Here is a 288,358-nt window from a genome sequence, read left to right on the forward strand (position 1 = left end):
AATGGCAACCCACTCCATGGACAGAGGAGCCTGGCAGGCTACAGTCCATAGCGTCACAAAGAGTCAGACACGACTGAAGCAACTTAATGCACACACGCATTCCTGATCCTAACCTGTTCTTTCCTTCCTTCTTCCATCCTCCCTTTTTCACTCTCTTCCTTTCTTCTTCTGCCTATTACACTATTTTATTTTCATTTTTTTCACATTCTTTTATGTCTTTGTTCTTTAGGAATACATAGTCTTGTATTTTAAAATTCTTACTTCCCAGTCACAACAGGTATTAGATATTCCATAGCAGATCATCTCAGAGCAACCAAGAGACTCCACACACTCCATTATAATCACTCCATGAACGGATCTCAATGTCTACTTCTCAAAGCTGCTCCATCAAGGCCATCTCGTTTCTACCAGTGGCCACCTTCTCAAGTCAGCGGTCTAACACAAACTGCAACCCCGTTCTTGCAATGCTCCCAGTCCTGGATCTGAATTCATTTGTGTCTCCCTTGGTCGTTGCTAAATTCTTTCCTGTCTCTACTGTGACTGATTCTTCATTTGGTTTCATTGTAGAGTTGACTCCTGTCATTCAGCACTATGTAAATTGCATAAGAAAATGTCTAACTTCTTTGATTTGTGTTTGTTTGGTATATGTTTTCCATCCTCTTATTTTCAGTCTTTCTGAGTATGTTTCCTTCCAGTTTGTCTCTCCTGCAGACAACGTATTTCTTCATCCAATTAGGGAGTCTTGGTCTTTTAGTTAGTTTACTCTGAGCACTAATTGGTGTAATTACTATGAAATTAGATCTTATTTCTGGCATCTTGATTCATAATTTCTATTTAAATGTAAATTATAATTGTTGTTAAATTACGACCTATCTCTGCCATCTAATATTTTTATTTATTCTTCTCTTTTTATACTTTCCCTGCTCCTTTCCTACTTTCAATAAAATATTTTTCTCCTTCTGCTTTAAAAGTTACATACTCTATCATTTTAATTGTTGTCTTTATCAAAAGACTCATACTCATTTGTCCTTATTGATGTCCTAAATGTGTAAATATATATTCTTTCTAACATTAAAAACTTGATTAGTTCTAACATTTCCTTTGACTTGTATCTCACTATTATGCTATAATACTATTAAGTAGAATTTTAGTTTTGAATTACTGTCAATATAATTTTTTGTAATCTAATTTTTATTTCTATAACGGTAACCATTAGTTAACAGTTAAATATTTTTACAAGTTCAGTATTTGTTTATGCCTACTTTCTGTTTCTCTTTCAGCATTTCCTAGTTCTGTTCTTCAAAAGGTGTTTTCAATGAGGGCCATTTCATGGTAAATGTTTTTGGAGGCCTTTTATGTGTAAGAATAATTTTATTAAATGGTTCTGTTTGTATACCAACTTCTTTAGCTATACTATTTTAGATTCATTGTTCTTATGCTTGAATACTTTTAAAATAAGATTACATTGTCTTATTCGCACTTTGCTATTGAGAAGTCTATTGCTATCCTCATTCCTTCTCTCTCCCCCAGTTAGCTCTAAGTCCTATCTATTTGAAGTCTTTCAACTTTCTTAGATTTTGAAAAGTATCTATTAATTCTTCACGTTTTCTTTCTGCATTTTTCTCTCCTTCTGGACTCTTTCAAAATTTATTTATTCTATTTTTTTCTTTTAGCTTTTCTATTTTCTGTCTTCATTCTTCACTGTTATCCTTTATAAATTTTATTAATTTATCTTTAAGCTCACTTATTTGTTCTTCAGTTGTGCCCATTAAGATTCCTAGAATCCTCTTGATTTTAATATTCAGTGAAATATTTTTTAATAAGACCACTAGAGCTAGTTTCATAGTAGTGTCAGGAATCCAAATCATGGAACTTGTTTGGTGTCCAGTATTTATTTTGGTAAGTGTTAATGTTTCATATTAAATGGCTCTTGTTGAAAGCAACTGTAGAAATTGCAGTACGTAGAAGCATGAGATAAATTCTGGATCACACTAATTCTTAAAGAAGAACTAAGCATATGTCTCTTTGTCCAGAAATCCTAATTTAAAATTAAATAAACCACAAGATAAATAATCCATAAAATAATTTTTGGTTTTGAACCTTCCCTGGTCCTAATTTTATCTCCTGCCTTGCCTTTTAACTAGCTGTGCCCTCTAACTGTATCCTTCAGCCATACTCTCCAATTGTTGCTGTTGTTTATTCACTAAGTCGTATCAGACTCTTTGCAAAGACATGAACTGTAGCGCACCAGGTTCCTCTGTCCATGGGATTTCCCTGGCAAGAATACTAGAGTGGGCTGCCATTTCTTCTCAAGGGGATAGTCCTGACCCAGGGATGAAACCCATGTCTCCTGCACTGGCGGGTGGATTCTTTAACAGTGAGCTATTAGGGAAGCCCTGAAAGGGATATGCAGTGCACTGGCTGGGAATTGAACTCAGGTCTCCCACACAGTAGGTGAACCACCTAATCTACCATGGAACTACCTAATCTCCAACGAGGCTCCCAAAATAGCCAATATTTTTATTCATTTCCAAGTCTTTGCCTATTCTTCCTCAGTATGGGATACTCCATTCCTCTCAACGTTATTTCCTTTTTTGCCAATCCTCTGCCTATGCTGAAGAGACTTTCCAGTGCTCTTTATGTGACCTCCTCCAGGAAGCCTGCTGTCAGTCATCTTTTCCAGCTAGGTTTCAGAGTCAGGTCTCCTTGTATGTTACCATCATACTCTGTGCTTAGATTTCTTAAAATAAATTCTACTTGACTTTTCTTTCACTATAATATAGGGTCCGTGTACTTTAGGGACTCTATGTTTTGTACACTTTTACACCCAAACTTAGGCCCAAATAGTTATTGGGCAATTACTGACAAAAAGTAAGCATTCTTTAGGTTTTACTAGAAGTATGCTCTGAAATGCACTTGAATTTAATGACCAAGAGCTTGGGCTCCAGGGTCCAATCTTGGTTCAAACTGTCCCTCCATTGATTACTACTTCAGTTCAGTTCAGTCACTCAGTCGTGTCCGACTCTTTGTGAGCCCATGAATCGCAGCACACCAGGCCTCCCTGTCCATCACCAACTCCCGGAGTTCACTCAGACTCACGTCCATCGAGTCAGTGATGCCATCCAGCCATCTCATCCTCTGTCGTCCCCTCTTCCTCCTGCCCCTAATCCCTCCCAGCATCAGGATCTTTTCCAATGAGTCAACCCTTCGCATGAGGTAGCCAAAGTATTGGAGTTTCAGCTTCAGCATCAGTCCTTCCAATGAACACCCAGGACTGGTCTCCTTTAGGATGGACTGGTTGGATCTCCTTGCAGTCCAAGGGACTCTCAAGAGTCTTCTCCAACACCACAGTTCAAAAGCATCAATTCTTTGGTGCTCAGCTTTCTTCACAGTCCAACTCTCACATCCATACATGACCACTGGAAAAACCATAGCTTTGATTAGATGGACCTTTGTTGGCAAAGTAATATCTCTGCTTTTCAATATGCTGTCTAGGTTGGACATAACTTTCCATCCACGGAGTAAGCGTCTTTTAATTTCATGGCTGCAATCACCACCTGCAGTGATTTTGGAGCCCCAAAACAAAAAGGTCTGACACTGTTTCTGCTGTTTCCCCATCTATTTCCCATGAAGTGATGGGACCAGATGCCATGATCTTCGTTTTCTGAATGTTGAGCTTTTAGCCAACTTTTTCACTCTCCTCTTTCACCTTCATCAAGAGGCTTTTTAGTTCCTCTTCACTTTCTGCCATAAGGGTGGTGTCATCTGCATACCTGAGGTTATTGATATTTCTCCCGGCAATCTTGATTCCAGCTTGTGCTTGTTCCAGCCCAGCGTTTCTCATGATGGGCTCTGCATAGAAGTTAAATAAGCAGGGTGACAATATATAGCCTTGGCGTACTCCTTTTCCTATTTGGAACCAGTTTGTTGTTCCATGTCTAGTTCTAACTGTTGCTTCCTGACTTGCATATAGGTTTCTCAAGAGGCAGGTCAGGTGGTCTGATATTCCCATCTCTGTCAGAATTTTCCACAGTTTATTGTGATCCACACAGTCAAAGGCCTTAGCATAGTCAATAAAGCAGAAATAGATGCTTTTCTGGCACTCTCTTGCTTTTTCGATGATCCAGCGGACGTTGGCAATTTGATCTCTGGTTCCTCTGCCTTTTCTAAAATAGCTTGAACATCTGGAAGTTCACGGTTCGTGTATTGTTGAAGCCTGGCTGGGAGAATTTTGAGCATTACTTTACTAGTGTGAGATAAGTGCAATTGTGCGGTAGTTTGAGCATTCTTTGGCATTGCCTTTCTTTGGGATTGGATTACTACTTGCGTAACTCTATACTTACGTCATTTAACCTTAGTCAACTTACCAAGTCTGTGTTTCCTCAAGAGCAAAGTGAGGCTAAGGGTGGTTGTGCTGTGTGTGCTTAGTCTCTGAGTCGTGTCTGACTCTTTGCAAGCCCATGGACTGCAAAGTTTAGCCCTCTAAACTACTCTGTCCATGGGGATTCTTTCCGGGCAAGAATACTAGAGTGGGTTGCCATGCCCTCCTCCAGGGACCGAACCCAAGTCTCCCACATTGCAGGCAGATTCTTTACCAAATGAGCCCCAGGGACGCCCTGGTGGGTTCCCTGCTTATGTTAACAGTAGTTAACATAAGCAAATTGTAAGGATTACAAAGATAATTCATGTAAAGGGTTTAGCATTTCTAGTTAATACATAGTAAGCTATCAATAAAGATTAACTTATCATTTGATCAACTCAGATTCCTTTCATGAATAAAAGGCTAAATGAATTACATTATCCATTGGTATTCTCAAAGTCCCTTCCCATCTTTTCAGTAACAACTTTGTGTCTTCATGTGACACTAGACCTTTTCCCCAGAGAAGGAATCTGTTGAAGAGATTTACATAAAGACATAAGTAAGAATGATTCAATGAATTATCTTAGTTTGGTCAATGCTAATCCAAAGGGGGGAAAAATGTGTAATGCTGAAATTTCAGGCACCAATATGAAAAAGCTACTGGAAATAATTTGGAACAAGATGGCCTTTTGGGACAAATAGTAGAAATCTTACTATGTAAGGAATCTGCTTATTTATTCACTCAACTGAAAATAAAAAATGAATTCTTACTGTGTGAAATATCCTACCTAGGGGTGTAGTAATATAAAGATTTATCTTACTCAATGTTTTCTTCAAGTATGCTTTTAACCTAATGAAGCTGTTAATAACATCTTATATTGATAATGCTTTAACATACATTATCTCACTTAGCTATAACAACTATACTGTGATAAAGGCTTGGATGCTTATTGCAATGTCCCTGTTTGGATAAGTTACTGGGTTTTCTTAAGGTCACACAGTTAGAAAGAGGTAGCATTTGGATTCAGACACATTTCTCTTGAATATAAAATTGTTTTCTTTATATCATAAAGCTTATACAAACAGAATTTAAATAAACTTAAATAAATTTAAATAAAAATGATATCATAAGTATCATAAAGTATTCAAGACATTTAGATGAGGGCAAAATTAAAATTTGCAATTCACTGCAATTTCATAATGAGGGGTATTACTCCGTATACAGACACCTGAAGAATGGATTGGATTCTGATAGTAGAGATGGTGGAAGAGGACACTGCAGATGGAAGAAAAGGCAGGGAGTAGACAGCAGACATGAGGGAGAGCAGATGATTGATGGAAACATAAAAAATCCTGCCTGACTGAAATTTGGGATATATGAAGGAAGTGATTTGACAATATTTAAAAGACAGATTGGGATCCAGTTATAGGGAATTGAAAGTTTGTACTTTTCTCCATAAGCCAGTAGTTTTCAGCCCTGGATGAGTATCATAATCAATTTTCTGAAATGCCCATGCCCTGGCACACATCCAGAGATCCTATTACTACCTCTTAGGGGCATGGCCATCTGCATACTTTAAATATCCTCTATTGCTTCTGCTCTGTAGGCACCGTGGAAAATCAGTGTCATGGTGACTGAAGTATGGTCTACTCCATGTGTGATCTGTAGACTGTGCCAGTCTATAAACTGTTACCATCCTTGATGAGAAATTGAGAGTATGTGCATAAAAATTGCACAGCAATTTGATGATGTAATTTTATATCTGTTAAAACATATAACTTAGGAAGTAGCACTGTTTTTTGTATGCCATTTTTTTAATCTATGTGATTCATTTTACTGTATTTTACAAAGGTATTCTTTACTGTGAAATGGAAATCAAAAGCAAAAACAAAACTGGGCTTTCAATACAGATAATTAAGAAGTATTCTCTAAGCCACAGTGGCTTCTGTGAATATGAAACAATGTTATAATCGTGGTACTGTTCTAACACTGATAAGGCTCTGGCACAACAACTAGATGAGAACAGAATCCAGGCAGAAACCCACATGTTGGGACATGCTTGGATGCAAGTACATCAATGGTAAAGGAAAGAAAGGTTAATCAGAAAAACACACAAAGAAGAAAAGTAAAAATTGTCCATACATCGAATTTAGAATAAAAGAAAGGATAAAACCTAAAATTAAGTGCTATTATTAAGAGATGTGAACATCAGTAAGAAAATGTGGAAAGAGAAGTGGGAAGGGAGTGGGGGTGGAGATAAAGATTTTTAGCTTTACGTAAATTGAGTTTAAGATGTTGGAAATGAATCAAATGGAAATCTCCCCAAGGCCATTGAAAATATGGGATGGGGACTTGTTAGAGAGGCAACAGTTCAGTTCAGTTCCATCACTCGGTCGTGTCCTACTCTTCGCAACCCCATGGACTGCAGCACGCCAGGCTTCCCTGTCCATCACAAGCTCCTGGAGATTCATGTCCATCAAGTCGATGATGCCATCCAACCATCTCATCCTCTGAGAGATGACAGTTGGGAATAATAATCATGGGTGATATTCAAAACATATAACCACCAGTGGAGCAGCACACTAACAAGCCTGAGTGCACCATGGCCATGAGCACACAGCACGGCCTGCCCAGCGCCCACAGTGCACTGCGGGCTCTAGATGCAGGCGAGAAGCTGTGGGTAGGGGGGGACAGGCAATAGGAACTCTGAGTGAGAAATGACTAAAAGAAAAAAAAAGAATTTGATGAAAAACTCTTCCAGATCAACCATACTTTGTAGGTTTAACATGAAAGAGAGACAGAGGGTATTAAAAAGACAGGACTGTGTTATGAAATTAATTTTCTCCTTAAGTTGCCAAGAGGAGAAATTTTAAGAGGAAAGAAAAAGACTGTAAATAGTGATGAATTCCATAGAGAAATTGAGGAGAATGAGAAGCAAGGTAAAGCATATGGGTTTAGTGAACAGGAATAAATAGGAAAACTTGAAGAAATCAGGTTTGATAGTATAGGGAAAATTTAAGATACACAGCAATAAATAATGATATTTGGTAATAATGATGCAGAGCCAGAAAATATAAATTCTTCTTTAATAAATGGTACCAGAAGACTCAAGGCAAATGACAAGGTTATAGTTTAAGAAGGTGAGAAGAAACAAAGGCCATCAATATTTGAAGAGTGAATGGATGAGAATTTTCCAGATTTGATGAAATACCTCAATTCATAGATACTAAATCCCAAGGAATCTTAAACAAGTAATCTCAATATATTTTAACAAAATTTTCCCACATCAAATACATGGAAATCTTAAAACTGCTGGACCTCAAATACGTGGAAATCTTAAAACTGTTGGACCTCAAATACGTGGAAATCTTAAAAGCTGGCCAAGATAAAAGACCACAAGAAGAAGTGCTGCATAAACCAAAAACATTTCCTGGTAGAAACAAGGGAAGCTGGAAAATAGTGGAATCATAATTTCAAAGTGCTAAAAGAAGACTCAGAAATCCATATCCAGCAAAAACCCTTCAACAGAAATGGAGGCAAGCTAAAAACATTTTCAGATAAACAAATGAAACAGCATGCCTCTGAAGAAAATTTTCCTGACTGAAGGAAAATGATTTGAGCTGGAAAGCTACAGATACAGAAAGGAACCCAAAACAGCAAGACTAGTAAATACACAGAAATTTTAAGTAAACATCAACTATACAAAATTTTAATTATGCTTTGTGAAGTTTAAAATATAAAGAGACAAATTCAAGTAAATGATAGCAGCGTGCAAATCATGAAGGGGAAATGGTGTATTTTACAGAACTTGAAAAAGGGAGAATGTGGAAGAGGCTAGGCCCTCTTGATGTTCTAGAAAGACCATTATTACCACAGGATGAGGGGCAGCTAAAGCTGTTAGGAAACCAATGCCTCAAAGAAGAAAGAAGTATAAGTGTCATTTTGAAACTGAAGAGATGAGCTGTAACTGTTACTGAAAGAAGTGTTATCAAGAAGATAAATATACTGACACTCTAGAATGGTCAAGGGGGATGGGTTTACATATATTGTCTATGTGATTTAATTCTGGCTCCTGTTAAGCCTTTATTATTAGCTCTACTTTACCAGCGAGGAAACTGTCTAGGCGGAGCCACCCTGAATCAGAGTTAGTGGCAAAGTAGGAATTGGTGAGTCCAGGCATCATCACCTCCCCTAAAAGAAAGGTTACTGGGGCCGGGGAGTATCTGTGTTTGCCTTTCTATGGGTGTCAGGAGGCTCGGAGTTCCAGGTGTGGCTGCCCCTGTTTCTGCCAGGGTGCAGGGAAAGTAATGCCACATGTATGAGGACAGGACTCTTTCAAGGTTTCAGTAAGTTATGAGAAAGTCTCATTTTCTGTAATCCATTAATCATCTGGATGAATCATTTTCCTCCAGGATGAAACTCACTTCTGTCAACTGCTCTTCTATAGACTGTATTGTTAGGTTTTCCCCCTCAATCTGATTTCACAAGTGTCCACAATCTTACTCGCTCCCCTCCACTGTCATTTTCTCCTACAATGTTAAAATGGTTTGGTTTTTTAATGTCATAGTCACTTGCTTCATGTTCATCCCCTTTTTGCCCCTCTTCTCTTTTTTTATTTTCCCAAGCAGATAAACCTTTGCTGCTTTTTGTAAGAACTGATAACTAACAATAAGTCTAGGGTGCCACTTTACAACATCTACAAGTTTCTAGAAATTTACTCGAAATTCTGTTTCTTGCTGTTCAGCTGCTAAGTCATGTCCAACTCCTAGTGACCCCATGGACTGCAGCACGCCAGGCTCCTCTGTCCTCCACCGCCTCCAGGAGTTTGCTCAAATTCATGTCCACTGAATCGGTGATGCTATTTAACTATCTCATCCTCTGCCAACAGTTAAATGACACTTCACTGCCTGGCACAAGTAGGGGCTCCTGGTGGCCGAGCTCAGCCTGGCAGACGGAAGCAGGATTTTAAACGACCACTACCAGCCTCTCTCTCTGATGGACACATCTCCCTCAATATACCAAAAACACCACCGCATCATCATCCAAATTATAAACCATTTCTTATAACAGCAGACCATCAACCATTTTTTTCCACACTTTTTTCATAAGAAAGGGAAAAAAATCATATATTCATACAGAAGGTGAGACATGGAAATATAGCCATAAAAATATTTCCCGAGTGTAAGGTTCAAAAAATATGGTTAATCAGCCAGTGTTTTAATTACCCTGAGGTTGGACCTTCAAACCAAAAACTCATAATCTAATTAAAGAAGTCCATCATATAGACAGAACATAAAGCAACATGCAATTAACATTTCCTAAAAATAAAACCAATCCAAGAACATTTTGATTTATTCTAATTATAGTGTTAATTCTGTACCTAATGCAGCAATGGTTTTGCATTAAGCAAAAAGTCCTTGAAAGGTCTTTCTTCAAACTGTAATAAGCTTATATTTCTCCCACTGTAGCTGCTTGTAACGTACATAAAAGAATCACAAAGAATTCTCAATCTGTGGATATTATAAAATATAGATGACAGAAACCTGGCCCTGAATGCTCCCATAAGAACAGTTTGCTACAATCATACTACAAAGAGTCTTAAGGATAGCACTTTGATCAATCTGCTTCATTCATCTCCATTTACTTGAAAGAATGTCTCAGAAAGGGCTAAGAGCCAATATAACTGAATTCTTAAATACAGACTTGCACTTGGTACTCTGTATCGCTCCCACTACAGTGCTATGAACCCACTAAACCTTCAGAAAGCACTGCTTCCAGCATGGTGGTGGGTACTTTCTCTAATGGAACATGCTATGGTATACCACTGATCATTGGGAAAGCTGATGAATTGCACGTGACTCCTGGTATTTAAAGGTTTCAAAAGTGAAGATACTATATTCCAAAGTGTGATATTGAACATAAAGTAGAAGGGAACTTGAGGAATCTCCTAGTCCCATTATTTTACAGATCAGGAATCTAATACACAGAGAGGTAAATAGTTCTGCCTATTTGTATACCAAGTCCTGTGAAAGTTCAGTTCAGTTCAGTCACTCAGTCATCTCCGACTCTTTGCGACCCTATGGTGTGACCCTGTGGACTGCAGCACGGCAGACCTCCCTGTCCATCACCAACTCCCGGAGTTTACTCAAACTCATGTCCATTGAGTCAGTGATGCCATCCAACCATCTCATCCTCTGTTGTCCCCTTCCCTTGCCTTCAATGTTTGCCAGCATCAGAGTCTTTTCAAATGAGTCATCAGGTGGCCAAAGTACTGGAGTTTCAGCATCAACATCAGTCCTTCCAATGAATATTCAGGACTGATTTCCTTTAGGATGTACTGGTTGGATCTCCTTGCTGTCCAAAGGACTCTCAGAGGTCTTCTCCAATAGCACAGTTCAAAAGCATCAAATCTCTGGCACTCAGCTTTCTTTATAGTCCAACTCTCACATCCATACATGGCCACAGGAAAAACCATAGCCTTGACTAGACGGACCTTTGTTGGCAAAGTAATGCCTCTGCTTTTTAACATGCTGTCTAGGTTGGTCATAACTTTTCTTTAAAGGAGTAGGCGTCTTTTGATTTCATGGATGCAGTCACCATCTGCAGTGATTTTGGAGCCCCCAAAAATAAAGTCTGACACTGTTTCCATTGTTTCCCCATCTATTTGCCATAAAATGATGGGACCAGATGCCTGATCTCAGTTTTCTGACTGTTGAGCTTTAAGCCAACTTTTTCACTCTCCTCTTTCACTTTCATCAAGAGGCTCTTTAGTTCCTCACTTTCTGCCATAAGAGTGGTGTCATCTGCATATCCGAGGTTATTGATATTTCTCCCGGCAATCTTGATTCCAGCTTGTGCTTCATCCACTCCAGGATTTCTCATGATGTATTCTGCATAAAAGTTAAATAAGCAGGGTGACAATATACAGCCTTGACATACTCCTTTCCCAATTTGGAACCAGTCTGTTATTCCATGTCCAGTTCCAACTGTTGTTTCTTGACCTGCATACAGGTTTCTCAGGAGTCCTATGCAAAGTGCGAGCCAAATCAGCTCTACTGACTCCTAGATCTTTGGAGTCAGAAAGATCTGGTTTTAGATCCAACTTTTTTCACATAAACATATGAAAATGCAAGTTACTTCCCTAACTCTTCTTTCCTCGTCTTTAGAACAGAAACAGTAATGCAACCCAGCAGGATGTGAAGATTAAATGAAATAATGATAAGATACCTTTGATGTGGCTGCTCCTTTAAGCGGCAGAACCCAAGGTGATGGTTTTCCTTCTAAAGATATGTGAGGATGATCTTAAATACCCTCTAGACAATGTCAGAAAATAGAAAGACTTCCATATGCATCAGAGGTTAGCAAAATTATCAGCACCAATTATTAAAGATTCTTCACCAATATCAAGACAATTATAAATGAGATCTTTGGAAGTAAGAGGATAAAAGGTTCTTCAAAGAAGCCATGTAAGCCTTCTATGATGGATGAGCCCAAGGAGTATCTATGCCTTCAAATCAGTCCAGTGAGACATTTTGTATTCTGTTTTTTTTCAATCACTCCTAGTATTTATTGTGCTAAATCTATCTTGCTATAGCCACACAAGCCATATTTTCTGTCCTTTATTAATTAAAAGGTGGTGTGTGAAGGATGGGGAGGAAAGCTAGATGTGTAAAGGAGGAAAAGAGAAGAAATCTTTTTTTTTAATTTTTTTTTTTTTACTGGAGTATAATTGCTTTACAAAGACAAGGGGGCACAGTGGTAACACATCTGCAGGTTTGACCCCTGGGTTGGGAAGATCCCTTGGAGTAGGAAATGGCAACGCACTTCAGTATTCTAGCCGGGAAATTCCACGGACAGCACAGCTTGGTGGGTCCACGGGGTCGCAAAAAGTTGGACACAGCTGAACACTATGCATACAACTGCTTTACAATCTTGTGTTAGTTATATATCACTATACAACATAAACAATGGTTTTGCATGCTGTTAAAATTCTGTAAGTACTATAATTTTGAATTAAAAAAAAGAGAGGAGTCTAACAGGGCTCTTTTTTCGCATTTCAGAATGGAAATTAGGGGAAAAAGAAAATAATAACTTTGAATAAGTATAAAGTTGTAATTACTCTAATAAAATAAACCATTTCTAAACTGAAAGTTACAGACTATTTTAATGTTTTTTAAAGTACTGGTGCAGCCATGAAATTAAAAGACGTTTACTTCTTGGAAGGAAAGTTATGACCACACTAGATACTGTATTGAAAAGCAGAGATATTACTTTGCCAACAAAGGTCCGTCTAGTCAATGCTATGGTTTTTCTTGTGGTCATGTATGGATGTAAGAGTTGGACTGTGAAGAAGGCTGAGTGCCGAAGAATTGATGCTTTTGAACTGTGGTGTTGGAGAAGACTCTCGAGAGTCCCTTGGACTGCAAGAAGATCCAACCAGTCCATTCTGAAGGAGATCAGCCCTGGGATTTCTTTGGAAGGAATGATGCTAAAGCTGAAATTCCAGTACTTTGGCCACCTCATACGAAGAGTTGACTTATTGGAAAAGACTCTGATGCTGGGAGGGATTGGGGGCAGGAGGAGAAGTGGACAACAGAGGATGAGATGGCTGGATGGCATCACTGACTCGATGGACGTGAGTCTGAGTGAACTCTGGGAGATGGTGATGGACAGGGTGATTCACGGGGTTGCAAAGAGTCGGACACGACTGAGCGACTGAACTGAACTGAACTGAAAGTACTGGTAGCACTTTTTATTTATCTAAGAATGACTAGAGAATCACAGAATTTGAGCTAACTGCCATCCAAGCACATAGGAAGAATTAGTCCCACAGAACTGCTTTAACAAGAAGTGAACAGACCATCGACAGATGAATAGATAAAGAAGATGTGGTACATATATACAATAGAATACTACTCAGCCATAAAAAGAGTAAAATAATGTCAGCTGCAGCCATGTGGATGGACCTAGAGATTATTCACACTAAGTGAAGTAAGCAAGATAAATAAAGACATATATGATATCACTTACATGTGGAATCTTAAAAAAATGACAGAAATAAACTGATTTACAAAACAGAAATAGACTCACAGACTTAGAAAACAAATGTATGGTTACTGAAGATAAAAGGTTGGGGGAGGCATATTAGGAGCTTGGGGCTAACATATACACACCACTATACATAAAATAATCCAAAGGACCAAATGTATAGCACAGAGAACTCCACTCAACACTCTGCAATAACCTGAAGAGTAAAGGAATCTGAAAAATAACACACATCTGTAAAAAAAAATCTTAAGAGAATACTGAATTAAATTGGAAACATAAATTTTAAAAAAGACGTGACCAGACGTTAAGTTGATATCTGACTATATCCCATGAGTCTTGCCTCTCCAATATAGCAGTTAGACCCAATAAAGATTATTTTACAGTTAGATATTTTTAGTATATTTCCTGTGAGTAAATTCTCACAAATAAGATTGTGGAGGATTTCATGTAGGTGCTATAATTTACTTAACCAAATCTCATTTGTTAAATCATTTTTAAAATCATGATTGATAGTATTTAAATGAATGTAACTTTATATAATAAGTTTTTCATACTTTTGAATTATATACTTAAAATAAATACCCATAAATGAGGCTTATGAACTTGTGGGTATGCATTATTTTTGCTCTTCACATGTGTTAACAAATTGCTCTCTAAAGTGACTTCACCACCTTTATTGCTACCAGCAGTATATGAACATTTCTGCTTTACTAGAATTAGATATTATTAGTTTAAATGCAAAATTAATACCTATAAAATAATACCTAGCTTTTAAACCTGAATCTCTTTATTACAAAACATTCTCCCATACATTTATCATCTATATTTTTATCTCTGAGAAATGGTTTACATTTACGCAAATTCATCACAATGGTATGTTCTGATTAAGGATACGTGGTATCCTTTAAAGGATATTTGGTATCACATCAGGCTCTCTGCTTGAATTTATAGCAGCAGGAAGGAAAGGAACAACATAGAGGGTAAAACAGTCATAAATATTTGTAGAAATGCCACTCTCCAGGTTCCCTATTCCCCAGGCATTAGAACTTAGTGATGAGTCAAAAGACAATGGAATTCTTAGAGAGATCATCTTCTTGGGAAAGGAACTAATTTCCTTGTTTCGTAAAATATGTACTATTAAGGATTTAATTGAGATCAAAGATGGAAAAAAATCAAGGGAATTTTATTTCTTGTATAGTGCTTCTAATAAATTTTAGCAATGTGGGGATAATCAGCTTCTTTTCACATTAAAATAGGACACTGAATATCTTCTTACCCAAAGTAAAGTAAAATTTTACTGTTAAGCAACACTAAAACACAATAAGAAAATTCTTCTGTAGTAATTAGAAATTCTAGTTTCTTGCAGGAATCCCTCAGAAGAAATGGAGTAGCCATCATGGACAACAAAAGAGTCCGAAATGCAGTACTTGGATGCAATCTCAAAAACGACAGAATGATCTCTGTTTGTTTCCAAGGCAAATCATTCAATATTACGGTAATCCAAGTCTACGCCCCAACCAGTAACGCTGAAGAAGCTGAAGTTGAATGGTTCTACGAAGACCTACAAGATCTTTTAGAACTAACACCAAAAAAAGATGCCCTTTTCATTATAGGGGACTGGAATGAAAAGTAGGAAGTCAAGAAACACCTGGAGTAACAGGCAAATGTGGCCTTGGAATACGGAATGAAGCAGGGCAAAGACTAACAGAGTTTTGCCAAGAAAATGCACTGGTCATAGCAAACACCCTCTTCCAACAACACAAGAGAAGACTCTACAAATGGACATCACCAGATGGTCAACACCAAAATCAGATTGATTATGTTCTTTGCAGCCAAAGATGGAGAAGCTCTATGCAGTCAACAAAAAGAAGACTGGGAGCTGACTGTGGCTCAGATCATGAACTCCTTATTGCCAAATTAAGACTTAAATTGAAGAAAGTAGGGAAAACCACTAGACCATTCAGGTATGACCTAAATCAAATCCCTTATGATTATACAGTGGAAGTGAGAAATAGATTTAAGGGCCTAGATCTGATAGATAGAGTTCCTGATGAACTATGGACTGAGGTTCGTGACATTGTATAGGAGACAGGGATCAAGACCATCCCCTGGAAAAGAAATGCAGAAAAGCAGAATGGCTATCTGGGGAGGCCCTACAAATATCTGTGAAAAGAAGAGACGTGAAAAGCAAAGGAGAAAAGGAAAGATATAAGCATCTGAATGCAGAGTTCCAAAGAATAGCAAGAAGAGATAAGAAAGCCTTCCTCAGCCATCAGTGCAAAGAAACAGAGGAAAACAATAGAATGGGAAAGACTAGAGATCTCTTCAAGAAAATTAGAGATACCCAGGGAACACTTCATGCAAAGATGGGCTCGATAAAGGACAGAAATGGTATGGACCTAGCAGAAGCACAAGATATTAAGAAGAGGTGGCAAGAATACACAGAAGAACTGTACAAAAAAGATCACGACCCAGATAATCATGATGGTGTGATCACTGACCTAGAGCCAGACATCCTGGAATGTGAAGTGGGCCTTAGAAAGCATCACTACGAACAAAGCTAGTGGAGGTGATGGAATTCCAGTTGAGCTATTCCAAATTCTGAAAGATGATGCCGTGAAAGTGCTGCACTCAATATGCCAGCACATTTGGAAAACTCAGCAGTGGCCACAGGACTGGAAAAGGTCAGTTTTCATTCCATCCCAAAGAAAGGCAATGCCAAAGAATGCTCAAACTACCGCACAATTGCACTCATCTCACATGCTAGTAAAGTAATACTCAAAATTCTCCAAGCCAGGCTTCAGCAATACGTGAACCGTGAACTTCCTGATGTTCAAGCTGGTATTAGAAAAGGCAGAGGAACCAGAGATCAAATTGCCAACATCCGCTGGATCATGGAAAAAGCAAGAGAGTTCCAGAAAAACAACTATTTCTACTTTATTGACTATGCCAAAGCCTTTGACTGTGTGGATCACAATAAACTGTGGAGAATTCTGAAAGAGATGGGAATACCAGACCACCTGACCTGCCTCTTGAGAAATCTGTATGCAGGTCAGGAAGCAACGGTTAGAACTGGACATGGAACAACAGACTGGTTCCAAATAGGAAAAGGAGGACGTCAAGGCTGTATATTGTCACCCTGCTTATTTAATTTATATGCAGAGTACATCATGAGAAACGCTGGACTGGAAGAAGCACAAGCTGGAATCAAGATTGCCGGGAGAAATATCAATAACTTCAGATATGCAGATGACACCACCCTTATGGCAGAAAGTGAAGAGGAACTAAAAAGCCTCTTGATGAAAGTGAAAGTGGAGAGTGAAAAAGTTGGCTTAAAGCTCAACATTCAGAAAATGAAGATCATAGTATCCAGTCCCATCACTTCATGGAAATAGATGGGGAAACAGTGGAAACAGTGTCAGACTTTATTTTTCTGGGCTCCAAAATCACTGCAGATGGTGACTGCAGCCATGAAATTAAAAGACGCTTACTCCTTGGAAGGAAAGTTATGATCAACCTAGATAGCATATCCAAAAGCAGAGACATTACTTTGCCAACAAAGGTCCGTCTAGTCAAGGCTATGGTTTTTCCTGTGGTCATGTATGGATGTGAGAGTTGGACTGTGAAGAAGGGTGAGTGCCGAAGAACTGATGCTTTTGAACTGTGGTGTTGGAGAAGACTCGAGAGTCCCTTGGACTGCAAGGAGATCCAACCAGTCCATTCTGAAGGAGATCATCCCTGGGATTTCTTTGGAAGAAATGATGCTAAAGCTGAAACTCCAGTACTTTGGCCACCTCATGCGAAGAGTTGACTCATTGGAAAAGACTCTGATGCTGGGAGGGATTGGGGGCAGGAGGAGAAGGGGACGCCAGAGGATGAGATGGCTGGATGGCATCACTGACTCGATGGACATGAGTCTCCGTGAACTCCAAGAATTGGTGATGGACAGGGAGGCCTGGCGCGCTGCGATTCATGGGGTCGCAAAGAGTCGGACACGACTGAGCGACTGAACTGAAATGAACTGAAAGATTATTTTGGTTTTGATTAAAACATAACTTTACATTTTTTTTAAAGTAAAGATACATATTACTTTTAAATCAGAGGAATTTAGGGAAACATTCGTGTATTGAGACACTGCAAATAGCAAAAAACATGAGTTTCACAGAAAAATGCCAAAGTGGTAGAGAGGAGGGATAATGATGGTCACAAAGAAATGGTTAGAAAGATATTTTACAACATCCAAACAGCAAAGGTATTTAGTTGTAGAAATCATAAAGCAGAAAATATATTTTCAAAATCAGTGATATTTACCAAACATTTGAATTTTGGATAATAATATATTTCTACCCAAATGAACCCTGCTATTATATCTATAAGAAGGCTGCCAAATTGTTCCAGAAGGAAATTTGGATCATGCGCTTTACAGCAGTTCATCCATTTAGTTTAAACAGCTGGCAAGGTTCAGAAATACCAGAATTAGGACATATTAATATGCAAAGAGCAGTTCAGAGTGATGGATATTTTCTTCTGCTCAGACTTGCTCACAGTTCTGTAACTTTATCAAAGACACAATCATAAGCTTTGACTTTAACTGGCATGAAGTTTGGGTTGTAAGATGACAGTTCCTTTAAGGATAGTTTCCATCATTTTTCTCAGGAACATGAGAGAAAGGACAGAAAGCAGAGAAAACACAATTTCCTCTCCTTGGTTTCCTTTGGATCCTAAGAACTTTCCCTTTTTCTCCAGTATTCCTGAGGCTGGTTCTACATTTCTACCTCATCTCTTCAAATCTCACTTCATACTCTGACCTGCCATAGTGATTATGAGTTTTAGAGATGAGTGATTCTACAGAATTATTTGATAAAATCCACCCTCTTGAACACTTGTGCACTGTTGGTGGGGATAAACTGGTCCAGCCACTACAGTAAACAATATAGAGCTTCCTTCAAAAATTAAAAATTGAACTACCACATGACCCAGAAATTCCACTTCTGGGTATACATCCAAAGCAAATAAAAGCGCTACCTTGAAGAGATACCTGACTCTCATGTTCACTGCAGCATTACTCACAATAGTGAAGACCTGGAAACAAACTTAGTGTTCAGCAATAGAAGAGTGGGTAAAGAAAATGGAATGTTATTCAACTGCAAGAAAGAACTCCTGCCACTGCAGCAACATGGATAAAACTGGAAGGCACTGTGCTAAGTGAAATGAGTCAGGCACAGAAAGGTAAGTAGTTGATGATGTCACTTACATGAGAAATTAAACAACACAAGAAATTACAGGTATGGAAAACAAATCGGTGGTTACCACAGGTAGGGGGTGCTGGGTGGGAACACTGGGTGAAGGTGGTCAAAAGGTGCAAACTTCCAGCTGTAAGATGAATAAGCTTTGAGGATATAATGTACATCGTAGGGACTAGAGTTAGCAAAACCGCATTGCTTATTTGAAAGCTGCTGAAGGAGACCAGTCCTTTCTGATTCATGGGGTCAGAAAGAGTCGGACACGACTGAACGACTGAACTGAACTGAACTAAAGAGACTAAATCTTAAAAGTTCTAATTACAAGAAAAAAATTGTAACTGTGTGGTGATGGATGTTAACTAGCCTTATTGCAACAATCATTTTGCAATATATACATGTACTAAATCACTATTTCTGTACATCTAAAACAGATACAATGTTATGTCAATTATACTGAAGTAAAACTGGGGGTAGGGGAGAATTCACCCTCTTTCCTAAATAAAACAAACAAACAAACCAGCAAACAAATAAAACAATTATTTAGCAAACAAAAAGAAGAGGAAACTTGTTGACAGAGGTAGGTACCAGTAATATTCAGTCTGTATAATATTTGTCAGGAAACATTAGAAACATTCATTAAACATTCCAGCAATAAGACATAAATACTCTGTAGTACTGTTCAACCCACTATATTGGAAGTTCTGCCAGGTAAAATACAAGATAAATATGTAAGTGATAGAATAATTAGGAACAAAGAAAAATATTCTACTTGGAAAAGCCAAGAAAATCAATCGACAAACTGGTAAGTGATTTCAGCCAACCCATGATAAAAAATAAAAGTAGACCAAAATCAACAGCATCAGCAATAGCCGATTTGAAAGCATAAGTAAAAATGCCCAATTGCACTGGCAACACACATATTAAAATAGTTAGGAATAAACCTAATGAGAAAAATGTGAGTTCTATATAAAGAAAACCATACAATTATATTTAAGAACATAAAGGAAGATATAAAGAAATGAACCCACACCTCATGCCAGGTTAAGAGAGTTCAATGTAATGGAGATGTCTATTATCCATATTTTAATCAATTCAGTTACAATTTAGCATGTTTTCCAAGAAACTCATCAAACAGATTAAGCTTCATTTGGAATAATGAGTTTAGAAGACACAGCTGAAGGAATAAACATATCTATACACTGTATGGTAGGCAAGTTTAAAATTTTTTAAAGAAAGGACTGGAAGGTAAAGGTAAAACACTAGCCATTAAACACATTTAAAAAAAAAAACAAATTATAAGCTTGTGGTGGTGATTAACATTTACTTACTGTTCTAAGCAAAGATTTGTTACAAGAAAAGGAAAAACAATCAGTGCCATGGAATAGAAAATGAAGAAACAGATCTGTGTGTGCAAACTCAAAGGATGGTAAGGATAAGCTTCCAAATTAGTAGGGAAAGGATGGATGGGAAAACTCAGTAAACAGGGCTTACAAACTGGTTATCAACTTGTGGGGTAAAAATAAACTTATGGATTATATATCATATATTCTAAATGTAATGAAACAATAATATTATTAGGTAAATTATTATTTATATTAATAATATTAATAAACTAAAAAATAATATTAGGAAAAACATACAATGGATCTTTAGACTCTAGAAGAGCTTAAAGCAATACAGGGGGACAGCAACAAAGGAAAATACTAAAAAACCTGGGGATGTAAAATACAGGCTTCTGTGTAATAAATACCAAGGAAAGTACCAGTGTACTTTTGATATTAAAGCTCTCCTTCTGTTTAAACTCTTCTGTTAAGAAACAGAAGAGAGAGAGAAAAAATTCTACTGCATGAAACATATATAATATCAGATGTCTCCTCTAATATTACATGTTGGTTAATAAAATCAACTCCAGGTTTGTTTGATTATCTGAGTTTGTACCCAACTCTGCCAGCTACTGTGACCTTGGGCAGGGTTTCTCAGCTTTCTGGTCTCAGCTCCCTCATTTGTAAAATGGAGACAATCCACCAGGTTTGCTGTGCAGAAAGAAGTAAATTAGTTAATCCACATAAAGTGCTTAGAATGGTGTGTGGGCTCATTAGCCACAAGTGCCATTATTACTGTATACAATAAAAAATATTCAGAATATTTAAATATGTAAAGAATTTTTTAATTAATTTTTTTAAGTACAAAGAATGTAATTTACAAGTGAATAAAATGTTCAGTTTAGTTCAGTCTTCCGACTCTTTGTGACCCCATGAACTGCAGCACGCCAGGCCTCCCTGTCCATCACCAACTCCTGGAGTCCACCCAAACCCATGTCCATTGAGTCGGTGATGCCATCTTACCATCTCATCTTCTGTCGTCCCTTCTCCTCCTGCCTTCAGTATTTCCCAACATCAGGGTCTTTTCAAATGAGTTAGCTCTTCGTATCAGGTGGCCAAAATATTGGACTTTCAACTTCAACATCAGTTATTCCAATGAACACCCAGGACTGATTTCCTTTAGGATGGACTGGCTAGATCTCCTTGCAGTCTGAATAAAATGTAGGGACAGATAATTCATAGAAGAAATATAAATGACCAATAAACATTTAAAAAAAAATCCTCAGTGGTAATACTCTAAGAAATGCAAATTCAAACTCCAACAAGATAACAATTTGTATCCATCAGATTAAAAAAAATAATCCACAGAATGATTATAGTGCCAGTGAGATTATAGAGAAACAGCTCCTCAAATGCAATGTTGGCGAGTATCAATTTATGCCCACTTTGAAGAATAAATCTAGAACATTATAAAATATAGAATATATATACTATCATCTAACAATTTCATTTCCTAGAATCTGCCCTGGATAAATACTCTAGTCCTGCAAAAATACATTGTTTATAATTAGGGATATGAGAAAACCCCTAAATGTCCATCAGTATAGCTAGGTAAACAATCATTCATGGTTTAATGCAACTGTTTAAAATAATAAGCTCTATCTACATATACTGCCAAAGAATTTTCAAAGCCATACTGTTAAATTGAAAAACAAATTGAAGAAAAATACATAATAATTGATTCCATGTACTTTTTAAAGTCTACAAAACAGTATAATATATAATTCATACATACACATGTGTACTATACAAAGCATATTTGTAGAAAAATATATATGCTTTACTTGTATATGTATATATGTAAACCACATAAAGACAATGGTCAATTGGGGACCAGGCAAAGGAGGGGGTGGGGCCTGCAGGAAAATAATTTTATCAAGGTTGAATTGTATTTTATGTGTATTGACTTAATCCTTTACAATGAAATGCATTCATTTATTTATTGTGAAATTTTAAAATTCAACAAAAATCAATGAGACCTAGCACACACAAACTCTCAAATAATTGCTGTTACTGTAGATATGAATATAATGATTAACCCTGAAATGATGTGCTAGTCTCTTACTCTCAAGGCACTTAGTCTAGTTTTCTGAGAACAAGGATGAATACCACTCTCAGCTCTACACGCATTACAATTTTTCAAACAGATTTCTAAAACTAACATAAAGTGAAAGCTTGCATAGCTTTCAAGCAATCAGGAACCCCTGCTGAATTGATTCAAAATGAAAGAGAAGCCTCAGTCCTCTTCTTCAGTAGACGTGGCCTAACTCACACACCTTGGTTTTGCAAAGGCCAGCGTACTTCCAGATTCAAAGAGCAAGAAGAAAATTCACACTCTGAGGGCTGTTTTTTTTTTTTTTTGCTTTATTCGCATTTTCATTTTTTAAAATTACTCACATTAATATCCTATCTCTGTGCAGCTGACAGAAATACAATTTATTTGAGAAACAGAAACATGAATTGCCCCAGGTTTTTAACTTTGATTGTTATAAATATGATACAGTGAATGCTGATTTGAAACCTCTAAAAACAAGCTCTGCAAAATTCAAATCATTTCTAGATAAAATGTTAAATTTTATACAGCAAGTTTATATCAGGGAAACATCAATTATTTTAGGTTTGCCCTTCAGTTCATACCACAGAAATCTCAGTCTTCTCTTGGTCTGTCCTTCAATTATAGATATAAGGTCAACAATTTGGTACATTATACTTAATGTAATGATTGTATCCAATTTATCCCTTTCTTATCCAATGATAATTTTTATTAATGTAAGTTATGTGGAATAGATGGAGTCAGGCCAATCATAAAGTCCCCTGACTGCAGTTATGAAATTTGCTGAACTTCATAATGATGGAAAGTCATATCTGGAAATTCCGAGGGTAACTTCAACTTGGAAGTTAACTTCTTTGAGTACATTAGGACTGTCCTTGGCGAATGGTAAAGGACCTCACTAAATAAAATGCATGATTAGATTTACACTGACATAAATATATTTCCCAATGCCTCAATTTATTCATTTTAAAAATGAGATTGGATTAGATGATTTAATCCTATCTTTCAGTCCAAAAAAAGGGGGGAAAAAACAGAAAACTAAGTATGTGCTTTCTTATAGAAATCATTCCAGAGAAAATTAGGTCAATTTTAAGTAAGAAGTAAAAAAGAAAATAAAATATAGATATATCTCTGGTGAAATTCTAGAACAGATTATCAAAGATGTATGTGGTCCATCAATACTTGACAAATAAAAGTTAACAGTAACAATGATCATAATAATTTAGCAAAGGTTGCATAAGAAATTTCATCAAATAAGAGGTTTTTTTTTTTTCTTTGTAAAGCAGGGTAATTGGACTAAGCAATGAAAAAAATGCTGGAACGATTACATGCATTCAGGTTGTTAGCAAGAGATTTGAAGATTTTTTCATATAAAGACTGAAAAATGTGGATAATGAGATCTTCTTGTGACTTGGGAGACCAAAAGGACTGATAAGTTTCATTACCAAGATAAAGTTCATGATCAAGTTGAAGGATTAATTATTTATTAATGGTTTATTATCTGTTTTGAAGGTTTTGCCCACAGTCTTGACTCCATTGCTTTTTAAAATCATTAAAGATATAAAGAGAATCAAATTTAGAAATCATTTAACTCAAGGAAGCATGGGTAACTGTACATCTAATCACAAAACCTTAATTCCAAATGTTTAACAGGCTAAAGTGACAAGATTAAAAGTATGAGAGGAAATGTAGATAAAGAAAGATCTTGCCTACCAGTAACAATAAAGAAATAATAAAAATTCTGGCTATTCAATACTCCATCAGTACTATGAATATGACACTGTACTTACACATCTAAAACAAGCTTGACATGAACCAGTCGTGTGCATGACTTCATCTTCTCCCTCTCCCAAAACAACTGCAGTTTAAACTCGGCTACTAGTGTTCAGGAAAATCTATGTTTCGGTGTTCAGAAATCTATGTTTAGTTCTGGCTACCCTATTTAAAAGATAATGGTTACCTTTTTAGTTCTGGCTACCATACTTAAAAATACATTAGAGACAATTTTAGACAAAAGGCAGTTTTAAATATGGTAACTCGGAACGGTGTCACATAAAGAAATTAAAGATATTTTTAGCTTAGAAATACAAAGTGTGTGCACTTGGGTTTGTTTGTACAATTTTTAGAAAAGAAGTAAAGGGAAGTAGCCAGTCCATCCTAAAGGAAATCAGTCCTGAATATTCACTGGAAGGACTGATGCTGAAGCTGAAACTCCAATACTTTGGCCACCTGATGCAAAGAACTGACTCATTGAAAAGACCCAGATGCTGGGGAATATTGAAGGCGGGAGGAGAAGGGGACGACAGAGGATGAGATGGTTGGATGAAATCACCGACTCAATGGACATGAGTTTGAGTAAACTCCGGGAGTTGGTGATGGACAGGGAGGCCTGGCATTCTGCAGTCCATGGGGTTGCAAAGAGTCAGACACGACTGAGTAACTGAACTGAAAGGGAAGCAAAATGAAAATACTAGTATTTTTAGGATTATCTCTTGGCAAACAGATTTGTTTCACATTTAATTCTTTTTATCTTATTTTTGTAAACAGATGTTTAACCAAAAACAATAGAATTATTCTTCACAGCCACCATTTTTATAATCAGGAAAAGAGAGAAGTGGGAAGAAGAGATATATAAGCTTAGTTAAAGCAAACATCGTAGTTCCACTCATGTTTCTCCAGGTTTATTCATCTTGTGTATTCAATGTCAAGCATATTGGCAGGTAAAGAGCAGATATTCAATAAGTTTAAATAAATGAATGTTTAAATAAATGAATAATGGAAGAATGAATAAGTAATTATGGAGTGAATGACTGGAGAGGTCCCAGACACTAGAAATGTTCCAGTCAAGGTGGGATGACTATCAGGAATCTCTTGAAAGGATTTCTAAAAGAAGATAATGAGACTAGAAGACTTGAAGATGCCTTTTAAATGTCGAATTATTTAAGAGATCAATTATTTTCTACAGTTTTGATCACTATTATCATTTAAGCATTAGAAGTTGGTCAAAGATACGAGTTTATTATTAAAGGGAGAGAGAGTGATAAAATGTAAAGTTTAAGATTTCTGGTACGGAAAAGCTTGCATTTTTCCATATGTAAGTAAATTATGTCAATTTAAGTGTAATGCCCTTCAGAAAGGAAATAAAATATATAATTTGAATGGCAATGTACAATTTCACTTTTGTCATGAACTATTAAATCCTTTCTGCAGTTTTGACAAAAACATAGCAATTACATTACATTCTAAAACAATATCTGTGTACTTCATTTGGGATCCTAACTTACCTATGTAGCGTTAATGCATTTTACATTGAAATTAAGTAATGTTTCCATAGATTAGTGACTCCTGTGAATAAGTAGCTACTTATGTTTCATCTTACGTTTTTTATTATAAATATTTTATAATACAACTCCAATGTTATGTTCTATTAGGCTTATTTTTTAACAGAGAATTTTTTGTTAAAGTATTTAAAATAAAATGTATTACAGACAATGTTAGAAAAATAAGGATGTTGTACATAGATAAACAAAGGCATTAACCATATCCCATAGGATATTGAAATGATTTATTCTTTTAAAAATTATTTAAATGTTGCAAGGTTTTAGATATACGAAGAATAATAATTTTAAACTAATAATAAGACATTAAGTAATCTGAAGAGTTTTAGAAGAACATAATTATGTAAAAAACTTGTAATGAAACATATACATTTTAATGGTGTTTGTTTTTTGCTAGTGGGACTGTGGGTGATTTTTCCCCCCATTCTTTCTACATTTTTATAATCAGCATAAACCATTTTCAAAAAAGTTTTCATAAAATAAGAGTAAAATAACACACGATACATATTTCAAAAGCAAAATATTTATGCTATTTTAAAAGTTATTATTTAACTTGAATGTCTTTATGTCACACAAATGAAAAGCTCTCCTATAACACATCTTAAGGGTGCCTGGGGCAAGGCCCCTTGCTACAGCACTACGAAAGGATTATTTCACTGAACTGAATACTCGCGTTAGGCAGTTAGAGTAGGGAAAAGGGGCACCCAAAATGTTAGTCAGAAGAAGTAGCGGCTAAACCAAGCACCTGAGTGAAGACTCCTGGCAGGAAAATGAGTCTGGCATACCCCCTTCCCTGAGAGGTCTCGGCTCAGGCCTTATTTGCATAGAGTACAAACAACCAGGCCCCAGGACTGTCCAGAGGAGGGAACAAATGATTTAAGCAGGAAGTCAAAAGGGGCAGGACCACTCCTGCAGGAGCTGGTCTGCTCACACATTTCCAGAGCGTACAGCTGAACAGATCTTGCCTGCTTGGGCTATCCTGGTCTGACCTTTCAATTCTTTGCTATGATCAGAAAAGAACCAACCTAATACTCCAAATAAGCAAAGCCACTTTTTTAAGTAGTAAAAATCGTTGGAAAATTAGACCAACTCATAACATTTATTTTTTTCCTGAATCACTTTAAGCTGCTTTCTTGCTTTCATGATGCGATCAATATTTTTTAACCTTCTCTAAATGGTTCAGCAATATATCGTGACTGTCAGGGACTGAATAGTAGAGCACTCAGTGCCTGCCAAGGGGCAGAAAGGCATTGCTGACAATAGAAGTTTTAGCTTTTGAGTTATAGTGTTTATTCCTCACACAATTTCTGTGCTAGATATTAATACTTATTAGACATTAATACTTCTTATTATACATTACTACTGTTATTATGTCTTTCTTTACCTTTTACTCTTCTTCCCTTGACTTCCCCTAGTTTATGGCTTCAAATACCACATGGTATAAAAATAAATTAATATTGCTTATGGTTATGTTTAATAAACAATCTGATAAATTTATTCATCAACAAATATGTCCCCTGGCCAGGCATACATCAAGGCAATTGAAGAGCTGGAGCTGGGAGAACGGTGTGCTTGAGAGGGTCCAAGTGGCCAAAACAAAGGGAAGACAGACTGGTAGTGTAGTAGAACATGACCAGAGATGAAGTGAAAACCCCAGTTACGCAGTGCACTACAGGCAACATACAGATTTTGGTTTCAACTCTGAGTGGGGAGCTGCTGAGTGGTGTTAGAACAGGAAGTCAATATGTTCAACTTTAAATTTTTAAATATTCAGTCCACTACAAAATTATAGTGGTTCTAACATTCAAAATATACTTAAAATCTATTCACTGTACATCTGTAACGCCACCACCCTTATACCATACCCTCTTTTGCAAGCACTATTTTAGTTGCTATTTAATGTAAAGCATTCTTTCTTTACAATCTTGGCCCTAATCATGAAGTGTTAGAGAAAAAGAGAAAACAAAGATGACTCTAAGGTTTCAGTCTGAGAAATGCAAGAATGGTATGGCCACTGAGATACAGAGCTCTGAAGAAGGTTAACTTGGTGAGGCCACAGGTCAACATAATTTTGAAATATAAAAACATGGTTCAGTTCAGTTCAGTTGCTCAGTCATGTCCGACTCTTTGTGACCCCACAAACCGCAGCACGCCAGGCCTCCTTGTCCATCACCAACTCCTGGAGCTCACTCAAACTCACGTCCATCGAGTTGGTGATGCCATTTAGCCATCTCATCCTCTGTCGTCCTCTTCTGCTCCTGCCCCCAATCCCTCCCAGCATCAGGGTCTTTTCCAATGAGTCAACTCTTTGCATGAGGTGGCCAAAGTACTGGAGTTTCAGCTTTAGCATCAGTCCTACCAATGAACACCCAGGACTTATCTCCTTTAGAATGGACTGATTGGATCTCCTTGCAGTCCAGGGGACTCTCAAGAGTCTTCTCCAACACCACAGCTCAAAAGCATCAATTCTTCGGTGCTCAGCCTTCTTCACAGTCCAACTCTCACATCCATACATGACCACAGGAAAAACCATAGCCTTGACTAAACGGACCTTTGTTGGCAAAGTAATGTCTCTGCTTTTGAATATGCTATCTAGGCTGGTCATAACTTTCCTTCCAAGGAGTAAGTGTCTTTTAATTTCATGGCTGCAGTCACCATCTGCAACGATTTTGGAGCCCCAAAAATAAAGTCTGACACTGTTTCCACTGTTTCCCCATCTATTTCCCATAAAGTGATGGGACCGGATGCCGTGATCTTCGTTTTCTGAATGTTGAGCTTTAAGCCAACTTTTTCACTCTCCTCTTTCACTTTCATCAAAAGGCTTTTTAGTTCCTCTTCACTTTCTGCCATAAAAACATGGTTAGAGAACTTATACTTATTGAATTCAACACTTTTGTAAAGCACTTCTAATCAAGAACATGTAGTACTGAAAGAAGTATAGAAATAAAGATTAATAAAATAGTCTTGAAAGCCCAGAAATAAACTCTTACATATAAGATCAATTATCTTTGACAAAGGCACCAATTCAGAGAGGAAAATGTTAGACAGTTAACAAAAATATGATCTTTGCAATGAAAAGTTTTAGAACAACTGGATAACACCAGATGAAAAGAGGAATTTAGACACTTTAGTCACACAATACTCAAACACTAACTGAAAACGGAGCACAGGCCTAAATGTAAAAGCTAAGATTATAACATTTCTAGAAGAAAACACATAAGAAATTTCTTATGAACTTGGGTTTGGCCAAGAGTTCTTACATGTAACTCTAAAAGCAGAATCCATAAAAGGATTAAAAAAAAGATAAATTGATCTTGGTCAAACTTAATTAAGGCTGCAAAGAACAAATAATTTTATTTGGGATCTTAAGAACTGCAATTTAGTTGAGAGAGTAGCATTGAAAATATATGTTACCATATACAAAAGAGATAGCCAGTGGGACTTTGCTGTATGACACCAGAAGCTCAAATCCGATGTTCTGTGACAACTTAGAGGGATGGGATGGGGTGGGAGGTGTGAGGGAGACTCAAGAGGGAGGGGACACATGTATACCTATGACTGATTCATGTCGACGTCTGGCAGAAACCAATACAATATGGTAAAGCAATTATCCACCAATGAAAAATAAATAAAACATTAAAAAAAAGAATTTAAATTCAGGAGACACAGATTTGGGTAAAACAGAATATTTATGCTTTCAAAATTCACCTTCAGGAAACGAAGACAAGCTACATACAGGAATAAAGTCTGCAAATCACACGTATCTGATAAATGACTAGTTTCCAGGATATATAAAAGGCTCTTATAAATCTATAAGAAGAAGATAAATAACTTAGTTAAAACTGAGTAAACAATTACAAGACATTCACTAAATAAAGCATGTGAATGACTGATAAACATATAAAAAGATGCTTCCCTACAATGTCATTAGTCAATCAGGAAGTTCAAATTAGAGCCAGAATGAGAAACTACTTCACATCTATTAGAATGACAATGATCAAAAAGCAAGAGGTAACAATATCATCTATACCATATGAACCAGCTATTCTACTCTACTCTTGCCTGGAAAATCCCATGGACGGAGGAGCCTGGTAGGCCGCAGTCCATGGGGTCTCTAAGAGTCGGACACGACTGAAGCGACTTAGCCAACAGCAGCAAGAAATGGCAAACAGAGAGACAGAGGGCAGATTAGGTTAGTGGTTCTCTAGGGCTGGAGTAAGGGTGAGTATTAACTGAAAATGGGCACAGGACAGCCTTTTAAAATGAAAGAAAAGTTCTAAAACTGATTATAATAACTGTTGCATAAGCCTATAAATTTATAAAATTTGTTAAATTGTACACTTAACTCCAGAGGAGTTTCTGAGATGAAATTATTGTTCAATTATATTGTTTAACTTGTATGCAAATACAATAAATTGATTACTGATAAAAGAACAAAAGCAATTCAATAGATGAAAAATATTCTTTCAACAAATGGTGCTGGAATAATTGAGAAACCATATGCAAAAAACAAATCTAGACACTCATCTTACACTTTTCACAAAAGTAACTCAAAATGGACATTCAACTCAAATGTAAACCAAAATGCTATAAAACTTCTAGAAGAAAACGTAAAAGAGCAGTCTACATGACTGAAGAGCATAAAAAATAAACAAGGAGAAAAATAAATACCAAGAGAAAGTATTTGCCAAAGACATATCTGATAAAGGACTGTAATACAAAATATACAAAGAATTCTCAAAATTTAACAATAAGAAAACAAAAACACTGGATTAAAAACGAGGTCAAAGATCTTAGCAGACACGTCACCAAAATATACAGACAGCAAATATGTATATAAAAAGAGGCTCCACATTGTATGTCAACAGGGAAATGCAAACTGAAACAGCAAAGAGACTTCACTATACACATATGAGAAAGTGAGAATGGTCAAAATTCAGAAGGCGGACCAAAGGTTGGCAGGGATGCGGGGCAACAGGAACTCACTTACGTTGGTGGGAATACAAATGGTACAACCACTTTGGAAGACCGTCTGGTGGTTCCTTAGAAAGCTAAGCATATTCTTAGCATAACAGCCACGGATCACGCTCCTTGGGATTTACCCAAAAGAACTGAAAACTTAGGTCTACACTAAAACCTGTGGCCAGATGTTTACAGCAGCTTTAATCATAATTGTCAGAACTCCGGAACAGCCAAGAAGTCCTTCAGTCGTTAAAGTGTGCGCGTGCACGCACGTGCTCAGTGGTGTTTAACTTTCTGAGTCCCCATTCACTGCAGCCCGCCAGGCTCCTCTGATTTCCCAAGCACGATTACTGAAGTGGCTTGCCGCTTGTAGGCAAATAGATAAATGAATTGCAGTATAGTCAAACCATAGGATATTATTCAGTGCTAAAAGGGAATGAGGTATTGAGCCAGGAAAAGATATGAGTAATCTTAAATGCATATTCCTAAGTGAAAAAGTCAACTGAGTCAGTTGTAGTGAGGTAGATGAACCCAGAGTGTCATACTGAGTGAAGTAAGTCAGAAAGAGAAAAGCAAATGTCGTATATCAATGCATATATTGCATATATATGGAATGTAAAAAAATGGTGCTGATGAGCCTATTTGCAGGGCGGGAATAGGGACGCAGCTGTAGAGAAAGGACTTGCAGACACAGCAGGGGAAGCAGACGGTGGGACAAACTGGGAGAGCAGCACTGACATGTATACACTACCACGAGCGTCACAGACAGCCAGTGGGAGTCTGCCAGGCAACACCGGGAGCTTAGCTCAAGGCTCTGCGACGACCTAGAAGGGTGAGAGGCTCGAGGGGGATGAGGTACATGTAAACATACAGCTGACTCGTCTTGATATACAGTAGAAACCAACACACCATTGTAAAGCAATTATCATGCAATCAAAAAATTTAAAAAGCCCATCTGAAAAGTTATATATTGTATGATTCTAACTGTATAACATCCTACAAAAGCAAAACTATGGAGACAGTAAAAAGATCTGCGGTTGCCAGGGCTCAAAGGGGATGGAGAGATGAATAGGTAGCACACAGAGGATTTTTAGGGCAGTAAAACAGCTGTGTGTGATACTATAACGTGGAAGACACGTCACTACACGTTTGTCCACCTCCAGAAAATGTACAACACTAAGAGTGAATCCTAATGCGAACTCTGAGCTTCGGGTGATAAGGATGTGTCAGCGTAGGTTTATCAGTTGTAACAAATGTCCCACTCCGGTGGGGGTACTGATAACAGGGGAGTCTATGCGGGTGTCGGGGGCAGGGAATGCATGGGACATCTCTATATCTTGCTGTGAACCTAAAATTACTCTAGAAAATCAGTTCATTTTTGTTTTAAACTTATGTTACCTTGACCTTAGCAAGGTGATTTCAGATATGACACTGATAGCATAATCAACTGGGAAAAAAAATTGTTAAGCTGAATCTTACTAAAAGTTACAACTTCTGCTCTGCAAAAGACACTGTCAGGAGAGTGAAAAGACAAGCCAGAGATCAGGAGTAAATGCACGCCAAACATATATCAGATAAAGGACATGTATCCAAACTCTGCAAAGAACTCTTACAACTCAACAATAAGAAAAAAACAATTTTGAAAATAGACAAAATGTCTCAAGAGTCTTCAAAAAGATGGCAAATAAAGATACAGAAAGATACTCAATATCTTGTCATTAGGAAGTCAAAATTTAAAACAACAATATGATACCATCACACATCTATTAGGATGGCTAAAATCTAAAAACAACTCACATTACCAAATGGCCATGAGGATTACACAGCAACAGGAACACTCATTCATTCGGGATTCAAATGAACAAATATGTATAGAAGACAGTTTGGCAAGTTCTTATAAAGCTAAACATAATCTTTCAACACCATCCACTAATTGTGCCCTAGGTATCTATCGACTTTATCTGAAAACTTAAATACACATGAAAACCTAAGTATGAATAACTATAACTGCTTTATTCATAAGTGCCCAAAACTGGAAGCAAACAAAAAATCCTTCTCTAGGTGAATGGACAAACCAAGTGTGTTATCCATGCAACAGAATAACAGTCAGTGATAAAAGGAAATGAGTTATCAAGACAGAAAAAGCCATAGAGGAAAGTTAAATGCATATTGCTAAGTAGAAGAAGTCAGTCTGAAAGGCTATAGACTGTATAATTTCAATTATGTGACATTTGTAAAAGGCAAAACTACAGTGATAGTAAAAAGATCAACGGTTGCCAGGACGGAAGAAGACAGGTAAATTAGCAAAGCACCATGGATTTTTAGGACAGTGAAACTATTTTCTACGATATTGTGGTAGACAGATGGATAACATGGTAATGATAGATGGATAACATCATACATTTGTTAAAATTGATAAAATTTTATAGCATGAAGAATAAACGTTAATGTATGCACATTTTTAGAAAATAGGAAACTGGAGACCCCAGAAATAAATGCAGAATATGAGAAGAGAATCCAACTGTATTATAAATACATGAAATTTCTTCACTGGAGTGGTAACGTGGGGGTGGAGGAAGAAAGATGCTGATCTAAGTAACTTTGGAATTAGGTACAACCCCTCAGCTTAATGGAGAAGGATATGGTAAGCCACTCCAGTATTCTTGCCTAGGAAATCCCATGGACAGAGGAGCCTGGCACCTACTGTCCATGGGGTCACATGAGAGGTGAATGCGAGTGAGCAACGAAACAACTTAAGCTTCAAGGGGAAAAATTTTTGCACACAGGCATTCTACTCTAGTTGATAATATTACTTCCCATGAGGGTACAGTTAACAACTCCTATGCTGTTGTACATGTACACAGGAATCGAACACCTCTGTAAATGGGTGGAGGCAGTTAGGTTTCTTAGTTGGAGTGAGAATTTAGATATTAAAAGACGCTTACTCCTTGGAAGGAAAGTTATGACCAACCTAGATAGCATATTCAAAAGCAGAGACGTTACTTTGCCAACAAAGGTCCGTCTAGTCAAGGCTATGGTTTTTCCAATGGTCATGTATGGATATGAGAGTTGGACTGTGAAGAAAGCTGATTGCTGAAGAATTGATGATTTTGAACTGTGGTGTTGGAGAAGACTCTTGAGAGTGCCTTGGACTGCAAGGAGATCCATTCTGAAGGAGATCAGCCCTGGGATTTCTTTGGAAGGTAAGATGCTAAAGCTGAAACTCCAGTACTTTGGCCACCTCATGCGAAGAGTTGACTCATTGGAAAAGACTCTGATGCTGGGAGGGATTGGGTCAGGAGGAGAAGTGGACGACAGAGGATGAGATGGCTGGATGGCATCACTGACTCAATGGACATGAGTCTGAGTGAACTCTGGGAGTTGGTGATGGACAGGGAGGCCTGGCGTGCTGCGATTCATGGGGTCACAAAGAGTCGGACAGGACTGAGCAACTGAACTGAACTGAACTGAAGCAAAGGACATTAGAATGATGCATAAACTAATGGATCAGAGATGATGACATCACTATAACCTCATGTTCAGCTGAAAATACAGAGAAGTGATCACCTGTATAAATATTGATAGGTGTGTATTCACGTGCATTAGAATTTGTTGTTTGTGTTGTTCAATGGCTAAGTCATGTCCCATTCTTTGCGACCCCGTGAACTGCAGTATACCAGGCTTGCATGTCCTTCTCTATCTCCTGGAGTTGGCTCAAACTCATAGCCATTGAGTCGGTGAGGCCATCCAACCATCCCATCTTCTGTTGTCCCCTTGTCCCATTCATTAGAATACATACATATATTTTTTCCCACGGTCAGCAGAGAAGACCTAAAATAAATGGCAAACCAGAAGCAATGAACACACCAGGTGCCCAGATCTTGCTTTCTAGTACGTTCTCCCATAAAAGGAACCAGGGCTCTTTAGAGAAACGGCTGGTGCTCGCACTGGAGCAGGAAATTCACAGGATAAGCCTTGAATGTCTTGTGGTGACACAGAGTAAGGCACTGCTGTCTCTCCCCAAAGTAAAGCCCCACATGGTGAGGGCATGTCAAAGGGGCACAGAAGGCAGGGCTGCTGATGGCCAACAGTGGACCAGTTTGAGAAACAAAGTAGAGCTGGGCTACAACCCAAAGTATAAAATAAATATCCACAAGTCCTTATGGATATAAATGAATGACTGACTAAATAAACTAGTCGAGAACAGAAACAATTGTCTTAAGCAGAAAAATTTATGCAGCTACTCTGCTCTTAAGGGGATGGAACATAACTCCCACTGCTCAAGTGTGAGTTGCACAGAGGGACATCCTGCATCCTTTCCATTACACAAAGAGGGAGCATAGCAAGATAACTCTGCAGTGGAAAAAACTGCTGAAACTGCCTCAGTGAGGTACAGTCAAAGTCATAAATCATGTTGAGTGTACGCCCATGACATGATGCGAAGAAAATGGCCCTTCGCTTGTGTAATCTCCCTCCCCAAAACCCTAACTCCAGTCTAATCATGACAGAAACATCAGAAAAATTACAGTAGATGGCAGCCTACAAAACACCTGAGTAGTCCTCTTCAAAACTGATTAAGGTCATCAAAGATAAGGAGGGTTTTAGAAATCACACATCCAAGAAGAATCGAAGGAAACAAGAGAAAGTAATGTGGCCCCTGGGTAGGATTCTGGAACACAAAATGGACAGTGTAAGAACTCAGGATGTCTGAACAAAGTATGAAGTTTAGTTAATAAATAATTAATTATATCAGTTCATTAAGTAGTCTAAACTCATGTGAGACGTCAATAGTGGGGACTGGTTTGGCGCATAGGAAAGCTATCTGGAATGTCTTTACAATTTTAAAAATAACTCTATAACTAAATATATAAATGTGACTCCTATTTATTCTACATGCTCATTTTTGTATTATTCTTCATCTCGGGACTTTGAACAATTGTCCCTCTGCCTGGAACACTTTTTCCCTAGTATTCATCTAACTCACCCCTAATCATTCTTTGAATCTCACTTAAACTTACATATTTTGTATTACTTATGTGTTATTTATTTGTTAAAACTTATCATTTCCATAGACTACAAGCTCCATAAAAGCAAGTCATATGTGTTCTCAGTATTGCGCCCGAGAATAATATTCAATATTACATAGTTTTAATTAATAGATGACACAATAAGTTTATCTTGACCTCTCAAAGGTTATTTACAGACGTTTGCTTCTTCCTTGGCTGCATACAGGATTATTTATATTCTAAATGATTGATAATTGACTTCTATATAACCAACAAAAAGACATTTGTTGATATAAAAGACATTTTAACTAATCATGTATGACTTAACACTCATATCAGGGATATATAGGCATACATGTCTAGCAGTTTAAACTCCATAAAAGAGCAATATTTTGCTCCATAATTTATACTGCTGTTGTGTAGGTACTTTATTGAAACAGAGTAAAATCTCTCAATCTTGAAAAAAAAATAAAGCAACAAAAAGCTTTGAAAACAAAAGGCTCCTGCTGCTAAGTCCCTTCAGTCAACTCTGTGCGACCCCATAGACAGCAGCCCCAAGAAGCATAGTGATATGCTATTTGAAAAGCACAAAATAAAAAACTCCAACCAAGAGTGGACTACTGACAATCTCATGAGGCATCAACATAGAAGATAAAATACAGAAATAAGAACTTTAGTCAACACTACAGCTAGATAGTAACAAGAAAACTTTATTCTGCAATCAGCAGTTTACAGCAGATAGCTCTTAAAGGCAGGTAACAATATTAAATTAAATTGTGTTAAGAGTATCCTCTATCAAGAAAATATCATGAAACTACTGTTGTCTGTGTAAAGAAAGAACAGAGGTATCCTCATTAGAAAAAAAAACAAAACAAAACATAGTTTAAACTTTACATTTCTCTTAGTTTAATATCCAGCTAATTTAAAGAAATAGACCATGACATAAAACTATCAACTACTCCAGCATTAGTTCTAATTCTCAAACTAGGATTTCCAAAACTGTGTAACACCACAAGCTGCTTTTAATGCCTTAAACACTGTGTCATACCATTATGAAAACAAGATATGGAGTGAAAGGAGGAGAAAATTGTTGAAAATAGAAAATGCAATATGGAAAATAATGATCATCTAAAGAACGTTGCACAAGCTGGAATCAAGATTGCCGGAAGAAATATCAACAACCTCAGATATTCGGATGACACCACCCTTACGACAGAAAGTGAAGAGGAACTAAAAAGCCTCTTGATGAAGGTGAAAGAAGAGAGTGAAAAAGTTGGCTTAAAACTCAACATTTGGAAAATGAAGATCATGGCATCTGGTCCCATCACTTCATGGGAAATAGATGGGGAAACAGTGGAAACAGTATCAGACTTTGTTTTTTTGGCCTCCAAAATCACTGCAGATGGTGACTGCAGCCATGAAATTAAAAGACGCTTACTCCTTGGAAGGAAAGTTATGACCAACCTAGATAGCATATTCAAAAGCAGAAACATTACTTTGCCAACAAAGGTCCGTTTAGTCAAGGCTATGGTTTTTCCAGTGGTCATGTATGGATGTGAGAGTTGGACTGTGAAGAAGGCTGAGCGCCGAAGAATTGATGCTTTTGAACTGTGGTGTTGGAGAAGACTCTTGAGAGTCCCTTGGACTGCAAGGAGATCCAACCAGTCCATTCTGAAGGAGATCAGCCCTGGGATTTCTTTGGAAGGTAAGATGCTAAAGCTGAAACTCCAGTACTTTGGCCACCTCATGCGAAGAGTTGACTCATTGGGAAAGACTCTGATGCTGGGAGGGATTGGGGTCAGGAGGAGAAGTGGACGACAGAGGATGAGATGGCTGGATGGCATCACTGACTCGATGGATGTGAGTCTGAGTGAACTCCGGGAGTTGGTGATGGACAGGGAGGCCTGGTGTGCTGTGATTCATGGGGTCGCAAAGAGTTGGACACGACTGAGCGACTGAACTGAAATGAACTGAAAGAAGGCTGCAAATGTTGTTAAATGCAAGAAAGATCTGTGTATAGTAGCTACTGAAAGAAATGCTAAATTATTTGAGCATGTGCTATAATCGTTTGACAGAATTTAAATCTGAATGCAAACGATTGTATGATTTGGCAAACATCAGGCCATGAATCAAGGTTGAAGACAGTTCAGTCAAACTATAATCATGTCTAGGTTTTTCTTTATCAACTTGATGAGCCTTCATTTAAAGTCAGTCACAACCAGAAATAGCCAAAAAATAAATCACCCCTCTTCACCAGTTTGCTTGGCAAGTGATCCAGTGCTTAAGGTTTTCTTGTGAGAACAAAGAGGAGGAAATAATGTCACATCACAAGAATTTATAATGATTAATGTTAGTCTAATAAGCACCAAAGGAAGTGATCACAATTTGCTACTTGTAAAAGCATTGCCCAGTTTTCCAGTAAGAACCCATCACTACCTGCTTCTGCAGAGCAAGGATTTCGGACAGGAGAGAGAGGATGTTGTTGCTCTTTTCCTGGGCAGGCTCTGCACCTGTGCTGAATGCATCATAAGCCAATGCTTGTGCGAGGTCTCCCCCGTTTTGCCTCTTGACCTTTCTCTCTGGACTTGTTAGGAACCTGACTGTCTGCCAATTCTGAGACTGCATTCGTGGAGAGTCCTGCTCTTACCTGCCACCCTTTGGGCTAAATAACTTCCCTGCTCTTCTGTCACAGACAGTTCCTTCCACAAAATTACCACCTTGCTGTCCTTGGTGTGTTTGCCAGCAAAGCATGCCTCGGGCTTCTGGTGTGCTCATAGCTAAACCTTAGAAAATACTCACGGATGAAAAGGGAAACTTTGGATCTCTTGCTGCTAAACTCAGCACTGAACAGCTTTACCAAAATGATTTGAAACTTGCCTGCTCTTCAATTGCCTGCTCTCTGATGCTATACGATTTTAATGAGTTAGGATTCCAAGGTTAGAAAAGAACTTACTTTTCTTAGAAAATTCTGGTGAAAAGGAGTATTAGCTGTTCCTTGACTCTTCTTGCCAATTAAGTCATATTTGAATTGTTCTTGCCTCGTGTAAGGTGGATGTCTAAAACTGCCAACGAGGCATCCATTTATTTCCAGAATTTGCAAAAACCACAAACTTGACCGTCGTAAGGTGGGATCCCACAGGAATTCACGTAATTCTGTGGTATACCATTGACTTTAAGTGGCTCCAATACTTTCTTAAAATGTCCTGATGTGGCCTATATTTGTGGTGACCTTCACTGTAAAGTACAGTGAGAAAAATAAACAGATGCTTAGTAATAACTTGCTAGCTTGAAAATGAGTGCTTTGCCCGTGTGGCGTTGGATATACCAAGGAGCTCTCTTGCTTGAGCAAACACCAAACTTGAAAAGTGAATGCATTCTTTCAGGTAGCGAGATAATGTCAGCTTTTCGCATCATAAATTTCAGGTTAGAGACCTAAAATAAATCACATCGCATTCAGGGTTTTCTAGTTCATTAGTTAGGCAAGGGAGAGGTTTTGATTGTAGGATCAAAGTGTGTCTGAAGGGCGTGAGTAAAGGAGTTCCCCCAGGAAACGATTTCAATAGTCTTTAGTAATGGCACTACATATGTGATTCATAAGGTATGAAAAAAGTTTATGGAAAGAACTTCTTGTTGTGTATTATATGATTTCCCCAGTTTGGAATCCCATAGCCTGTAGTTTTTAGATTATTTCCTGTAATGTGACATCTGAAAACTTCCCCACAGAGTTAATTTTTAATGTATATCATTTCACAACCTTATTCTTGTCAAACCACTGAGTGTACAATGTCAGTTTTTGGTTAAAGACTGGCGTGTTGGTTTCAAGAGAAAAAAAAGAAAATGCTATAACCATGAGAGAAAGCTTGATTCTTTTTCAGAGAAGGAGGAATAACTATTATAATAAACATAATGATTCTTTTTAGTTAAAAAATAAATCTGTTTCAAGATTAGAATAGTTTTATCTAATACGTTATCTTTTTAGTCTCAAAATTTTATTTGCTATTTTGAAAACTGTATTTTATTTCTTTTAATAGCAATGACTGGGCAAATGTCTTGAATGCCTGTGCTTTCTTATTTGTTCTTCATTTTTTACCCTGCTCAAGACAGATGATTATAAGCTGTTCTCTAGTTGTCTGTTTTATATGTGTGTGTGTGTGTGTGTGTGTGTGTGTTGTGCTCACTTACCTCAGTCATGTCTGACTCTTTGCGACTCCATAGACTGTAGCCCAGTAGGCTCCTCTGTCCATAAGATTTTCCCAGCAAAAATATTAGAGTGAGTTCCTATGCCCTCCTCCAGGGGATCTTCCCGACCCAGGGATTGAACCCGTATCTCCAGCATCTCCAGCACTGCACCATCCTGGATTCTTTACTGCTGAGACATCAGGGAAGTGTGTGTGTGTATATATATATATATATTCTGGCCCTTTATTAATACAAAGACAACAAAAACTGCAACTATCTATTTGGGGTAGTTTAATCAATGCAGAATCCTCTCTTTTCTCTGCACATCAGCAGTAAAATTAGGGGACTGAATCAATCATGGCAAAACCTCCAGAGTTCTTACTCTGGGCTGGTCTGGTTTTTAAATTCTTATTCTACTCTCCATGTAATCACAGATCAGTTCAGTTCAGTTCAGTTCAGTGAGTCGTCCCCTTCTCCTCCTGCCCCCAATCCCTCCCAGCATCAGAGTCTTTCCCAATGAGTCAACTCTTCGCATGAGGTGGCCAAAGTACTGGAGTTTCAGCTTTAGCATCAGTCCTTCCAAAGAAATCCCAGGGCTGATCTCCTTCAGAATGGACTGGTTGGATCTCCTTGCAGTCCAAGGGACTCTCAAGAGTCTTCTCCAACACCACACTTCAAAAGCATCAATTCTCTGGCGCTCAGCTTTCTTCACAGTCCAACTCTCACATCTATACATGACTACTGGAAAAACCATAGCCTTGGCTAGACGAACCTTTGTTGGTAAAGTAATATCTCTGCTTTTGAATATGCCATCTAGGTTGGACATAACTTTCCTTCCAAAGAGTAAGCGTCTTTTAATTTCATGGCTACAGTCACCATCTGCAGTGATTGTGGAGCCCCCCAAAATAAAGTCTGACACTGTTTCCACTGTTTCCCCATCTATTTCCCATGAAGTGATGGGACCAGATGCCATGATCTTTGTTTTCACAGGGCAACCCACTCCAGTGTTCTTGCCTGGAGAATCCCAGGGACAGCGGAGCCTGGTGGGCTGCGGTCTGTGGAGTTGCACGGAGTCGGACACGACTGAAGCGACTTAGCAGCAGCAGCAGCAGCAGCAATGCTAACCTGAGTTGCAGTTTGAGATACATACCAATAGGTGGCAGTGCTACTCACACAGCAGACCTGACCTGAGCAAAGACTCTTTACCACTGAAGTACACCATTAATTATAGACGGTTCAGAAATATGTCTGACAAACATCTTGTTTGTCAACACAAAGAGATCAGTCAAATAAAGAAAGAAACACATAAAGAAAACTAACTTGGAATTTACAAGGCAGTATTAAAAGAAAACATGCTTCTTTAAAGTTCTGTTTCTTTCCTCACACTGTTTATGAGTTCAAATTGCTGCTTCACTTATGGACTCCTCATTTGCCTCAGAGACCCAAGCTGAGGCTTCCTGGAGCCTGGCCATAGACACCTAAAGTTCCATTAGTGTCTAGATACACGGAAATAATCTTTTATAAAGTCTGTCCTAAGACCACTTAATTCATGGCTCTTATTGAAGAGTGGTTTTGCTAAAGGAAAAGTAAATTTAGATTTAGAGTCTCTCCACAGAGGCTCAACAATATCCCCTTTCTCCTTAGTCCCCTCCTCTCTCACAATCTCCAAAGCAGACAGTATCCCTTTCTGCCTCCAACCCCAGATCTGAACAATAAACAGAGAAGCAATGGTTCGCAGGGGTCCAGATGGCTCCAGGAGCCCCTTCTCCTTCCAGGCGGCCTGCTGCCGCTCTCGTCTGGCAGCACTGTCATTCTCTGATGTGGTCAAACTGATAAAAGATGGGCGATGATTCAGGAATGTTTGCACTTGTGTTACTTAGCTTTATGAATTTATATGGGTTATATAATTCTTTTTATGGGTAATATAATCTCATGATGTTTGTCTGTCTGTAACTTCTGTGCCTACCCTGAGCCTGTGGCAGCATAAACTTCTTAATCAGGGGCTACTCACTCCCTGAAGAGCACACCAGGATCCTTGCTCCTGGTGGTCTAGCTGTATCCTCAGCTATTTCTGCACTAAACGAGCTTGCTTTGCTCATGGAACTCAACCCGTTTCTCTCCCAGCCAAATGCATTTTAACTTAACCTGAACATAAAATATTTTAAACGATTAATTAGCAACTGCCCCACAGACTTGGATGAAATTTATTCAAGTTAGGCACTCTATGGAAATTTCATAAAATGGGTAGTTCAAAATCAAAAGACAGAAACCACAGGCACAGGTTATGTGTTTCAAGAGTTATGAATTAAATTAGATCTTAAAAGTTTCTGTTATACAGTTTCTGAATTCTCATTTGTATTTTTTGTGGAGCCTCTAATATCTATATGTTCCAAGTTTATATTTTATAGTATCTCCATTTTTAAGTTGAGGAATCTTAGGAAGAATGTTTAAATATCTCGCCCAAGGACACCAAGTTAGTCCTTCGGCAAAAGCCAGGAAAATTGCCAACAAAGCTGACTTTCTGCCGTGTGTTAACCTGAATCATGCTTTCTTGGAAGTCTAATTCTAGACTGTGATATTTCTACTCTAACAGCTCACAGTGAGGAAGAAAAAAAAAAAAAAAGAGCAAAAACCTGATACTATATACACACCTTGAAATCCTTTAAAGTATGTGAAATATTTTTGCAAATATTCAGACTGAGTTTAAATGAAGGAAAGCATTCTGTTAGCGGTTTGCATATCCGTTAGAGTAAATGAGCTGACGGCCAAGATAGCCAATGGCCACACAAGATGATAAAAGTTCAGGTTCAGTCGGGATAGATTTTCACTTGGGCCGGCAGCAAGAAACACCCAGTACAGAAGTGACAGATGGAAGAGCGGGAGAAGGACTCTTGTTTTTGGTTTTAACACTCCTATTAGCTGAAGCACTGACTCTGCTCTAAAAGCAGCTGCTCACCTTCCCTCCTCTTGGCTGGAAAACAGCCTACTGTAAGGCTTAGGGGACCGCATGACCTCCCTGAGGTGGTCAAGTCAAGAGCAGAGTTAGACAGGCAACAAATTTCATGTGGAAAACAAGAAGGAAAATTCCTCTTGAGAACAAATATGGGAATATAACTATACTTTAAAAATGTGTGTATATTTTTATTCTATCTTAAATAGTTTTCTCTCTTACAAGCATGTAGCTTGAAAGTGTTAGTCGCTCAGTTGTGTCCGACTCTATGAGACCTCATGGACTGTAGCCTACAGTCTGTCCATGGAATCCTCCAGGCAAAGAATACTGGAGTGGGTAGCCATTCTCTTCTCTTCTCTTCAGGGGATCTTCCTGATGCAGAGATCAAACTTTGGGTCTCCTGCATTGCAGGCAGATTCTTTACCATCTGAGCCACCAGGGAAGCCCCCCTCTACAAGAATACTCAATAAATACTGCATTCTCTATATTAAAGGCTTCTTAATTGTTCTTGAAAGAAGTCATCATCTCTGAGAATTTTATTTTTCTGAGATCTCCATATTTTAATCAAACATTTCTTCAAGCATTTGATTATAAAATATCAGCTTAACTCAGTTATAAAATTATTTTAAGTCATTCTTGGGACTTCCCTAGTGGTCCAGTGGTTAAGACTCTGTGCTTCCACTGCAGGGGGAATGGGTTCAATCCTTGGTCAGGGAACTAAGATCCCACATGCCACACAGCCAAAAAAAAAATTAATTAATTAAATAAAATCATTTTAAGTCACTCAGTTACCCAATCATGTATACAATGATGATGTATTAAATTTTAAATCTGATATATAAAAGGTTGAACACTATACATATTTTTTGCTGCAAACTCATAATATATCAAACCCACAAAATTTAGAGTTGTAATTTCTTTGCTTTTTAAGCTTGTAAAACCCCACAAAAATGCATCCCACAGTTTTATTTTGGGTTTTGCTTCACAATGGCTTTTATTCTTTTGTTGATTTTATATTAGTAAATTAGCAAAAACAAATGTAATATTTATTTTGCTAGGAATTACATTTTGTGAGCTGGGACAACTGAAAACCTACTGATGGCTACATTAAGAAGTTTTGCAAATAAAAACCTTTTTTAACACCCTGCTGCTGCTGCTGCTGCTAAGTCACTTCAGTCGTGTCCGACTCTGTGTGACCCCATAGACAGCAGCCACCAGGCTCCTCCATCCCTCGGATTCTCCAGGCAAGGACACTGGAGTGGGTTGCCATTTCCTTCTCCAATGCAGGAAAGTGAAAAGTGAAGTCGCTCAGTCGTGTCCGACTCTTCACGACCCCATGGACTGCAGCCCACCAGGCTCCTCCATCCATGGGATTTTCCAGGCAAGAGTACTGGAGTGGGCTGCCATTGCCTTTAACACCCTATCAAAATATTATTCCTTTCATTTATGTAGAAGTTTTCCTTGAATATTTTATATCTATTATTTTAGATGGGAAGATTGTTATTTATCTTAAAACTTCGGATTTTTTTATTTTAAAAAAGGAAAGAAAAAGATTGCTGTACAGATAATTGTTGAATTGTTCTCTCAATTTTCTATTGACTATAACCTGAGGGAAGAATTTCTAAAGGTTTGAAGGAAGCAGAAGGAGTTGCTCTAACAAAGTCCTTGTATTAATAACTAAGAAATCTGTTAACACTGCTGTCAAATTTCTTAATTGATATGGAAATTTGATTGGGTCCTGTGGGGGGAGTCACTTTCCTGGGAAGCTCTCTTAAAAAGAATGGTGCAAAATCAGAAGTTGAAGAAAAGCATGTAGAAGTAATCAGGCTCTGTCTTTAATTCAGAGCATATCAGATAACTAAGAATTTCATCAGTAAGAGAATCAGCACAGGTGGAGTGAAAGTAAAACATCTATCCAAAGCAAAGACTACTTTTTAAATATTTGAACTTCAACAACACTGAGCCAAGTATAGATTGCTTAAGAGTAATTAACAAAGCAAAATCATAGCTGAGGTCACCTGGTCTTTCAGATTTCTTACCTACATTTGCTGGGCACTCTTGAGTCTGGGTGCCAGCTGATAATTATCTAACAGAAAACTGGTTTCTTCCGTTCTTAATCATTCTCAGAGTTCATTCTCCAGAGCCCTGATCTGCCTCAGCATTGTGGGGCCAGACTCATTCTGTTCACTTTCTCTCAAACAAACCTGAGCTAATGAAATAAGACATGGTTTGGGTAATCCTACAAAGCATATCAACGTTGTAGGCTGGTTCAGTTTAATTCTTTTTAGGAGAACAATAACATTCTAGATTCAAAGGGAAGGGATCATTTGGGAGTGTGTTAAGGAATATGGGATACAGAGAAGCAAGGAAAAAGAGTGCATTGTGAAAACAGAAGGGGGTCATTTTAAGCAGATCACTTAATTTGTCTTGAAAGAAATACATGAACAGGTTATTGTAGCAGGATCATAAACAAGGTAATGTGATTTAAAACTAGTTTACAAAATGTGTCATGGAAAAAATAGAGTGATACAACTCCAGGGATCAAGGTACCTTTGCATGCTTTTAAAACTCACAGAGCCTTTATCTGTGGATTTCCTGCTCCCATGTACAATGTCAGAGGAGGGTGGCAATAATATTACCTTTGAGTAAATTTAGTTATGATGGCAGGAGATATGAATAGACCATATTGGGGATTCATTCAAAGTCTTTGTTACCATGGTGCTAAAAAAGAATTCAGTTATCTGTGATTGATTTATTTATTCCTCACAGTAAAGGTGCTTTGGCTGCAGATTCACACTGAAAAGAAACATGGTCCTTTAGAAAATTTGCCAGCAATTACTTGGTCTCCAGTTCCAATTTATCAATTGAATGATCTGTCTAAACTTGTATTAATGTACTGCTATTCTAGTCAGCCACTTGGCAGCTTTACGATATTGTGACCTTTTTACATACTGAAGATAAATAAAGTTGTTACATTCTTCTTTTGCTAGCACTTAAATTCCCAAATTTCTACATGCTAAAATTGTTTTGGCAAAGCAATATTTAGCAAAGAAAGTATACTATTGGTGACAAATGTAAGTTGGTGTATCCACTGTGGAAAATACTTTCTCATAAAACTAAAAACAGAACTACCACACGACACAGCAACTCCATTCTGGGCTATATATCCAAAAACAAAAGAAAGAAAGAAAAAGAAAACACTAATTCAAAAAGATACATGCATTCCAGTGTTCATAACGGTGTTATTTACAATAGCCAAGATATGGAAGCAACCTAAGTGTCAATCAACAGATGACTGAATAAAGAAGATCCATGTGCACACAGTGGAAAATTACTCAGCCATAAAAAAGAAAAAAACTGCCATCTGCAACAGCATGAATGGATTTGCATGGTATTATGCTAAGTGAAGCAAGTCAGATAGAGAAAGACAAACCCTGTACAGTAAGACTTACATGTGAAACTTAAAAAATAAAACAAACTATTGACTGTAACGAAAAGAAACAGGTAAAGATATAGACAGGACATGGAAGCAACCTAGATGTCCATCAGCAGATGAATGGATAAGAAAGCTGTGGTACATATACACAATGGAGTATTACTCAACCATTAAAAAGAATACATTTGAATCACTTCTAATGAGGTGGATGAAACTGGAGCCGATTATACAGAGTGAAGTAAGCCAGAAAGAAAAACACCAATACAGTATACTAACGCATATATATGGAATTTAGAAACATGGTAACGATAACCCTGTGTGCGAGACAGCAGAAGAGACACAGATGTATAGAACAGTCTTTTGGACTCTGTGGGAGATGGAGAGGGTGGGATGATTTGGGAGAATGGCATTGAAACATGTATAATATCATATATGAAACGAATTGCCAGTCCAGGTTTGGTGCAGGATACAGGATGCTTGGGGCTGGTGCACTGGGATGACCCAGAGGGATGGTACTGGGAGGGAGGAGGGAGGGAGGTTCAGGATGGGGAACACGTGTACACCCGTGGTGGATTCATGTTGATATATGGCAAAACCAATACAATAATTAGCCTCCAATTAAAATAAATAAATTTATATTTTTAAAAAAAGATATAGAGAAAAAACTAGTGGTTACCAGTAGGGAAAGGGAAGGGGGAGGGGCAACATAAAGGAGAGGACTAAGAGGTCCAAACTACTAGGTAAAAAATAAACAAGTGAAGCCCAGCATCTCCCCACACTCCCAGCTGCCAACATCTTGAACTGAGATATGGTTGCTACCGTTTTGCACTTGGAACTCCAGTCATAAATGCTGTGTGCAAGACCTCTGCAAGTGGCACCCTCCGAACAAGTGAAACTTAACTAAGCACAAAGGGAAAGCAAAAGAGATCAAACCCTGAGCCTTTGGAGTGGGAGCACTGACTCCAAGACCCTAGACTACCAGAGAACTAACCCTAGAGAGTATCAAATAGTGAGGACTCACACAAAGGAAACCACTTGAATATAAGACCTGGCATCACCCAACCACCAGCAGCATTGTGTACAGGATGCCTCATCTAAACAACAAACAGAACAAAAATATAAAGCCAATCATCAGCAGACAGGATCACCACCTCACTCAGCCTTGCCCATCAGAGGAAAAACAAATAAACAAAAACTCAGCACTGTAGCCCACCAGGCTTCTCCGTCCATGGGATTCTCCAGGCAAGAGTACTGGAGTGGGTTGCCATTTCCTTCTCCAGGGGATCTTCCTGACCCAGGGATTGAACCCAGGTCTCCCACATTGCAGGCAAACGCTTTAACCTCTGAGCCACCAGGAAAGACCACTCTATACAAAGCTCACACAAACCACTGGACCAACCTTAGGAAGGAAGAAACCAAAAGGAAGAAAGAATTCAACCATCTTCAAGGAAAGAATTCAACTTTCCTTGAAGCCTGTGAAAAGACGACTCCAAACACAATAATTTACAAAAAAATAATGAAAAGGGAGAGGAATACTGCACAAATGAAGGAACACACTAGAAACACAGAAGTCAAAATAAATGAAGAGGAAATAGGCAAACTACCTGAAAAAGAATTCAGAATAATGATAGTAAAGATGATCAAAAACCTTGAAAACAAAATGGAGAAAATGCAAGAATCAATTAATGAAGATCTAGAAGACTTAAAGAATAAATATACAGAGACAAACAATTACTGAAATTAAAAATACTCTAGAAGGAATCAATAGCAGAATATCTGAAGCAGAAGAATGAATCAGTGAACAGGAAGATAAAATGGTGGAAATAACTTATGAAGAGAATAAAGTAAAAAGAATGAAGAGCTGAGAACAGTCTCTGTGACCTCTGGGACCATATCAAACACACCAAAATTTGAATCATAGGGGTCCCAGAAGAAGAAGAGAAAAAGAAATGGTATGAGAAAATTTTTGAAAAGATTATAGTTGAAAATTTCCCCAACGTGGAAAAGGAAATGCCAATCAAGTCCAAGAGGCACAAAGAATCCCATACAGGATAAACCCAAGGAGAACACACCAAGACACATACTAATCAAACAAAGACTAAACACAAAGAAAGAATGTTAAAAGCAGCAAGGGAGAAGCAACAAGTAACATACAAGGGAAACCCCATATGCTTAACAGCTGATCTTTCAGCAGAAACTCTACAGGCCCAAAGGGAATGGCAGGATATATTTAAAGTACTGAAAAGGAAAAATCTATAACCATGATTACTGTACCCAGCAAGGATCTCATTTGAAATTGATGGAGAAATAAATAACTTTTCAGAGAAGTAAAAGTTAGGAGAATTCTGTATCACCAAACCAGCTTTATAACAAATGTTAAAGGGACTTATATAGTCAAGAAATACAACAGAAGAAAAAAGATCTACAAAATCAACCCCAAACAATTAAGAAAATGGCAACAGGAACTTATATATCATTAATTACTTTAAATGCAAATGGATTAAATGCTCCAACCAAAAGACACAGACTGGCTGACTGGATACAAAAACAAGACCCATATATATATGCTGTCTATAAGAAACCCACTTCAGACCTAAAGTCACATATAAACTGAAAGTGAGAGGATGGGAAAATACATTCCATGCAAATGGGAAGCACAAGAAAGCTGGAGTAGCAATCCTCATATCAGACAAAATAGACCTTAAAGAAGATTACAAGAGATAAAGGACACTACATAATAATCAAGGAATCAATCCAAGAGGAAAACATAGTAATTGTAAATATCTATGCACCCAAAATAGGAGCACCTCAATACATAAGACAAACACTAACAGACATAAAAGGAGACATTAGCAGTAACATAATAATAGTAGGAGACTTTAACACCCCACTCACACTGATGGACAGATCATCAAAACAGAAAATTAGTAAGGAAACACAAGTCTTAAATGATACATTAGATGAGATGGATCTCATTGATATCTTCAGGACATTCCATCCAAATGCAAAAGAATACACCTTCTTTTCAAGTGCACATGGAACATTCTCCAGGATAGACCACATCTTGGGTCACAAATCAAACTTCAGTAAATTTAAGAAAACTGAAACCGTATCAAGCATCTTCTCTGACCACAACCCTATGAGACTAGATATCAATTACAAGAAAAAAAGTGTAAGAAAAACAAACACACGTACATTAAACAACACATTTCTAAGTAACCAACAGGTTACTGAAGAAATCAAAAGGGAAATAAAAACATTTCTAGAAACAAATGACAATGAAAACACAACTCAAAACCTATGGGATGCAGCAAAAGCAGTTCTAGGAGGGAAATTTAGAGCAATACAATCCTACCTCAAGAAACAAGAGAAACCGAATAAACAACCTAACTTTATACCTAAAACAACTGGAAAAAGAAGAACAAACATACCCCAAAATTAGTAGAAGGAAAGAAATCATAAAGATCCAAGCAGAAATACATGGAAAAGAAATGAAAGAAACAATAGTAAATAGTAATAAAACTAAAAGCTGGTTCTTTGGAAAGAAAAACAAAATTGACAAGCCTTTAGCCAGACTCATCAAGAAAAAAAGAGAGAAGAATCAAATCAACAAAATTAAAAATGAAAAAGGAGAGGTCACAACAATGCAGAAGGATTATGAGAGACTATTATGAACAAATATATGGCAATAAAATGGATAACCTGGAAGAAATGGACAGATTCTTAGAAACGTTCAATCTTCCAAGACTGAACCAGGAAGAAATAAAAATTATGAACAACCCAATTACAAGCACTGAAATTGAAGCTGTGACCAAAAATCTCCCAAAAAACAAAGCCCAGGACCAGATGGCTTCACAGAAGAATTCTATCAAACATTTAGAGAAGAGCTAATGCCTATTCTTCTAAAACTCTTCCAAAAAATTGCAGAGGAAGGAACACTTCCCAACTCATTCTACAAGGCCACCATCACCCTGATACCAAAACCAGACAAAGACAACACAAAAAAAGAAAACAGGCCAATATTACTGACGAACATAGATGCAAAAATGCTCAACAAAATTTTAGCAACACATCAAAAAGTTCATACACCATGATCAAGTTGGGTTTATTCCAGGGATGCAAGGATTCTTCAATAAACACTAATCAATTGCTGTGATACACCATATTAACTTAATAAGTTGAAAGATAAAAACCATATGATAATCTCAACTGATGCAGAAAAGCCTTTGACAAAATTCAGCACCCATTTATGATTAAAATGCTTCAAAAAATGGGCATAGAAGGAAACTAGCTCAACATAGTCAAGGCCATATATGATAAGCCTATGCCAAACATTATTCTCAATGGTGAAAAACTGAAAGCATTCCCCCTAAGATCAGGAACAAGACAAGGGCCTCCACTTTCATCACTATTATTCAACACAGCTCTGGAAGTCCTAGCTACAGCAATCAGAGAAGAAAAAGAAATAAAAGGAAACCAGATCAGAAAAGGAGAAGTAAAGCTCTCACTGTTTGCTGATGACATGATACTGTACATAGAAAACCCTAAAGATAGTATAAGAAAATTACTAGAGCTAATCAGTAAATTTAGCAAAGTTTCAGGATACAAAATCAATACACATAAATCACTTGTATTTATATATACTAACAATGAAAAATCAGAAAGAGAAATTAAGGAATCAATCCCATTCACCATTGCAACAAAAAGAATTAAATATCTAGGGATAAACTTACCCAAGTTGACAAAAGAACTGTACACAGAAAATTATAAGACACTAATGAAGGAAATCAAAGACAACATAAACAGATGGAGAGATATATCATGTTCCTGGGTAGTAAGAATCAATATTGGAAAAATGACTGTGCTACCAAACACAATCTACAGATTTAATGCGATCCCTATCAAATTATCAATGTCATTTTTCACAGAATTAGAACAAAAAATTTCACATTCATATGGAAATACCAAAGATGCCAAATAGCCAAAGCAGTCTTGAGAAAGAAGAATGGAACTGGAGGAATCAACTTTCCTGACTTCAGATTATACTACAAAGCTACAGTCATCAAGATAGTATGGTACTGGCACAAAAACAGATATATACACCAATGGGACAAGAGAGAAAGCCCAGAAATAAACCCATGCACCTATGGGTACCTTAGTTTTGACAAAGGAGGCAAGAATATACAATGAGGCAAAGACAGTCTCTTCAATAAATGGCGCTGGGAAAACTGGACAGCCACATCTAAAAGAATGAAATTAGAACACTTCCTAACACGATACACAATAACAAACTCAAAATGGATTAAAGATCTAAATGTAAGACCAGAAACTATAAAACTCTTAGAAGAAAACATAGGCAGAACACTCACTGACATAAACCAAAGCAAGACCCTCTATGACCCACCTCCTGCTGCTGCTGCTGCTAAGTCGCTTCAGTCGTGTCCGACTCTGTGTGACCCCACAGACAGCAGCCTACAAGGCTCCCCCGTCCCTGGGATTCTCCAGACAAGAACACTGGAGTGGGTTACCATTTCCTTCTCCAATGCAGGAAAGTGAAAAGTGAGAGTGAAGTCACTCAGTTGTGTCCGACTCTTAGCGACCCCATGGACTGCAGCCTACCAGGCTCCTACACCTAGAGTAATGGAAATAAAACCAAAAGTAAACAAGTGGGACCCGATTAAACTGAAAAGCTTTTGCACAGCAAAGGAAACTACAATCAAGGTGAAAAGACAACCCTCAGAATAGGAGAAAATAATAGCAAATGAAACTGACAAAAGATTAATTTCCAAAATATACAAGCAGCTCATACAACTTATACCAGAAAAACAAACAACCCAATCAAAAACTGGGAAAAAGACCTAAACAGACATTTCTCCAAAGAAGGCATACAGATGGCTAACAAACACATGAAACGATGCACAACATCACTCATATTAGAGAAATGCAAATCAAAACTATAATGATATCACCTCACACTGGTCAGAATGGCCCTCATCAAAAAGTCTACAAACAGTAAATGCTGGAGAGGGTGTGGAGAGAAGGGAACGCTCTTGCATTATTGGTGGGAATGGAAATTGATATAGACACTATGGAAGATGATATGGAGATTCCTTAAAAAACTAAGAATAAAACCACCATATGACCTAGCAATCCCACTCCTAGGCATACACCCTGAGGAAACCAAAATTGAAAGAGACACATGTATCCCATTGTTCACTGCACCACTATTTACAATAGCTAGAACATGGAAGCGACCTAGGTGTCCACTGACAGATGAATGAACAAAGAAGTTGTGGTACATATACACAATGGAATATTACTCAGCCATAAAAAGGAACTCATCTGAGTCTGTTCTAATGAGGTGGATGAACCTAGAACCTATTATACAGAGTGAAGTGAGTCAGAAAGAGAAAGATAAATACCGTATTCTAACACATATATATGGAATATAGAAAAATAGTATCAAAGAATTTATTTACAGGGCAACAGTGGAGAAGGAGACAGAGAATGGACTTATGGACATGGGGAGAGGGGAGGAGAAGGTGAGATGCATGCTGCTGCTGCTCAGTCACTTCAGTCACGTCTGACTCTTTGTGACCCCATAGACAGCAGCCCACCAGGCTCCTCTGTCCCTGGGATTCTCCAGGCAAGAACACTAGAGTGGGTTGCCATTTCCTTCTCCAATGCATGAAAGTGAAAAGTGAAAGTCAAGTTGCTCAGTCGTGCCTGACTCTTAGGGACCCCATGGACTGCAGCCTACCAGGCTCCTACATTCATGGGATTTTCCAGGCAAGAGTACTGGAGTGGGGTGCCATTGCCTTCTCCAGGTAAGATGTATGGAAAAAGTAATATGGAAACTTACATTACCATATGTAAAATAGATAGCCAGCGGGAATTTGCTGTATGTATGGCTCAGAAAACTCAAACAGAGGCTCTGTATCAACCTAGAGGGGTGGGATGGAGAGGGAGATGGGAGGGAGGTTCAAAAGGGAGGGGATAAATGTATATGTATCGCTGATTCACCTTGAGTTTTGACAGAAAACAGCAAAATTCTGTAAAGCAATTATCCTTCAATAAAAAATAAATTTAAAAATAAATAAGCTACAAGGATATAATATACAACACAAGGATATAGTCAATATTTTATAATAATTATAAAGTATAGCTTTTGACATTACACCTCAAATGTACATAATATTGTACATTATCTATGGGCTTCCCAGGCGGCGCTAGTGGTAAAGAACCCACCTAACAGTGCAGAAGCATAAGAGACATAGAGTCAACCCCTGGGTTGATAAGATCCCCTGGAGGAGGGCATGGTAACTCACTCCAATATTCTTTTTTTTTTTTTGCCTTTTTATTTTATTTTTTTTAAATTTTACTTTATTTTTAAACTTTACAATATTGTATTAATATTCTTGACTGGAGAGTCCCAAGGACAGAGGAGCCTGGTGGGCTACAGTCCATAGGGATGCAAAGAGTCAGACATGACTGAAGCAACTTAGCATGCACGCATGCACCCACATTAACTGTAACTCAATTTAAAAGAGCACAACTCATAAGAGAAACAGTGATACACTGCACTTCATCAACATTAAAAATTTAAAGCTTCAAAACACAGAGAAAGGAAAAAGAAAGGAAAAAAAAAAGAAAATATCTGCAAATCATCTCTCTTGATAACAGCTTGCTTCCAAAATACAGAACTCATACAGTTCATTAAGAAGACAAACATCCCAAATAAAAAGTGGGCAAATATCTGAATAGCTATTTCACAAAAGAAGGTTGACATATGGCTGATAAGCACATGCCAAGATGTTTACCATTTTATGCCCTTAGAAATGTATGAGCTAAAACTACACTACTTTACACCAACTAGACAGGTAATAATAAAAAAACAGACAATAACCAGTGGAAAAACTTTTATACATCCACAGAGGAAATTTAAAATAATGTTAACCACTTTGGGGGAAAAAAATGCCAGTTTCTTGAAAATTAAACATAAAATTACCTTATGATCTACTTCTAGGAATTTACCTAAGAGAAGTGAAAATATATTTGCATACAAAGACATATGTGGCATATTTACTGCAGGCTTATTCATCATAGTCAACAACTGTTAGATAGCAATTCAAATGTCTATTAATTGACAAATGAACAAATAAGACATATTATAAACAATCCATGGAATATAGTCAGCAATAAAAAGAACTACAGATAAATGCTAAACATGGATAAAAAAACAAATGCTACATGAAAATCAGATCAGATCAGATCAGTTGCTCAGCTGTGTCCAACTCTTTGCGACCCCATGAATCACAGCACACCAGGCCTCCCTGTCCATCACCAACTCCCAGAGTTCACTCAGACTCACGTCCATCGAGTCAGTGATGCCATCCAGCCATCTCATCCTCTGTCGTCCCCTTCTCCTCCTGCCCCCAATCCCTCCCAGCATCAGAGTCTCTTCCAATGAGTCAACTCTTCGCATGAGGTGGCCAAAGTACTGGAGTTTCAGCTTTAGCATCATTCCTTCCAAAGAAATCCCAGGGCTGATCTCCTTCAGAATGGACTGGTTGGATCTCCTTGCAGTCCAAGGGACTCTCAAGAGTCTTCTCCAACACCACAGTTCAAAAGCATCAATTCTTTGGCGCTCAGCTTTCTTCACAGTCCAACTCTCACATCCATACATGACCACAGGAAAAACCATAGCCTTGACTAGACGAACCTTTGTTGGCAAAGTAATGTCTCTGCTTTTGAATATCCTATCTAGGTTGGTCATAACTTTCCTTCCAAGCACTAAGCGTCTTTTAATTTCATGACTGCAGTCACCATCTGTAGTGATTTTGGAGCCCAGAAAAATAAAGTCTGACACTGTTTCCACTGTTTCCCCATCTATTTCCCATGAAGTGATGGGACTGGATGCCATGAAAATAGCCAGAATGAAAAGACTAAATATTTTCAGATTTTATTTATATGAAATGAAAGTCGCTCAGTTGTGTCTGACTCTTTGCGACCCCATGGACTGTATAGTCCATGGAATTCTCCAAGCCAGAATACTGGACTGGGTAGCCTTTCCCTTCTCCAGGGGATCTTCCCAACCCAGGAATTGAACCAAGGTCTCCAGCACTGCAGGCTGATTCTTTACCAGCTGAGCTACAAGGGAAGCCCACAAAGGAATGTCCTCAAAAGGCAAATTTATACATACAGAAAGCAAATCAGTGGCTGCCTGGGGTTGGGATCAGAACCAAACCTACAGGCTGGCACAGGCAAACTTGGAGGGAGTGGTGAAATGTACTCAATAATTGGCTTGGGCATTGGTTACCCAACTTTTCACATTTATTAATAACCACTGAATTGTATGTACACTTACAATGTGTGATGGAATAATGACCTCCATAAAAAATATCTACATCCTAACCCCTCAAGCTTGTGAATATGCTACCTTACACAGGAAAAAAGGATCATCTAGAAGTGATTAAGGGTTCAGACTCTGAGATGGGGAGATTATCCTAAATTATCTATGTGAGTCCATAGAATTACATATGTCTGTCAAATGGAAAAGGAAAGCAGAAGATTTGGTCAGAAAGATGCAACATGTTTGATCCTCCATTTAAGCTTTGAAGATGAAGAGAGGGAACAAGGATGTCTAGAAGCTGGCAAGGGCCCTCAGCTGACAGTAAGAAATGGAAGCCTTATTCCCATAACCACAATGAATTCAACTATGCCAAGAAACTGAATGAAACTGTCCCCTACAGCCTCCAGAAAGGAATAGAACTTGGAGACATTTTAGTTTTAGTTTGGTGAGACCTATACCAGACTGTTTCTCTGCATAACTGTGAGATAATAAATTCGTGTTATTTTAAGCCCCTGCGTTTGTGGTAAACTTGTTAAGATGGCAATAGAAACACAATGCATGATGGGAGAAAAATAATTATAAGAGGACTTTTATGAATCACATCAAGGGAAAGTGTTTAAAACTGGGGAAAAAAAGACTCCATGTTCTTTCAATGTCATATACAACATAAGTTCAAATAGGGATTATTTAATTCTCTAGAAGACTGCACTGTTTTCATTTTGCTAATTTTACTTAATTAAGAGTTGAGTTTCTGTGAGGTAACATGTTAACTTAATAGATTTCTTTTTGGTAGAAAAACATTATCTCCAAAGGTTATGGCTTCGTAGCCCTGTAACGAGTCTTGACTAACCTAGCAACATTATGACAAAGAAACCTGTTTTTTAATACCTAAATACTCTGTCATTCAAATGCCCTCAGAAAACCTGTAAAATATCTCTCCTATTCCTCCACCCATAGCCCCTGGAAACCCCCGTTTTACTCTCTGTGTTCACTAGTTTGAGTTTGATTCCACACGTAAGTGATATTGCACAGTATTTTTCTTTTCAGTTTAGTTTAGTTCAGTCGCTCAGTCGTGTCTCTTTGTGACCCCATGGACCGCAGTATGCCAGGCCTCCCTGTCCATCACCAACTCCCAGAACTTACTCAAACTCATATCCATTGAGTCGGTGATGCCATCTAACCATCTCATCCTCTGCCGTCCCCTTCTCCTGCCTTCAATCTTTTCCAGCATCAGGGTTTTTTCCAATGAGTCAGTTCTTCCCATCAGGTGGCCAAAGTATTGAAGTTTTTTAGTTTCAACATCAGTCCTTCCAATGAATATTCAGGACTGATTTCCTTTATGATAGACTGGTTCAGTCTCCTTGCAGTCCAAGGGATTCTCAAGAGTCTTCAAAACCACACAGTTCAAAAGCATCAATTTTTCAGTGCTCAGCTTCCTTTATAGTCCAACTCGCACATCTATCTATATGTGACTCTAGAAAAACCATAGTCTTGACTATATGAACCTTTGTTGGCAAAGTAATATCTCTGCTTTTTAATATGCTGTCTAGGTTAGTCATGGCTTTTCTTCCAAGAAGCAAGTGTCTTTTAATTTCATGGCTGCAGTCACCATCTGCAGTGATTTTGGAGCCCCCAAAAATAAAGTCTGACACTGTTTCCACTGTTTCCCCATCTATTTCCCATGAAGTGATGGGACCAGATGCCATGATCTTCATTTTCTGAATGTTGAGCTTTAAGTCAACTTTTTCACTTTCCTCTTTCACTTTCATTAAGAGACTCTTTAGTTCTTCTTCTCTCTCTGCCATAAGGGTGGTGTCATCTGCATAGCTGAGGTTATTGATATTTCTCTCGGCAATCTTGATTCCAGCTTGTGCTTCATCCAGTCCAGCATTTCTCATGATGTACTCTGCATATAAGTTAAATCAGCAGGGTGACAATATACAGCCTTGACATACTCCTTTCCCAATCTGGAACCAGTCTGCTGTTCCATGTCCATTTCTAACTGTTGCTTCCTGACCTGCATACAGATTTCTCAGGAGGCAGGTGAGGTGGTCTGGTATTCCCATCTCTTGAAGAATTTTCCACAGTTCGTTGTGATCCACACAAAGGCTTTGGTGTAGTCAATAAAGCAGTAGATGTTTTTCTGGAACTCTCTTGCTTTTTCGATGATCCAAAGGATATTGGCAATTTGATCTCTGGTTCCCCTGCCTTTTCTAAATCCAGCTTGAACATCTGGAAGTTTTTCTTTTCCTGACTTACTTCCCTTAAAATAATACCCTCTAGGTCCATCTACGTTGTCACAACTGTCACAATTTCTTTCTTTCTTAAGGGTGAGTTGCATATATTTCATTGTGCTATGTGCGTGGATATTTATATATATAACACAATTTCTTATCCATTCATACATCAAAGGACAAATTTAGGTTGTTTCAACATCTTAGTTACATAAATACTTCTGCAATGAACACAGGGATGTTTATATTTGTTTGAGCTAGTGTTTTTTTTTATTTTCTCTGAATAAACAGCCATAAGTAAAATTGCTGGATCAAATGATAGTTCTAGTTTTAATTTTTCAATGAACTTACATACTGTATCCATAGTGGCTGCACCAATTTACATTCTTACCAATGGCACACAAGAGTCTCCTTTACTCTGCATCCTTACTAATGCTTGTTTCACACCTTTTTGACAATAGCCCTTCCAGCAGGTATGAGGTGATACCTCATTGTGGTTTTGATTTGCATTTCCCTGATGAATAGTGGTTTTGAGCACCTTTTAGAGAAACTATTTAGTTCCTCTGCCCATTTTTAAAATGGATTTTTTTTGTTTTGTGGTTTTCCATTATTCAGTTGCATGAGTTCTTTATACATTTTGGAGACTAGACCCTTATTTGATACATAGCTTGCAAAAATCTTCCATGCTGTAGGCTTCCTTTTTATCTTGCTGATTATTTCTTTTGCTATGCAGTGGATCTGTTTATATTTCCATGGTTACTTCTCTTTTTAAAGATCTCCTAGGTAGAATTTTTAGTTTTAACACATTTCTACAGCCAAGGCTTTATTCTTCTTCCTCAGACTAGATTCCTGTGCCTGTAACAGAAGCCCCAGTAAACAATTATGCTTCCTATTAATTGTGTATTATTACAAAGTCCCTCAAATGATGGGCAGTGCCCTATATCTAGCATTTTGTGTACATTTCTAATCCTCATATCAAACTTAAAATACAGGAACTATTATGTCAAATTTTTTTAATCACTGATGAAGAAACTTTGGCCAAGAGAAGTTATGCAACTTATGTCTAAGGTCACACAGTTAACATCCACATCCAGCTCTATTTAAAGCCTCAGGCTCTGTTCTTTCCATTAAAAGGCAAGAACTGGGAGGCCTGAATTCTGGAGCAGCTTTGTGATCTGGAGTTAATCATTTTACCTCTCAAAACCTTTGTTTCTTCAACAGTAAGAGCACATGGTCAGACTAAGTTATATTGAGTATCTTTTCAACCTGAAGTGCAGACACAGTGCATGTTACCTGTTTACACTGCATCCATGTTGCTCTCATCAGGAGATCCTCTGATGAAAAATAAAGGAAATTTGGGATGCAAACTTCCTCTCAACTTTTTAACCAGGGCAGCTTGCCTTCCTCTCTAGAAAGTATATATCACACAGCCATATTAAAATGGGCCTAGGGATGGGGAGGTAGGAAAGAGGTTCTAGAGGGAGGGAATATATGTATACACATGACTGATTCAGGTTGCTGTAGAGCAGAAACTAACACAACACTGTACAGCAGTTATATTCCAACAAAAAATAAAATAACCCTAGGATTTTACTACTGACTCCCATAGATGTGCATTTTGGTTGCATGAATAGATAATGTTAGATAAAATGTTTGGATTAAAATAATATTTGCTTTAAAATCCACATTCATGATGTTTAAAAATCCATGTTCATGTTTTATATTTCAAACAATATGATGTTTCAAAATGTATATAATTAGCTTTCAAAATATTTTTTCATTTAATTTGAGAATCAGTGTGTTTAATAGGTCTTAAATGAAAAACAATTTTTTTTCTTAAGCATGAAAGCATTGTTAGGTAAATGCTAACTCCAAAATTAAATTAAAGTATTAAGAAAGAGATTGCAATAAAAATAGACTTCAATCTAAAGGGGAAAAAATAGCAGTTAAGACTGGACTTACAGTAAGTTACATGTACCCACTTGAAGCTGAGTTTAACAAAATATGATTTATGTGCACAGCATTTTTGCTACATAATTTATGAAGCAAAAAAGTGGAATGTAGTCAGCATATGGTGACTTGGTTTGGAAGAGAGAATTTAAGCATAATAATTCAGCCTCTAGTTTATGCCTTATTTGAATAAAGTATCTGTCTTCTCTCTGCCTGCTCCCACCCTCAGGACTCAATCCCTTATAAAAACACACTATCACATTTTATGTATTTTCTGCATTGCTTTCATTATTTATTGTTTTTGACCTTAGAAAAGCAAAGGCTTCTTATTATGCACTTTTCTTTCATAGGATTCAAGTAGTGTGCAGTATGCCTCACCTAAAATATATAACTAGCAGGGTTGGTTGTTTTTATTTCCAAATCCCAGCTTTCTCAGGGTCCTTTGTGAAATAAAGAGAAAGAATAGAGAAAAACTGGTTCTGGCAACTCTGTTTCATTATTTCAGACATGCATGGCCTCCTATATAATTTGCTTATTGATCTCAATAATGAAGACCAGAAAATTACATCCTCTCTCCTCTATGGAGCCTATGAATCACAGATTGCTCAACCACTGTCAAATTAAACCACCTTTCCTGTGACTGATAAAGGATTCACACAGAAACTAAAATGATCATCAGCCTTCTGTTGAACCCAGTATATCACTTATGCTAATTATAGTTAACATCACTCTAGATAGCTGTGCCACCTCCCTCAAGTCAATTCAAGAAATTGTCCTCCTTTTCAACCACTACTATTTCCATAAGGTTTGAATACTGTCATTTATGAAGAAGATTATGCTAGATATTTTTCTTTCCTAGAGAAGAGATTCTCAAAAACAATTAAAATAAAAGTCAAGTCAGACAAAGGGCATTGGAAGACGGTGGTTTCTGGTGGTATAAAAGCTTCCAGCTGACACTGAAACTACTGTTTCTAACACACAAATATTTGAACATTCAAGGTTTAAAGAATAAATAGAATTATTCCATCGTATTCCTACAATTAAACTCAGACTGAGGTCAATCTTCAGAAGTAGGCTCTCACTCTAAATCATACAATTATACCAAAAAGCTGAATGGTTGCAGGGACAGAACTAACAGTAGAATCTGGACTCCCAGTACTGCAGCACCCAGAAGTGTGTTGCTCATTCAGAAGTCCACAAAGGAGAGCAGTATTTATGAAACTGACTCAAGGGTTAAAAGCTAAAAATTTATCTATGTCCACTCTTCTCATCATATGAAGAATAATGATATAAATTATAATGAACAGTTTTAAAGGGAATTGTTCTTAAAACCAGATAAATTACTTTGGACAAGTTTCTTATATTTCCCTGAACTTCAATTTCCTTACCTAAACCTCAGGGGCTTATGATGTACATGTTTTTAATAATCCTAACTTTCTATATTTTAGTGCCTGCATAATGTTTAAAGCCCATCTTAATTCTAAAATTTAAAAATAATTCTTAAAGATTTCAATGAGCTTGGATAAACTTCATATTACATTTACATATATTTATGTAATTTTTCATGCAAATTTAAATGTATTACTTCTGCCCAGGAGATCGTACATTGGAAGACTCATCTATGCTAGGAAAATACTTAACCTATTAACATACATCTCCTGAGATCCAAATCAATTTCAATATCAATCCTCTTGGTCAGGAAATTCTCCCTTTTGTTGATTTAATTAAGTTTCTGTTTAAACACTCTTCACTAAAGATGAAGAATGTTAGCTGCCATCCTGTTTAAAATAATTTATTTCAAGTTTAAATTTCATCAATAACTAATTTCTATAACCTTGTTTTATCAAAATAGTATGACACCATTTCTTTAACTATAAAATCACTTGAACTATTTATGTCTTTTAAAAATGCGAAACCTATGACAGATAATATAGATATCATATTATATAAAGAACAATGCAGATGAACTGAATGGCCCCTTCTTATATGAATTAAACAAAAAGGAAAGCTGGAATACATTTTAGAAAAATATAAAATGAAATGGACACATTTAAAGAAGAAATAAAATCAATTCTACATAAATTACTCCAGAAAAGAGAAGAGGAAAAACTATTTCCCAATTCATTCTCTGATTTAAAAACATATAAAAACATTATAAGAAACTATAGGCGATATCCTTAAGAACACCGACACAAAAATCTCAACGAACTTGTAGGAAATTGAACCAATTAAATATAAAAATGATAATACATCACAACCAAGTGAGGTTCATTTCAGGAACCCAAGCCCATTTCAACGTGTGAAAATCAACTAATGTAATTCATCACATTAATAGACCATACAAGAAAAACCATATGATCATCTCGATAGTTGCAAGAAAGTCATTCAACAAAATTCAACACCTATTTCTGATTTAAAATGAAATGAAACAAACATACAAAAACTCTCAGCAAACAAATGAGGGATATCTACTGTCAAAGAAGTCTTCAGCTAGTAGCACACTTAATGCTGAAAAATTCAAAGTTTTCTCCTTTAATTGGGAATCAAAGATGTATATTCTCATCACTCCTAGCAAACAGCTTGGTGATACTTGCACAATATGCAAGAAAAAGAAATAAAAAGTACACAGATTGGAAAAGGAGGTATAAAATGATCTTTATTCTCAGACAACCTGACTGTCTACAGAGGAAATAAAAAAAATACCTACCAAAAAAAATTTTTTTAAAGTAGTATATGAATTTAGCAAGATTCCAGGATATAAGGAGCCAAATATCAAATGTATTTCTATGTGTTAACAATAATTTAAAATTAACTTTAAATGATGCTGTTTACAAAGGCATCAATAAATCAAATACTTAGGGATAAAACTAACAGTAAAATATGTGTAAGATTTACCTATTCCAAATTACCAAACACTGATGAAATATGTATAAGAACTAAATAAATGAGGAGATACACTACCTTTTTATATCAGAGACTCCATATTGCTTATATATCAACTCAACACTAAATAGACCTATGGATTCAGTTCATAGAAGGCTCTTTTTTTTTTTTAAAGAAACTGACAACTGATTCTAAAATTCATGAAGAAAAAAATCACCTACAATATTCAAAACAACTTTGAAAAAAACCAAAGGTGTATGAGACAAAGCAAAGAGTTGCAGGTAGAAAGATGAGCAAATCAAAAGTCCTAACAACATACTCGGAGAAGGCAATGGCACCCCACTCCAGTACTCTTGCCTGGAAAATCCCATGGACGGAGGAGCCTGAGGCTGCAGTACATGGGGTCGAGAAGAGTTGGACACAACTGAGAGACTTCACTTTCACTTTTCACTCTCATGCATTGGAGAAGGAAATGGTAACCCACTCCAGTGTTCTTGCCTAGAGAATCCCAGGGGCACGGGAGTCTGGTGGGCTGCCGTCTATGGAGTCGCACAGAGTCGGACACAACTGAAGTGACTTAGCAGCAGCAGCAACAACATACTAAGCATGACTTGGACTGAACAAAGCTTAATTTAAACACAACTTTGTGTGTTGAAAAGCACAGATCTCCCAGCATCTTAATTAGCAGTCACTATCACATATGTTGACTGAAACAAAAGAAAAGCACAATGTGAGTAGTGAGTTAAGCTTTATTCGAAGCAGAATGAGGACTATGGCCAGGAGACAGCCTCTCAGATAGCTCTGAGGAACTGCTTTGAAGAGGTCAGGGTGGGGGAGTCCTGCATACGTGATTTTGGTGAAGGGGGTATGTACAGTCAAGCACGCATTCTGGCAGAAGGCTGTTGCTAGTCACAAGAAGGCTGCTGCTGTGAGGAGCAGATCTCTCCATTAAAGATTTAAAATCTCCATTAACGATTGTAGTGTTTTTCTAGATATGGGAGGATGCAGGAAACTGGGCTCATAAAATCTCTTGCAAAATACCTAACTATCTGAAGAACTGTTCTGCTAGTTTTTCCCAGAGCAGACTGCCTCATTCCTAATTTCTGTCGTGAACTCCTGGCCTGTGGTGAAGGTCAGCGACTACAGTGGTTAGTGAATTCCTTCTTGTAGTGTCAGATGACAATTTTTAGTTGGCACATACATAACTAAGCTATTGGATTATTGGTTCAATGACATATTCTGGTGGAAGAGATTCTGCATCTTGAAAAGAGGATTTATTTTACTATCTTGTAAAAGATGCTGAGACAAACATCCATATGATGATGAACTATGAATTTAGTCACCGCTCTCAGGTTTCCTTAAAATTTATGATGGCGGAAATCAACAACTTTTCAGAAGAAAGGAAAAGAGACAGGCACACATCAAAGAGAAAGATTAGACAGGATTATAAAAGGGTGGACTTCCCTGGTGGCTCAGCTGGTAAAGAATCTGCTTTGAGAATCCCGCAATGAGGGAGACCTGGGTTTGATCCCTGGGTTGGGAAGATCCCCGGAAGGAGGGCATGGCAACCCACTTCAGTATTCTTGCCTGGAGAATCCCCATGGACAGAGGAGCCTGGTGGGCTACAGTCCATGGGGTCACAAAGAGTCGAACATGACTGAGTGACTAAGCACATACAAGATATGGCATGGGTGTTACACTGCTGAAGAAAACTAACATTTTGATATTTTGGGTAGATTTTTAGAATAGATAAGCAACACATTGCTGAATGGTGGAGTCAGTGAATAGTTCCCAAGCAGAAAAAGAACCAAAAAAAAAAAAAGAGAGAGAGAGAGAGCAAACAGAAATTTATATAGAAAAGTTGATCAAAATTAATTTTGGATGTCAATTATATTTAGTAAATGTGTGAAAAGAAAATCTTTTACTAGCTCTGTTTTAGGGCTATAATGGATAGCATGTCAAAGTCAATTGTTAATAATACTCTTTATCATTTTTTGGAAGGGCAGTACTGCTTTATTCACAGGAAATTACTTTCTATTTTAAGTCCTCACTGTCCAGTTTTGCACTGTCTAGGAGATTTGTTAACCACTAATAAACAAATTAATCAATTCTTCCTGTTTCTCCCCCTAGAGATCTGGTGTCAGGGTTGGGCATGGCTTAACAAACAGCTCAGTCAGCAATCTATGAGTCCATCTACCCTGGGAGCTGACTGCCAGCCTCTGCTCAGAGGTCCCTTCCCCACACAAATGTGCTCTCTGCCACATACTTTATATTTTAAATCAAATGATTCCAGACACATCCTCTAAAATTTGAATAAAATCTGGCTAGTCCTTTTTTGTGACACAGATTTACCACACAGAAGCACTGCCACATTTATGCAACCAGAATCTACCCTCTTGAGGCTTTTCCTAAATTTAAAGTTACCCAGAAAGTGAAGGGGAACTAAAAAGCCTCTTGATGAAAGTCAAAGTGGAGAGTGAAAACGTTGGCTTAAAGCTCAACATTCAGAAACGAAGATCATGGCATCTGGTCCCATCACTTCATGGGAAATAGATGGGGAAACAGTGGAAACAGTGTCAGACTTTATTTTTCTGGGCTCCAAAATCACTGCAGATGGTGACTGCAGCCATGAAATTAAAAGACGCTTACTCCTTGGAAGGAAAGTTATGACCAACCTAGATAGCATATTGAAAAGCAGAGACATTACTTTGCCAACAAAGGTTTGTCTAGTCAAGGCTATGTTTTTTCCTGTGGTCATGTATGGATGTGAGAGTTGGACTGTGAAGAAGGCTGAGCGCCGAAGAATTGATGCTTTTGAACTGTGGTGTTGGAGAAGACTCTTGAGAGTCCCTTGGACTGCAAGGAGATCCAACCAGTCCATTTTAAAGGAGATCAGCCCTGGGATTTCTTTGGAAGGAATGATGCTAAAGCTGAAACTCCAGTACTTTGGCCACCTCATGAGAAGAGTTGACTCATTGGAAAAGACTCTGATGCTGGGAGGGATTGGGGGCAGGAGGAGAAGGGGACGACAGAGGATGAGATGGCTGGATGGCATCACTGACTCGATGGATGTGAGTCTGAGTGAACTCTGGGAGTTGGTGATGGACAGGGAGGCCTGGTGTGCTGTGATTCATGGGGTCGCAAAGAGCCGGACACGACTGAGCGGCTGAACTGAACTGAACTGAACTGCCAAGTTGGTTACTGTTCATGACTCAGCTTCTTTACCGTGTATGACTCAGATCATTTACGCCCTCATGGAACTTGCTTACTGAATATCTGCATACCTGATTTGAACCCAATTAGCTATTCTCACCGGAGAAGGCAGTGGCAACCCACTCCAGTACTCTTGCCTGGAAAATCCCATGGACGGAGGAACCTGGTAGGCTGCAGTCCATCGGGTCGCTAAGAGTCAGACACGACTGAGTGACTTCACTTTCACTTTTCACTTTCCTGCATTGGAGAAGGAAATGGCAACCCACTCCAGTGTTCTTGCCTGGAGAATCCCAGGGACGGCGGAGCCTGGGGGGCTGCTGTCTATGGGGTTGCACAGAGTCGGACACGCCTGGAGCGACTTAGTAGTTAGTAGTAATAGTAGTAGCTATTCTCAGTGGTTTATATATTCCCCTTTTGGCCAGGCATGTCAAAGATTATAAATGTTCCATAACTTGCTCTTAATTTTGTTAGTTGGAGAAGGTTCTCTATATGTAAATGAGTTAAGTACAGTTAAGGAACAAGGTAACTTTGTATCTTAAATTTGCTGTCTGATAGGCCAGCCAATTTAGAAAATAAATTCATCGGAATTTCTCACTTTATCCACAAACCTGGTCAGTTGCATATGTTAATATATTCCTCCCTTGATTTATCTGACCTGCACTCTTCCTGTTTTTTCCTGTAATCTGTCCTTTTATATTAATGTGTCAGTATCTTTGAAGGTTCTAACCTAAACCCTATTCTTTTCCTATCTTTACATTCTCTCTGGCTAATCATTAATATCTACTCAGTTGACTTTAATTACGATGCACATTATTAACTACAATGTATTAATCTTTAAAAAATAAATCTTTTTTTCTATACCTCTACTCATCTGTTTGCTCAAGCACTCTATTGAGATGGCGGGTCTATTCTGAAGAGTTCTTTCTTCTGACCCTAAGGTCTGACTGCGTCTGTAGCTAAGAGTGGACTTCCCAGACCACTAACTTGCAGATTTCAGTTTTCTGTCTTCCAAGGAAACAACAGAATAGTGTAGAGTTCTTAGAGCAGCAATGCCCAATAGAAATATAGTGTGCTGCACATGTATAATTCATGTTTCCAATATTCACATTAATAAACTTTAAAGAAACATGTGACATTTTAATAATATTTTATCTAACCAAATATATTTTAACATGTACTCATTATTTTTTAAAAAATAATAATCTATCTTACATTCTCTTTTTGGTACTTAAGTTTTCTGTTCTGATGTGTTTTCACTCTTAGAGTGCATCTGCATTCTGGGTAGCCATATGTAAGTGTCAATAGGCTTGTGGCTGCCACACTAGACAGTTCTTTTTTTAGGGTCTTAGCAGAATCAATCATCTGTTCCTGAAAAAGACAAGACTCACTATTCACATACCAAGGATTACGGAGTCAAAGCCCCAAGTCAGATTCAGAGTGCCAAAGCTTGCTTTAAAGAGGTAATCTTTTCTTTTACCAGGGAACTAACTCTAGATATGAGTCTAGAATTTGATTCAGAGTACACTTCAAGGGACTAAAGTTTAGGGTGTAGGCTTGACCTACAGTGATTAATACACGAAAGGAGAGGTTGAAAGATCTTGCAACTGAGTCATGACAGACACTCTGAATTATAACATAGTGGAGCGTTGACACCACTTGGCTTTTAGATAATGTATCTGTTAGAGTCATGAAGTTACCTGTCTTTAGAATCACCAAGAGCCAGTTCTAAGATAATTTAATTGACTCCAACACTACAGTCATTATGATATGCGACCTATGGGAATAGATATCAAATACTCTGCTGGAAAACAAATTACATCATTTTATGAAGTTATCCATTTAAGAGTGACTACAAAAGCCATGAAATTACCCTGTTCTCTATATTCTTGTTTTCTAGATTTATTTTTATTCACAAACTAATGTTTAAAAAGGTAATTTAACTTTTGGGATGAAAGTAATAATTCTACATTAAAATATACTAGCTTTTGTATTATAACTCTAAGCTTATATCTAATGTAGTAACAGTATTAAGCTTAAAATGACTGCCTGGGTTCATATCCTAGGCTCACTACTTAGTAGCTGTGTGACTTTAAGCAAGTCACTGAACCGTTTTGACTTTTGGTGACTTGTTTGCAAAACAAAACAATTCTATACCTTCTTCTTAGGGTTGATGTGAAGATTTTATGAGTCAATAGGTATAAAGTACTGCAAAAGTCCTTGCTACAGAGTAAATGCTCAATTTATTATCATTTTTGAATGCTTACTATATGCTAGAGACAAGGAGAATGCTGCACTTGAGTAATTAAATCGGATAATGCTTGTACACACATTATCCCATTTAATCCACATAATAACTCTGGGATATAGCTGCCTCCATCTTGCTTGGAGAAATTTGCTCAAGGTCACGCCATCAGACAGTGGTCAAGTTAACACATCGAAGGTCAAAGCCAGTGAAGACAAATCTTCAGTGATCTTAACATCTCTTCATAGCCTTTTTTTTCTGAGATTTCTCAGAATCTTTTAGTCGGTTCATGTCATCTACTTAGTCCACTCTCCAGAAATCATGAGATCAGATCTGAATCTCAGTCTTGTCCTTGATGCCACTGGGAATTGAAATCCTTTCATAGAATATATACCAGTATAAAGCTTGATTCTTCCAGAGCTCTGTGAGCCATCTCAATTTCGCCGATGAATACCTGTTCCAGCTTACACTGTAGATACTACTCCCCTGAATTTTTTTTCTGTTTTATTCAAAAGAGTTTGCACACTTTTATCCTTTTGAGAACAAGATTTTCTGCAAATCCATCTGAGACCTACAATATATGCATGTGGATTTTGTTCTGAAAGTAAATGCACCACTCTGCCCTTCAGCTTTTCCACAAAGTCTCAAGTGTATCAAAGTTTGTTACCTCAGGGGTTGAATGCCACTTTTACATCATCAAATATTTATCCACATACTTTTCAAAGTATTGTCACAGAAGTATTTTCTCTGCAGCAAGACTTAACTTTCAATATTCAATTAGATGGTTAGTTGTGTTGTATTTATTTCACATCACATTACCATTGCTTCCTATCAGACGTCCTGCTCTGAGCTGAGTCAGATATTAACAGTAAAATCTCTGCAGTAAAATTAATGCAGCCAGATGACCCGAGATGACAACATCATGGTTCAGGAAGGACTTATAGCTACTTGAGGGAGACGACCATATCACATCATACTGTCTTTGAACCCCAACTACCTAAGAGGCTGACCATTAGTACACACTCAATAGTGTTTCATAAATGAATGAATGACTTAAATGTTTGCCCCCCCCAAAATTCACTTACTAAAAATAAAGCAAAACCAGACATTTAAAAATTACTGATCTTATTTTTCCCCCAAGAGAAGTTTTCACATGTAAAGAGAGAAGACTAAGACAATAAGGTTGATTTTTATTTTTATTTCTAATGTATACAAGTAGATTTACTATTCATCAAGTGCTTATTGAGACCTAACTAAATATCAGGAGTTTTGCTGGATACTGGTCACCTGGGCAAGCAAAACCAGAAATGTCTTCCTGGCCTATATCCTGCTTATTGTCTTGAGTGCATGTGTGTGAAACCCCAGCATAAAAACCCTAAACTGCCCTTCAATGAAAGCCCAAAATGGTCCAGGTGATGATGGGCATAATGTGATACTAAAAACTGCAACTAGAGTGACTGCAACATATTCACTGTGAAATAGTGCAATCCGTTGGAAGAGACCCTGATGCTGGGAAAGACTGAGGGTGGGAGGAGAAGGGGACGACAGAGGATGACACGGTTGGATGGCATCACCAACTCAATGGACATGAGTTTGAGTAAATTCTGGGAGTTGGTGATGGACAGGAGGCCTGGCGTGCTGCAGTCCATGGGGTCGCAAAGACTCGGACACGACTGAGTGACTGAACTGAACTGATAGTCCCTTATATATTAAAAGAAAAAGATACATGTCTATGTTTTTGGTTTACCACTGTACTTTGGATAACATAACATTCTTTTTTTTTTTTAATACTGATTTTTTTTAAATTTTATTTTATTTTTAAACTTTACAATATTGTGTTAGTTTTGCCAAATATCGAAGTATATATTTTTGAAAAACTGATTTTAACAGATTAAGAACTTAGATTTATCGTAGTCTGCGTTTTAAGCTTTCTATTAAGATTTTTATGTGGATAACATAAGATTCTTTTTTTGTGTGTTTTTTGTTTTATATGCAGCGCATTGATGGGTTTAATATATCCTATTTCCTTCTGTTAAGATTTTTATGTGGATAACATAACATTCTTAAAAGTGAATAAGAATCTTTTAAAAATAAAAATCTTAACAAAAAGCTTAAAACACAAAAAACTACGATAAATCTAAGTTCTTAATCCATTAAAATCAGTTTTTCAAAAATATATACTTTATCAATTTTCTTATAAGAGAATACAGTACTTCTTCATTAACAAAACATTTCCAAACCTTAATCACTGATGCTTGATTAAACTATTAATAATGTGTTCTTAGAAACCACAGACAGTAAATGATTAATATCTACATTTATAATAGAGTAAGATAATAATTACAGCAAATCTATTCAAAAACACATACAAAATTTTATATATGTACAACAACTATAGGTCCTGAGGTAAAGTTGAGTTATTTAAAAAATGAATTTTAAAAGAAAATAAATTTAATTATCAACATAAACACTGTGAAATGGAGTTGGTATCTTTTGAAAACAGAGTCTGGCATTTTCTCATGTGGTTAAACACAGAGTTAAAATAGAATCAACAATTTCACTCTCACACTTACACACCCCAGAGAAATAAAAACGATGTCCACTCAAAAATAAGGACAAAAATGTTCATAGAAGCATTACTCATAGTATATAAAAGTGGAAACAACTCACATGTCTATCTGATGTACAGATCAATGAGGTATATCCATACAGTGGAGTATTGTTCAGTAAAAAATAAAAGGAACAAATTACTGACACATATTACTACATAAATGAACCTTTAAAATGGTATGCTAAGTGAAACAAGTCAGTCACCAAGGGCCACATACTGTGTGATTCCATTTATATCAAGTGTCAAGAATAAGCAAACCTACAGTGTCAAAAAGCAACCGAAAGTGGTTCCCTGGGCCCGGGAATAACAGAGGATGGGGCAGCGTCTAGGGCTGCAGGGTTTCCCTTATGAGTAACAGTTTTTCTAAAATGGTGGTGAGAGTTGCACAACTATGACATACGAACAACTGACCTACACGCTTTGAGCGGGTGAACTGTGTGGTACATGAATTATTACAACAAAGCTATTTTTTAAGAAAGCAGAGAAATAGAAAAGCAAGTCACTCTTAGATGAGAGAAACTTTCATTTCCCTCCAGATTTGTTTAAAGATCTTGCCAAAGTGTATTGTATGTAACACACTGAATTAATATAAAGGATTTGAATAATACCAGTTCTTAACCATACTTTAATAATTCTTAATAAAAAATATATGCTAGAGGAACGCTGTTCAATATATAATCACTCTTTGCATGGGTTACAATGTTTTTAAATAACATTCAAACACTGTAGTCATGAGAAGTCTTTGAAATGAATATTCCCCTTACAGAAATATATCCTTTGGAAATAATTAAGCATATGTATAATTATTTCATTTCAAAATGTTTGTTAATATTCTCTACAATAGTAAAATCTAAGACAACCAAAATGTCCAGCAATAAGTATTAGGTTAGATAATCTCACATCATTCACTGAGGTAATATGTACTCATTTAAAAAATATTATGGGAATAACTATTGAAATAAAAATGCATATAATACAGAACTGGGGACAAAAATAGGTTTGAAGTCAGTGTATACAGTATAGCATATTCAAAAGCAGAGACATTACCTTGCCAACAAAGGTTCGTCTAGTCAAGGCTATGGTTTTTCCTGTGGTCATGTATGGATGTGAGAGTTGGACTGTGAAGAAGGCTGAGAGCCGAAGAATTGATGCTTTTGAACTGTGGTATTGGAGAAGACTCTTGAGAGTCCCTTGGACTGCAAGGAGATCCAACCAGTCCATTCTAAAGGAGATCAGCCCAGGGATTTCTTTGGAAGGAATGATGCTGAGGCTGAAACTCCAGTACTTTGGCCACCTCATGTGAAGAGTTGACTCGTTGGAAAAGACTCTGATGCTGGGAGGGATTGGGGGCAGGAGGAGAAGGGGACGACAGAGGATGAGATGGCTGGATGGCATCACCAACTCGATGGATGTGAGAACTCCGGGAGTTGGTGATGGACAGGGAGGCCTGGCATGCTGCGTTTCACGGGGTCTCAAAGAGTCAGACACGACTGAGCAACTGAACTGAACTGAACTGATACAGTATGAACCTTTTTTATAAAGATAGGCACAGAAAATTATCTGATATTATTGGGGTGGCATAATCATGTGACTATGGATATATATCTTTTCTTTTGCTTCTCTATACTTTCCTATAATGGCTTTCTGTTGATTTGTTAATCCACAAGATATTTTTCATTGCCTTTTAAATAACTAAATAGCATATTAGTTTTTACAGCAACAAGCCCAAGGCATTGTGTCCCTTCACAATATTTCAGCCAAGAGGTTAACTCAGGTTACTCTGAAGGAAGATGATAAGAAATGGTGAGCCTGGTGGAATAAATACAAAGTCAGAGCGACATTGTTACCTACCTGTCTTTCCATGAGAGACGAATATTCATCATGAACTGATGAATGGTACTTACCATTGCTCATCCATCTTTGTCCAGTCAATCCTGACCTCATACCATCCTAATCCTGTGGGGAAAAAGTGACAGACTGTGTATATCAAACAAAATTTCCAGTTGTAAGCAACAGAAAATGAGTTTGGCTCTTCTAAGCCCACGAAAGATTCTGGAAGTACGTAGGGGACTCACAGAGGTAAGAAGACCTGCTTAGAAAACCAGCAAGAACCAAAGGGCTTCTAGAAGCCAAGACACAACAAACCCCAAGATGGGATACAACCATCCACTATGCCTTCATGTCCAGGTGGGAAGGTTAGAAGGCCTATCCTGGTCCTTTTCTGAATATGACCTTCCTGAAGCAAAAGTCTGTGAAGTTCAGGAAACATGCCTGCCCAGAGTCCATCCCTACCTTCTTGAGCAAGCTCTGGCTGGATATACAGGACCCCAGAATTCCCTTCACAAATACCCTGAGCCTGTGCAGATCTCTTCACAGCCTCGACACACTCAAGAGTGGACCACACACGGAAGTGGCCAACATACAGCTTCATGTTGGGAAATATGAATTTCCCAAGGAGGATTAATTAAATTGACCCCAGCGTTATTAACTGAGTAAGGATGGTCCTCTCCCTCCTGAGAGAATGCATATTTGCATCTGCAGGCCAGGGTGTCCACGTGCATGGGCACGAAGCTCCCAACAAAGCAGGGCTGAGCTTGGAGCAGGAAGAGAAAGAGGGGGTCAGCAGACCAGGGCCAAGCACCAGGATCCACTCTCCCCAAGCTTTCAAAATCCAGCCCGCAACTCCGAGGGCTCTCAGAATTCTAATTCAATCCTGGCCAGCTGGGTTTTAATGAAAATTACATTTGTCAAGGTATAAGAATAGAAATACATTATTAAGCAGTTTCCTTAGATAGATTTACAATGTTTAAATATTTAGTTGTACAGGATGTGGGCCTCTGTGTACCGCTGGGCCTAGCAAATGCTGCTGGCAGCAGACTCAGCGCACAGAACTATATTCTCATCATTCCTTTATTTTTTTTTCTCAAGATTCATTTTTCCCCAGATTCAGTTAAATTGACTGAGCCCAGGTAATGAGCTACACCCTTGCTGCCAGGCACTAGGAAGAAGGGGACCAGGCCCTTTACGGTTTCCATGGTGGGGGGCGAGGCCCTGTGACCCCAGGACCACACGTGACAGTGAGAGCCATGAAGCTCACGCGAGCAGCCAAAGGGACCCAACACAGATGCACGTTCTTTCAGGAGGAAGAAGCCCACCCTTACTCAGCTAACAACCTGGGTCAATTTAACTAATCCTCCTTTCCTTCATATATAAAATAACCATAATAATTCTTGTGTCTTGGGATTGCTGAGAACATTAAAAAGATGATTCTCTGAAAAATGCTCTGGGACTTCCCTGATAGTCCAGGGGCTAAGACTCCAAGCCCCCAATGCAGAGGGCTAGGGTTCAATCCCTCGTCAGGGAACTAGATCCCACATGCTGCAACACATATCAAATATCCTGAGAGCCCCAATGAAGACCTGGTTCAGCCAAATAAATTTTTAAAAATTTTAAGAAAAGAAAAATGCTCTGCAAACTACAGACTGCTATTAGAACGATCACAGAAGTGTTATCACATTCTAGACAGTGCTCTGACAGCTGCTAATCAGGAATTAAGAGAAGCAGACTCAATAGGCGAGACTTGACAATGATGAAGGTTGACAACAGGCATGACTGTACCTGCTGAAACACTCTTCTACTCAAACCTTTACATTTTTGTGCTACGGTTCAACCTTCCATCAGAAGGACTCTCTCTCATACAATCTGCACAATTTCCTCACACTAAATTTGCTGGCTTCATTTGGTCATCCCCATCAATCCAATACACTCTAAGCAGGCTGTTAAATACATCCAAGGATTTCACAATGAGCAGCAGAGATCCAGTTATCATTAAAATGAAGTGCTGACACTGGAATAAGGCCACAAGGAAGTATTTACTGCTACTGTCCTGGAATTACAATGATTTCCCTGCTTGGCCTTTAAAGGACTGAATCATCTGATGAATATCTGTCTTGTTTACTAATAAGATGTTTGAAATAGAAATATTAACACGCCCATGTATACATGATTATCAGAACTAGAAATGATCTTAGCACCGAGTTTACAAAAAGATAGCTTCTTTGTTGGTTGTGGGGGCAAAGGGGGGAGGGTGGGAAAGAGTTGAGGAAGGGAATGTTAGGGAGTTTGAGATCAGATCAATATACACACACTGCTATATTTAAAATGGACAACCAACAAGGACCTACTGTAGAGCACAGGGAACTCTGCTCAGCGTTACGTGGCAGCCTGGATGGGAGGGGAGTTCGGGGGAGAAGGGATACATGGATATTTATGGCTGAGGCCCTTTGATGTGTACCTGAAACTATCACAACACTGTTAACTGGGTATACTTCAATATAAAATAAAAGGTTTTAAAAAGATAGCTTCTTTGTTAATTGCCTACATTCCCTATCTCTGCCGGATGCATAACATTTTATGAGATGATAATCATTTTCCAACTTCACAGAATATAAGCTAAGAAGTATTGGAGAGTTTGAGAGGAAACTTGACATCGAGTAGGAGGTAAAAGATAAAAAGTGAAACCTTTTGTTTTACAAGATGCACATCCAAAGAGATTTCTGTCATATGAGACAGAGAATTTTCTTGAGAAGCTCACCTCCATGCAAAAGAGACTAAAGACAAGCATCCCAGCAATTAGAGATTGTGTATTCGAAACAGTATTTGAATCAGGATGGATTTAAGACACTTAGAAAAAGTCGGGAAAATGAACATTGCACTTTGCTACTTTCCTTTTTTTCCTCTTTGACCTCAAAATACAGTTCTTTTCTGAAACAAATAAGTCTATGGGCTACTGACAAAACCTTATAAAATAAATGTCGGAATAAGATCAAGCAAAGGCATGTCAATTTACTGTCAGAGTCTTGGATTAAATTCCCACTTCTTTTCCTGAATTTTCACATCTATGGTTTGGAGAAGTAATTTCATGAGTTGTTACTAACAGTAATTAATGTCTGGTAGTGTATTTTAGGTATGAGTTTTTAAATATCACTTTGTAGGAAGCAAAAAGAGCTTCTGAAACTCATAATTCTCAGAAGAGTAAGCGCCTAAATGAAACAAGAGGGGCTAGCTGACAAATGGCCGTGTGTGTGTGTGTGTATGTGTGTGTGTGTGTGTGTACGTACACGCGCACACATGTGCTCAGCTATGTCCAACTCCTTACCACCTTCTCCAGGAGATCTTCTCAACTCAGGAACTGAGCCCGCCTCTCTCACACCTCCTGCACATCCCCCAGGGCCACCTGGGGAGACTGACAAACAGTTACGGGGCAACTAAAATAACCTGATGAAACCTATGCATTTTACTTGCTATGGAGCATTTTACTGATTTTGCTCAAATCACTCCAACCTCATTCCTTTCTTATGTCTTGGCTTCTTTTTCTAAGGATCTCAAACTCAGTATTTCTCAAGAAGAACTTGCAGACTCTCCCACAGCAAGGGCAATGTGACATATATTATCTACTCCAAAAAGCAACACTTGACTGAGTGAGATACAACACTCAGTACCAACGAGATCTCTTCAGTTGAGAACAAATCCTCCAATGACAATCAAGGTTCTCAGTGAGCGAGGTCTCTGTGTCTCATTTTCGTCTTGCTGTGTTTCCCTACCTGGACTCTCTTGGCCATCTGTGAAAACAGTCTTTCATTTCTTATGTTGTCTTGATTTCATTCTTGCTTTTTCTTCACCTTAAACATCCAGCCCTTCCCCCAGCATACATACTAGGCACCGCTCAACATCTGTCCTCATTTTAACATTTTCTAAGATATTGCTGCTCAAATTGGGGTTGATGGATCATCTGCTTCTGAATCACCTGGAGTCCTTATTAACAATTCAGACGTTTGAGCCCAATGCCAAGCTCCTGAATCAGATCAACTGAGGGAAGGGCCCGGAAATCTGCATTTTAAACAAGATGCCTTGCTGAGTCTGATGCACAGCTAAATTTGAGATCAGTTGTTCTATAATTTCTGTAAATCCCTTCTTGTTCACTCAGTTCCCCAGTGATTCACTAATACCCCTAGCTTAGAACCCTCATTTCCTAAACCACTTACAGGGGAAATGTATGGCATCCTGCCTGGTGATATTTCTTACTTTGCTTAGTGGTTTTGTGAATTTTTATAACAATTTTAACTGTGTGTATGTGACTTTCTTCCCAACATCACTTCTGTAATTTTGGGGGGAAATTCTGATGTCACACTAGTTTCTTGCATCAACTACAGGGCCCAAGGCAGTACCTTGTGTACATAAAAAGCATAATTAACATTGATAGGCTGACTTTACACCAGACTCATCTTGGATACCATTCAGATTTCATTCATGGGCTTCTCTTTTGCTTAGTTCTACTTCCCAGTGTTTTGTCTTGACTTGTCAGTTTTTTCACTTTGTATTTCTTTGTGAGTGAGTAACCATTTATGTGATTTTCTGCAATTGGCCTGTAGATGGTTAGCCTGCCCAGACCCTCTCAAACTCCAGCTAAGTATATACCTGCTCAAGGGACATCTCTCTTTAGATGTCTAACAGGCACCTCACATTTAACACTGTCCACATATACCTCATTGTTTTTTCTCCCAAACTCTGTGTCTACACCTGAACTGGCCCTTAAGATCCTCTCGTCATTGCCCAGGACGTGTTATCTGATGCCTCCTGGTACATATATTCTAAAGTCAGATAAATCTGATTCTGTTTGTCCAAATTCTGGTTTACCAATATCTGTGCAATCTCAACCAAGGTTTCCAAATCCCTTGAATCTCAGCTCCTTTATCTTTAAAATAGGTATCTGGTACTTATTCTGTAGGTGTGTTATAAGGATTAAATGAGACACGTTTACAAAATACTTAGCATCCTACTGGTTTATGACATATTTAAAGTTAATGATTACTATTCAGGCTGTGATTACTTCTTGCACTGATTCCATGTTTTCTGAAGTCTTCTTATACTGTTATAGGAATGTAAATCAGTACAGTCACTGTGGACAACAGTATAGAGGGTCCTTTTAAAAAATAAAAAGAGACCTACCATACAACCCAGAAATCCCACTACTGGGCTCATACCAAGAGGAAACCATAATTTCAAAAAACACATGCACCCCAATGCTCCTCGCAGCACTATTCACAATAGCCAGGACACGGGAACAACCTACATGTCCATTAGCAGAGGAATGGATAAAGAAGATGTGGTACGCATGCACACACACACACACACACACACACACACACACAATGGAATATTACGCAGCCAGAGAAAAACAAATATATATTAACACATATATGTGGAAACTAGAAAAATGGTATAGATGAATTTATTTGCAAAGCAGAAACAGATACTCAGATGGAGAGAACAAATGTATGGATACTAAGGGGGGAAGGGGGAGTGGGATGGATTGGGAGATTAGAATTGACATACATACACTACTATGTATAAAGCAGGTGACTAATTAAGACCAACTGCATAGGACAGGGAGCTCTATGCAATGGTCTGTGGTAACCTAAATGGGAAGGAAATCTAAGGAAGAGAGGATATAGGTATACATGTGGCTGATTCACTTTGCTGTACAGCAGAAACTAACACAACATTGTAAAGCAGCCATACTCCAATAAAAAAATAATATATAAAAATATTCTTCCTGCTCTGGTCTTGGTTCCCCACATGTGCCTTCCCCACAGCCACCAGAGGCTATATTTAAATCACGTATATGGACACGTCAATCTTCTGCTTAACATCCTTCAATGAGTCTGCAGGGCTTTCCTGATAAACTGTTAACTCCTTGATCAGCACGCAGGTCCTCTCACTGACTGGGTACCCTCTGTTCCTCTAACCACCTCTTTGTTACCCTCAACATTTGCAATTTTTGCTTTAGATCCTGCTTTGTGTCTGTCCAATGAGTCATGCAGATCAAGCATCCATATATTCCTCCTGGATGTAAAAGGCATGATGTATTATTCTCATCACTCAGATCTTGGGGGAACTTCCTTTCTTTATCACTTAGATTCTCCTGTGTTATCTCTTAGCACTGTGGCTGCATGTTGGTCATAGAGCTGATTGCATTTTGGTGTGGATCTGATTTGCTTGTCTACTTCTTCCAAGTAATTGAACTGTGTCCAATTCACCTTCTGATCCGACAACACCAGACACTGTGCCTGGTGCATAACAGGTGTACAATGGGTAGGTGTTAGGTATGCTGGTAACATATTAAAATGGAGTCTCTTCTCTTTCCCAGTTCACTGTGATCCTCCTCTCCTTGCTTACTATGCTGACTCCGCTAGGATCCAACTTAGCATTTTAAGACTGGCTGAGGTGTTAGTAAAGTGGTCCACCTCTCCTTGGAACCAAGAATCTCTACCACAGCCTAGCCTCAACTTAATTTCAGAAATGAGTGAAAGGGAAAAATCCTAGGAAAGACTATCTGTATTCCTGTCTCTTACCAGCAAGATATAAGCCACAGCACTTCATTTAGCACATGGCAGGAATCTGCTTCTATGTGCAGATTCAACTGCTATTTTATACATGAGGTGCTGATAAAACTCAAAATGGGTCACGAGGCCAACTATTGTGATGATGATATTAGATTTGAGGAGACCCAGGTACTTCTCTCTACACAGGATTATACTTTGGATGAAAACCAGGCTTAGACTCCCTTTCTTTTATCAGTAGGGATCAGAGGGATTTGGGGAGTGAATCAATAGACTGCCCCCCTTCTCCTACTACATCAATTTATCCTCCAATGGAAAATAGACAATTCAGTTAAGCTCTGCATTTCCTGAACTTCTTTCAAATCAACAGTTCATTACCTGCTATATTTGCTGATATGTAAAACGTTCACGAGAGTTTCTACAATTAAATGAAAAAACTATATTTACAGACTGTGAGATGATTTAAAATTCAAAAGGTCTTCCTATTTTTATTTTTTAGAGTATTAGCTCTGATACTCATTCTGCTTGTCAGTTTTTCTTTAAGGAATATGCAGTTCTAAGTGCTTCTCCTTTAGACAGTAGCCTTGACGTATAACACAAGCAGACCTCTCACCTTTTACCAAACAAAAGCTACTTATCAGATTTCCTGGCTTCTCAAACCACTGTTTGCTGTCAGGTGGGAAGGACTATCCTCATGGGAGATCAAGGGCCATTAGATATAATTAACTGACTCCATTCCTTTCCTCTTAAGAGATGGATTTTAAACAACCACTACGTATCCCACCCTGGTTTGTGATTACATTCTATTAGAGGTGATGAAGCATCTTCAGAGAAAAGAGCCATCATTATGAAGTGAATTTAAAAACAAATTCCCATGAGATCTGATAATTATCTCGTGGAGTAGAGATTATCTGCCTACAGTAAGAGGATTTATTTTGTTCATTACTGTACTCATAATAATAGCTTGCAGCATGATACCAAAAAACGAGAGGGCAAAGCATGAGTCTCAGGAGCACAGACATCTCACTTCAGTTCAGTGAAGGAAATCAGCCACAAGAAGACAAAAACTAAGTATAAACAACCATTGTTCTCTGGAAGATAACTTGGTCAACTTTCAGTTATCTTTCATGGTTCATACGGATATAATTAAACAGAGTAGCTAACAGTTAATATGGTTTATAGTATCTCTGGTTTTCATTTCTACATGCCATTTACTCATCAGCAACCAAAGCACTTCATTGTCTCCCCCCAAATGAGAAAAGTAGTGATGAGAAAATCCACTGAGGAAGGGAAAGCAAGAAAAAGAAACAGAGTACAGAAAAGGCCAGCTTAACCCAATAACTGTCATCAGGGAGAGAGGAGATTGTGATTTAGGCCCTCAGCAGGGGATAGGGAGCCAGGGACAGCTCTGAGCAGAAGGCAGGAGGAAAAGCTGACAGTGGCACTTCAGCACTTTGATTAAAGCGCATTTCCAAACACTCATATCCGTACATATGTTAAAGTGCAAAATGACATCCCCAAGCCAAACATAAATGCATTGCATACCGTGTACAACTTCAAATGAAAACACAAGGAGAGTGGATTCTGAGACCTGTGAACAATATACCAGCATTCCCCTAATGGAATCAGGATCTGAATACATCTCAGAAATGAGCATTTTATGCCACCCGACAAGAGCATTTGCTTCCATCCTCTCCCTTTGCTGGTAAAGACTCTGAGCCAGAGAAGGGACTCTCACATTGTCAGAGACAGACTGGAGCTTCCCTCCTTGTAAAGTTGTGTCGAGGTCATGTTTACATTACATATAAGTCAGCAGTACGTGCTCGTGTATACATGTCTGTTGGTTTAACTTTTTTTAAGAACAGTGCTTCAGTGGTCCAGGTTTAAGCATCATATATCCTCAAACATGAAAATGTTCAGAATTCTAGTGAATGGAAATAATAGAATAATGTTTATTGCACAGCTGCTATGTTGAAAACTAGGTCTGTGACTTATCGCATTTTATCGTCAAAACAACCCAGGGGAAACATCCCATTTTCCAGCCAAGGCACCAAAACTCAGAGGACTTAGGTACCTGTCGCCACACTGAAGAGGAAACAGCAGAATTTTAGTTTAAACCCGGGTCATTGGGAACCTACATGCAGTCTTTCTTACCCCATTAGCTTGGCCTTGGAAAACTCTATTTGTGAAGTTCCTGCTTGTGTTTTTGCAAGTAAACGAGTGGTTGGAAATAACAGCACTGTGACTCCAACTCGTGACTTTTCATGAAATGACCCGTTGGCAGCAGTAAACAAGACAGAAAGTACTGCAGGCTGTCTGAAGAGTGCAGAGCAGACTCAGTCACAACTTCAAACGTCAGGCTTCTTTAGTGTCTCTCTGAACATCACTCACACTTAGACGGTAGCCCGATTTCTCTCAAGAGAAGCCATCATGTCCCTCAAGGATTTCAAGGCTATAATCCTACAAGGACAGGAAAGATGGAAGCTGCCTTTGAAGCCTGTTCACACATGCCTGATGCTGAATTGAAGTTTAGAGCCTGTTAGAACTCTCAGCAGAGGAGTCTGCTGAAGCAGCTGATGAGGTTTCACTTGTGAATAATGAAAGAAACACGTTGGTCTTTGCCGTTGTTTTTCTGAGGAAGAAAATAGACAGACCAGCCTGTCTGCTTTTGGAAAGAATAATTTATCAGGTGGTCTCACGGTTGGAACAAAGGTAAGAGTTAAGAACTCTGAAACTTGGTCAGCATTACTTTCCTACCAGCAAACATCTATAGGTGTCCTCCGAAAGGCCAGTCGAGGCACTGAATGGGATTCCACCACAGAAAACAGGTTGCAGACATAAGCTCTGTCACTGTCTTTGCCCCACACATGCGGATACTGGAAAAATCACCTTTCCAAATTAGCTGTGTTTATGCTAAGATTATGAAACATAAAAAGAATGATCCAATCTAAAATCACTTAATCCCTCTAGAGCACAGGTTTGGCAAACTTTTTCTGTAAAGATCCAGATAAAATTTCAGGCCAAGTTTAATAAATCTGTGTCTATTTTTTCATAGTTATTGGCAGCAAAATTGTGGATATGACAGAGTCTTATTTATATTTAAGGGCAAAGTAGAAAAGGTTTTTGCAGGGGATCCTTTGCCTGGGCAGGACTGTGGATGTGGCGGTACAACGTTCCAGTACTGTTGTCTCCGGAGAAGGCAACGGCACCCCACTCCAGTACTCTTGCCTGGAAAATCCCGTGGATGGAGGAGCCTGGAAGGCTGCAGTCCATGGAGTCGCTGAGGGTTGGACACGAAGCAGCGACTTCACTTTCACTTTTCACTTTCACGCATCGGAGAAGGAAATGGCAACCCACTCCAGTGTTCTTGCCTGGAGAATCCCAGAGGTGGGGCAGCCTGGTGGGCTGCCATCTATGGGGTCGCACAGAGTCAGACACGACTGAAGTGACTCAGCAGCAGCAGCAACTGTTGTCTCCTTGTTGGAGGAGGAGAGGATATTTCTTTTATGCTCTCTTCTTGGAATAGATATTTAATGAGTCTAAGTCTTATATGTAACACAGGTGATTTGCCAGAGAATTCAAGGGTGGAAAGGGTTCAGGGACATTCTACCTAGGTAACCTTGGTCTGTTCAAGGTGCCCCAGCTACATCTCAATGCAGTGCTTTTTTGGAGACACCGACACCTCTTCCAACATTTGACTTCATCTCAAAATGCATCTTTCAGTGCATCAGACAGCAAAACCTACAACAGAATGAGCATCAAGAGACAGACGAAAGATGGTGGCCTTCAGGGCCCAGCACTTCCACATGCAAAGTGTCTGACCATCATTCTTCTCTGAACCCCAGTTGCCTCAAGGATGAAATGGGTTGGCATTTTCTAACCTCTAAAGTTACTATGGAAATTCAAACTAACAGAAGTCAGTCCTTGGCATAAGGCCTAGCTCATCATGGACACTCAGCAGTAGCTGTTACTACTCTTTTTTTTTTTAATTTTGGCTACACTAGGTCTTCATTGCTGCATGCAGGCTTTCTCTAGTTACAAGAGCTGCTGCTGCTGCTGCTGCTAAGTCACTTCAGTCATGTCCGACTCTGTGCGACTCCAGAGACAGCAGCCCACCAGGCTCCCCCGTCCCTGGGATTCTCCAGGCAAAAACACTGGAGTGGGTTGCCATTTCCTTCTCCAATGCACGAAAGTGAAAAGTGAAAGTGAAGTTGCTCAGTCGTGTCCGACTCTTAGTGACCCCATGGACTGCGGCCTACCAGACTCCTCCGCCCATGGGATCTTCCAGGCAAGAGTACTGGAGTGGGTGCCATTGCCTTCTCCTATGGGCTCTTCTTCCTTGTTGTGCACAGGCTTCTCATCGTGGTGGCTTCTCTTGTTGCAGAACATAGGCTCTAGGCATGAGGGCTCAGTAGCTGTGGTGCGTGAAGTAGGGTTGCTCCACGGCATGTGGAATCTTCTAGAACCAGGAATCAAATTCATGTCCCTTTCATTGGCAGGCAAACTCTTACCCACTGTACCACCAGGGAAGTCCTGTTACTGTGGAGCAGCAAGGTGCTACTTTCAAATCCACATCAGCTTTATTTCCATCACTTTGGAAGGCAGTCGAATATCATGACAACTTATATACGTAGTCTCCGTTTTCTCTGAAGTAATACAACTCTAAAATAATTGAAATCATTAATCTTTCAGATGGAAGATTGGAATCTTTCACATGGAAGTCACTGTCCATGACTCATATTTCTCTTTAACCTCATACTTCTCTCTTTTGACTTGTTATACTTAATAAACTAGCTGATGCTAAAGCTCAAGTTCCAATACTTTAGCCACCTGACGCGAAGAGCCGACTCATTGGAAAAGACCCTGATGCTGCGAAAGATTGAGGGCAAAAGGAGAAGGAGGTGACAGAGGATGAGATGATTAGATGGCATCAGCAACTCAAGGGACATGAGTTTGAGCAGACTCTGGGAGACAGTAGAGGACAGGAAGCCTGGCGTGCTGCAGTCCATGGGGTTGCAAAGAGTCGGACACAATCGAGCAACTGAACAACAGCAAAACTTAAGAGTAACAGTTCAGGAGACAGTGGACTTTTTGCATACCAACACAGTGCTGAAACGTCAAAAGGCTTCATTTTGTGTGACCATACTTTATTTTTTTTAAACTCTACTTCTTTCTGCCAAGTTGACATTGATAGTACAGAAGTTTCTTTGAATTTATATACAGCAAAATGTTTGCTTATGAACATAGATAAAACATAAATAGGAATCCTTCTTAGAGTGCAGTCCTCCTATACAATTAAAATCAACCACCCCACCAGGTTAAAAGCTTTTTCACTTTACAAAGGTTGAGCTAGGTGGCCCATTCACCTCACTGCCACTCATCTGCCTCATGTCAGAAAAAGAAAGGCACTTTATAAGATTCATACATTCAAAACGCTGTAGAAAATTTTCCCTAGGAAAAAGACTAAACACAACTGGCTATGTGCTAGCTTCTATTAGACTGTATCAAATGTACTCAGACAGGACACTTTTATCTTTGGGAATGAGCATTCCTGTCCCTTGCATTCTGACCTCTCAGCCGTGGCAGGAGCAGCCCTAAAGAAAACCTCAGTGTCTGTTTCCCACCTTCTCCTGAGAATGTTGTCTACAGGCAAAACCAGGAGAGATACTGGGAGCATTAACAGCCGCCTGGGAACAGGGAAAAGTTACTAGAGAGGAATCTGAGATGTATGTAAAAGTAGAAATATATAGTCCCCATGGTGTTCTGCAGGAAGGGACGGCAGAGTTATGAGCTAACTGCGTGCATGGGAGCCCCAGACATCTCTTTTATGTTGTAGTACAAAATAATGAACCTCCCGACATGAGGCACTGCGCAGTTTGTAGCTCTGCACGGTAACCTAAAACCAAAGGCTTGGGATAAACAGCCCTGATTTCAATACCCTTGTAAAGACCCCACCTATTAGTAATAGCATGCATTTTTAGCTACAGAAGGCTAGCTGAGGCGTCTCGACACCATCCAAAATGTGGCCTCCCAAGGAAGAGGTGTCAGTGCTTCTGCATTGGCTCACCATGCTACCTGGGCTCAGGGTGACATGCCCTCCCAAAGCCAGAGGTGCCCTGCTAGTAGGGCACCTACTGGGTAGACCACTACACACCTAGTGGTCTCCTTTTCATAGCTTCAGTTTCTCTTTCTCCTTTCTTTCTGTACAATAACACCCAAGCTTCTAAAATTTGCGCGCACACACACACACACACACACACACACCAAAAAAACACCCCAAGATCCTACTCCATCTTTCAGTCCTTTTCACTTGTCTTACTGCTAAAATCTAAGTCAGCAGCCTACGAGTATTAACTATTTTCTTCCATCTATGCAATCCTCAACTTCCTATAATCAGGGTAACTTGCTCACCATGCTCCAAAAGGTGCTCTCTCAAGGTCACTGAAGTGTTACCTTCTTTACAATCTAGAATATTCCACTTGTTCTGATTTTCCTTCTCACGTTTGCGACAAGGACTTTCTGTCGGCTCTTTGGAGCTCTTATCTCTTCTGTGACAACAGAAACAGCAAGTCATTCAAAGTTTTTAATCCTGGTCTTAAATCTGCCTTGTACATACCTATGCTGCCAGTTAGCTTTGGAAATGAACGAAGTAAAAGATGTGGCAAGTGCTCTCTTCTGAAAATCAGGGTGATTAATCAAGAACCATGCCCACTTGGATGGCCTCTGATACCTCAGGGGGCCGTGTTTCACAGCTCATTGTGACGGGTGCCCTGTGGAGGTGGGCACTGCAAATGACATGGCCATAAATGTGCCCTATGCAGAGGGGTGAACTCAGCACCTATGAAAGGAAAAGCCAAAATCTACTTCAAAAGCAGTTCTGATCTGCCATAATACACACCTTACCTGGTGACCAAGGCCACTTAGGACTATGTAAGGACTACATGGTCACTGAGCAAGCATGAACCACACAGAGAGAGGAAGGAGGGAGGGAAGGTGAATGCACCAGCGGCTTGATATCAAGATGCTGCTACAATCTCATTCTTTACAGAGTTAGACTCAAATAACAGATTTTAAGCATAGGCCATTTTTTGCTTGATTTCTTCTTTGAAATGATCCCTTTCAGTTCAGTTCATTTGCTCAGTCCTGTCCGACTCTTTGTGATCCCATGGACTGCAGTACACCAGGCCTCCCTGTCCATCACCAATTCCCAGAACTTGCTCAAACTCATGTCCAATGAGTCAGTGATGCCATCCAATCATCTCATCTTCTGTCGGCCCCTTCTCTTCCCACCTTCAATCTTTCCCAGCATTGAGATCTTTTCAAATTCACTCGGTTTCTTTGCATCAGGTGGCCAAAGTATTGGAGTTTCAGCTTCAGCATCAGTCCTTCCAAGAATATTCAGGACTGATTTCCTTTAGGATGGACTGACTGGATCTCCTTGCTGTCCAAAGGACTCTCAAGAGTCTTCTCCAAAACCACAGTTCAAAAGCATCAATTCTTCGGCCCTCAGCTTTCTTCATAGTCCACCTCTCACATCCATACATGACTACTGGAAAAACCATAGCTTCGACTAGACAGACTTTTGTTGGCAAAGTAATGTCTCTGCCTTTTAATATGCTGTCTAGGTTGGTCACAGCCTTTCTTCCAAGGAGCAAGCGTCTTTTAATTTCATGGCTGCAGTCACCATCTGCAGTGATTTTGGAGCCCAGAAAAATAAAGTCTGTCACTGTTTCCCCATCTATTTGCCATGAAGTGATAGGACTGGATCCCATGATTTTAGTTTTCCGAATGTTGAGCTTTAAGCCAACTTTTTCACTCTCCTCTTTCATTTTCATCAAGAGGCTTTTTAGTTCTTCTTTGCTTTCTGCGATAGGGGTGGTGTCATCTGCATATCTGAGGTTTTTGATATTTCTCCAAGCAATCTTGATCACTTTAGGAAATGGTTGATGCCACTGGTGTTTTCTATGAATCAATCCTACCTTCAAAGCATTCATATATGTGAGGATTAAAACTATTACACATATTCGGTTATAGTGCACAAAAGTGTATTTTTTACAACTCACATGTTTTCTAATTAAAATTACATGCTATTCTTTTCTCTAAGGATGCAGAAGCCTAGAACTTGGAATTATTCTTCAAGGGTATCTGTGCAAAATTCTTATAAAAGGACTACAGACTTCAATTTCCAGATCTTTTCTTCATCCATAAAATGTTACAAATTCCTTGGAGATTTTCTCTAATATTGAACTCTGGGGCAGGAACTTTTGATTTTAAAAGTGGAAACATATTATACGGAAGATATCAGACAGTTCTATTAGAAGATTGCAAGGGAATCCCTTCCTGCTAACTAATGGTGCTATGCTTGTCCATTTGCCTTTATTTCTATTAGGTAAAATTTATGTTTGTAACAGAATCCTTCACCTAAGTTCTAGCAATTCTCTATTTGTCAGATATACTTCTAATTTTGAACTTATTTTCAATGACCTGATCCTTTCAGAAAAAGAAAGGGATTCTGAACTTTTAAAATAAATGTCTCATTGAATTTGTTTTATGTTCTTCCATTATGCCTTCCCTCCCACACACACACAGAGATGGCTAGTGCGTGAGTGATCTCTTCTCTCTTATCTTTGTGTGTGTGTTTACGTCATCAACTCTGTGTATTCCTTCAGAATCCGCTTTCTCAGTGGCCCTTGAAGTGCGTGTCAGGAGCTGTAATCAGTACGTATCATGCCCACCCTCTCTGCAGGATGCTTTCATTTCCACGGTTTCTGTTTACGCATCTCAGCTTGTTACTGCATTTTTCCTTGTAACTTTCAATTCCTTAAAGCTCCTTACATGCTTGGCATATTTCTATATGTATCTCCCTTTAATTCCCAAATGGAAAGAAAACAAATGCTGACAATGTTTTCTTTCTTTGATCATGCATCCCTCTGTTCTTGCGTCAAGAAGATCTTAAGATTCAAAAGACGAAAGAAAATGAAAAAATGTATTTAAAAAAAGCACTGAGAGTTGTAAGTGAAAAAGCCTCCAGCGTTGTGGGGGAAAATGAGGGATCTGATGGACATATGGTTTATGTGTATATAACACTTGGTTATATGTGACCTGGGGTTATCTTTAGGAGAGAAGTCCTGATTTTCACTAAACTCAAGAATCGCTATGTACAGAATGAGAGGTGGAAAGAGGAAGTCAACATTCTCATGCGTGGTTGGTAATAATAGCAACTAGTAAAGCATTTTTTGAGTGCAACTGGGCAATCTGTGTTGAAAACCTTCAAATATAAATGTAAAGTTACTCAACAAATCCCAGGAAGACAATAAAGAAAGCAAGCAAAGATTCAGCTATAAGGATAGTCACCAAGTGTTGCTTATAACAGCAAAAAACTGGAAACCATTTCCATGCTCAACAACAGAGGATTAGTTAAATTTATGGTGATCTGTAAAATGGAGTATGAACCAATTATTTAAAATAGGAGGCTTTAACCTTAGGGATCTAATGTCTGATGCTCTGAGGTGGAGCTGATGCAATAATAATAACAGAAATAAAGTACACAATAAGTGTAATGCATTTGAATCATCCAGAAACCATTCCCCTCTCCCCAGTCTGTGGAAAAACCGGCTTCTGTGAAACCAGTCCCTGGTGCCAGAAAGTTGGAGAACTGCTGATTCAAAATGATGCTGTATAAAACTAATGATATACTGTAGGATTATTTGCAAAAAGCAGACTTTAAATATCTATTTACAATATGATTCTGAGTAAATACACATAAATAATAGAGTATATTCTTCAAAATCTTAATAATGTTTATTTCAGAGTAACCACAATTTCTATTTTCTTCAACTTTCTGAATTTTCACAAATGAATAGCTTTATACATCTTAACTTTTCAAATCTTCCTTTAAAATTAAATTTCTTTAGAAATGAGACTGGCAAGTATGAACACAATTCAGTGGAAGGATAGAGCTGGGACTCAAAGTCATGCCTGACCAATCTCAAAATTCAACTTACTTTCAGTTCTCCTTCTGTTATAGACTTAATGTTTGTACCCCACCCCCCAAATTCATACGTTGAAACCCTACCCATCAATGTGATGGAATTAGGAAGTGGGGCTTTTGGGAGACAATTGGGATTAAGATGAGGTCATGAGGATGGGGTCCTTATGAATGGAATTAGTGTCCTTTTAAGAATCATAAAGAGTTTACTTCCTCATTCTATTTGCCTGTGTGAGGATATAACAAGAAAACAGCAGTTTGTGTCCTAGAAGAGGGCTTTCATCAGAACTAGACCATGCTGGCACCCTGATCTTGGACTTTTAGCCTCCAGACCATGAAAACTATGTTTCTGTTGTTGATAAGCCGCCCAGTCTACACTAGATTGTTATAGCAGCTATACTAAGACACCTTAAAACAACTTATGTGGTCATGGGTTTAAAAAACTGACAAGCCCTTGTGGACACAACCAGTGGTCCTTGCAATCTCTTGAAGTCCTTCAAACCAGAGCAGTAATTGCATGTGTGAATCCCATGGAGTTTCAGATAGGTGAGGAAGCTGTTTTTCTCCATGTTTGTCAAGTAACTCAATGTTTTGGGCAAAGGTTGCTATAGCAGTAAATACAGACTTCCAAATACATTCTTTCTAAAAAGAATAAAGCCCAGCACATGAGCTTAAAAGATGATAATAGCTAACAAATAGAGAAGAGTAGTGATCCTATGTGTCAATATCCTGAGTGTATAAAAAAAAGCTGAGTTCTTATAATTAAGGACATTCTATACATTTTGTTAAAACAGAGGAGACAAAAGGGACTAAAAGTTTTTAAACATAATATCACCTACATTTTTGCCTGGGATGGCTAAGTAGAAAATTGCTCCATGACTCATGTGGAATATTTGGAATGGGAAAGTGAAAAAATGGAATAAGTCCCATATTTGAAATGAGAAGATTGAGTCTGATCTCTGAGTTCAGCCCAAGACCTGTGTGCTATTTGGAGGGGATTTCTGGCTTCTCCTTACTCCAGTTTACTTGGCTAAAATATAGATAATAATACTTTATAGGGTGAGCAATATATGTGCAAGGTTTATTTGTAAAATATAAAGCATTCACTCCACAATTATTGTCCTTAACTCACATTTCCACAGTGTTACACCTAAAATGTTTTTATAAGTAGAATTTCATATTACCACACAATATTATAAGATGTTTAAGGCTGGGGTCCCATGATATAAAGTTTCTAATTTTAACATCTGAAAACAAGAACTATAATTTAAAACCACAGCATTATAAGAACAATAACACTTCTTTAAGGCAGCTTGTGCCAATTTATTTTTAAGCACATTTTTACTGCTAGCTTCTAATTCACCCCACGGTATTGTGAAACAATTATTTTAGTAATCTCTTAACTGTCAGCAGTTCCTTCTTCATTCATTCGTAGAAGATAGGTACTGTTATGTTCTTAACTGTTCATATTTTTCTACACATAATTATCTTATTGTGACAGATTGTGTTTTTCAAGAAACAGTAAAGTAACTTTATCACACTGCTTACCACAAATTCTAATAATTAGACACTGAAATGAGACCCACCTAAGATGATTAAAGAGTTTTAGAAAATATGGCCTAAGTAGAAAGGTTAACAAAATTATACTGGATAATTTTAATCATTTTAATAACTAGCTGTCTCAGATGTCTGCCAGTAATGCTCTCTAGCTTCATTTTTTTACAAATCAAGAAAAACTGAATCTTCATTATAGTATGAGAGACACAGTTTAGGAGGAAAAAATACTTTTTGACAGTACTTATCTAGAATCAACATGATTTCACTGCAAGAACTTGGAACTGGAAGACCTGTATTAATGACCCAACTTTAGTCCTTCAACAGCAACTTGATTATGACCACCTTTGCTAATGAGCCTCCTCTTGCTTATCTGTAACAAGAATAAACTATGTGCTTCCTACACCACTGGTGGTAAAAATACAAAGGAGAAAATCTCCGAAAGCACTCGGTAACCTGTAAGGCCTAAACAAACAAAGCTGTTATCAAGTGTGTGTACTGGTGGCAGAAATCCTTTCTTCCTAAAAATCTTCAGAAGTAGATCAGAGTCTCATCATGATAGGGTGGTTACTGTCAGTCTTCTGCAAAAGCAGCAAGGAAGATTAGGTCAACACTTAATAAACACTTTGTCAAGAAGGATATTATGCTATTTACATATGTATCATAGAACTTAGAGACTCTCTATGCATTTACTTGATGACAAGATATTTTATTTCTAATGTCTGATTATCTGGTATAAAAGCCTTTTATGAACAGTTGTCTGGTCTCCTAACTCTTTCATTTTTCAGTTCTTCTCTCTTACAAGCATATACTTCTTTCATGGACCATACATACTATTACACCTTAGTATGTGGTATTCATCAGTGTTTCATCTGACATGCCTTTGCTCATTCATTCAATAAAATATTTGCTAAGTAGTGACTGTGTGCCTGCTGTGCCTCCCAGCTGCTCTCTGCCCTGCTCTGTTGAAGTTACATGCCCTATATGCATTCTTCCTTCTCCCTCTGCTGCCCACCTCCACAGTAAAGCAGGATGCCCTGGGACTACCCACACTGCCAACATTGATTTTTAAGTCTAAGAAGCTGAGGATGACCTACCATGGCTTCCTTGGTCACTTGAACCTCAAACTTCATAGGTCACATATTCTGATTCTTTCAGAAATGCCTTATGCTTTATTGGAGAAATTTCTTGTTATGTGGTTAAGTTCTACCAGGAAGATCATCCTCCCAGAATATCAAATAATTACCATGTCTTAGTCAAACAATGATTGCTGTTGTTCAGTCGCTAAGTCATGTTTGACTCTTTGCAACCTCCTGGACTACAGCATGCCAGGCTTCCCTATCCTTCACTATCTCCCAGAGTTTGCTCACATTTATGTCCACTGAGTCAGTGATGCTATCTAACCATCTCATCCTCTGCCATCCTCTTCTTTTGTCTTCAATCTTCCCCAGCATCGGGGTCTTTTCCAATGAGTCAGCTCTTTGCATCACGTGGCCAAAATATTGGAGATTCAGCTTCAGCACCAGTCATTCCAATGAATATTCAGGGTTGATTTAGTTTAGGATTGATTGATTTGATCTCTGTACAGTGCAAGGGTCTCTCAAGAGTCTTCTCCGGCACCACAATTCAAAAGCATCAATTCTTTGTTGTTCAGTCTTCTTTATAGTCCAACTCTCACATCCGTACACGACTACTGGAAAAACCATAGCTTTTATATATGGACTTTGTCTGGAAAGTGACATCTTTGCTTTGTAAAGACTGATTACTTTCCCCTAAATCCATGATACAATTCCTACTGGGCTTCCCAGGTTGGCAAAGAATCCACCTGCCAATGCAGGAGACATTGACTCAATCCCTAAATTGGGAAGATCCCCTGGAGAAGGAAATGGCAACCCACTCCAGTATTCTTGCCCGGGGAATCCCATGGACAGAGGAACCAGGTGGGCTACATGGGGTCACAACAGACTTGGGCACAACTAAGCAACTGAGCAACAACAACAATCATTCCTGTTATCAACTACACCTGAAAGTATTGTTTTTATTTCCAGCACCAAAGACATTGAATTTTGAAAATTTTATTCATTAAACTGCATTTTATTAATAATTTTATCAATCATAAATATTAATCTAAAAGCATGATCAGTGTGAGACAACTATTTGTAACAGCATAGAGCTGATAAAATTATAGCAAAGAATTTTGTGGTTTTTTATTATCCTGAGCTTCTTTACAGAGGGTAAATTTATGAATCCCACTTCACAGTTTGGACATGTTTAAAACAGCTCTGGTATGAAATGAGTATTATGCTCTCCCCTTAATTCATTTATTGAAGCTAAACCCCCAATGTGATGGTACTGGTGGTGGGACTTTTGAGAGGTGGTTAGATTCAGATTAGGTCAAGAGGGTGAGAAATTCAAGATGTAATTAGAAATAAGATTAGAAGAACAGGAAGAGAAAATGTCCTTATAAGGAGGAGGAGAAAGAGTTTACTTTTCTTTTCATGAGCATGCACCAAGAAAAGGCCCCATTTACAATCAGGAAGAAAACTCTTACCAGAACCAGACATGCCAGCACCTTGATTTCTCACTTTCAGCCTCCAGAATTGTGGGAAAATAAATGTCTGTTTTTTAAATCATCCAGCCTATGGTATTTTTGTTTTGCTTTTCCAATGTTCTCAGTGCACTACAAAGGTTCTCAAACTTGGCTATGTGGCAGAATCACTAGAAAAGCTTGTTTGCATGTGTGTGTGTATGTGTAGTTTATTTATTAAATAGTGATATTTTTAAAGTAACATGCAAATAAAAAATGTTAGTTAATCTATAACTCTACAATTATAGATTTATGTGAGTACTGTTTATTAATGCAATGCTAGTTTAAAATGTAAAATATATACCAGGATGTTATCTATTGTAAGCAACATGGCATAATATACACAAAATGATAATCTACTGAGAGTCTCTCCATAGCTTTAAATAGTTGTTTCTCTATTTTGTACTGTCATTAATTTTTGTCAGTGTGCAATGATGCCATCAGAGAAATGCATTGTTATTCATTCTTCATTACTGATAACTCCTCATATATGTGGTTTCTATTCATTATTTCCTTAATTTTGTTCACATCTATTTTTTTTTAATTGAAAGATAATAGCTTTACAATATTGTGTTGGTTTCTGCCATACGTCAACATGAGTCAACCATAGGTATACATATGTCTCCTCCCTCTGGAATCTCTCTCCCACCTTCCACCCTATCCCATCTCAGCCTATGGTATTTTATTACTGCAGTCCAAGCTAAGACAAGCTCACTCAACCCCACTGCCCTCTTGAACCCATATAATTGAGGAATTTCAGGACAGAACCATTTCGTGAAAACAAGACCTCTGAAGCAAAATTTGTGTGTCCCCGGTCACTGAGCTAGTTCATGGCAGAGCTGAAACTTGCTCCCTAGATTCTCTGATTCTAAAGTCCCCAAATTTTCAACTATACTTGGCAGTCATTTTAATTAACAATCTGAATGGCATTCTGCCCAACATTAGATTTAGTCTTTGGGAGTCAACTGGAGTCTTAAGGAAGTCATTTAAATTTCATGCTCCAGACTCAGATGAATGAAATTCTAGTGAAACTGAGACCCTGAATCACAGAGGTGATGGCCTTTGAGTCAGCCCATCCATTCTGCTCACACCTAAGGTGAGCGAGCCATCATCCAAGGAGACCAGAGGAGTAAGAAAGGTCCTGTACTAATCCATGAAGAACTGGGGCGGTTTTGTCGGGGAGGAGAAAAATGGCCCCTACTTTTCATCATGAATCAAACTTGATCTTTCCATCTGACTCTTAAATAACATTTCCGTTAAGATTTGGCAATGGATTTTATTGACTATAACCTTTAACCACATATATACATACACACACACACACACACACACACACACACACACGATGGGTATTCCTGACAATGCTACATCATAGCTGTGTGACCTCTACCTTGGTTTTCTTATCTGTATACTGGAGCATAATAATAGTACTTAGCAATATTTTATTTAATATTATTATGGAGAGTATAGTCCTTAATATAAAATAAACCCCCTAGAAAGTTTCTTGACACAATGAATGTTAAATATTATGATGGCAATTATTATTTTTAGAATGCATGTTGTGATGTTTCACAATAAATACACCAATATAAAGATATTCTACTGACTTTGAACTGGTTTAAATTGCAATATATTGTGTTTATGTACTGCTCCATTCTTTCTATAATCACCACTTCTTAAAAGAATGATCCTTCCTTATTTGAGGTTTCTGAGAGAAAGAACTGAAAGAGGGTTTGAAATCACAACCAACAAATCCCTATAGACATAGGTTAAACACTTATAGACAAGTTAAGAAAATAGAGACTACTCAAGTTGATGAGGGTATCAAAGACAGATGAAAAGGTCAAATTAACATAAAGAAGTGTTGCTAAGATATGAAATAAATATCAGCCAAAACAAAAACAACTTTGAAATATGCAAACTAGAAATTCTAAAGTGAAAGAAGTGCTGAAGTATAAACTAGAAATATATTTCAAATAATTCAGAGAGGATGAGAATACAAAATGAGCTTGTACTAAAGCAAAGAGAGTCATATTCTTTGCAGCTATAATGAAGGAGATGTGAAAGCTTTATCTTAGAAGCTTCTTAAACATATTGAATTTTCTTGGTCTTAATTACATTTATCAATGTTATAAAATGCTATATACATTTTTTTTTTTTTTAGCTTCCCAGGGCTGAGTAGTAAAGAACCTGCGTGCTAATGCAGGAGATGCTGGAGACACGGGTTTGATCCTGGGTTGGGAAGATCACGTGGAGCTTGAAATGGCAACCCACCCCAGTGTTCTTGCCTGGGAAATCTCATGCACAGAGGAGTTTGGCGGCCTACAGTCCATGGGGTCACAAGAGAGTTGGACGTGACAGAGTGACTAAGCACACATGTAATTTTCTGAACTATCTGGCTGAGGTATGATATTAAGAATTGATTTTATAGCCACAAATCTATCGTTAATTCTGTTTCCAAATACCATGCAGCTGTGCGCCTGTTAGGGAATGGTTGTGTGTGTTAGTTGCTTAGTCGTGCCCGACTCTTTGCAATCCCACGGACTGGAGCCTGCCAGGCTCCTCTGTCCATGAAATTCTCCAGGCAAGAATACTGGAGTGGGTTGGGTACTGGTATATTAATCATATCATTTTGTCCTAAACATTTTGATCCAGATGAAAAATAGCTGGGGACTCGGACTCCAAAATATCAGCTTTCTTACTTACAAACTGAATTAGGGAACTCAGTTTTGGTCAGCAGACCATTCAGTCCTCTTTAATTTTTTTTTAAATAAATGTATGTATTTTAATTGGAGGTTAATTACTTTACAATATTGTATTGGTTTTGCCACACATCAACATTCAGTCCTCTTTTAAAGGAGATTCACTCTCCCAGTCTGAGGCCCGAATGTCCAGGTACTGTTTCTGCATGTGGCCCCACTGAATGAGCTGAGGCTGCCGCTCTAACTCTATTGCTGTAATTCCAGGCTATAGAAAAATGCAGTGAGTGAGCTGGGAGTCCACCTGGCGTACACAGACTGAAGTAAACAGACTGAGGTATACACAGCCTGACTCTCTTGTTTACCAGTCTTTCATGATCTTAAGAAAGTTATTCAAACTCTCTGAACTTCGAGTTACTGCTATTTAGTCACGAAGTCATTTCCAACTCCTTGGAAACCCATGGACTGTAAGCCCACCCAGCTTCTCTGTCCACGGGATTCTCCAGGAAAGAATACTGGAGTGGGCTGCCATGCCCTCCTCTAGGGGATGTTCCCACTTCTCTTACATCTCTTGCACTGGCAGGCGGGTTCCTTACCACTAGCACCACCCGGGAAGCCCTGTGCCTGGTATATAGGATATTAATAATATAAGATGCATTTTGTTGAAAATAATACACATAAGTGGTGAATTATTTATGCTGAATAAGATGAAAATCATTAGAGCAAAAAGAGAAGACTTCAGACCTGAAAATGTGTTTATGTGTGTGTGCACTATTTGTGTCTAAATTTAAGTTTAGAATATTTAAAACTAATTCAATTTAATATTAGCATACTGACTCCCATACACTGTTTGCTATCTACCTGATACTATGCTATTATGATGATGAAAGGTATGGAATATGTTTAAGATATATAAAATACATAAATATTTTGGGAACAAATATAGGAAACAAATCTTGAATTATTTGTCAGAGCAGCTTTGATTTCAGTCTTCAGAAAACTCTCCCTGAAGGCTTGACACTTTTGTCAAATAGATTCACATCATACCAACATGAACTTGCATTGAGAAACAGCCCAAAATAAGAAAATCATTCTAAACCTCCCTGAGCCTCTAGTCGAATTTCCTCACAGGTAACTGGCTACTCCAAAAAGACTTCAAAGAACTCTCAACATGTCTAAGAATAAAGGGAACATTCACTCATAGAAGGAGAAGTTTTGTGAGAAAGACATTTTTCTATTGTGACTCAACAGTCTATTTAGAGAGCTATGGCAAAAAATGAAAACATCATTGTTTGTGTCATTTGTACTCTGAGTATTTTCTCTTTTTACTAAGATGACATATATATACATATATTATATGTAATCATTATTATATACAATATGTATAATCATTACTATATATATAATTATTTACATATATTACTACATATAAATTAATATATTTGTGAATCCATGGACTGTAGCCTGCCAGGCTTCTCTGTCCATGGGATTCTCCAGGCAAGAATACCAGTGTGGGCTGCCCATTTCCTTGTCCAGGGGATCTTCCCAACTCAGGGATTGAACCCAGGTCACCTGCATTGCAGGCAGATTCTTTATCATTTGAGCCACTAAGGAAGCATATATATGTATGTATGTATGTGTGTGTGTATGTAATCATTTGTACCTGGGACACTTTATTAGAAGTACAAAATCTTGGCCTCAACACAGATCTACAGAATGAGAAAATTCATAGATTAGGATCCATCAAATACCCACTCCATGGTTCTTGTGCATTTAATTCTTGCTTGAGATTTCATGATGAGCTTTGACCTTCCCTATCTGAGGGGAGCTTCTCTGTTTCATACAACAGTTACTAAGGTAATGATTTTACATAATTGGAGATTACTATAATCTCTCAGTATGATTCTATGTCAGTGATGACTGTAAGATACAGTTCTGCACAGAGAAAAAACATTTGTTGGTTCACTTAGGTCAAGCAAACCAATAATAACAGCTACTGAAAATTATTCTGGGTGCCAGGCACTGACCTAATTAGCTTATCTGTATTAACTAAATTACCCTTCAAAACTATAATCAACTATAGTATAATCGATTCTCTGTTTTTCAGATGAGGAAACTCAGACACCAAAACAGTAAGAAACTAACTCAGGGTCATAAAAAGGCAGGCGTCAGAGCTATTCTTTAAACTGAGGTGGTCGTTCTGTAGACTGTAACCCTAAGGACCACACTATGGTACAGGGAAGTGTAAGATACTTATACCAAAGGTCTCAGACTGTGGTTTACAAGATTTGTTTGGTCATAAAACCCTCTGAGACTCAAATGCAAGCTGTGGTCCCTTTCTGAGGCAGAGAGAGAGAGAGAGAGAGAGAGAGAGAGAGAGAGAGAGAGAATAGCAGACAACCCTTACATACCAATTAGAGGCAAAGAAAACACAAAAATTCAGCATCTATAGAAAGAACAAGTAAAGGAACATTTGGCCAAAAGAAATTCAAAAAATGTAACAAATACTAGATGATAATCTAGGAAAAAGTCATTTTTCTCAAAGGGTGAATAGTTAAAAGAAGGAAAGAAGACGACTACCTAACCTTTAGATTTCATAGAAATTGCGGCATTTCAAGAGATCCCCACAAAAAAAGTTTTACATTATTCCAAATTAACTGCTCACAAAAATCAAAATCAAGTTTCATTTTTATAAACTTCTGCCCTCCTGTCCAATTCTTTTGTGCTGTAAGATTCTACAGTAGTTTCTTTTAAAAAGAAAAATTGTTTAATGGATTAAAGCTGTAACTTGGGGGTTAATCATATTATAGAGAATTTCCCTTGTAGATATTTTGTGAATATTCTTTCTTATTTTACTTGTGTCATATTTCAGAAATTCTGAATGCAGACAGCAAATGTTGGTCATCTCTTTCCCAAATGTTTTCTCACAGTCAACTCCTAGTTTGTGTTGCCACCAGCTTTCAGATTCTGTACTCATCCAAGAAACTCTGAGGGGAGAATCAGAGTTTTCAACTGGGAATCTCTTTGGGGGCATCCATCTCGCATATATTCACATATAACCCAGGTCTTGCTTGTAACCAGATGTGGAGAAAGCAAACTTCAAAAATTCAGGAAACATGATCACAATGCTCAGGGGCATTTTATTCTCCTTCGTGGACAGAGGCTCACTCCATCCTCACCATGAATACACCTGCAGATGGTTTCCTGGTATAGATTTACCAGAGCTCATTTCTAAGCCTGAGGGTGAAGAATAAAGTCCTTTGTTACAAACCTTAAATGCAATGTCAACATGCTGAGCCCATGTCCCTGAGCTCATGTTCCCTACTGCACTGGAGAAAATGACTCTTTAATGTGTACTCAGTCGAAAAAAATATTTGTATTAAGTAAATTTCTCTGAAGACTCCTGTGCTGGGAATTAAAGCTACATCCATATACACGAAATAAACAAACTGTCCTAAGGCTGATACACTCATATCAGCTGTCTCAATGATTAATGGGGATTGTCGCACAATCAATTCAACTACCCCAATCAATATTATTCATGAACTCCAGGAAATCTGGTGCAAATAAAATGGCTGGCACATTGAAAAGTGTTCTCACTTATCAGGTGGTTGATTTACGGATCTTCAATATACTAAAAATCATCAACTTTTACTTTTTCTACAACTTGCAATTAACCTTTTCTGAGTCAAAATTTTGGGTCTCTATATCATTTGAACTTGAAGATAACCTCTTCAAGATCTGATAACTGATGATTTCTCTAAAATATAGTCAATAAATTGTTATGATTCTTGTCATATTAAATGTATATTTAATATTGGATAAAGAATTCCACCGTAATTTGTGAAAGACTGAGTGTCTGAAAACAGTGTTTGGTTCACAAAAACCTGGATCAAAGTCCTGTATCTTAAGAAAAAAAATCCCTTTGTAAAATTGTCTCTAGTGTGTATCACACACAAACATGTCAAATTTGGCAGCTTTTTCAGATAGTCTCCCAATAATCAGAGTCAGACAGTAACCTAAAAGGATTTTATAATTCTTATAATCCAAGGTTTTTCAGACTGCCTTGCAAGAATTTTTTTCCTATATTATGAATATCAAAGAGATTATCTTCCAAAGAAGCCTTTGGTTGGTCATAGTAAACTACAAACAAATGACCTCAAAGAGACCAAGTCTTCATAGGATCAAATCTTCCAAATATAACTGAATTCAAGGTGGATTTCTGTGATAATACTGAGTGCAAAAGAGTAAGGAGAGATCTGTAGGTCTTCCTGAAAAATTGTTTACTAACTAAAGTAAACTAAAGTATACATAGTTAGGGTTGTTCTGCAGGACACGTTGTTCTAACGGACGCATGAAAGCCTGTCCTCCAAGAAAGTTATATTTCTCTATGAAAATAGGGAAGATTCTGGCATCCAAAAATAAACCATGTCAGGGAGGCCTGATACACTAGGATGACCAGGGAATATTTGTATTGCCAATTCATTTCTACTGAAACTATCGATTGTGTTCTTTTTGGAAGATAAGGAATTTATTTCTTTAAGGCAGTTCTCAAATTCTTTGGTCTCAGAATCCTCTATACTTTTAAGAATTACTGAGGAACTCTGAAGAGCTTTTGTATATGTGGGCTATATCTACTGATATTTTCCTTTCCCTACTAAAAGTTAATACTAAGAAGTCTTTAAAATACAAGACTGCACAAGGACACATTTTATTATCTGTAACAGTGATGACATAATCACTTACTAAGCAATCTTTGGAAAAAAAACACTATACATCCGTGGAAGAATGAGAGTGCAAATGGAAAAAAAAACTGTCCAATTATTAAAATAGGATGACCTCAAGAACCCCGTGAAGAGGTCTTGGCAACTCCTGAAAAGGTCTTGGGGACCCCCATGGTTTCACAGATCACAGTCATTAGAAACACTCCTCCAAACAGAATATGAGATAACACAGAATATGGAGCCAGACAGTCTGATATCTTGGATATTGCACACTAATACAGTGTTAGAATGCATGAGATTTCTTTATTGAAAGAATATATATGTATATATATTTATATTTACATAAAAATTCATAGTATTTACTAACCCTTTCACCATTCAGGAAAATTACAAAGAATGTTTGTCTTACACCCTTTGACCCCAGTAAGAAACAGCCCTCGACTCTTGAATGCACAGTGTATGAAAAGACCCTAATGGCCTAATATGTCTAAGTAGATTTAGTTGTTCACACTAAGCTGTGAATACTCAATAAATGCAAAATTGACATATGATAAATTCACAAGCACAGCAAAAAACCTCTTCTCCCTCTTGCCCAAATAGGGATTCATAGCCCTTTTGATCTATCTGCTGCTGCTGCTGCTGCTAAGTGGCTTCAGTTGTGTCCAACTCTGTGCGACCCCATAGACGGAAGCCCACCAGGCTCCCCCATCCCTGGGATTCTCCAGGCAAGAACACTGGAGTGGGTTGCCATTTCCTTCTCCAATGCACGAAAGTGAAAAGTGAAAGTGAAGTCGCTCAGTGGTGTCAGACTCTTAGCGACCCCATGGACTGCAGCCTACCAGGCTCCTCCATCCATGGGATTTTCCAAGCAAGAGTACTGGAGTGGGGTGCCATTGCCTTCTTTCTTGATCTAGTTAGGGTCTATTTCCAAGTCTCAGAAGACTGGATATCGTGACAACTAACTATTTAAATAATTATGAAGAATTACGATGAGAGGCAAACATAAAACATAATAAACACTTGATAATTAATATATTTTGATAGCAGTTTCTCTGCCTAGACAGCAGACTTTTCTAGACATCACTCCCTCCCATATTCTGTGAGAGATCAGGGGAACTGCCTTTAAATGGGCCCACTTATCAGCCCCTACACAGTCATGAAAAGCCCACTACTAGACCATTTATATAGTATGGCTAAAAGAAAAGCTACGTTTTTTCAATTCTGTTTATATAGCCTGGTTATGTTTCTTCAATTCTTTAGGGCACAAAGGACCTGGCTTTTTAATAAGTATGATATCCTAATCATGAGTTTCATTAAAAATATCAGCAAGGCACAAAGAAAATATGAATTGACACCAAGGATGATCAGACAACACTGCCCAATAGGAAAGCTTTTATTCATGAATGACTGAAGGTTTTAGATACTTGTCTCTTTCCTTGGCAGAATGTCATTCTTTGAGCAAACATAGTGGCAGGAACAAGTGTAGCATTACGGTAAATTGATCTCAAATCCTTCCTCAAAAACAGTGTCAGAACAAATTGATTTTCCACCAATAACTTAAGCTGTTTTAGATTCCTAGGCTCCCAGGTCTAAGAAGCAGTACTTTTCTGCTGCAGTACTTTATTTTTCCCCAGAGAGGTTTCAGAGGGGAGAAGAGTTGAAGTGGCATAGGAGAAGGCAAAGCTTAGTGAATGATTAGTCATGACTACTCTTGGCCTAAAAATTCATTTGGAGGAAAGGAGTGGAAGACTTCTGCCTCGGAAGGGTTAATACAACATGTATATTATATACATGTTTCTGTGCGTGTGCACGGGTGTATGGCCTCCAATCACCCTTCAAACACTCATATTTTATAATTTTACACGTCTCTATCATGACCAAAGAATCTAATAACATATGTGAACAGGTAATTGGAGAACTTGGAGAGCATAGATCCTGAAGAATGTTTTCTATACTTGTACAGAGAGACTGGACAAACTCTATCTTGCTAAGAATCAAGTTAGAACTGAACACCAATAAGTTATTACGAGTTTTACTAAAAACATGTACTCTATAAAAATTATAGTCAAATTACTTAATCTAAGGAAATAACATTTCAATAAAGATCTTTTATCCAACCTTTGCCTGCACAAAACACTACAAAAGTAATATATGTTAATGAAAAAATAAACGAATGATAACAAAACGGACTCAAATAGGTTAAGTACAACTGGGTGAGAGGAAAAGTCTGTAGCAAGTATGTACATGCCCACTTCATTTCTCCCATAGGTAGACTTCAATTTACTAACATCATGTTCTATATAACATCCTCAGAATTGTTGTGAATTTTTAGCATCTAGAATAGCAGTAGTTCTAATTACTGTTTGTCTGACTTCATGATGACTTTTGAAAACATGAAAACTATTGTAAAAGCGAAGTGTCTACCTGAAATTTGTGACTGATAAAATCTGATGGAAACAACAGGCCAGAGTTTCTAACAAGGCCTCTTGTGAGTACTAACTGTATTACTAAGTAAAGTCTTCTTCCTTATTGTTAATTATCTGTACAACATTTCACTGGACTTCTACTTAGAATAAATGGCTGCACACCACACACACATACATTCTTTTGGGGTAACTGAATGTTTTAGAAAGTCTAGACTTTTCCAAAACAGTTTTGATTTCAGATATCCTCTCATTTGTTAGATTATATTTGACCATGTGTCCAAATATAGCTACTTTATATTTTATGTACTCTTCTCACTAGAGATAGACCCCATTGCTGTATACTTGAACTCAATATTCACAGATTGATAAATTATAGGAAAATCTTTGACAGTATTTCAAACAAATATAACAAATAATAATGACTAAAAGTTCATAATTCTTAGCTACTCTTCTCCTATACTTCCTAACATTCTCCTGCAAGTCAGTAGTTACGAAACAATGGCTAAATATAAATAGGATGTTTTAGAAGATGATTTCAAAATAACCTGCATTTGGGGTTTGTAGAAAACCCTCCCATGTCACATTATTTTAAAGAAATGCTTGAATGCAAATGAGTTGACCTATACTTGATGATCCATTTTGATTTCATTATCCGATGTCTCAACGTGGAAGATCTTGACAGTCTAACAATTTGTCTTCTGTTCTCTTTTGAAATTTCTTTTATTTTTAATTTGGAGACAGGAAATGGCATTTTATTTCCTGCTTTCTATAGACTCAAAAGTCATAAAATTGTAAAGAGGAGAAAAATTGTCAATTTTTTAAAGGTTAAATGCAGGAAAATTAGAGTGTCTGAAAGGGCAGACTCTGAATGGATCCAGTGCAGAAAGGTAGATAGCACTGGAGGGCAAGCTCAAAAATGAGTATTGAACAAAAAGATTGAACGGAAGTAAGTATGTAAAAAGAGCCTCCCATGTCAGTGACATCCATCCTTCCAATTATTTCTTTTAGCTTTATGGTTGCCTTGAGTCACACAGAATATAAGCATCCATTTGATCACATAATGGGAGAACACAACTGTGTTTTGAAGTGAATCACTAACCCTAGGGGCAAATCTGCAGAAAGGTAAAATTTCCCTTCTCTTCCGTCCCAGATCTTTCCTTCTGAAGTACAGGATGACAGCTTTGCAGGTGGAAGAAAATCTCAGAAGGCCAGGCAGAAAACTAGCTTCTCATGCCTGAATGTAGCAGAGTTGGTATACTTTTTGAATGTCACACAGTAGAATTATCTAAAACAATCTCTGCAGATAATAAGTTTCTGTGTGGGGAATGGTTCTGGCAGACAAGTAGTATATTTTTTGTTCTCGCCATTCTTTGAGACACTGGAATGATTCCTCCTTGTAGAACACTTCAATCACAGACTATTTTTTCCCTTCCCTATGAAAATACAAGCTCAGGAAGACTTTTCATGAGCACGTTTCCCCCTGTAGCTTTCTCTCAAAAAAACAGTGATCAGGATGCTTGGGAATTCAGTCTATCCTTCAATGTTTGCATATTCATTTGTATCCACCTGTACTCTGCTGTTGGTCCTGTTCCTTTTCTCAAATCAGTATTGAAAGCATCCTTTGAATTTTAAAACTATTAAAAAAATGATTTTATTTTCTTCATTTTTAAAGATGCTGGAAGCCACTAAAGTATAATTTGGTGCAAAGTTGTCACTCTATGAATCCTTAAGCAAATTCATGTGGAAATGTGTAAACACTCATTTAATGAACCAGATGTTTCTGGGGTCTAAGCTATTCCTTGAGAATAAAAGGAATCTCAGCTGGTAAAGAGTCCACCTGCAATGCAGGAGACGTGGGTTTGATCCCTGATTTGGGAAGATCCCCTGGAGAAGGAAACAGCTACCTACTCCAGTATTCTGGCTGTAGAGTCCACGGAGTCACAAAAAGTCAGACACGACTGAGTGACTTTCACTTAGGATATTTAGAACTCCTGCATATTTCTTACTCCCTAGGAATAATAATAAACATCCATGTAAGCTGAATTACCAAACACTGACAAGGTAGGGGGAAAGGTTTTCAAATACATTTATCAGCATGATCAATAGAAACAAGATTTAGAAAATCATGTATGTACAGAAGATTATGTTCCATATACCCAAGGGAAAAACTTGTAATAAACTTGACACAGTGCCTGCCTTCAATAAAGTTACTATCTAAGTGAAGATAAGACAAACATCTGAAAAGATAAATAACAAGTGAATGCCACAAATGTTACAGGCAAAACGAGCAGTCCTGGGATGTGGTGATTCATATATAAGAAATATGTATTTGGTCCTGGTCACTGCTTCTGGCACAGAGCTCCTAAAACCCTTAGAATTTCCTAAGTGCTAAGAACAATAAAAGTCTCTTTTTTTATGTTAATGAGGTGACTTCTGGATAGATCCTACAGAGGGGTGCTGATTACCAGGAAAAACAACCAGAAATGGAGGGTTTGAACTTTTAACCCCACCCCCTGACCTCCAGGGAGGGAAGAGGGGCTGGAGGTCAAGTCAACTGTCAATGGCCACTCATTTAATCAATTGATTAAATCATGATACACCTGAAGAAAAACAGGGTCCCAAAGGGAACATGCATGCCACTGTTCACTGCAGTACTGTATACAATTGCCAAGATATGGAAATAACCTAAAAGTCCATCAACAGAGGAACAGATAAACATGTGGTACATGTATACAAGGGAATATTATAAATCCATTCAAAAAGAATGAAATAATGGCATTTGCAGCAACATGGATGGACTCACAAATTGTCATACTGAGTGAATTCAGAGACAGAAAAGTATCATAAGAAGTTTGGAATTTTTAATTCCATCCCCTGACCTCCAGGGAGAGGAGAGGCTGGAGGTTGAGTCAACTGCCAACAGACAATGATTTAACCAATCGCGCCTATGTAATAATAACCTCAATAAAAGCCCCAAAGGACAGAGTTTGAATCCGTTCTGGGCTGGCAAGCTAGAACACTTCCACATGCCTCCATGTCCCAAAGTCCACCAGAATAGAAGCTTTTCTCCTCAGGACACTGACCTGTATATTTCATCAGTTGCTGCTTCATATCCTTTAATATCATTTATAATGAACCAGTAATCTAGTGAGTAAACTAGTTTCCCGAGTTCTGTGAGCCACCCTAGCAAATAAATGGAATCCAAGGAGAGTGTAGAGGGACCTCTGATTACAGCCAATAGGTCAAAACACGATAAACTGGATTCACGATTGGCATCTGAAGCAGAAAGTAGTCTTGCTGAACTAAGCCCTTAACCTATGGAATCTGATGATGTCCCTGGGTAGATTGTGTCAGAACTGGACTGAATTGTAGGACACTCCCTGGGGTCATAATTGCTTGGTGCTGTGGGGAAAACCTCCACACACTGAAACTGGATGCAGAATCTTAAGTACAGACAAGTAATTTAAGAAAAAAAAAAAAAAAGAGTATTATATAATCCCTAGACTGGAAAGTCTTCAAATGTTCTAGCTCAATAACTTACTGATGCTGAGAGTTCACATTTAATAAATGTGTATTATTATACCAGCCCTGTGCAAAGCATTTTGATAATAAATATTGAAAATATATATTCACTGTTTTGCATAACAACTTCAGGAGGTGAGTTTTTGTTTGTTTTGTTTTGTTTTCAAATGAGGAAGCCAAAATTCAGACTGTCTAAATACCTTGTCCAAGACTCCACTTCTAGCAAGAGACAGAGCAGTGATCCAAACTCCAGTCTTTCTTACCTAAGGTCTGTGCTCTCCACGGGGGTAACACTCTTCAACATGAATGGTAACAACCTTGGGTCCTCTCCCCAGTTAAGGAGACTCAACACATTCCCAGTAACTTGTTCCACTGATGGTTCCTGGGGAGCCTAGTAAAGGTTTCATAGAATATTCCAGAAAGAAGGAAACCATAAGTTAATTAAATAGATGCAAATTAAAATTTAGAAAAGTAAATTCCAAACCATGCTTGTAATTTGTAGACTGCAAATTTGTACTGCACTTGGAATAGCCTTTGATTCCTATTCTAAGAACTGCACTTGGAAAAACTGCACTTTTAAAAACTTGGTTTTTATGACATTTAAAAGATAATTGAAGTATGGAGGAAACTATCAGGAGATGAATGCAATATAATCCATAGAGTTATAAATGCAAATTCAGAGAATTTAAATTCATGATTGACAAGGCATACAATGGTTATTACAGACCAATTGACAAAAATCCTTTACTTTTGTGATCTATTTTCCACTCAAGAACAACTTTGTCTAAATCCATTGTTCTCCCTTGAGTTTTATCTTTTATCTTGTTCAACAGTTTATTTAATTTCAAAGACAATTAGATAAGCCAAAGTAATGGCACTACAGATGTATAAATGTATCCTGAGATGAATAAATTATAGACATTTCAATAAGTACCAAATGGAAACTGGGTAGCCTATCCCATCTCCAGCAGATCTCCTGACCCAGGAATTGAACTGGGGTCTCCAGCATTGCAGGCAGATTCTTCACCAACTGAGCTATCAGGGAAGTCTATGAAATGAAAAAGGAGCAGCTATTTGCTTGAACACAAATGGGTTTGTTGTTTGGAATAATCATCTTTTTTTTTTAACCAAGCACTTTGGCCCCTTTTGTTACTTACTGAACAATTTAAGTGAGTAATTTTTTTTAATTAATTTATTTAATTGGAGGCTAATTACTTTACAATATTGTAGTGGTTTTTGAAGTGAGTAATTCTTAATGTACTGGTCTTTAATGTCTATCAGTAAATCTAATGATTTTTCTTTCTCAAGGTTTCTCAATGTTTCTCACTGTCCTTTTTCTTTCTCAATGGCATAGGTATGTGGGTTGACTCTTTATATGTGAGGCTTAAAACCAGAGAAAAATATGACCTCATAGAAAAAAAATACATATATGGCCAAGTTTTTCTGCAAATGAAAGAAATATTTTTCAATACAATCTTGCCTCACTTTGTTAGGCCCTTTCCTCTATAGAGACATCAGTTTGACCATGGTGGAGTTTTTTAAAAATACTTGTGGTAAATAAAAAAAACAGGGTTATTGGTTTAAATACCTTTAAAAAAAATTATACCACTTCACTCCTCCGAACAGCAATGGATTCACCATTCTACACAAGAGAGAAAAAAAAAAATTATGACATTGCATTAAATACTTTGCATGATCTGACCACAGTCACACTGATTTGGGTTGGTTACTGGGGACCTTAAATGGTATGATATATACAAAGATCGTTTAAAAGGAAACCAAACAGTGGAGGTTAAGAGTTGGGACCTAGAGTGCATTAGCTTAGGGTTAAAATGTAGCCCAGCGCTTGCTAGTTTAGCAACTGCAAACAAATTAATTAAAATGCCTAAGCTTTGTTTCCCTCTCTAAATGAGGATAATGATTTTACCTTTTCTATAAGGTCATAAAGAAGATTAAATGAGATAATAAATTCAAGTGCTTGGCTGAGTGCTTGCGTTTATGTTCAGTACGTGTCCTACTCTGCTTTTGTGGCTACGTTATTGTTGTTGTTGCTGGGATTTTTATCATCTTATTCTCATACATTTGCCCTTGAAGTTCCATCTATCTAGAGTGAGTGCTCTTTCATCATCTCTCTGAATGGTCAAATTCTATCAATCACCCAAGACTCAGCTCATCTACCATCTATATCACTGAATTTTGCCTGTCTAGAGAAGTTAATTCTCATTCCTCAAAGACACTGCAATTCTTATCACCGATGATAGACATCTGTACTGAATTTTTACAGGCTTATTTAGGTATTTACCTTTCCATGTATTTCTCAGCTATATTATAGTGAGCTCCCTGAAGGCAGGTACTGTAGTTATTTCTACATCTGACAGTTTCTGCATCTGATACAGAGTCCTTAGCAATGAATATTTGTTGTTCATCTCAAGCTCCTTCCCCACTGGATGAAATGGCCGGAGTTAAAGGGCTACATAATCTACTGTGCTGGCATTTATTGTATGTTGCTGTTAATGCTTATTATATCCCATGCATTTGTTCTAAGCACTTTAATGTTTTATTTCCTTTAATCTTCACACTGACTCTATGAAGCAGGTATTTGCAATTCATTTAGATCTGAAGATACTGAGGCACCGAAGGTTAAAAAAAAAAAAATTTTCCTAGTGTGAAATAATAGAAATTATATATATTGGTCTCTGCTGGCAGTTCCTGACACAGACATCCTAAAACCCTTGTAATTTTCTGAGTGATAAGAGCACTAAGAGGATCTTTTGTTCTAATACTTGGTCTTTGATCCTAGTTCCTGACCCAGCTCTTAAATCCTTTGGAATTTCCTGGGTGATAGAAGTGTCTTGCTCTAATGAGGCGACTTTTCCTGGGCTCCAAGCTACCTTCAGGATCAAGCTTGGTTACCAAGCCATAATTAGAAGCTAGAAACTTTCCACCTCCCCCTCCTACCCGCCTTTCTCCTGGAAGTGAGAAAGCGGTGGAAACTGAGTTAACAATGGATCATGACTATATAATGAAACCTGCATAAAAGTCACCAGTACAGAGTCTGGAATGTTCTGGGTTGCTGAATATATGGGGTTGCTGGGAGAGTGGCATACCCAGACTCGGCAAGGAAGCTCCACGCCCCTTACCCCACACCTTGCACTATGCACTCACCTCTTCCATCTGGTTGTTCATCTGTATCCTTTTACAAGCAACAGGTTAATGTTAAGTGTTTCCCTAAGTTCTGTCAGACAGTCTACCAAATTATCAAAGCCAAGGAGGAGGTCATGGGAACCCCAATATATCTATAGCTGACCGGTCAGAAATACAGCTGACTAGCTGGGACTTAAATTGGCATCTGAGGGAGCAAGAGAGACAATCCTGTGGGATAAGGGTCTGACCCCTACTGTCAGAATAGAGTTCAACTTCAGGACATCGAGCTGGTGTCAGAGAATTGCTTAATATGTGGAAAATCTACACATCCAAAGTCAGAATTATAGAGTGTGAAGAAGCACAGAGGTGTGTTTTCTTCACACAAAGATTATATAGTCAGTACAAGGCTGAGGGGGCATTCAAACCCAGGCAGACTACCTCTAGACAGACAACATGCTCTTGACCTCTGTTCAATACTATCCACCTACTAAAATATCCAGAGATTACCCGTAACTCACATTACTTACAAGAATAACATTTAAATTGTGTTTAAAAGCACTACAAGATCTGATATTATCATCCTCTCAACTTCTTCGAAGTTGGACTAGAAACCGGGAAGCAGAGAAATAACGGTGGGAGATGTCATTGTCCTACTTGAGGGCTTCTTTTGCAGATTGAGGAAATACGTCCCTATTTTCCAAATCAGAAATCAAGTCTAAACATAACAAGACAGGATATCTTAAATAGGACTGTCATAGTGAAAAACCTGGCATCCATGATGAAAATAATAATACGGAACATATTTTGAAGTAACAGGCACCATCCTAGGCTGTTAAAGTGGGTTTTCTCTTTAATTAAAATATACTACGGTTACCACTATGGAGAAAGAGAAGAGCAGCCGGAAAGGCAGGGAGCTGGAGCTTGATGTTCTCCTGGTGCACATACTCTATCTCACACAGAGCCATCCGGTGGGATCACACTGTGATGAGGACAGAGCAGGACAAAAGTATCACCGCCCCATAATCAAGTCTGAACCCAGATAAAAACAGCATTTACCAAACCACAGAAGTAAGCGAAGGTCCTCTTAACCTGGCTAAAAGGAGGGGTTGCCACTCCTTCACCAGTTACTACCTGAGCCTCCTCCATTCCTCTGTCATGCTGCTGCTGCTGCTGCTGCTAAGTCGCTTCAGTTGTGTCCGACTCTGTGTGATCCCAGAGACAGCAGCCCACCAGGCCCCACCGTCCCTGGGATTCTCTAGGCAAGAACACTGGAGTGGGTTGCCATTTCCTCCTCCAATGCATGAAAGTGAAAAGTGAAAGTGAAGTCGTTCAGTCGCGTCCGACTCTTAGCGACCCCTGGACTGCAGCCTACCAGGTTCCTCCGTCCATGGGATTTTCCAGGCAAGACACCCCACTCCCTAACAGCCTCCAATCCAGAATAAAACTTTGCTTCTTTGAGCCGTCTCCAGAATCGCTTGACAAAAGCCCAAATCCTATCATTTCTTTCTAACACTTCCCTGCTGACATGTTCCAGGATCCCCAGGATATGTGTTCTTCCTCACTGAAACATGTCAATGAACCAGCTTTGTTCAATCACAAGTTTCTGGTGCTTTGCAGCTGACAGCATTGACACTATTACATCACTAAGTTATTGATGAAGAAACTGGCCTCAGAGAAAATAGATCACTAATTATTCGACTCTAGACTTAAACTCACTTTGCTTTTTTCCTTTTGTTATTTTTGTTTCTATTTGGGTATGTTTTTGTTATACAAACTACAGAGACTTCCCTCTGAGCCACTCACTGCATTATACAGTTTCCCAAAGATTACTGTAAATATACATGATAATAGGAGGGCAAGAGAGAACGCTAGTGCCCTCTGCATTCTTATTATGTACTGGCTGCTTTATCTGTATCTCCTATTTCAATCTCACAAGTACTGAGTTGGCCAAGACGTCCCTTATGATTATACAGTGGAAGTGAGAAATAGATTTAGGGCCTAGATCTGATAGAGTGCCTGATGAACTATGGAATGAGGTTCGTGACATTGTACAGGGGACAGGGATCAAGACCATCCCCATGGAAAAGAAATGCAAAAAAGCAAAATGGCTGTCTGGGAAGGCCTTACAAATAGTTGTGAAAAGAAGAGAAGTGAAAAGCAAAGGAGAAAAGGAAAGATATAAGCATCTGAATGCAGAGTTCCAAAGAATAGCAAGAAGAGATAAGAAAGCCTTCCTCAGCAATCAATGCAAAGAAATAGAGGAAAACAACAGAATGGGAAAGACTAGAGATCTCTTCAAGAAAATTAGAGATACCAAGGGAAGATTTCATGCAACGATGGGCTCGATAAAGGACAGAAATGGTATGGACCTAACAGAAGCAGAAGATATCAAGAAGAGGTGGCAAGAATACACAGAAGAACTGTACAAAAAAGATCTTCACGATCCAGATAATCATGATGGTGTGGTCACTGACTTAGAGCCAGACATCCTGGAATGTGAAGTCAAGTGGGCCTTAGAAAGCATCACTATGAACAAAGCTAGTGGAGGTGATGGAATTCCAGGTGACCTATTTCAAATCCTGAAAGATGATGCTGTGAAAGTGCTGCACTCAATATGCCAGCAAATTTGGAAAAATCCCAAAGAAAGGCAATGCCAAAGAATGCTCAAACTACCACACAATGGCACTCATCTCACACTAGTAAAGTAATGCTCAAAATTCTCCCAGCCAGGCTTCAGCAATATGTGAACTGTGAACTTCCTGATGTTCAAGCTGGTTTTAGAAAAGGCAGAGGAACCAGAGACCAAATTGCCAACATCTGCTGGATCATGGAAAAAGCAAGAGAGTTCCAGAAAAACATCTATTTCTGCTTTATTGACTATGCCAAAGCCTTTGATTGTGTGCATCCCAATAAACTGTGGGAAATTCTGAAAGAGATGGGAATACCAGACCACCGATCTGCCTCTTGAGAAACTTGTATGCAGGTCAGGAAGCAACAGTTAGAACTGGACATGGAACAACAGACTGGTTCCAAATAGGAAAAGGAGTACATCAAGGGTGTATATTGTCATCCTGCTTATTTAACTTATATGCAGAGTACATCATGAGAAACGCTGGACTGGAAGAAGCACAAGCTGGAATCAAGATTGCCGGGAGAAATATCAATAACCTCAGATATGCAGATGACACCACCCTTATGGCAGAAAGTGAAGAGGAACTCAAAAGCCTCTTGATGAAAGTGAAAGTGGAGAGTGAAAAAGTTGGCTTAAAGCTCAACATTCAGAAAACGAACATCATGGCATCCGGTCCCATCACTTCATGGGAAATAGATGGGGAAACAGTAGAAACAGTGTCAGACTTTATTTTTCTGGGCTCCAAAATCACTGCAGATGGTGACTGCAGCCATGAAATTAAAAGACGTTTACTCCTTGGAAGGAAAGTTATGACCAACCTAGACAGTATATTCAAAAGCAGAGACATTACTTTGCCAACAAAGGTCCATCTAGTCTAGGTTTTTCCTGTGGTCATGTATGGATGTGAGAGTTGGACTGTGAAGAAGGCTGAGCACCAAAGAATTGATGCTTTTGAAGTGTGGTGTTGGAGAAGACTCTTGAGAGTCCCTTGGACTGCAAGGAGATCCAATCAGTCCATTCTGAAGGAAATCAGCCCTGGGATTTCTTTGGAAGGAATGATGGTAAAGCTGAAACTCCAGTGTTTTGGCCACCTGATGTGAAGAGTTGACTCACTGGAAAAGACTCTGATGCTGGGAGGGATTGGTGGCAAGAGGAGAAGTGGACGACAGAGGATGAGATGGCTGGATGGCATCACTGACTCAATGGACGTGAGTCTGAGTGAACTCGGGGAGTTGGTGATGGACAGGGAGGCCTGGCGTGCTGTGATTCACGGGGTCACAAAGAGTCGGACATGACTGAGCGACTGAACTTAACTGAACTGAACTGACTGAAATGATGTTGCAGGAAAACCCAGACAAATTTTTTTTACGAATCCAATATGTACAACAATCCTTTGAAGAAGCTCATTCAACAACTGAAAAAAATCTGTATATCAATGGTAAGCAATTTCTCAAGATTAGCGAGTTTTAAAAATTTAACCTACCTGTGCAAGTGCTTAGTCGCTCAGTCAGGCCCAACTCTCTGCAGCGCCATGGGCTGTAGCCTGTCAGGCTACCTGGTCCATGGAATTTTCCAGGCAAGAATAGTGGAGCAGGTTGTCATTTCTTACTCCAGGGGATCTTCCCAACCCAAGGATGGAACTTGTGTCTCCTACATCTCCTGCATGGGAAGACAAATTCCTTACCACTAGAGCCACTTGGGAAGCCCTAACTTAGCTATGCTGCTGCTGCTAAGTCGCTTCAGTCGTGTCCAACTCTGTGTGATCCCAGAGATGGCAGCCCACCAGGCGCTCCCATCCCTGGGATTCTCCAGGCAAGAACACTGGAGTGGGTTGCCATTTCCTTCTCAAATGCATGAAAGTGAAAAGTGAAAGTGAAGTCGCTCAGTCGCGTCTGACTCTTCGTGACCCCATGGACTGCAGCCTACCAGGCTCCTCCGTCCATGGGATTTTCCAGGCCAGCGTACTGGAGTGGGTTGCCATTGCCTTCTCCAAACTTAGCTATACCAGCTATCTTATTCTCACATGCCCACACCATACTGGAATAGCCCATGTCTGGAAAGGAGTTAGGCCAACTTTCTCTGTAAGCACCATCTGGTCTGGCCTCATGCTTAATTCCGGATAAAGTTCAGCAGCAAACATATACTCTGCATGCACTCGCTTTATATTCCAGTTGCTGTTCAGTTTTTCACACAAGTTTTAGAACAGAACCCTCTCTATTTCTGCCTCTAAAATCTACTAAAATCAACCTGATTTTGAGAGCATGTTGAGAGTATCTTGGTTATTATGGCAGAACATTTACTCTAACACAAATAATGGCACTGGCTTGAGAGTTTCTAGCCAAGATGGGAACTAGCAAAATAAAATGTGCTATTTCAAGGAGTGGTATACATGCAATATATACTATCAACAACTACTAATTAAATTACCCTTGTCCTAAAGAGACACTTTCATTCTCCTGAACTATAATTGGAGGATCTTAGGTTACTGGGATGCTTCTGTCCCAAAAGCATACTAAGTCCTGGTTTCATTTACCTTCCTGCTTTTAACAAAACCATTTTCAGTAAAAAAAAGGCAAAAGAAGAAAAGAAAACAGAAACAAAATATATCTCATATGCCTCATCCTCTATTATATCAATTTTCAAAAGCTGATTCTTTGTTGAAGAACTACTCAAACCTGCATTTGAACAGGAGTTCACTGCAGATAGCAATAAGAACTGTCGACATTATTAACTCCTTATTTCTTAGACTCTGATAATCTGCACATCAGCATAGCTAAAGTAAATGCTGAAGTTATAGGCAAAACAAAAGCGTTTCACTTTTCAGACCTGTTTAAGATGAAATCATAGTACAACATTTTTGAACTATAACTAAAATTCAAGTTCTACATATCTTCAAGAAGACAACATCACTAGTAATGCCAGCATTTCTACACTGATTTTTCAAATTTACTGATGTAGATAAAGGGTATAAATATGTACTAAGATGACATTTTCCTGAAAATAAAAACACTACATAAATTACATGAAGTAGCAAACCTTTATGTCATATATACAGCCATTTATACTTTGTATCAATGTATACAACACTCATATATATATATATATTCAATAATGTAACTTTCAATGAAATCATAATTGATTTCTAAGTGTCACTGAGTCGTAAAGTCTGAGTCATGATTTCACTTTAAATTTGACAGTACAATGCAAAAGAAGCACGGAAGCCAAGAGGTCTCACAATTTACGAAGCATTCCAGGCAGCTATGTGGTTTTCCTTCCAATAATGAGCACTCAAGATCAAGCCTTACAACTGACACTTTTACACATTTAATGAAGATATAGGATTGTGGAATAGCAAGTTTTTCATTTGTACTTTCATTAATATATTTCTCATTTTTTCACTAGTGAATACAGAAAAACTCAATATAAAGGTGGTGATCATTCAGAGACGTGGCAAGGTTTGCTGCAACGGAGCCCCCAGTACTAACATTAAGTGGATGGCTCACAGCAGCAGCTATAAAGGAACTGAATTTAATATTCTGGGACTCAAGTCTGGGAATGCAGTTCCATAGACTCAGAATTAAGGATCACCTCATTTCTTAAAAGCAATAAGGGATAAAGAAATAGGAAAGGACTACATTAAAAGGCCAACATAATCCTGGATTCAGTGTAAGAGCCCCGTAGAAATTAGACATTTTGATTAGTGGACACTAGAAACACTACGAAGACCAGAAGGCCTGGAAAGTAGGGTCTGATATAACATGGACATACTTACAATGATTAGACATTTTGGGATGAAACTTGCTTCAAAAATTGAAGAGGACTTAATATTTGGAATTCTGTTCTTATTTCCTGTGTTACCATTTTTTCATATTTCAGTAAACTCATAGAAATTTTTTATTCTAGACATAGGGCTCAATTTACATTCTCACCAACAGTGCATTAGGGCTCTTTTTTCTTTACACCCACACACACCAACAGCTCTTAACTCACGTGTTTTGATGACACCCGTGCTAACAAGTGTAACATGGTATCTCATTATAGCTTCGATTTGCATTTCCCTGATGACTAGTGATGTGGAGCGTCTTTTCACCTGTCTCTTGGTCATTTATATGTTTTCTTTGGAAACATGTCTATTCAGATTCTCTGTCCATTTCCTTATCAGACTATTTGTTTTTCTTGCTATTAAGTTGTATGAGTTACTTATATATTTTGAATATTAACCTTTTATCTGATACATAGTTATGATGGTTCTTCCAGTCCATTCAGAGACCACAGTGATAAATGGCAGAAGAAAAATAAAAGGGGAAGTGATTGATAAGGAATGATGGGGAGTAATACAGTAATACAATGTGATAAGTGCTATGACGGAGTTAAAGCAAGACAAGGAGTAATTGGGAGGCGTTTTATTCTAGTTTGGGCAGTTGGATAAAGCTCCCAAAAGATCATATTCAGCTGAAATGAACTGACCGAAAAAAAAGCAAGTCTTGAAAAATTCTGGAGGAAGAGACCTGTAGGAAGAGAAAGCAGCTAGTGCCATACATCTCAGGAAGGAAGAAATTCAGTATATTTGAGAAGAGGAGGCCAGCCAAGTTCCCAAAAGGAGAATGGGGGGCTGGGGGTGATGTGAGATGAAATCAGGGAGGCAAGAAAGTGTAGATAGGAGTAAGGTCAAACTCAGGATTTTAGATTCAAGTATAAAGGGAAATCAATAGAGGGTTTTCCCAGGCTGTAGTTGGATCTTATTTATGTTTCGCACAGAACTGAGGCAGGGAAAAGAGCCTTATCAGGGAGATCAGACAGTAGAAATTACAGGCGTATTAAAGGGAGATGGAATGCCTTGAACCAAGTAGTGGAAATAGTGGAAATGTGGAGCTGGATAGATTTGGGGTGTGTTCTCCAGGTGGAGGTAACAGGCACTGCTGATAACCTACACCAGGAACATTTATTCCTTTTAATTATTTCTGTGTCTCATAAGAATTAATTTGCAGTGTTTGTGATTTGGTAAAAAACAAACAAACAAAAAAAAAAACAGCGTTTCTTTCAGATGTTTTAAATCTGTTTGAAAGCTGGTTAATCCTACTGTATACCTATGGCCAAACTGTAAATTATACTCCATGGATATTTCAGACATTGCAAAGTTACCAATTAAAATATGACTAGCTAAACAAAGATTACTTTGATAATAGTTATGTCTGTATTTTTTTTCTTTGTTAAAAAAGTAAAATTCTGGTGATTAGTTTGAGGATGTTTAATAGTTTAATAACATTTATTAAAGTATGCTAGGGAAAAAAATAGTAAATTTCACTCCACCAAAAACAATATGCACTGACAATAAATTTTGGAAGATTCATAAAGAATAACTAATCTGAAACTCTGTTACAATGAATCCTCAATATGTAGATATGAGAGACGGTTTTTTGTTTTGTTCTGTTTTGTTTTAGTTTTAGGCAAAAAAGAAAACAATGAATGGCTAGTAAAACTGCCACAACAATCTGGTTTTATTTTATTGTAAATTACAAAGAAAAGGAAAAAACTTTTTCGAGTTCTCCTATCTACACACTAAAAATAGCGAAAGAGTTTGTTTGATAGCATGCCATCCCCATTTAACATAAGTTTAAAGGCACCCAATAATAGTAATCATTTAGAAGGCATCCATCAGAAAATTTCCCATTGCTATTTATTTTATTAGTTCAGTTGAGTAGAAACAATAGCAGCCTTGCATTTAAGAAAGTTAATGATGGGTTTGTTTTCTTTTTAACAAGGAAGAAAGAAAGCTGAAATGCACACTGTTGTTGGAGTGAAAACAAAGAAAACTCATCAAAGCAACCAGGAAGGCCACCCTGGAAACAGAGGATTCAGGGCCTAGATATTGGTCACAACAGGATGCCTTCAAATCCTTGGGGAAAAGTCGAGAACACGGAACAGTGAATTTGGCTAATTGTTCAGCACTCCACACACTAATGTCAAGAGCACACTTCTGACCCAAATTCTGATTAGTTAGGATCTAGTTTAGACTTTGAGATAGATCATCAAATCCATTCTTGCCAAAATCTTCCAGGCATGGTTATGATACTTTGTTTGACCTCAGACAATAACTATTCTTGAAATCATCAAACTGATTTCCGTTTTTCTATCTCCAGTGCTCTTTAAGTCAGAGAGTGTCCTTTTGTTGTGTCATGACTGAACAACAATAAACAACTGGACTCTTGACTTTAAACAGAGGCTTGCTTTTCACTTGAGTATAGAATTTCCATCTTTAATGATCCTGGAGAAGTTCCTACCATCTGGGCAGTAGATGCAGAGTCATGTATTTAGAGTATGGACAGGCTGCCGGTTGCAATCAGAAAGCCATGTGACACTGTAACTGAGATACAGGGCAAAATGTAATAATTCTACATTTAGTAGCACTCTTACCGTGTATTAGAAATCACAGGCAAGGAGAGATTGATTTCATAAGTGCAACTTGGCCAGGAGGAAAAATGGAATTTTAAAATAGCACTATAACAATTTTTTTTCCTTCTGAGTATTCAATTTATCCTGATAATTTGAGCAATGAGCCTGGGCAAGCTCAGAGAAGAGTATTAGTACCTTTGTTGAATGTGTCAGTGCTGCAGATATTCATATCAAAATATCAAATCAAGAACCTACAATTAAATATACTAATCAAGCCAGTCAACCCTAAAGGAAATCAATCCTGAATATTCATTGGAAGGACTGATGCTGAAGTTGAAACTCCAATATTGTGGCCACCTGATGTAAAGCACTGACTCATTGGAAAAGACCCTGATGCTGGGAAAGATTGAAGGCAGGAGGAGAAGGGGATGACAGAGGAGAGAGGGTTGGATGGCATCACTGACTTGATGGACATGAGTTTGAGCAAGCTCCGGGAGTTGGTGATGGACAGCCTGGCGTGCTGTAGTCTATGGGGTCGCAAAGACTTGGGTATGACTGAGCTACTGAACTGAACTGAAGAATTCATAGGCAGAAGTAAAGAGAGTATTTCGTGTTCATCATGGGGCCTCCCCAGTGGCTCAGACAGTTAACAATCTGCCTGTAATGAAGGAGATGTGGGTTCAATCCCTGAGTTGGGAATATCCCATGGAGGAGGAAATGGCAACCCACTCTAGTATTCTTGCCTGGACAATCCCAAGGACAGAGCGCCTGGCGGGTCCATAGGGTCACAAAGAGTCAGACACAACTGACACTTTCATTTTCACGAAGCTGGATTTCTTCCATGACTAAACATAACTGCCTTCGAAAATAATGACGAAAACACTAATAATGATCCTTTTTTTCTCTATCTCACCCATTTGCTGCAACATTTCCTGTCCCTTCTACAACCCTTCTGTTCCCGTCATTTCTGAAGTTCAGAAAATACAGCATCACTGTGACTTCAGACAGAAAGACCTTCATTTTCTTCACTTAGATTGACTGTATTTGTTTATTTCCTAAAATGCTCATTTCGCTTAGGAAGAGACACAAGTTGATGACAGGTGAAATTACAGTTGCCTTGTGTCGTCATCTAACAATTTATTCTAGGTCTGCTAATTCTCATGATGCCCTACTAGAGAAACAATTAAAAGACAATGAAATTTTTAGAAATGCTAATCAAGTATACTATATCACTGTCAGATTCAAAATATATCGGTTCTTATTTTTCACAAGATTTAAGAGGCTCTCTTTCTGTACAGTTTAGTAATAAGAAAAGTTGCAAAGAATAACAGCCAAGGATGAGAATTAGCAGCCATAAAATTAAATGAGGTTAAAAATTAAAAACTCTAAATGGTAACTAGACTACTCTGCATAGACATTTTGAAGGGATAAAGAAAAGCTCTCAGCAGACTGGCAAACTCACAAAGGCAAGTCAGTGACTAAGGATCAGTAATCAGCTCACTGGAATGCAACCCTCTGGGAAACTTCACCCAAAAGAAAACCTGCCTGGACACATGGTTAGGAAGGAAACTGGCATTCTGAAAATGCTACTGAAGGCAGCACCAGGAGATGCAAACCATATGGCATATTTAGAGATGTTTTCCATTCATATTCATGTATTAAAGGTTCTGAGATCTTCTGCAAAGGAATGTGTTTAATTTTACTTAACCCAGCATTTTCCATGCTTATTTCAGGAAGCTCAGTTCAGTCGCTCAGCCGGTCCGACTCTTGAGACCCCATGAATCGCAGCAGGCCAGGCCTCCCTGTCCATCACACACTCCCTGAGCGACTCAAGACTCACATCCATCGAGTCAGTGATGCCATCCAGCCATCTCATCCTCTGTCGTCCACTTCTCCTCCTGCCCCCAATCCCTCCCAGCATCACTGGTCTTTTCCAATGAGTCAACTCTTCGCACGAGGTGGCCAAAGTACTGGAGGTTCAGCTGTAGCATCATTCCTTCCAAAGAAATCCCAGGGCTGATCTCCTTCAGAATGGACTGGTTGGATCTCCTTGCAGTCCAAGGGACTCTCAAGAGTCTTCTCCAACACCACAGTTCAAAAGCATCAATTCTTCGGCGCTCAGCCTTCTTCACAGTCCAACTCTCACATCCATACATGACCAAGGAAAAACCATAGCCTTGACTAGACGAACCTCTGTTGGCAAAGTAATGTCTCTGCTTTTGAATATGCTATCGAGGTTGCTCATAACTTTCCTTCCAAGGAGAAAGCATCTTTTAATTTCATGGCTGCAGTCACCATCTGCAGTGATTTTGGAGCCCAAAAAATAAAGTCTGACACTGTTTCCACTGTTTCCCTATCTATTCCCCATGAAGTGATGGGACTGGATGCCATGATCTTCGTTTTCTGAATGTTGAGCTTTAAGCCAACTTTTTCACTCTCCACTTTGACTTTCATCAAGAGGCTTTTGAGTTCCTCTTCACTTTCTGCCATAACGGTGGTGTCATCTGCATATCTGAGGTTATTGATATTTCTCCCGGCAATCTTGATTCCAGCTTGTGCTTCTTCCAGTCCAGCGTTTCTCATGATGTACTCTGCATATAAGTTAAATAAGCAGGGTGACAATATACAGCCTTGACGTACTCCTTTTCCTATTTGGAACCAGTCTGCTGTTCCATGTCCATTTTTAACTGTTGCTTCCTGACCTGCATACAGATTTCTCAAGAGGCAGGTCAGGTGGTCTGGTATTTCCTTCTCTTTCAGAGTTTTCCACAGTTTATTGTGATCCACACAGTCAAAGACTTTGGCATAGTCAATAAAGCAGAAATAGATGTTTTTCTGGCACTCTCTTGCTTTTTCCATGATCCAGTGGATGTTGGCAATTTGATCTCTGGTTCCTCCGCCTTTTCTAAAACCAGCTTGAACATCTGGAAGTTCACGATTCATGTATTGCTGAAGCCCGGCTTGGAGATTTTTGAGCATTACCTTATTAGCATGTGAGATGAGTGCAATTGTGCGGTAGTTTGAGCATTCTTTGGCATTGCCTTTCTTTGGGACTGGAATGAAAACTGTTCTCTTCCAGTCCTGTGGCCACTGCTGAGTTTTCCAAATTTGCTGGCATATTGGATGCAGCACTTTCACAGCATCATCTTCAGGATTTGAAATAGGTCACCTGGAATTCCATCACCTCCACTAGCTTTGTTCATAGTGATGCTTTCTAAGGCCCACTTGACTTCACATTCCAGGATGTCTGGCTCTAAGTCAGTGACCACACCATCGTGATTATCTGGGTCGTGAAGATCTTTTTTGTACAGTTCTTCTGTGTATTCTTGCCACCTCTTCTTGATATGTTCTGCTTCTGTTAGGTCCATACCATTTCTGTCCTTTATCGAGCCCATCTTTGCATGAAATGTTCCCTGGGTATCTCTAATTTTCTTGAAGAGATCTCTAGTCTTTCCCATTCTGTTGTTTTCCTCTATTTCTTTGCATTGATTGCTGAGGAAGGCTTTCTTATCTCTTCTTGCTATTCTTTGGAACTCTGCATTCAGATGCTTATATCTTTCCTTTTCTCCTTCGCTTTTCGCTTCTCTTCTTTTCACAGCTATTTGTAAGGCCTCCCCAGACCACTGTTTTGCTTTTTTGCATTTCTTTTCCATGGGGATGGTCTTGATCCCTGTCCCCTGTACAATGTCACGAACCTCATTCCATAGTTCATCAGGCACTCTATCTATCAGATCTAGTCCCTAAATCTATTTCTCACTTCCACTGTATAATCATAAGGGATCTGATTTAGGTCATACCTGAACGGTCTAGTGGTTTTCCCTACTTTCTTCTAAATTAGTCTGAATTTGGCAATAAGGAGTTCATGATCTGAGCCACAGTCAGCTCCCGGTCTTATTTTTGTTGACTATATAGAGCTTCTCCATCTTTGGCTGCAAAGAACATAATCAATCTGATTTTGGTGTTGACCATCTGGTGATGTCCATTTGTAGAGTCTTCTCTTGTGTTGTTGGAAGAGGGTGTTTGCTATGACCAGTGCATTTTCTTGGCAAAACTCTGTTAGTCTTTGCCCTGCTTCATTCCGTATTCCAAGGCCAAATTTGCCTGTTACTCCAGGTGTTTCTTGACTTCCTACTTTTGCATTCCAGTCCCCTATAATGAAAAGGACATCTTTTTTGGGTGTTAGTTCTAAAAGGTCTTGTAGGTCTTCATAGAAACGTTCAACTTCTGCTTCTTCAGTGTTACTGGTTGGGGCATAGACTTGGATTACTGTGATATTGAATGGTTTGCCTTGGAAACGAACAGAGATCATTCTGTCATTTTTGAGACTGCATCCAAGTACTGCATTTCGGACTCTTTTGTTGACCATGATGGCTACTCCATTTCTTCTGAGGGATTCCTGCCCGCAGTAGTATATATAATGGTCATCTGAGTTAAATTCACCCATTCCAGACCATTTCAGTTCTCTGATTCCTAGAATGTCGACATTCACTCTTGCCATCTCTTGTTTGACCACTTCCAATTTGCCTTGATTCATGGACCTGACATTCCAGGTTCCTATGCAGTATTGCTCTTTACAGCATCGGACCTTGCTTCTATCACCAGTCACATCCACAGCTGGGTATCGTTTTTCCTTTGGCTCCATCCCTTCATTCTTTCTGGAGTTATTTCTCCACTGATCTCCAATAGCATACTGGGCACCTACTGATCTGGGAAGTTTCTCTTTCAGTATCCTATCATTTTGCCTTTTCATACTGTTCATGGGCTTCTCAAGGAAAGAATACTGAAGTGGTTTGCCATTCCCTTCTCCAGTGGACCACATTCTGTCAGACCTCTCCACCATGACCCGCCTGTCTTGGGTGGCCCCACAGGCATGGCTTAGTTTCACTGAGTTAGACAAGGCTGTGGTCCTAGTGTGGTTAGATTGACTAGTTTCCTGTGAGTATGGTTTCAGTTTGTCTGCCCTCTGATGCCCTCTTGCAACATCTACCGTCTTACTTGGGTTTCTCTTACCTTGGGTGTGGGATATCTCATCTCGGCTGCTCCAGCAAAGCGCAGCCGCTGCTCCTTACCTATTTCAGCAAGGGAATACTCTAATATTTGGTGAAACACAGTTTGGAAAAGTTTGTTGATAAGTCAAAGTTTTGCCCATAGTTCCATTTGGTTCTCTCTGAAATTAATCTGTGTCCTGACACATATCAATTGTCTGCCAGACTTTGTAAAAGTCTAAGTAGATCTACGAATTGTCACAAAGGTAGTGCAAGATAAGAAATCATTTTTATCTCATTTCTGATATTAAATGTTCCTTATCTGTTACCTTGGCAGAAAAGGAATTAAATGAGTTATTAAAGTGTGAGATGATCATTGCCAATTATCTCTGAGAACTATTTAAGCTTCTCTTAAAGGTGTGTCCCAAATAACATCTACCAAGAGACTGATCAAGGAAGCCAAAAATGGGCTGTTAGTTTAACAAATAAAAACATGGGCTATGGAAAAAAATTAACTGGTTTTTCTCTGAAGTCACAAACCTGCTACTAAGCATCATCACTTTCACAATCAGCTCATCAGGCGTTTGTTAATTGTGCCCTGAGCTGAGCACTGCATTTTATCAAAAACATATATATCTTGCCATCCAGTTAGAGAAGCACTGAATAATTTTAACCATATCAAGCTCCCCCTGTTTGACAAAGTATTCAAAAAGAATTTTAAAACTATTTACTTTGGAATGTAATAGATTCTCTTATCATTCTCTAGTTGGTTAAACCTAGAGAATTCCTGGTTCAATTGGGAACAATCACAAAAAGTGTCATCAAATATCAACCAGTGCTACCTGCTTGAAATAGCTTTTTTTTTTTTTTTAATGGTTTCTTACTGATAAATTTTTTAGCTATTCAAGCCCCAGGAAAGCAAATTGGAAGTTGAAAATCTTTAATAAGTATTTTTTACAACAATAAATCGTCAATTTTACTAGGCTTGCCAAAAGCAGGTAAGAAGGAAAAGTTCCTCCCATGAGGCTTTACTCTCGTAACAATTATGTGTTGCAGGAAGTTAGAGCTAATTAGTTTGTAAAGTACAGAGCTTCAGAAAGTGTAAGCTTCTTCAAACTGTATCCAATGAGAAGACACACTACTTACTATTTTCAAACAGTAAAAACAATAAAGAGCAAATTCTGAGGAAAAAAGCAGCCATACCTAAAATAATGATAATAAAACAACAATAACAAAATGTATTCCTGGTCAAATAAAAAAAAAACCACATTTTTCTTTAAACTTCTAAGTTGGAAAATTAAAGTTAATTATTGCTGACAAATAAGTTCTAGAGAGTTGCTGTACAGCATTTTGCCTATCATCACAACATTGTATTGTACACTTAAAAGGTTGTTGAGCAAAAAAAAAGGTTGTTGAGCAAAGATCTCAAGTTAAATGTTCTTACCACAATAAAATATGCATATATATGTAATAATAATTTATAAGACTTAGCTTCTACAAAATGTAGCTGGGTTTTTAAGATAGAGATTTTTTGATACTTATAATGCACTGATTAAATATTTAGTTACCTTGGCTGGTGCCCACATACCACATAGGTAATATTAGTTTATTTGCTAAATGTCTCACCAACAAAAACTTTAGTTAATACAGTCACTTCAGCTTTATCCTTTCCAAGAAATGTTTGCAAAAGAAATAATATCTCAAAAGAGAAGTCACTGCTCATTCTGGACTGTAAATGAAGCATTTTGGCGTTGATATATATACAAGAAAAGATGTATAAACTACTATGGTGCTTGTTATTTTATTCAAGATACAAGAGAAATAAACGTCTTCCAATAGCTATTGTACAGATTTTTATGTTTCAGAATCTCTCTTTCCTAGATAATCTCATGCTCACACACACATATATACACACCACACAAAGGCAAAATAAAACTCAAATATATTTTAATCCAAACATGTTAAGTCAAACAACAAGATTCTAGTGCAGTTTTGCAGGCTTGGTCATGTTTGGCATATAAAAAAACGTTTGAATACTCAAAATTATTTTGGTATCATCTCTATGATACCAATTCCTAATTGGATCTCTGTAAATATACCAGTAAATATTTATCAGCTGCTGACTATGTGCCTTTGTTACCCTAAGATCTGTGCAGAATAAGAAAGTTTTCTTAGGGGGCATATTAAATGTTAGAAAGGTTTTCTAATACTAATTTCTAAAGCTTGTCAGAGTTGTCCACAGTTATGAAAATGATGGTAAAATCTATCTATCTCTGTATCTATCTATCACACCACATATTATGCCACTCCACACTTTAGGTTAGAAAAATTAATGACTGAAACTGACGTCACAAAATTCCACTGTGAATTCTATAATCGGTTTCAAGGACCTGTGTTGGGTTACTGATGAGCTGAAAGAACTAATACAATATCCTTTGTTTAATGACCCAAATACTCCAAACATATTTTAAGTCAAGGAAAAACTACTACATTACTATGTTTTTAAAAATAAACTCTCTTCAAGCTTTGTGACTTTCCAGAACCTTCAAGAGCATATGTTTGTTTCAATGAAAGGTACATGAACTCTTTATGGTTTTTAAATATAGGTTGTGCAGACCTGCATATTAAGATAAGCATAACATCCTTTCAAAATTAAATTTCCAGTGGAATTTTTGCTCAATGTGAATAATGAGGTAAGCTCAGCATTATAGGAATTATAGTGGCCCTGAGTTTAATAAGTGCAAGCAGGTATCTTTAATTATGTATTTGAAATGGTTTAGGGACCTTCTCATTGTTCAACAGCAAAGCAATAAAGGGGGCCTATTTGCGCCATGTACTGTCCCCTCCCTAACATAATTCTGAAATATAAACTTTGCAAGGTTGTTTTCTGTGGTGTGGAAAACCAGTGTTTCTATGAGATAAAAACATGGAACTAATTGTTTATGTTAGAGCCTTTAGGACTGGTGGTATTTTACATGCAAATTCACTAGAGTAATTTGTTTTACATGTGTATTAAGCCAAAAGGATCAAATTATCTGAGTGGGTTGAACTAAGATGACAGACCCAGTTCATTCTATTTCGAAAAGAATTTGCGATTCAGCATTTTATACAAATCTCATTGAAATGTATTCATGCCTCTGTAAAGCAGTGATAAACTTAATAAATGAGGACAGTTATTATACACCCATAAAATATAAAAACCCAGGAAATTATAAAACCGTTATCAGCGTGACTGTTTAAAATAACGTAACTAGCTCTAAAGCTGGGTCAAAATAATTATTCCATCCGTCAGAAGGGCACTCTAGTAGAATGAACCACATTTTTCTGTCAACAGAATTAAGTTTCTTTATAGGATGACAATAATAGATGTTATCAGCATCTGCACCGTGTATCACGGATTACAGTTCAGGAGGGTCATTACCACCTGAACCAAGGCGAGCATCAATTCTCAGGCCAACACACAGGACTACCATGTGTTATCATCTGCAACAAACAGGTCTGTGGTCCTTTATGAAGTGAAGGGCTTTGCTGTCACTGCAGCGAAAGAGGTAAAATAGCCCTTTTTGATCATGAAATCATGAGTCATTTAATATTGTATGAGTAGTTATTTTCAACTGTTTTCCTTTACTCCCTTCTTTTTGGTTGGTGCTAAAGCGAGATTTTTCCTGAAGAACCCGCCTGCAGTACAAGAGTGGTTTCTGGGGGCAATGTAGCAGGACCTGGATCCTAGGCACCTTTTCCTGTTACATAAGAGGATGTAGCAAATTTTTTAAAAAAGATTCTAACACCCTAGATGACATTTCATATCACTATTGTAACAGGGTATTTTTTGAAGAGCCTCTTAATGCTCTTTGGTTTTCTTACAATAATCCCCTTTTTAAAAAATGTTGAGTCTAACTCAACAGCTCTACAAGAAACTTTTGACTTGCTAACAAGATAAATAAAGGGTGCTTCATATTGAAGACCTCACTAAACAAAGTGCAGTTTGCAAATGTTTACCTTTTCAGCAAGCTTAGAAATATTTTCAAGTGAGAGAGCTTTGGGTAATAGTTTTGTAATGTGGAGGCAAATATAAAATTCAGTTCACTATAAATTTCTATTTTCTTTCTATCTGTTCATCCAAGTACAGAACTCTAATGGCCAGTGTGTGACCTTTCTGTCTAGAATAGGAAACAACTTCCCTGTTAAGGGCAGAACACTGCAGTTGATGTCTAGATAGCCACCATTAAAAAGGCTGGACTACTTATTTTATGTGAATGATGTACTAAAATCCTCATACACATCAATTTTGGGGACAGGTCCACCTCAAAATGTTGGAAGAACATTTGAGCAGAACCTACTTATTAGAATCTCCTATTTTTAATTTTTTTTTTAATATTATCTTGGGACAAAAAATGAAACCCTCAAAGCATATACACATATGAGTCGTGGAAATAAATACTAAATGCAACCAAAAATGGGTCAGATGATCATTTTCGTGGTGCTCCAGGCAGCATCTAATTATAAAGGGTTTTTTGATGGGTTTTGTTTTCTTTTCTTTTCAGGCATATTGATATATTCTTGTCCAGGAAAAAGGAACTCATGAAATAAGTCTTTCATTCTAATGTACAATAGATGGAAGGAATTTGGGGGTTCTACACATGTCTATAAAAGACAAAGTGACCTCCAAAGTTACACTCGAGCTCTGTTTCGGTGAGTCTGTGAGTTGTGATGAATGAAAATGGGCAGGAGCGGGCCATGTAAGCAACCTCAGTGTCAGTGAACAATGTATTCTGCTCTCTATGCAAGGACATGACTGCAAGCCTTGCACCAAGCACACATCCCCATGATTCCAGGACTGCAAGGTGTTACTTACACCTATGGAAGAGCAGTGAAAACAATGAAAAGAACTCAGACCTTTGTGATGTCAACATTGTCTAAACAAATTCCTGTTTAAATAATCATGAGCAGAAAACACCAACTCTCGGATGACAAAAACTGAAAAATAGAAAACTGAGCTTTGTGTTTTTATAAATTCTTTTCATGGCAGTGCCTAAATTAATGTACTACTATTCTACACTTGCTTACATGATCTCAGATAAATATATTTATCTAGCATTTTCACTTGTGTCCTCCACTTTAATAGTGAGTAACATCTAAGAGGTTTTGATAAACTTCTACAGACAAAGGCAAGCAGAACAGCAAAAGTGCTCTTAATGTTGTAAACGATGAAACTTCCTTTCATAATTACAAACAAGTTAAAAACAAGATATTCTTATAATCCAATCATGCCAAGTCTAGATTGAAACTCCAAACAGGATAGTCAATGTGGAAATATAAAGCTAAGGGTTGGTTTCAAAGCACAGTAGAGATGCTTGAAAAGGGAAAGTGAAAGTGAAGCCGCTCAGTCCTGTGTCCAACTCTTTGCAACCCCATGGACTGTAGCCTACCAGGCTCCTCCCTCCATGGGGTTCTCCAGGCAAGAGTACTGGAGTGGGTTGCCATTTCCGTCTCCAGGGGATCTTCCCGACCCAGGGATCGAACCCGGGTCTCCTGCATTCCAAGCAGACGCTTTAACCTCTGAGCCACCAGGGAAGCCTTTTTAGAGATGCTTAAGACATATTAAAATAGATTTGTAGGGACTTCCCTGGTGGTCTAGTGGTTAAGACTCTATGCTCCCAATGCAGGAGGCACAGGTTCTATTCAGGGTCAGGAAACTAAGATCCAGCAAGCCATGTGGTGCAGCCAAAAAAAAAAAAAAATAAGATTTGTAAAAATGGGAGAGTAACTTGAAGAAGCAAATGCTCTATTGAAAACTTCGTCTGTATACATGAAGAGAAACAGAGAACAAAAAGCAGATGGAAAGACAAAGGCTGGAAACAGCAGGAAAAAACTTGATTGTTAAGATAATAGTAAGGTTTTGAATGAAGCAAGAAGGCAAAGACCCAAAGCTGTTACTACAGTCAAGATCCCTCTTCTCTAGGCTGTTGGTTTTATTCTTGGCTCCTCAGGCCATACCCATCTGATTAGTTATAAAGGTTACAATCCCTAAACCAAAATTTGTCTCAAAGTTCTCATCCAGTAACCCACCAGAGACTGTGAAGACCTCTAAGAGCTAGAGATAGATATCAAAGCTTTAGAACTACATCATAAGAAATCTTTTCTCATTTTATCCATGTGAGAAAAGAAGTAATAATTATGTTTTTGCCTTTAGCATTGCTTTTAATTCTCAGAACTTTTTGGTAACATATGGAGTTTGTTTTAGTTATGAAAATTAACTGTGTTTATTTTAATTGCAAGATAATATAAAATTCAATGAATATTTTTTTCCCCATAGAATGTGGAAATTATGCTGTCTAACCATGTGAAATATGAACTGTTCCTTTGGCTATTCATCTACTGGCTTGGCATGACTTTTATTTTAAATTCTAATTTTCAGAGTCCTTTCGGAGGATGTTGTTACTTCATCCCATAGTCCTGTGAGATTTGTACGATGTCTGTAAAATTCTGAAGTGTGTGTAGGTTTTTTTAAGTATCACATATAATTAGGATTAAATATTCACATTATCATGAGCCTGTTCTTACAGATATAAAGCAAAGAAAATTCCCAATGGGCAATATTTCAGAAAATATTTGCATCCTTAACTTTTATAGCATTAAATCTGTCTTACTGAGTTAAAGCTAACATTGGTTTAGTGACCAACTTTGAATATTAAAACATAAATAAATAAATCAAAAATATGACCTAAAAGATAACTAATTGAGCAAGAGAAAGAGATAAACAACATAAATTATAAGTTATTGATTTCATTTTCATATTTTAACTGGTTATTCTGCCAGTTATAAGTATAGTTTATGTATGTGAACACATACATATTGCCACTGTTTAAAAATGACATGGTTCAAAGATCTTTAAAGAAATTTAATACTTTATGGGCTTAAAATTAGGAAATCTTTATCCCAGAAAAACTGGAAAACAAAAAAATCAGAACACTTTGCCTTTTCTAATGCTATAATTCTGTATTATTTGGTTAACTCTTTAGTCTTCATGTTGCCCTCAAATGTTTAATTGCCGGTGTGTGTTACTCGCTCATTTGTGTCCAACTCTTTGCAACCCCATGGACTGTAGCCCGCCAGGCTCCTCTGTCTATGAAATCCTCCCGGCAAGGATACTGGAGTGGGTTGCCACTTCCTTCTCCAGGGGATCTTCCTGAACCAGGGATCGAATCTGGGTCTCCTGCATTGCAGGCAGATGCTTTACTGTCAAAGCTACTGCTGCTGCTAGGTTGCTTCAGTCGTGTCCGACTCTGTGCGACCCCATTGACGGCAGCCCACCAGGGTCCGCTGTCCCTGGGATTCTCCAGGCAAGAACACTGGAGTGGGTTGCCATTTTCTTCTCCAGTCAAAGCTAGTAGGGAAGCCCTTTAATTGCTGCAGCTGTTGCTAAATCGCTTCAGTCGTGTCTGACTCTGTGTGACTCCACAGACGGCAGCTCACAAGGCTCCCCCGTCCCTGGGATTTTCCAGGCAAGAACACGGCGTGGGTTGTCATTTCCTTCTCCGATGCAGGAAAGTGAAAAGTGAAAGTGAAAGTGAAGTTGTGTCTGACCCTCAGCAACCCCATGGACTACAGCCTACCAGGCTCCTCTGTCAATGGGATTTTCCAGGCAAGAGTACTGGAGTGGGGTGCCATTGCCTTCTCCTCTTTAATTGCTAGAGGTAGCAATAAACATTGACTCAATCTGTAACTTATATAATCCTGGAAAAAATTGCTCAGAATAGCTAATCTATAACTTGGCAGTGGAAACACTTGAAGAAGATGCACTAATCTAACAAATTAAGATTTTAATCTATAAAGTGTGTTCATTATATAGAGATCAATTCAACAAATACAGTCTGAACATCATCTCCAATAAAGCACAGTCCTGAGTCCTTTTAAGATGCACAGCAAATGAAATCCTTGCCCTCAAGGAGCTTAGGTTACGTGTGTACATTAGAAGGAAGATCTGTGCTTCTATTAAAGTTGTTTTGCCTCAGACAATTTTATATAGGAGCATTAAACCTCATGAACATAATGCTTTTTCCCTTTAAGAACAGTAAAACTAAAGACATTTATAGGGAAACACTGCAATTGTATTTAAAGACAATTGAAATTACTTAAAAGCGAAGACACCATAAAATACTTTTAACATGAAACTATACTATTAGAGTCCTCAAATAAAGAGACATGTCCACATTGTTAACTGCAATTCAGGAGGAAAATGACACTTTTAAGAAGCCAAATTTTTTCAGTTAAACAATATTTTTAAAATAATTCTAAAGAATTTCTTTTAAGCAAAAAGTTAACAAAACATGTATCAATCTGAATGTTTTCTGAGGGTACTTAAATTTATTTTTTAATCTGGTGACTTAATATGAGAAATGCTATTAAATGCATCCCACCTTCACCATAGGTTCTCAAATGACTTAAAGGAAGAATGGTACTTTATTTATCTTCTTTTCGTCAGTCCTTAGCATGGAGACTTGTACATAGTAGGAAAGAAACAAAAGTTGTTCAATGTTAGAACTACTTCTAATATTATCTATTTGGTCACCTGCAGAATTATTTTCACATGCTCAGTGTCCCTTCCACTCTCTACCATCCCTAACAGCAATTCTCAGATGTTGCTACTGCCATATAGAAGGATGAGGGAGAAGCAGGTAAACTTGTGGGAGCACGAACAAAAAAGAAAACTGGTCAGGTTTTACAAATGATCAACAGAGTGACGGCAAGCCTCTGGCAGCTACTGTGCTATCAGATGGGTGGAAAACATTCATCACCATTGCTAACTATTTTCTGGATAATGCTATTCATTGAACTCTCAAATTTAAATCATCACACACCGGCTAAAGATATGAGCAACTCATCCAACAGGGCAGGACTAGCTATAATTAATATACAATAAATTTCTAATAAATATTTTAATGAATAATTAAGTGAATAAATGAGAAGAGATACAAAATGAAATGAAATGAGGCATGAAATTAGTATTGAGTGGCACAGAAAAAGAAGTCCAGTGGTAGAGGGCCAGAGGTAAGACACAGGACCATCAAAAATCACTTATGGATACAACTGGATTTCAGCCACACTACTGGCTAGCTGGCTTGGTACACAGCACTGCCTATGAAAATGTAGACAGTAGCTCTGGGCCTTTACACACCCGCCACCTTTCTTCTGGAAAGGACCAAACACTCATTACTTACGTAGTCTTAGATCTTTATCTCAAGCATTATCATCTAGAAATTTCCTGTAATGACCTGCCTCCTTCTCTTGCTTTAGCAGTTATATGTTCTACCAGTCATTAGGAATTCTTATTCTCTTTGTAGCCTTTTTTTTTTTTAGTGCTCTATTTATTGGGTATCTTCTATATCATATCCACTAGGCACTGGGTATAGAAAAGTGAACAAAATCTTACTGTCCAGCACAGCAATACACTATAATGTAAGCCTTTGTTTCCTATGTTATTTTCTTTGTTTCACAAGAATAGTCTTAACAATTAAATGTGTTTTACAAGTACTGCTGCCTTAGTAACTATTTAAATGATAGGTATGTGATAGAGGTTAGAATTATTTAGCAATTTCCTAAAAAGCACATGGAACATTAGGAGAGATTTTGTTTCTAATGAGGGGGATAAAAATGGACTAGTTTTCTCCATTATATATTAAATATGAGGGATCTTCATGCAAATGTTAGATTGTAATTCCTCTCTACATCTCCTAACAAAAGACCTCAATTCACTTACTGAAACAATTAACTAATTGTAAATGAAATTAATAATCTAGATAAATTCCATGTAATAGCTATAATATCCTTATACAACTACCTTATAGAATCCAAAGGCTATTTTTTTAGTGCATTAATGAAATTCTCCTTTCTGAGAATATTAGGAAATAGGATTTTTAAATTAAAAAATAATAAACACGTTCCTTTTTCTCAAGAAATATACCTGGTTTAGTGTTTTGCCTCTATGGTATGAAAAGACAACTTTTTATAAAAGACAGCTCAGAAAATATTTTACAATTCCCAATGAAAGGCTAATAGCAAAAACACACCTACCCTCAAATTAAGCAATATATAATAATGGTTAATGAAACGAGCTTCGGAATCTAGCAGCCTGAGTCTGAACTTCATGTCATTACTCAGCACCTGGGAGACTTGGACACTTCCCTTGATTTTACTAAGCCTTGGCTTTCCTGTCTGTTGTCTGTGGTGAAAGTGCAATGGTGAATTAAACATTTTTCTCAGTCTCGAACACAGAGTAAGGGCTTAATAAATGTCACACATCATTATTACATGTTTGTTCAACTGACATTATTCCCACTGAGTGGTGCCAACTTTGAAAAAAAATATTATAGGGTAGTTCACCATATGACTCCTAAAATCTCTCCACTGATTAATATTAAAATTTTATTTTCGATTAATAATTTCAGCTTCAAAATGTAAGTTTTTTTTCTTTGTCTCTCACATAAAGAAATAGTCAAGCTTAACATAAGAAACGCTTTGAGGATGCATTAAGCAGACCTTTATACCCATGTCTGGAAAAATAACCTTTTAATTAAGGTTATTATTGCATATTTTTTGCCTGATTTCAATTTTAATTAATAGTGTTAAATAATTCAAGAAAATTAACTATGAAAATAGTGAAATTATAATCAATGGAGTAGATGAGCAAGAATAGGCTTGGAATGCATCAAAGTACATAAACTAACTTCTCAATTCAGGTGAATGCCTTGTGTACTCTGCAGCGAGACCTGACTCCCACCGTCACAGAAATATGCCAACTAGAACCAGCTCTTATTTGCCTTTATTTCTCTGCTCCGTGACCCTCTCTGACTTCTCCTTGAAACATCCTTTGAGCATAACCTGATTCTCATTCAATTCTCTTTCCTTCAGCCTCCCTGTATTCTCTGAATCTTTTTTAGATTCTGTTTTATTCCCACCTTTCGCAGGTCTATTTTCCGCCTCTTCTTTTGTCCCTCTACATTTTTTTGATTACAGTCACTAACTTCACATTCATAACTTCCATTTATTTCAGAAAGACTTCAGCCACCTCACCACTTCTGTCTGTTTCTGTTTAGATATTTGATGACACCCAGAGTCAAGGAATGCTGGGAAATACCTCTAGCTGAAAGGTCAAGAGCCCAAAAAAGACTTGGGAGAATTTTTTTTTTTTTTTGAGGAAGAGCCAATGCAATGACTAGTCTTTATTGGGAAGAAGGAACTTCACAGCACATTTTGAGAGAGTTAATGCAGGGGTTCAGCAGGCCAACTGGGAGGCACCAGCTTGTGGTCCATATTTAGGGCATCTTTGAGTCTTGACACTGTGCAGCTAGAACCAGATGACAGCACTGTTTTCTTCACAGTTGCATGCCACTATTCACTCGCTGGTGATGGAGGAGACTAAATTAGGATCTGCTTTGGTACCCAAAGCTGCCTCTGGGGCGAGCACATTGAATGGGTCTCATCCCTTCTGTGACCTTCCTCTCCAGACCAGTTGTCTGCTCACCATTAGCAGGAACGCCACCTCGGTAGGCCTTCAAGTGCATCACAGTAGGTCCACCTGGCCCATGGGGCCTCAGGGTGGTCTCCAGCCAGTGTTGCAGCTCTGCAAAGTAACCCTGACTGGCTTTCTCTCTAAGGAAAAGAGTGAATGAAGTCTGCTGACCTCTACCCCTCACCTTGGTTCTCAGTTTCCCTTCTGCTGAGGCCAAAGCCCTACTCACCCTCCCCATTTTTTCCAGAACAAATCACTATACAGAACCCTTGACTGGGTTCCTGCTACCTGTTTTTGGCCTCTTTTCTTACTTACTTATTATTTCAAGTATCTTCAGATGGACTGTACCATAATTTGTCACAAAAAAAGTGACAAACAAAAAGTTATTATGTTCACAGGAAAATAATGGACTAAAGCAATGGGGATAAAGTTGATATGAGTAAGGAAAAAAAAACTTAAACACTGAAGAGTAACCAGAATTCCATATTTTCTTGCAAGTCAACAACAAAGAGCTTTAAAGAAGATATCCACAGGTAAGTAAAGATGTGTTATATTTAAGTATTGACGTATAAGCAAAACTAATAACTATAACAGGAAAAAAAAATGCAATTGAGAGAAGACATTACTAAACCTCAGTGGTGATAATAGGAAAGAGGAAGAATTAGAAGTTACAGATGCAAGACAAATTACTATTGGAAATGAGAGAAGGGTCATTGTTACAGATCTCATGGACATGAAAAAGATAATACAAGAATATTATGAACAGCTCTATAACCACAAACTTAATAATGTAGGCGAAATGGGACAATTCTTTGAAAGACACAATGTACCAAAACTCGCACAAAGAGATTAACAGGCCTCCATCAAATAACTACAGTGAATCAACAATGAGTAACCTTCCAACACAAAAGCATCCAGCCCAGGAGATCTCAATGGTTAATTCTACAAAACATTTAAAGAAAAGATGATCCAGTTCTCCACTGCTGCTGCTGCTAAGTCGCTTCAGTCATGTCCGACTCTGTGCAACCCCATAGACGGCAGCCCACCAGGCTCCCCTGTCCCTGGGATTCTCCAGGCAAGAATACTGGAGTGGGTTGCCATTTCCTTCTCCAATGCATGAAAGTGAAAAGTGAAAGTGAGGTCGCTCAGTCGTGTCTGACTCTTTGCGACCCCATGGACTGCAGCCTAACAGGCTCCTCCATCCACGGGATTTTCTAGGCAAGAGTACTGGAGTGGGATGCCATCGCCTTCTCCGCCAATTTGCTCCAAAAAACAGAAGCAGAAGGGACCCCTCCTAACTTATTCAATATGAGGTCAGCATTATCCTAATACCAGAGAGACATAAGAAAGAAAAACTAAGAACAATATTCCTCATGAATATACACGCAAAATTCTCAATTAAATATTAGAAATGGAGTCCAAAAATGTATAAAAATAATTCTACACAACGATCAAACCTGGAATCTACTCCAGGTATGCAAGGTTGGCTTAAACCAATTAGTGTAACGCAGTACATCAACAGCATAAAGAAATTATAGATGTAGTAAACCACATGATAATGACGATTTTGGGGGAGGGAACTTTGGGATTATCTCAAAAGAATACATCCCTAGAGAATGCCACAGATCACTAAGTTTGGCCAGCTCATGGGAAAGAAGAAAAACACCCATTGATTCAAAAGACTTAGAGGTAAGTTTGAGAGTCCAGACTTCATTCTTAATGTCACAATATAACATTTTACAAAACCTTACTTTACAAAACCTTAATCTTACATTGTAATGGTAAAATAGCTAAATATAATAGTCATGTGCACTCCACAGAATTTGTGCAAGCAAAATGATTGTACTTATGACATCATTTTGAAAATCAAAACGTAAGCCAATATGTTTTAACATAAAATATTCAGATTTTGGTTTCAGGAGGTACAACATTAGCAATTATGAGTTTTCTATTAAAAATGTGACTAAATAATCTCTAAAGAAAGCTAAGTATAGGGTATGTGAGGCAGGGCTAAATTTACAAAGCTAATATTTGTAACATGAAATAAAATTTGAAATTCACTGGGCTGAAATATATTCAATATCATATGACTAGAGGAGAAGAGAATAAAAAGGATATGTGAAATTTTAAATATATTCCTCTCATTTTAAGAATGATTCCTGTAAAAAGAATGAATTATAATATTCTAAATGTAAACTCAAGTCCCTCAAATATCAAACCTGAACTAAAATGAAATCTCCATTTTTATCAGTGGGTAGACAGAGTTTCTGCTTTAAGGTTCATTTTTTTAATCTTGTGCAAAAGCAAAATATTTATACACTACTATACATTTTCCACAGCCTTCTACTTTTCTGTATTTATCTCCTTTTTTGAGCACATAATGTATTTCCGTCTACTGAGAAAAAAAAAAAACTGTCTCAAATATTACTACTGATTGAACTAAATTTGGCTTTTATACAAACCCACATGGGAAAATAATACTAATAAAGTCATTGACGGTGGAGAATCTACAACCATCTGTCACTTGCCAAGCTATGTTTACACTCCGGCAGAGAAGGACTATAAGGTAACTTTTTCCTAAAACTGCTTATCATTACCAGCACGAGGAACTTTCTCCAGATCCTTAATAAGTTATATACAAGCTGAAACGATGTCCTTTTTCAAACCTTAACCCTGCTCCATATCATTATTTATTCAAGCACTGGCTTCATTCAGAGTTAGAAGGAAGAAGGCAAGGCATCAAATGACATCATTTCAGCTTTCTACAATAAATTATACACCTGTCAAATCTCCACATTCTATAAAACTGCATGACTTTGGAAGCACATGAGCATTTTCAATTTTTTCCATTATTCTTCCATTTAACTTATAAAATATAGATGAAAAATATTTTTTTTTTTGCATTTAGTGAATCCCTGTTATGATTTCTTGGTTAAAAATACAAAATTTAGAAACTCTTATTGAATTAAGGGAAAAATACATGCCCACTAAAATATTACAGTAACGTAGTTTTTTTCAATGAAGCAACTCTTAGAGTGAAACAACCACATTCCAAAATATTCATCACAGATCCAATGAGCATTAGAAACTTAGTATAGGAAGACATAGCAAAACTGTACCCAGGTCCCTGGGAACTTACCACCCAGTTAAGTAAGTTATATAGTAGTAATAACAACAATAACAACAAAGCAAATATATGTACTACAATCTCGTACATGAGTATATAACGATTACTATATGTCAGGTATATGTCTAAGTCCCTTACCTATACTAATTCATGTAATACTTACAACAACCCTACAGAATGGGTAAATTTATTATGAATCTGCATCTGCTGCACTGGCAGGCAGGTTCTTTACCACTGGGAAGCCTTTTGGGTGTATTATCCATATAAATATACCACAGGCACCTCAAATTCAACATGCCACCTTGACATTTTATAGAAACACTTTTCATGTGTTCACTTGCTTTCTCTCTCCCTGACTAGCATGTAAGCTCCGTGGAACAAGATCTTGCCTGTTAGTTTATGGTTATATTCCTGGTGACCAGGCATGGTGCCAGGCATATAACAGGGGCTGATTTATTTGCTAAATGCTGAATATTTATGTATGTAAAAGAATGAAAGTCTAAATTTGTCTTAACTTCTTTCCCCCACCAAACAAACAACAAAAACACAAAGGCTTGACCATCTTGATACATGCTCTCTATTTCTTGTGTTACACACGTGTTCAGGCAAAAGACCTGGAAATCGATTTGCTCCCTTTTCACCACCACTCTCCATACATACAATCATGCAATTGTCTTGCTCCTTCCTTCTAATTACCTAATTCTTCCACTTCTGTTTTCACTTCCACTATTGTATTTCTGATTACCACATATTAATATTTTGCTGGGAATGCTACAGCCTCTTTACACATTTGCCCCTGACTTTTTTTCCAGTCCACTCTCCCCACTGGCATTCAATTAATGTTTCTAGAATATAAATCTGATTACATCGTTCTCTTATTCAGATATTTGATAGGTTTCCAGTGTCCTCAGGATGAAGTGGAGAAGGCAACTGCATCCCACTCCAGTACTCTTGCCTGGAAAATCCCATGGACGGAGGAGCCTGGTGGGGTGGGGTCCATGGGGTCGCTAAGAGTCAGACACGACTGAGCAACTTCATTTTCACTTTTCACTTTCATGCATTGGAGAAGGAAATGGCAACCCACTCTAGTGTTCTTGCCTGGAGAATCCCAGGGACGGGGGAGCCTGGTGGGGTGGGGTCCATGGGGTCGCACAGAGTCGGACACAACTGAAGTGACTTAGCAGCAGCAGCAGGATGAAGTACAAGTTCCTTAAAACCAGTTAGAATGTGTTTCATGGTCTAGTCATTGCATAAGGCTATAATCTCAGCCTCACAACAAACCCTTCTACTGAACTTCTTGGCTGCCTAAATTTTACATTAATGAAACTCTTTGAGTTTATCAACTAAATTTCTTTTCTTGTTCCCTTGGGTTTTTTCAAATAATGATACAACCTGAACCTCTCCTTTTTCCCTTTTACCTTCTTCCATAATATTTATCATTCAGGTCTTGGGTTTAATATCTCCTCTTTTAGAAGGCTTCCCATAATTCCCAAAATGATGTTATCTGCTTGATTATGTTCTCTATTCCTACTGCTGCTGCATTCTGTATTACCTTCTTCTGGGAACTGCTACAGATGATTTAGGGCTTCCCAGGTGGCTTGGTGGGTAAAGAAGCCACTTGCCAATGCAGGAGATGTAAGAGACACAAGTTCAATCCCTGGGTCAGGAAGACCACCTGGAGGATGACGTGGCAACCCACTCCAGTATTCTCGCCTGGAGAATCCCCAAGGACAGAGAAGCCTGGTGGGCTGGAGTCCATAGGGTCACAACTGAGTGACTAACACACACAGAGATGACCTAAGATGCCTAAGTAAATCATGCTCGTCACCATATCATAATAAAGAAGGCTCCTAGCTGGCTCAACCACACCAGGGCACTGTTTCAACTCACCCTGTCCTCTAGCATCTACCCACCCACGTGCACGCTTGTGGAACAGTCAGATTTTAAAGGAAAGACGTGACTGATGAAACTTATTTGTGGATTCTCTCCTCCTTCCTCAGAACCAAGCATCTGTGAATTTATGTTGCTCACTGATGCAGGGAGATTTGAGGAGCTGCTGAGTTTGTGTCACAGATGTGTACATGCCCAAGTATATACACATCTTTTCATCAACTTACACAATTCTGGAATTCCAGGATAAAGTCACAGAATTTATCCCCCAACTGTGTCCTTTAACAAACATTTACTGCATGAAGGACATCCAAACAATAAACTACACTCCTCCTCCAGAACTCATAGATGGGTCCTTATTTAGACATCATTACCAATATTCCTCTTTAGTGGTACAAAACAGCCGCATAACCCCTAGGAACTCTCTGGAATATCATTTATTTAATCATTTTCACTATACTTATCACCACCTGAAATTATCCTGTTCATGAATTTGGTTATTTGTCCATTGCCTCTCCCCTCCCAGTCACTGTCATGCAAACTTTTTGATAGCAGGGACCTCGTATGACTTTCTCAGTGTTCTACTGCTAGTCTCTGCAAAAATAGATGGTACATAATAGGTGACCATTAAATATTTACTTAATTAGGAAAAGGACAAATGAATAGATTCCATGGATATTTTGAAAACACTATACTCTCTATTCGGAGAGGTTCAAACTAGGACACAACGAGGGTACGTTATATCCAGAAGGAGGTAATTTGAATTAACAAATTGGTATTCCTTCTCGAATTCTAATAATTTTTTTCAGTTTTAGAAGTAATTAGCTTGCACAAAAATTGTGAAAGGTAGAATTATAATCTCAAAAGACAGATTCAAATCTATAAAGTATCAACATACTTTTAAAGGTAAATAATTAGAAATTAAATTATATCTTGATTTGAAAGAATGTCAGCTAAGGGTTTACATCTCTTCATTAGTAAGGAAGCAGGTGCCACTCCCACTGATTTGTATCTTACTCATACACACAAAAACAAGCTAACTGGAAACAACTCTTGTAACTTATCTATCAGTCCCTAACTGAAGCCAAAGTCTTCTGACTTGTGTGCAGAAAACTTCATCAAGATCCTACTCAGGATCTACACAACATCTATAAAAGATCTATGCTGGATGAGTTCAACTCAGAGTCACAGAGAACACCATTTGGTCTCCAGCCATCGTCTCCACCTTAGTATTGACCAAGGCTCCTGAAATAAGCACTGAGGTTCAGAACCACTCATCAAGAGTCTTTCAGAAATCTCCTTTGCCTTGCTATGTCTCATTCCACACCTGTCTGCACCTTAGCTAGCACTGTATCTATCCTAACTGAATGGTTCTTAAAATGATGAAGTAGAACACCAGCTAATAATAAGGTCCCTGACCATGAATACTTCTGTTTGCAGAGAACAGAAGACTAACTGAGCTGATCAATATGATAGTCTCAACTGCACTACACCTGGACAGTATGATGCTGCTACCTGCGGTATAGAAACATCACTCTAAGTGCTAAGTAATAGGAAGAATATGTCTGTCATTAATTATGAGTTGGAATTCACACTATGCAGGGTACTATTCAAAGCCACTACATTCCTACACAACTGTAAATCACAATTTTATTTTAGAACAGGGCCTCTGCTTTCTGACTAGGTTTATAAAGAACATGACACAATGGGAAAGTGGACATTTACTAATACTCCCTTCTGCACCCGCACACAAGGAGCAGGTAATAAATGCTGCTGTCTGACTTGATCATGATGATGCCTGGCACAGTGGAGACACAATTAATGAATATTCTTTGACTGATGATGAGACAAGCAGCACAAACATGGATTTTTCTCCTTTGTCAGTTTGCCCCAAATAGTTTTGAACAAAGGCAAAATGTGCTCCAGCCGCAGCAGAAAGCTAAGACAACAGAATCTTTCTTGTTTCATCTTAATAATATTTACATATCAGTTTCTATATATAACTTATATATATAACAGGCACTGTTTAACCCTCAAAGCCACTCTAATAAACAATAATGATGATAATAACGTGCTATTAGGATTTCTGCTTTTACAGATGAACAGAAAACACAGAGGAGAGTATCTTGTCCAAGGTCACTTTCCCTTTCCAGTAGATTTCACTTTTGGCCTCTTATGTACAGTACTGCAGGGCTTCCCTGGTGGCTCAGAGGGTAAAGAATCTGCCTGCAGTGCAGGAGATCAAGGTTCGATCCCTGGGTCAGGAAGATACCCTGGAAAAAGGAATGGCTAACCCCTCCAGTATTCTTGCCTGGAGAATTCCATGAACAAAGGGGTCTGACGGGCTACAGTCCATGCGGTCACGAAGCATTGAACACGACTGAGTGACTAAGCACACACACACCTACACTGTTACAATGAACATTCATGTATATATGTACATATACATGAGTACAGTCTCTCACTTTTCATTCTTATTTCTTTTAAGGTAATGTGCTTTTAAATAAGAATTCTTCCAACACATTTACTGAAGTTTAGGAGTTTGCAAAACAAAGGGAGTCATACCTGAGAAACTTTATCAATTGAAAGAAGCTTCTCTTTGAGTTGTGAGACTTACAGGTTTAACACCAACAAGCTGCAGTCCTTGCATTAATTCTGACAATGGCGCTACTTTCAATTAAAACCACTAATACCCTAGGCACTGCTTCATGCTCCATTGCTTTTAACCTTTTTTCAAAAAATGAACTTTAAATAGATAAGAGTCACATCAGCTTTGTGATGAAATAGCTTCCCAGATGTTTGCAGGAAAAATGATATAGAGAAAGATGGATCCTCAGATGAGAAAGCATTTTCATGGCACAGTCAGGGAAGAAATTCAGACTGGATTCCTAAGAAGCAGAGAGCTAAATTCTTTGGACATCTTCTATCTACCCTGGGCTATTTACCTATTTTGTGTGATCTTTTTTTTTCAAATGTTGAGAAATATTATTTTGGAAAATAACTTTGTCATCTTTATAAGGAGATAACTTTCTGAAACATATATAAATGTTTGTCCTTTATTGAATGAGACATTTTATTGCATATTTATGGCAGCCACTCTACTTGCCTGTATGGTTGTTAAACCCATGCTATATATAAATATGTATTTGGTAATTTTAGCCATGAAGTGAAGTGAAGTGAATTTGCTCAGTCATGTGTGACTCTTTGCAATTCCATGGACTGTAGCCCACCAGGCTCCTCAGCCCATGGGATTTTCCAGGCATGAATACTGGAGTGGGTTGCCATTTCCTTCTCCAGGGACCTTCCAGACCCAGGGGTCGAACCTGGGTCTCCCACATTGTAGGCAGACGCTTTGCCGTCCAAGCTACCAGGGAAGCCATAGCTTTTCTTTTTATATATGTAAATAGGGAAGGAAACTTACTTTTTTTTTTTAACCTTTTGACCTCCTTCACCCGTTTTGTCTAACCTCCAACCTTGTATCTCTGGCAACCACCAATCTGGTCCCTGTATCAATGAGCTTGGGTTTTTTTTCTTTAGAGTCCACAAAAAATAGAAATCATAAAGTCTTTGTTTTTCTTTATGACTTATCTCAGTAAGCATATTGCTCTTGTGATCCATCCATGTTGTCACAAATGGCAAGATTTATGTCTGAATAATATTCCATTGTGTTTATGTATGTCTATATAATATATGTATATATACATATACATACAACAATTTCGTTATTCATTCATCCACTGATGAACACTCAGGCTGTTTCCATGTCTCGGTTATGGTAAATATGCTACAATAACGTGGGGGTGCAAGTATCTTTTCGCATTAATGTTTTTGTTTGCTTCAGATAAACACACAAACGTTCAATTGCTAAATCATACGGGAGTCCATTATTAATTTTTTGAGGAACCCCCATCCTGTCTTCCATAATGTCTGCGTGAATTTACCTTCCCACCAGTGCACTGGGGTTCCTTTTCTCCACATTCTCGCCAACATTTCTTACTTCTTGTCTTTTCGATGTTAGCCATTCCCAGACGTGAGGTGACAGCTCACTGTTGTTTTTGATCTGATTCCTCTGATGATTAATGATGTTGAGTCTTTTCATATACCTATTTGACATCTGTATGTCTTCTTTGGAAAATTTTTTATTCAGATTGTCCGCCCATTTTTAAATCAGATTGTCTGATTTTTGGCCACTGAGTTGTATGAGCTTTTTATATTTTTTGCATATTAGCCATTTATCAGTATATGATTTGCAAATATCTGCTCTCATTCAGTGGGCTGCCTTTCCATTTGGTTGATGGTTTCCTTTTCTGTGCAGAAAAGTATGATACAGTCCCACTTATTTGTTTTTGTTGCTTTTACTTTTGGTATTCGATTCGAAACATCATCACTGAGACCTAGGTCTGGAAGATTGCCTTTCTTCTAGGAATTTTAGGGATTCGGGTCTTAATTCAAGTCTGTAATCCATTTTGAGTTAATTTTTGTGTATGATATGGGACAGTGGCCAAATACTTAAAACTGAATAACTAACTTAGAGATATTTTTCCATAGAGCAAATTAAGATATATCTGGGTTTATAGTGTGATGCCAGTTGCATGTTGAACGTGTGAGAGAAATACAACAGTACAGTGAAGTAAGGAACTAGCTATGTTCAAATCCTGGCTCCATATTTACTTTACTGCAGATTTTAACAACTTGAACAGAATAAAAAAGGTGGGAGAAAACAGAAAAATCTAAAATGAAAGAACTCAGTCTGTAGTCTTGCCACACAATTATAAATGATCTAAGTGGTCAGTGCAACATATGGCACAGTAGTAGGACGGTAATTTAATAATGGTGATGGAAAAAAAAGTGAAAGTGTTAGTTGCTCAGTCATATCCAACTCTTTGCGACCCCATAGACTGTAGCTCACCAGGCTCCTTTGTCCATGGAATTCTCCAGGCAAGAACACTGGAGTGGGTAGCCTTTCCCTTCTCCAGGGGATCTTTTCGACCCAAGGATCGAACCTAAGTCTCCTGAACTGCAGGCAGGTTCTTCACCTCTGGAGCCACACCAGAGAAGCCCAATGAGGCTGATAAGATAATACTATTTTAAGTCAAGTCAACCTCCTTTATAAGGCACCTATACAAGCTACATAACTCTCCTAGGTACTGACAACATGGGAGTATGTAAAATAGACCTCTTTCCAGCCCTGAGAGAATTCACCGTTAACTTGGTGCCGAAGCTTCATAAAATTAGGTAATGAAAGTTAGGGATTTGGGGGTTGGATTTTATTAGAAAACAAAAATTAAAGGAAGATTCTGAAGATGAAAACAGGAATGACTTCCAGTAACTTTTTATGTTTTATCATATTCATTATATGCTGCATGCAAATATATGTGGGCCTATGGTTTTTTCAGTGGTCATGTATGGATGTGAGAGTTGGACTGTGAAGAAAGCTGAGTGCTGAAGAACTGATGCTTTTGAACTGTGGTGTTGGAGAAGACTCTTGAGAGTCCCTTGGACTGCAAGGAGATCCAACCAGTCTATTCTAAAGGAGATCAGCCCTGGGTGTTCCTTGGAAGGAATGATGCTAAAGCTGAAACTCCAGTACTTTGGCCACCTCATGTGAAGAGTTGACTCATTGGAAAAGACTCTGATGCTGGGAGGGATTGGGGGCAGGAGGACAAGTGGACGACAGAGGATGAGATGGCTGGATGGCATCACTGACTCGATGGACCTGAGTTTCAGTGAACTCTGGGAGATGGTGATGGACAGGGAGGCCTGGCGTGCTGCGATTCATGGGGTCGCAAAGAGTCGGACACGACTGAGCAACTGAACTGAACTGAACTGGAGTAAATTTAACCTAATCCTAAGGATCATTTGTCCTTTTTAGTTTCAATGTGTTTTTATATAGTTTATCCAATTAATATGAGAATAAAACATAGAAAATAAACAATAAATATAATTTAAGGAAATCATTTCCAAAATACTTGGAATCATTCCCAAAAAGCTACTTGGTATCAAGGCAGAAAATGGAAAAGTAAAACTTAATGTTAACTTTAGTTGCTATAACATATCATGTAACTGTATTGCATTTTTTCTACTTTGAATTAAGATCAGTTATATCTTAATGAATGAATTTTTTACACTATGAAACAATTATTATAAATGATTTTTGAGATTATTCCAGTAGTTTTTACTACATGAAATCTGATTACTACATTGCCTTAGGCACTTTTTATGTTTTGTTTATAAAGCTCATAAAATGACTAAATGAAAAAGATAAACAGAATGAAAAGCTTGAAGGGCTGACAGAAGAGCTATGGTTCCTACTCTATTAAATCTATACTGCATATCTAAAAAAATAATTTATGACAATGTCTTTGTATGGAAGAAAAATTTTATAATGTTTAGATCTATTAAGAGAAAGGATGATTTCCTAGGGTTTGAAGCCATAAGAATAATGAAAAAGAGATATATCATCCCTCTGTCTTCTATCATGTGTAAAGTCAATTTTTAAAATGGCAAGATATTCAATCTAAAACCATTAAAGATTATTTCCCAAATCTTGCACTAACTTTAGATATATAACCTATTATACAGTCATTTTACAAAAAAAAAGTAAAGGGAGATTTATCCTTTTACTAGATCAGGTAGCTGGATGGCTGTCTTCATTAGGGATTTAAGTATAATCTTGCCTCAGGTAGATAAAAGAACTAAATCACCTCTTATGATGTCTCTATGACAACTTCCAACACTTGGAAAGTAAGTACACTCTTAATGCAACAACCAGCATTTATGACTGGAAGGAATTATAGAAACCATCCAGTTCAGGGGTTACCAAACTACTGACCGTTTCCTGGTTTTAATAAATTTCATTATAAGACAGATAGTTTCATGCTCATTCACTTGTTTCTTTAAATATTGCCTCGGCTGCCTTTGCATTACGACAGCAGAGCTGAGGAGCTGCAGCTGAAACCACAGGGGCCACAAAGCAAAAAAAAAAAAAAAAAACCCACTATCGGGCCCTTACAAAAAAGAGCTGTTGACTCCTGACCTCATCCATCTATCTCATTGACAATGAAATGGTTAAAGCCCTGAGAAAGAAAAGTAAGTTGCCACACTTACCCAGACAGTAAACAATGGAGGTCTTCTGTTTCTAGATTCATTGAATGCATCATTATACTATCCTGTCACTTGTGATATAAAATAATGTTTGATATCCTCCAGAATGGCTTCCAAGGTGGTGCAGTGGTAAAAAACCCACTTGCAATGCAGGAGATGTGAGTTCAAATCCTGGGTTGAGAAGATCCCCTACAGGAGGAAATGGCAACCCACTCAGGTATTCTTGCTCAGGAAATCCCATGGACAGAGGAGCCTGGCGGAACACGGTCCACGGGGTTACAGAGAGTCAGACATGACAGAGCCACTGAGCACTCAAACTCAGTATTACTGATACAATCACATAATCCTTTCTAAGAATTTTTTATACTGGTAAATGTATTCTTTCGTCCGTCTTATTCTTTTCCTTGAAAATAAGGGAAGGTTTAAAAAGACTAGTAACTAGAACAACACCCATACCTTTTGGTTTGTAAGTTGTATTTGTATTGGTCTGACCAAAAAGTTCATTCAGGTTTTCCTATAAGATAGCATGGAAAAACCCAAACAAACTTGTTGGCCAACCCAATACATAACGAAACAATGTGATATGAACACGTAATACATTATATATCACTGGCTTCCAATTGTCAATCACATTTTTACTTTCCCTGATTGACTCCAAATTTCTGCCCATTACTGATATCCAAGTATACACCATGTGAAGACACCATCAAGCAGAATGCCAACCAGTATCTTCAGAAATACTTAAGTCCCATCACTTCATGGCAAATAGAAGGGGAAAAAGTAGAAACAGTGACAGATTTTCTTTTCCTGGGCCCCAAAATCACTGCAGATGGTGACTGCATCCATGAGATTAGAAGACACTTGCTTCTTGGAAGTAAAGTAATGAGAAACCTAGACAGCGTATTAAAAAACAGAGACATCACTCTGCCGACAAAGGTCTGTATGGTCAGTGCTATGGTTTTTCCAGTAGTCACATATGGATGTGAGAGTTGGACCATAAAAAAGGCTGAGCACAGAAAAACTGATGGTTTCGAAGACTCTTCAGAATCCCTTGGATTGATCAAACCAGTCAACCCTAAAGGAAAATCAATCATGAATATTCATTGGAGGAACTGATGCTAAAGCTGAAGCTGCAACTCTTTGGCCACCTGATACAAAGAGCCAGCTCACTGGAAAGCTGGCAAAGATTGCAGGCAAAAAGGAGGAGAGGGCTGCAGACGATGAGATTGTTAGATAGCATCACTGACTCAATGGACATGAACTTGAGCAAACTCTGGGAGACAGTGGAGGACAGGGAAGCCTGGCATGCTGCAGTCCATCATGTCACAAAGAGTCAGACTCAACAACTGAACAACAAAAAATAGACAGATGGTCTGTTCTTTAAAGATTCAAGGAAGAGATAGTAAGAGCTTAGTGTTAAGAGTGAAAAGATGGCAAGCAGGTTACTTTGGATCAAATTTTACTCCACACCACCTGTCAGATTACAACATGTACACACACACACACACACACACACACACACACACGCACACATATATCTAACTCTTAAGGCACCCTACTGAAATGTTACATATCTTTTCAATCTTCAGAAATATGAGATAATACATTAATTCTCTTTATCATGATGATTATATATGTTATAGCTCAATTTAAAAAAAAACAAAGAAACAAAAATCATGGAATTAATATTCTTTTAGCAAAAGAAGAAAGGAAAACATAAACTAGCCATTTCTTGTCAAATTAAATCTTTGGTTATTATGTTGCTGAACTCAAAATAAACAAAATGCCATTTATTTCCCATTTTGCAGTGGTAAGTATTTTGATGTTTATGATATCAGTGGTTTGCAACAACAAGTTACCAACTAGTGCTGTCATCCAAATACTATGTAATCATCTGAAACTGTTGCATCAGTGATTCTAGTCTAGCACAGAAAATTTCAGTTCCAACAGGTACTTATGGAAGCAAATTCTGTGTACAAATGTAAAAACGTGGAAATATGAACAGTACAATAGAAGAGCCGGGTAGACTGAGCCTAGAGTACATTTTTTTCCAGTTTGGAGTTCAATGAAACTATTTTTCTTTCAAGAATCCAAAATCTGCTTTAATTAGGATATCAAAGAGACCAGACTTCCCAAAATTTTAACCTCACAAAAATGCTAGAATTAATGTCCTTTATGTTTCTAAAATAATGAAGTTTCCTATAGAAGGAAATAACACTTAGGGTGTATGCTGCATGCCTACTGAAAAGATTAAAGCCTTCTTGGTAATTTCCTAATTTCCCAGCTCCTTTCTTTCAATATTTGCTCTCAAGAGGTTAGTGTAGACTTCTGAGAAGTGCAAGCTGCTCTTTAAATCATCTTTTATATCCCACAATCACTGTTGATAAAATAGGACAATGTCAAGGGATTTTATGACATGTAATTCTTCAACATGCACAATAAATGAAAAGAATAATTTATACATCTCTAATTATAGTATGGTAAAAGAAAGAAGGAAGATCATATCATTGAAGTTACGAATTATGTATAAGACTCATCCAAAGCCAGCACTTACTTCTGTTCAGGATAACTTTATGGCTCATTAACTCTGTTGTGCGTAGAGGTAAGACTTTCACGGTCTTACTGTTCATACATTTTCAATTATAATTAAATTGATTATATACATTTCTAAATAACTAGTTTTTAAAAACAAAGGCGTGAATGACCCAATATATCATGGGATAAATACATGAGCCACAATTAGTTTCTTCTTAGCCTTATGGAGAGCTACTTTAAAAAAAAAAATTCTTAAACAGAAGTTATTTAAATTATGAAAATCAGTTATATTTTTAAATATTCAAAAATTTCAGCAATTAGTAAGCTATATACATTCAATTTTATCTCCTTTTCTGTTTTAAAGTCTAAAATAATATTTTATGTATATGTACATTCATTAATAAGTTTGAAACTCTTCTCATGTCACTTATAGCTCTATAATTTGGCTGAGGAAAACTATTTGATTTAAAAAAAAAAAAAAAGAAGAATTGCGTATTTCTCCATTCATTCTTCCAATGTACCCCTGAATCAACATTAGTTGGCCTGAAGTATGTTCAAGTCTTTAAACAAATATGACTGTGTCTATGTCAGGATCTGAAGAATTTGATTTGATTATGAAATAGATAGTGAAGTGAAGGTGCTCAGTCGTGTCCGACTCTTTGCGACCCCATGGACTGTAGCCCACCAGGCTCCTCAGTCCATGGAATTTTCCAGGCAAGAACACTGGAGTGGGTTGCCATTTTCTTCTCCAAAACAGACAGTATAATATTGTAAACTGTGCAGAGCATAGAGGTAAAAGTTTCAGTTTCCCACTGTTCACCTCCACCAGATCTTTCTCTCCAGAAGTAATCACAGTAAAAAAAAAAAAAAAAAAAAAAGAGGTAATCACAGTTAGGAATTTTTTGTGTATCATTTTGAGTTATATTCTGTGCATATGTATATGGGTTTTGAAATGTTAAGCCCTGTAGAGGAGAACAGGTAAGAACTAGGGATCAATGCAGAATATTTTAGATAAACAGAGGGTGATGACATTCCACTCAATAAAGTACACTCACTGGATAGCTCCTGTGTGCAAACTGTCATAATAAATTTTATAGAAGACATCAGTTCAGTTCAGTTGCTCAGTCATGTCTGACTCTTTGTGACCCCATGAACCACAGCACGCCAGGCCTCCCTATCCATCACCAACTCCTGGAGTCCACCCAAACCCATGTCCATTGAGTCAGTGATGCCATCACCCATCTCATCCTCTGTTGTCCCCTTCTCTTCCTGCCCTCAATCTTTCCCAGCATCAGGGTCTTTTCAAATGAGTCAGCTCTTCGCATCAGGTGACCAAAGTATTGGAGTTTCAGCTTCAACATCAGTCCTTCCAATGAACACCCAGGACTGATCTCCTTTAGGATGGACTGGCTGGATCTCCTTGCAGTCCAAGGGACTCTCAAGAGTCTTCTCCAACACCACAGTTCAAAAGCATCAATTCTTTGGCGTTCAGCTTTCTTTATACTCCAACTCTCACATTCATACATAACTACTGGAAAAACGACAGCCTTGACTAAACGGACCTTTGTTGACATGGGAGGGTGCAAAAGTGGAGAGATCACACTGGCTGCCTTCCATGAGTGTGTATTTCTGTAATGTACAAAAATAAACACCACTGGGGCTTCCCTGGCAGTCCAGTGGTTAGGACTTCCTGCTTCCAGTGAAGGGGGCATGGGTTTGATCCCTGGTCCAAGAACTAAGGTCCCACATACCACTTAGCGCAGCCATAAAAACACCACCAAAAAAGATAAAGAGCACTACTGTAAAAGCCATGCTGAGTGTTACACGGTATAAAAGAATCGGTTATGGGAGAACAAAAGTGAGTGGTTTCAATCTACTTGGATGAGTTTGTTTGAATTAATCATATGGTCAGGAAGACTGACACTGCTTAACATACTTAGAGGGGAAAAAAAAAAACAGCCTGGCATGACTCAGGATTAGAGTACACAAACAGGTACAGTAATTAATAAAGTAGAAAGGTAGGTGGAGGCCAATTTTGGATTTTACACAGTAGACAAAATACTGACATTACTGGTTATTTAAAAATAAGCTATCAATATCAGATATGTATTATAGAAAAAAAAATATCCAGTGGAAAGAAGAGTGGATCAAAGATGGACAAGACTAAGGTGAGTAAAATAAGAACTTACAGTGATCCTCCAGGCAAGACTTTCAAAAGGGCTTATAAACACGGCAAGACTGAACTGAGAGACAAATCAAAGAGGAGGGTCGACCTGAATATGGGGTTTAAACATTTCAATCTGAGGTATCAAACAGCAGGAAACTGGGGAAGCTGCAAGATTTCTCGCTTGACTGATTGTGTGGCTGCTGAAGTTATTAATTAAGAAAAGGGAATATAGAAGGAGCTGGGGAAGAATGGTGAGGAATAATGAACTCGGCTTTGAAAATACTAAACCTGAGTCGCCTGTGGGGCCCTCACAAAAATTATCCCAGAAGCAATGTCTGGGACTTTTAAGTTAATTGAATAGCAAAACTCAGAGCCATAAATTTAAGATGATTTCCATCTAGTTGATATCACCCAGCAAGATATTTTAAACTGAAGAAAGGTCCAAGAGATAAACACATCCACCAGGCAAGAAATGCTGAAGAAGAAAGAAAAGAAGGACCCAGAAGGATGCATAAGGGAAGAGAAACACCAAACAGCTCCTGACAGGCCTCCAGGCCTCCCAGAAGCTCGCATCTTCTCAGCACCACTTCTGCTCCTGGGATAGTTCCAAAGCTTTGTCTTGTGATTTTTCTTTGGGCTTTGATGACTGCTAGTCCTGGCCCCTTCTTTGTTATCAGCACTCAGACTTTCATCTTTCAGATACACAAAGAATACACTACTTGCCTCTGTCCTTAAGAGTTAGAAGTTGTTTTGAGCTGAAAACAATTTTTACTAACAAATACTACATGAAAAAAAGAAAGAGCCTTTTAAAAATAAAAGCAATAAGAGAGCTATACAGATTCAGTGGAATCTTAAATTGTTTTACCTTGCTGTTCATGTTCTTCTGATATACAAAGAAGCGAAAGCTTATGGTTCTCAGCACCCTCACTCATTCCATTTTTACGTGTTTCTTTTTTGCATCAGGCTTTTCTAAAACTCCAATTATCTTTTTGTTCCAGGGCCATGGCTCTGAATCTTTTCCAAATCCTTCCCTATTCAGTACACTTTAAACTCCCTAAATAAGTCTCAATGTTCAGCAACTGGACCCACCTGTGAGATTCATTTATATCTCGGAGATTACCACATAATCAGTGTTTTGTTCCTTAATGTAGGAAAATGCCTGTGTTACTGCTGCTTAAGTGAAGAGGAACGGATACAGGGTACAGAATGGAGTAGCGGAGATTTTTTTTCCCCTTCTCTGTGTTTTATTCCAGTGTCAACAACAATAAACATTTACTGACTGGCTCCCAAGCAGAATACTGAGTAATGAAAAGAAATGCCGCTTCTATTTTCTCTTCTCAAAAAAACTCATTAAAGAATAGCTATGCAAACAAGTGGAAGAGTTAACCTAGGAAGAGAAAATTACCTACATAACAACTTCAGTTCAGTCCAGTCGCTCAGTCGTATCCGACTCTTTGCGACCCCATGAATCGCAGCACACCAGGCCTCCCTGTCCATCACCAACTCCCGGAGTTCACTCACACTCACGTCCATCGAGTCAGTGATGCCATCCAGCCATCTCATTCTCTGTCGTCCCCTTCTCCTCCTGCCCCCAATCCCTCCCAGCATCAGAGTCTTTTCCAATGAGTCAACTCTTTGCATGAGGTGGCCAAAGTACTGGAGTTTCAGCTTCAGCATCATTCCTTCCAAAGAAATCCCAGGGCTAATCTCCTTCAGAATGGACTGGTTGGATCTCCTTGCAGTCCAAGGGACTCTTACGAGTCTTCTCCAACACCACAGTTCAAAAGCATCAATTCTTCGGCGCTCAGCCTTCTTCACAGTCCAACTCTCACATCCATACATGACCACAGGAAAAACCATAGCCTTGACTAGACGGACCTTTGTTGGCAAAGTATTGTCTCTGCTTTTGAATATGCTATCTAGGTTGGACATAACTTTCCCTCCAAGGAGTAAGTGTCTTTTAATTTCATGGCTGCGGTCACCATCTGCAGTGATTTTGGAGCCCCAAAAAATACAGTCTGCCACTGTTTCCACTGTTTCCCCATCTATTTCCCATGAAGTGATGGGACCGGATGCCATAACAACTTAGCATATTCTAGAAAAGACACCACAAAACTGCAGAATGGAAGGGGTAGTTAGTATTATTTGAACTAAGTGCTTTGCAACTGGGGTGGGGAGGGGGGAATTCATTTAGAATGATACTTCATACCATAAACCAAAATAATTCTATTTAAAGTGCTTTTAAAATACATAAAAATAGACTATGATTGTTTCCCCAAATCTGTACCTGAATTTTTCCTTCATCAACTAATAAAAGCATCAATAGATCTGAGGATAGCAATAAAAGAGAGACTTTTTATGTTTTAAAAAACCACACAAACTAGAAAAATAACAGAAAAAATTCATCAGTTAAATGGAAAAGAGATATGAACATGCAATTCAAAAAATAGCACATTTTAAGTAGACACTGGCTTTAAAATATGGGAGTGCTGAAACCTGATAAACAGGAAAAGTTTTACATTAAAACAGCAATGAAGTAGAATGACTTTCACATATTGCTGGGACCATCCGAAATTTCTTCAACCATATGGAAAGCAATTTGGCAACATAAACTGAAAGACTTTACACGCTTTAAATCAGTAATTCTACCTCAGAACAAGCATGGATTACATTCTCAGGAAGTAAATTGTAAATTATGATTAATTCACTTAATGTAGCATCCATTAAAAACTATAAGAACTGTAGAAATAGGGTAAAAGTCTTTATAATTACAAGGGGAAAAGCATGATATAAAATTTCACATACAACGTAATTGCTTCTAGGTAAAATTTATGAGTTCATTTGCCACATGATGTATAAAACGCACAAAGGTGTGTTAGTCGTATCTCAAAAGAGAGCTCTGCCAGCCAGCCCGCAGGTTCGCAGGACTAGGCTCCAGCTGTGGTTCTGCTCCCTTTCTCTCTTTCAGGGTCAAGGCAAAAGGAAGTCGCCACTATGGCATGCTCTACGCGTAGTATTACTAAAATTGTGTCGGCTGAACGAAGTTATGGGGTCAAGTTGAATATCAGAGACAAGGACAAATACACTTTTATTTTAAATCATATATCCTTGTATGGTTAAGTCATAAAGAGGTATCAAAATTGAAAGCAAAAATTATAGGGTAGACATAACATAAGTACTAAGATGCCAAAGGAAGCAGGGACTGGCAGTGGGACGGTATGAATTAACGAGCAAGAGAAGGACGAGGCTGGGGAGAGCAGGGAGCCTGTGCTGAGGATACCAGGAGAGAGGCCCCAGGGAAATTTTTAATCTTAGACAAGTACCCAGGTAAGGAAATAACTGGACAAGATTTCAAAACCCCATTATGTGCTCAAGAGCCATCCTCACCATGGAAGCCATCTCTGCCATCCCCTGCTTCCTCAGCCTCTTTGTCATCATCAGTGATCACCTCCAGAGGATCATCCCTCTCATCTTCCTTCTGCAAATGCACATGACAAAGAGTGCAGAATGAAGAATAATCCAATGCACCACAGGGAGATGAATGACCACCTGCTGGCTTCAGAACCCTCATTTACGAAATGAGGATGCTGCGTTATATAATCTCATCGACAAGTTATTTAATCTGTCTAAACTTCAATTTCCTCATTAAATATAAATGATAACAGTATCTCAAATGAACGTACTGAAGAGGAACAGACTCACAGATTTAACAGAACGAACTTAGAGTTGCTGTTGGGAAGGACTGGGTGAAGGGATAGTTAGGGAGTTTGAGATGGACATGTACACTCTGCTATATTTCAAATGGATAACCAACAAGGACCTACTGTAAAGCATAAGGAACTCTGCCCAATGTGATGTGGCAGCCTGGATGGGAGAGAACTTTGGGGGAGAATGGATACAGGTATACGCACGGCTGAGTCCCTTCTCTGTTCACCTCTAACTATTAAAACAATGTTAATTGGCTATTCCCTGATACAAAATAAAAAGTTTTTTAAAAATGATAATAGTATCTACAGTGACAAGAGTATCTACTTCATGTGATGCTGTGGGATTTAATTAGATAGCACTTGTAGAACTCTGAACATAAGTGTTAAACAGTTCGGTGCTAAGTCCAGCTATTTGAGACATCTGTGACGTTTTAGCCTATCCAAAAGGACAGGAAACAACCATTTCTCGCCAAGAATCATCTCGTCTCCATTATAATCACCTCCTCTCCAGATTTACTCTCAAACACTGACTAACTCTAAAGGTTTATTTAATGCTTCCCAGTCCAAATATATAATTCAGTCAACTACTCTAATTTGAAAATAACTTTAAAATACACGTATCTAAGTTTTCTCATCTGATGTCATAAAGCTTCTTAACTCATCTCATGCATCCTATCCCAATTGATTCCCCCCATCTGGCAACTTGAAACTCTCACTGCATGTGAAATAAACTCTAATCCAGACTCATTACCTCGGCCTTTATGATCCCACATGACCCCTGTCCTCTGCTTACTTTTCCACTGCCATTTCAGTCACGCTTCCCGTTTACCTTCTCCTACCATACTAAATCTCTCCCCCTACTTCCTCCATTGTGCCTTGTCCCACTCTTTACGGGATTTTTCAGAGGATGTATACTCAGTATGTCTCTCTCAATCTCTTTTCTTCCCTCATTAGTTCCTCATTTCAGCTGACCCCTCATTAACATTTAAAGTGCTGCTCAAGGGACTACCCTAGTGGTTCAGTGGTTCAGAACCTGTCTTCTGATAAAGGGGATATGGGTTCGAGCTTTGGTTGGGGAACTAAGATCCCACATGCCACGGGGCCACTAAGCCCGTGTGCCACAACTGGAGAAAGTATACAAGCTGCAACGAAGACCAACACAGCCAAAATAAATGAAGTGCTGCTCAACTATTACTCCCTAATAGGAGACTCGCCCAAATTCTCAGACCTAGTCAGAAACTTCTGCTGCTTCTTCTCATCAGTCTATATACAGATCATTCTCTTATAACCCTTTTCCAAGATTTACATTCTGTAAGTTTATCCCTTTGCTTGTTTGCATGCACCTGTTGACTTCTTGCTAGAACAAATGTCTGCTGAGGGCAGAGTCCTACTGGGAAACAGCAATAAACAACGCAGAAAGGACTCTGTGTGTCAGCCACAGTCACTGAAAATATATTCCTGAATATGTCTGTGGGATGGTTAAAATGTCTCTGTCCTTCACTAGACAGTCGACTCCACAGGTTATAGGAGCTTATGTGTCAGCTGATTGCTTTAGGTGGAGCCTCTCTATACTGCACAGTGAAATGACTGGGGCTCAGTTCACACTTAATAGATGTTTACCTCTTCTCAGAATGACCTCCTTGTTGCTGTTGTTCAGTTGCTAAGTCCTAGCCAACTCTTGCAGCCCCGTGGACTGCAGCACATCATGCTTCCTGTCCTTCACTATCTTCTATAGTTTGTTCAAACTCATGTCCATTGAGTTGGTGATGCCATCCAACCGTCTCATCTTCTGGCGCTCTTCTCCTACTGTCCTCGGTCTTTGCCAACATCAGGCTCTTTTCCAATGAGCCCACTCTTTTCATCAGGTGGCCAAAGTATTAGAGCTTCAGTTTTAGCATCCATTTTCCAGTGAATATTCAGGGTTGATTTCCTTTAGGATTGACTGGTTTGATCTCCTGGCTGTCCAGGGGACTCTCAAGAGCCTTCTCTAGCACCAAAGCTTAAACACATCAATTCTTCATTGCTCAGCCTTCTATATGGTCCAAATGTCACATCCATACATGACTAATGGAAAAACCATAGCTTTGAATAGATGGACCTTTTTCTGCAAAGTGATGTGTATGCTTTTTAATATGCTGCCTAGGTTTGTCATAGCTTTTCTTCCAAGAAGCAAGTATCTTCTGATTTCATGGCTGCAATCACCATCCGCAATGATTCTGGAGCCCACGAAAAGAAAATCTGTCACTGTTTCCATTTTTTCCTCATCTATTTGCCATGAGTGATGGGACCAGATGCCATGACCTTAGTTTTTTGAATGCTGAGTTTTAAGCCAGCTTGTTCACTCTTCTCTTTCAACACTCATCAAAAAGCTCTTTAGCTCTTCTTCACTTTCTGCCATTAGAGTTGTATCATCTGTGTATTTGTTGATAATTCTCCCAGAAATCTTGATTCGAGCTTGTTATTCATCTAGCCCAGCCTTTTGCATGATGTACTCTGCATAGAAGTTAAATGAACAGGTTAAATACAAAGACTTGAAATATTCCTTTCCCAATTTTGAACCAGTCTGTTGTTCTATGTTCAGTTCTAACTGTTGCTTCTTTAGATTTCTCAAGAGATAGGTAAGATGGTCTAGTATTCACATCACTTTGAAAATTGTCCAGAGTTCATTGTGATACACACAGCCAAAGGCTTTTGTGTAGTCAATGAAGCAGAAGTAGATATTTTTTGAAATTCCCTTGCTTTTTCTTGGATCCAAAGGTTGTTGGCAATTTGATCTCCAGTTCCTCTGCTTTTTATAAATTCAGCTTGTACATCTATAAGTTCCAAGTTCCTGCACTGTTGAAGCATAGCTTGAAAGATTTTGAGCATTACCTTACTACCATGTGAAACTGTGCGGTAATTTGAACATTCTTTGGCACTGCCTTTCTTCGGAATTGGAATGAAAACTGACTTTCTCCAGTCCTATGGCCACTGCTGAGTTTCCCAAATTTGCTGGCATTTTGAGTGCAGCACTTTAACAGCAGCATTTTTAAGATTTGAAATAGTTCAGCTGGAATTCCATCACCTCCACAAGTTTTGTTTGTAGTGATTCTTCCTAAGGTCCATTTGATTTCACACTCCAGGATATCTGGTTCTAGGTGACTGACCACACCATCATGATTATCCAGGTCATTAAGATCCTTTTTATATAGTTCTTCTGTGTATTCTTGCCACCTCTTATTAATACCTTCTGCTTCTGTTAGATCCATACCATTTCTGCCCTTTATTGTTCCCATCTTTGCATGAAATGTTCCCCTGCTATCTTCAATTTTCTTGAAGAGATCTCTAGTCTTCCCATTCTATCATTTTCCTCCATTTCTTTGCATTGTTCACTGAAGAAGGCTTTCTTATCCCTTCTTGCTATTCCTCTTCAGCTTCCTTTCTTCATCTCAGGGAAACACCTTGGGGAGGAAGTATGTAAGACTTCCACTGGGAAGACTCTTCATCTCTGAAGGTGTTCACTATGCAAATATTGTCTTTTCTTAATTCAAAAATAGAAGAGTGAAATGAAGCTAAGTGGTCTGGATGCAGAGAGAGATGGTGTGAATGCTAACAAGTTAATCAGTTTACTTCTTCACACAAATATTAAAGGAAAATGTAACAAAAGGAGGATTTATAGTTACATAGCTACAATATCAATGTAACAGACTATAACAAAAATTAAGGATATCTTCAGAGTCGCAAGTAATTGTATGAGAAGACTCAGAAGATTCATTACAGTGAAAGGCTTTTGGCAATATGCCTTCTGGAAATCCATATAACCAAAGAAATTTACTTGCCAAAAAGCCTTCTGAATTTCTGATTAGAATGCCAGGCAGGATCATATTTTTAAATTTAGAAACTAGTCTTATAAATTTTTTCTAAATTCCATTAAGACTCAGTTATAGAGGCTGTGCTCTGCATCAACTAGGAGGAGAAACACGTAACACTGCAAGGATTGCTTATCAAGTTCAGGGAGAAAATGTTTTAAAGGCAATACAATTCTGACTCTTTCTTATATAGAAATTTTACTATTCTATGTTACATTTTCATATAACACGTTATTTGATGCCCCTGGGCCATTCTGTAGAATGGAAGCCTATCTTAGTAAATGTCATGATGAAATGAAATCAAGGATTATGTAAGTTGTGAAACTTTCATTAAATATGAAGTCCTATATTCACTGCCTTAGAATTGATGTCTTTAATACTTGCTTTTCAAAGTTTGGTGCCAGTATCAGCTATGTCCCAAAATTAACAAAATGTACTGAGAATTTAAGGCAATGACATTTAATAAAATAAACAGTCAATTCATATTTAATATATCACTTTGTTGCCTAAATGTAAAATGACCTCAAATGTAATTACCTTTTATTCCAAAACTTTTTTCATCAACTTGCAATGTTAATATATAAATGAAACAGTCAAATGTCTATTTATAATATTAATTGTTTTCATTATCCAAATATTTCAAGTTATACTCTGTTACAGCATCATACAGCAAAACTTTTTGCAATAATAAAAATGTTCTATATCTGCTCTGTCTAACGTTATTGCTACTAGCCATGTGTAGTACTGGGCCCCTGAAATGTGATTAATGCAACTGAAAAACTGAATTTTTACATTTCTTTCATTTTAAATAATTTAAATTCAAATTGCCTCACATGACTAGTGGCTACCACAATGGACAACATGGCAATATAAAATTAAAGATTCTTTTGGGAACATTATTCTTTTTCACTCTCATTCAAACTGTCCACATACACCTTGAGTAAGTGCTTTAGTGATAGTTGCTCAGTCATGTCTGACTCTGCAGCCTCATGGACTGTAGCCTGACAGGCTCCTCTGTCCATGGCATCTAGAAGGTGAGAACACTGGAGTGGGTTGCCATTTCCTTCTCTATGGGGTCTTTCCAACCCAGGGACTGAACTCAGTTCTCCCACATTGCAGGTGGATTCTTTACCATCTGAGCTACCAGGGAAGCCACATCCATCTTAGACGATATTATCTTCACCATCTTTAACAAGTCTAACAATGGCATTAGATGTGTTACTTTTTCTTTTCCACAGCATGTAATTTTGTGACGTCTAAGTTGCTTTAAAATACAAAGAAGATTGAAAAATTGTATGTGTAAAGATAGGGGCATAAGAACAAGAAAAGTTCATGATTCTTATGTCTCAAATGAGATTGAGGAGAGGAGATGCACAATAAGAAATTCAGAAGCTTAAAAAAAGAACAGGACTTCCCTGGGATCCAGTGGTTAAGCATCCACCCTGCAGTGCAGGGTATGCAAGTTTGATCCCTGACCCGGGAGCTAAGATTCCATATACTACAGAGCAATGAAGTCCATGCCCGAGTGTCACAACGAGAGAGTTCGTGCCTGACACAAAAGATCCCACATGCTGCAACTAAGACCTGATGCAGCAAATAAAGAATCAACTGTTTCCAGAAGTTCAGAAGTAGAATCACAGATGTAGAAAACAAGTTTATGGTTACCAGGGAATAAGGTGGTGGGCAGGGATAAATTAGGAGAGTGGACTTGACACATACACACTACTATATAGAAAACAGATAACTAATAAGTACCTACTGTATAGCACAAGGAACTCTACTCAATACTTCTAAATGGCGTATCTGGGAAAAGAATCTCAAAAAATAAAAAAAAGTGGATACACATGTATATAAAACGGAGTCACTTCACTGTGCACTAACCCTAACCTTGAAATTAACACAACATTGTCAATAAACTTGGTAAAGAATCCACCTGCAATGCAGGAGACCCTGGTTTGATTCCTGGGTCAGGAAGATTCCCTGAAGAAGGGATAGGCTACCCACTCCAGTGTTCTTGGACTGCCCTTGTGGCTCAGCTGGTCAAGAAACCACCTGCAATGTGGGAGACCTGGGTTCAGTCCCTGGGTTCGGAAGATCCCCCAGAGAAGGGAAAGGCTATGCACTACAGTATTCTGGCCTGAAGAATTCCATGGACTGTAGAGTCCATGGGGTCACAAAGAGTCAGCCACGACTGAGTGACTTTCACTTTCACTTGTCAATAAACTACTCTAGAATGAAGAGGCTGGGCCAAAGTGGAAATAATGCTCAGCTGTGGATGTGGATGGTGGTGAAAGTGAAGTCTGATACTGTAAGCAACAATACTGCATAGGAACCTAGAAGATTAGGTCCATGGATCAAGGTAAACTGGACATGGTCAAATAGGAGATGGTAAGAGTGAACATCAACATTTTAGAAATCAGTGAACTAAAATGGATGGGAATGGGTGAATTTAATTCAGATGACCATTAAATCTACTACATGGGCAAGAATCTCTTAGGAGAAAGAGAGTAGCCCTCATAGTCAACTAGAGTCCGAAATGCAGAATTTGGGGGCAATCTCAAAAATGACAGAATGATCACAGTTCATTTTCAGGGAAAAACATTCAACACCACAGTAATCCAAGTCTATGCCCCAACTACTAATGCTGAAGAAGCTGAAGTTGAATGGTTCTATGAAGACCTACAGGCCTTCTAGAATTAACACCAAGAAAAGATGTCCTTTTCATCATAGGGGATTGGAACGCAAAAGCAGGAAGTCAAGAGACACCTGGAGAAAGAGGGAAGTTTGGCCTCGGAGTACAAAATGAAGAACAACAAAGGTTAACAGAGTTTTGTCAACGGAACATACTGGTCATAGCAAACACTCTCTTCCAACAACATAAGAGACGCTTTACACATGGACATCACCAGAGAGTCAAGACCAAAGTCAGACATTATATTCTTTGCAGCTGAAAACAGAGAAGCTCTATACAGTCAGCAAAAACAAGACCAGGAACTGCCTGTGCCTCAGATCATGAGTTACTTATTACAAAATTCATGTTTGAATTGAAAAAGCAGGGAAAACCACTAGGCCATTCAGGTATGACCTAAATCAAATCCCTTATGATTATACAGTGGAGGTGATGAATAGATTCAAGGGATTAGAACCTAGTAAACAAGAGTATCTGAAGAACTATGGATGGAAGTTCATAACACTGTACAGGAGGCAGTGACCAAAACCATCCCAAAGAAAAACTAACACAAGAAAGCAAAGCAGCTGTCTCAGGAGGCTTTACAAATAGCTGAGAAAAGAAGAGACGCGAAAGGCAGAAGAGAACGGGAAAGATAAGCCCAACTGAATTCAGAGTCCAGACAATAGCAAGGACAGATAAGAAAGCCGTCTTACGTGGAAAATGCAAAGAAATAAAAAAATAAAATAGGAAAGACCAAAATCACTATAGATGGTGATTGCAGCCATGAAATTAAAAGACACTTGCTCCTTGGAAGAAAAGCTATGACCAACCTAGACAGCATATTAAGAAGTAGAGACATTACTTTGCCAACAAAGGTGTATCTAGTCAAAGCTATGGTTTTTGCAGTAGTCCTATACAGATGTGAGAGGTGGACTATAAAGAAAACTGAGTGCTGAAGAACTGACGCTTTTGAACTGTGGAGTTGGAGAAGACTCTTGAGAATCCCTTGGACTACAAGGAGATCCAACCAGTCCATTCTAAAGGAAATCAGTCCTGAACATTCACTGGAAGGACCGATGTTGAAGCTGAAACTCCAATACTTTGGCCACCTGATGCGAAGAACTGACTCACTGGAAAAGACCCTGATGCTGGGAAAAATTGAGGGCAGGAGGAGAAGGGGATGACAGAGGATGAGATGGCTGGATGGCATCACCAACTCAATGGACATGAGTTTGAGTAAGCTCCGGGAGTTGGTGATGGACAGGGAAGGCTGGAATGCTGCAGTCCATGGGGTCACAAAGAGTCAGACACTACTGAGAGACTGAACTGAACTGAAGAGATCATTTAAGAAAATTGGGGATATCAAGGGAACATTTCATGCAAGGATAGGCATGGTAAAGGACAGAAACTAAGGATCTAACAGAAGCAGAAGAAATTAAGAAGTGGCAAAAAAACAGAAAACTATACAAAAATGTTTTAGTGACCAGGATAACAATGATTATGTGGTCACTCAGCCAGACATTCTGAAGAGTAAAATCAAGTGGGCCTTAGGAAGCATACTAAGAATAAAGGTAGTGGAGGTGGTAAAATTCCTACATAATTTCATAATTCCTAAGCTACATAAGATCTTAAAAAATGATGTTGTCAAAGTGCTGCACTCAACATGTCAGCAAATTTGGAAAACTCTGCAGTGGCCACAGGATGGGGAAAAGTCAGTTTTCATTCCAATCCCAAAGAAAAGAAATGACAAAGAATGCTCAAACTACCGTGCAATTGCACTCATCTCACACGCTAGCAAGGTAATGCTCAAAATTCTCCAAGCCAGGCTTCAACAATATGGGAACCATGAACTTCCAGGTGTTCAAGCTGGTTTTAGAAAAGGCAGAGGAACCAGAGATTAAATTGCCAACATCTGCTGGATCATAGAAAAAGCAAGGGAATTCCAGGAAAACATACATTTCTGCTTCACTGACTATGCCAAAGCCTTTGACTGTGTGGACGACAACAAACTGTAGACAATCCACAAAGAGATGAGAATAATAAATCACTTTTCTAGCCTCCTGAGAAACCTGTATTCAGGTCAAGTAGCAACAGTTAGAACTGAACATGGAACAATGGATTGGTTCAAAATCGGGAAAGGAGTATGTCAAGGTTGTATATTGTCACCCTGCTTATTTAACTTCTTTGCAGGATACTTCATGTGAAATGCTGGGCTAGATGAATCACAAGCTGGAATCAAGTCTGCTGGGAGAAGTATCAACAACCTCAGATATGCAGATGATACCACTAATGGCAGAAAGTGAGGAGGAACTAGAGAGCTTCTTGATGAGGGTGAAAGAGGAGAGTGAACAAACGGCTTAAACTTCACATTCAACAAACTAAAACCATGGCATCTGTTCCCATCACTTCATGACAAATAGAAGGGGAAAAGTGGAAGCAGTGTCAGATTTTATTTTACTGGGCTCCAAAATCACTGCAGACTGTGACTGTAGCCATGAAATTAAGATGCTTGCTCCTTGGAAGGAAAGCTGTTTCAAACCTAGACAGCATATTAAAAAGCAGAGACATCACTTTGCTGACAAAGGTCCAAATAATCAAAGCTATGGTTTTTTTCAGAGGTCATGTATGGATGTTGAACATTGGACCATAAAGAAGGTTGACCACCAAAGAAACTATACTTTCGAACTTTCAAGCTAGCAAAGACTCTTAAGAGTTCCTTGGACAGCAAGGAGATCAAATCGGTCCATCCTAAAGGAAATCAATCCTGAATATTCATTGGAAGGACTAATGCTGAAGCTGTAACTCCAATACTTTGGCCACCTGATGCAAAAAGCCGACTCATTGGAAAAGACTCTGATTTGAGGAAAGACTGAGGGCAGGAGGAGAAGGGGGCAACAGAGGATGAGATGGTTGGATGGCATTACCATCACAACTCAATGGACATGAGTTTGAGCAAACTCCTGGAGATAGAGAAGGACCAGGAAGCCTGGCATGCTGCAGTCCATAGGGTTGTAAAGAGTCAGACATGACCTAGTGACTAACCAACAACAAAAATTGACTAAACAAACATTTTTCCAAAAAAGAAATTTTGGCTTCATTTTCTTTGAAGATAGTCCTACTCTTACACTGGGGTTTAGCATTCTGTTCTTCCAAGTTCTCAGGAACCAAAGGATCCATATGGTAATAACAAAGCCTTTCATTCTGCAATACTTTCAAGTAAGTGACTGTAAAAAGACTAGTGTACAACCACATCCACATTTGCAATTGTGAGTCTTTGCCCATAGGAATAATCACTAAATCTGTTTTTTAAATATATATTTCCTTCTTTTTCACCCACTAGGTAAGGTGACTCTTAAAACAACAAAATCTAGGAAACTTGAAATCATTTCAGTCAAACCTGAACTTTGTTGTTTAAAATGAAATGATAGAGAGACTATTATATTAGAGAGACTCTCTATTATATGAGAGACTTCTTAAGGACACAGACAGTGCTGTCTTCCGAAAAATAATTTTGCCAAAAAACAACTGCTTTATACTTGGGACATATGGTAACTAAGTATGGAAATGAGAAGTGAGGATTGCTACTTTAAAAGCTGTGTATTTTCTTTACAATCACATGAATTATTTTCCCATCACCAGCCATCTTTAGAAGTGGGCCCTTCCTTAACTGTCAAAACAGCAATTCATGCAGAATAATTTGACTTTAGTTGGAAGTGACCGGTCATTCTAAGGATCACCAAGTGGCAACACTCCTGAAGCCAGGAGACGCCTCAGAAGGTGAGCAAGGGGCTCACGTGCCAATCTCAAGAGTTTCTAGCATATAATAATGATGAGTAATTAATTATGTGATCATTTTTTACCTCTTGATATGTATTAGTAAAATATATAGCTATGTATTTACTGGCAAATAAAATGAAATATCCAACGAGATTGAAGACCTATTCTCAACTCACTCTTCAAACTTTCCTTGTAACTAACTTCCCCCAAGATTAAATGAATAATGTTTAATGTGTGCCATTTAGTTCTGCTTTATTACCAAGTATTCCTAGAATGGGGTGAATGAAAACGAATGTTAATATACTGCAATCCAGAAAAAAAAAAATCTCATATCCATAAAAAGAAATTAATGATTTCCAGAAGCAAATAATTTTAGTGTGATGATGATCTCTGAAGAAGAATTAAGGTGCTTTCAGGTGCTCTGCTTGGATCTTTAGCTTAATGGGGAAGATTAATCAAGAGGCTAATGACTAGATGAGTATTTTTGTTGTTCTATTTTTAATGAATAAGAGACACTTGTATTCATTAAAATCATAAAAAAGATAAATAATGAATCACCTCAAATTGCAGAATTTTCATATTTCTTTAGAAACTGACACTGTGTCTGCCAATAATAGCCACATATAATATTTATGAAGGGCTGACTTTCTGTAATGAGAAATCCAACAATTACCATCGTAATAACTTGGGAGGCACAGATGGAATACAGGAATAAAGGCAGGTTTCAAGTGGAGGTGGTGTGTGTAGCGTTAGGGCTCTTGGATGCAGAGATGCTTTGAAGGTCCGAAGGGTGAAGCATGAGTGCTCTCACAATCATTCAAATGAACATGAAACTTACCTGTTATAAAGCAATTTCCATTGTTCTTCCTTATACATTTCTCACTGTATTTTACTAAGAACTTTTCAGACCCAAAGTTTACATTTTTCTCTGAACATCTTCGTCACTTTTTTACCTTGTTTTTTCAACTCTATTGTCCCTTTCTTCTCCACCCAGATTTTACTCTGAAAAAGGTAAAATCCTTTTTATCAAATCCCGAGTTATGTTTCAGTGATTTTATTCCTCTTCCTCCTCCTTCCTTTGAAATATCTGGATACAAAACTATTTCCCACAAATGATTTCTAACACTACTGGGTAAGAGATCAACTTGTTTTTCCTGCTTTCTTTGGTAAATACGACCTCTGCCGGAAACCGAAACAACGCAAAGTATTCAAACTCCGGTGCTGGAATTAATATTTCTATTTGGCTCAATAATTATTTCTTAAGATCTTTAAGATCTTAACCTACATTTATTGGTAAAGGTCAACTTATAAATTTAAGCACAAAATACTTACCAAAAACTCTTAAAGCAGCAGAGCACTGAGATGCTATGACTAGAAAGAAAACATTAAGATGTTTTTTCCACGCATATACATGTAATTCAATTGGGTGCAGACTTTTATCAAAAAGTACTTTAAATGAAGTTAACTGTCTTTCATATTCTGTAAAAAGTTTTCCATCCATGAGACAAAACCATGACAAGTTGCCACAAAGGGAAACAAAACTACAGAATGATTACAAAATACTATTTAGAACTGATATTTTAAATATATTTAAGCTGTCATTCTTGAATATTTCGCAACAAATTACCTCAATGATATTTCTTAGTTATCATAAAGAACTGTATCAAGAAGCATAGCATATTTTAACATGCCTAGTTTTAAGATCTTCAAATGCAAATAAAGCATTTTAAAAGCATTACAATTCATCCTGTTACTACTTAAAACTCCTGATTGTGTACACCTAAAAATAGTAAAGATACAATAGGAAACAGACTGGAAGCAAGCTAACAAATAGATAGCGTTCATAAATGTACCTAATTTGATACTGAAGTCAAATGGTTCTATCAAAATGACTTAGGAACTTTAGAGATAAACTAATACCAAGACCTGCAGGGAGTCTTATCTTGTTCTGTACATATGAGTTCAGAGCTCTCCACCGAATTCTACTCTTTATCACCTCTGATTATTTCACATGGACCACTGGGAGCAGACCACACTGGGGCCACCGATCCTAATTTATGTCCTTTCTGACCCCTTTCCAAGCCTTACCAGGGTGTTTGAAGACGATTGTATCAAAATAAAGCTTGGATAAAAAAGTGTCTATAATTCAGAATAAAACTTTGTTTCATTATTATACTAACTAAATATTTTATCTTCTGATGTGGCTCGCCTCTGATCCTCTTAATATGAAATATGATGTTGGTCAGAATATAAGAAAAGTACATTATATCACATTTCACAAAGGCAATGAACTTTCGACTTTTAATAATTTTTTAAACTACAAAAAAATTAAATTTTATAGTAAATATTTATATGTATATGCAACAGATTTTTTACATATATATGCAACATACATATTAGAGAGAGAGAGAAATTTCTAGTTAAACATAATCTTGAGAAATTTTTCCATATGTTGAAATATCCTGTTCATCTGACATATAAGGATAGATACAGGGAGGTACATATACATTTATGCCACAGACATTTACTTCAACACATTATGTAAGTTATTTTTTTTTCCTTTCCTAAGAAAAAGAACAGCTCCCTGTATAGAACTCATTTTCTGGGGGCAATGGAGCAAGGTAGCAAATTAAACCTTTCATCTGTTGGTTAGAATTCATAAGACTGCACTCTGGCTAATTCATAAGACTGCACTCTGGCTAATCTATTTGACCTCTCTGTGTGTATACCAAGAGAGAGAGGTAGAGACAGAGATGGAGATAAATATAAAATATGTATCATAACAAATAATCATTTATACCTTTCACTTACGTGAACCCATAAAACCAGCCCTATGTGTGTATCACTGTGTGTGGTTTCTGCATGTTAACAGGGTTTTGACAGTTACGTCCGTGAAAGTCTCTGAACTTATCTGGTAGTTGAAAACCTATTTTTTAGTTTAAATTATAGAGAATTAGTGCTGTGGTCAGTTCAGTTCAGTTCAGTTGCTCAGTCGTGTCCGACTCTTTGCGAACCCCTGAACTGCAGCACGCCAGGCCTCCCTGTCCATCACAAACTCCCGGAGTTCACTCAGACTCACGTCCATCGAGTCGGTGATGCGATCCAGCCATTTCGTCCTCTGTCGTCCCCTTCTCCTCCTGACCCCAATCCCTCCCAGCATCAGAGTCTTTTCCAATGAGTCAACTCTTTGCACAAGGTGGCCAAAGTACTGGAGTATTCAGCACTAATTTTATTCATCCACCATATCATTCATTCACCTCAATTAACAGATGTGATAAATAATATACTGAAAGCACTTCTCTTCCAAAGGCCAAAAAAAAAAAAAAACACCAATGAATAATGAAGATGGGAAGAGAACCTAAACTGCTTCATCTTCAGTTGAGTCTATTTCTAACCATACCGCAATGCCTCACAGATGGCATCTTATTATCCTATTCGTTGTATTGTTATTCATCTGGCTCTTTGAATAACTGATAAAAATTAACTAGCAAAATGAATCATTTTCATGAATATTTGATCTTGGAAATGTATTCTGAAACCCTTACAGAAGAGCAATATTCAAGCAGATTACACATTAGCATGGGTGTGTGTATCTTAAATTGTTTTAATATAAACTGGTTTCTCTAACTTTAATCAAGAATACTTAAACCCAGTTTAGGCAACAAAAGAGTCTAGTTTAAAAACATTTTTAGGAAAGGACATCCCATAGGTTCATGTGTCAACTGTTAACACAGCGGTCCAGAGCCCTGCCTGTCTTCACCCCTCAGTTACCCCTCAAATGCACACACACTCTCCAAAATCAAGGGCAAAACGAAAATCTCCCAGATGATTCAGACATGCTCAGTTTTGCTTACTTTGACCCTCAAACTGAGAACAAGACATAAAAGTAGAGAAACTGAACATAAATAAAGTTTGGTTCAATCATTTCTTTAAAACCTATAAATGACTGTAAAAGTCAATGACTGTAGAAGTCGAGGAGGAATGCCTCATACTTATGTAACCTTAAGAGTTCATGGAGCAGATAATCAAATGACGTTACATGATGAGAAAGAAGACTTCACTGGTTTCCAATAAATGTATCTGACCTTGAGAAGGGTACTTAAAATATCACTGTTCCTTTATTTGTAAAATATGTATAATCCTACAACAAGTTTGTCATGAGTATTGAGGCTCATAATATATACTTCTGGAAACTTAAAAAAAAATTAAAAGTGCCAAAATTCAAACTATTGTCTGTATGATGCAGTTTATCCATTCCTATGAAAAACTATGGAGGAGGGGCTGTCAAGAATGATTAGATCAAATGTGAATGAGAATTGGAGTACTAGTTTATTTCAGTGAATTGCACCAAAGAATTATTTGAAATAAATCTAGCAAGGTGTAAAGATAAAGTAACCAACAAACATCATGATTTATACTTGCTAACTTGATGGTGGACAGAGACTGAAGGCTTGAAAAAATACAAATAAATGCCTAACATAGAGAAGGAGGATATGAACTGAAAGAATTTATTTAAATGGAAAATAGAAAAAGACAGTGAGAATCAAGTAAAGTGGAAGACAAGAACTATCACATATGTGAATGAGCCTTCACTAGATAGATTTTAGAATTCAATTTCAATGCTAAGTTTTCCAAAAATTAAGACAGTAATCCTTTTGAATATCTAGTATTAATGATAATACAACAATCTATTAGTCCTTAAAGGGAAACATCACATACACACAGACAGAGAGAATATAAATGTATGACTTTTAATCAACCTGAACACACATATTCACTTTTAATTTAGTCAACTTTTCTTCACTTCTAACGTGTTAAATACAACTTATTGTATACTTATTACACGCCAGACACTGTTCTAAGTTTTTGACATCTACTCTTTTATTCACTGTTGATATCTGCCCAAGAAAATAAGCATTTTCCCTATTTTAGCTGTGTGGAAACAGATATTTCAAAATGTCAGGGTCACATCATACCAAGTAACTGGCCCAGGATTGACTTGGTCTGTCAAACTTCAAAGCCTGCAGTTTAAAACACTGTACTGTCTTTTCTCTTGTATAATATTCAAGTGGTGCTGTCATTATTCACATTTTTAATGTCTTTTGAACTTATTTCAAGTTCATTTTCAGGAGTGTTTCAGTCAGAACAGAGTCATGAACAGAAAAGCCATGCCAGCATTTTAACAGGGGAAATTCCTGGAGGCCTGGGAAGACAACAAGCAGGGATACAGGGATTCCTAGGTAACGCCCCTGGACTGGGATAAAAGGAAGAGCATGGGCTTATCATAACCTAGAATCTTGGAAAACCTGTGAGAGAGGGGCAGTTACTATTGATGGAGGCCACCTCACAGGTCTCAGGAGGGATCCCAGAGACCTGGAACTACTATCTCTGGGCTGGGGTTTGGTCGGGGGCGGGGCGGGGGGAAGTTCTGGTGGGGAGCGGGGTGGGTGTTACTGCCTGGCTGGTCCTAGTATTTCACTCTCAACATCTATGAGCATGGCCTGGGGTGTGGAACAAAAGCTAAATCAAAGCTGCTCCTTAACGAGGCTGACAGGAAGGACTGTGTCCATCTTACCACCTCCCGCTTTCCTGTCTGCCTCTAGCGCCTTTTGTAGGCAGGAACCTGATGGCAAGACCCAATATTGGTCACATATGTCCATCCTAGCACCACAGAGCAGAGTTTAGCAAGGTCGGTTTGAGGCACAGAATACACACAAGACAATAAGCTAATGATTATAAGTGTACCAAGACTTATAAAAGGACTCTACAGAATGTGTCTTCTGTAGCAGGTAAGACTTACACTGAATCTTTAGACTTACACTGAATCTTTAGTAGGTAAAGGAAAGGAGCAAAAGCATTGTATCAATATTATAGATAAACGTTGTGTGTTATAACATAAGCAATGGTGTGAGGCAGGAACTGGATGTGTATGCCAGTGTCAGAGGTAAGATGCTAGCCTGATTGAAAGGAAAGAAGGTGAGACATGTATAGGGAAGTCAGACTGTGGACTAAGTTGAACCCATATTTCTGACTTGATAGAGAAGACAACTGTAGGTTTGGAAGCACTGAAGATGTTAAAGCAATGTTTCTTTAGGATAGTCATACCTTTTCTCAGGCTAGTGATTGCTGTTATATTTTTTCAAGAACATTCAGATTTAAACAAGAACATATTTTTAATATGTCTGAGCATAGTGTGCAAGAAAATCAACTAGTTCCTAAATTATGAAAACTGTCACTTTCTTTTGAAGCAAAATGATTTAAAGGGCTAAAAATCAAGCCATAATGGAATAGTCCTAGATTTGCAATCTTATTTTAATTTTCTTCTTTATAACATGTGAATTTTATGATTCTCCTATTTTAAGGATTATGGATGGCTACTACTAAGTTTTGGAACTCTCAGGTGCAGCAGTGGGTGTGCTTTATTACGATCTGAAAAACCAGTGACAAAGAGGCAGGCAGGTGGATTAGTATTAGAGATACACTGCCTTCCCAACGCTTGGCTCATTTAGATTTTGCTTTTTTAAAAAACTACAATCAGTTAGATTTTGCTTTTTTTTAGAACTGCTGCTTTCAATAAAGAGGGTGAGAATTTTTTAATCTATTTTACTATCTATTAAATATGTTTCATCAGCCTGGATGAATCACAAGCTGGAATCAAGATCTTGACAGTCCCGTGGACTGTAAAGAGATCAAACCAGTCAGTTCTAAAGGAAATCAACTCTGAATATTCATTGGAAGGACTGATACTGAGGCTCCAATAGTTCGGCCACCTGATGCGAAGAGCCAGCTCGTTGGAAAAGACACTGATGCTGGGAAAGATTGAAGGCAAAAGAAGAGGGCAGCAGAGGATCAGATGGTTGGATGGCATTACTGACTCAATGAACATGAATTTGAGCAAACTCTGGGAGATACTGAAGGACAGAGAAGCCTGGCATGCTGCAGAACATGGGGTCCCAAAGAGTTGGACACAACTTAGCAACTGAAAAACAAAATATATTTCTGAAAGAATACTAAAATTTATATAAAGAATTGTGTCTTTACATACATAAATTACATGTATATTAACCATATCTCTATCTTAATGGTTTGGGTTTGTTTTTCTTACATGCATGATTTGTTCTATTTTAATTATTGCCTATTGTTTGCTTTTCTCAGGAGGGTAAACAGAAGTGAATGTCCAGATATTTGGAATCAGGCAGGTCTAGTTTGAATCTTGGCTAGCCTACTTATTAACTCTATGGCTTTGTTCAGGTTATTTCTGTGAATTTCAGATTTTTTATCTGGACATAAATATAATTATACTGCCCACCTCATAGAATTTTTCTATCAATTAAATAAAATGATAAAGGCACTTAGCAAAGGGACTGGCATACATCAAGGAAATGATATATGATACCTATTATTGTTATTGTTGTTGACTATTACATCATGATTGGAAAAAAAAAAAAAACAAGGAATGACCATCAGTGAAAGTCTGCCGCTGCTGCTAAGTTGCTTCAGTCATGTCCGACTCTGTACGACCCCATAGACGGCAGCCCACCAGGCTCCGCCGTCCCTGGGATTCTCCAGGCAAGAACACTGGAGTGGGTTGCCATTTCCTTCTCCAATGTGTGAAAGTGAAAAGTGAAAGTGAAGTCGCTCAGTCCTGTCCGACCCTCTAAACGACTCAAAATACACTGAAGGCTAGTTACTTTGTCTCAATACAAAGGGACTTAAAAATGGAATCACATCTTTGAATCTGATTAGGAAGAAAGATATAATGTGGGATCACTATTTTATCTTTCATCCTCCCCAGCACTAGATACTCTATAACTACTCTGGCTATTCCTTTCTCTGGGCTCAGATTTCAGCAGGTTTGCACATCTAGGACATTTACAAAAGATAAACACTGTATCTTTTTAATATGGCCAGTGAGGAAAAGCTTTTAAATATGTATTTCAAGCCCAAAGTGTGGATACTTGGGAAACCATGAATAGGTTTCTAAGTCGGTATTGAGAAAAGAAAACTCTGAAAATCACACTTCGGAGGTAACTTTTTAAAATTCTAATTTCCAGTGAAGGATGGGATGTGCAGCATTCATGCAAATATATGCAAATAAATACAGCTGTTTTTCTTTTTTATTCCTAAATCTGGTCCTTTGAAATACCTCAGCAAAAATAATTTGCATGGAGGCTGTAATAAACTGTAGTACATATCTCTGTTACATAAAACAAAACATTCTCTGTATATATACTGCCACATTTATTATGATGTAGTTTAGAATTACATTACATGATGACTATTATTCACTGGATCCTGGTGATGGTTTTCATTCAACTGATGTTGGCAAGGATTAGACTTCTCCTTCGGAAGCAAGCAGCATCTCATGTGCAAGCCCCATGAACCTGGAGACTGTGTTCTGTTTTGTTTAAAACTGTATCGCCAATGTCAAATTTAGTACTCCAAATAAAACAATTGTTTTATCAGTAGCTGCTGAATAAATGAATAATTAATACTAGTTGAAAGATTTCTGGTGTTTTCATGATTTTTTTTTTAACCGCTGAAGCATCTACACCGTTTTCCCTCAAAATCTGTTAAGTATCTCTTGCAATCTAAGTGTGAGTTTTGTACACTAGATTGAGTTTTCTATAATAATGAGACCAAATCATAGTTTCTAATTAAAAAAAAATTAGAGTTCAGGTTATTGTTCTGATAAGAAAACATATCTGCCTCAGTCATAAATTAAGTTCACAGGTTGGAAGCATCTAGACTTTTCCACGAGAGAGCAGAAACTCACAAAGCGGTGGAGGGTGGAAAATGGCCTATTCACCCCATTCTGTCCATTGTGGGGACCCTGTTCACTCTTCCAATTTCAAAAGGGCCAGTACCACCACCTTGATCTGCATCTGACCTCCACCCATCACTGTTCACCACCGATGACACACAGGTAGGACCAGAGCAACGCCATGAAGAGCCCTATAACTGTCCCCCCAGTCACTTGAGGAGGCTATTTTAAATCTATGGAAGAACAAAAATATCATGCTCTGTGCCTAAGGCAAGCTCAGGTATTTACGGCCATTATAAAGGATAGAAACTGAAGTAAAGGAAAGTTATTCGACAAATTCAACGCTGTCAGTTGTAACACTGGAATGAGAACACAGAGCCACTGATTGTTCTACTATTTTACCCTAGGAGTATAAGCTTTCTCATCTCCAAGAAGTGAATAAATAATGTGTCTTTGACTTAAATTGTGAACTCTGATATCTCAGAAATCTTGACAATTCCTTATAGCCCTAGAAATTTTCTACTTTTTCATGTTCTTATTAAACCGATGTCAATGTAACTCTCAATGAGTTTGTTCCCCTATATACGAATCAAAATAGAATCACACTCCCCAAAAATGCAATACTGGTGGAGAAAGCAAGCAGTTTATAAATAACTGATGACCTATTAAAGTGAAGCCAGTTTTCCTAAGACTTGATAAAGAAAAGTTAGGTCAACTTTTGAGTACTTTAAATAAAGTATTGTTAACTAAACTTTGTAGACTGATTAGTGTCTCAAAATAGAACATTTAGTCAATCTTACCAAGGAATACTCCTTTTATCCTGAATTAAATATCCCAATATCTTCCCTAGGATATTAAGAAATAATATCATATTGGTCTAATCTGACATGTTGGTCAGCAATTTAATTTTCTAGGATATGAAATCTTTATTTGCTTAGAGAAATCATTTCCAATAAAATATTCAAGTTTCAAAATGCACACCTACCTTCATTGAAGACACACTACCTCCACCGAAGACACATTTATATAATGTATTTCTTAGAATTATCTATGGTTATGGTTTAAAACAGAAGATAAATATACTACCATCCTTTTCCCCCTTCCTCACTTTATTCTAGATAGAACAAATGGATGCAATTGATTCTACATCATTTAACTCACTTTTTCTATCTATAAAAGTAAAAATGAAGATCTAAATGTCAATCTGTATTTTTTTTCTTTCTTGGCATTTAAACCAAAGTGCAGAATATTACGTATTAATTGTAATTGTTTAAAACTTTCCCTAGGGAGCTTTTTTAAGTAAATAGGCATTCCATGAAAAATTATAAGGTGACTTTAGAAACAAAGATACAAAAACATATCTCTAAATAAGTGTTATCCTTCAAGAAAGTTACAATGAATAAATAGCAATGGTATTACAGCTTCTGGCCGAAAGTCAGAGTACTATACAGATTTGTAAAACCATCTGCTACTTACAGATGGGATGATCTAAGGCAAGTTACTCAACATTCCATGTCTCAGTTTAGCTGTCTGTATATGGTAGATTGTTACAGAACAACATTGGATAAAATACACCTTTCTAAATGTATGTCCTTATAGAGTCTTCCCCCAGACTGAATCTGGGCTAGCATTATCAATTGCTTAGTCCAACAGACTGTAATGCAAGTAGGTGACATTATCCAAGTTAAAGGTCTAGGAATTAAGAGACTTTGCAGTTTTCATTTTTACCTCCTTGAAATCAGACCATCATGCTATGAAGATGCCTCATCTAGCCTATTGAAGGATGAGAGATCCTGTGGAGAAGACATGTGATACCCTAGCTGACAGTCAATAGCCAGACACAAAATTCAGGCCATCTTGGTTACTCCAGCCTCATTTGAGCCATCAGATGATGGCAGGAACATGAATGTTCCCAGGTGGTATCAGAAGAACTACCCAGACTGCCAATCTGAGAATCATTAGAATTGACAAATTGTTGTTTTAAGTCATTAAGTTTGGGGGTAGTTTGTTAAAGAGCAAGGATCAAGTGAAACATTGTGCAATGGGATAATATTAATAATAACATTTATCTAATAAAGTTTTATAAAGATAAAAAAAATATATATATATACTTAGAACAAAATCTGGAACAAATGAATGCTCAGCAGATGTTAATCATAATTACTACTACAAAATAACTAATTGGAAGAAGACAACACTAATATACACATGCAAATTCTAGAGTATTTGTTTAAAATCTGCATATTACTCCATAATATAAGGCAATGAATGGCAAGAAACTGCAGTGATTTGAATCCCGGGGTTAAAGAAAAAACACTTATAGATGTATAATGATGCTTTTATCAGAGACAAACTCAAGGTCTAAAAACCACATCTACAAAGTGGAATTTTTCTTCAGTTTTTAAAATTATTTTGTTAATTACTCTCATCTAATAATGAGAAAATTTCATGTAATAATATATATTTTCAGCTTCTGTAAATATCTGGCTGACTTTTCAGGATCTAGCTAAAAAGGCCCTCATCATAACCACTGTCTGGAGCTGATGAGTCACCTCCCGTCTGAAGCTGCATGTGTGCTCCAAGTCATGGTGGACTCCATTTGGCCTATCGCTTGTTTAGTTAGCAAACTAACCCCTGCAGGCATTTGAGTTTGGGGACGCCAGCTTTAAATCAAGGATAAATAGAGGGCTAGGTCTGTATTTCTTAATTTTAAAGCTATGAACTCCTAAAGTTGCAAAAATCCTTAGAAAGCATCTTTTTCAACTAATTTAATTTAGAATCCAGCCATGTAGCAAATTAACCAAAGAAAAGGCTAGAATTCAGAGATTCTAAGTCTAGCTCCAGGCTACTTCCACCTCTCTGAAGGTCAACAATCTGGAGGTTAGGAGTTCATGACAAAAATTCAGCATTTGGATAGGGACTCAGCCAGGACTGGTGGGTGTTGGTGATAAAAAGAGAAACATGTAGTTCTAATAGCACCATCCATTTCTTAACAGTAAGAAATAAGTCACCAGAAACAACTTCCAGATCAGTTAGAAATGTTTGCTTTTGTACTCAATGTTACTTAAGATCAGTATTTGCTGTCACAGGACTTCAGAAGCCACAAACCCAGGGAAGGGAGATTTGGAAACTTGGTCAGATGAGATGAACTGACTACTTATTGACTTCCAGTTGTGTGTTGTTTTTGAGAACTTTACCTTACCAGGAGTAGATCTGGTGAGAAAAATCAGTCTTAGGTTGGGAAGATCCCTTGGAGAAGGGAAAGGCTACCCACTCCAGTATTCTGGCCTGGAGAATTCCATGGACTGTATAGTCCATGGGCTCACAAAGAGTCGAACATGATTGAGCAAATTTCACTTTCACTTTCATGTAGAACTGGAGGACAGCAAATTATCTTTGAGCAGGCTGTAGGTACTTTTCTAGCAAGGACGAAAAAAATCAAGGGCTGAGTCACCCAAGTTAGTTACACCTTCCTCTGTGTGCATAAAGCATGTTGCTTCATTTCTACTGCGTCTCCAACAAGTAATATATACACACTGACTGCCTCAATACACTAAGTTTCTCAGAGATTACAACTTTTATCTTTGAAACAAGGTTGCCAGATAAACTCAGGATGCTCAATTAAATACGAATTTCAGGTAAACAAATCATTTAATTTACATATGTCCATGCAGTATTTGAATAATACTGGAATCAGAATATGATTATAAAGTAATTCACTGCTAATCTCAAATTCACATTTAAATTTAACTGGGCAGCCTGTTCTGGTTGTTGGTTTGCTTCATTTTGATTTGCTTTCTGCTAAATTGGTAATGCTACTTAGAGATAAATGCCAAATAGTCATGTCATAGAAGAAATGTTTAATAAAGGCTATTTGAATACTGAATGTCACTTTTTGCAATTCCACTTAATGGTGTGATATCCAGCCTTCACTAACCTTTGGACGTCATCAGATTCTAATCTGATCCTAGACACAATCTCATCTCCAGTAATAATAATTAAAAACCAAAATAACAATACTGACAATATCTGCGGTGTCTTATGGTTTTCAAAGGTCAGAGGCAGTGCTTTCTCTTTTTAAAATAAATTCAGAATAATCACATTACTCAACTGTGACTTTAATAAAAAGAAGATGTAGAGAGTAAAGAATTCAATGTGGTTCATGGAAAGATCTTCATATTTATGTGAAGTACTATATTTCTGGTTCATACATTTTCTCTCACATTTAAATCAGATCATTCTTTTGCTAGCATGACTATGTCAGTTTCAGAAGGAGAGAAAATACTTTAGAACACTGCTGGCTGCAGGTGAACATGCATTTATTTTTCTATGTCACCCCATTTTTATGCCTTGCAATCTTTCAACTGCTAATTAAGACAAAGGGCAAAATCATATCCTTGAGCAAACAGTCTAGTATCCTTTCCCAGTCTGGGATGTGCCAGACACCACACTTGAAGTGTGCTTTTTTCCAGAGTCTTTATATAGCATAATAGACTAACCAAGCACAAGCTGAGCAGACTGAAAGGAAGAATTACTTCACACTCCTGCTGATGTTGCTTAAAGTACAGAAATGCTTCTGTTAATTTTTTACTCTTCAGAATGGCACACAGAAGGCACACTAGCAAGTATCAGAATTCACAATGCCATCTGTCTACTAAAAATACAGTCTAATTCATTAGACACTAAGATATACATATATTTTTTTGTTTAGTTTACTGGTTATTTTTATTGCTTTCTGTTGATCTGGAACTAAGAAATTAAGCAATAAGAAAATGAGAACTAAGTTTCTGTTCCAGTCAAGGAAATGTGCTGCTTTCCTAGGACTTTGGAAAGTCTCTGATGGCCAGAAAGTATCATAGAATTCTTGAGTGAAAAAATAGTTACACAGTAATACGGCAAGGAGGTGGGAGCCAGAGATTATCAACAGGCAAAACTAATTTGATGACTCCTATCACTCTTACAGGATATGCATGTCTTCAGAGGCTGACATATCCTTCTACCATTTCAGAGAAAATTATCTCAGATCAAAACTAGAAAATTCAATGAACTAAAGACAGTTTTTTGGTAGAACATGATCATCTGGGAGAATTTCATGACAACGTCATCTCTTTATACTATGCTCCAGAGTTTCTTTCATCTTTCAAAGATCAAATGTTTATCCTCCGGTTAAGCAGCATTCTCTAAACCTTTGGACCAAAATACCTGGTTCTGACCCTGAGGAAAATGTGTAAGCATTTGACTCAATCACTCAATGTATACTAGCTCACTCTACCCCTGGGAAGACAACAAAGAAAGGTTTATACAGAGATCAATGAGGAGAATGCATTATATAAATTTAGAAGCACCTATAAATATATAAATCAGTGTATACACTTGTGCATTTATATATGTCACTGTAATATATATTATATATAATGTGTACTTTATATATATGTCAAAATCTCAAAAGGGAAATTTTGAAATTAAAAAAAAAATTAATATTTATTTGACCGTGTCCAGTCTTTGTTGCGGGAGCTTCTTAGTTGCAACATGTGGGATCTTTCGTTGCAGTGCACAGACTCTAGTTGTGGCTGGGGCTTAGCTGCTCCAAGGCATGTGGGATCTTAGTTCCTCAACCAGGGACTGAACCCACTTCTCCTGCACTTGCAAGGCAGACTCTTAACTACTGGACTGCCAAGTCCAACTTATCAGGTTTTTGGCCTGTCTCTCTCACAAACAGGAAGTACAATTCTTAGAGAATAACAACTGGAGGATAAATATTTAATCTTTCAAAGATGAGACAAACTCTGGACTTAAAACTAAGGTCATTAGATTAGAAACGCTTAGCTTCTTACGATTTGTATTCCTTTATCCAGTCCTACAGAAAAATAAAAGGCTTAATCTAAAGAATATGCATAAAGAAGCTTCAACTTACACTCTAATTGCAAAATTTGTTACCAATAGTCTTTTAATCCCTTCCTTCCCTAGTTCTCCTCTACATGAGTTTATCATTTGAAAGCAAACATTTATCTTTACATTGACTTGGGAAAATTTGTTCAGAGACTCTAAGCATTTATTAAGAAAGAGGAGCTCAGGCTTCATTTCCCTGTCTTTTTTTGCTACACTTCAGTATTGATAATATGGTTAAGAGGAGGCCTCCAATGCCTACATCCCAAGTAATTGGGATGCTTGTGAAAAGTCCCAGTTTACTTATCCCTTAGAGCAAGGTGTTGGGCACATTCCTCCAGTATCCACTGCTGCATTTGGTTCTACACCGTTCCAAAGCAACCCCTCGTTAGCCAGGCCAGGCAGAAGCCTGCAGCAACCCGCTGACGACCAGCAGCTGGAGATGCAGGCAGTCACAATCACCCCGTGTGACCTAGCCCATCAAACCAGCTGGATCAGGGAGTGAAATTGCCTTCAGCCCTGAATTCCTAGCTCTTCACAATGTTCACTCCCAGAAAGGGTAAAAGGACAGAGATTTCAGTTGCTCCAACACATAGGGGGATTTATAATGAGTCAGGCAGCAAAATAACAGATGGTGCATTGAGTGTAAACATGAAAATACCCTTGGAGCCGAAACAGAAGGCTAGCGCTCGCAGGGGAGTCAAGCAAAAATAAGAGAGGGCTTCCGCTCTCTGTTAAGTCTTCTCAGTTTTCCTCTCACTTCTCAAGGCACAGTCTTTGCGGCCCGTAACATCTTCACTCTCACAAAGTAACTGATAAGAACACAATTGTCCCAAATTGTGTTCCACCAGGAGGTCCTCAGCTTCTAATCCCTATGCTCACTCACCTCCTGCTCAGAAAGGTTTCCTCATGTTCCTCTTTCATGGTTGGGAAGATCCCCTTGGGGAGGGACAGGCAACCCACTCCAGTATTCCTGCCTGCAGAATCCCTATGGACGGAGGAGCCTGGCGGGCTACAGTCCATGGGGTCAAAGAGTCAGACTCAACTAACAGTCGTGTTAGTCAGTAAGCCACTAACACTCTTCCTTTAGAGTGTTGAGCCTCCTTCCTCCCTTCTTTCTGGACTTGACTGTCTGTTGGAATGGTCCACCTGGAGAACTGTAACACTGACCATATTTCATCACTCTCATTTCTTTTTTTCTTTTTCATTTTTTGTGTATCATTGAGTAGTCACTCTACCACTACCACTGGCTTCCTGTTTGAAATGCTTCTTTTTTTCCTTAGTCTTCTTAATCTTTCCATTAACTGTACTAGAATTTTCATTTTTCTTATTAGAGTCAGCTGGAAATTTTGTTAACATTTACTGTGAACTTGACATAATGACTCTGGTACAACAATTACCCAAAGTAACACTCATCAGGGAAGATGTGTGGTACACTGCTTTTCCTTTCATACTGCTATGCATTCCCTTAGGCAGTAAAAATGTGCAGCTTCCACTGCACTGGATTTAGCTACTCTGCAATTAAAATTGCGAAAGAGTATGTCAGTGTTCCACAGAGAAACAGAAAATATGGAATATGGATATACAGCATTCTAAGAGAACTGAGAAAACCAAATAAGAAGAGACAGAATATATAATATGAGAAATTCTTTAAAAAATTTTAAAACCCACAATGGGATTATTTTAAAACTTTAAATGAGTATTTCAAAATTAAACTAAATAATTTTCTAGAAAATATGTTAAATTGGATCCAAGAAAAAAAATCTGAATAATATAATAAATAATAAAGAAATTTAGTCTGTGGAGATGTAAATAATTTCTATTTTATACTATATTTTCAGAGAAGAAAAAAATAGGAGAAAACTACCTATCTCATTTCGTGGGGTAAAATTAACTTTGGTTTATAAGGATAATGCAACTGATAAGAACAGTAAAAGAAAAAATAAGGATACATATGTGATGTGATAAATATATTAACTCAGTTGTGGGGATCTTTTTGCAATGGATAGGTATATGAAATCATCGTGCAAATATATTATTAAAAGAACTGCATTTGTCAAATATATCTCAATAAACTGAAAAATATTTAACAAGATAAAAAAGGACAGCAAAAGAAATTTTTCACCAGCTAGAACATAAATTTTAAGAACTCTAAACAAAATATTTTAAAGCAAATACAGCAATGCATTAAAAAATGACAATATATGATACCCAAGTATCATATATCAGAGACAGCATTCAGAATGGTAATTTTCTCTAGAGGATGCAATTGGTGAAGAGGCAAAAGATAAACTTCTGTAGTCTTGTAAATTTATTTTAATATGTGCTGGGGCTACATGGATATATAAAATATATTTAATATATTTTATTATAAAATATAATTAAAGTTTATAAAAAGTCATTGAGGTACATAATTAAGATTTTATATTTTATTATGTTTATTCTCCTACGATTTCTTTTAAATCATGACACATTTCTCTTTAAATCTACACATATTGGTCCTCTAGGTCCATATTTTAGTGCAGAATCAGAATATACTGATGTGTTTATACCCGAATTTATTATTGCTATATGTCCAATCACCTGATGCAGGAATCCATCAGGAGGAGTATAAAACTGTTTATTGCTTTTATTGGCATTACTAACCCTTACCTCTTTGAGGAGGAGCCAGCTATGGATCAAATGTCTTATATTTCACTGCAGATGCCTAAGAACAGGGCTTGTAGAAAATATGAACTTTTATTACAAATGCACAAATCTAAATAAGTAGGAACAGGTGACTAAAATATGGAATAATAAGCTCAAATTATGTTATGATAGGCTTTGACCTACCTCTTCAAAAAATACACATCTAAGCTTATTTTATATCTAAAAAAATTTACCAGCAAATATTACAATATAAGTAGATCGAAATTATATTAGCAACAAAGAAAATTTAATTGTTAAAAAATACCATTTACATTTATAATTTTAAAACATTATAACAAAAATAACTGATAAAAAAATATATTCTAAGGCAAGGGAAGTTAAAAATTCTATTTATGGAAGAATAAAAGTTAGGAATAAATTTAATAATTTACACGTAGAACTTCTACACGAACACTAAAACGTTACTGAAACAAGTTAAAGAAGCCTAAATAAATAGAGGTATACAACATATTTATAGATTGAAAGATTCATGTAGTATAGATGTCATTTCTTTCAAATTTATCTATAGATTGAACTCTAACAAATATCCCAACTATTTTTTAATTGACAGATACTTTATACATGATAAAGTTAAGATACAGATAAAGTTACAGATAATTTATACATGAATGCAAACAGACAAGAACAGTTAAGGCACTCCTGAATACAAACAAGATGGGAGAACTTACTTTACCCAATATCAAGACTCAAAAGAAAGCTATAATGAATACAACGTGTTACAAAATACTGGCACTAGGATTTTTAAACAGAGATCAATTAAACACAGTAGAAAGCCCATAGACAGTCCCATGTTTATATGTGTACCAGCAGTATGGGAAAAAGGGGCCTTTTCAATAAATGGTGCTGGGTCAACTGGATATCTGTATGGAAAAGTATTTTAAGCTTCACTCCTGCTTCATAAATACACAATAATTTCAAGTATAGTAAAAGCTTAAAATGAAACAAACTTATGAAGCCTCTAGAAGATAATATAAGGCTACAGGACTTTAGAATAGGAAAAGATTTCCTAAATATGACCAAAAAAACATGAATTTTAAAATTAAACATTGCTTATTTCAACTGCGTTAACTTAAGAATTTTTGTGTATCCAGAGAAATACAGTGAGACAGCCGCAGGTGGGAGAAAATATTTACAACACATACACGCAAAATAGCTTTTACAAAGCAGTAAGATAATGGCTGACACACTGATAGAAAACTTGAACAGTCTTACAGAAGAGGATATTATAACTGACCAATAAGCATATTTTACAGTGTTTAACTTCAGTAATAAGCAAATTAAAACGACAGCAGATGCCATTTATACAACCTGACTTTCCAAAATTAAAAATAGGCAATAGTAAGTGTTGATAAGATTATACAGCAACAGGAACTCATACCCAGAAGTTGTGTCAATAAAATGATTTAATCACTTTGAAAAACAGCTTCAGTTCAGTTCAGTCGCTCAGTTGTGTCCGACTCTTTGTGACCCCATAAACTGCAGCACGCCAGGCCTCCCTGTCCATCACCAACTCCTGGAGTTCACTCAAACTCACTTCCATTGAGTCGGTGATGCCACCCAGCCATCTCATCCTCTGTCATCCACTTCTTCTCCTGCCCCCAATCCCTCCCAGCATCAGAGTCTTTTCCAATAAGTCAACTCTTCGCATAAGGCAGCCAAAGTACTGGAGTTTCAGCTTTAATGTCATTCCTTCCAAAGAAATACCAGGACTGATCTCCTTCAGAATGGATTGGTTGGATCTCCTTGCAGTCCAAGGGACTCTCAAGAGTCTTCTCCAACACCACAGTTCAAAAGCATCAATTCTTTGGCACTTAATACTACATAAAGTTGCATATATATATATATATATAATCCTCATACCTTATAGGTCAAATGTCTCACTTCTAGGTAAATACCAAACTAAAATGATATTCTAGTATATGTACTAGAATGTTTATTGCAACATTATTGGTAGGAGCTAAAGACAACCCAAACACCCATCAAGAGTCCAAAAAGACAGAGTGATAATCCTTACAGTGGAATACTATCCAGCAAAGAAAACAAATGTATACAATAATACAGATAAATCCCACAAAGGATAATTTTGAGCAGAGAAGCCAGGCACATAAGATGCCATCCTGTGATTTTATTTCATTAATACCATTCATTTAAAAGTTCAAGAAAGCAAGCAAAACTAAATTACAGCGTGGAGGAATGAATGAAGTGAACATGAAAGTGAGTCGCTCAGATATGTCTGACTCTTTGAGACCCCATGGTCTGTAGTCCACCAGGCTCCTCTGTCCATGGAATTCTCCAGACAAGAATACTGGAGTGGGTTGCCATTCCTGTCTCCAGGGGATCTTCCTGCCCCAGGGATCGAACCTAGGTCTCCCACATTGCAGGCAGATTCTTTAACATCTGAGCCACAGGGAAGCCCGTGAAAACAGTAACAAACAGAGTGGTAGGCAGGAGAATTATAACTAGAGAAGTCAAGGTAGAAGATACCACTATAAGGAAGAAAAGGGTAGTCATGTGTAGCAGTTATAAGAGTGCTTCAGGGAAATCTACCATGAGAAACACCTTAGGACACTATGGGAAAGCATTTAAGAAGCAGATAGAGTAGCCGAGGCTCAGATTGGCTAGCAACATAGCAGCAGCAGCAACAGTATTTAAGAAGCATGAAAGAAACAGAACTTCAGGCCCCACTCCAAACCTACTGAACTAGAATCTATCAGTTTAACAAGATCTCCAAGTGACTGACATACTTCAACTCTAGAGAAGCCCTGATCTAGACAAACAAGAGAATAAATGGCTCAACAGAGTACATAATAACAATAGAGAAGGCCAGAAATTTTTTTAAAAGAAAAACAAGAAAGAAAATTATAAATATAATCCACATAGGCCAGAAGATGATGCAGGTCCGACCTGGTCCCACAAAAGCATCTGTATTGCCAGGTCCTTTTTAAGAGTCTTGAGTTGGAGCTGTAACCTGTACATGACAGGACAGCAGGAAGGGTTTTAGTGTTCCTCTCCACTGCCCTGATTTCTGTACTGCAGAAGCACTTAACAGACATTCACCAGATCACCATCTATAAAACTCTGACTAATGGAAATGTGCTGGGAGTCTGGAGTTAGCACAGTCACCAGCATCCCTGGCTATTTTTCACATCAGCAGAGAATCGTTTCTAGGATATATCTGCACTCTGGCTGCCTGGTGCGCTCCATGCAAATAAAATATCAACTAATAATTAGATCTTTCTCAGGCTTGGTCTCATTTTGAATAAAAAGACCTCTTCTTGAAGGCATATACATTAGCTTGACTTCTAAGGAAAACATTATCTCAAAATTGTGCTTCTCCAGTTATTAGTCTACAAGAATTTTTCTCTGCAATGCTTCATAAAAGTCTTTACCAAAAACCAAGTCATAGGAGCGCTTTACTTAAAGTTGTTTACAATCAACTTCCAAAAACACTGAATGCCAATTGTACTATACTTTGAAAAGAAGCTATTTGTCACTATAGATTTCTTATCAGATTTTGTTTATTTTGCAGAGGAAAGGCCTTTTAGTTTATGTGAAAAATGACTTCTGATTTGATTTAGTAGCAATTTTTAATTTAGGTTTTCCAGTTTCATTTTCCTTTTCCTCTTCTCTGGAATATAAATATAATTGGAAAATAAAAATGTTCCAATTCTATAAAATATGTGTCCTTGGTATAAACAAAAGCAAGCTCTAATACAGTAAAAATTTACAAACATACTAAAATAATTAGGACACAATTTTTCAACTGAAAGATTTTTATAAAAATAGATAAAACAAGAAAAATCTATTAATATTAGATATTTCTAAGTATTCACAATTCTACATTGCATGAATTTAATTACCTATTTTTCAAGAGATGTTCCACTCCTGTGACTAAATTTTATACAAAAGAAATTACCTTTAAATCTAGGACACCTAGAACACTGGAGTTGGTAGCTTGTCCTTTCTCCAGTGGATCTTCCTGACCCAGGAATCAAACCAGGGTCTTCTGCATTGTGGCAGGATTCTTTACCAGCTGAGCTACCAGGGAATTCCAGTTACTAAAATAGAAAAATATAAAAAAGTTCTATAACAAGGAACTAATATGATATATATGGTTGTCATTGCACTCACCTTAGAACTTATGATCTAACTTTCTCAAATAAGTAGTCACACACACCATAATATACTAAAAAGATCTTCAAAAATCTTTCAGATTTATATAGTGTTTCATTTCTAAAAGTGTCATGGAAAACACACACACACACTAAAAAGGCTGAGAAGTTTACCAAGGTTACAAAATGAATCAGTGGTAAAACAAGAAACCCTAATTCAGATTTGATCACTCATGCCTGTATCAAATAAACCCTTAATTTCTGCTCATTTCCTAAAATATAGTGTTGTTTCACAGGAAAGAAAAGTGCATTTTCTTTCACTCCAGTAAGCTGTTAGAATATAATATCCTTTGGGGATCAAGATTTTTCACATTGCCCTTCTAAGGGTCTAAATGAAAAATCATTGATTCCATTAAAGATTAGAGGAGGAAAAAGAAAACTGGATTCAAGAATCTGAGGACTTGAAAACATCACACACAAAGCTTATTTTTAAATTCACTAAGAACACTGAACATATTTTTGAACATCACTGAAATTCTCTTTGTCTTTCAGTTATTGAAACTGGATTCTGCAAAACTGGATTTTACCCAAACTCTGTTTTACACAACAGCAGTGAAACTGGACAGGGTACTTGTTTAAAGAGAGGCAGATCTTTGTGCGTTGCCCATTCACGGGTTTACAGCCTGCAACCACAAAGTCCATACAGCAAAATGGCATCACTCCTGCAAGAAAAAGAGCGGAGGCTGTAGAGGACTGTCCTGCACTGGCCCTGTACTGCTGACAGGGACTGATCCTGTGTAGAGATGACCTTGTCCTCAAGGCCCTGTTTGCATCTGAAGCCATTCAACACAACATCACTAAGCCTCATCACCAACTCAGTGTCTGTTAGTTATCCACTGCTGCCTAACATAGAAAAGCCAAAGGGAAGTGATAAATAGATTCAAGGGTTCAGATCTGAAAGACAGTGTCTAAAGAACTATGGACAGAGGTTCGTGATATTGTACAGGAGGTGGTGATCAAGACCATCCACAAGAAAAAGAAATGCAAAAAGGCAAAATGGTTGTCTGAGGAGGTCTTACAATAGCTGAGAAAAGAAGAGAAGCGAAAAGCAAAGGAGAAAAAGAAAGATATACCCATTTGAATGCAGAGTTCCAAAGAATAGCAAGGAGAAATAAGAAAGCCTTCCTCAGTGATCAATGCAATGAAACAGAGGAAACAACAGAATGGGAAAGACTAGCGATCTCAAGAAAATCAGAGATACCAAGGGAATATTTCATGGAAAGATGGGAACAATAAAGGACAGAAATGGTATGGACCTAACAGAAGCAGAAGATATTAAGAGGTAGCAAGAATACACAGAAGAACTATACAAAAAAAAAAAAATCTTTATGACCCAGATATCACACCAAGACATCCTGGAATTCAAAGTCAAGTGGGCCTTAGGAAGCATCACTACGAACAAAGCTCTAGTGGAGGTGATGGAATTCCAGCTGAGTTATTCCAAATCCTAAAAGATGATGCTGTGAAAGTGCTGCACTCAATATTCCAGCAAATTTGGAAAACTCAGCAGTGGTCACAGGACTAGAAAAGGTCAGTTTTCATTCCACTCTCAAAGAAAGGCAATGCCAAAGAATGCTCACACAACTGCACAACTGCACTCAGCTCACATGCTAGCAAAGCAATGCTCAAAATTCTCTAAGCAAGCCTTCATCAGTACATGAACCATGAACTTCCAGATGTTCAAGCTGAATTTTAAAAAGGCAGAGGAACCAGAGATCAAATTGCCAATATCTACTGGATCATGGAAAAAGCAAGAGAGTTCCAGAAAAACATCTATTTCTGCTTTATTGACTATGCCAAAGCCTCTGACTGTGTTGATCACAATAAACTGTGGAAAATTCTGAAAGAGATGGGAATACCAGACCACCTGACCTGCCTCTTGAAAATCCTGTATACAGGTCAGGAAGCAACAGTTAGAACCGGACATGGAAAAATGGACTGGTTCCAAATAGGGAAAGGAGTACATCAAGGCTGTATATTGTCACCCTGCTTATTTAACTTATATGCAGAGTACATCATGCAAAATGCCGGGCTGGATAAAGCACAAGCTAGAATCGCCTGGAGAATCCCATGGATGGAGGAACCTGGTGGGCTGCAGTCCATGGGGTCCCTAAGAGTCAGACATGACTGAACGACTTCACTTTCACTTTTCACTTTCATGCATTGGAGAAGGAAATGGCAACCCACTCCAGTGTTCTTGCCTGGAGAATCCCAGGGACGGGGGAGCCTGGTGGGCTGCTGTCTATGGGGTCACACAGAGTCGGACACGACTGAAGCGACTTAGCAGCAGTAGCAGAATCAAGCTTGCCGGCAGAAATATCAATAATCTCAGATATGCAGATGACAACACCCTTATGGCAGAAAGTGAAGAGGAAGAACTATAGAGCCTATTGATGAAAGTGAAAGAGGACAGTGAAAAAGCTGGCTTAAAATGCAACAATCAAAAAATGAAGATCATGGCATCCAGTGCCATCGCTTCATGGCAAATAGATGGGGAAACAATGGAAACAGTGACAGACTCTATTTTCTTGGGCTCCAATATCAGTGTAGATGGTGACTGCAGCCATGAAATTAAAGGACACTTGTACCTTGGAAGAAAAGCTACAACAAACCTAGACAGCATATTAAAAAGCAAAGACATTACTTTGCCAACAAAGTTCCATCTAGTCAAAGCTATGGTTTTTCCTGTGGTCATGTATGGAAATGAGAGTTGGACCATAAAGAAAGTTGAGCACCAAAGAACTGATGCTTTTGAACTGTGGTGTTGAAAAAGACTCTTGAGAGTCCCTTGGACTGCAAGATCAAACTAGTCAATCCAAAAGGAAATCAGTCCTGAATATTCACTGGAAGGACTGATGCTGAAATTCTTGTGGCCACCTGATGTGAAGAACTGACTCATTGGAAAAGATCCTCCTGATGCTGGGAAAGATTGAAGGCAGGAGGAGAAGGGGATGATGATGACAGAGGATGGGATGCATGGATGGCACCACCGATTCAATGGACGTGAGTTTGAGCAAGGTCCGGGAGCTGGTGATGGACAGGGAGGCCTGGTGTGCTGCAGTTCATAGGGTGGCAAAGAGTTGGACACAACTGAGTGACTGAACTGAACTGAATGCATTACTATGACTTAGCCTCAAAACAACATCCATATTTATTCCTCTGTTTCTATGGTAAGGAATCTGGACTCCAGTTAGCTGTGTCCTCTGCTTCAGCAATTTTTACAAGGCTGCAACTGCACTGCCCACCAGGGTTGGCATCTCATCTCAAGCTCTACCATTTCCAAGTGTGCAAAGGTATTGGAAGGATTCAGTTCCTTGGAGGCTGTCAAACTGAGAACCTGCAGTTCTTGCTGACTCTTGGTTTCTTGCCACATGGGTCTCTTCATAAGGCAGCTTACTTTATCAGGGCCAGCAAAGGAGAGAGCCAGAGAGAGAGTATAACAGCATGACCGAAGTCAAAATCTCATGGAGTGATATTTGACCACTATTGCTGCATTTTATGGTTAGAAACAAGTCATGTGTTCCCACCCACATTTAGGAGAAGAGGATCACAGCAAGCCATGAACAACAGCAGGAAGAGACTGGAGCCTCTCAGAGCCTACGTGCCACAATGCTTTTCTAGATCACTCATTCACTATCTGCTGTTTCAGGCTGAAATCAGATGAGATGCCTGGAACTTCATTCTGCTGGTAAACCACTTTATTCTCCCACTTTCTCTCTCTCCAGCCCCCTCTTGGTTTTTGTTTGTTTCTCTTTTGCTAGATAGCTTGGTTCCTTGAGCATTATGTTCTAAGCTTCTTCTGTATATCTGAATACTTTCCTGCTAAGTTGGCCCTTTATTTCCTATACATACTTCCTTCATCCCTACCAACCAAAGTTTCTTCTTGTTGATTCGTAAAGGACAGAATTCTCAATATGAACACTCCTTGTATACAGTTACTGACTTCCTGCTGCTGTATCTTCATCTACCGGCTTCAACAGCAGGTCAGATTGCTACTCTGGGATTTAAACTTGGTCTGTATCTTCAGCCAATAATCTTTGTACCACATCTATATTTACCTCGTAAACTGATAACTGCTTTTCAGACGAATGTTTAGAACACATCTCTCTCCTTTAGTTTTTTTCACTGAAGCATAACTGACTTTGGAACATATCTCTTTGTACTGATTTCCTGAATAACCAATCCCAAGTCTCATTCCAATACTGTAACATCTGCAATTCTCCTGATCCTTTTGGTATCTTCCTGGGTTTTTGACTATAACCTATTCTGATCTGTTCATCCTGAAAATGTCTGAGCCTAGTTCTGATAGGTATATACTTGCTAACAAAAAGTTAACCTCTCATGAATTCTTCCCCAGTGGATGTTCCATATCTAATCAAAAATATTTAAATACTCATTGAAGTATTGCCTTACAAAGATGAAGAAAAAAGGTTTTTAACCCAGAGAAATACTGCTTTTTTACCGTAGATATTTAAAACTGTCTAACTATCTATTCTGGAGTTTTCCTTTTATTAAATAGATAGGTCAAGTGAAAAAGATGACAACTCTCTATAAAGCCAATATTATTCTCCAAAATACATATCTTTGTTTAAATAAAATGCTTATGCTTTTTCTTCCGCCTGAGATAACCTCATACATCATTCATTTTTATATGTCAAAATCCTGTCTATACTTGCATTCTCTCTGATCACCTTAATTCAGCAGCATGACTCATATTGCTTCTGGGGTGTATCATGTGTGTGTTAGTTGCTCAGTCATTTCCAATTCTTTGTGACTCCACAGATTACAGCCTGCCAGATTCTTCTGTCCATGGAATTCTCCAGGCAGGAATACTGGAGTGGGGAGCCATATCCCTCTCCAGAGGATCTTCCCAACCCAGGGACTGAACTAAGGTCTCCTGCATTGCAGGCAGATTGTTTAGCATCTGGGCCACCAAGGAAGCCCTTGGTGTATCATATTTATTATTTTTTAAGCATCCCTTTTATGATGCTGCTGGGTTATGAATATTCCTCTACCAAAAACAGTATCTTTCTTACTCATTGAGATATATTTACTGTTACCCTGAGCATTTTAGCTTTTCAAAAAATATTTAACTGAATTGTACTGTATTGTCTTATTGTATTATTTTATATATTTCCCTTGTTAATGAAGTCTTTCCCAACATATGTTTAGTGTTTATATTAGCAATATATTAATAGCTAAAGTTTTATTATAAATAGATAATATTTGCTTCCAGAAAGCAGAGTTGGTATCTTTGACATCTTATGTGATTTAATTAGTGACTTAAGTTTAAAATATGGTGACATTAGTACTTACTAATTAATAATATTGGAAATAAACTGCAAAACTTTTTCTTCAAAATATCTACCACAGTTTTACATAGGGTAGAAAATAATTTTTCATTTTCTTTGCTTTGTGTCTTTCTATCCTGCTTAACTATCAGTTTAATTTTGACATACCTATATTCTTCAAAACAAGTGTTGCTCTTTGCATATGATCACATTACTTAAAAGTATAATGGCATTTGAAATACCTTGACTATCTCAAAAGATCAAAACACTGAACCTTAGATTCAGGCTTTTAACTACACATAGGATCTTCTCTCTCTAGAGCAGTACAGGCTGCAAGCTTCACTATCGAGCTTTGTAGAAAATCAGCAGACTCCAGGATTCCCTACCTGAATTCCCATTTCAGGAAGACCCTATTTCCCCAGTGGCTGGAAGTGCTGTTGCAAAGATGGCCCTCGGCTGTCAAGTCTCCGCTGGGGAATGTTTCAAAGAACGCTGCTTCACTCAAACCGTGGCTCCACCCAGGAAAGCCCACGCCTCATGACTAAACGGCAGGGTGGGTACCGAGGACTGGCCTGCTCAGCGCCTGGAGCCCCCGACAGTCACCCCAACTTCCTAGTTCTTGGTGGATTTGGTTGATGCCCTCATTGGAACTTCATTTCAGCTCAACTTTTTCTGCCCAATCATGCTTTCTGGGTAAGAAAAGAAGGAAGGTATCCTTCCAAGGGTGCTAATCCCTAAATTATTGCCTAAAAATTACCCTGTTGGCTCATTTCCATCTTAGTGTCTACTTCAGGAGGAACTCAACATGTAACAAACATAAAAATGCTCCTGGCAGGAGACAGAATTTCCATTTCCACAAAGTGATAGGATTATGATTCTTTGCTTTTTCTGCCTAGAGAAGATTTTTCCAACCATCAGTACTACTGACATCATGGGTCAGAGAGATAACTGCCTTTGGGGGCTGTTGTGTACACTGCAGAATGTTGAGAAGAATCTTGGGCCTCTACCACTAGATGCCAGCAGCACTCACACAAACACCCATACTGTCCGAAAGCCAAAAATGTCTCCAGACATTCACCAAAATCCCCTGGGATGGGAGGAACTACCCCATTGAGAACCACTGTCCTAGAGCTAATTTTCTAATAAAGAGCAATAGGAAAATAAAAGGGAAGAGAAGGAAATCGGTGTCACTTGGACAGTAGGTGGTCAGGGGGTAGCAGCTAACAGTATGCCAGGTAATAAAGACAGCAGTTGCCTGGCACAGACTTCAGTGAATACCTCCCCCCAGTACCTCATGTCTCTATTCTATTTCCACCACTGGATTAGCAATTAAGAGTCAGGATTCTACAATTTAAAACTAAAGGTTGACAGGTATTTTTCCTTATAATATCTTATAATGTCTATGGAGTCTTTAATCATACTGAATGTTTATAATATTCATGACTTATTGGCTTCTAAAAGGTGTCAAATTCTCTACAGTCCTTTATGAAAAGTTGGATTCTTCAGTTCCAAAGAGAAACTGTAAGTTTTAGTCTCTTTTTTTCTTCCTCCAAATTCTTGAAGTATCAATGTTCTTAAAGGATTTTCCGATCTGCTTTAAATGTCCCAGGCATCTATGTAAGTAATAGAGACACTTTCACTACCTATAATCCCTTCAATTGCATGGGAAGACATGATATGAAAATTCTGGACAGTTTTTCTAACTCTTGAATTCTTCAGTATATATGAAAGCTCAACTTGGCTGGAAAGCAAACTACAGTTGAATCTGGCAAAGGATCAGAAGCATAAGGGGACTAGCATGGAAAGAATATACAACTTTAACAGGGAATACAGCTCTTGGTCTTTTGTCGGTATGGTGTGTTTTTCTCTTATATGCAAAAATATATTTAAATAACTTCCCATCACCAGGTTTTTCAGTAACCCCCAGCACTGCTCCTGTTATATGTTGTTCCTAACCACATAATTTTTAAAAGAACTTTAAAAAAATAGGTGCTTTTCTTATATATGTGTGTGTGCCATAAAAAGATTATATGTAAAGCAACTGCAGAAGAAATCGCTGCTTCTGAGCACTATCTTTAACCGTTGTCTTTACTTTTGGATCTAAGATTTTTATATTTTAAATTTATTTTCTGTTAGCCAATTTCATTTTATTATTAAGGTACCTTTGTATCACACAGTTTAGCACTAGCAACTTTGTGGGTAAGAAGTAGAATATCCATGAAACAGAGGTAATTTTTAATTTTATCAGATAATTTCTTCCCATGAAGAATTTATAACTTTCTCATCTCTAATCAAATTCCCTGCCATAGGAGCACATTCTAATTACAGCCGTCTGCTCTTAACAGGGTATTCATCCCCGTCCAATGTATGTGAAATATTCTAATCCACTTTAAGCGTAAAATTTGTTTCTGCACTCAAATTCTAGGCAAAGAGCAACTGAGTGTCATTGGAGACATTTCTTACACAATAAGGGCAAGAAAAGCTAAAATAGGAATTCACTCAGTTGACACCAAAGAACCACCACTAATTAGAAATATTAATCTAGGACATCAGTGCGCAAAATGAATGACCACTGCATTTACTAAAGTAGTTGGCCCTAAAAAAACTACTACCATCCCATTTGTTCCTGGGCTGTAAGATTCCCTTTTCCTAAGATTCAGAGGCATAATTCATTCACCTCTCTATCCAATCATATATTTATTCATACTACAAAGACTATTTTTGAGCAAGGCACTATGCTTTGTGCTAAAGAAAATACCAAGAAATATAAGCCATTGAGTTTGTTTTCAAAAGTTCATAGACACTGTACAATAATTTCTAGAGTTTTCTAAGGTCTTTTCTTCCCTGTATCTTGGTGGCAGGGGAGGAACAGTCTATAGAACAGTCTACTTTTGTCCCACCATAAATATAGAGATAAAATATATGTAGTAAATTATTCCTTTCACAGTTTGTATACTATTACATAATCATACAAATTCAGAAATCTCAGATTCTAAGATACAAGGATGACACATTCTATGACAGTTTTTTTGTATTTAAAAGCCAGAATAAAAGACCACAGAATGGACAGAGGGAGAAAAAAAGGCACTATTCAAATTTCCATAGTTGGATATGACTTTAAGGGAAAATGTAAAATACTAATTCAAATGTTAACAAATGACCCCCAGACGACAAGTGCACACACAGACACACAAACACAACGCTGGAAAGCATTTCCTGTTAAGGGTCTATAGCTACTGCATTGTGTAACTTCTACATCAAGTTACAATTACATGCAAAATACTCTGAACAGGTGTTTTTCAGTATTTTATTGCTAATAGCCACTGCTGATACTGCCCTTGTCTCCTCTACACCTTTGCTTCATTTCTCCTTTTCCAAATTTCTGTGATGTGGTAAAAGAGCCCACTGAGAGAGGAGAAGGGGAAAAAGTCCCTACAAAAAGCAAAGAAATGCATTCAACTGAACCAGAGCAGGTTATTTCTAAAAAAACGTATTGCCGCTAGCGAACACACATACACACAGCCTTTCATACTGAGGTGAGCACTAACAGTTTCAGATTTCAAAATGAATGAAGCTATGTACATGTAGATACCCGTGTACACACAAACCACATAACAGAATTTATTTCAGCAGAGAATGAGAACAAATTTCTAACCAAAAGACACTGTGTAGTTTTACAATGATTCTGTTAAATGCAGAACCAAGATGAAGGTCTGATGACCAAGAAAAAAATTCTAGACCCAGAACCAGAGCAGCTGCTGGCTATCCGTAACCTCACTGAAGTGGTTCAGCTATGGCAGAGCCTCAGGTTGATACGGACTGCTAAGCAGAAACATTCGTTTGGGTACAGAGACTTTCTCTCTGGTCCCCATATGTGCATTTTTCTTGGAAACAAGTTTATCCTCAGAACTGAATCAATGCCACAAATGATGCACATAGTAAGATCAGCATTAAAAATGCTCTTCCAAAAAATGCCATCATCAAAGCTTATCACCAATTATTGCCTAGTAATACCTTGTCAGTCTTATTTCATCCCATTATAAGAGCATATATTAAGAGATTTAGCCTGTAAACAGTTGACTCTGAGCTCATTTCACATCAGCAAGGCATAGGAGAGAGATATAAATAATGCAGGTAGTGATGCTGCAAAATAGTTTGAGTGCATGCAAAATGAATGACCATATTACATACGGTTTACCAAAGGTTCATTTACGCTTGTTTATAACTGGGCGGCTGCTAAGCATAGACATCTGTATAAATATTAACTGAGACTAGGGTTTTCAACAGATCATACTAATTAAGATGCTGTAAAATAATTGCAAGCTGGAAGCCTGCTCCAAGGTTTGCAGACAGGGCGTGTGCAGACTCTGAAGACAATGTACATTATTTAGCATATATATCACATATTTATAACTAGTACAGACCCAGTATTTTTACTGCCTGAAATCATTAAAATATCTCCTTAAATAAGATATTTTAATTACTTGATGAGAATAAGTGGTTTATATTTCTAAAAATCCAGTAAAACATTTCATCTTCCTTCTTATTAACATATTTTATTGTTGAAGAAAGTAAAAATGGAAAAATAAAGAAAACACAAATAATAAATATCTTTAAATTGTCTTCCAATATTCACAAATCAGCTATGTAAACAAAACTATGTTTTGGCCTAGTGTTTTGTTTCAAATAGCTCCACTTGAATTTTCTATATAGCTTGTTGAATTAATTTCAAATTTGTTATATCTGGCAGAGTTGGGGAGTACTGAAAGGTATGCTCAGGGCAGCTGAGTCCAGGTTTGTGCCCTGGCAGCTTTCTTTTTGGCAATTTCCACTATGGGTACATGCTATTGATAATATCGATCAGTAATGAAGCAAAAGGGCTGGAACATTTAACATTTGGTATATTCCCATACTGAAGCCAGATAATTAAAGAAATATCTCATCATGAGATAGCACGTTTTTATTAAAGCATAAAAAATTATACATAAATATGGTTCAGACAGAAAAGAATCCACCAGCAATGCAGGAGACCTGGGTTCAGTCCCTGGGTTGGGAAGATCCCCTGGAGGAAGGCATGGCAACCCACTCCATGGGGGAATCCCCATGGACAGAGGAGCCTGGCAGGCTGCAGGGGTCGCAAAGAGTCAGACACGACTGAGACACTAAGCACACCCACAAATGATTTAAAAACTAGATTGGTTTCCTAGAAACTCTGGCTTTGGCAGACTCCTTTAATTTAGCAAAGCAAAACAATGAATTTATATCCCTTTTCTCTGAAACCCTGGGTTTTCACTGCACTGGGAAAAAAGATAAATCTCTTCCATTAAGAATTCCTGCTACTAATAAGTGTTATTATTAAACATTCATTCCAATCTTCACCTGTGTACTTGCTTTGTTCCTTCGCCCTGTAGCATGCCGGAAGAGCATAATTATAAGGTTGGTTATATCAAGCTACTCCTCTTAGTTATGAACGAAATATGCATTGACCTCTTCGTAAACTGCACAATGTTATACAAATACAAAATTTTAAAACCTCAGAGGGAAAAAACATCTCTTCCCACAGAAGACTTCAAATTGGCTGGGTTTTTAAAAAGTCATGAAATAATTAAAAACAAAACAGCATTTGGAAATGTGCTCCACTGCAGTTCTTACTGTACTATGTACTAAAAGCATCAGAGAAACTTTACAACAAGACTAGAACTTGAGTTGGGCCCCATAGATTTCACAGAAGATGGACAGATAGAAAGAGAAAGGCAGACTTGACATAGACCCAAACACGGAGATGTGAAAATACGATTTGGAATAAAGGAAAGTATAATCTATTTGAAGATAGAGTACACATATTTAAATACTTCAAATTGGTTCAATAGGTTGGAAACAGGACTTTGCTTAAAGCAGATAGTAATATTCATGTGGCCTGGTCTCTAATATCTTATAGCATTCAAGTGTCGCAACATTGGATTACACACTGATAGCCCTTAAAAAGAAAGGAAAAGGGACTTCCCTGGTGGCCCAGTAGCTAAGTGTCCACGATCCCAATGCAGGGGGCCCAGGTTCGATCCCTGGTCTGGGAACTAGAACCTACACGATGCAAATGAGAATCCACATGCTGCAACTAAGACCCAATACAGTCAAATAAATAAATATTTTTTAAAAAAGAAAGCAAAAGAACATATTTTGATTCCCACTGAAAGCAACCGTCATATTATTCTACTCTTTGGGAGTAACTTTTTCACAAATTAATAATTTTGGGTTCATCTTATACAAGGTACGATTCTTAAGTATAAGAATGGCAGTGGATTATGTATTTAAAAGTATAAATTAGGTATCATGACGACCAACCACTTATTTGATTAAATATCAATTATCGTGTGGTGAGTTTCACAAGAGGAAGAATTACGTCTTTGTTATTTGCCTCCTGTATCTCCATCCCTGTTCAGAGGGATGGTCTGGAATAAGTGCTGTAACAGGTACTCTGTAACCGCTGAATGAGTAGCTAAATCCAGTAATTACAAAAACTGTTGCTATTGTTAAGTCGCTAAATTGTGTCCAACTCTTTCATGACCCCATGGACTGCAGCCCTCCAGGCTCCTCTGTCCATGGGATTTCCCAGGCAAGAATACTGGAGTGGGCTGCCACTGCCTTCTCCAGGGGATCTCCCTGACCCAGGGTCAAACCTATTTCTCCTGCATTGGGAGGCAGATCCTTTACCACTGAACCACCTGGGAAGCCCAATTATGGAAACAACTTCAGATAATAAGGAAACCAAAGCTACTGCATATCTGTTACACAAATAGGACTGTGTCAAAAGAAAATAAATAGTGCTTTCATTAAGAGGCTCTCCCAGGCCTTCCCTGGTGGCTCAGTGGTAAAGCATCCACCTGCCAATGCAGGAGACGTGGGTTCCATCAACTGATCCAGGAAGACCCCACATGCCACAGGCAACTACGCCCATGTGCCGCAACTATTGAGTCTGTGCTCTGGAGCCTGGGAGCCACAACTATTGAGCTCACATGTCACAACTGCTGAAGCCTGTGGGCCCTGAGCCTGTGCTCAGCAACAAGTGAAGTCACTGCCATAAGAAGCCCACACACTGCAACTAGAGAAGAGCCCCTGCCCACCAGGAGTAGGGAAAAGCCAGCACAGCAAGAAAGACCAACACAGCCAAAAATAAATAAATAAATAAAAGGTCCTCTCCCATTCTCAGAGGTCATATGAAAAGGTGTGGGAGATAGGAAGTCCGTAGTAATAAAAGGAAAATTTTATTTGCTTGTCATTAACGCTAGAAATGAAAGTTCTTTCTCCCATTTCTGGCTGACTAAATTTGCAATGTACAAGGTCAGACGATCTTGACACATACTATAGTTGTGACACTTAGGGTTTGGATTTTAGTCTGTGAATCTGAAACTCAAAATTTAGAAAACACTGACCTCTCTCTACCTGTTCATGTACCAGTAAAAAGAGAAATTTTGAAGGTGCTCCAAATTTGGCCTATCTTAGAAGCGCTAATTTCATTTACCACTCAATTAATGCATGAAGTATTTAATTAAGTACTTACTATGTACAGAGTTCAATTAGACATTTCTTAATATTCATATAAATGATTATTGATATTTAGTACTTATCTTGGAGGAAATTAAAGACAGGATAGGCAAATATTAAAAAGTTAATTAACAAGACAGAATAATATGTATAAATGCCATATAAGTTAATTAAATAGCATTGGAGGTCATTCCCTGGCAGTCCAGTGGTTAAGACTCTGCATTTCCAATGCAGGGGGCGCAGGTTTGATACCTGGTTGGGGAACTAAGAACTCACATATCACAAAGCACGACCAAAAGAAATAAACCAAAAAAAAAAAAAATTAAATAGCATTGTAGGACTTCGGGGAAGTAAGATTCACTAAAATTGGCATAGTCTTAGATGAGTTCATGGAGAGAAAGACTTGTACCTTCAAAACTGGATAGGATTTAGCACGATGAAGAAGAGATAAGAGTGCATTTCAGGAATGCATTCATAGCATGAAAAAAAATCACCAGGTCTGGAAAGAGTCTGACATATTTAGAGAAAAATATACATTAGCCTTCCAAAGGAAGGTAACTCCTAAAGAGTGGGAGATGTGATAGGAAAATCACAGTTTTGTTCGGCATACTGAGAGCCTTAAATGACAGCTTAGGCTTTTAAGACAATTTTATAAGCTGTGGTTGATGATAGGACGAAGAGAGTCATTTTAAGATCATTTATAGGATGTGCATTTCAAGACACAGGATAAATGTGAGGTGGGATGGACTAGAAGCAAGGTGTGTTAGGAAGCCCTTGGAGTAAATCAAGCAGGACAAAGAATCACAACCACAGGGGCCGCAAGAGACTGGAAAAGAGGATGGACAGAAGTAACACTTCAAAAGAGAAGTCAATGGCACTTTTTGACTGGACATGAATGGAGACTTTAAAGGTCATTTTTAAACTAAAACAACTGCAAGAATGACCACAGAACTAAAGGAAGCTCCTGTTCAACTTAAGAGTGTTGGACACATAATTCTTAAGACTTTGTCCAAACTGAATTCCACTTCCTGTGCCTGGACACATTCTTCCCTTCTCTCTCCCCTCTGCCTATCCAACTATGTTCATCTATTCAGATCTAGTGCAGTTTTTACCACTCCTTAGAAAACCTTGATGACTACTCCTTGCCTGGTATGGGTCTTTTTCTTTGAGCTCTTGATGCATTCACTTCTCTATCACATAAATCAGATGTTTAATTGCATCCTCCTGCATGTTACAGTAATTCTTTTTGTATGAATCTTTCCTCCTCCACCAGTTTTCACTATTCATAGATCACAAAAGCTAGCACTGAATTAAAAATTAACTAGTATGAAATATAAAGTTATAGGTTGAAGTATTACATTTAAATAAATGTATGTCTTTTCACTAGGTCACTGAAAATTTTAATACTCAAAGGATACAGGGAAGCCTATTTCACTGCATTTTCAAAAATTTAAATAACATTTTCAGTAATTCAGAGCTACAAGTGTTGTTAGATACTCAAGTATTATCTATTAAAATAAAGCAGAGAGGCACTAGAAAAGTGTGCCAACTATCTTCCATTGCTGACTAAACAATTAGAAAGCCTGGGGTAAGAGTTACAGTGGAGCTAACATTTCTTACACTGTACAAAGAGAAACAATTCAATGATGCTTTTGTGCTGCTCAGAAAATCACACAAAGTCACTTTCTGCTTTTTAGTTTGCTCTTTGGCCCTATGTAAAATGTTGCCACAGAAATTGCTTTGTGCTCAGCAAAAACTCAACCTGTTAATTCCAGTGACTGGAATCACTGAAGGTCAAAAGGTAAAAACCACCTGCTGTGTCACATTTTCACAATTCAGAGATTTCCTCTGTACTCAGCATTTATGTGGAGCTGTCTTTTGGTAGAATATTTATTTCATTTTCAAAACTCTTACTCTTCATTAACTTGCACTTGGTAAATAGTCATTTATTTAGAGTCAATTTGATTCTGAGCACAATATTAAGGAATCTAGAGAGGAGATGGTATAAAAATAATTACACACAGAGACATCAATTTAAACCGCTGATGCCTCGTAACATATATACTTGTATATATTACTATAAATAGTAACATATATACTAACTTTGACACTGTTTTATCAATATACTTTTTTAAAAAATAGACATTGCATGGAGAAAAAACAGAAATGATAATCTATAAAACAACATATAATTTATGGTTAAACAAACTAGAACATTACAAAAACGTATTGTATAGGTTTTAATCTAAATACAGAAAAATAGCATTGAGAAACAGTCAAAAGGAATACAAAAATTTAAAGGATTCATGAGACATTTCAAAGCACAGAAGAAGGAAATTCTCTGATAATTTCAACAAATTTCAGGGACTTCCCTGGTTGGTTCAGTGTTTAAGAATCCTTTCAATGTAGGGAACGAGAGTTAGATTCCTGGTTTAGGAACTAAGATCCTGGCCTGTGCACCGTAACTAGAGAAGCCCCCAGGCGGCATATACTGAGCCCACAAACTCTGGAGCCCAAGCACCACAACTAGAGAACCCGAGTGCCACAACAAAGAGTCAGAACAGCCAAAAAAAATTGTAATTAAAAAAAAAAATGAAAAATTTCATAAAATTTGAGATGTGAATGATAAACTATTCAATGGTGACATTTATAATACTTTGTATTAGAACTTTATATTTTTAAGCAACAGAATGACAAAAACATTTTTCTAAAATTTCTAATGATGGTCAAATGAATATTGTCACTATATTGAGTGACCCCGGGTTACTGGGCTTTTTATACATCAATTTTTAGCATTTTGTTCACTTCTAATACTCCACATTTAATTTACCATTCATTGTAGCCTACGAAAAACTAAACAGCACCAAGGGAAATCATGTTAAACCAATTACATGAATTTTTTTAAAAAATTCAAAGTCAATAGGCTCCTTTTGAAAACCTGTGGTGAGTTCTATGAGTTCTCTATATGTTCTATTTGCTCATTACTGAGTCCCTGAGACCTGACATGCCACTGGCAATCAATTTAACTTAGAAAAGTGACAAAGAAACAAATGCATGAATTAATAAAGTATAAATATTTGTAAAATAGGTTTTACTTAATCTTTGAAATCCTCTTCTATTTATGTCTAGGTTTATGCCTTTGTCTAAATAGGCACAACTGGTAGAAGTTTGTATGTCAAGTAACTGAAGTGTAGTGCATATTTAATATTTCACATTAAAGCTAAATATATTTTATTTGCAGATTTTTTTTAATTGAAAGAAAGAAGTGTTGAGGGATACTGAAGATATTTTATTTCAATATCAAATTCCCCCTGTCTTTTTCTGAACTGTGGGTGTGTATAGCAGATTCAATCTTTAATGAAAAATTTCAATGAGGTTCTTTCTGCCTCACTAAATGTAAGTAGCAAATTGCTAACTCAAGACTTAATATTTTAATTCATCAAACATAAATGTTTGATGAATTAAACATTTCATATATATGGAAATATACTGGGGTTGATTTTATCCAAGTCTGGAAAGACAATTCTGTATTTTGAAACGCTGTTTAGATTTAAGTCAGAGGTGATCAAGAAGTGAAGGCAGGCTAGGAAATAAGTTTCAGTAAACTATGAGATCCCTTAATATGCAAAAACAAAAAAGACTAAAGATTTACTTAATACTAAAGTATTAAGTTTTACATAATTCCTTTGAAGTGTTTCTATGCTACCTTGGATGGTAAAATGAGCTGTGGTATTTCAGAGCAATTCTCCTTGATGTGAATGGGAGTCCCCATCTGTATGTACAGTGAATGTGTTTCTGAAGAATCAGTCTTGTGGAGAGACACTATATACAAACACACACACACACACACACACACATATACATACGACTGAAGTGACTTAGCAGCAGTAGCATAGAAGCTGACTTAAAAGAAAAAAAAGCTTGTTAATGTTAGCATCTTTCTAAATTCCATATATATGCGTTAGTATACTGTATTGGTGTTTTTCCTTCTGCCTTACTTCACTCTGTATAATAGGCTCCAGTTTCATCCACCTCATTAGAACTGATTCAAATGTATTCTTTAAATGGCTGAGTAATACTCCATTGTGTATATGTACCACAGCTTTCTTATCCATTCATCTGCTGATGGACATCTAGGTTGCTTCCATGTCCTGGCTATTATAAACAGTGCTGTGATGAACATTGGGGTACACGTGTCTCTTTCCCTTCTGGTTTCCTCAGTGTGTATGCCCAGCAGTGGGACTGCTGGGTCATAAGGCAGTTCTATTTCCAGTTTTTTAAGGAATCTCCACACTGTTCTCCATAGTGGCTGTACTAGTTTGCATTCCCACCAACAGTGTAAGAGGGTTCCCTTTTCTCCACACCCTCTCCAGCATTTATGGCTTGTAGACTTTTGGATCGCAGCCATTCTGACTGGTGTGAAATGGTACCTCATAGTGGTTTTGATTTGCATTTCTCTGATAATGAGTGATGTTGAGCATCTTTTCATGTGTTTGTTAGCCATCTGTATGTCTTCTTTGGAGAAATGTCTATTTAGTTCTTTGGCCCATTTTTTGATTGGGTCATTTTATTTTTCTGGAGTTGAGCTGTAGGAGTTGCTTGTATATTTTTGAGATTAGTTGTTTGTCAGTTGCTTCATTTGCTATTATTTTCTCCCATTCTGAAGGCTGCCTTTTCACCTTGCTAATAGTTTCCTTTGATGTGCAGAAGCTTTTAAGTTTAATTAGGTCCCAACCCTGTGTACGAGACAGCAAAAGAGACACTGATGTATAGGACAGTCTTATGGACTCTGTTGCAGAGGGAGAGGGTGGGAAGATTTGGGAGAATGGCATTGAAACACGTATAATATCATGTATGAAACGAGTTGCCAGTTCAGGTTTGATGCATGATACTGGATGCTTGGGGCTAGTGCACTGGGACGACCCAGAGGGATGGTATGGGGAGGGAGGAGGGGGAGGGTTCAGGATGGGGAACACATGTATACCTGTGGCGGATTCATTTTGATATTTGGCAAAACTAATACAATTTGTAAAGTTTAAAAAAAAAAAAAAAAGCTTGTAGTGAACTCACTTAGAAAATAATACTGCTAAGTCACTTCAGTCGTGTCCAACTCTGTGCGACCCCATAGACGGCAGCCCACCAGGCTCCCCTGTCCCTGGGATTCTCCAGGCAAGAACACTGGAGTGGGTTGCCATTTCCTTCTCCAATGCATGAAAGGGAAAAGTGAAAGTGAAGTCGCTCAGTCGTGTCCGCCTCTTTTCGACCCCATGGACTGCGGCCCACCAGGCTCCTCTGTCCATGGGATTTTCCAGGCAAGAATACTGGAGTGGGTGGCCATTGCCTTCTCCAGAAAATAATACTAACCTCCTCTAATGTGTACCTTTATATGACAGAATTTTATATAAATTCTCACAGGATGTCACTTGAAAGGAAAAAAAAAAATGTTTTATGGAATCAAGACCTCAAGAAAAAAGTGCACCATCATCATTAAAGATTGCTCTAGTGATATTTCTTCAAAATGACCAGCTATGCCATTTTGTAACACTGCCCAGAGGTTAAGCTTTTAAAGGATTTCCCGAAGAATCATTAAATGTTACCCACTTCATGCAGGATATAAATAGCTTAACATTTCAATCACTCTTACACACATTTTTATTAACAACTCGTAATTCTAATTTTTTCATCGCTGATGCATATCATAACTTGATAAATGAAGAAACTGAATGTATCTTCCCTGGAGTCAAGAATATCAGAAAAAAAGGGATTTCTCCAGGCTTCCAATAGTTAAGACTCTGCACTTTAACTGCAGGGAGCACAAGTTCAATCCCTAGTCGGGGAACTAAGATCCCATATGCCACATAGAATGGCAAAAAAGTGAAAACAAAAAAGCTTTCATTATATAAAAAAATAAAAGCATTAAATACAAGTATGTGTTTATATGTGTGTATAAATGTGTGTGTGTGTGTGTGTACATATATATATTCTGATATATATAAAAAAATGAGCACTCTTACTCCCTTATAGGACTGTTAAACCCACTCAGTGACTTGCGCCCCAGATGTGAGCCCTCAAGAACACTTCTTCATTGCTGAAAGGACTGTCAATCTGGCAGGGGTCAAAGGTGCTTTTCGAATTCTACATAATGTAACTACTTTGATCCCAAAACCAATTTTTAAAATTGAGATATAATTTACATACCATTAAGTTCACTATTTTAAACTGCATACTTGAATGTTCTTTAGTATATGTACAACACTATCTAATTTCAGAATATTTCCATTGCCCCTAAAAGAAACCTTCAGTTCAGTTGCTCAGTTGTGTCCGAGTCTTTGCAACCCCATGAATCGCAGCACGCCAGGCCTCCCTGTCCATCACCAACTTCCAGAGTTCACTCAGACCCACGTCCATTGAGTCAGTGATACCATCCAGCCATCTCATCCTCCGTCGTCCCCTTCTCCTCCTGCCCCCAATCCCTCCCAGCATCAGAGTCTTTTCCAATGAGTCAACTCTTCACATGAGGTGGCCAAAGTACCGGAGTTTCAGCTTCGGCATCATTCCTTCCAAAGAAATCCCAGGGCTGATCTCCTTCAGAATGGATTGGCTGGATCTCCTTGCCATCCAAGGGACTCTCAAGAGTCTTCTCCAACACCACAGTTCAAAAGCATCAATTCTTTGGCGCTCAGCCTTCTTCACAGTCCAACAAACTCTCACATCCATACATGACCACAGGAAAAACCATAGCCTTGACTAGACGGACCTTTTTTTCATATTTATTTGGCTCTGCCGAGTCTTAGTTGTGGCATGTGAACCCTTAGTAGCACCACCCCGGATCTAGTTCCCTGACCTGGTATTAAACCCAGGATCCTGCATTGGGAGCATGGAGTCTTAGCCACTGGAACACTAGGGAAGTCCCAAACCCCATACTTATTAGCAGTGACTTTCTGTCCCACCTCCCTCAATCTCTGACAATTGCTGATCGGCTTTCTGGTCTGTCTGGATTTGCCTGTTCTGGATACCAACACTAAATCTGAAACAGAAACATTACATTGGTTTCCTGGGATAATTGGCACTCCTCTGATTTTTTTTTTTTCTTTTAAAAAATAGAAGAAAAAAAAAAGAAAACAAAACTGCAGATTTTTGTCAACTTTTTTTCACCATAAGAATTATTTTCTTAGGAAACATAAAAAGAAATTCCCCTTTCTGGGTTTCACTTTCCTAGAATTCATTATTTCATTTATTCATGCTACCAAAGAAACCTTCTTAAATGAATTATATTGTTTTTTTCATGGAAACACATTAATTATGCTTTACAGTTAAATAATACTAACATAGCTTAAACATAAACAAACTCTTTACTTAAGAATTGAATGAAATAATCCTCTGGAAAACATTGAAATGTTAGTTATTTCAGCATAATTGCTTGATTATGTGAAAAAGAATCAAATGCAAATTTGTTCCTTGTAAAATGAATAGAAATTCAAAGTTTCCCAAATCATCTTTATTTAAATTAAAAGAAAGTTACTGTCTTTGTAATAAAATAATAATGTTGTATTAAAATAAAAACATTCTCAATAGTAAATGGTTTTGCAGATGAGTTTTGCTGATAAACCTACGATCTGAACATCTGGATTCATTCTAGCAGCAGTATTTATTTTTAACAACAGGAGCAGGAATAACAGACTGTTATCCCATAGTCTTAGTGAGAATGTAAAGGTCTGGTTTAAGATGGTGAGAAAATAAGGAAATAAGATATTTCAATGAGGCAGAACCAGCCAAGTTTGGTAACTAATTAAGTGTAAAGGATGAGAAAAACGTTAGGATGGCTCCATAATCTCGTGCTTGAATGACTGGCTATTTAAGACAAAACCTCCAATGTAGGAGACGGGCGGGGAGTTAAGAGGCAATGGAGGAAAGATAATGAGTTTTGGACATTTTTGCTCTGTAGATACTAAATTGTCTAAAACTCAAATATTGGATATTTGAGTTTATTGCTCAGAGGAAAGATGGAGGCTAAAGAGATATTTGGAAACAATTGGTATAAAAATGGTGGAAAGTACAAGTTTCAGTTAAGCTGACCCAAAATTTTTAAAGAGAAAAGAAAATAGCTAAGGACAAAACAGAAAAGTAGCTAACTAACAAAACTGAAGCTGGGGAGAGGGGAAGTCAAAAGAAGACTTGAAAGCTACTAAGCAAAAGAATTATAGAAGAGGAAAACAAAAAGAGTGCAGAGTAAACACCAAAGAATTGAAGCTTTAAACCAGAAGCACTGGTCAGCAGAAACAAGTGTAATACAAAGATCCAGGGAGAGGGGGACTGAAAAAATATTGCAACTGGCCGTTGAATATCACTGATACTTTAGAAGACAGTTCAGCACCAATGAAGATGTCAAGTAGACAGATACTTGAGCCTGAAGTTTGTGAAAATTTTCTAGGGTAGAAATATGCATTTGGAAGTGATTAGTACTTCCAGTACTCACCTATGGATGTGAGAGTTGGACCATAAAGAAAGATGAGCACTGAAGAATTGATGCTTTAGAACTGTGCTGGAGAAGACTCTTGAGAGTCACTCAGACAGCAAAAAGATCAAACTAGTCAATCCTAAAGGAAATCAGTCCTGGATATTCATTGGAAGGACTGATGCTGAAGCTCCAATACTTAGGCCACCTGATTTGAACGAACTCATTGGAAAAGACCCTGATGCTGGGAAAGACTGAAGGCAGGAGGAGAAGGATGCAACAGAGGAGGAGATGGTTGGATGGCATCATCGACTCAATGGACATGAGTTTGAGCAAACTTTGGGAGATAATGAAGAACAAGGAAGCCTGGCGTGCTGCAGTCCATGGGGTCTCAAAGAGTCAGACACAACTTTAGCAACTGAACAACAAGAATGTAGATGGAATATAAAGCCACTGACGTGGTATAAGATCCAATAGGGAGTGAGTGTAGGTAAAGGAGAAGATGTCTTAGAACTGAGCCTTTGGGGCTAACCAACTGCAAGAAGTGGCAGAGCAGAAAAGAAACCAACAATTAAAACTGAGAATAGGAGGTAAGGGAGGCAGGAAAAACATTAAAAATGTTTTTAATAGTGGGGTCCTGAAAGATTTTATTAACCTGAATCAAGGAAGAGAGTGTGACCAGTTGTGTCAAATGCTATTGTCAGGTGAGATGGAAAACTGCCCATTAGAGTTAATACTGTGGATGGAAAAGGAAGTGGCACCCCACTCCAGTATTCTTGTCTGGGAAATCCCATGGACAGAGGAGCCTGGCAGGCTACAGTCCATGGGCCATGAGAGAGTCAGACGTGACTTAGTAACTACACAAGGAATGAACGAGTATATGCATATGATGGTGGTAAACAGGAAAAAGAAAGAACTCTGTGGATATTACTATTCACAAAGGAGCACTATTTCAATAGAGTGGTAGAGAAAACACTTCTGAAAGGCGCGCATTTAGCAATGATGACAAAGTCAACAAAGATAAAGGAAGCCTCGGGAATGGCTGCAGATTCTCAAATGACTAAGAAAAAAGAAGCTATGAGAGTGTGTATGTGTGGTGGATGGATGTGTAGATAGACAGATAAAGAGAATAAAGCAAACCAAGCAAAAATGTAAACAAATAGAGAGTTCATATGTAAGATATGTAGGAGTTTCTCATACTATTCATTTAACTTTTACTTATGGTAGAAAGTAGATCAAAACAAAAAGTTCCCAAAAGAAAGAGTGAAGAGGACAGAAAGAAAGAAGAACTGGAAAAAAGTTGAATATAGCAACTCATGGATACTTTTACTAAAAAGGTGAATACAGAAATGGGGTGGTATTAATAGCTGGTGGGAGAAGGATTTTTTTTTAAGTTTAAATATTCATATTCATATTTTGGAGCATTACTTTACATTTTACAGGACACATCTGTATCTGAACCAGTAAGTATTTCTGTTCTTTTCTCCCTGAAATTATTTACATTGCTGTAGCTTCATTTTATTCTTTCCTAACAAAATAAAGCATTTCTCAGAAAACATTTAGATAAAATATCATACACTTGGAAAATGAAACTCTAAATTGCAGATTAAAAACTATGCCATATTAAGCATAAGCGATGGTAGAGAGAGTACACTTTACAATGTCAAAATGTAATACTGCAAAGAATGTTCATAGGATAGAATGCAGATTGAATTCGTGGAGACATTTTCTTCAATTTATGGAAAGAATGTCACTTTATTCAGTGAGATTTAATCAGGCTACTTGAGACTGAGATATAAGTTTAGAGCTGATCTTAACTTTTTTCCATATACTTTGAATATAAAATTGCTTAGGAAATGTTACATTGAATCTACATAGTAAAGACATTCTATTCTTTATGTTTCTTTTTAAAATGAAATAAATTTTATTCTAATAAAATGATATTTGAAATGCAAATGTTAGAGAGATAAAATATTATTCCTGTGAAACAGAAAACTGATGTTGAAAAGTACTTGTTTGAAGTATCAGCTGTATCAAATTTGAGTGAAAAAATAAAAATTTGAGTCAAACAATTAAAAAATAAGTCTTCTGTTTGTGAATATATTTTATTCTCAATACATTATATTCTGTTATGCAATAAATCTATAATACTCTATACTTAAAATCTAAGTGCTAGATTTTAGTAGACTACTTTATCATTCATTAATTTCTGTTCCCTTTTATAAAGAGTCACTCTCCACTACTAAAAATATATGGATATTTCAACAGTTAATTTAATCTAAGACAGTATCTGTAACAAAAAGGGAAAATTGCTATTGTGAGTTTCTTATATATAAAATGACATAATGGTATGATTTTATTTGAAGGTAAAGTGTTTAAAGTTAAAACTATCTTATAAACTTATAAAACACAGAAGTATTTTACAAAATACAAACTTATAAAAATACAGAAGTATTTTACAAAATACAAACTTATAAAAATACAGAAGTATTGCTAATATGTTAACGTGGACATGAAACAAGACATTAAAAGATAATCAAACCTAGAGCAGAAAATAAAGGGAAAGAGAGAACAAAGAGAATAAAGCACTTGTAGAAAACAAATAGCAAGACAGTGAACTTACATTCAACCATATAAATAATTAAATGTAAGATAAATAATATTTCAACTGAAAGTAAGAGACTGGCTTCCAGTTTCCAGTAGCGCATGTAATGAATCTGAAGATCATCAATCTTTCTTAACAAGTAAAAAGCTGAAGAAAACTGAAAATCAACTATTCTTTTTAACCCCATCGGGGATTTAAGTCACAGGGCAAACTGCTGCCCTCAAATTTGGAAAGATAGCCCAGTTAGATACAGAGAATTACCAAAGCAGAAAGTGCCACAGAATCAGTTCTGGGCAGGAAAATTAATTGTAATCTACAAATTGCTGGAGGCTCAGTTTGGAAAGGCTGAGAGTTAAAAACTGCAAGCGGGTTTGGTATTAGGGATACTTTTGTATTCTACCTTCAGGAGCACTATGAGATTCTTACAGTGAAGACTGGAGGGGAAAAACCTCATGCTTTTCACAGGATGAGGGAGAAAATAGCTATTCTGAAATATGCCCAGAGCATTCTGTTCTTAAAAAGGTCTTCCCTCAAGAGAAAATATTTTATCAGAACCGAATCTATTGGGGTTTTATCAGACCTTAAATAACCCGGGGAAAAGAAAATAACCAACTCCAGCCCCTCTGAGACTTTCTGTTCACCAACGGAAGGGTCAGTAAGAAGCACTTGTGAAGGTCACAGCCCAGCAAAAGCTCACAAGCTCAGCAAAAGACTTAAACACAATCATAAGACTACAGGATGTTTCCTTTCTACTCATCCCTTACCATCCTATCACTAATGGTATATTTACTGCAACTTCCTTTACCCAGTACATTACATCCAGCTTTCAACAAAGAATTACAAGGCAGAACAGGCAAAAACACAGCTTGAAGAGACAGAGAAAGCATTAGAATCAGGCTCAGATATGGCAGGGATGTTGGAGAGAGAGATTACCATATAAAAAACAAATCCCAACTACATGCTGTCTACAATAAACTCATTTCAATATACTGATACAGGTCAGTTAAAAATCAAAGGATGGGAAAAGATATACCATGCAAACACTAATCAAAAGAGCTGTAAGAGCTGTATTAATGTCAAAGTAGACTTCAAGACAAAGACTATTACCAGAGTGAAGAGGAACATTTCATAATAATAAATAAGTCAAGAAGTCAAGAAGATATAACAATCCTTGGGAATTCCCTAGTGGTCCAGTAGTTAGGACTCCACACTTCCACTGTAAGGGGCACAGGTTTAATCCCCGGTCAGGGAACTAAGATCACACATGGCCAAAAAAAACAGGAAGAAATAAAGAAAAAAGCCTTCATTAAAAAATAAATAATCTCAAAATACATGAATAGACAGAACTGAAAGGAAAAACAAACAGAAATCCATAATTATGGTTGGCTATTTTAACACCCCTCTCTTAGCAACTGGTAGAAGTAATGAGAAAATCAGTAAAGAAGATATGAATAACTCAATCAATATAACTCAATCAATATTTCTAGACTACAGCACGGAGCAAAATCTTAATTTTAGAGTACATGGAATAGTCACAAAGACAGATTGTATGCTGGTCCATGAAATAAAACTTGAGAAGTTTGTTGTTCAGTCACTCAATCGCGTCCCATTCTTTGCAACCTCATGGACTCCAGCAGGCAAGGCTCAAACCCATATCCATGGAGTTGGAGATGTCATCCTACCATTTCATCATGAGAAGTTTAAGATAACTGAAATCATGACAGTACTCATGATTCGCTCACCACAAATGAACTAAATTAGAAATAATTTTAGAATATGTGGAAAATCCCCAAATATTCGGAACTCAGCAACATGTTTAAAATTACTCAAAGTCAAAGGAGGTAAGGAAATACAGGGAAATAAAAAATACTTTGAATATGATACTAAAAACTTAACATCAAAATTAATGGGATACAGGGAAAGCAATGCTATGCTTAGAAGGAAGTTTCATCTCTATAGGGTTCTATTAGACACTGTGAAACCAAATAATTACATTAAAACAGTATTTACCACTCCTGGGAGAACATTTAAACCCACTTCATGTGGAAGTGGCAGGGGGTAAGGTATAGTTGTGAAGGCAGAGTAGTACAACCAGTGGGGAAGAGTCGATATTGGGATTGCACGTTGAAAAACAGGCTAGGTGAGAGATTTCTGGAGAGGGAGAAGCATGAAGAATGGCAGGGGGACAGTATTACTTGAGACAATGATAGGAATATACTCTGGTTTGCCTGAAGCATAAGATTTATAAGGACAAAAACTGGAGTAGAGAACAGAGTTAGGTGTACATGTATCAGATAGTGAAGAGCCTTCTATACTCTACATTTTCATGTAAATAAATGTGCAAGTCAGAATTCCTTCTGTTAACCTTCAACAATATCCTTCTTTCACCTTTCTAATGGCAAAGTGACCAAAACTAATGCAATAATAATAATTTGGAGTAAGAAATGACAACCCACTCCAGTATTCTTGCCAAGAAAATACCATGGGCAGAGGAGACTGGTAGGCTACAGTCCATGTGGTCGCAAAGAACAGGACATGACTCAGTGACTAAGCACAGTGCAATAATCAGCCCAATATACAATTAATGCAAAAGAGAAGGAAGCTTGGTGAATATCAAAATTAACAGAGGATTTCTATTTGTACCAGATCGGGGTAGCTTACTGGCCCAAAGGAAGAATCACTACAGCTACATGGCAAGTCCACCGAAGAGAGCCCCGGTTATGCGTCTTTATAACGCCCAGTTGGGTTGTCACAGAGCACTGGTTTGAGCTCTGTGAGTCATGCAGCAAATTCCCACTGGCTTCTGTGGTGGCTAGGATGGTAAAGAATCCACCTGCAATGCGGCAGACCTTGGTTCGATCCCTGGGCTGGGAAGATGTCCTGGAGGAGGGCATGGCAACCCACACCAGTATTTTTGCCTGGAGATTCCACATGGACAGAGGTGCCTGGTGGGCTACAGTCCATGGGATCACAAAGAGTCAGACATAACTGAGTGATTAAGCACAGCACATCTATTTTACAAGGGGTGGAATGGAGTGGGAGGTGGAAGGAAGGCTCAGTGGGAGAGGACATATGTATATCTATGGCTGATTCATGTTAATGTATGGCCGAAACCAACACAATATTGTAAAGCAATTATCCTTCAATTAAAAATAAATATATTTTAACAAAAAAAAGAAAAACTCAGTGGCATGCCAAGTCTGAGAAAACAGACCAACTAAACTACGTTACTGAGAAGTGCTGAATTTATAAACAAGAGACAGTTATAAAACAAACAAAAAACAGCACCATGGTGTCACGTTGAGGAACAGTTCTGTACCAGAAAACGTAAAGTGATTAAATCAGTGCTGATGAATACTGGTTCAGTGGGTCAAGGTCTCTCAATGAAAATGAACACCTGAGACAGTCCATATTATTGACTTACTGGTAACATTAAAACACTACATAAAACACTTCCACTTAGCAGAATTTAACGTTGTCAGAAGTCATAAAGCAGTTTTATTTTACCTAATTCACAATTAAGTTATAATAGCAGCAAGTGGTATTTGGGGTTGTTAAAGTTACTCAGTTGCAGAGCTAGAGGATTTGATGAGGTATACAATTTTTCCCTCAAGGCTAAAAATGTAATTATGAAAACGTCCTGAACTGAAAAACAGTGTTGTCAGCTGTTTCCAGGAAAGATAAAAGATCACTTAAAGGTAAAGAGATTATGGACAAAAGAGACACCAAATTAAGTGCAAAGCACCAGTGTAAAGAGAGCAAGTTATAAACAAGAACTAAACATTAAAATATTTTACTATAAAGGCAGAATAGGGCTTTCATGTTTCTGAAAGAACAGCACTGAATTGTTTCATTTGTGTCTCTGATTAGTTTATTAAGATGTTTAAAGACGAGTAGAAATCGAATGATTATTAAGCTTCAAATTGTGCTGAAGAATGTGTCTCCGTTTCTCAAAATGGCACTGTCCCACACTCAATAACCAAGGGACTTTTCATAAATTCATATAAACTGCAAAGGACACTTAATCATTTTTTTCATTTCTTACCCCAAAACCTATCTTACTCTAAGTCTTCTCTGCAAAATAAAGATATTAACGTCTGCCTTCACAGGATCACAGGGAAGATCAAATACAAGTAAATGAATAATACATGTGAAAGAACTTTGTACAATCCAAAGCCCTACACAGAAGACAATATTACAAAGTACCTTATATTTCTAAAGCCCTTCTCAAAGCATTCCCCACTTGACTCAATTCCCAATCATTAACTAAGACCTATTGCATGTCAGGTACTCTATTAGATGCCGGGACTTAAGACACAAAATCTTCACCCTCTGGGAGCTCAACGTACAGGTTTTAGAGGAAAAAAACAAACATTATCATCAGATAATCTTGTCTGTACTTGACAAAAATGCTGTGGAAGCATAGAGGAGAGGCATTTGTTATAAAGGAACTGGCATTTAAGGTAGAGAAATGAGGAGAAAACTTCTATTTTCAGGACTCAGATCTTCTGCAATGTCCATTAAATACTTATGAATAACTTGAAATCATCTCATTTGACCTTTTTATCAGTCTTCTGATGGAAAAGAGGAGAGATGTATTTTAATTTTTACACGAGGCAAGTGAAGCTTAGAAAAGATGAGCAACTTCATTCGTGCTAAACCATCTCACCTTCAGCCAACAGTTTCAACAATACCTCACGGACTCAAGAAGTGGTCACAGTTATGCAATATGGTTTACTTGGCATTTGCAAGAATGTGAATGGATATGGAGTCCTGTTGGAAATTAAAGTTTTCATACTAGACACGTGTTCTGAAAAAAATAAATCATGATTCTCAGAAAATAAGATGCTGCCATTGTACATGTGGAATAGAATCAAAACCTGGGAAATAAATTCAGTATGCATGTACATGTTTACAGTCATGCACAGTCCAGTCTCAAACCCAAAGCTGTTCTGGGAGGATAAACAGAGACACAGATGTGGAGAACAAATGAATGGATACCAAGGAGGGGAATGAATTGGGACAGAGGGATTGATATATAGACCCTACTATGTACAAACTAGATGACTAACGAGAACCTATTGTACAGCACAGGGAACTCTACTCAATGCTCTGTGGTGATCTAAATGGAAGGAAATCCAAAAAGGAGGCCATATATGTGTGTGTATAGCTTATTCACTTTGAGGTACAGCAGAAACTCATACAACATTGTCAAGCAACCATACTCCAATAAAAAAATTTAAAATAAATAACTGTCAATTCGTATGCCATAGGAATGTCAAAGGCAGTGGATTCATAAAACCATTGCTTGGCCACACTACCCCATGGAGAGTGTAGAAGTCCATGCACGCTAGGTGGCCCATGTGGGTTTAAAAAAGAAGGGCTTTTTCCTGCCCTCTCCCCACATAAAGCACACACTAACACACAAGCGCACACGCACAGGCAGGCACACAACGCAGCAGTGGCGACAGTCCGCACAGGGACAGATTCCAGCAGCTCTTGCTCTGCTCCTCAAGAAGGATTTTCTGGAGTATTTTTGAAGGATTTTCCAGAGCTGATTTAGCAATACTCCTCTGTCAATAAACAGAGGTCAAGGAACTCCTCCACATCATGGGAGTCTGATGAAGGTTAAGTGTACCGCTTGTGGAGAACAGAGACAGATGGGAACAGGACACTCATCCAAAACAAGCTGAACTCCAGAAAGCAATCTGAGTGACTAACAGCAAATATTTTGAAGAAATTGTATTCACTGACAATATCAAATATTGTGAGGCCATTAAAACTCATGCTCCAATTATCACTTTATGAGTCAATGCTCATGACACAACAGTAAATTTTAAAAAGCAAGCTGCATTCAAAGTTGATGGCAATTTCCTTAAATACACATGTATTAAGCATTTATATATGTTATTTCATATCTTTTATATTTATATAATATGTAATTATACATCATAAGTGTAAATACTAAACATTTAAATTGGTAAATATATGTGCCACGAATATAGATTCAAAAGAAATAAAATAATGTTAACCATCAGTTTTTAAATGTTTCATCATTTAGTACAATGAATATCTGTTATATTTTTAAGAAATATTTGAAATAAAAGTATAATTTCCCGGTTAAAGATAAGAGATTGGAAATACGTACTAACCTCTGCTTCCTCTTTAGTGTGCACAAAAACAAGCTTGCTTTGTTGACTTGTGTTTTAAGGCATAAACCCATCAGGGCAAAATATCAAAAGAGAAGACAATAACAACAACATACTGGAAGTAGAAACCAAATGAAAGAGTCATAACAGAATAACAAAACTGTAAGAGCTCAAAGCAAGGCCGCTAATGAGGACAGCAAGGAGGCAACATGGTTTATAGCAGAAAACCCACAAAGCCCCAGAAACGAGTGGTCAAAGAATGAAGAGCTGTGTGAGAACCAGGCAGAAACTCGCACAGGACCGTCCTCACTTCCTTACCAGGGGGAGAAGACTGGAGTTAATTCCCTGGCACACAAGAAACAGAACTCTGTAATGGGAGACAGCAGAAGACATGGGCAGCATCTTGGAAAAATAGAGAAGTACAGCCCCAAAGAAACAGCCTCGCCTATTTTAAACTAGAGCGAAGCCCCAGTTCCAATCGATTTTTCAGGGTTCTGCTCTTCAATACAAGCAGATAGCGAAGGATCGTCATGTTCTTGCAGAATTAAGCATGAGCAAATAATGGAAAGATTCTGGAATATAACCAGCTTCTTGAAACAGAGTAGGTAGAATATAATAGAAGACCCAAATTAAACCTCATAGAAATTACATAGGCACTCAGTGATACTGCTAAAGACAGAATGAATATATATATTAAAAACAAATGCTTTACGTTCAAGAATAAGGAGAAACAAGGTTTTCAAAAAGACCAAGTGAGGCAAGAACAAGGCCTGTCACAAGGTTATGGCGCGAGGACGGTTTATCAACTAGGAACTGGTTCAGCGGAACATAACAGGAAGCCAATGTAAAGCGTCTTGGGTAATAGTGTTATTTTCTCATATAACATTTCTAATGATGCACTCAAATGCATCATCATGTTTTTGATGATGCATTTTTCTCTCTTTTTTCTCTCTTCCTATTGAGTGAGAATTATCATGTGTCTTTTGTCTTCATGATTTTTTACCTCCTCGTTGAAATATGGCCATTTACCTTCAAGTTATGGAGAGGAGAGTACGAGCAAGACTTCCTTGGTGGTACAGTGGGTAAGAATCCACCTGCCAATGCAGGGGACACTGGTTCGATCCCTGGTCCAGGAAGATTCCACATGGTGCAGAGCAACGAAGCCTGTGTGCCACAACTACTGAAATGCACGCTCTAGGCTCTGTGAGCCGCTGCTAATGAGCCGCTGCGCCACAACTACCGAAGCGCAGGCCTAGAGCCCGTGCTCCTCAACAAGAGAAGCCACGCAACGAGAAGCCCCCGCATCACCATGAAGAGTAGCCCCTTCTCTGCAACTAGAGAAAGACCGCCCGCAGCAACCAAGACCCAGTGTAACCAAAAATTAATACATTTTTTAAAAAAAGAGTAAGAACTAAGGGAAAAAGTAACAAGCACAGGCCAGTTAAAGTATGAAGAGCTCACCTAGAAATCCTGCTGGGTAACTTTTGCTCCTATGTTATTGATCAACATTGTATCACATGGTCACTTATGGATACAAAAGATATGTAGAATTTTTATGTTTGCTTTTTCACCTTAAACTGGACTCATTACCACTCTAAAAAATACCAAGTTCTGGTTATAAGGAAGGAGGAGAGAGTAGTGTGGACAGGGAACAGGCAGCATATAGCACAGATGATATTTTTTTTTAAGTTGAAATGTTTCAATAATAGGCCTAAAACTCAATTCCAGTTGTCAATAAATTAGATGTATACAATGAAGGGGATCACTTAATTTAATCATCATTCCAGGTTGTTCTGTGCATTTATGGGAATGACCCCTAAGGAACAGACGCAAACAAAGGAAATACTGAGGAAACAGAAAATTGGAAAATCAGTAGTTATCTTACTTCACCTTTCAGGTAACTGCTTTCAGATGCTTCAGAATTTTTATAGAAGAAAATCTACATTATACTATCAGTTGTAGTTGGTGACAGTAAGTCAAAATATATTTCTTTTTACTTCGTAAATCTAAGAAAACACACAGAAGCCTGACAATAAACTATCCCAGAATCAATAAAAAAACTAAAAGTTAAATATAAAAATTGCCTTTCTATTGCATAAAAATGTAATTTTACCAGTCCAATGTATATATCACTTGAAAAAAATGCAGCTGCAAAATACAATCTTTTTTATGCTTTATATTGCTGAATTTTGCAATTCAAAATAAAAGGCACATGTAAATTGATTCCTTCTTTTATTTCTGAAGAAGTCACTATTTCTTTTTCACTGCCATCTGCTGTGATTAAGATTTTTACCCCAACAGGTGAATATAACAATGCAAAAAAGGAATAATTAACAACATCTTTCTCTCATTATATTTCTCACAGAAGTTAAAAGAATAAAAAGTAATTGCAACTGCAGACGTGTTTCAAAACAAAGACCTAAATAGGAAGAACAACTCTTAAATGTATTGTAGATTATCTGAGAGTGTTAGTTGCTCAGTTGTGTCCAACTCTTCACAACCCCACGGACTGCAGCCCACCAGACCCAGACCCCTCTGTCCATGGAATTCTCCAGGCAAGAAGACCAGAAGACTTTGCCATTTCCTTTTCCAGGGGATCTTCCTGACCCAGGAATCAAACCTGATCTCCTGCATTGCAAGCATAGTCTTTACCATCTGAGCCACTGAAGCCACAAATTGCTTAGACTGAATTGAACATAGTTTTCAGATAATAAATTAATAGGATAAAACCTGTATCTACATTTATTAAAGGGGAAGCACTTTGTATCTACACACAGATGTACAGTATGATCTGATAATCAGTTTGAATTATTTCTCAACTAAAAAATGTGACACCTAACAAGTAGTCATTCTTAGACTAAGCTGCCCGTTGGAATGACCTGAAAGCCCTTCACATTCACAGATTCCTCAAGCCTATCCATCTCAAGCTTGGATTCAGTAGGGTGTGGGTTGACTCTAGGAATCTCTATTCCTTTGAAGTTTTCCAAGTGATTTTGATATCCAAGGAGGCAACTGAATACATCTTTAATAGTTGAAGTATTTACTATGGGTAAAACTGCTAAACTTGGGAAGAGGGAAAGTTGATACATTTATTCTCATGTAAGAGTTGGACACAACTAAGCGACTGAACTGAATTGACTGAGCTTATTATGTGGCTTACTGGTTTTTTAACTGAGAACAAATTTGCTTCTCAGTGACATCTGGAAATGCCTGGAGACATTTTTGGCTGTCACCACTATGGGGAGGTAGGATGCAGTCTGGGAGGCAGTACTACTGGCATCAAGTGTGAAGAGGCCAAAGGATGCTGCTAAACATTTCACAATGCACAGGACAACCCTTCACAACCAAGAATTATCCAGCCCAAAATGCCACTCTGTCAAGACTGACAAACTCTGGTTCTAGCAGGAGGAATAAGAAATGTATGCCAAAATATGTAACTCCTGGCATAAATACTTAAATGTCAATGCAAAAATATAGATAAACATCATGGTTGTTCAGAGTAGTGTAAGTTAATACCAGGAGATAAAAATTCTTAGACCTTGGAATGAAGTCTGCCCTTTTTCCCTACAGCCCTACCATGCAAGCATTCATTCATTCAACATTAGTTGAAACACAAGCTTCAAGCATTTGTGGAAATGATAATTAACTAAATACTAGTAGATAAAATCCCTGCTGTCATAAAAGTCAGATTTTAGTAGGAAGAACCAGGTAGAATGACTAAAGCCTCAAAATCGAGAATATTAAATGTGGACAAGTATGTAGGATGACTGAAACACCCACACATCTCTAGTAAGAGTGGAAATGTGTACAATTACTTTGGAAAACGAATACAGCAGTATCTACCAAAGCTGACCTGCATACCCTCTAATTTAACACTCCCATCTCTAGGTGTACAATCAGTAGAACCGCATATGTCTGTGCCCCAGAAGACATGCACCAGAATGTTCATAGGAGGACTATGTTTAATAGTCCAAAACCAGATACAATAAAAATGTCTGTAATAGTAAAATGAGTATTTTTAAAACTGGGGTTTATTTATACAACAGAATAATTAAATTGAATGAGCTATAGTACACAGAAATATAAAGATAAATCTCACAAATGTAATAATCATGAGTGAAAACTGCGAAACACAGAAATTATATATGGTATTATCTCACTTATATAAAGATCATAAAGAGGCAAAATTAATCTATGGTGTTACAAGACAGAGAATTGTTACTTTGGGAGGAGAGGATGAAGGGATTTCTGCAAGTCTTCTGGAGGCTGTAACATTCCATGTCAGTCTGGGCAGTAGAGCCGATAACCCATATAATCTTTTCGTTTTTCTATATATTTTAGTTATAACTTAATACCAAGGTGATTAGTGCTATGAAGAAATGCAAAGTAGGAAAAGGAGTGAGAGGGAGACAGGTTGGTGTGGCAGGTATGATAATATAGAGAGCAGGGGTCAGTAATCACTTTCTGTAAAGAGCCAAATAATAAAAATACAGGATGAGGCTTTGCTGCCATATGCATGAAAGTAAGCACAGACAATAAGTAAAGGAATGAGTGTGATTTTGCTCCAATAAAAATTTACTTATGAATGCTGAAATCTGAATTTCACACAATGTCTATGTGTCACAAATTATTGATTTTTATTTTTTTCTAACCAATTAAAAAGTATCGTACCATTCTCAGCTCAGGAACCATTCAGAAAGAGACAGAAAGCAAACTCTGCTGTGGGCCATAGTTGACAACTCCCGATGTACAAAGTGGTCAAGAAAGACCTCTCCACTGAAACAACTTTGCATACAGCCTTAAAAAAACCAGATAGCAAGTCACATGTTTATCTGGGAACAGAGTTTCTCTAGAGACAGTCCAGCAAGTGATAAGCCCCTGAGGTGGGAGTTTGCTTGGTGTATTTGGGGAGTAGCCTATGTAGCTAGACAAAGTGAGCAAAGGGGAGCAGTTACAACCCACCACCACACAAAGCTTTTTTTTTTTTTTCCCCTTGGCCACACCACACAGCCCAAGGGAATTTAGCTTTTGACCAGGGAATTGAAGCCCTGTCCACTGCAGTGGAAGCGTGGAATCTTAACTGCTGGACCACCAGGAAGTCTGCCTTACACAGACAGGCTTTTAGCAAAATAACTCTCACAGCAATGGGGAACATGGATTGGAGGGAAGAATTTTCCAAAAGGAAGATGAGAGATTCAACTAGCATGAGGATGAAGTGGAGAGAATGAAGGAGGCAGGTATTCAAGTGTTTTTACCTGTTCAAACCCACCACTGTAAAGACACACACTGAGTTTATTTTAAGCCTCATACAATGAGACCATAAGAAATGGCCTCTTTCCTTCATCCTTCCTTCCTTCTGTCTTTTCTTCATTGCTTTTTGTTTGTTTGTTTAACCAGAAACTCCAAACCAAATAAGGTTACAATGATCATTGTGTTCTTCTAGATAAATTCAGAATTTCCAAGTAAAGAAGAATGGCAAATAACAGTGACAGTCGTTTTTAAAATGCGACATGTTTTGGGATGTACCTAATCTTGGCAAAAAGACTGCTTTAAAATTTCAACATGAAATGAGGTGATGATGCCTGGCATAGGCAAACAAATGGCTTGCCTACTGGTTTTTTTAACTTAGCAAAAATAGTTTTTTATTGAACTTCAACTATTCAATGTTTATTCTCTTACTTCTTATTACCTCTTTTATAACAACCATTAGATATTAACAACTAAAAGGCATGGAAATAGATACTGATTGGTTATATGGGGTGAAAAGTAAGGCAACAAGAAAGAATATTACTGAATGCTTTCATAAAATGTCCTGCTTTTTTTTCATATCTTTTATATAGAGGACACATCTTGGGTAATGGACTATGCCCTTCTGGTCTACAGACTAGGAACATAAGAATTCTGCTAGCATAGATAAGGTTGTGTCAGGTATACTTAATATGATCTTTTACCCAATTTATTGTATACCTTGCTTCACAATTTGGTGAAAAGGAAAACACATTTAGAATAATCATTAGATAAGACAGATGCCAATTAAAAGTGGATGAATTTAGGTAAACAAAATTAAACTCTTAATTAGTAGTTATAGGAAGTGCCCAACATGTGTCAAACACTTCCTAGATTCTAAATAACATAGATAAACAAGATACTGGTACTTTAAATCCTATAAAAGCTCATTATCTTCTAGGAAAAAAAGACGTAAAAGTAAATATTTGCAAGAGTTTGAATTGGGAGTGATTAGATCGGACTATTATCTAGTACTGATACGCCAATTTATATATGCATAAACCAAAGCTCCAACAAGTTAGTTCATACTTGAAATGTGGCATAGCTGACAAATAAGTGATAGAGTGAAACTTGGGTGCAAAGCTTTTGCCCTATATAAAAATTTAACTTATAATCCTCATTATACAGTCAGCAAATATTTACGTAGGAGCTACTATAAGCAGGGCATAAGCAGGTTATGATACTAGAAGTATTAGCATATTTTAATGATCACGTGAAGTAGGTAAAATCTAGTGCTTAAGCCTACTGATAGTATGATTTCAAATTTCAACACCTCCCTATATATACAGAAGACCCAAGACAAAGTTACTTTAACCGCCTTTTGGTCATTGAATGGAACACAGGTATTCCTATCACAGAATGATTAAAAGAAGTAAATCAAATTACATAGTGCTCAAAATGCTGACAATAACTATTGCTATAAAACTGCCTTATACTTGTATATAGGATCTTAGAATTTTAATATGATTATGTTAACTGCACTTATAGAAAGAAGACTTATAAAAACAGATGGCAAATTAAGAACTTGGAGTATCATCTCGTGATGCTTAAATATAAGCGACTGAACGGAAAATGGTTTTCACCCCCAAAGATACTCTACAATGTTGAGTAAATAAGTATCAACAATAAAAGAAATTTCTAAAATCTAGTGAGTCTCATGTCCCAGTTCTATGAATACCAGTCTCACTGGCATTCTAATTTATTTTTTCAAGGACCTTTTTTAAAGAATGGTTGACACCATGCTTTTGCCAAAAGCTTTTAGAAGGATTACAAAAACTGGAACAATTGCAATTTGTTCTTATGATTAAGACTGGCAATAAAAGGGAAGAGAAAAACACAAAAGAGTAACAAATATAGTCTGCTCTCATTATACTGTTTATGGTAGTACATTGCATCATTAAGCTTACATGCAGTTTTCTCTTCCAATCCGTTTTCACTTACTCGTAAGAGATTATTGTTTGAAGTTGACATCTCTTATCTCTCATTTATAAACATGTATGTTGAAATGTAGAGAACATTTAAATTAAATTCTAGGAGCAAATGTGTAAATAAAAAAATATATTCAAGTCTCATATTAGTGTCTGGAAGTGAATTATGGGTAGTCACAAGCAAGTATATTGTCAAATAAATATTTTCAGATAATGTAAAGGTTGAAAAGCCTAAATGTTTCAAATGCAAAATGTTAAACATATTTAGAATATAATCAGTTAAATACTGATCAGACTGAAAATTTAGCAGCATAGGGAAGATTCTATGCTACAAAAGGTGAAGGGATATTTTTAATTTAGTAATCCAAACCTTCTGTAATAAGAGTTTCTTAGTAAAATTTCCTACCGTTGAACTTAAATAGGAAGAAAGTCATTTTAACTAAGGGAAGTGTTTGGCCAAAAACTGGAAGGCTAATACTGTAAACTGAAATACTGAATATTTCTTTTCTTTAAGTTAAATGAAAACGCAATAAGCTAATACATAAGAACAAATAGAATAGATTGCTCATGCAGCGATGTCAGGGTGCAATTACATTAGACCCATGCAAATCTTCATTTGCCCGACTTTCAAACATTTTAACGTAAAATTTCCACAAGTTTATAAAATGTTTATGTTTATAAAGTAACTTGATGTATTTTTTCCTTTTTTTGGGTTTGTGTCTCTGTGTGTTTGTGTGTTTCTAGTGAGTAGAACACAGCCAGAAGCAGCGAACTATTTTTAGAGAAAAAATCATTTTTAATTTAAATGTGGGCTTTATAGACAAGAAGAAGAAGCCCTGATTGCAGTTCATTTCAACAAATTAAAAAGAGCCTACAGGGAAAACTTACTGGTAGGAAGAAATGCAATCAAGTGTGCAACCATATTGATCTTCAAACACAAAGCCGAATAGATAATAAAATACAGTCTCAAAAACCCATTCATTTCTGTTATGAGGATACAGCAGATGCTGGTTTAAGTACGAGAATAAAACAAAAAGCCCATTGATTATTACAGCTGATACTGACAACATTGGATATACATAACTCTCCATAGTTTGTAATTGTTCGTGTCCTCAGGCGAAGTACTAACCCAGAGCTGGCACTGAGCCACTTTTATCTGAACAGACTCTCACACATTAAATATTTAGGTTTCAGCGAGGGAGGAAAAGGGAAGGAAATCAACCAGATTCAGGGGATGTGTGCGAGAGCATCTGTCAGACTGTAAACACAGCATGTTCAAAGCCCCTCTTTTGCTCCCCTTCAAACTTCTCTTGTCTTTCTTTGATCAACAGAAGTCTCCTGAGCAGAGTTTATAAATTAGGCCAAAACAATGACTTGAGATAACTGCTGTCTTAACTCCTAAACAGAAATATTATTTTTAGGATTAATTCTTACAGCAGAACAGTGCCTTGTTTGGTACAGAAGGATGTTGTCAGCTCTCTCTGTAGATCCTCGTGGTATTAGAGGCACTACTTGCTCATTCAGACAGAGGAAGCATAAAGGGTTCTAGAATGATTGAGAAAGGGGTGATGATTTCAAGAGGCAAGGATTGAACTTATTGCCCTGAGAACTGTTCTCCCTCCCTCCTTCCTCCCTTGCTTCTTTCCTTCCCTAATTCATTCAGTCAACAGAAGAGCATGTTGTTGTGTAGTTGCTCAGATGTGTCCGACTTTTTTGCAACCCCGTGGACTGTAGCCCGCCAGTCTCCTCTGCCCATGGGATTCTCGGGCAAGAATACTGGAGTGGGTTGCCATTTCTTCTCCAGGGGATCTTCTTCGCCCACAGATCTAACCCTAGTCTCCAGCTTGGCAGACGACTCTTTACCACTGAGCCAGCTGGGAAGCCCCCCAAGACTCCATAACCAGGCTCTAATCTGAGAGGTTAAGCGTAGCAGGGCCTGAGTCACTGTTGGTGAGGGACCACTCGTCTATCTTCCTGATCTATTTCTGGTCTTATTTTCTCTGTGGTATTATCAAAATCTTAAATACTATGCCAGCATCATACCTTAAATGTGCTGAAGGGGTACACGTTTTGAAAAATGTGCTCCTCTACCTAATTATATTTCCAGAGGCTGGCTGTCAAATGGAACGTCCATACTGTTGGAGAGTGAGAGAGAAAGAGAATAGATAACTAATTTTTTAAAACTAGATGATTTCAGAAACTGAAACTGCTGCAAAACCAATAAAACGCCAATACGACAGGAGTGGGTTTGGCATAGACTGCTAAATTGTCAGGAATGCCCACGGAAATGATGAGCAGAAGGCTACCTTATCCAAGCTCTGGGTAAACAGTTTTGTGCATAGAAAAAGCACCAAGAGCAAAGGCCCTGTGGCCAGAACAAGCTTGGCATATTAGAGGAATAGAAAGAAAATAAGTGTGGCTGGAAAGAAGCAAGCTAGTAGAGAGTGGAAGGACTCTGATAGGAGATTAGGTTGCAGATGAAGACAAGGACCATAAAGGGAGAACTTACAAGCCATAACAAGCAGCTGAGACTTTATGCCTTGTTCCATGAGAAGCCATTGAAAGCCTGGGATGCTTCATTACTTGGAACTTTTTAAAAAATGAATATATTGTATCCAAATTTGCGAAGCAAGAAGCCATATCTTTTATATCCATGATTCATTGTTTACAAAAATAAATTTATGCTCTAATGTATTTTTCTAAAATGGAAACAGTTCTAGCTTTATTTTCAAATGAAAATACCAGAGATACTTTGGCTTCCAATCCTTCAAAAGTACATTTTATAACACACTGATTTTCTTTACATCAGTTATAGTTGTAGCAAATAATTTTAATAACTATGTTTATTTTTTGCCTTATGGACTATAAGCTCAGCTTGAGTGACTGAACCTCCAGCGCATCCCTGAGAGGCCAGCAAATATTTTAAGTGATTAAACTAATATAATCATATAGCCATTATTCATTTAACATGAATATTTTCCATATCATTAAGTCTTCTCAGCTGTATATTTTTTGCATAGCTGCAACATCCTATTGTTGACTAATTAAGGTGTTCCAAGTTTCATGAACATATTTTAACTCTATATTAAAATGTTCCTATTTGCTTAAATCTTTTAACTTAATGGACATGTTTAGGTCTCTGGACTTCTATCTTGCCTCAATGTGTAAACAATATTGAAATTAAGTTTTTACACAATATTTTCTAATCTGTCATGGGTGGAACAAGGTCCCTTTAAAGGATGAGTTGAAGTCTTAACCCCCAAGATCTCAGAATGTGATCTTTTTTGGAAATAGGATCATTGCTGATATAATTAGTTAAGATAAGGTTATATTTTAGGAGGGTGGACCCCCAATCCAATATAACCAGTGTCCTTTTTTCAAAAAAGCATGTCATGTGAGGAGATGGGCATGCACACTTCATGTAAAGACCGAAAAACACCAGAAGCTGGAAAGTCCTGAAACATATTCTTCTTGAAGACCATAATAGGGAACGTGATCCTGCAGACACCTGGATCTTGATTCTGGCTTCCAGAACCATGAGATAAAAACTGTCTGCTGTTCTGAGCTACCTTGCTTGTGGTACTTTGTTATGCCCGCCCCATGAAACTAATACACAATCAGAGAGTCTTCAGTGCTAAATTAGCCTTAGATCATCTGAGAAGAAAATGCATTGGTCAGTCGTGATCACAACCCAAAGACGTTATTGTGAAGTCCACCACACAACAGTTCTTGAGTTCTTGACCTGGAACTCAAATTTTAGAGAAGGAAAATGCAGGCACAGGATTCTCAGTTAAATTTTAATTTCAGATAATATATAACATGTAAAACACATTAGAAAACTGTCATTTACCTGAACTTCAAATTTATCCAGGCATCCAATGTTTCCATTTGCTAAAGCTGGCCACCCTGTGAAGGTGACCACCAGGAAGTAAACAGTCACTTGGCGGAGGGCACATTCACTCTCTTCTGAGGTTTATTCTGATGGTTGATGCTTGCCAACAGTTGGTCAAGTGAAATGGAAGCAATAAATGCTAACCCTTGGTCAAGTTCAGTGATGTAGATTAGGAAAAGTCAAAAAAGACAACTGAGAGAATCAGAGGAGCAAAAAGATCACTAGAAGATTGTAGTAAATGTGTGGCAAGGGACTTCCCTGGTGGTCCAGTAGTTAAGAGTCCACTTCCTAAGGTAGAGGATGTGGGTTTGATCCCTGATGGGGGAACTAAGATCCTGCCATGGGGCAACCAGGCCTGTGTACCACAACTAGAGAGAAAGTCCATGTGCTGCCATGAAGACCCAGTGCAGCCAAAATTAAAATAAATAAATATAAGTTAAATCTGTAGGTAAGTGCCCCTTGGAAATGGAAGATGAAGAAAACAAGCCCTCTTATTTATTGACAATGCATGTCCTCTGTGACATGGTTTATTAACCCAGTACTGATACTACTTTAAAGCACCAGAGATTATAGTCAAGAAAGTGGAAAAAGAAAGATAAAAAATAGTACTTAGCTTCCATTTACTAGTGGAAGTGGCTCATGAAAGTTCTGAAGCGTGGCACCGATATGAAAAATTATTTTGAAAGTGCTAAACAAGTTACAGCAAAATTTCCTGGCATTAATGTAAGAGCAGATGAATATGTCTACTCTCATTTGATATTTGTGATAGAAAGAAGGATGATGGAAGGGCTCAAATTTAGATAAATTCACGAAGGCTGCAGAAGCCCATGCAAAAAATGGATCTGGCAAATGGAAAGCCCAGAAGTCCCCTGATAAATTAACCTTAGGAAAATTACCCCCTAAAATGGTGAGACAGGAAAATGAAGTTTTCAGTAGGAAAAGGGCCAACAACAGGAACGATGACAAAGCAAGTAAGTCTGATAACAATTTGGAAAAGGCCTGAACAGAATTCTGACTCAAGAGATGGAATTACTTTCTTAACCTGTAGGATTCAGTATTTAGGAGCTAACTGTCAACGTTAGGTTGAAATTTTGGTTAGGGGAATCCTAAACAATAATGAGAGAGAAAACTACCCAACAGAATGCAAAACATGTGTCTATTAAAAAACTAGCATAAAAATGATCACAGCAGCATTATTCATAATAAATCAGGAAGTGGAAACAACCCATTCGTCCAGACTCCCAGAGGAGGCGGATGTGCCCAAGGGACCACTGCTGTTACCAAGGCTCCAGTTCCTCATGGAGTTCAGGTGAAGAAGGGAAGTTAAGGGTCGCTTCGATGGTCACCATAACTGTCATCTAAAAAAGATGCACAGCATGAGAGTTGCGAGTTAAGTTTTATTTGGGGCAAAATGAGGACTGTAGACTGGGAGATAGCATCTCAGATAGCTGAGAAACTGCTGCAAAGAGGTACTGGGGCAAGGTCAATATGTAAGATTTTGGTGAAGGGGGAGTTCAAAGCCATCAAGCTCTCATTTTACAAAAGGTTTTCTGCTCGCACGAGGAGCTGATGTGACCATGAAGGGGTTTAGTGCTTTTCTAGATAAAAGGAGATTCAAGGGTTGGGACCATGAAATCAGTTCCTGAAAACAGCCAGTTTCCATGGAGCAGAGAGTACCTCCACTTCGAACTCCCTTCAAGGTGTGTCAAAGGTCAGCAGCTGCTGCAGCACACAGTTCCATCTTGGCAGAGGCTAGTAACTCATTTAACTGGTCTCCTCTTCAAGACAGGCTAGTCACAGTTTTGATCTCCCAGCTCTGGGTGTGGAGGGCGTGGGAGGAACAGTGGAGGGAGTAGAGCTGGTGTCCATCAGCCAGAACCTGTCTCCTTTCCTCACACCAGCTGCTTCTCAAGAAGCCTCAGTGGCACAGCTGCAGGCCACCACTATGCTGAGCTTGCAGCCATCCTGCGGCCCGCAGTAGCAACAGGGCAAACAGCGGTCCTGGAAACCGTCCTCATTCTCTCTCGTCTATAATCTATTAGAAGCTGCCATTTACCACGAGCCAAGAAAACTTACTTTACTGAGTGGGGTTTCCATAATTGTTACATAAGTTTGATATATTAATCTCCCTCCCTCTGGTTTTTAGAGCATCTCTAGGGCCAAGATGGAAAAGGAAAAAGTATATGTTATTAGGCTACTTTGTCAGTAATCAAAGCCCCCTGCACTGCAATTAATGCCTATTTGATGGGACCATCTTGAGGACTGATGACATACAGAGAGAGGCAAAGGGCTTCCCTGGTAGCTGGGTCAGGAATATCTGCTGGAGAAGGGACAGGCTACCCAGTCGAGTATTCTTGGGCTTCCCTGGTGGCTCAGCTGGTAAAGAATCCACCCAGAGTACAAGAGACCTGGGTTTGATCCCTGGGTTGGGAAGGTCCCCTGGAGAAGGGAATGGCTACCCACTCCAGTATTCTGGCCTGGAGAATTCCATGGACTGTAGAGTCCATGGGGTGGCAAAGAGTGGGACACAACTGAGCAACTTCACTTTCTTTCACTTTCTTCATAGACAGGCAAACAGGAGAATGTTCAGGACAATGATTATTTTTGTATTTTTATTTTCAAGATCACAGAGCTAATTAATGTTAGAATCAGGACTGTGACCCAATACCTTAGCTCCATAATTTCCACTCAAATGCTGAACTTCTGATATATTGAGTTGACCAAAAAACCCATTCAGGTTTTTCCAAAACATAAGAAAAAAAGGATGAACTTTTTGGCCAACCAAATATATGAAATGTGTTCCAAGATGATTATTAAAGGGGGTATTTTAAACCAACCTTAGTATAATAATTTTATTACATGAAGAGAGTAAGGAAGAATCATTGGGGCACCTTTGGCCATTTTTTTAATAGTTAATGTTCCATCTTAGCATATTTATTTTGTCAGCAGTATCTATATTTAATAAAATTAAGTGCTCTGTTTACAGTGCTACTTCATACTTCTCATTTCATGTAAGACCATTTTTTTTTTTGCAAGTATGATAAACTAGCTTAGGTTTTTAGATAAGATTACAACTACAACTTTTAAAAACCTAAATTTTTGTCGAGTCCAAGCCATAAAAATATATCAGAAGAATGGAGAACCTAGCCATTTAATCATACAGATTATCAGGACTTCTATAAAAAAAGCTTTTAAATGGCAAGAAGATAAAATGTTAAGTGTCGATGGTAATTACTTGCCTTTATCTCTTGTGCCAGGTTTCAAACCTCACCATATGGGTGTTTGTGCAAGATTAAATAGCTATTCAAGTGTGTAATGAGGTACAGATACTAAACGGGACCAAAAGACATAGCATGGAATAGGTCAGAACAGAGCAATTCTGCAGAAATAAAAGAGGAAAAAGGTTACTGATAGATCTTCATGATTTCAGTAATACATGTACTTTGAGAGCCATTTAACAAAATACAGAAAACTCTACGTTTTTGTTATTTTTTATACGTAACAAAATACTATGGAGGGAAGCAGGAACGAGATTGAGACTAAAACAACAGACTTGCCAGAAATACCCTCTAGAAGTGAGATGCCTGAATAACTTGATTTCCTCAGGACAACTCAGTTCAGGACCTGATATTTAAGTGACCCAGCAGTCCCACTCCTGGGCATATACCCAGAGAAAACCATAATTCAAAAAGATACATACACCTCAATGTTCACTGCAGCACTATTTACAATAGCCAGGACATGGGAGCAATTTAAATGTCCATCAACAGAGGAACAGATAAATAAGATATGGTTCACAACTACAATGGAATATTACTCAGCCATAAAAAGGAACAAAACTGTGTCATCTGCAGAGATGTAGATGGACCTTGAGAGCGTCATACACAGAGAAGTGAGTCAAAGAGAAAAATGATGTACATTAATGCATGTATGTGGAATCTAGAAAAATGATCAAGATGATCTTATTAGCAAAGGAGAAACAGATGTAGAGAATAAACATATGGACACAAGGGAAAAGGGGAGGGGTAGGATTAATTGGGAGATTGGGATTGACATTTATACACTATTATGTACAAAATAGATAATTATAATCTACTGTATGGCACAGGGAACTCTATTCAGTGCTCTGTGTTGACCTAAATGGGAAGGAAATCCAAAAATAGGGAGGGATACGTGTATACGTATAGCTGATTCACTTTGCTGTACAGCAGAAACTGACAGCAGTGTAAAAAACTATCCTCCACTAAAAAAATAATATTTAATTACTCCCAGGCCTTGTTTTTTACCCTAAAAAATATCCCAGTTTGGTTGATAAATTATATGATCACCTTATCCACTATGATTTTCAATAGCTGTCATCAGAGTCCCCCCTCAAAAAAATTTAAGCATGAACTTGCCTCCAAGCTCTATCTCTAAAGGTGGAAGCCAGAAAAGATACTTGAGAAGAAAGAGGGTTATCTGGTTGATATTTTCATCTCACGCTATGATAGCTGAGAACAAAAGTTTAGATGATCTGAGCTATACTCAAGGAGATGTGATGGTGTGTGTGTGTATGTCAGGGACAAGAGACCAAGTGAAGCCAACAGTTTTGATCATGAGACAGGGTGTGTTGCCCCTTCACTCTGACACTCAAAATACATGGAATAGCAAATATATCAAGCCTGATGCTCAAGTGTAATAAAATCAATATTTTTTTCTGAGCAAAATTTGTATTTCTTAGGAAACAGAAAAACAGAAGCAGTGAATGTTTTAATTTGAAAATATCCCCAAGATACATTGTTAAATGGCAAAAGAAAACAGGAAAACATATAGTATCTTCTATTTTGGGAAAATGTATTAAATATTTTGACATGTTTTTGGAAAAGTGTCTGAGGGACTCTCTCTCTCTCTCAGATGTAAACTAACACATACAGATGGATAAACAAGGTCCTACGGTATAGCACAAGACTACATTCAGTATCCTGTGATAAACTATAAGGAAAAAGAGTATGAAAAAGAATATATATAAGTACGTATAACTGAATCACTTTGCTATACATCAGAAACTAACACAACACTGTAAATCAACTATATTTTGAAAAAATAAATTTAAAAACAAAACAGAAGAATGGATGAACAACAACAACAACAAAAAATCAATGGAGACTTTACAACAAAAAAGTAACTAGTACAAGCAGTCATAGGTTAGGGATAGGATTTATCAAAAATTTTTCTTTTTATTTCTATAATGAAAGACTCTTACAACAGCTACTTCTGTAATAAAAAATGATAATGAAGCTGATAATAATAACAAAACACAAACTTTTCATTTATTCTCCTCTGAACCTCCCTTAATCTCCAGCCCCAACAACAAACTACCAAGAGATCAATAACACCAAGTGATTTCCTGAGGTTTTCTAACTTGAGTTATGGTTGGTATTGTAAAAAAAATTAATATATACTATCAGCCATGTGTGGCTTTTGGTTTGTGTTCTAGATAGAGACAGTTGGTATGTGTGTTAGTCTACATTAGCATCTGAAGTTCTTTAAATCTGAATCTGAGTAAGTAAAATGATTCTTTAGACCAAATCAGCAAGTTTTAGTCCATCTTAAGTACTTAAAAAAAAAAAAAAAATCCTAGTGGAATCAAGTCATTCATTATAAATCACTACATAACTAATTTAGTTGCAATTCAACTGAAAAGATAAACCAGTCAAGACAACCAAGTCAACTAGTATTTCTAAGGTACAGTTCACAGAAATAAGCCACTTGATCAGTATCTATTACTGTTCACAGAAATATGCCACTTTATCAGTATTACTGTTGAATTATAATTTTCACTCAAATCACAAAATATGCATAGTATCCTATAATAGCACATGAATAATAGTCCAAGAATATATGAATTTTTCATATCTCAGATCAGACCATTGCTAACTTGAAATTTTTAAGATAATGCGTTATTGTTTGCCTCATTCACCAATCTCTTCAAAACATAGTCAAACAACAAATTGATGTTATTGGCAGTATACTGAACTTTGACAGCTTCTTTGAATCAAACTGTATATTCTACTATAATTTTAGAAGTCACATTGAGGTTAAAAGCAGATTCTTTATATCTCCAATTTCTTTGTTCCACTACAGTTAGTGCAGCCTTTCACAGGTAACCTCTCAACACATCACACAGTTTTTAATTTATTTATTTTAATTGAAGGCTAATTACTTTACAATATTGTAGTGGTTTTTGCCATACACTGACATGAATCAGCCATTGGTGTACATGTGTACCCCATCCTGAACCCCCCCTCCCCCATCCCTCCCCAACCCATCCCTCAGAGTGGTCCCAGTGCACCGGCTTTGAGTGCCCTGTTTCATGCAACAAACTTGGACTGGTGATCTATTTCACATATGGTAATATACATGTTTCAATGCTATTCTCTCAAATCATCCCACCCTCACCTTCCCTCACAGAGTCCAAAAGCCTCTTCTTTATGTCTATGTCTTTTTTGCTGTCTCGCATATAGGGTTATCATTACCATCTTTCTAAATTCCATATATATGAGTTCATATACTGTATTGGTGCTTTTCTTTCTGACTTACTTCACTCTGTGTTATAAGCTCCAGTTTCATCTACCTCATTAGAACTGATTCAAATGCATTATTTTTAATAGCTGAGTAATATTCCTTTGTATATACGTACCACAGCTTTCTTATTCATTCATCTGCTGATGGACATCTAGGTTGCTTCCAAGTCCTAGTTATTGTAAATAGTGCTGCACATTGGGGTACATGTATCTCTTTCAATTCTGGTTTCCTCGGTGTGTATGCCCAGCAGTGGGATTGCTGGGTCATAAGGCAGTTCTAGTTCCAGTTTTTAAAGGAATCTCCACACTGTTCTCCATAATGGCTGTATTAGTTTGCATTCCCACCAACAGTGTAAGAGGGTTCCCTTTTTTCAACACCCTCTCCAGCATTTATTGCTTGTAGACTTTTTGATAGCAGCCATTCTGACCAGGGTGAGATGGTACCTCATTGTGGTTTTCATTTGCATTTCTCTGATAATGAGTGATGCTGAACATCTTTTCACGTGTTTTTTAGCCATCTATATGTCTTCTTTGGAGAAATGTCTATTTAGTTCTTTGGCCCATTTTTTGATTGGGTCATTTATTTTTCTGGTATTGAGCTGCATGAGCTGCTTGTATATTTTTGAGATTATTTGTCAGTTGCTTCATTTGCTATTATTTTCTCCCATTTTGAAGGCTGTCTTTTCACCTTGCTTATAGTTTCCTTCATTGTGCAGAAGCTTTTAAGTTTAATTAGGTCCCATTTGTTTATTTTTGCTTTTATTTCCATTACTCTGGGAGGTGGGTCATGGAGGATCCTGCTGTGATGTATGTCAGAGCATGTTTTGCCTAAGTTTTCCTCTAGGAGTTTTATAGTTTCTGGTCTGACATTTAGATCGTTAAGCCATTTTGAGTTTATTTTTGTGTATGGTGTTAGAAAGTGTTCTAGTTTCATTCTTTTATAGGTGGTTGATCAGTTTTCCCAGAACCACTTGTTAAAGACATTGTCTTTTCTCCATTGTATATTCTTGCCTCCTTTGTCAAAGATAAGGTGCCCATTGGTGTGTGGATTTATCTCCGGGCTTTCTATTTTGTTCCACTGACCTATATTTCTTTCTTTGTGCCAGTACCATACTGTCTTGATGACTGTAGCTTTGTAGTATAGTCTTAAGTCAGGCAGGTTGATTCCTCCAGTTCCAATCTTCTTTCTCAAGAATGCTTTGACTATTCAAGGTTTTTTGTATTTCCATACAAATTGTGACATTATTTGTTCTAGTTCCGTGAAAAATACCTGAGCAAAGGTCATATTCTCTTGGTAGCTTGATAGGGATTGCATTGACTCTATAGATTGCTTTGGGTAGTATAATCATTTTCACTATATTGATTCTTCCGATCCATGAACATGGTATATTTCTCCATCTATTTGTGTCATCTTTGATTTCTTTCATCAGTGTTTTGTAGTTTTCATGCACTTTTGAAAGCTTAAAACTTATCTTGGCTCCTTCCTGCCTCAGGATGAAACCAGTACTCCTTATGGTGGTTAACAAAGTCCTCATAAGCACATTTCTGCCTATTATTTAGGCTTCTCTTTTGACATAGTTCCTCTCACAAGACATAAGCTGTACCTGAATTTGCCATTCTTTTTTTTCTTTTTTTGCCATGCTGTGCAGTATGTAGGATCTTAGCTCCCCAACTAGAGATCGAACCTGTGCCCCCTGCAGTAGACACAAGGAGTCTTAACCACTGGACCATCAGGGAAGTCCCTCAATTTCCCATTCTTTGTCATTTCTTTGGGCTTTTAAATATGCTACACTCTTTGCCTAAATCATTTCCCTCTTCTAGTGTCTATTCAACCATTTAATCATATTCTAAGATTTTACTCTACTTTCTTCCAAAACACTTTTTTAATCAAGTACTAAGTAAGAATTCTCTGCATTCTCATAATTCCTTATGTTTACCCCATCCTAGCACTAGGCTCTCTAAGTAACCTATATAACCAAGTTATCTAAACCAGTGCTAAGACATAGGAAGCTCTTTTATTTTTATGTTTATTTATTTGGCTGCACTGGGTCCTAGCTGTGGCATGTGGGATCTAGCTCCCTGACCAGGGATCAAACCCAGAACCCCTGCATTGGTTTGGAGAGTCTTAGCCACTGGATCAACAGAGAAGTTCCTTTAGAACCTCACAGGACATTCTAAAGAAACATTTACTGAGTAAGTAAATTAATTCCTCAAAAAATAAGCCATTGAAAAGGAAAAAAAAAAAAAAAGAAGCCAGTGAATCTGACCTGCAATTTCTCTCTTTTAAACACTTCTTTTTGCTGTGCTATTTACTGGGCTCAAATGTCATTGTGTGAGAAAGAAGATATCTAAAGATCCTTCTGTGCCCATAACAGAATTAATTCTCAAAATAGACATGCCCTGATATGTAACTAGATGTTTTTATTATTGCTTTGGGAAGTGCTTCAGCAAATACATTTCTTATTTTTGTAGGGCAACTGACATCTCACAAAATTCTTACACAAATAATCAACTCAGAAATGATTTCATTCTATGTAATAGATTTTCTGATTCTTTATACCCCATATTTTATTTTGTATGAACTTAGGTTGCTTCATTTTTAGTCCTCAAATTCAATGACCAAGATAATATAATGTCACAGAATATGACCTCTGCTCAGAAAAATTCCATTTCCACACCATGTATTTACAGGGCTTGGTGAAGGATGAAACAGCTCTTCAATTCCTTCCCCTTATCAACTAACACAGCAATTTCTGACACTTTTTTTTTCACCCTGAGTGGTTTTTTCTTTCATTTCCAATTATGCCTTCTGACCTAATTAGTATAACTAGCTTTGGACACACAATAAACAAAAGCAACAAACAAAAAAGCCCACAAAATTCTGATTCATAGCCTGACTTTCATAGATTTTGCAGATCTAAGTTTTAGCTGTCTTCATAACTCATAACCTTTAATCCTAACATCAATCTCAGTATTCTATTCAATGACACCTGCTGTCTATTGAGAAGTAGCAAAGGTTTTGGAAAGTTTGTGGGAACACAAAAGTTGCCCCATTCATTTTCATTAGTTAACTCAGGGGACACAAATTTCACGAAAATTGCCAAGAGCACTCCTGGCTGTGTCTGGATGATTTATTATTAGACATCATATTTCCTTTCAAAATATGGTTAAAAGAACTCAAGAAAGTCATGTGATTGTTTTACCTGAAATATTTTGTAATTTTATCACCTGAGCACTGAAGCTGCTGACTAGAATATTGATAGAATAACACAAAAGGCTTTGCATGGCTGGAGGGAAGGCAAACAGATGGCAAGACCCATAAGTAGCAGAGTATAACATGGTTAGTTCCTATGAAAGTGACCAGAGAGGAGAGCGTGTACATGGTAAAAGGACAACTTGCCATACCTTTAAAAAAATGGAAAAACTGTTGTTACTAAAAAACTGTCATGAAACGTTAAGGCAATATACCAGCACTAGAGGGCAAATATTATAATTTATAAAAGCAATTAACAAAACCGTTAGGCTGTGGTTTTAGGCTAAATGGCCCATGCTTGCCCTTGAGGAGCCTTGAGGAGCTAATTTCCTAAGAACAATATTCAAGACCTTCCACACACGACCCGACTTACCTTTCACAGCTCATAACCTGCAGTGTCGGCACTGCTGGTCCAGGATCCACACTTAAGCAACAGGGTGTTAGCTCGTGTTCCCATTCCCCACTGCACTGGAGGATCCCCTGGGGGAGCTTTGGAAATTGTGCCCAGGACCCAGCCCAGACTGATGAAATCAGAATCTCTAGGCATGGAATTTTCCAGGTGATTTTATATATATATATATATATATATATATATATATATATATATATATATGCCTCAAAGCTTGCAGGATCTTAGATCCCTGACTAAGGATCAAACCTGGACCCTCAGCAGTGAAAGCACTGAATCTTAACCTCTGGGTCACCAGGGAAGTCTCTCCAGGTGGTAAAAATGTATAGTTTGTGCTGAGACTCACTGTTCTCCTTTTGTTTTGACTATGCACCTTTCCCCATCAAAGAACTGTTTTCTCTCCTTTGCTCATATGACTCCCTCAATCTGCTCTTTACCATGGTACTAATTTTTCTTCTCTCCAGATTTAACTGAAATGCCACTCTCATAAGCAATCCAACTTTTTCTAAAATCCACTCTTAGATTCAGCTAGATTAGCTGAGCATGGGTAATCTAAATTCAGCTGTACTAGCCTTCTACTAAACTATCTGTGAGGTGTCACCATCTAGGGTTTGGCATGTCACCATCAGCATCTATCTAACTTATCCATCAACAATATGTTGCACACAAATTACATAAAAAACAGACTTTAAGCTGAACCCAACATTTGTATCAACATTAGCCTCTAAACTTCCAGGATCTAACGCCTGATAATCTCAGGTGGAGCTGATGTAGTAACAAAGGAAAAAAGTGCACAACAAATGCAATCTACTTGAATCATCTCCAAACCATCCCTCCCACCTCCATCAATGGAAACATTTCTTCCACGAAATCAGTCCCTGGTGCCAAAGACTGGGGACCACTGCCCTAAACTCTGTTTCCATAGTATTTTTCTTCTTCCCCAGATGGCGGCCTTAATTTTATTCTACTTTGCATCACAGAGTTAGCTGTATCTCCTTGAGGAGAAGGAACATATCTTACTGACTTGGATAAAATCCGTGACATTAACACATAGCAATTGGTTGATGACTATTTGTCACTGTTTGCTTTTAAAAGTACAGAACTAATAAAACTTGGTCTTAAAAATACAATTACTACAAAGAAAAATTCTTATTAAAAAATAAATAAATAAATAAATAAAAGTACAGAACTAATAAAACTTGATTAGAGTTACACATTTGTCACATACCAGCTGGACATCTTAAGCAAGTCAGTTCATCAGTAAGGCCTCATTTGTCAATTGTGAAATATAGAAAATTGATGGGGAGGGAGGAGGGAGGAGGGTTCAGGATGGGGAACACATGTATACCTGTGGTGGATTCATTTTGATGTTTGGCAAAACTAATACAATTATGTAAAGTTTAAAAATAAAATAAAATTAAAAAAAAAAAAAAAGAAAATTGAAAATACTGCTTATATTGCTGGATTGTTAAGATACCTGTTAAATAACTGTTTTAAGTGGCAGGTACAACCCAAATTTCAAACAAAGGAAAAGGTCTGGAAAAGCCTCATCTGTGACAATCATTATACACAGCCATGCTATCTATGTGTATAGGAATACACACACACACTGAGAGTCTAGGACCCTTGGTCAACGCCTGAGACCACAGCTGAAGAGGTAGATGGAAATGAAACCACTCATAGGTTTTATAGCCAGAACAGACTCTGCTGAATCATATTCTAAGAACAATGGGATACAACTGAAGCAGGGAGTAATAAAGTTATATTTAAGATTTTAAAAGTGAACACTGGCTTTTGTGTTCTCCAAAGAAAGTTGCTATGGGGAGGGGACAATGAACGAAGCAAGGATAGCTGTTAAGAAGCTACTGTAATAGCAAACAGGAAAGCAATTTTAGGCGTCAAGCAATCTTATATCATCGTACAGCTCCACTGAGATAGAAAGCTATTTTCATTCACACTAAATTTATTATGTATATGACTCCATCTTTCTCTTCGGAAGCACTTTCTCTGTATAAGTAATTAAAATATTTTCAAGCAAAATATTTTATCCTTTCACAATATTAACCATATCAGCAGTCTTAGAAGCTGAACTTCATCTCTTTAAGAAAGCATGTTTAACTTCTAAAGCTACAGATCTAAAATTAAAAATTCAAAGATCCTCAAAGTCTCCCTCAAAGAGAACATCTCTAAATAGTCCTTAATTTTTCCTTGCAGCAAGAAAATTCTGCATCAGCAAAAATTCCTTGTTCTGAGGTGAGAGCAAAGGACACTGGGGGATATGGGTTTGAAAGCCAGGGGCATATGGGTCATGTGAGGTGTAACACCAAAGCCACCACAAATCAGAGAGCGTAACGGTCCTTCTGTTGTTGAGTCACTCAGTCATGTCCAACTCTTGCAACCCCATGGACTGTACCCCACCAGGCTCCTGTGTCCATGGGATTTCCCAGGCAAGAACACTGGAGTGGGTTGCCATTTCCTCTTCCAGGGGATCTTCCCCAACCAGGGATCAAACCCACATCTCCTGCATGAGCAGGCAAATTCTTTATCCCTGAGCCACCAGGGAAGCCCCATACAGGCAAATACCTGTTAGCCATGGCAAAGGGCTCAGGGCATCTTTGGGGTAGGAATGCCAGAATCACAGTGAATGGCCCAGGAGTAATGGAAGCAAACAAAAAAGCAAATCTGATGAAATAAAAAGAGTATCAGTTTGGGCGAATCAGGCAGACAAGGAATCATTCACAGCATTATCATCTTTCCACTGGAGAGCTTTGAGTAGTTAAAGCCTGGAGCTTCAGTTTTTCACTTGCAGAATGAGAAGTTCACCTGTGGCATGTTATTGTGAAAGTAAACAAAATGTTTATAAATTGGCACAGTGCCTAGCACAGAGTTGTACTCATTATGGTTACAGACACTGACATTATCGAGAGCTATCTTTAAAGGCTGATACAATCACCCTCAAAACTATATAACAAACTTGTTCTGTAAATGCCCTCTGTTATTTCCTGCCTTCAACCCAGATCATGGTTCCTTTAAGGACTGTCTGTCTGTGGGCACACGGTAACTGTAGCAACAGAGAAAACTAAAGAATACCAAAATAGTTTTGAGAAGAAAGAAAAAAGGAAAAAAGAAAGAGGAAAAGAGGGAGGAAAAGATAAAAGAACAAAGAATATAATTTATTTTAAAATAATCCCTTTTCACTACATATTCTACATTTATTTCCTCGTAGTTCCTTTTCCTTTGGATATGAATTCATCTCAACAATATTTCCTTTATTTTTAGATAATGCACATATTATCCTATAACATTTGCCTTTGTTTTCATGGGATTTGTTCATATTAAGAAAAAGCACAAAATTTACATATTATTAATATCAATTAATCACATCCTACAAAGGCAAAACAAATACCTGTCACTCAGTCAGCACACTTGTACCAGGCAGCCATCTCTTTACCAAGGAGGAAGTGGTATCTCGGTGCTAATACTTCCACCTAGGCTTTTTCTAACACTAAAAGCTTCTGCATATTCCATCTGTGCGCCTGCCTCAATTCTCAGAAAGTGTTATTCAAGTCTTTTGCTTGTATACATTTGTTAGCAGATTTGCTAACAAAGCAGTGTGGAGAGTATTTCTTCTACATACCTATCCTCTGCCTACTAAAGTCTTACCTCACATCTTCAAAGAAAGTTCAGCTCCTCCCTTAAGCTTGTCCTAAAATCTTGTAACTTACACAGAAACCTGCTTATGTAAATGAACATCAAGTGTGGCTATTTCAAATTCCTCCAGGCTTTTGGGCTAATAGTTCTTAGGTTCCATACCAAGCAGCTACATTCCAACCACAAGTACAGAAAAATCCTTGAGACATACTGATGTGGAAACTCAATCAGCAAGACAAAGAAACTAACTAAAAACTGTCTAAGGTTAAAATTCTTGTCTCCTTGTTAAGAATCTCCCTCACACAAAGATTAACTTGTTTTCATTTCAGAATACCCCAGCAAATACAACATTCTTGCTTTAGCAATAAGAAATAATGTTGACATCAGCTCCAGGGAGGAGACCACCCACCAAATCGCTGTCACTGTAAGTTCCTGAGGGATATAAACATGAAAAGGAGAGCCAGGTCCTACATGTGGTGGACTCAGAAAGCCAGGAGCAAGGAAGGGACACCTTTTCTCACTCAAGCCTAGGGCTCTGCTCCCTACCTCCCCCCTTTCCTTTCAGCCACACCTGGGTTTCTGCTTGGCCTCCTGAGAGGATTAGGAGATGAGCAACTAAGCATGAGGATATCCCGGTCTCTCATATATCACACAAAGGACATTCAAAAGACAAAAGAGCGCAGCAAGCAAGACTAGGACTTCCCTGGTGGTCCAGTGGCTAAGACTCTGTGCACGCAATGCAGGTTCAATCCCTGATCAGGGAACTAGATCCCACAGGCAGCAACTAAGAGTTCACATGCCACAGTTAAAGATCCTGCATGGTGAAACGAAGAACCAGCACAGCCAAATAAATAAATAAATACATGTATTTAGGAAAGAAAAAAAAAAAAAACAGCAAACGAGAGCTATTCCAAAGTAGAGAGCCCTACAAAGCCCTGACTCTCTTGGCTGGTTATACTGAGAGTTCCACCACAGCACTCACAAAATTCCTGGTTCAGACCCTTTCATCATCTTTTTCTTCCTCTAGATAAGGAGAGGCTTCAAGCTATCCCTGGGAGCCTCTGAGAAACCTCTTCTTTGAGTCACTATTCAGCATGGTGTGAACAGAGATTTGAACTGGCATTGGCTTGATAGCAAGATTCCATGTTTAACAACTAGAAAGCCTGAAAAGAATACTAAATTTTGCTATCTTCGTTTTTATTTTTGATGTATTTCTTTCTATATATATATATTAAAAAAAAAACTTTTGTCAATGGTATCCTAGGTACTTTGAAGAGAAATCAGACTGGAGAAACAAATGTGTAATATAGATACCTAAGAATTAAGCTGGAATTAAGATTGTTGGGAGAAATATCAACAACCTCAGATATGCGGATGACAGCACTCTAATGGCAGAAAGAGGAACTAAGAACCTCTTGATGAGAGTGAAAGAGTAGAGTCAAAAAGCTGGCTTGAAACTCAACATTCAAAAAACTAAGATCATAGCAAACAGATGGGAAAAAAGTAGCAGCAGCGACAGACAACTAATATACTGAATGATAATTTAGTGTGAAGCTTGTATCAGAGACTAAAAATAATAGACAAATTGTTACTTTTTTTTTTGAGGTTTCACGTGTGTAATGATAAGCTAAAGGCCAACATATAAACACATAATTACATTACCGTGTAGTAAATGGTATAAAAGACATATACACAAGAAGTTATTGGAAGATATAACCATGTGAGAAGTATAGGAATCATTAAAAACTTGAAGGAAACGATGCCAAATCTACATCTTGAAGAGAAATATCACTTAGCTCACCCACAGGCAGTGGGACACAGTGCTATCACTAACTAGGCTATTTTGTTGTCAAGGGGGTAAAATCTTCTATAAGTAAGACCAGGGAGGAATGCATATTGTACAGGGAAACTGGAAGCAATATATTAGGGCAGTTTAATAGCTACCATACTGTTTCTACATGTGTGATCAAAATAGAAACTGCATACAGAGGCTTCATCCATTGGCTTCTGCAGAAATCTTTCACTCAATATATTCTTTGACACTGTGTTCACCATTGGTTGTTGATTATTGCAATTTTCTGTCTCTTCAAAATGAATGCCAGTTGTGAGACTCTCCTGGTGGTTCAGTGGTTAAGATTCTGCACTCCTAGTGCAGGGGGCCAGAGTTCAATCCCTGGTCAGAGAACTAGATCCTGCATGCCTCAACTCTGGTCACCTGTGCCAACAGCCAATTCATTGGAAAAGACCCTGATGCTGGGAAAGATTGAAGGCAGAAGGAGAAGAGGGAGACAGACAATGAGATGGCTGGATGGCATCACCGATGCAAAGGACATGAGTTTGAGCAAACATGAACTTGGGCAAACTCCAGGAGACGGTGAGGGACAGGGAGACCTGGTGTGCTGCAGTCCACAGGGTCGCAAAGAGTCGGACATGACTGGGCGAGTAAATAGCAACACGCCTCAACTAAAAGCTGGCATGCCACAGCTAAGACCTGGTGTGGCCAAAACAAGAAAAAGGCTACTTGTCTAAGTTCTTTACATAGAGATAAATATCTTTGAAAGCTTGAAGTGCAAGGAATTTACACTTTATTGTCCCTTACAGCTCTTAATTGGAACAGAAAACAAGACCCCTTTTTCATGCAGCACACTGTGCACCACACCATAACGTAAGCACACATTCTTTAGGCAATAGTCACTCAGTAACATCAATGCTTGAACACTCCATGTCCAAGATCTGAGAGCTAATGTAAAATCCCTTTTGTGGTTGTCCATTTGCTTGGTATTTTCAACTTCTCAATTAGTACTGTAATACAAAGCGAAGTGTTCACCTTATGCTACAATCTCTCTTCTAAATTCAGGAATAATACACTTATCTGTTGTGCTAAGATAATACTTTTCCCTCCCAGCGATAACCATTCTGTATCTTTTTATTCTTGAGATGACCTCTGGCAGTGCACTTATCAATTCCTCCCCACTCCCTGGGCCTGCAGCCTCCTGGACTGCCTTACAAGAGACTTGACCTGGATGCCTCATTAGCATTATAGATCTCTAGTCCACAACCAGCGTCTAGTCCCCCATAGTTTATTTTGGCCATTCTATGACCTGGTAGCTGAACCTTCCCTCTGTAGCTTCCCTTAACTGAGCTAAGCTCCTCAAAAACACATAAAGCAATTGATTTTTGTTTGTTTTTCTTTCTTAGTGAGTGTTGGCTTGAAATAAAGAGATCAAAGATATTTGTCTTCCCCTTTCCAAAGCTTAGCAATATTCACCTCGAGAATCTCATTTTAAACACACTTGTTACAACATATTTTTACATTTTGTGGGTTTTAATCTCTTTTGTGTTGACTTCTACTAATAGATTAAAAAAATTCTAAGTGCTGAGATCAAAAATTCAAACTGCTGAGATCAAAATTCCTTAGAGAAGAAGAAATAAATCAACAGCTGTTTACTTGTTAAGTCTAGATTTGCAAAGTAGAGAATGATGGTAATCTCTTTAAGGATTTGGAAGAAAAAAGCAATAATTATATTTTGTTTTACTTTGGCATGTAAAATGAAAATGAAATGAAAATGTTGCTTTCATCAAAAATGAAAGCAAAGATGCTTTAACTAACAAGGGGGATACCAATTATTCTAAAAATAAAATATGATTATATTTCTCATAATTAGAGTTAATATTTCTTCTTTAATAACTTGTTTAGCATAGAAAGGAGGAGAGTTATGTGCTGATACTTTATGGGTGCAGCTTTATAATGTCATGATTTTTTGCAGCACTGTAAACCTACCAAAAAAACATAGTAAATTGTATTGACAAGGTTTTCATGCTTAAGCCTACATTTTATTGTACCATTATCCCTGAACAAATTGAGGCACAATATTTCATTAGACTGGACAGATACATTATTGAACACATAAAAGAATATCAAAGGCCATTCAACAGTTTTAGCAAAGAGGATCGATACTAGGTTTTGTAGGTTTGTGCACAAAAAAAAATTCAATATCATAGCCATATCTTTTATAATAAGACTTATTTTTAAAGTACTCCAAATGAACAGATTATTTATTTTTAAGAGATGCGTTTTAAGGTACTGATTTTCATAGAGCTTTAATATTCAGAGTTATTCTATTTAGAAGAAGGAGGTTCACATTCAGACTTACAAATCACATCTTGGAATTGCATTCTGAAACAGTTCTGAAGATAAGTGTGTTAAGCCATCTAAAGAGAAGCGAAAAGCAAAGGAGAAAAGAAAAGATATAAACATCTGAATGCAGAGTTCCAAAGAATAGCAAGAAGAGATAAGAAAGCCTTCCTCAGCAATCAATGCAAAGACATAGAGGAAATCAACAGAATGGGAAAGACTAGAGATCTCTTCAAGAAAATTAGAGATACCAAGGGAAGATTTCATGCAAAGATGGGCTCCATAAAGGACAGAAATGGTATGGACCTAACAGAAGCACAAGATATTAAGAAGAGGTGGCAAGAATACACAGAAGAACTGTACAAAAAAGAGCTTCACGACCAAGTTAATCACAATGGTGTGATCACTGACCCAGAGCCAGACATCCTGGAATGTGAAGTCAAGTGGGCCTTAGAAAGCATCACTACGAACAAAGCTAGTGGAGGGGATGGAATTCTAGTTGAGCTATTTCAAATCCTGAAGGATGATGCTGTGAAAGTGCTGCACTCAATACGCCAGCAAATTTGGAAAACTCAGCAGTGGCCACAGGACTGGAAAAGGTCAGTTTTCATTCCAATCCCAAAGAAAGGCAATGCCAAAGAATGCTCAAACTACTGCACAACTGCACTCATCTCACACGCTAGTAAAGTAATGTTCAAAATTCTCCAAGCCAGGCTTCAGCAATACGTGAACCGTGAACTTCCAGTTGTTCAAGCTGGTTTTAGAAAAGGCAGAGGAACCTGAGACCAAATTGCCAACATCCGCTGGATCATGGAAAAAGCAAGAGAGTTCCAGAAAAACATCTATTTCTGCTTTATTGACTATGCCAAAGTCTTTGACTGTGTGGATCACAATAAACTGTGGAAAATTCTGAAAGAGATGGGAATATCAGACCATCTGACCTGCCTCTTGAGAAATTTGTATGCAGGTCAGGAAGCGCAACAGTTAGAACTGGACATGGAACAACAGACTGGTTCCAAATACGGAAAGGAGTACGTCAAGGCTGTACACTGTCACCCTGTTTATTTAACTTATATGCAGAGTACATCATGAGAAATGCTGGGCTGGAAGAAGCACAAGCTGGAATCAAGATTGCTGGGAGAAATATCAATAACCTCAGATATGCAGATGACACCACCCTTACGGCAGAAAGTGAAGAGGAACTCAAAAGCCTTTTGATGAAGGTGAAAGAGGAGAATGAAAAAGTTGGCTTAAACCTCAACATTCAGAAAACAAAGATCATGGCATCCGGTCCCATCACTTCATGGGAAATAGATGGGGAAACAGTGGAAACAGTGTCAGACTTTATTTTTTGGGCTCCAAAATCACTGCAGATGGTGACTGCAGCCATGAAATTAAAAGACGCTTACTCGTTGGAAGGAAAGTTATGACCAACCTAGATAGCATATTCAAAAGCAGAGACATTACTTTGCCAACAAAGGTCTGTCTAGTCAAGACTATGGTTTTTCCTGTGGTCATGTATGGATGTGAGAGTTGGACTATGAAGAAAGCTGAGCGCCAAAGAATTGATGGTTTTGAACTGTGGTGTTGAAGAAGACTCCTGAGAGTCTCTTGGACTGCAAGGAGATCCAACCAGTCCATTCTGAAGGAGATAAGCCCTGGAATTTCTTTGGAAGGAATGATGCTAAAGCTGAAACTCCAGTACTTTGGCCACCTCATGCGAAGAGTTGACTCATTGGAAAAGACTCTGATGCTGGGAGGGATTGGGGGCAGGAGGAGAAGGGGACGACAGAGGATGAGATGGCTGGATGGCATCATTGACTCGATGGACATGAGTCTGAGTGAACTCCGGGAGTTGGTGATGGACAGGGAGGCCTGGTGTGCTGCGATTCATGGGGTCGCAAAGAGTCGGACACGACTGAGTGACTGAACTGAACTGAACTGATATGAAATTTAGTGGCACTAAAGTATCTGAGACTGAAATTTCCCCCACTTTCTACCATTAGCAATGTTAGGTTTTCACAGAGCATCTCAAGTTTTATAAGGTTTTCACAAGAGGAAAACCCTGATATTCCATGTAAACATTAATCATAACAAAGTAAAGTAGCTGCATTACTACAGACAAAGCAGACTTAGAGGGAGCAATATTACCAGGGGTAAAAAGGGACATTACATAATTATAAAAAGGCCAATTCATCAAGACTAGGTAACGAGCCTAAATGTGTGCAACTAATTATAGAGCTTTAAAATAGACAAAGCAAAAGCTGATAGAAAAAAAAAGAATGGACAAATGCAGTTATTATTTGAGACTTCAACATGTGTCTCAGAAATTGATAATGCCACAGAACATCAGTGAGTAAGCAGGAAACTTGAACAGAAGTAGCTACCAACTTAAGATTCCAACAGCAAAACACGCATTCTTTTCAAATTCAAATGGAACATTCACCAAAATAGATCAATAGATTCTTTCCTACTTGGTTGGGTATTTAAAATCTAAGTCGGTTCACTCGTGTCCGACTCTTTACAATCCCGTGGATTGTAGCCTGCCAGGCTCCTCTGTCCATGGGACTCTCCAGGCAAGAATACTGGAATGGGTGGCCATTTCCTACTCCAAGGGATCTTTCCAACCCAGGGGTCAAACTTGTTTCTTATGTCTCCTGCATTGGTAGGCGGGTTCTTTACCACTAGTACCACCTGGGAAGCTATTTAAACCTATAATGTTCAATACTGAAGTAAAAAATATTAATTCATTGAACAATTGGAAGAATCTGATCATGAAAATTGCTGGATCCTAGTTAGTTCTACCCACCTGTAGTTTACTATCTAATTTGCAAGCGGTGTACCATAGGATGGGCTTCCCAGGGAGCGCTAGTTAATGCAGGAGATGGAAGAGACGTTGAGTTTGATCCCTGGGTTGGGATGATCCCCCGGAGGAGGGAATGGCAATGCACTCCAGTATTCTTGCCTGGAGAATCCCTTGGACAGAGCAGCCTGGCGGGTTACAGTCCATAGTGTTGCAAAGAGTCAGACACAACTGAAGCAACTTAGCTCCCATACACACACGTACTATAGGATAGCAAGTCCTGGACTTCATATCATCAATCCTACAAACATCTAATAGCAAGTAGGCAAGGGAGTTCCTTGGTGGCTTACTGGTTAGGATTCCAGGTTTTCATCTGTGGCCTGGGTTCAGCCCCTGGTCAGGAAACCGAGATCTTGCAAGCCAAAAAAAAAAGGTAGGCAGAAAAATAGCTATGTGACCTCTTGCCACTCTCAGTCTTTGGCTGCTTTAACAAGCAGGGTGCACAACCTACTATTTTTTCACAGTAGCCTTAAGGGGTCATATAAAGAGGAAGAAAATGGAGTTAGCAAGTTCATGAATTCCATTTTCCTAATTCTTCAGAGCAGATGTATTATTTTGCTGCTAGGATGGATCAGCACACTTTCTTGTATCAGATTCCATAGTCATTACCTGTGAAGGGCAGGGGGGGGGGGGTCATGGGGTTAAATGAAGCCCTAATGGCCTATTTTGACAAGATTAGGAATGCAAATCTTTGAGATATTCATACTTCCTTTATTCAAGGGCAGTACAGCTGATAAAATCCTTCTTGCCTATCACATATCTTGAATACTGTTCATTTCACCAATGAAATATAGCCCACCAGGCTCCTCTGTCCATCGGATTTCCCAGGCAAGAATACTGGAATGGGATGCCAACTTCCTTTCCATGGGATGTTCCCCACCCAGGGATTGAAACCACAGCTCTTGTGTCTCCTGCATTGCAGGCAGATCCTTTATCACTGATCCACGTTGGAAACCCACCCCTAAGTTGCAGATTGACATTAATTTACATTTAAGACATGTACCACACTCTACATTAATTATATAAATATATTTAAAGTTATGATGCAACCATATATAAATTGATATACTAAAAAATACTATTTTAAATATTTAAATAATCTAAATACTGAAATAACTGAACTGGGAGGTGGGAGGCTCAGGGAGTAAAATGCATTGATAATGTCAAAGGAAATCATGGGATTTTAGGTAAACACCACTGGGGAAAGAGTTAACCACTTTTTGATAGTTTTTCCTACCATCTCATAAGAACTACCACTCTAGTTTTCTTGACAACAATGAACAAATTGTCTGTCTGTAGGTATATAGGACTTACCTTCTTGAGGCATCTATTAAAATGTTGCTTAATAAAGGTAATCATGATTTTTAAAATCAACATTTGACAGGAGAATTTAATTATCTTACTTTTAGTTGTGTAGGAAAAGTATTCTCACTGTAACACATGTTTTTTTAATCCTATTAACATAGGACATATTCTTAGTTGTAAGTGCTTCTATCAATGCTATCTTATTTCAATCATGGATGGTTACACCATCAAATGGTGTTCATTTGATGGAGCCACTGAAGAATCATTTACCTCCCACGTTCTAATTTTAACACCTACTCTTTGCTCTTCATTTTGTATATTCCAAGTTATTCAACTTCCACAGAGATTTGTCTATTTTGAATGCTTGTCAAACTCTTCCAAGGGCTTCCTCTAGTGTTAGAGAAAAATATGCCTCCTCAGGCTTAATCTTTCTTTGAAAGCTTCGATTTTATCTTAGACATCCATATGAATTTTGTGTTTAAACACACAAAATATCAATGTTAAGTTTTACATAAATGTTAATACTGAAAACTCTGATTGCTTAAATCACGCTTATCACATAGTTTCACAAAATTCTTCTGGTGTCTCTATGTGGACCCAACCGAATTTGGAATCAGGAAGTTAGTGAACACAGCTATAAACAAATTGAGATACCATTATGAAAGGTGAGAAATGTCTCATGAACCTACTATTTTTTCACAGTAGCCTTAAAGGGTCATATAAAGACGAAGAAAGTGGAGTTAGCAAGTTCATGAATTCCATTTTCCTAATTCTGTTTCAGAATGCCTATCTCAGTAAGAAGCAGAGGGATTTTAGAAGTGAATATTTGTGGCATCACAACAAGTATGATTAATTCTATGTGGAAGCAACCAGTGCACTCAGAGATCTCTGGAGTTTCCTTTCTTCCTAAAAAGCCAGATTACAGGAATCATCTCCCAGGTTTATATGTGGGAAGTCATGAAGAATGCCTTTTCATTAAATACCAACCTTAAAAATAACTATTTAATGCAGCTCACAGTTATCTGGAGATGATGGACAACAAAAGCCACAGAAGACAAGGTCATGTAAGTTAGTTTACGGAAGAGAACAAGGGGTGGTGAGAGGTCAGGAGTAGGAAAGACACTTCCTTTTCTCCCTCTTGCCGCTGTGTTTGTACTGTGCATATGCATTATCTGTTTAGGAAATAAATTGCTAATAATTTTTAATAAATAATTTCAAGATAATCAGAAAAGCAGCAGCTAGTGGTTTTTTCTCTCATTCATCATAATTTTAGCCTTGTAGGGGGGGGGGGGGGGTCTCACCCAGACAGCTCTGGAGAAGTTCAAAGTCACATTAAATCAAGCATCTGTGCCTGCCACTGCTTCAGAACTGAGCAGCTGCAGTTAATCCTTGAGGTTGAAACAACAGAGAAGGTATGCAAATGTGAAGGAATAGCTAAAGATACCAATAAATTGTATATGTTCCATTTAAAAAATTAAAATTTTAAGTTTATTTTAAAAACAGAGGGAAAAGAACATGTAAATATATTTACTCGTTCATGCATCAACAATCTTTTGAAACTACAGATGCCTACGATTTGCAGTGTGCCATGCTATATTCATTGCACGGATTGCATCTAATAAGTGGAAACTGGAAGTGTTAGTCGCTTAGTTGTGTCTGACTCTTTGCAACCCCATGGACTATAGTCCGCAAGGCTCCTCTGTCCATGGAATTCTCCAGGCAAGAATACAGAGTGGGTTGCCATTCTCTTCTCCAGGGGATCTTCCCAGCCCAGATCTCCTGCATTGCAGGCAGATTCTTTACCATCTTAGCCATCAGGTAAGCCTTAATAAGTGAAGACCAACTATTAACATAATTTGCTTTTCTATTTACTTATGACTGTGTAGATCACAACAAACTGTGGAAAATTCTTAAAGATACGGGAATACCAGGCTACTTTACCGGCCTCCTGAGAAACCTGTATGCAGGTCAAGAATCAACAGTTAGAACTTTACATGGAACAATGGACTGGTTCCAAATTGGGACAGGAGTACATCAAGGCTGTATATTGTCACCTTGCTTATTTAACTTATATGCAGAGTACATCACGCAAAATGTCCGGCTGGATGAAGCACGAGCTGGAATCAAGATTGCTGGGAGAAATATCAATAACCACCAAATATGCAGATGACACCGCCCTTATGGCAGAAAGCTAAGAGGAACTAAAGAACCTCTTGATGAAAGTGAAAGAGGAGAGGGAAAAAGCTGGCTTAAACCCAACATTCAAAAAACTAAGATCATGGCATCTGGTCCCATCACTTCATGGCAAATAGATGGGAAAACAATGGAAATAGTGACAGACTATTTTCTTGGGATACTAAAATCACTGTAGATGGTGAATGCAGCCATGAAGTTAAAGGATGCTTGCTCCTTGTAAGAAAAGCTACGACCAACATAGACAGTGTTAAAAAGCAGAGACCTCATTTTGCCTACAAAGGTCTATATAGTCAAGCTGGTTTTTCTAGCAGTCATGTACAGATGTGAGAGTTGGACCATAAAGAAGGCTGAGCACCAAAGAATTGATGCTTTTTGAACTGTGATGTTGGGGTTCAAGTCCCTTGGAATGTAAGGAGATCAAACCAGTCAATCCTAAAGGAAACCAATCCTAAATATTCTTTGAAAGGGCTGATGCTGAAGTTGAAGCTCCAATTCTTGGCCACCTGATGTGAAGAGCCGACACATTGGAAAAGACCCTGATGCTGGGAAAGACGGAGGGCAGGAGGAGAAGGGGGTGACAGAGGATAAGACGGCTGGATGGCATAACTGACTCAATGGACATAAGGTTGAGCAAACTCCGGAAGACAGGGAAGCCTGGCGTGCTGCAGTCCATGGGGTCGCAAAGAGTCAAACACAAATAAGCAACTGAACAACAACAAATTATAGGGTTATTCATATTAATAAAAAGAACATCCAATATTAAATGAATTAATCTAAACTAAATATGTCTATGAACGCATGCCCCAAGTCAGGGGTGTAGCTTTGTTGAGAATAGGGAAAGGGTGCACCACACCATAATACGCACCCAAATCCCTCTTCACTCCGAATCTCCCCCTTCTCATCCAAAATGCACACATATTAACGCGGTGGTGGACCTGATGACAAGGCTCTACAGACACGGACTGTTAAAGACTGCTCTCCTGACTTCTGACTTTCCATTTCTGATTCCACATCATCAGGACTCATTGACTATACTCACTGTGGGGCTGGACAGCACAGAAAAGCTTCACTAAGTACAAAGCATTATACTAGGACCTGTGTCAGGTATACTGTTAAAGTCGAAGAAACTCTGGAGGTGGAGCGTGAAGCTCTATTTCTCCGAACTCTGCTTCAGAACAATCTTTGACACATAGAGAATGATTATCTCTTCTTGTTCAGTCTGAGATGTTTAGAGGGGACGGCATCATTCATTTTTTATGCCATAGCCATTTAAGACCACTGCTGCCAAGGAACGGAGGCACTGGCTAAACGACTGCTAATTAAAAATATAGGAAAGCTTAAAGTGACTTCATAAAGATGTCATGGCAATATAGTGCGTTAGTAAATCACCATAATTCCCCAGATCCAAGCAAATAAGCCTAGATCTATTTCTTTTTGAATTTTTATTTCAGGATATGAATCCACTGCCTACTCCAAAGGTCTTTGTGAACACAACTGCAGTTCTTCTCTTCTTTCCCATATAACATCTGTGAAACAAATTACATTCTTCCTCACCAAGGGAAAAGCAAATCCCTTCTTATATAGAAATACATATAGGAATCTATTTCAACAATGTTTATTCCATACAGCCTCCACACAGGCAAATTTCTTTTTTTCCATTTCTCCAATTTCCATTTCTCTTTTTCCTTGTTTCTTTCTCCTTGGTGGTCAAAGTTGACCTAGGACATAGAACCAAACCTATCACCTTCTGACTCACCCTCTCCCCAAAGGTACTGAAAAGCCTTGAGGAAATTCATACACTGAGTTAAAACTCTCAATGGGGAAAAAAAAATGTGTTTCATTATAATCAAGTCAGAAAATAGACTTGCCCTCCATTCTCTGTGTAATACCAAACACCTGTGCTATCTTAGACTAGTCACTAGACTTAATGACGTGTGTGTTCATCCAAGTTGCTTATTTTGACCATGAGGTGAAAATTAATAACTCTTAAGCCTCCTTTGCATAACCTGTTCCCTTAACTCACTGTTCAGACACCCCTCACCCCCAGCTTCAATCTTTGTTCTCAGCAGATCTGAAGACTAAAAATTTTCATTCCTGACAAGCTCCCCTATGATGCCAACACTGCTGATCTGAGATCACACATTGGTTTAAAATGTTCTACTACAACCCTTTATAAAAACCTGGGAGCTCCAAACACGGGCTCTGGACGACAAATCATATTCACTCCTTCTGCACCATCTCTGCCAAAGAAATGGATGAATCAGTCTATCAGAGACTATCTGCTGAATACTACACTTCAAAGTTCCTAGTAAAATATTTTCATCCTAGCTCGGTAGTTACTTTCTGAAGCATTTGTCATCTCAAAACTCAAAAGCCTTCAATCCAAGTCTTTCAAAGGCCATCAGTAGCCCATCAGTTATTAAAATGCCCCTTTTTCCTTATTACCAAGTTATTATAACATGAGACTTATAATTGAAGTCTCTTCAGGTGGGGTTCAGGACCAAAGAGGCTTCTATCCTGAAAATGTGTTTATTCACTCAGTCAACAAATATTCAAACATCACATGCTATGTGCCAGGCACTGTGTCTACTGATAATCACAGAATGCGGACAAGCAAATTTCTACAGTTATGGAGCTCACATTCCACAGGGGTAGGAGATGGACAATAAAATAATAAAAATATAAATAATTTCGGAGATTTGTAAGTAAATGATTAAAATAAAACAATATAATAGGATAAAGGGTGATGAAGAGTACTCCTTTAGAAGGATGATTAGGAAAAGTCTTCATGTGCTGAACTCAGTAGAGCTGAGATGCAAATAATGAGAAAGAGCCAACTATGAAAGACCTGAAAGAAGAACATTCTAATGACCTAGTTTCCATAATTTATTCTGTGTCCCTCCAGTGATAAAGTGGTAAGTGAAGAGAACGCTCTGGATAGAAGCACAGACAGTTCATGTTTATTACCAAAGTAGGCTGCAAAGTTCCTGAGTACAGATGTAGATGAGTTGGGTGGTGGAATGCATAGAAGTTCTGATCAAATTGCTTTCATTCCTCAGTGCAGTAAGATAGCTGCCAGGACTGCGGGATGTTTGACGGAAGAGGGAACAATGTAAAATAATTGTGACGTGGGGAAGGGAGCAATGAGCAGAGGGGACTTTCAGAGCAGAGGAACTACACTATGTGGTACTGTAATAGCAAATACACGTCATTATATAATTGTCTGAATCCACAGAATGTACAAGAGTGAAGCCTATTGTAAACTATGGACTTTGGGTAATTATGATATGTCGGTATAGGTTCATCAACGTAGTTAACAAATGTACCACTCTGGTGGGGGATGTTGATAGGCAGAGGAGGGGGTTATGCATGAATGAAGACAGGAGGATAGGGGAAACTTCTATACCTTCACTCAATCTTATTGTGGACCTAAAACTGCTTGAACAATAAAGTATATTATATAGATAAAAGTAAGAAGGTAAGTTGATTTGTGCAGTTGTTCTCAACCCTATCAGACCTAATGTCCTCTTTTATAACACATATTTTTTAACATCTTTGGAACTATAATAAAAATAATTTAAGCTATCTACATATATTTTTTAAATCAACATAATGCCCTCATCATAATATAAAGAAACAAAAGGAAAGTTATTCATAATAAAATAACATGTATTCCCATATGTTAATGCTCAATATTTAAACATATTAGACCATAGACAACACCATAAATTCTAAAGGAAATCAATCCTGAATATTCATTGGAAGGACTGATGCTGAAGCTCCAATACTTTGGCCACCTGATGCGAAGAGCCAACTCATTGGAAAAGACCCTGATGCTGGGAGGGATTGAGGGCAGGAGGAGAAGGGGTCAACAGAGGATGAGATGGTTGGATGGCATCACTGACTCAATAGACATGAGTTTGAGCAAGCTCTGGGAGATGGTGAAGGACAGGGAAGCCTGGCGTGCTGCAGTCCATACGATCCCTAGGAGGCAGACACAACTTAGCGACTGAACAACACAAAATACTTATGCCCTCTAGGGGGCGATAGAACTACTGATGAAGACCACTGTTACTGGACAAGAGAGGAGCCCACTCCATTAGGAATTATACTTTCCCACGAGACCCATCATTCCCCGGGAGACCTGGGTTCAATCCCTGGGTTGGGAAGATCCCCTGGACAAGGCAAAGGCTACCCACTCCAATATTCCGGCCTGGAGAATTCCAAAGACTGTGTAGGCTTCCCTGGTGGCTCAGCAGTAAAGAATCAGCCCACGATGCAGGAGTTACAGGAGACACAGGTTTGATCCTTGGGTCAGGAAGATCCCCTGGAGAAGGGCATAGCAACCCACCCCAATATTCTTGCCTGGAGAACCGCATGGACAGAGGAGCCTGGTGGCTACGGTCCATGGGGTTGCAGAGTCGGACTCAACTAAATCGACTTAGCACACACGCAGCATCAGTACAGGTGTGCCTTTTGCTCAGTTGCCTGGATGCAACTCAGAGTAGGCTGAGTTGCTTTAACCAGGGTGGACGCTTTACTGGAGAAGAAAATGAACTGAGAATGGAACAAGGAATTTAAGGCCCAGGTCCAAATCCCTTTCTGCAATTTAATAATCTAAAAAGAGCATGGAAAAAGGAATGCTTTATTTTGTTTTGCTTTCATAAGTTTGCTCACAACTCATCTGGTAGCAAAATTCAACTTGAATAGACACAAAACTATTTAGAGCCCCTACTGATAACACTTACTTGGGAATAATCATCAGTTTCACTACAGATATTATATAACATGGTATATAGGAAATATATAATCATCTACTTTATTTTTTTAATCTGAATCTGGAAATAGATCAGACCTCAGGGTTTGGAATAAAGGATTATAACCTATGTACATAAGGGAATTAAAAAAATAATGGGCCATGTAATCTAAGGTTGGACTAGACAGGAAGTGAGAACAAGAGCAGGAAGAGAGAGTGAAAAGATGGAGAGCTGCTGGATGGCAGATTGTTGGATTAGATATACAAGGTGATCCAGGAAGACTGCAGTGATGATCATGGATCACGATGCTTTCAAATGAGAATATGGAGAGTTCCTGGTGGTCCAGTGGTTAGGGCTCCATGCTCTCACTGCAGAGGGCCCAGGTTCAATCTATGGTTCGGGAACTAAGATCCCCAAGCCAAGCAGCATGCCAAAATACATACATATACATATATATATATATATAGTCGCTAACATATATATTAGCGACTAAACCACCACATCCCAACTTCCTTTGGGCCTTCCCTGGTAGCTCAGTTGGTAAAGAATCTGGCTGCATTGCAGGAGACCCAGGTTCAATCCCTGAATGGGGAAGATCCACCGGAGAAGGAAATGGCAACCCACTCCAGTATTCTTGCCTGGAAAACCCCATGAGCAAAGGAGACTGGCAAACTACAGTCCATAGGGTCGCAAAGAGTTGGACACAGCTTAGCAACTAAACCAGCATCCATATATATATATATACATACATATGTATAGAAACATATATTTATACATATGTACATATATATGTAGGTATATATGTACAAATATATATACATATATATGTAAAGAAAGAGAGAGAATATGACAGAAATTTTTTTTTAATTTAGAGACAGGTTATGATGCTAGTGGTAAAGAATCTGTCTGCCAATGCAGGAGACACAAAACAGATGCAAGTTTGATCCCTCGCTGGGGAAGATCCCCTGGAGAAGGAAATGGCAACATGGCAACCCTCTCCAGTATTCTTGCCTGGAGAACCCCATGGACAGAGGAGCCTGGTGGGATATACTCCATGGGGCCACAAAGAGTCGGACGTGACCAAGCAACTGAGCATACACATACGGAAATGAAAAGTTAGGACCACGAGGTGGCTGAGATGAGGAAGAATCATCCATCCTTGCAGACACTGAAGTCACTAACATTAGTTCTGGGATACTTACATCTGACAGCATCAAAGGGCAGCGGTGATGACAACAGTCTGACATGGTAAGCGTCAACAAAGCTGGTCAGCACGAGGTGCTGGGCAAGAGAGAAGTCTGGAGGAAGCAGTGAAGAAAAAGGTGAACATCTATCCCATGGTGTGGAGCCGGTGTGAAGAGAAAATCGAAAACTAAAATAATTGGCTCAGTCCTAAGAACACACATAAAAAGCAGCAGAATTTTGTAGATGAACCAGCTCAATTCAGCTAAAATGGAAGAGTTCAGGGGTCGGTAAGCTTTTTTTCTATAAAGGGCCAGATAATAAATATTTTACGTTTTGTGTTATAGTTCCTCATCTCTGCTGCTGTAATATAAAAAGCAGCTACATCCAATAGCTGGACATATAGGCGTGTTTCTGTTTTAATAATATTCTATTTATGGTTATTGAGCTTTTAATTTCACATGAATTTCAACATCAGGAAATACTATTCTTTTGATTTTCTTTTTGTTGTTGTTATATCATTTAAAAATGTAAAAGCTTTTCTTAGCTGAGTCCAGATATGGACCAAGTGCCAAAGATAGGCAAGCCTTGGAAGAGTTTAATATGTAGACAGTAAAAAGGAAGAAAAGGTTGGAACCAGATTAGAGAAGGCTTCAAAAACATACTAAAAACTCTCTCTTTTTTTGTATGTTTAGAACCTATTCAAAATTTTCATGGAAGCAAAAGATGTATCATCAGTGTTTTAGGAGACTGGCTGCAGTGTCTGATAAGAGGCTTGGCACTTATGCAGAAAGGCTATAAATGCCCAGGGACCCCTTTGTCTGAGGAAGACATTCAATGTCATTACAAATAAAGCAGAAACATGGAAAGGATATTAAATATATGATTTTACTATCACTCCAAACAAAACTGTAAGAAAAAAGGTATCAAATGAACAACAAAAAAAAATCAATCCAATGTCCTGAACAACACTGTGAAAAGAACTGCAGGCAGAGGAAACACACGTAGGGCATGTAGAGACAGAAAGGAAAAGAAGATTTAGAAACTTTAATTAAAGAGATTTAACTCAAAAGACTCAGGTGCTAAGACTACCATGCTGGTAGAGAAGTAAGGTGAGTTGGTAAGCACAGGAGAGGAGTTCAGAAAAAGGCGGTCCAAGAATATGGTACAAGCTGGTACCAAAGCTAAAATTATTTTCTCTTCAGTTCAGTTCAGCCGCTCAGTCGTGTTTGACTCTTTGTGACCCCATGAATCACAGCACGCCAGGCCTCCCTGTCTATCACCAACTCCCGGAGTTCACTCAGACTCATGTCCATCGAGTCAGTGATGCCATCCAGCCATCTCATCCTCTGTCGTCCCCTTCTCCTCCTGCCCCCAATCCCTCCCAGCATCAGAGTCTTTTCCAATGAGTCAACTCTTCGCATGAGGTGGCCAAAGTACTGGAGTTTCAGCTTTAGCATCATTGCTTCCAAAGCAATCCCAGGGCTGATCTCCTTCAGAATGGACTGGGTGGATCTCCTTGCAGTCCAAGGGACTCTCAAGAGTCTTCTCCAACACCACAGTTCAAAAGCATCAATTCTTCAGCGCTCAGCCTTCTTCACAGTCCAACTCTCACATCCATACATGACCACAGGAAAAACCATAGCCTTGACTAGATGGACCTTTGTTGGCAAAGTAATGTCTCTGCTTTTCAATATGCTATCTAGGTTGATCATAACTTTCCTTCCAAGGAGTAAGCGTCTTTTAATTTCATGGCTGCAGTCACCATCTGCAGTGATTTTGGAGCCCCCAAAAATAAAGTCTGACACTGTTTCCCCATCTATTTGCCATGAAGTGATGGGACCGGATGCCATGATCTTAGTTTTCTGTATGTTGAGCTTTAAGCCAACTTTTTCACTCTCCACTTTCACTTTCATCAAGAGGCTTTTGAGTTCCTCTTCACTTTCTGCCATAAGGGTGGTGTCATCTGCATATCTGAGGTTATTGATATTTCTCCCGGCAATCTTGATTCCAGCTTGTGCTTCTTCCAGTCCAGCGTTTTTCATGATGTACTTTGCATATAAGCTAAATAAACAGGGTGACAATATACAGCCTTGACGTACTCTTTTTCCTATTTGGAACCAGTCTGTTGTTCCATGTCTAGTTCTAACTGTTGCTTCCTGACCTGCATACAGATTTCTCAAGAGGCAGGTCAGATGGTCTGGTATTCCCATCTCTTTCAGAATTTTCCACAGTTTATTGTGATCCACACAGTCAAAGGCTTTGGCATAGTCAATAAAGCAGAAATAGATGTTTTTCTGGAACTCTCTTGCTTTTTTTGATGATCCAGGAGATGTTGGCAATTTGATCTCTGGTTCCTCTGCCTTTCCTAAAACCAGCTTGAACATCAAGAAGTTCACGGTTCACATATTGCTGAAGCCTGGTTTGGAGAATTTTGAACATTACTTTACTAGCATGTGAGATGAGTGCAATTGTGCGGTAGTTTGAGCTTTCTTTGGCATTGCCTTTCTCTTAGAACTTAATTCTTTTCTATGACTGCTGCTGCTTAGTCGCACAGTTGTGTCCAATCTTTGTGACCCACTGGACAGTAGCCCACTAGGCTCCTCTGCACATGAGATTTCCCAGGCAAGAATACTGCAGTGGGTTCCCATTTCCCACTCAAAGGGATCTTCTCCACCCAGGGATCGAACCTGCATCTCCTGTGTCTCCTGCATCCCAGGCAGATTCTTTACCCACTGAGTCATTGCCAATGTCTTAAAATTCTTACCTCCCTTGAATTTTTGGCCACTGTGTGGTTGAAACCCTAGAGGCAGGGAAAGGAGACTTCCCACACTAGAAGCTATAAGCAATTCTGACCTAGCAACACACATCTGAGACCCATTTCCAAGCCCCAAAGACTTCCCGGACTGGGTCAGCAAGAGACATCTTTAGTATCCTACCACAGCAGTGGTTTCTTGGCTCTCTCTGTAGGAAAGGAAACATATACCCAGCAGCCTCTACATGCTGCTGCTGCTGCTGCTAAGTCACTTCAGTCGTGTCCGACTCTGTGCGACCCCATGGACTGCAGCCCACCAGGCTCCTCCATCCATGGGATTTTCTAGGCAAGAGTACTGGAGTGGGGTGCCATTGCCTTCTCCAAGCCTCTACATGAGCCTTTGTATTTATCTAAGCAAAGAATCCCAGCAAACTGAAGAAACTTGATAAGTACCCTGAAGAAAATCCATTCAGCTTCTTCTTTGCCCTCTGTTATTTACAGATTACACTTTAAGTGGGTAAACTGAAATTCAGCCCTGGACTGCCTCTCTTCTACCTGTACTTTCCTCCTACATTGGGGCAGTTAATAATATCTTTTAGAGTGAGAAGTGCCATGAAGGAAATGGAGATATCCTAGCATCTGAGGAATCTCATTTACACCAGCCCCTCCCTACAACTGACTCTGAAATCAGAATGGAGCAAACAGCCAGGCTTGTGGTAATCCAGGGTGAAGAAATTCAGAGAGAAGAAAGATAAGTACAAAAATCCTACCAACAAACATGGCAGAGATATGGACATGGAAGAATGAAGATGATAGTTTGGCTTGAGAGGAAGAGGAGCAGTGCTGAGGCAGAAGGGTGGGTGGAGACCAGATCGCTTGGTATCTTCTAAGATAAGAAGGAATTGCAATTTTTTTTTTTTTTCCCTAAGGGAGATGGAAAACCATTGGAGGAAGTGGCATCTCATACAATCTTTTTTAAAAATCACCAGGATATACCTTTCTATTCTTTCAGTGGTACCTCTTAAAGTTTATAATTTTAATTTCATCCAACTTATCTATTTCCTTCTATATTCAGTACTTTCATGTACCAAATAAAAAGCTTTCTCAATCCCAAATTTAAGAAGCTGTTCTCTTTCTTTCTCAAAGCTGTTTTTACCTTCCACAATTATATCTACAATCCATGGTTATAGCAACAACCTGGAACTTATTTATGTGTGCAATGTCATTTATGGGTCAAGATTCATTTTTTGCCACACAGACAGCTAAGTGCCCCAACTGTTTCTGAAAATACTAGACTTTTCCCACGGTCACCTTCATCATGAGTTAGGGTTTTAGTCAAGTCAGGCTGCTATAATAAAATGCCAAAGTATACCATACTGAGTGTTTTATCACCTTATGAGAAATTTACTTCTCATAGTTCTAGAGGCTGAAAGCCAAAATCATGACAGCAGCATGGTCAGTTCTTGTCAAAAGTCCTCTTTTGAGATGCAGACCGCCAACCTCTCATCATGTTCACAGTGATGCAAAGAGAAGAAGCCAGCTCTCTGGCTTCCTATAAGGACACTAATTCCAACCTCAAGGGCTCTACCTTCATGATCTAATTACTTCCCAAAGGTCTCACCTCCAAATGCCATCACATTAGGGATTAGCTTTCAACACAAAGTTCTGGGGAATGGAGATGAGTCATATTACCCCATGGGTACAGGCCAGTTTCTGGGCTCTAATGTGTTACATTCTATAGCTTTTTAACATTTTAATAAACAATTCAAAATATTATTACATGTTCAAAGTTAAAAAGATGGATGTAGCTAAAAAACTAATATATTTCATTCCCACTGCATCTTGCAGACAGAACAGTTACGTGTAACTGGAGAAATGAGGACCTACACTATCTAATTAGATAAAGTAGATCACCTGAACCAACCTGGCTTACAGCGCATTTGGGAGATTCAGTTTAAAAAAGAAAAAATAACACATCAGTGTTAGTCGCTCAGTTGACTCTGACTCCTTGCGATCCCATGGACTGTAGCCCACCAGACTCCTCTGTCCATGGGATTCTCCAGGCAAGAATACTAAGGTGGATTGCCATTCCCTTCTCCAGAGGATATTCCCAACCCAGGGATTGAACCTGGGTCTCCTGCAATGTAGGTAGATTCTTTACCGTTTGAGCTACAGGGAAGATCTATTAAAAGATAACATATTGAACTGCTAAATCAACAACTGTTTATGGGATACTACTCAGCCAAGAAAAGAATGAACTAATGTCATTTGCAGCCACACAGATGCAACTACAGATGATCATACTAAGTTAGAAAGAGAAAGACAAATACCATACGATATCACTTTTATGTGAAATCTAAAATACGGCACAAATGATCATCTACAAAGCATAGACAGACTCACAGAGCACAGACTAATGGTTGCCAAGGGAGAAGCAGGAAGGGAGAGGAGTGGCCTGGGAGTTTGCGGGTGGTAGATGCAAACTATTACACTTAGAATGGATAAACAAGGTCCTAATGTATAGCACAGGGAACTGTATTCAAAATTCTGTGATAAATCATAATGGAAAAGAATACTGGAAAAGAATGTGTATACGTGAACACCTAAGTCAGGTTACTGTACAGCAGAGACTGGTACATTGTAAATCAACTATCCTTCAATAAATAAATAGAACAAAGACTGTCTGAATCACTGATGTTCACATATTTACCCACAGTGACCCACTTCTAACCATATATGTAAACAAATTATTTAGAGTTGCATCGTTCAAGTGTTTTTGGCAATGACAAAATGCTCACCCACTGATTCCAAGTCAGTTTGAACAATATAAATTTAAATCTTAAAATGCCAAAAAAAAAAAAAAAGACTATATATAACTGTGTAGCCCAGGACTATTTTTTAATACATTTTTCTTTGCCCAAATAAGGACAGAACCAGCATTACTCACAGGCTGACATTCATCATTTATTCTCATAATTTTTAGTACAAAAACAGAAACCGTTGCTCTGCTTTTATTGTTCTACCATACTCCTTTTTAGAACATATAGACCTTAAAAAGCCTGGAGCTTCCAATGTGTCACAATGATTTTCTCCTGCACAGATGTGTTTTACTGGTTTTCTACTTACCACATTACACATAACAAAAAAACTTCTAAAGGTAATGTTAAATGGCTGATTGTATCATATAGAATATACTCCTAAAAGCCAAGTCACGTCTGACTCTTTGCAACTCCATGGACCAGGCTCCTCTTGTCCATGGGATTTCCCAGGCAAAAATACTGGAGTGGGTTTTCATGCTCTTCTCCAAGAGATCTTCCCAACCCAGGGATTGAACTTGGGTCTCCTGCAATTGCAGGCAGATTCTTTACTGTTTAAGCCACCAAGGAATCCCAATTCTATATAGGGAGAGATGGAATTGAGTTTCCAAAAGAAGTTTCCTGAGAGGTGGTGAGTCTTGATTTGAGGCTTAAGAGAGATATAAGCTGGAATCAATTTTGGGGTGAATTTTATGGGAGAGGTGATATTAAAGAAGATATTCCAAGATAAAAATTACATCTTCTGGGGCTAGAACTGGGGTTACATTATGGAGTTTATGTCTGTGCATTAACTATGTTCTAAATACAAAAAGGCATCTGGATTGGATCAGAACAAAAAATTTTTAAAGGAATTATTGGGAAAAAAATGGTAAAGTCCAAATAAAGTCTAGAGTTTGGTTAATAGCATTATACCAATATTGATTTCTTCATTTTGCTAAATGTACACTGTTCACATAAGATGTTAACATTAAGAGAAACTGGGTGAAAAGATTTACGAGAATGCCCTGTACTATCTTTGCAACTCTTCCACAAACCCCAAAATATCTCAAAATAATAAAGCTAAAACGGAAAACACATCTGAGGTTGACTCCTAAATTTTTATGGGAAAAAAATGAGAAATTACATAAAGTAAGACAGATCAAGCAAGATCAAAGTTAATCAATGATCAAGTTAGATCAAAATTTCAAGCTCTAAAATTTTTCTCCAGGTGAACCCAATTTTAATTCTTTAATAGGAAAGGAGTTATGTGGATAGTTCATCTTATACTGCCCAATAATAACATTCATGAGTCACTGTGAAGGACTGTGCAGAATCTGTAGTCTAAATAATCGCCTTTAGCTCCTTCATTGAGGCCCACTGATAAATCTTCACAGAGGAAATGAAAGATGACAATATTTATGTCGTTACAGTTTTCATCTAAAGAGCATAAGACTGTTGAAAATAAACAAGATTTTGATACAAGTCTCATTCTGCTCAGTGTGAAGTATCAAACTGCATCCACTTAGATTTTCTTTTTAATGTAGAATTTTTCATTTCGTGGCCCCCATGCCCCACTCACCCCTCGATACTCAGCCTGGTAAAGGGAGTCAAATGGTACCAACTTCTAATTATAAAATAAGTTCTAGGAATGCAATGGTGACTATACTTATTAATGTTGCATTGTATTTGAAAGTTGCGAAGAGAATAGATCTTAAAAGTTCTTATCACAAGAAACAAAATTTCGTAACTTTGTGTGTTGATGGAGGTTAACTAAACTTATTATGCTGATCATTTTGCAATATATACATATATCAAATCATTATGCTGTGCACCTGTGACTAATGTTATATGTTAATCACATATATTTTTAATGTAGTTAAAGTGTGCCTGAATATGCCCTCATAAAAATCATGATCTACTAAGATATCGAATTTCAAGGAGAAACATATATTATTGACTGACTTTTTTGGAATGGAAATTCTAAAAAGACATTTTAAAAGCTCTTTAAACAACTGACTGAACTTGGAAAATTAACTTTACCTTTAAACTTTGTATCATGATAGCAAGAGTTAGGTTCTAAACTCTGGCCCATAAACTAATACCTCTGTGACTTTCAATAAGGCATTTGTCATTACTGACTTCCCATTTCCTTATCCATAAAATGGGTAATAACAATTATAAGCTTTCTATCAAAATCAAGTAAGTATGTAAAAGAGCATTATAAATTACTGAAAATAATAACACAAGAGGCTTTTTATGAAAGCTATAACCATGCAGTTTGTAAAATACCATAATCTAAAATGCTGTATCTCAAAGAATTAAGCACACTCAAGTTCTGAGTTTAGCTACTTACCGGTGTGTAAACTTCCTTTGTGCCTCAGAATTCTTAAGTTAAAACATTAGTAAAGTGATGGTGATGATGATAGTAATCATTTCATAAATGTGATTTTGAGATAAAATGAGACAATGCACGTAAAACATTTAATTCACTAAGTCAAACAGAGATAGACTTAAGCTCCGACAATGAAACAACGTCCTACAAGTTTAAGGTTAATATGCATTGACTATACATGACACGTTTTCTTAAAATATTCCGTTCCCGTTTCTCTTGGCATAAACATCTAACTTCTTTTCCATGACTTACAAGGCCTGGGGGTCTGGCACTGCACATCCCCTCTAGCTCCCCTTGCCTTCATAGGTATTCTGTCTATTCTGAGGGAGATCTCCGCTCTTGGCTGACCTGATTCCAGCACTCTAGGGAAATCTTCCTCAACTTCCAGATTGTCACAGTCTCCTACTCTGGGCTCTGGTGACATTCAATACCTATCCTTCATTGTCCTAACAATAGCCTGAATTTCAATATTTACAAAGCATGATTATTTCATTCTATTTAAATTTTTGGTATTGTGTTCATCATGAATTTTTGCACTAATTTTACTTGCTGAATACTGCATTAAAATATTATCAATCTTAAATACTGAATTTGGGGGCACCCCTGAAATATTTCTGCAGAAACCAGTAAGTTACATGCTCACCCTAGTTTTGGCCCTGCAGCTCCAGTCTGCAAATCCCAGGAGGCCAGGGCCACAGATTCCCCAGGACCCATAACAGAGGCTTAACTGAGGGAGAAACTTACATATGTGTAGAGTGAACTACAGCATATTTGCAGTTTTCAAATCCTAAGGTTTTTTTGGGGAAAATATTTGTTGATAACAGAAATAAGCTGTCAAAGTAAAAACAAATTTTAAAAACCACCTAAAATGTTATTCATAGAAAAATTACTATGACTAAAGCCCCAGCAATCCAAAAAGCCACTTGTTTCCATCCACCACCCTCTTTGTATCAATTTCAAAAGGCAGCCCAATTTTGTTTCCGGATTTAATTGGATCCCTAGCTCATTTTGAAGAAATTCAATTTTCCTTGAGCTGGGTTCATATGACAACAGACGAGTTCCTTCTTTTTGATTTACTTCTCTAGGGCCATGGAAAGGAAAGCTAAAACAAAATGGGATCAGAATAATTTATGTAAGAGGTATAGTGTGAAATGTAAATTGAGATTTTCTAAATATGTAGCCTCCAGTTTACATGCAGAGTTAACATTAATACAAATCAAGTGACCAGACTGAATCAGTAGTGGGGAAGGAGGTTATAATTTAATCTAGTTGATTGTATGCACTGTCTCAAAGGTTAAGGGGGTGAAAACAAAAAAGGTGTAGTATGGCAAATAAGATGCAAGAAGTAGGTGGGGAAAAAAGAATCTTTAGCTTTACTTACATGTGTGTATGTGTATCTATTCCTGTATATGTCATCCTATATGTACTATATACATTACATCAATATGCAACAGATACACAATATTGTGATATATCATTTATATTTTGTTTAGCATAAGTATCATTTAGATATGTAAATGATGATCATGACAGTTTATATAGAGAGAGAGCCTCCAGTGAGGAAAAGGACTTTCAACGACCAATGACACTGCCATTTAAAGGCTTGGAAAGAATGTTCTTCTAGGATTCTTTGGCTCCTTGAAGTTGTATTTCTTATTGAAATCCAAAACATTAACATTTTTATCACACACAGACATCTGATTCAAACCTGCTCTGAGAACTTGCCTGCAGTTTCTAGAGACCATAGCAGTGCATCCCAAAGAACAAGAGAGAAGTAGTTTCTCACAATCCCTGTCTTCAGAAATTCACCTTCAAATAAAAATATTTCAAGTTAAGGAGCTAAGAAAGTTTTACATAATTTTGATATCAAACAGATGGGGACCTGGTGTGGCCTACTGGGGAAGATCGAGGAATAATCCATTTTTTACAAAGTCATTATTTCCCTGTTGGAAACGATCTCCAATTTTTCTCACTGGTTTTTATCGTACAACAGATCAAAAAAAAAAAAAAAAGTGGAGAACTCCTCCCAGATATACACGTGAAATTGCAGGCAAGCGAAAATGTTAAGAGGCTTTTAAACACTGACTTGGTTTTTGTTTCAATGGTCTGTACACTTATACGAACTATTAACTTCACTAGACCATAGCCAATGGTGAGCGTGGACTGACCGGTACTTTCAAAGTGAGTTATCTTTAGAGACAAGGACAGTCACATAATGGCTGTAAAAGACTCATAGGCATTTTTCGGAGACTGAGGGTAGGGTGAGATCTGGGATGAAGTCTGGGGGAAAGTAAGGGAAAGGCATGGTGTACAATTAGAGGGGTGAAACTGCCTCCAGTTAAATGGATTTTCAATGACACAGAATTACCTAAATTTGATTCTACTTACGTTCATTTGTTCAGTAGAGATTTACTGAGTGCCTACTTCTTGCTAAAAGTGGGCGGTAGGGATTCAGAGGTTTTTCCCACATGGCAGAGGGGTGAGGGACACAGATGGCGTGGGGAGTCGGCCCTGCCCCTGGGCTCCCGGATGAAGGTGACCCAGCACCGGCAGGTCAGGCGGCCAAACCTACCTGAACCCGGAGCTGAGTCACACCCACCTCCACGCCCACGGGCTGCCTGATCCCTCAACCTTCCTAGGGGTAGGTACGGCCTTCCCTTGGAAATTCGACTAATCAATGCAGAGTTGAAAAGTAGGTGTAACCTGCAACCATCAAAAGGAGGGTGGATCCAAGCCTTGGAGCCTAAAGCCAGGTTGATTTTAACCCTGTGTGGGGAGCTCTAGTAGCAGTTTCTTCTACATCTTACCTTCGAAAGGACTTGGAACAGGAGACAGAGTGCCTCACCGTAGCATGGGTAAGTACTGTTCAGTCGAACTGCTCTTTTTCAGCTACTGGAGAAGCGGTGTGTGTTGAGTTCACTATTTAGGATGCATTTTAAACTGTATCCCTATCAAAAATTTTTTTGAAAATCACGAATGGGAACCGTTTTATCATCCTAGAACCGGGTGGGGACTGGACCTTGGCGGGTAGACTTCCAGTGTTTAAACGGCCTTAATCTACAGCTGTTTCGGGCCAGCCACTGGCCTCAAACTTTCAAACCAAAGTAGGAAACTAAATACACTCTCAAGAAAGCAAATGCCTGGTTGAAATTTCCTTGAAATTGCATTTTTAAATTTTGTTTCAAATTGATACTGCTTTCATTGCAAGAAACGGCTAGGTCTAATTTATGCTAACACGTTTAAACTATTATAAAGAGAGTAAACTTATTTTCTTTCTTTCCTCTTCAATTATCTCTGTAAATGGCACTGCCATCCACCCAATGGCTTGAGCAAAAATTACTCTGCTCACTCTTTCTTGATTCCTGTTCTCTCACCCCCTTCATCCAACCCGACAGCAAACTGGAAGACTATTTCCATTTTCCCTCTCCCTTCATTTCTCCTCCATTGCCACTACAAGCTCCAAACCTCCAGCATTCTTTCCTAGATTACTAAATAGCCTAAGGGATTTTTTTTCCTGCTTTCACTCTTGCCTGCCTTAATCCATTCTTCACAAAACGGCCTGAGTAGTCTTTCCGCCTAAGCATGCTAATTTCCTTGTTTGAAAGAAACCCCTGAATGGCTCCCCTCGGTTTGGGAACGACCTGCAAATGGCTCCCTCCTGCACGTCCCCAACCTTATCTCTGACCTCTGTAGCCTCCGCCCGCCATTTTGTGTAACAAGCATGGCTTTCTTTCCATCCAGCAAGCTAATCCCTTTGTGCTTTCTGCTGCAGCTTGAAAAGAACACTCTCCTTCCACCTCTTTCAGCTGACTAATCTTTTTCAAATGCTTCTTCTAATGCTTCCTTGGAAGCCTTTGCAGACATTCTTTTTAAAAGATAGCCGCCTCCATTTTTCCTCTTATTGGTTTCATTTCATAGCGTTTTTCTCAACCAGAAACTATTTACCATCTTATAAAAACTTTACATTTCTATCACACACAGATAGAGGTTCCATGAAAACCAGGGACTTTGTATCTTTTCTGCTGCCTTAAGAGTCAGCTCTGGAGGAATTCCTGACAGCTGAGTGGTTAGGACTCCATGCTTTCCCTTCCCTGCCTTGAGCCCAGTTCAATCCCTGGTAGGAGAACTAAGATACAGCCATGCGATGCAGCCAAAAAAATATGTATTTTTTAAAGCGTTAGCACCTAACAATGTTTGCTACTAAATATTTATCGAATGACTGAATAAGTAAATTATGTACTTTGGAAATAATTACATCACAATTTGAGAAAGAAAAAACATATATTTAGTCTCATGCCATTAAGTAATATGTGTAACAACCAGATTTTGTCTTCATACCACGCTTAACCAGTACTACCACATTAGTGGATGTAGTTGAGTATCAACAGGAGTGTTCTCATAATAAATTACCATTTCAATTTATACATCATTCTCACAAGCTTGCCTATTGTGAGAAATGGCATGGTCAGAGATCTGACAATCTTATTTTAAAAGGTGAGTGCTGTACGCATTAGCATCACTGATTGGCAACTTTTTCTTCTAGTAAATTAATTTTTTATAGGATTGCTAAATGAGATATTACCAGCCTGATGACTAAATGCATATTCATCAATTAGTTTTTATACAATTGATATATAATGTATACATCATTATACAAAACTAGTGAGTGCTGGGGCATGTAGATAAGACACAGCCTTAGAGCTTACAGACTGGTAGGAAAGACAGATCTGAAATAATAAGAACCAAGGGGCTCTGGCCAGTGTACAGTAGGGAGCTAGGAGAGCATTTAGCTTTGAGACTTGAATAGAGACTGAGAATCAAGTACAGCAGGCCTGAACAAATGCTGTTTAAGCAGAGATTTTTAAATCTTGGTAAATAGCTTGGTATTTATCCTAGTTTTTTTTTGGAGTGGGGGATATAGTTGATTACAGTAATATTATGTAAGTTACAGACGTACATATGACGCTAGGTACTATTTTGTTGAGAGGAAAGAGCTTAACACTTTATTGAAAGGAGAGTTTATTTGGCTGGAAATTAAATAGGAGAGCTGGAGATGGCAAGAGAGAAGTTTGCAGAGAAAAGCTGGAATCAAATGAATTGCAGCTACTTTAAATGAGCTGACTGAGGGAGTGGGCTATTGTGGTCTTTCCTACTTTAGGTCTGTCACTAGTGGTTTTGCTCCAAAACTGCTATATTCACTAATATAAAATGAAACAAAAATTATTTTTTAGCAATGAGAGCAAGATTTTGTTAGGCAAATATTCCTGGATACAGTCTCCTTGATTGGAGAGAATAAATAATAATGCTTACACCATTAATTTTATTATTAGGAATATAACATATATAAACAGCTTCATAATATTTTTTAAAAGGCATGTTTAAAAATAACCACCTCAAAAGAATCATGCTATTTATTTTTGGCAAAAGAAAAACATGGAATAAAAACAATATGCACTTCAGATGGTAAGGGAAGAGTTTTAAATGTTTTAATAAGTATAAATATAGTATAGAAATATATATTTATTACATTTAAATCTCTTTCCTGAGCAATTTATATATAAATATGACACTTACATTCATATAAAATAATACCTATTTTACTTATATAATATGTATATATAAATGCTTAAGAAGCTATTTAAAAGTCTTCCCTTAGCAATTTTAAAATATCATATAACATTTATATTTTGTGTGTGTGTATGTGTATGGCTAAGGCATGCAGGATCTTAGTTCCCCAATCAAAAATCAAACCCTCACCCGCTGCATTAGAAGCATGGAGTCTTAACTACTAGACCATGAGGGAAATCCCCATTTATATATATTTTATACAGATCAGTAAATTTATATAATACATATATAGTTTATATAGTTATATATTTACATATTATTTATACATACATAATATACATAATACAAATACAAATTACATTATAATCCTATACATTATACAAATTTGTATAAAGTATACTTTAGTATATATTCAGTATATATATTGAATATATATTATATACTAAATATATACATACTAAAGTATATTAAATGTATATTTACTTTATATATAAATATGTATGTGTGTATATATATACAGTGTTTAAGAAGACATGAAAGCATGTTTTGTTTTCATTCTGTGTATTATTTTACCAAAAGTAAATGACACAAAATTTTGAGGTGGTATTTTTTAATATGGCTGTTTAAAAATAAGCAGTTGATTTTCATTCCAGTAACTTTCACATTTGCTCTTTTTAAAAAGCACTTAACTTTTGTTCCTACAGCAGGACATTAGGCTAAAATTAAGAGATCTTAATTTTAGATCTCTAAAGATCTTTAGATACTTTGCTTAATTGCTAAACAATTGTAACAATTAAGCAAAGGGCTCTTAGGAAGAATATAATCATGCTGTAACTCTCATAATGCTACTTTCAGATTTTTAAAAAAAAATGATCAAAAACCATTTGGGGCCAAATTCCCCTGTGCCTTTATTTTGACTTGCACTGATAGGAGACGGGAATGCGTGGATCTCATGTGGTTTGTTCTCTGGATGACCATCTTCTAGAACAAAGGTGGGCAAGCTACAGCCATGCACCAAATCAGTCTCTGCTGTGAACTGCCCATCCTCCAAGTACCGTCTAGGCTGCTTCCATGCCACAGTGAGAGAGTTGAATACCTATGACAGAGGCCCGCAGAACCCAAAAGCTTAAATCTGTCTCATTACAGAAAAAGTCTGCTGCTCTTGGTGTAGAAGAGTACCTGGCACTTAGCAGGATCCTATATTTACTTACAGAATGAATACAAAAGTGAACTAACAGTAGCTCACATGAGCGGTCAGCATTTGCTCTATGCCATGAAGTGTGCTGAGCACTTTAAATGCAGTATTTGAATTTCACAGAAGAGTTATATAAGAATGTAGGCCTGTCTTGCTCCCTCACCTCCTTCAAGTTTTTAATCTGCTGCCACTCCCTCAGTCAAGGTTTACCTGGAGCTCCTTATTTAAAATTGCAAACTTCTGCTTTCTACTAGCCCCTTGGCTTGTTCCATATAACATACAATGTATGTTACTTATCTTTTGTGCCTAGGAGAGCATACGCTCTATGAGGCATACATTTTTTTTTTTTTTGGTGTATCTACTCACTCGTCTCTCAACCCACAAGTAGCCTAGAATATGGCAGGTACATCATGAGTGCCCAGTAGACGTTAGCTAATCAATTAGAAAGGTCTGGTGACATGTGGGGGGTACCCAGGAAAGAAATGGTTATGATCCAAGTCTCTACGTACTTCACAACTAATTCTCTTATTCTCTTGGAGAATTAGTCAAAGATGTAAATGTAGTGATTCTATTGCTATAAAGTGAGTTCTAGGCTTTTTTTTTTTTTAAGAGTTCTAGGCCATTTTTTGAGGTAATTTTCTGATCATGGCTGGAATTGAGACTATATTAATTGGAATACATTTCACCTGATGACTGCTATCTCAAACAGGTGCTTGCTGAAAACAATTCAGGCTGATCACTCCCACCCAGAAGCGGTTGATCTATCCTGGTGTAAACCTTCAAGGAGGCAACTAACCGGACACCATGCACCAGCAACTGAAGAAAAGGGGAACGACACCTAGCCAGAAAGGCCCGGGGAGAAGAGCTACCGGCACAGACAAGTCACTGCCAGCCCAGCAGGAATCTCCTGACACAACGTGCATCTTATATGATGAGGATGTGTGCTATGAGGCTAGCTTCCGGGTTGTCAAAGATGATACCTTCTCTGACTGTTACATAGAATGCATAATAAGAGGTGAGTTTTCTGAACCTATTGTGGAAGAGGACCCACTCCTTCAGTCCTTTGAACGTCTGAAAGAAGGATCAGAACAAGACCTTTCTCAACAGGTTCTTGCGGCAAGCTCACTTCTTGAATCTTCCTTGGAATACATGAAAAGGGACGCAAAACAAGAATTTCCTCAACAGGTGGTTGGAGAGAATCCACTTCTTGAGTTTTCTGAGTACAAGACAAGCAAGAAGCTTCCTCCTGGAGAAATACCCAACATGGACTTTCCAGAATCTAAACAGCTCACAGGATGCACTAGGAGGCCAAGTACAAATAAAGAATATGGTGCTCCTGAAAGACATGCCTGTCCTCACAACGGATGCACAAGAGAGTTCCAGAATAAAAGATCCCTGAGGAAGCATCTTCGAGTTCATAATCCCCGAGATCATGTGTGTGCAGAATGTGGGAAAGCCTTCAAGGAGAGTGCAAAGCTAAAAAGACATTTTCTGGTTCACACTGGAGAGAAGCCATTTCCGTGCACTTTCCAAGGGTGCGGAAAACGCTTTTCCCTGTCCTTCAACTTGCGCACACACGTGCGCACCCACACTGGGGAGAAGCCTTTTGTGTGTCCTTTTGTAGGCTGCCGCAAGAAGTTTATTCAGTCAAACAACATGAAAGCCCACCTCCTGACTCATGGAAAGGCCAATATGAGTCCGTGAGAAAAGATTAAAAAGTAATCATCAAACAGGACAGGCATATATTAACTAAAGAGTTACTGAGAACAAATATGCCTCATTGATAATTAGTTCAGGCAACAATTTTAAAATCAATATTGCGACCCTCAAGCCATTTTTTTTTATTTTTTATGTTACTAAGATGCTCCTCTAATATGAAGTATTATTTTAGAACTTTGTGTAGAATTACAGCATCCTTCTAACAGTAAGGTCAGTAATGAACTTACTTCAAAAGCATAATACTTAATATCTTAACAAAGTGGATTTTTGGATATGAGACTTAATATCTCATACTATAAGAAATTGACTTTTACTTTTTCACTTTGTAGTTTTCAATCATTTAGCTTTTTCCTTTTAGGAATATACTTCTTAATACAAGTGATAATTCTAGAGAATGAAAATTTTGCAATAGATTCTCAATAAATTAATCTGTAGTTAAATTTTTTCAAGTTAAGCATACTGTTTAATCATTTTATTTTTATGATTGTATCAAACCATGTTAATCATAGTAGATATAAATAGTTAACTGATGAAGTCAATCCATTTGAATCCATTTTAGATATTTTTAAATAAAAGGAAATAAAACCCCAGAAATGTATTAAATCTGTATTAAAAAATCACGGACGTGTGCATTAAAAAGAGATATCATTTAGTTGTCTTCCAAATTAGCAAAACATGGTAAAAATAGATTGTTTAGTGTCAGTGAGATGTAGGGGGAAAGTTACTCTCCTACATGGTCGGTTAAGGGATAAAAAGCCATTGGGGAGGGGTGCACTAGCCAGTTTTCTGGAACTGCCGTAACAGTACCATCAACTGGGTGACTTAAACAACAGATATTTGTTGTCTCATAGTTCTGGAGCTAGAAGTTCCAAAAAAGGTATTGGCAGTATTGGTTCCTTCCTAGGGTTGTGAAGATAGACTCTGTTCCAGATGTGTCTTATTGGCTTGAAGATGACTATCTTCCAGGCTATGTGACATTTGCCTGTATCTTCACATCATCTTCCCTCCGCATGCCTGTGTTCAGATTTCCTCTTAAAACAGACAGACTAGATTAGAACCCACCCTGATGATGCCCTCATTGTAACTTGGTCTATAAAGATGACTGTCTCCAAAGGAGGTTACATTCCGAGGTATTGGGGGTTAGGATTTCAACATGGATTTTTGAGGGTGCACAGTTCAAACCATAATGAGTATTTTTTTAGGCCAAATAATTTCTAGAATTCCAATTTACAAAATATGTGCACTAATGTAGATAATTTGTTCAAAGATGTTGACTAAAACATGTTTTAATAGTAGTCTGATTCATAATACAAATGACCATTAAAAGGGAACAAGCTGCATAAATCTTTATTCAGTAGGAAGTGTGCAAACATCCTTAAAGGAAGCTAGGCTGTAAAGGAAAAAAGTCAACACACAATATATAAACATATCAAATTTGAAGTTAATCTTGCTTTTAGAAATGCCAAAAATAAAACTATATGTGTGGGGTTTTTTTGTTGTTGTTGTTGTTGTTTTTTAGGAAAACATATCAAGGACTTACATTTTTACTTAAGAATAAGCTAATTACTACTGTGGTGGTGGTTTACTTGCTAAGTTGAGTCCAACTCTTGCAATCCCATGGACTGTAGCCTTGCCAGGCTCCTCTGTTCATGGGATTCTCCAGGCAAGAATACTGGAATGGGTTGCCATTTCCTTCTCCAGAGGATCTTCCTGACCCAGGAATCGAACCCAGGTCTCCTGCATTGCACGCAGATTCTTGACTGACTCAACTATGAAGGAAGCTTCGATAGGACTAGGTAAAAGGCAGGATTAAATAGAGAGCGGTCAAGACTAGAGAAATTCAATGGCAAGGTTTAGGCTGTAAACTTGAGAGCTGGGACTCAGAACATCAGGAAGGATCCCCTGTGTGTGCAGGCTGGTCTCCTTCAGAGACGACTCTTTCTGGAGTTGAAGAGGCCAAAGTCTCAGTATTTATAACCCTAACGTGTAAATGTACAAGGAGCATCAGCCTGAGAAAGTATGTATCTGGATTCCAAGACTAAGTTAAATTCTGACCTGAGAGTAGGAAGTTACTTGGCTAGCCTCCTAACTGTTCTTGTTTGTCTTTTATGTCTCCAGATACTGGCATTTTCCAAACCCCAAATCCTGATCAATAACTATTTTTGTTTTCACACTGATATTTGGATTCATAGCATGTATCCTTTCTTTTTTAATTTATCCCATGGCCAAATACAGTTAAAGTTAACACTAGAGAAATAACACTCTGCAAAAAAACTTTGGTATCACTGTAACATATGGGGCATAATTAGTTAGTACTTAATAAATTATGGAATGAATAAATGTATAAAAATATACCTTAATGTGTTTTTTAAATACTAATTACAGGGCTTCCCTTGTGGCTCAGTGGTAAAGAATCTGCCTGCCAATGCAGGAGACTAAGGTTCAATGCCTGATCCAGGAGGATCCCACATGCTGTGCAGCAACTAAGCCTGTGCCCTAGAGCCCTGGAGCACAACTCCTGAGTGCATGCATCCCAGGGTCTATGCTCTGCAACAAGAGAAGCCACTGCAGTGAGAAGTCCGTGCACTATACTGAGAGCGGTCCCTGCTCTCCACATCTAGAGAAAGCCTGTGCACACCAACAAAGACCCAGCACAGCCAAAAAAGAAGTAAATTCTTTTCAGTTAAATGTCACCAAAATTATATGTATTTTAAAACAGCTAGTAAAACACTACTTGTTTTTATATAAAATCTGGTTATACCAAAATAAAGGTGGAAACTAGAGAAGGTTAATTACCTATGCATACATCAACTCTTACTCCCCGAAAGTAATCACTACACAAAAAAGCTTTTTCTTAATGATCATTTTGTTAATAGTCAAAATTATTTGAAATCCCGTATCTTTTTTTTTTTTTTTTTGGTCTTCCTCTAAAAGGGACAGGAGACTGAGGGTCTGTTCAACTCCTAACATCTTAGATAATGAAGAACTATCTTGCCTTGAGAATTATATCAACCAAGGCTGTGATTAGATAGTTAACAACATGTTAAACCACTTATATTCCTACTTTAGTTTATTGTACTCTCTGATATGTGCACACATCTCCCAAACAGTCATATTTGATTTCTGTATTTCACCTTAGCTACACTGTGCACTGGTGGACATAGGATTTCCCTTCTATTCTATCCAGAAAGAACTCTGCAAAAAAATTGTCAGATTCTTATATTACTTTCCTGCCAAATATGCATGTGCAGAAATCTGTGTGTGGTTATGTTTTAATTACCTAATGCACTAGCTCTGACTGAATAAATTGCATGGTTACATCCTACATTGGACACAGAACACTGCAAGTTATATTAAAAAGCCATTATATTTGCAACTCTCAGTAAGAGACTATAATTAAAAGGCAATTGGATGAGATTAACTCTGAGAATACAAGAGTTTAAGTAGGATTTGGTAAATGAACATTAACGGTTAACATGTGCTTTTTATTAGGTCTTTTGCTTCCTTTCTCTATGACCCAAGGGTTGAATTTCTTTCATGTCAGTGGATCAGACATGTGAAAACACCTGTACAAAGCTATGCTTTACAATGTGGCTAAAGTTATATCCATAAAAAAAGCCAAAATAACTTTTGTGACTTCAGTAAATCAAGGTATTAGGTGAGCCAGAATGATACCCTGGGCATTAATAAACTATTTTTAATACTTCTAAGATCTCAGGTATGGGTCATAAAAGGCAAACTACATGCTTCCTGCAACTGCATATGTTGATAATAAAATACACATGCAGAAATCAAAGAAATACAAGTTTAGTGAGTTTTGATTACCATGGCCATTAAATATTTTAGAAGTTATTAAAGTAGTGAAGGACAGGGAAGCCTGGCATGCTGCAGTCCATGACGTAACAAATAGTCGGACAAGACTTAGAGACTGAACAACAATAACAAAAGTTATACACAATAGATGTAATAGCACCTCATCTTTAAGACAGCCACCACATTTGCAAACTGCTGAGGACTTAGCGTGGTACTTACTGATACTTGGCAGGGGGCAGTGGAAACCTCCATGCTTATCAAATATATATGCCTAAAAGATTTTATAGCAGTTTAGGGATGACTGCAAATTCTTTGCTACTCTTCCAGTTGAGAGTTGGGGTCTATGATCCCTTACCTTGAATCTGTGCTTGGTCTACTTTGACCCACAGGGTGCGGTGTCACTGATGATACAATAGCTAAGCCTACTTCAGGCCCAGCCTCTAAGAGACCTGCCAGCTACTGCCTTGTTCTTGCAGAAACCAACTGTCATCTTAAGAAGCACGATTACCTGAAGACCACCATCCCAGGAAAAGCAGCAGCTACTGCAACAGGAGCTGATGCAAGCCGTTTGCACAGGCCCAGCAGGACAAGACATGAAGACAGCAAGGCGAAGGAATCCTCATGTGTCAGGGATTCAAATCAAAGAGCCATCTTGGAAGGATCATCCTGCCACATTCACCCCAGGTGACACCAAATCAACTGGAGGGCCTAGAAGGCCCCTTTCCAAATTTCTCACCCACAAAAGGATGACAAAAGTAGATGATATTTTTTTTTACATAGTGACTATAGTTTATAATTTATAAAATTAAAATTTGCTAAGAGTAGAACTTAAAAGTTCTCATCATATATATATCAGATCAGATCAGTCGCTCAGTCGTGTCCGACTCTTTGCGATCCCATGAATCGCAGCACGCCAGGCCTCCCTGTCCATCACCAACTCCCGGAGTTCAGTCAGACTCACGTCCATTGAGTCAGTGATGCCATCCAGCCATCTCATCCTCTGTCGTCCCCTTCTCCTCCTGCCCCCAATCCCTCCCAGCATCAGGGTCTTTCCCAATGAGTCAACTCTTCGCATGAGGTGGCCAAAATACTGGAGTTTCAGCTTTAGCATCATTCCTTCCAAAGAAATCCCAGGGCTCATCTCCTTCAGAATGGACTGGTTGGATCTCCTTGCAGTCCAAGGGACTCTCAAGAGTCTTCTCCAACATCACAATTCAAAAGCATCAATTCTTCGGCACTCAGCTTTCTTCACAGTCCAACTCTCACATCCATACATGATGACCACAGGAAAAACCATAGCCTTGACTAGATGGACCTTTGTTGGCAAAGTAATGTCTCTGCCTTTGAATATGCTATCTAGGTATACACATACATATATATAATCATCACAATGTAGAGTTGAAATATCTTACAATTTTATTTGTCAATTAGCGCAAACAAGCTGAAAAAATAAACTGGTTGTTTTAAGCCATTTGAATTTTGGGGTTAGTTCATTTTGTAGCAATAGATAACATACTTTCCACTTTGGAGATAAAATTTGAATTTCATAGTCTGCTTTATATTTCTGTGTTGTGTGTATGTATACATATAGATTTTGCTATTTTACTAGTTTATGCCAAAATTGTAAAGGGGATTTTTAAATTTATATAGACCTCTTTTTTTTGGCCATGGGATTTTTGGGATTTATGGGATTTTTATTCCCCAACCAGGGACCAAACCTGTGAGGTTGGAACATCTAAAGATCCCACTAAAGACAACAGGGTAACAGAATACAGCCTGTGTTCTCATGTCACAGGCTTCAGAGAGATCCACTGTTTGCGATCCAGAGTTAAGAAGTTCCACTGATTCCTTTCATTCTCACCTGAGACCTGCTTCAGGTTTTTGCGTGTCAGTGGTAGTCACTCAGTTGTGTCTGACTCTTTACGACCCCATGGAGTATAGCCCACCAGCCTCTTCTGTCCATGGGATTCTCCAGGCAAGAATACTGGAGTGGGTTGCCATTTCCTCCTCCAGAGGATCTTCCTCACCCAGGGATTGAACCTGGGTCTCCTGCATTGCAGGCAGATTCTTTACCAACTGAGCCACGAGAAACCCACTTATTCCCCTAGTTTCTAACTTAAGTATATCTAGATGTCACATTTAACTAGACTACACTAAAGTTATCCCAGATGGGGGTACAGGATAGAGACAAGAGATAACCTTGACGAGGTTGGCAAGAAACAAATTTTGAAGGCTTCATAAATCATTTCAAAGAACTAGAACTTTTTCTAGTAGTGAATAAAGGAAGCATTAAAGTCATTAGCACAAGGTTATATGATCAAATTCACTATTTTTTTTTTTTCATTTGGGATGCAGGGTAAAAGAGGATTGAGGAGTAGGAAATCAGGCAGCATAATCCACAAGAGAGATGACATGTCTTATCAGATATTTTATTTCCAACACAGGCACAGAACATAATATATTCATGGATGTTTAAATGCTTGACAGCCTGCATGTGTGTTCAGCCCTGTCCAACACTTTGTGGCCCCATGGACTGTATCCCACCAGGATCCTCTGTTCATGAAATTTTTCCAGCCAAGATTACTGGAGTGGGTTGCCATTTTCTCCTCCAGGAGATGTTTATGACCTAGGGATTGAACCCATGTCTCTTCTGTCTCCTGCATTGGCAGGTGGATTCTTTATTGCCAGTACCACCTGGGAAGCCCAAATGCTTGACTAGACAAAGCTAAAAGCATTTCCAAGCAGTAGGGAAACCTTTGAAAGTGACAGATGCACTAAACTTCACCTTCAGATCAGATCAGATCAGATCAGTCGCTCAGTCGTGTCCGACTCTTTGCGATCCCATGAATCGCAGCACGCCAGGCCTCCCTGTCCATCACCATCTCCCGGAGTTCACTCAGACTCACGTCCATTGAGTCAGTGATGCCATCCAGCCATCTCATCCTCTGTCGTCCCCTTCTCCTCCTGCCCCCAGTCCCTCCCAGCATCAGAGTCTTTTCCAATGAGTTAACTCTTCGCATGAGGTGGCCAAAGTACTGGAGTTTCAGCTTTAGCATCATTCCTTCCAAAGAAATCCCAGGGCTCATCTCCTTCAGAATGGACTGGTTGGATCTCCTTGCAGTCCAAGGGACTCTCAAGAGTCTTCTCCAACATCACAGTTCAAAAGCATCAATTCTTTGGTGCTCAGCCTTCTTCACAATCCAACTCTCACATCCATACATGACCACTGGAAAAACCATAGCCTTGACTAGATGGACCTTTGTTGGCAAAGTAATGTCTCTGCTTTTGAATATGCTATCTAGGTTGGTCATAACTTTCCTTCCAACGAGTAAGCGTCTTTTAATTTCATGGCTGCAGTCACCATCTGCAGTGATTTTGGAGCCCCCAAAAATAAAGTCTGACACTGTTTCCACTGTTTCCCCATCTATTTCCCATAAAGTGATGGGACCAGAAGCCATGATCTTCATTTTCTGAAAGCTGAGCTTTAAGCCAACTTTTTCACTCTCTATTTTCACTTTCATCAAGAGGCTTTTTAGTTCCTCTTCACTTTCTGCCATAAGGGTGGTATCATCTGCATATCTGAGGTTATTGATATTTCTCCCGGCAATCTTGATTCCAGCTTGTGCTTCTTCCAGTCCAGTGTTTCTCATGATGTACTCTGCATATAAGTTAAATAAGCAGGGTGACAATATGCAGCCTTGACATACTCCTTTTCCTATTTGGAACCAGTCTGTTGTTCCATGTCCAGTTCTAACTGTTGCTTCCTGACCTGCATACACATTTCTTAAGAGGCAGATCAGGTGGTCTGGTATTCCCATCTCTTTCAGAATTTTCCACAGTTTCTTGTGATCCACACAGTCAAAGGCTTTGGCATAGTCAATAAAGCAGAAACAGATGCTTTTCTGGAACTCTCTTGATTTTTCCATGATCCAGCGGATGTTGGCAATTTGATCTCCGGTTCCTCTGCCTTTTCTAAAACTAGCTTGAACATAAGGAAGTTCACGGTTCATATATTGCTGAAGCCTGGGTTGGACAATTTTGAGCATTACTTTACTAGCGTGTGAGATGAGTGCAATTGTGTGGTAGTTTGAGCATTCTTTGGCATTGCCTTTCTTTGGGATTGGAATGAAAACTGACCTTTTCCAGTCCTGTGGCCACTGCTGAGTTTTCCAAATTTGCTGGCATATTGAGTGCAGCACTTTCACAGCATCATCTTTCAGGATGTGGAATAGCTCAACTGGAATTCTATCACCTCCACTAACTTCACCTTACTGACATACAAAATCAAAAGACGAATAAACCAATTAAAACTTAGCAAAGCTCTTGAATAGACATTTCTCCAAAGAAGATAAATAAATGACCCATAAAGCACACAATAAGATGATATACATTGTAAGTTATTAGGAAAATCCAAGTCAAAACCACAAACAAAACAAAACCACACTTGCTAGAATGGCTATAATTTAAAAAAAAAAAAAGGCTTGTTCAACAAATGGAGCGATTTGAACCTTCTATCACTGCTAGTGGGAATGTAAAATGGTATAGCCACTTTGAAAAACAGTTTAGCGGTTCTGTAACATGTTAAGCACACCAATCAGATGACCCAGTAATTTCACCCCCAGATGTATACCCAAGACATATACAAATTTGTATACAAATGTTCATAACAGCATGATTCGTAACAGCCAAAAAGTGGAAACACCCAAAATGCCTCCAACTGATGAATGGATAAACAAAACTTGATATACCCGTAAGTGGAATATTATGTCATACATAAAAAATACGAAGTATTAACGCATGTTACAACAACAATGAATCTTGAAGACATGCTAAGTTGAGGCAACCAGACACAGAATTCCCTATCTTACAATTCTGTTTATTTGAAATGCCCAGAATAGACAAACTCACAGAAATTGAAAGTAGATTAGTGATTGCCAGGAGCAAGAACATGAAGAGAATAGGCAGTGTTATATCAAACACTGCTGTGTGGAGCTATGGATGTGAGTCTAACAGGAAGCAGGGGAAAAGAGAAGACTGGAGAAAACAGGTCAGTTTGGAAGTACGAAATATTGAAAGCCCCCCAAAGGCAGCAATTGGAGAGATAAAGAAGAAACAGAAGAAGGACATGTTTTGATAAAATTTGCAGACTGTCAGGATCCATGGGAGCAAGAAAAAACATCTAGAATGTTCTTGAGATTTTCAGCTTGGTAGAGTGGATGGATTGATGCCATTAAGGGAAAGGGAAACTGAGAGTGCAGAAATAGAAGCCAGCAGAGACTGACTACATGAGTTCAGTTTAAGGTAAGACTTATTTTGAAATGGCAATTGTGCGTGTTGGGGGGGGGGGGGGCGGGAATCACTGTGAAAAGTGAACCTAATTAAATTTGACTGTGGAAGCTAAAAGTTTTGCAGCATCCAAAATCTTACTGATTTCTCATGATAATTTAATTCTGTGTCGCAAAACAAGTAAACCGAACAGAGAGGATAACTATTCTTTTAACAGGTTAAATGTAAAATAGTCTTATTATATTTTCAACCCTCCAAATTGACTAGTAAGTGTATGACAGAATCAGACCATGTAAAATCAAAATCAAAACATATCAGAACTATTTCTCTCTACCAATCAAGTATTTATTTGCACAGAAGACAGATTTGATCAAGAATGTCCAGTCAAATCTTGAAAATAATGGGGAATTCAAAAGCCAGCTACCTAGAAATTTCTCTAGTCAAAGAAATAACCATAGTTGTAAAACAGCTGACAAGCCATTTATTAAAACAGCAGTCGACTGATGCTACTTCTTGCTTCAAGGTTACATTATAAATCAACTGAGAGGGACAAAAACCTTGGAGGAGATCAGGAGGAGGATGAGCAGAACAATCTAAATTATAAAAAGTCCTAAAGTGTGTATCTGACTTACAGAAAGAATGAGGTTTAAAAGGATAATAATTAACAGATATTAACACAGCTGGCACCCAGCAAGTTTCAATTGCAAAGATCATAGGAACTGATTTACAGTGCTCCCATGTGACTAATGAAAGTAGATTGGTGACCATATTGTTCCAAATGATTGCATTAGAGAAATCATTACTTTAGAGAAGCCTATGATAATAAAATCATTATAGCCAAAGACTAAACAAAATAATTTTAAGAATCAACATTTTACATTTGAATGTTTATATTTTACTGTTATTAACTATCTTTCAAACTGATTAAAAACTCTAAAGAAGTGTCAGTTCTACTCTTCATTTTATTTTCCTTTTGGAAGAAAGAGAGATTCAAAACCTTCCTGATGTCAGCACTTAGGTTAATTATTCATACAGAACAATGAAGAGGAAGCACTAGATTTAATTGGACACATGCTTCTCACATTTAAAGATAGGGGAGTAGATAATGATGTCCCTTTTGCGTCCTTCCAAAAGAAATATGAGGAACTGATAATGTCTCACATAAGCCTTACAGGAAGAAAATGTAGAGCATGCATTTTTGGAAATCACTCAATCATTGAAGAAAAAGCTCATAAGAAATGTGGTCTCAATAAAATGTTATCCTTTTAGGATGTTTAAATATGGCCAAAGTTAAATATCTTATCTTAGAAGAAGTAAAAGATGACATTCTTTACCTCTAGAGACTACAAGAAAAAAAAACATTTTTTTTTCTGGCTGTACCGTGCAGCTTGCAGGATCTTAGTTCCCTGACCAGGTACTGAACCCAGGCCATCTTCAGTGAAAGTACCAAGTCCTAACCACTAGACAGCCAAGGAATTCCCTAAGAGGAAATTTATATTTGTATTCCTGGTGGCTTGGTTGATAAAGAATCCGCCTGCAATGCTGGAGACCTGAGTTCCATCCCTGGGTTGGGAAGATCTCCTGGAGGAGGCCATGGCAATCCACTCTAGTATTCTTGCCTGGAGAATCCCGATGGACAGAGGCGCCTGGCAGGCTATAGTCCATGGGGTTGCAAAGAGTCTGACATGACTGACTGGCTAAGCACAGCACATGAAGTTACACTCAGTTCAGTTCAGTCCTTCAGTCATGTCCGACTTTTTGTGACCCCAGGGACTGCAGCACACCAGGCTTCCCTGTCCATCACCAACTCCTGGAGCTTGCTCAAACTCATGTCCATTGAGTTGACGTTATACTAGATACAGTCTTTGAAAGGTGCTCTCAGCCAGGTTGAATACAATAATTTTGAGGTAAGAGAGCAGACCATTATAAAGAATTAGAGCTCTGTTTCAGCAGGTCTTGTGACAAAGTGATTATAATTTAACAGGACATTTTCATCAGTTGCAGCAGTGACTAGGATGGAAGGAATGACAGACAGGCACACCTTATATGGATAATTCTAACAGTTTGATTCTGAGGGAAAACTGGATGAATGAATGAAAACTGAATGAATTCTTCAGAGCAAGTCTATGGGTCAGGACAAAGCAACAACACCTGAGGCAGAGACCACTGTTCACCTGTGAGCCCAGAGAAACACTACTTTTTTCTCCTTCACTCAAAAGTCCATTATACAAATGGGCTCCCGGTGGCTGACAAGAATCAAACTACTTTGAATTGTAAAGAGAGGCTCCAGCTAGAACATCTATCTGACACTTTTTTAAAATTTGCTTTTATTTTTTGGCCATACCACATCATGTACAGGATCTTAGTTCCCCCACCAGGGATTGAACCTGGGCCCCCTGCAGTGGAAACACAGAGTCCTAACCGCTGGACCGCCAGGGAATTCCTGCCTGACATTTTTATATATTAGACTGCATTTAAACATTTATAAATGATGGCTCTGAATTCATACACACAACAGGTTAACTTTCATTCAAACTGAAATTCTTTTGACATTTTATATGCTAATGTTCTTAAATTACTCTTTGAGAAATACATTCAAATTTATCTAAATGAGTTTATTTTGGCTTTGTCGTAGACAGCCTTCCAATATGGCTTCCAACAATTCTTCCCATCTTTTTAAGTATAACCCACTCCTCTCATCAAGAATAGATGAGCTGAACAAGGCTATTTACTTGCATAAACACTGTAGTCATCAAATTCAAGTATGATAAAACTATTGTTGTTGTTGTTTAATCGTAAGGTTGCGTCATACTCTTCGTGATCCCATGGACTGCCGCATGCCAGGCTCCTCTGTTCTCTATCTCCCAGAGTTTGCTCAAATTCATATGCATAAGACTACTAGGACCCCTGGTGGCTCAGATAGTAAAGAATCTGCAATGCTGGAGACCCAAGTCCCTGGGTTGGGATGATCCCCTGGAGAAGAGAATGGCTACCCAGTCACTGCAGTATTCTTGCCTGGAGTGTTCATGGACAGAAGAGCCTGGCAGGCTGCAGTCCATGGGGTTGCAAGAGTTGGACATGACTGAGCAACTAACACTTCCAATTTAAACTATTACCTGATCCACCCAGGTCTCCTGCATTGTAGGCAGATTCTTTACCTTCTCAGCCACAGGGAAGCCCATTATCTGATCTATAATCTCCAAATCATATCTGTCCATCTTCCCAGTAACATTCTTTATCCCCTCGCCCCTGGGTCAAGGCTCCAATCCAGGATCATGCTTTATATTACATGCAATTGTCATGAACTTCTGGTCTCCTTTAACATAGCAAAGTTTCTATCCTTTCTGTTTCTTGACCTTGACATTTTTGAGAAGTACAGTTATTTTGTAAAATGTCTTCAAACTGGGTTTATCTGTTGTTTCCTTATAATTAGATTCATACTGTGTATCTTTAGTAGAAATATAATTATTTTGATGTTGTGGTCTTCACCTTGCATTATATCAAAAGGCCTAAAATGCTGGTTTTTCCAGGGCAAGGTTATGTTTGAGAACACTTGGTTAAAAGGTGGTGTCTACTACATTTCTCAACTGAGAAGTCAATGCTCGTCCTTTGTCATTCGTAAGTAATTTGTGGGAAAATACTTGGAGATGGATGTATCTTGTTCATCAAACTTTCACTCAGTAGAGTTAGCATACACTCATGAGAAAAAGAACACTTTATACATATATGATAATAATGAACTATTAAGATACTTCTTGAAGCAGAATATTATATTCTAACTGTAAACAAATCAGAAATGTATGGCTTTAATTTTCTGTAACACATTTTTACTTAATATATAGTGGAAAACGTGCTTCACAAAATCACTTAGGGTTACCCAACTCTATTAAAAGGGACATTTAATTTTTCAGCATATTTTCTAATCCATTTAACAACCAAAATTAAAAAAAAACTGACCAAATAAAAAGCAAAGGAATGTTAGTATATATAATATACATAGTTTGA

At 38.0% G+C, this 288,358-nt stretch overlaps 1 protein-coding gene, 1 long non-coding RNA gene and 1 other non-coding gene across 3 annotated transcripts; 1 reads left to right on the plus strand and 2 right to left on the minus strand.

The window, feature by feature from the left end:
* Window positions 1-20,839: 20,839 nt before the first annotated feature.
* LOC133240132 (uncharacterized) lies at window positions 20,840-187,250 on the minus strand. Its single transcript, XR_009734124.1, has 5 exons — window positions 187,113-187,250; window positions 107,934-107,987; window positions 106,609-106,736; window positions 72,295-72,399; window positions 20,840-21,184 (listed from the first exon to the last, which is right to left on the minus strand). It is a non-coding gene; the product is annotated as an uncharacterized LOC133240132 (long non-coding RNA).
* TRNAS-GGA (transfer RNA serine (anticodon GGA)) lies at window positions 129,002-129,073 on the minus strand. Its single transcript has one exon. It is a non-coding gene; the product is annotated as a tRNA-Ser (tRNA).
* Window positions 187,251-274,329: 87,079 nt separating the features above from the next.
* Window positions 274,330-275,269, plus strand: ZFP42 (ZFP42 zinc finger protein). Its single transcript, XM_061404741.1, has one exon. It carries the CDS (start codon window positions 274,340-274,342, stop codon window positions 275,237-275,239), a length of 900 nt encoding a protein of 299 aa, XP_061260725.1. The 5' UTR covers window positions 274,330-274,339; the 3' UTR covers window positions 275,240-275,269.
* The last annotated feature ends 13,089 nt before the right edge of the window (window positions 275,270-288,358 follow it).

This window comes from Bos javanicus, chromosome 27 (assembly GCF_032452875.1).
Source record: "Bos javanicus breed banteng chromosome 27, ARS-OSU_banteng_1.0, whole genome shotgun sequence".
Lineage (NCBI taxonomy): Eukaryota > Metazoa > Chordata > Mammalia > Artiodactyla > Bovidae > Bos > Bos javanicus.

Excerpts from the sequence above, each read along its gene's own strand:
- ZFP42 (XM_061404741.1), top strand. The coding sequence starts at position 274,340 with ATGCACCAGCAACTGAAGAAAAGGGGAACGACACCTAGCCAGAAAGGC.